The sequence below is a fragment of the Oryzias latipes genome, chromosome 19, assembly GCF_053564925.1.
Source record: "Oryzias latipes strain Hd-rR chromosome 19, Olatipes_Hd-rR_3.1".
Lineage (NCBI taxonomy): Eukaryota > Metazoa > Chordata > Actinopteri > Beloniformes > Adrianichthyidae > Oryzias > Oryzias latipes.
Window position 1 is genome coordinate 28,703,848 of NC_136255.1, and position 245,847 is coordinate 28,949,694.

The 245,847-nt window shown below is 43.3% G+C and overlaps 1 protein-coding gene across 16 annotated transcripts; it reads left to right on the forward strand.

The window, feature by feature from the left end:
* Positions 1 to 15,685: 15,685 nt before the first annotated feature.
* cacna1g (calcium channel, voltage-dependent, T type, alpha 1G subunit) lies at positions 15,686 to 222,884 on the forward strand. 16 transcript variants are annotated; one of them, XM_078938056.1, is made up of 39 exons: positions 15,686 to 16,298; positions 16,424 to 16,731; positions 72,867 to 72,979; positions 77,542 to 77,675; positions 85,179 to 85,276; positions 95,129 to 95,288; positions 108,950 to 109,244; positions 111,800 to 111,892; positions 111,988 to 112,876; positions 116,123 to 116,511; positions 125,159 to 125,310; positions 129,982 to 130,167; positions 131,277 to 131,391; positions 136,784 to 136,939; positions 140,367 to 140,432; positions 146,315 to 146,408; positions 147,020 to 147,198; positions 147,422 to 147,760; positions 147,858 to 148,034; positions 151,604 to 151,704; positions 166,022 to 166,145; positions 171,385 to 171,453; positions 173,378 to 173,562; positions 186,982 to 187,108; positions 187,743 to 187,868; positions 187,945 to 188,034; positions 188,271 to 188,484; positions 189,655 to 189,705; positions 197,679 to 197,830; positions 198,385 to 198,494; positions 206,508 to 206,641; positions 209,295 to 209,365; positions 210,710 to 210,788; positions 211,139 to 211,260; positions 214,743 to 215,147; positions 217,509 to 217,550; positions 217,671 to 217,710; positions 217,797 to 217,966; positions 220,418 to 222,884. In XM_078938056.1, the coding sequence occupies exons 2-39, from the start codon at positions 16,434 to 16,436 to the stop codon at positions 221,387 to 221,389; spliced, it is 7,317 nt and encodes a 2,438-aa protein (XP_078794182.1). In that variant the 5' UTR covers positions 15,686 to 16,298; positions 16,424 to 16,433; the 3' UTR covers positions 221,390 to 222,884. The 16 variants fall into 16 exon arrangements, with proteins under 16 accessions (XP_078794182.1, XP_078794183.1, XP_078794173.1 ...); XM_078938057.1 differs by having other exon boundaries at positions 217,512 to 217,550; XM_078938047.1 differs by having other exon boundaries at positions 217,509 to 217,710.
* The last annotated feature ends 22,963 nt before the right edge of the window (positions 222,885 to 245,847 follow it).

Here is a 245,847-nt window from a genome sequence, read left to right on the forward strand (position 1 = left end):
CTGCTCACGCCCTGGTTCGTCGCTGCCATCACATCTGGGCGGCCGCTTGACAGATCCTGGCTCGACAACAGGATCGGGTCAAGAGGGCTGCGGACCGCAGGAGGCGTCCCGCTCCCATCTACCAACCCAGACAGAAGGTTTGGCTCTCAACCAGGGATCTCAACCTACACGTTCCGTGTAGAAAACTGGCTCCCCGGTTTGTGGGGCCGTTTCCTGTCGCCAAGGTCATCAACCCAGCTGCGGTTCGTCTTCGTCTGCCCCGGTCCCTCCGGGTTCATCCTACGTTCCATGTCAGCAAGGTGAAGCCGGTGGTGGACAGTCCTCTGGTGCCTCCCTCAGAGCCCCCGCCGCCGCCCAGGATGGTGGGGGGTGGACCGGTGTACACGGTGCGGAAGATCCTGGCCGTCAGGAAACGGGGTCGTGGTCGGCAGTTCCTAGTGGACTGGCTGGGCTATGGTCCAGAGGACCGCCAGTGGATTCCGGAGCGTTTCATCGAGGATAGGTCCCTCCTGACGGACTTCTTCAGGTCCGGGGCTCCTGGACCGTCTGGTGTCGGTCCTTAGGGAGGGGGTACTGTCATGTTTCGTCAAGTTCCTGTCTGACATTTGTGTCCTCGTGTGTCGCTTCCTGTTTTCTTTTGAAAGTTCCTCCCTTTCCTGTTCATGTCTGTTTTCCCCACAGCTGTAGTCCTAATCATCCCTGATCGTTCCCACCTGTGCTGTCCCTCCTCATATGTATTTATGGTCTGTGTCTCCCTCTGTCCTGTGCCTGATTATCATGTGTAGATGTTTACCAAACCCTACGCCTATCTCAGGTTCTCAGGAATAAACGTTTTCCAAGAACTCTGCATCTGAGTCCTCGCCATTCTGTGGTCCTTGTCAACCACAGTTTGGTTTTTTTTTTGGCTGAGATTTATCGTTCATGCACAAGAGACACTTCTTTACCGACATAATACTGAAATGTTCAAGCAAAGAAATCATCCGGTCAAAGTCATATCTTCAACCCACTACTTGTCTCCAAAATCTCCTTTCTGCATTTGCCACATGGTATACTTGTAGCAATCAACAAAGCGCACTCTGGCATTATTGTTCTTGTACTGACTATTCACCTGGCATATTGCCCATTTCCCTTTGCCAGGTATGGGAGCTTGTCACCAAAAACGGTATTCCTTTTTCGCCTTCTCAGCTCCCGCATGTACCTGTGCGAGGTTTTTTTACTGATTCTGGAAGCTCCCAGTGAATTTTGCCTGGTTGAAAGTTTGATGCAGTTGGCAACAACAAATCCACAAACATTGGAGATTGCAGGAAACCTGTCAGTCCCAACTTGTTCCATGCGCGTGCCCTTGACATCAAAGTGTAAATGCCGCATGATGTCTTTGAAGTGGTTTCTGACCATAGTTTTTTTAGATCAGGGGATTTCCCATTTTCGCCAACCATCTTGCATGTTGCGTTTTGCATGGATGGAAGTTTTACCCCCCCCTCACAAGGAGGATGGCAATGAACCCCATTAGTTCAGGGGGGGCCATGAACCAGCTGTCATCTTCTGTCTGACGTTCATGCTGAACAACACAGTCCCGAATGGTCTGAAGCATGTTCAGAGTGAGGAAACACAGGAAACTCTGTAAGCGAGTCGACACCGTACTTCTGACCAAAGCAGTTGGCTCTTCCTCAGCAGTGTAACATTCAATTGGGCTGTGATGGAGAGGCCTCCCAACCTGTTCTTCATGCCACATCATGCCATCTTTTGCTTTTTCTGTTGGCACAGTGTGTCTTCTCTCTGTCGTCCTCTCTTTTCTGATGGCAATGAAATCTCCTCATCTGTGATCTGATTTCTGAGATCTGAGCAATGAAAACTTTCAGCAATGTAAAGATATGTTGTTTCACTTGTTTATTTTAATTTTTTTTGTTTTTTGTTGAATTCTAGTTGAAACTATAAATTCCAAAACATGTCAAATAGGCCTCCTTTGCCTCCCCAGTCCAAGAAACATGCAGTTAAATTAAATTACTCTTAATTTCTCCTAGGTGTGTATGTGAGTGTGCCTGGTTATTTATCTATGTGGCCCTGCAATGGACTGGTGACCCATCCAGGGTGTACCCCTCCCCAGTTGCTTGTGACTAGCTGGGATGTGCTCCAGCAGACCCCTGTGATCCTGACCAGGATGAGCAGGCACAGAAAACAAATGGATAGACAACTGCTAGAATCAGCAAATGAGAACAAGATGTTCATGAAATCTTATCAAAAGAAATATCAGTCTGAGTCCAGCTAAAGGACTATCTCTTCTCCCTCAGAGTCAAATGGGTTGACTTGCTCCAGGATGATTTTCAATGTCTGCTCAGGGTGGTAAAAATAAGGCATCTTGGTTTTTCAGTTGACACACTGGGAGTCAAAGTTTGTCAGAGCTTGGAGGCTCTTTTGAAGCAGAAAAACCTCCCCAACCCTGATCAGAGTAAATAATGTGGTTAGCTAGGACATGTCTTCATCCAGATGATCAGGTAGTTGGTGCTGCATTTACAAATGAAAGGTGGCTAATTGTAGGCTGTTGAATTAGTCATTTCGAGCCACCCAGCCATTTGGCTGTGCTCTGGACGCTGCAGGGGGAGTGAAAAATCCTGGGCGTTCTAGTGTTAATTAGATCTGGAGGAGGATTACTCCACACAGAAAGGTCCCCCGTTGATGTTGTTTTTTCATGTCACCTAGCCGGGACTTGAACCGGAGGCCTTCTTGCTGTGAGGCAAGAGCGCCAACCACTGCGCCACCGTGCAGCCGATCCACAATAGTGAAGCAGTCTAATGTTACAGAGGTTTCTATGGATGCCTCCATTTCTACCGCTTCAGCCTGTTCTGGGCTGATAGTAGGAATAACTTGATTTAACTTATGTCTAATATTTGAGATTTTACTATCGAAAAATGTAAGAAAATCATCAGAGCTGAGAGAAACAGGAACATGTAGTTTTACTGAGCTCTGACTGCGAGTTAATATAGCAATAGTGCTAAAAAGAAATCTTGGATTATTGTCGATGAGGGCCACTTTTTTCCCCATTTTTTTTATTATTGTTTTTTTTAACTTGTCCTGTCCAACAGATGGGCAGACAGATGAGAGCTGAGGGCCTCTTGGGTTGGACATATTTTACTTTAACAAGAGGGGTTATTAATCTTCAGACAAACCAAAGGTATGTCTGAATAAACCCCTTTTGGAATTGAGGCCAAACTTTATTCATTTCAATCATGTTTGAAAATCTTTGGTGTTGGACCGGACGGAAAAGGAAAGAGGGGAAGAAGAGAGAGGGACGTTAGAGAGAGGGGGGGGTAGGAGGGTGATAATAGGAGGGGGGGGGGGTAAAACCATGAAGCAGCATAGAGCAGACAGGTTTACTGGTTGTTTATCGTTACGGTACGGTTCAAATGTAGTACAAAAAGGGCGGAGCCTGTTCACACACACTCAAATATTATCAACACACCTGCTAGCCGCAAAAATGTCCACATGTCAACATGCACACAAAACAGATAGTGTTCACACACGCATACCTATGCCTTTAAACCAACTAGTGTGAAATCTTTCATTCATTCAATCATGCAAACTATTAGTGCAAAGGTGAGCTAACACCTGTGTTCAGGTGAGTGTTTATGTTCTTCTAAAATGGATGGTGGAATGTGAAAAGAAGGAGGAGGAGCGCCCAGCCACCCCCACACCAAGACCCCCGCCGCAGCGGCAGCCAGATCCCCCCAACGCCACACGGCAGCAGGCAGAGAACAACCCCCCCCCAGGCCAGGGCCAGCAGGACCACCACGGGGCCCCCAGAGCCAGAGAGCAGGGAGGTTTGGGGGGATGGAAAGTGCAGCTCCACCCCAACCAGGAGAGCAGCCCCCCCTGGCGCGCAGGGAGAGCCCAACGCAGGGCCCCACCCAAGAAGGGCGCCCACAGCTTCAGAGGAGCACCCCATCACGGGGCCACATTGAGGGCCACGTTTAAAATCAGCGGGAAAACCAAACCGCTTTTCCTTCGCCGTTAGTGAGCATTGACGGAGTTATTCTGGGAGAGGATCTGCTGATTGCAGGATCAATCAGCCGCTCAAAGTGGTTAACTCATAACAGATGTGACCCCTCCCTGAGTCATTATTCCAGTGCTCCACAATCATGACAGACACACAAAACAACAAAAACATTTTTAGCAGCCATAGACAGAAAAGAGTCGTGGTGTTTTTTTATATTCTGTTTTTCTGCTTTTCAGCTTCATTAGTTATTGATGATCAGTAAACTAAGAAACACTGACGCTTCACCAAACTGCTGATGTTTGTCAGTGATGGAAACCACCTGTAAGTCCCTTTGACTTTGGTCGGGCAGTCGCTGGGCCGGTTCCAGGACTCCGAGGCTACAGCGTCATCATCCTGTGGGAATCTGCAGACAGGAAGAGGATGCGTGGAGCGGGACGTGGAAGGAGGTGGAACGTTTCATCTTCTGGGTCAGGCCTGCTGAAAAAGCTGCTCCATGTGTTCTGCAGAACTGAACACATGTTCTCCTTCCGTCTCATTTATTATGAGCCACAGCGAGGAGTGTTGGAGAGCAACAAGAGCAATGAAGGCTGAGCAGCAGCACAGCAGTTCGTCATCTTAGCCTACTTAGAGTAGCTGTTCTGTACTTCAGCCCACAGTAGCTGTCGTCCCCCAGCGTGATGTCATGCTGGAGGAACGTTAGCAGCAGCGTGGAACCTTCATCATCGTCACCGCGCTGCTCATTTCATCCACTAAGGTGAAACTTCTGTCAGTGAAAGGCGGAGTCTCGTCCGGCTTTTGTGCAGCACCAAGTAAAATTCTGGGATGTTGTCCTGCAGAAACATGACGTGGTCACATGTCGTCAGCTGTTGCTGTTCATATTTATGCTGGCATTGTCTAGACCACACAGGCTTTGTTTAAGATGGCGGCTGGTTGTGGACTGTGTTGACGGAAACGGTTAATCTAAAAAACCCAAAGAAAGAAAGGTTTAGTTAGCAGAAGCTCTTCCAGATAAGTGCTGAGCTTCAGCCTCGTCTGTGCGCCTGCAGCCGCTAAGCTTTGATTGATTTCATTTGTCAAAAACCTAAAGCATCTTAACACACCAGCTCCATCAAAGGAAGTTTATTAGGACGTCACCTGAAAGCAGCTTATTCTGTGCCTTTACTTTGTTTTAATTCTAACAGGCTTGAAGCTGCAAACAGCATGACACGCTTTTTTTAGAAATAAAGTTTGATTTGATTTGAATAAGAAAATATTTTAACATTAAAAACAACAGTTTTAATGCAGTGCTGTGTAGATAAAATGTTCCTATCAATATTATATATTATGTAATATTAATCTAAAATGTATTCATCTAAAGCTATGCATTCCCCCCGCTTAGGTAAAACTATAGAGTTAGTATTAATATTGATATCCTAAAAATGTCGATTTTCTATTGTTATTCTTATAACCATCTGCTATATGTGCTATAGCACATGGAACTGACTATGAACATGTTTGGATTCCATTTAATGACTATAACAATTAGTTGTTAGAAGTTAGAAGCTGGGGGGAGTATGGAGCGCTGGGGTTCTGTCCTCTACTCATCTACTTCTACATCATTTAGTCATCCGTCAGTTCTCATGATTCATGCCATTCCAGATTCCAGCAGGCTAGTCCGTGGTCCTGTACTTGGTCATGGACCCCCCCTCTGGCTTGTCTGGCGCCCCCAGACATCCCCCAACTCTATCCGGATGAAGCTCATCTGCTGGACTATTTAAACATGCAGTCTGAATTGAATTTCTGTCTTTTCTCCTGCATGTGTGGAGTTTCTGCAGCTTAACGTTTGGTTGGACACCAGACTGAGGCATGTGGAAGTGGAGCCTTCTGAAGGTCAAAGGTCTTTAACCTCCTTTAACTCTGAAACCTCTCAGGTGTGAAGAGAAAGGAGCTGCAGAGCTCCTGGAGGAAGCTCAGTCTGACTGGAGACTAATCCAAAACTCTGCAGAGGTGAAGCCGAAGAGTTTAGGCTGAGAACATCTCAGAGAAGACAAAGGAGAAAAGAGTTTGTGCAAAAACCACCAAATGACTCTGTTAAAGGATCTTCTGCTTCTTCTGAGTGGGATACTCGTTCTTCTACCAAGTTCCCCCCAGCCCTGCTATTCTCCTGGACATTCCATAATGTCTTTGAGGTTGTAATGAGCCTCAGAGCCTCGGAGCTGCTCCTCCTTCAGAGGAAGTCCCATTCCTTTTGGTTGAGACAGGAAAACATGGAGAAAAGGTTCCGATCATTTTTCTTCAGCGAACCCTCCAGTTTTTCCAGACTGTTGTGGCAGTAAATCCCCCCCCCCCCCCCACACACACACACATCCCTGCCCCCTCGCCAGAGGGTTCACGAGGTGGAGCTGCTCTGACGGAGACCAGAGTCAGTTTTTTTTACAAAAGAAAAGCTCCTCCTTTAAGTCACTCTCTGTGGATGTTCTGATCCGGATCCAGACCGGGTTGATGCTGGGTCAGTACCACCAAGGACTCTGAGGTCACAGCCTGAACCCAGAGAACCCTTTCAGAGTGTGGAACGGCCTGATTCCCCTGAGGCAGCAGCGGGTGGGGGTGTATAAGGAGAGCATTTTCTAAACTGTTGAGATGGTTCTGGATTTTCAAGAGGTCCAGAACCATCTCATTTGGGTTTATTCTCAGAGGGAACTTTGTTTTATTTTGAACTCCAGATGTTATTGGCGTCTGATGCTGCGTTCGTGGAGCCGTTGCTGCTGCTTTTACTCTACGAAACTTCAGAGATGGGAATAGAGCAGTGAAAGAAAAAGCCTGGTTTACACCGCCAAGCTGCAGCTGCGGACACGCACTAGTGAACACTAGGAAAAGAAGAAGCCACTCTCTGTTTGTCCAGGGTGACATGGGCTAAATATGAGTTCTTGAATGGGGGCAGAGACGCCACTTGGGGAACAATAAGGTTTTAGAGGAATCGAGTTAGCCGAGCCTTCAGTCCACGTAACTTTATTGATTCACTTAGAGGAGACGAGTTTGAGGCCAAATGGCTGCTTGCTAAAAAAGATGAGCTTCTTTTTTTGTTTTTGTGTTTTTTATTATACAAGCTATTGTTTTATGAATGTGTGCATTAATAATCAAAGTGTCCCAGATCCTGACCCAGATCTCTGTGTTCCTCAGCGTTCTCATAATTATCTTGATGGGTTTCTGTAAATCTTAATTAATTGGACACATGGGAACCAGAAACCCCATCTTCTCTATTATTTACTCTTCAGTCCCTTTAATGGGGTTTTAATGTTATCAAAGTCTCAGCGCGGAAATCCCAGCATGCCATTGTCCCACCCCAGGGATAACTGCCTGTCCTGGACTGACACCCCAGGTCATCAGCAGGAGCTCCGCCTCTGGGGGGGGCGACTTTGACAGAGATCGGTAAAAGAACGAGATGAAAGACGGAGAAAAGAAGGAGAGGAAAGTCGGAGATACGTATGCAAGCGCACACACAAACTCACACACGCATGCGCAAACACACACATGCGTGCGCAAACGCACACACGCATGCACAAATGTACACACGCATGCACAAATGCACACAGGCATGCACAAACGCACACACGCATGCACAAACGCACACAGGCATGCATAAACGCACATAGGCATGCATAAACGTACACACGCATGCGCAAACACACACATGCGTGCGCAAACGCACACACGCATGCATAAACGCACACAGGCATGCATAAACGTACACACGCATGCGCAAACACACACATGCGTGCGCAAACGCACACACGCATGCATAAACGCACACAGGCATGCATAAACGTACACACGCATGCGCAAACACACACATGCGTGAGCAAACGCACACACGCATGCACAAATGTACACACGCATGCACAAATGCACACAGGCATGCACAAACGCACACACGCATGCACAAACGCACACAGGCATGCATAAACGCACATAGGCATGCATAAACGTACACACGCATGCGCAAACACACACATGCGTGCGCAAACGCACACACGCATGCATAAACGCACACAGGCATGCATAAACGTACACACGCGTGCGCAAACGCACACACGCATGCGAAAACGCACATACGCATGCGCAAACACACACACGCATGCGCAAACACTCACACGCGTGCACAAACGCACACAGGCGTGCACAAACGTACAAACGTGCGCAAACGCACACACGCTTGCGCAAACGCACACACGCGTGCACACATGCGTGCACAAACGTACACACATGTGCACAAACGCATGCACAAACGCACACACGCATGCACAAACGCACACATGCGTGCACAAACGCATGCACAAACGCACTCACGCGTGCGCAAACGCACACACGCGTGCGCAAACTCACGCGTGCACAAACGCACACGCGCGTGCACAAACGCACATACGCATGCACAAACGCACACGTGCACATACGCACACACGCGTGCACAAACGCACTCACGCGTGCACAAACGCACACACGCATGCACAAACGCACTCACGCGTGCGCAAACGCACACACGCGTGCGCAAACTCACGCGTAAACAAACGTACACACGCGTGCACAAACGCACACACGCATGCACAAACGCACACACGCATGCACAAACGCACTCATGCGTGCGCAAACGCACACACGCGTGCGCAAACTCACGCGTGCACAAACGCACACACGCCTGCACAAACGCACACACGCATGCACAAACGCACACACGCGCAAACGCACACACGCTTGCGCAAACGCACACACGCGTGCACACATGCGTGCACAAACGTACACATAGGTGCACAAACGCATGCTCAGACGCACACACGCTTGCGCAAACGCACACACGGGTGCATAAACGCACACACACGTGCACATACGCACACACGCATGCACAAACGCACACACGCGTGCACAAACGCACACATGCGTGTGCAAACTCACGCGTGCACAAACGCACACACGCATGCGCAAACGCACACACGCATGCACAAACGCACACACGCATGCACACACGCATGCACAAACGCACTCATGCGTGCGCAAACGCACACACACGTGCGCAAATTCACGCGTGCACAAACGCACACACGCCTGCACAAACGCACACACGCATGCACAAACGCACACACGCGCAAACGCACACACGCTTGCGCAAACGCACACACGCGTGCACACATGCGTGCACAAACGTACACATAGGTGCACAAACGCATGCTCAGACGCACACACGCTTGCACAAACGCACACACACGTGCACATACGCACACACGCATGCACAAACGCACACACGCGTGCACAAACGCACACATGCGTGTGCAAACTCACGCGTGCACAAACGCACACACGCATGCGCAAACGCACACACGCGTGCGCAAACTCACGCGTGCACAAACGCACACACGCGTGCACAAACGCACACACGCATGCACAAACGCACACACGCCTGCACAAACGCACACACACGTGCACAAACGTACACACATGTACACAAACGCATGCGCAAACGCACAAACGCCTGCACAAACGCACACACGCATGCACACACGCATGCACAAACGCACTCACGCGTGCGCAAACGCACACACGCGTGCGCAAACTCACGCGTGCACAAACGCACACAGGCGTGCACAAACGCACACACGCATGCACAAACGCACACACGCCTGCACAAACGCACACACGCTTGCGCAAACGCACACACGCGTGCACACATGCGTGCACAAACGCACACACATGTGCACATACGCACACACGCGTGCACAAACGCACACACGCATGCACAACGCATGGACAAACGCACTCACGCGTGCGCAAACGCACACTCGCGTGTGCAAACTCACGCGTACTCAAACGCACACACGCGTGCACAAACGCACACACGCCTGCACAAACGCACACACGCATGCACAAACGCACACGCGCATGCACAAACGCACACGCGTGGACAAACGCACACACGCCTGCACAAACGCACACACGCATGCACAAACACACACGCGCATGCACAAACGCACACGCGCATGCACAAACGCACACGCGCATGCACAATGGGTCGAACAGGAAGTCATGAAGATTTGGGAAGAGATGAACGTCTGACCAATCAGGGGAACTTTACGATCAAACGGATTCAGAAAAGCTCCTTTGAACATCTTCATCTCTAGAAAACTAAACTAAAATCTAACGGTGAACCTTTCAAACATAAGCAAACTTAATCCATCCACCGTTTTTCTACAGCCTATTCTTCTCATTCTGAGTGCTAGCCACTCCCCCACAGAACCGCCTTTGCTTCAGTTTAAGATCAATAATCCAAATACAACATACTTGTCCTGTTAAAATGAAACCTTGACTGTTTGTCTTGATTTATCTTTGTTGCTGGAAACTCTTCTAGTAAACATGAATCCATCATGTCTGGAACATTCTAGAGCAGGTCTGATGTGTGGACTAATGATCCATGTCAATCCATGTTTCCACTAAAGAATCCTGCTTTCGTGGTTAAAATCTTTTATTTTGAAGTGGGAGGCTCTTCTGTTTCCTCTCTGACTCTTTTCTGGGATCAGAAACTTTTTGTTTTTTGTGAACTTTGCTGGTTTGGTGGTTTGAATGTGGCGGTTGGAGCAGCTTCTGTATAACAGTAGAGGATCAACGCGAGACCAGACCGATGGGACGTCCTAACCTGCGTCCCCAGAGTCAAGGTGTGCAGGACAGATTTCACTACATTGACTTAAGATTCAGTAAAATAAATGAATCAGGAAAGGACAGTCATGTTTTTCATTTCTGCTGTTCCGTACCAAAGGACCCACTGACGGCGCCGGTCCGTGGCCCGGAGTTTGCAATTATTTACCTTCAATACGAGTTTTGGGTTTTTATTACCAACTATAGTATTTCCCATATGTAAACACACTAATCCTGCTAATAATTTCTATCTTCAGGTTGAAATGTTTTCACATTCTAGCTCTGGTCAGTAGACGGCCCATTGTCACTGTTTCGGGTCGACTGCTGGTCCACATCGGCTCAGTCTAAGAACTTTCTGGTTCTTACAGCGAACACAGACGTCATTTTCAGCATTTAACACATTTTAGTGTGGAGTCGGTTCACTTTAATGTTTTTCTGTCTTTCTTCTTTGGTCTGTTTGACAAAAAAACTCAACATGGATTCTTAGGAATTTGGGGTCTCAGACGTCTGATGGTAAACAGTCCATGTTTATTTGACCATAACAGTCATTTCAGGACTGTGTGCTGGCATTCTGGAGAGGTTCAGTGTTTCTGATTCTTAACAAACACCACAAAGAAATTCCAGATTTTATGTTCTCACCTCCTCCTTCAGGCTGATGGTACTGTCCCCCCGGTGGGGGCTGCAGTTGGAATGTTGGAAAGTGGCGGCGTGATCAAAAGCAACAACTCAGCACTTTCCTGTTGAATTTTTGATGTTATGCTAAAGCTTATGGAGCCTCTGCATTCGATCCACTACAGAGGCAGAAAACTGCAATGAAGTACTGAGGGAGAGAGAACACACACACACACAAACACACACACCGCTTTTAAGATTATGGGACTAGGCGCAATAATCAGAATTCGTCTCACACACACAAACAAACCCACACATGCACACACAAACATGCATACACCCGCATGTACACACACATGTACACACACATGCACACACAAACAAACACATAAGTACCCATACATGCACACACATACACACACACAAACATACGTATCCATACACGCACTCACCCGTGCACACAAACAGACAAACAAACCCATACGTGCACATACACGTGCACACACACACACATAGACAGACAGCAGATAGTGTTGGAGATGCTGAGGAAGAGTTCGTTGACACGTGCAGCAGGACTCTGTTTGCTGCAGAGATTAGCCACGGGGGTGGTGGGGGTTCTTGGGGTTGAACAAGACCATCACGGAGGTTCTGGATCCCAGCCCAGTCTCAGACTGCAGTCTTTGCAGCCATCCTTCTCTCCTGGCGTTCTCCTGCAGAACCACCAGTCTGGTTCAGGTCTTGAGCAGCTTTCTGTGACCCAGACTCATTATTGGTTTCTCTTCCTTAAATCCAACCTATTTAACTGAGCTCTGCTCCCAGAACCTCTGCTTCAGGAGGTCCGGGCTCTTTGGTTACTGGTCTACAGGTCAGGTCTCTAACCTCTTGATGAGTAGGAACTCTAAGTAAACCAAAGTGTTTGATGGACCCATAGAGCTTTGTGACCCACCCATCATCCCCTTATGGTTGGGTATTAATGTTCAATCTTTACATTTCAGGTTTCTGCTTTGTACAAGACGATCGAGAAGGGTTTTGATGTTTTTCTTGCACCACCAGGCTTCCTTACCATTTTTTTCAGGGAATCAACCTTCTCCTGTTTCTGGAAGCTGTTCTTAGACCTTGTGGACTGAGAGAAACGCAGGTGAAATGCATGAAGTCTGCAGTGAGTAGAAGTTCAATTGACAGACTGGAGTCAAAAATACCAGCAGAGGAACCTGGAAGAGTCTGGTGAAACGTCAAAGCGGTGATAATCTGGTGAAAAGATAAATGTCCAAACCTCTTCCTTATTCACAGAGTTTTCGTGTCTTTCATGTGCGTCCAAATATGTCCTCTATTTGCTGCAGTTTTTATGGCTCATGTCAGGAACTGTGTCTCTTTGAACTCTTTCAGACTCAACTCATCCAAAGGTTTCTCCTCCTACAGTCCACATTCACAATTCTCTGCTCCACCATGCAGATGTTTTGCATTCAGTCATGTCTTCAGTCCTTCATAGTGAGTCACCAGCCCGTCATGGTTAATATCTGCCGATGGCGGCCTCGGCTGGAACCAACGCTACGAGGAAGAAACGGGTCCGACTCACTGTTTAGCTCCAGCCGTGTCTTAAATCAATCATTTCAGGATGAAATGAAAGGGAGGCAGATTGCTGCACTAATGCACTGTGTGAGCCGTGTTCAGATTAGGAATCACAAAGAGGATGTTAGAACAGTAGAACGGTTCTGCTGCGCTGCCTGTGTGGTCAAGAGTCTGCAGGCGAATGGCTGAAATGCTGCCTTTGTGTTGTTCTACGGACGCTCCTGTAGCATTAGAGGTTCTGTTCTCATTTTATTTCTGTAGCACAAATTCACAACAACCGTCGTCTCAATGGATTTTGGACCGGTGATTGTAAAGTAAACATACAATCAAAAGATCATGAATACATAGAATTCAATAGTTAATGGCTAAACTAAACTGGACATCCCTGCTCTTAGACCCTCCTTCTCTTTAAAGAAAAACTCCTAAAACCACAGATTCCAAAATAAAGAAGAAACGTCAGGGGTGTCCACATGAAGGTAGAGGTAAGATCGGGCCTAAAAAATCCAGCCCGACCCGACACAGGCCCATGGGCATTAAAGCCAACCCGGTCCGAACCCGACCAATTAACTTGATTTGAAGGCCCGAGCCCGAAGCAAACCCGAAAGTTCAGTTTATCCCAAAGTATTTTTGGCAGAAAAAAAACGCCAGATTTCTTAAAGGTCAAATAATCGACACATTTTTATGATCATGAAAGTTATTTTCTTTGGAACAGAGAGTGGTCGCTGCAGCCGCGGGAGTAGTCAAGCTCGCTGTTGTAGCAAAGAGTTCTGCCGGAAGCGCTGCGCATAGGTTCCTCCCTACATGATAAATGCATTTGCAAAACGAAATAACGCTGGAACACAGAATAAGAGGCCAGACAAAGAGAGAGAAAGAGAGATCTTCATGCACACTCGCTTCATTACACGGAGAAATTCAGCAGCCGCGGTGCCTGTTTGCCTTTTCAGTTCCTCTGTCTTAAGTTTCTCCTTGACTTCTTGCTGCTCCATATCTGGGAGACCTAAACAAAATAGATGGGGACTAACGGAGGGAAGATTACATTCACGACACGTGCCCAGAGCTGCAGGTGCCCCCCCCCCCTTTCTGCCAGTTGCTGGACCACAGTGTGTCAATCAACGTTGGGCTGGTGACTGGTGGGATAGAGGGGGCGGGGTCTACCTGTGTGTGTGTGTGTGTGCGTTCGGTGAACGTTCCCCCTCTGAGTAAGAAGCTGGTTGTGCCTTTCGGTTCGTGCGGTAACCGTTCTGCCATACAGGATTAATAAAGAGCTGTTTGACAACCGCCTGCCTAAGGAGCTTCTTTGCAGCCATTAAAATATGTTTATTAAAAAAGTCAGCGAGAGAGAAGCTTCGGGCCGAGGCACATAAATGTATCATATTTTCTGTATTTTACACCCTGTGAAGTGAAGAGGTCCTATGTTTTCCTTTTATTTTCTTGTATGTGTGTATTTGTGTACCTGGGATGCCTCTGACGTCACCCCTCACAGCTGATGCGATCAGCTGGGGTGTGTAAACACACGGCATGGCTTCGGGGTTAAAAAGAGATAGACAAGGTGGGATGGAGGCCTAAGAAGACTGAGAAACTCTAACAAAACGGAAAGGGAGACTACGAGGGCCCTTCCAAGGAGCAAGCACCCACGGAATACCCCGGAAACAGACCAGCTTTGAGTCGACGTGGACATGTCAAAATTCTACCGCTGGGATTATAATTATTATCTTTTGGGGATGGATGTGGCTGGAAAGTGACCAAGATCAAAGTGAGACTCCCTGACGTTAACCCGAAGGAGGGGGTGAGATCATTTCAGTTTCTCTTTTTCTTTTGATCTTGGGAGGGATCCGTAAGTGTTAGATTGCATTTGTTTTGTGATGTTCTGGTCAAACTGTATCTGTATTGTAGATCTAATGATATATATCTATGTCCATATATCTAATTTATCTCAACTCTGGAAACTTTTTGCTAAATAACATCAGTTTTTAAAATATCTTTATTTTTTTATGTATTTTAGCGCACTTCCCTTCAGTGATGCCTGCAAGGGCCTGCTCCACCAGTGCGTTACCATGGCAACAGAGTATGAATGATGTCTTTGAAGCTTTTGAAAGCAGCCGTCTGTTGATGAACCTGAAGGAAGTAAAGGTATTTTTTTTAATCACCTAAAAAGAATCTGAGAAATATGTTTAATGTCAGCGCAGCTTTTTGCTTCAGAATGATGGAATCAGAGGGAATCCTCAGAATTACCATGGCAACAGAGTCTGCAGCCTATCACGGAGGGCTAAATGATGCATGTGTTCCTACCCTGATGGGCTTTAAGGCTGTCAGGTTTCATGTAGAAGAATTTACCCATCATTCCTGTAACAAAGGGCTGTCACTGGGAGGTTTCTATGGAAACACCGACTGTCTCCTTTGACCAAAGAACAGCCCATAATGCACTTAACCAGAGCTGCTGTAGGATATGATGTCAAATACTACTTCATAAAAATCATGAAGCATCTTATTTTTAATCAACCTTTTTACTGATTTCGAATGGTTAAAGTTAAATTTAACAAAAAACGTAAATTCGATTTCAAATTTTACGGCTGTAAGTGTGACTGTGACGTCATCCGTGGCTTCAGGATAGAGGCAGAAACTTTCAATAAAAGTTCAGTGAAAAAAATCTGTCGTCATGGGGGGGGTTGTGTTGTTACACGCTCCTGAATGAATTCCTCCTCATTTCATCCACTGTTTCCAAATTCTTTTCATTTGCAGATTTTCATTAAAGTCTGTCAGACTGGACTACCCTCTGCGCGTTCACGCGCTCCGCGTGCGCTTCCTCCTCATTGGTGGAGTGTTGGAAGCCAGCTGTTCCCCCCTCTCCTCCCCATCAGTCAGGGCGCGCGCAGACTGGCGCAGACTGAGCGCTCATGGGCGGAGTGAGAGTCCCCCCCCCCCCATACACAGTTCACCCCCCACCCCCTCAGTTGCTGATGGACGCGCCTGAGCTAAGGCAGACCTGAGGAGCGTCAGCGGGGAAAGACGCACTCGGAAGCCTCCAGAACGTCCACGAAGCGGCCGCGCGCGGGAGGCGCGTCTCCATGGATTTCCCAAAAGTCGCCCGTGGATCATGAGACTGACGTCCCGCAGCGCGAATCCAGCAGGAGCTTGCAGATCGTTCCGAAGTTCCGGCGCTGCCTCCTGTCAGAGGCGGACCGCTGAAGAAACTCCCGCCGCCTCCGCTTACCGGGAGATGCGCACCGAGTGTCGCTGAGGCCACTGAATCTGACTTGGAGCGCGGGGCCCGCTGCGGCGCAGCACCCGGAAAGTGTTCGCTGGACCCCGGGAAGGTCTTCCCGCCTCTCCATCCTCAGCTGTCCTCCTTTCTCCAGGATCCGGTCTCCGTCAAATCCTCTTCTCTGCCGGCTGTGGACTTGTTAGCCCCCCAAAAATGATCATGCGATGACCGCGCGCGTTCTAGGCACATCTACAGAGTTCGCTACAGGTAAGGATCCACGGACAAGCGCCGCAGCGCGAGCTGGACGGCTTTGCGCACCTCAAAGTTTCTGAGTGAAGAAAAGCTCCGTTAGTCCCTCCGTCATCGTTTCCCACCGTGTGTCTCCTCATCAGGAGCTGCGCAATGACCGAGGACGGCGGGAGTCTGTCCGGCGCTCTGGACCCCGGGACCCCCCAGGACCGCTCCTCTTTACCCAGGACCTACATCCGACTCAACGATCTGTCCGGGCGGGGGACCCGAGGAGGGGAGCTGGAGGTGGAGCCCGCGTCCCCCGCGTGCGATGGGATCTCCACAGAGGAAGATGAGGGCTCCACGCACGGCGGGGACAGTTTGCCCTACCCCACGCTGGCCCCCGTGGTCTTCTTCTACCTGAAACAGACCACGCGGCCCCGGAGCTGGTGTCTGAAAATGGTCCGAAATCCATATCCTTTTCAGTCAGTGTGGGTGTGTCCTTCCTTCACCTGAGCAGGTAAGCACCTCCTGGGCTGACGGACCCTCGGGGTCTGCTGGTGAAGGTGAGATGTTTGTGAAGTTGATGATGATGATTATGATGAAGATGTTGTTTTGGTGTCATTCATCATCCCATTGTCCGTCTGGACTCAGGTCCATCTGGTCTTGGTTCTCCTCTGGATCTAGTTCTGGCTTTTAGTTGGTGTCTGTACATTTTGTGAGTGTGAGAGTGGGTGTGTGATTATGGTCCAGGATGTCCCCCGCCTTCGCCCACGAATGGCCGGGATAGGCTCCAGCAGCCCCGTGACCCCGACAGGGACAAACGGGTTAGAAGATGAAGGAATGAAAGTAAAATTCTGACGTTGCTCTTTTACTCACAGACGTTCACGGCAGCTAAAAGAAAGCCGATCAGCTTTTGCTTTTCCGTTCCGCCCGTCATCTTTGGACAGGAAGTCCATCAGCACTGAAGCAGAGATCAAACGGGTCCGAGCACTGAGCGCAGTACAAGTCCTCCAGAATGACATGGGTCATCCTGTCATCACAGAGGAACTTTTAGTTTAAACTGAACCCCAGTTCTTCAAAGTGTTGCCATGGCAACAGTGCAGCGATTAAAAGTTTGGTTGTTGGCTGCAGTCAGAAGAATCAGATGTTGATTTGAACTGAATTCATTCTTCACAATCCAAGACGTGGACAGAAAACTGGACCCCCCAGAAAGCAGTCGTCTTTCACTGGGAGGAGAACGTTTTTCCTTCCTGTTTCCTCCTGAACATCTTCTGTTCTTCCACAGTTTCTTCAACGTTCTTTTCTTTCAACACTACAGCATGAAAGGACTCGGAATTCTTCACATTTTGGTTTTGGTCCTTGGTGCTCTTCTGCCCTTTAAAGCCTTCTTCAGCCAGTGGATGTCTGTTAGAGTGGGTGGGGTCAGCCTGGGTGGAGGGGATGTTAAACTCAGAGGAAGCGGTGATGAAAATCCTGCTTACCCATCCGTGGTCCATCTCTGTTCCCTCACCATGACAGTTGTGTACTTCTGCAGGACGCTGGCACCACTGAAAAACACCAGACTGGACGTTCAGCCTCACCTATACAAACTCTCACAGGTGTGCCTCTCATGGGAGGAGCCTGTTGGCCTGCCTCGCACACGGAGGCGGTGTTTTTGCTCATGCTGGTTCTCATCTCCAGCTCTGTCTATGTCTTCCTTTCATGTCTCTGGATCGTAATCAGACAGTACAATCAGGGTTTCCTCTGGAGACCGGAGGAGGATGAAGATCAAAGTATGACGGTATGAAGATGGGAGGAGTCATGCTGGGTTTGCTGGACGCTAAAGGAGCTCCACCTTCAGCCTTTAGCGTCCGATCTGCTTTTCCACAGAGGCTGGTCTTTGTTTTCATTTCTGCTCCAACAACCAGAATTCTGTTTTCTCTTCACATTCGGGGTGTGAAAGTGTTTGTGGGTGGGTGGGACTGTGAAGCCCTTTGGGCCTCAAGGTAGTAAAGTGCCGTGAAAGCACACACCCTCTACCATCTGGGGTTAACTGTCAAGACTCTTCAGGGATGTGAAGGTCATTTAAAGTTCTGAAGTTTCACTTCATTCACTCATTAACTCTGCAGATCTTCTTCGTTTTCCTTAAATGAGCTAAACACAAAGAGAAACTGGTGAGGTCACATGCTTTTATTTATTCTCCATTTAATTTGGAAAGCAGCTTCCGAGTTAATGAGCAAAGCCACGCTGTGGCGGGGACAGCGTGTCATCTGCGTCTTTACATCAGTGGAACTGCAATTAGTCCGCTTCACTTCAGCGCCGCGTGATCCGCTTCAGCTCTGACAGGAACTCACACACAAACGGCGTCCGGCTCTTTCCTCTCGGCACTCGGACGAAATCGTGGTGGCATTCATACTTTGGTAACCATTTAAGCTGAATGTCCCAGCGGCGCCCGAGCTACACCTGCGCCGGGGCAGCGACGTCCTGCCAGCTCAGCGGATTTTCAGCAGCGTATGAATGATGAATGTTATCTAGTTGTGTTTACAAAGAGCTTCATTGAAAGAAATCAGTCACCATGGAAACCTCCACACGCCAACTGGCAGGAGTGTTTTCTCCAGGATCTACTATGGTACGGAGATCCAGATCCACCCTCGCACAGTCAGGACCAGAAGGAGGACCACAGGGGACACTGCTGCAGGAGACCAGAGGCCTGCAGCAGTGTCTCCTGTGTCCCCGGTCTAATGTCTGCGCAGTCAAAGAGCCCACCAGGCCACCGCCACCATCCAGGACTCCTGATCATCTTCTAGAGACGGTCCCTGATGATGGCAGCCAGCCTGCAGACACCTCCTTCCACATCTGTCTCCATCAGCTGCTCCTTTGGCTTCGTTCTGGTCTGAAACGAATGACTGGATGGAAAAAAAGGGGAACGACAAAGACCTCCATTTATCTCAAGATCATCTCTGCAGAAGCTCCTGCAGCTCCTCACTGCTCCTCCTTCTGCCAACTTCATGCTTATTGCTTCCTCATGTTCTCATTCTGGCTTTCTGTTTGGCGGTTTACAACACCTCCTCCCATTGGTTCTCCTTTTCCCTTTGGTTCTCCTCCTCCCATTGGTTCTCCTTTTCCCTTTGGTTCTCCTCCTCCCATTGGTTCTCCTTTTCCCTTTGGTTCTCCTCCTCCCATTGGTTCTCCTTTTCCCTTTGGTTCTCCTCCTCCCATTGGTTCTCCTCCTGCCATTGGTTCTCCTCCTCCCATTGGTTCTCCTTTTCCCTTTGGTTCTCCTTCTCCCTTTGGTTCTCCTCCTCCCATTGGTTCTCCTTTTCCCTTTGGTTCTCCTCCTCCCATTGGTTCTCCTTTTCCCTTTGGTTCTCCTCCTCCCATTGGTTCTCCTCCTCCCTTTGGTTCTCCTCCTCACTTTGGTTCTCCTCCTCCCATTGGTTCTCCTTTTCCCTTTGGTTCTCCTCCTCCCATTGGTTCTCCTCCTGCCATTGGTTCTCCTCCTCCCATTGGTTCTCCTTTTCCCTTTGGTTCTCCTCCTGCCATTGGTTCTCCTTCTCCCTTTGGTTCTCCTCCTCCCATTGGTTCTCCTTCTCCCTTTGGTTCTCCTCCTGCCTTTGGTTCTCCTCCTCCCTTTGGTTCTCTTCCTCCCATTGGTTCTCCTCCTGCCATTGGTTCTCCTTTTCCCTTTGGTTCTCCTCCTCCCTTTGGTTCTCCTCCTCCCATTGGTTCTCCTTCTCCCTTTGGTTCTCCTCCTGCCATTGGTTTTCCTTTTCCCTTTGGTTCTCCTCCTCCCTTTGGTTCTCTTCCTCCCATTGGTTCTCCTCCTGCCATTGGTTCTCCTCCTCCCATTGGTTTTCCTTTTCCCTTTGGTTCTCCTCCTCCCTTTGGTTCTCCTCCTCCCATTGGTTCTCCTCCTGCCATTGGTTCTCCTCCTCCCATTGGTTCTCCTTTTCCCTTTGGTTCTCCTCCTGCCTTTGGTTCTCCTCCTCCCATTGGTTCTCCTTCTCCCTTTGGTTCTCCTCCTGCCTTTGGTTCTCCTCCTCCCTTTGGTTCTCTTCCTCCCATTGGTTCTCCTCCTGCAATTGGTTCTCCTCCTCCCATTGGTTCTCCTTCTCCCTTTGGTTCTCCTCCTGCCTTTGGTTCTCCTCCTCCCTTTGGTTCTCTTCCTCCCATTGGTTCTCCTCCTGCCATTGGTTCTCCTCCTCCCTTTGGTTCTCCTCCTCCCTTTGGTTCTCTTCTTCCCATTGGTTCTCCTCCTGCCATTGGTTCTCCTCCTCCCATTGGTTCTCCTTTTCCCTTTGGTTCTCCTCCTGCCATTGGTTCTCCTCCTCACTTTGGTTCTCCTCCTCCCATTGGTTCTCCTCCTGCCATTGGTTCTCCTCCTCCCTTTGGTTCTCCTCCTCCCATTGGTTCTCCTTTTCCCTTTGGTTCTCCTCCTGCCATTGGTTCTCCTTCTCCCTTTGGTTCTCCTCCTCCCATTGGTTTTCCTTCTCCCTTTGGTTCTCCTCCTGCCATTGGTTCTCCTCCTCCCTTTGGTTCTCTTCCTCCCATTGGTTCTCCTCCTGGCATTGGTTCTCCTCCTCCCTTTGGTTTTCCTCCTCCCATTGGTTCTCCTCCTGCCATTGGTTCTCCTCCTCCCTTTGGTTCTCCTCCTCCCATTGGTTCTCCTCCTGCCATTGGTTCTCCTCCTCCCTTTGGTTCTCCTCCTCCCATTGGTTCTCCTTTTCCCTTTGGTTCTCCTCCTGCCATTGGTTCTCCTTCTCCCTTTGGTGCTACTCCTCACATTGGTTCTCCTCTTCCCTTTGGTTCTCCTCCTCCCTTTGGTTCTCCTCCTCCCATTGGTTCTCCTTTTCCCTTTGGTTCTCCTCCTGCCATTGGTTCTCCTCCTCCCTTTGGTTCTCCTCCTCCCATTGGTTCTCCTCCTGCCATTGGTTCTCCTCCTCCCTTTGGTTCTCCTCCTCCCATTGGTTCTCCTCCTCCCTTTGGTTCTCCTCCTCCCTTTGGTTCTCTTCCTCCCATTGGTTCTCCTCCTGCCATTGGTTCTCCTCCTGCCTTTGGTTCTCCTCCTTCCATTGGTTCTCCTTCTCCCTTTGGTTCTCCTCCTCCCTTTGGTTCTCTTCCTCCCATTGGTTCTCCTCCTGCCATTGGTTCTCCTCCTCCCTTTGGTTCTCCTCCTCCCATTGGTTCTCCTTTTCCCTTTGGTTCTCCTCCTGCCATTTGTTCTCTTTCTCCCTTTGGTTCTCCTCCTCCCATTGGTTCTCCTTCTCCCTTTGGTTCTCCTCCTGCCTTTGGTTCTCCTTTTCCCTTTGGTTCTCCTCCTGCCATTGGTTCTCCTTCTCCCTTTGGTTCTCCTCCTCCCATTGGTTTTCCTTCTCCCTTTGGTTCTCCTCCTGCCTTTGGTTCTCCTCCTCCCTTTGGTTCTCTTCCTCCCATTGGTTCTCCTCCTGCCATTGGTTCTCCTCCTCCCATTGGTTCTCCTTTTCCCTTTGGTTCTCCTCCTGCCTTTGGTTCTCCTCCTCCCATTGGTTCTCCTTCTCCCTTTGGTTCTCCTCCTGCCATTGGTTTTCCTTTTCCCTTTGGTTCTCCTCCTCCCTTTGGTTCTCTTCCTCCCATTGGTTCTCCTCCTGCCATTGGTTCTCCTCCTCCCATTGGTTTTCCTTTTCCCTTTGGTTCTCCTCCTCCCTTTGGTTCTCCTCCTCCCATTGGTTCTCCTCCTGCCATTGGTTCTCCTCCTCCCATTGGTTCTCCTTTTCCCTTTGGTTCTCCTCCTGCCTTTGGTTCTCCTCCTCCCATTGGTTCTCCTTCTCCCTTTGGTTCTCCTCCTGCCTTTGGTTCTCCTCCTCCCTTTGGTTTTCTTCCTCCCATTGGTTCTCCTCCTGCCATTGGTTCTCCTCCTCCCATTGGTTCTCCTTCTCCCTTTGGTTCTCCTCCTGCCTTTGGTTCTCCTCCTCCCTTTGGTTCTCTTCCTCCCATTGGTTCTCCTCCTGCCATTGGTTCTCTTCCTCCCTTTGGTTCTCCTCCTCCCTTTGGTTCTCTTCCTCCCATTGGTTCTCCTCCTGCCATTGGTTCTCCTCCTCCCATTGGTTCTCCTTTTCCCTTTGGTTCTCCTCCTGCCATTGGTTTTCCTCCTCACTTTGGTTCTCCTCCTCCCATTGGTTCTCCTCCTGCCATTGGTTCTCCTCCTCCCTTTGGTTCTCCTCCTCCCATTGGTTCTCCTTTTCCCTTTGGTTCTCCTCCTGCCATTGGTTCTCCTTCTCCCTTTGGTTCTCCTACTCCCATTGGTTTTCCTTCTCCCTTTGGTTCTCCTCCTGCCATTGGTTTTCCTCCTCCCTTTGGTTCTCCTCCTCCCTTTGGTTCTCTTCCTCCCATTGGTTCTCCTCCTGGCATTGGTTCTCCTCCTCCCTTTGGTTCTCCTCCTCCCATTGGTTCTCCTTTTCCCTTTGGTTCTCCTCCTGCCATTGGTTCTCCTCCTCCCTTTGGTTCTCCTCCTCCCTTTGGTTCTCCTCCTCCCATTGGTTCTCCTTTTCCCTTTGGTTCTCCTCCTGCCATTGGTTCTCCTTCTCCCTTTGGTGCTACTCCTCACATTGGTTCTCCTCTTCCCTTTGGTTCTCCTCCTCCCTTTGGTTCTCCTCCTCCCATTGGTTCTCTTTTTCCCTTTGGTTCTCCTCCTGCCATTGGTTCTCCTCCTCCCTTTGGTTCTCCTCCTCCCATTGGTTCTCCTCCTGCCATTGGTTCTCCTCCTCCCTTTGGTTCTCCTCCTCCCATTGGTTTTCCTCCTCCCTTTGGTTCTCCTCCTCCCTTTGGTTCTCTTCCTCCCATTGGTTCTCCTCCTGCCATTGGTTCTCCTCCTCCCTTTGGTTCTCCTCCTCCCATTGGTTCTCCTTTTCCCTTTGGTTCTCCTCCTGCCATTGGTTCTCCTCCTCCCTTTGGTTCTCCTCCTGCCATTGGTTCTCCTTCTCCCTTTGGTGCTACTCCTCACATTGGTTCTCCTCTTCCCTTTGGTTCTCCTCCTCCCATTGGTTCTCCTCCTCCCATTGGTTCTCCTTTTCCCTTTGGTTCTCCTCCTGCCATTGGTTCTCCTCCTCCCTTTGGTTCTCCTCCTCCCATTGGTTCTCCTCCTGCCATTGGTTCTCCTCCTCCCATTGGTTCTCCTCCTCCCTTTGGTTCTCCTCCTCCCTTTGGTTCTCTTCCTCCCATTGGTTCTCCTCCTGCCATTGGTTCTCCTCCTCCCTTTGGTTCTCCTCCTCCCATTGGTTCTCCTTTTCCCTTTGGTTCTCCTCCTGCCATTGGTTCTCCTCCTCCCTTTGGTTCTCCTCCTCCCATTGGTTCTCCTCCTGCCATTGGTTCTCCTCCTCCCTTTGGTTCTCCTCCTCCCATTGGTTCTCCTTTTCCCTTTGGTTCTCCTCCTGCCATTGGTTCTCCTCCTCCCTTTGGTTCTCCTCCTCCCATTGGTTCTCCTCCTGCCATTGGTTCTCCTCCTCCCTTTGGTTCTCCTCCTCCCATTGGTTCTCCTTTTCCCTTTGGTTCTCCTCCTGCCATTGGTTCTCCTTCTCCCTTTGGTGCTACTCCTCACATTGGTTCTCCTCTTCCCTTTGGTTCTCCTCCTCCCTTTGGTTCTCCTCCTCCCATTGGTTCTCCTCCTCCCTTTGGTTCTCCTCCTCCCATTGGTTTTCCTTTTCCCTTTGGTTCTCCTCCTGCCATTGGTTCTCCTCCTCCCTTTGGTTCTCCTCCTCCCATTGGTTCTCCTCCTGCCATTGGTTCTCCTCCTCCCTTTTGTTCTCCTCCTCCCATTGGTTCTCCTTTTCCCTTTGGTTCTCCTCCTGCCATTGGTTCTCCTTCTCCCTTTGGTGCTACTCCTCACATTGGTTCTCCTCTTCCCTTTGGTTCTCCTCCTCCCTTTGGTTCTCTTCCTCCCATTGGTTCTCCTCCTGCCATTGGTTCTCCTCCTCCCTTTGGTTCTCCTCCTCCCATTGGTTCTCCTTTTCCCTTTGGTTCTCCTCCTGCCATTGGTTCTCCTTCTCCCTTTGGTTCTCCTCCTCCCATTGGTTTTCCTTCTCCCTTTGGTTCTCCTCCTGCCATTGGTTCTCCTCCTCCCTTTGGTTCTCTTCCTCCCATTGGTTCTCCTCCTGGCATTGGTTCTCCTCCTCCCTTTGGTTCTCCTCCTCCCATTGGTTCTCCTTTTCCCTTTGGTTCTCTTCCTGCCATTGGTTCTACTCCTCCCTTTGGTTCTCCTCCTCCCATTGGTTCTCCTCCTCCCTTTGGTTCTCCTCATTCCATTGGTTCTCCTCCTCCCATTGGTTCTCCTTTTCCCTTTGGTTCTCCTCCTGCCATTGGTTCTCCTCCTCCCTTTGGTTCTCCTCCTCCCATTGGTTCTCCTCCTCCCATTGGTTCTCCTCCTCCCTTTGGTTCTCCTCATTCCATTGGTTCTCCTCCTCCCATTGGTTCTCCTCCTCCCTTTGGTTCTCCTCATTCCATTGGTTCTCCTCCTCCCATTGGTTCTCCTTTTCCCTTTGGTTCTCCTCCTGCCATTGGTTCTCCTCCTCCCTTTGGTTCTCCTCCTCCCATTGGTTCTCCTCTTCCCTTTGGTTCTCCTCTTTTATGTAGTGTGGAACTGAGTTGTGAACTATGGGGTGGAAAACCTTCTGTTACCCTGCTGGAGGTATTTACTGACTTAGTCAAAGGCATTCTGGGTAATATGTTAGAATGTTGAGTATAACTTCAAAAGCAAAGTGTAAAAACACGGAACATGGAGTGGACACGTCTACTAACTCTTCCAACCTGTGTGTTCTCTTACTTCTGCGTGTTACACAACCGTCTGCCGCTGCGGTTTGACCTCCATTTTTCTGCTGCTGAAAACAGCTGCATGCTGCACCTGGAATAGAACCAACACCTGCATTTCCTGGTAACTACACCTCAGTGTGCTACCAGCTGCAGTCATTTGACCTAGTTTTCTAATGTGGTGGGGGTCTGACTTCCAGAGGTGTGTTTGCACCTGGAACATCGCCGCGTCAATGCTCCTAACTCAGTGTTGATGCTGCTTCTATGGTAGATAACGCAGCTCCACGCTTCCACCTGCATACGTGTCTCCACATGGAAATGCACCCCCCCCCCCATCATGTGGGCCAGCATTCTGGAGGAGGGGCTCTTTGCTCGGTTGAAGCTCTGGGTCTGAAGCTTTTGAAATCCTCCCTGTTGCCAAGGGAAGCCCTGTCTGATCCCCTGAAGGGGGGGGTTGGGGGTTGTTGGGTTATGGATACTGATGGGGAGCGAGCTTTTCCCTCGCCGGGTGCTGTTTGTCTCTCTGATGTCTAACAGTGGGGGTGTTAGGATGGGTGGGGTTGTGTAGAGGAGGAGCGGGACTTCCTACAAACTTCCTACAAACACTCCTCTAGTTCTGTCCACATTTTTCAAAAGGACAAAATCCATCCATCCATTCATTTATAACCCATCCATCCATCCATCCATCCATCCATCCATCCATCCATCCATCCATCCATCCATCATCATTCCATCCATCCTTCCATCATCCATCCATTCATCCATCCATCATCCATTCATCCATCCATCCATCCAACCACCCATCCATCCATTCATGCATCCATCCATCCATCATCCATCCATTCATTTATAACCCATCCATCCATCCATCCATCCATCCATCCATTCATTTATAACCCATCCATCCATCCATCCATCCATCCATCCATCCATCCATTCATTTATAACCCATCCATCCATCCATCCATCCATTCATCATCCATCCATTCATTTATCACCCATCCATCCATCATCCATCCATCCATCCTTCCATCATCCATCCATTCATCCATCCATCCATCCATCCATCCATCCATCCATCCATCCATCCATCCATCATCCATCCATCCATTCATTTATCATCCATCCATCCATCCATCCATCCATTCATTTATCATCCATCCATCCATCCATCCATTCATTTATCACCCATCCATCCATCATCCATCCATCCATCCATCATCCATCCATCCATCCATCCATCCATCCATCCATCCATCCTTCCATCCATCCATCCATCAATTAAAAGATAAGCGTTCTAACAATTAAGCAGTTGTTGGAACGCTCACTTGGAAACAGTTTTTCCTGTATCATAACACGACAAGATCCATTCACATTCCTGCCACGGCTTTAGCGCTCATAATCATCTATCAAACGTCAGCATCTTCTCAAGGCCGTGGAGCGGCGAGCTCCTTACACGTGGAAGGTGCTACGGATGAAGCAATTTTGGGAAGAGGAGCTGTGGACCCAACATTTCCAGATGACACGTTCAACTTCTGATGAACTTTGTGGTGCTTTGGGACCTGTGATGGCGCCCGCTGTGCAGCGAACAAGGCCACCAGTTCCTACCAAGAAACGCATTGCCATCCGGTTGTCGGTCATGTGACTCATTCAATTTAAAATAAAAGGGTTTCCATTGCAGTTTGGTCAAATAGGTTTTTGATACGCCTCAAAGATCACCTGCTCCAAGTGAGAAAACTTTTTTTTGGTAAATGCGAGTTTTTTTCTAAATTGTGGCGTTTCCATGAGGCAAATTTATTATCGCAATCTTAGTCAGTGGAAATACAGTGACTGAGAGGGAATTAAGAACAAACACTGAACCTATGGTGCGTGCTTTTGAACTGCAGGCGGAAACCCACACATGAACCAGGAGAAGATGTAAACTCCAGAATGGACTCAGATGAGATTTGAACCAGGACCTTCTTTTGGTTTAACCCCAGCTGAACTTTTCCATCTGTAAACGGAGGTGACACGACTCAGACGAAGGATTTTATCTTTCTGATCGTCCCCAGCATCTCGATGCTGGGCCCATAAAGCTCCTTTGATGTAGTTAAGACTGTAAATCCTCGTCTGAACCCCCTACTGCAGCTCATGAGCACTGCGGGATTTTATCTGGCAGCTTGATTGATGTGAATTGAAACTGAGCCCCAAAGGGTAAAGGCGGGCGGAAGAAATAGCTTTAAAATTAATTGATAAAGTTACCAGTTATTATTGTTACCAGTCATTTTTTTGCCAGATTTTCCCCATTCTTGGGTTCTCCCACCTTCTCTCAGCAACCAGGGTTGCTATAGTGATGTGACTTTTTTTTCCACCAGCAGCTTTTGCGGCGTTTTCATTTCTTCAACATGGTTTAGCCTTTTGTTTCTGCTGCTCTGCAGAGGAGGCAGCCATTGTTTCTGAGCTGTTTTGTTTCTCTGAAAGATGCAGACGGATGAAACTTTTAGCTTATTTTACAGTAAAATATACAACATATGAAATTTTTAAAGTTTAATCTATCAGTGAATCTATTTATACCAGTTTTCTATACATTAACTCCATCATTTCCATCATCCCTGTCTTTTTTTCTTCATTTCCTTCCTGTTCTTCATCAGCCGACTAAGAGCCCAGAAATGTGGTGCAGCGGTATACACGCGGGTCTCGCATTTCATTAGGGTTAAGCGTCGCACAGAAAGTGGCCAGGGGGGCTGCTGCGAGGGGAAGAGAACCCAAATTTGGACAAGTTAAAGAGGGAAGCCCTACCTGAGGGGAAATGTGGGAGAGACTTGGCAAAAAGAGGCCGAAATGAACGGAACCAGAGCTGAGACATGAGAGATAATGCAAAGAAGGATGGGGGGGGGGGGGGGGGGGGTCAGGCAGCAGAGCAGTTCAATTATACAGCAAGACCACAAGCAAATGAAACAACTGCAGCAGCAGGAAGTAAAGAGTCCAAAACACAACTAAAGGTAACCTGAAAAGAAGGAGATTCTTTAGTTTTAGTCCGATTCCCAATAAAGCTTTTCTGCTGGTTTTGGGACCTGAACCAGAAACTCCATCTGTTTCCCAGAACTCAAACTAAAAGAAAAACACACCTGTCCAAAGAAACATCCAGAAGGTAAACTAAAACCTGTGTATTCAATAGATTTCTCTTTCGCCCCTGGATGTCTGGTTTATGGAAGGTGTCCTCAGTGGGGGTTCAACTGTTGAAAGCACATGAGCAGGTTGTTCAGGTGCTACTATATGGTGTGTTCTGGGTGTATCACAGGTGTGTTATGGGTATGTCACAGGTGTGTTATGGGTATGTCATGTGTTATGGGTATGTCACAGGTGTGGTACAGGTGGGTCACAAGTGTGTTCTGGGTGTGTCACAGGTGTGTTCTGGATGTTTCACAGGTGTGTTCTGGGTGTGTCACAGGTGTGTTCTGGGTGTGTCACAGGTGTGTTCTGGATGTGTCACAGGTGTGTTCTGGATGTTTCACAAGTGTGTTCTGGATGTTTCACAGGTGTGTTACAGGTGGGTCACAGGTGTGTTACAGGTGGGTCACAGGTGGGTCACAGGTGTGTTCTGGATGTGTCACAGGTGTGTTCTGGTTTTTTCACAGGTGTGTTACAGGTGGGTCACAGGTGTGTTCTGGGTGTGGTATGGGTGGGTCACAGGTGTGTTATGGGTGTGTCACAGGTGTGTTACAGGTGGGTCACAGGTGTGTTCTGGATGTGTCACAGGTGTGTTCTGGATGTTTCACAGGTGTGTTACAGGTGTGTTCTGGATGTTTTACAGGTGTGTTACAGGTGTGTTCTGGATGTTTCACAGGTGTGTTACAGCCGTGTCACAGGTGTGTTCTGGATGTGTCACAGGTGTGTTCTGGATGTTTAACAAGTGTGTTCTGGATGTGTCACAGGTGTGTTCTGGATGTTTCACAGGTGTGTTACAGGTGGGTCACAGGTGTGTTCTGGGTGTGGTATGGGTGGGTCACAGGTGTGTTATGGGTGTGTCACAGGTGTGTTACAGGTGGGTCACAGGTGTGTTCTGGATGTGGCACAGGTGTGTTCTGGATGTTTCACAGGTGTGTTCTGGATGTTTCACAGGTGTGTTACAGGTGTGTTCTGGATGTTTCACAGGTGTGTTACAGGTGTGTTCTGGATGTTTCACAGGTGTGTTACAGCCGTGTCACAGGTGTGTTCTGGATGTTTAACAAGTGTGTTCTGGATGTGTCACAGGTGTGTTCTGGATGTTTCACAGGTGTGTTACAGGTGGCTCACAGGTGTATTACAGGTGGGTCACAGGTATGTTCTGGATGTTTCACAGGTGTGTTACAGGTGGGTCACAGGTGTGGTCTTGGTTAAATCTGTGGTAGATAAACGTTTATGTAACTTCTCAGGCTGGGCCCCTAGTTCCTCAAACGTTTGACTCCGCCTTTGCCCCTGAGAGCACCGTGGGGATCAGAGCCCATGGGAGTGATCAGCATCCTGGCTCAGTTTACTTGAGTTTACGGAAACGTTTTTCTGCGATCCTACGTACACGTTTGATGTTCTGTTAGCCTTGTTAGCGTCTGCTAGCTTTAGAGTTCTGGAATCTTTTGCGACGTTTTTTTATTCCCTTTAAATGTTGCCACCTTTATAAAACGAAACATGATTTTTTTTTAAATTAAATAATTGAAGTTTTGATCAAAGTTTTTAGTAAATAAAATCTACCACTATTGAAGAAAAAAAATTTACTTACCAGGTTTGGACGAGGACTTCAAAGCAGAACATGGAGCAGCATCTGTCTGTATTTTGCACAGGGGGAAGCTTCCTGGTTAAAGTGAAGGGGGTGGGGGGGGGTTGTTAGCCCTTCTAATGAATAACTGTGCCTTTACTACAAGAGTGAAAAGCCGTCTTCTGCAGAGGTATTTCTGCTCTTTCTAATGCAGCCATGATCCCAAATGGTTTCTCTGTAACTTTTATCGTACCCCCCCCACCCAATTACACTCTTTACCGTCATTCCTTTTTTTGCTGATTGTCTCGCTCAGCCAGCATTGACGTCTCCTTCTGCTTGTCATGGGAACAGGTGGGAGGCTGGTGGGGGTCCATGCTGACTTGCAGTTTGTTTGGATGTGCTTACGGAGATAGCTGTAAAGGCCAAAGGACTGAGACAGTGTCAGAAAAGAAAGAGGGAAGGAGGACAACAGAAATAGATGTGTGAGGTGAGTAGAGATAATGAGGAATGACAGAAGGATAAGGCGGATTGGTCTTCTTCTGAACTGACCCTCAGGTTATTTTATCCCTTGTGCTATCCTAGGCACTTTAACGTTGGGAGTAGGGTCATCTAGACCCACTAGACAGAGCTCTGAACCTTTTTTCTTCAATGATTTGTGATCTTCATTGGTGTCCATGGATTACATGAAATCTTTCCACCTTTATCCACCTTTGTCATGGTAGGAAGAACACCTCAATGGAAGGGGGGGGGGGGTCATCTAGGATAGCACAAGGGATAAGATCCTGAATGAAAGGATGTGATTGTGGCGCAGAAGCATCACATGTTTATGGGAGACAGGGAAAAGCCCAGAAGGTCCCAATGTGGCGTGAGAACCAGACAACTGAGACAGCCCAGCTTGTCATTGGTCTGGAGGATTAGCTAGAGAACTAGAGACACTAGAACAAAAGCAGAGTTCTGAATGAATCTGTCCTTAGACACAGAGAACTGGAGACTTATTGTCTATTGTATGAAAAACATTTGTGGTTCTAATAATAATGCAAGTGCATCTTCTGAGACGAGCAGAAACGATTTCATCTATTTATTCTATAAAAGATGCATCTATGATGTTAAACAGTGAGAACTTGTTCTCTTTCTGCTGGTTTGGCTTCTTTCATGATCTTAACTCCTCCAAAGGTCAGTGGATTGACCTAGCTTCTCCTCGGTACCGTCTGCAGGTTTTCAGCTCTTCATCCGTCCATCTCCATCTTTTTTTCTTTGTCTTCTCGGCTTCCACACTCAGTCAGCTGAGAAAATGGGAGGATCTGTTTTTAGTCTCTGCCACCAGGGTCATGGATGTTATTTTGGTGTTCCTCCCGAGGGGCTTCTGTGAAGAGACCAGTGAAACTTGTGGGCTGATGGGAACCGTCTCCTGGCCGTGTAAACACTGAACATTCCAATAAAATCACAGATACCACCGTCGGCGAGCTGCACAGAAAGTAGTTAGACGCCATCAGAGGACTTTGAAGACCTGAGGACAAGCTACCCCCCCCCCCCCCCCCCCTCACTGAGACTGATGAGTTTCTGAATCACTTCCATTCAGACTTCAGGATCCGATTAAATATTGTTTTATTCATAAAATGTTTTAGGGTTCAATCATTTCATCCAGATGCAGTTGGGGGACGGCTGGGGGCGCCAGACGAGCCAGGGGGGGGGGGGGGGGGGGGTCCACAGTCAGGAACAGGAGCAAGGGTAGACATTTTGATGATGTGTCTTTATTTTCCATCATTGTATTCTTTGTCTGGCTGTGGGTAGTTGGTGTCAGTATTTGACATAAAGACAGCAGGTAATGCAGGAAAACAGCTGCACTTTATGAGATCAGAAATAAATAATCATCATTTAGAAAAAAAATCTGCACAATGTTTTATCTATTTCTTCAGACTAAAAACATTGAATATATTGGTGCTGCTGTGTTCATGTTTCAGATTTAATATTTATTGATTGAATTATTTTTCTCAGCATCAAATGGTTCAGTTGGTCAAAATGTTTCTAGTTTACATAATGAATGACAGATTTTTATTTCAGGCTCTTAGAGCTTCTTTTCTGTTTTAGACTATAATAGAGTTTCTGTGGCTAAATAAAGTAAATATTCGTTGAAAGTAGATTTATATTGTTTTTTCATTTGTTAATGTTAAAAGATACAATTTCAGGTATACTTACACAATTTTTATGGATACTGATCGTAGTTGGACAAAAATTCTTAAGACAAGGTGCTTTGTATTGCAAATGTCTGTATGAATTCCTGCCGTGGGAAAAAGTGGTTGTCTGTTTTTTAACATGTAAATTAGTCTTTAAAAGAAAAAGAATCAAAACTAAATAATTGAGGAACTTCATTAAAAGACTATATAAGGAGAAGTCAGCTGGCCCCCGCTGTCTTCCTCGGAAACGCCGTGAGGGGTGTGGCGCTAGATTTCCCCTTTCACACCTGCAGGCCGCGAATGACACCTGCACAGGTGGATCTGTTTGGACTGAGCTCGCTGCCTTTTTCGGCGCTAAGCGCTTTGACGGAAAAAGGAAGAAACCCACCGGGCCGGTTCGTTCAGGGATCTTTGCAGGAAGCATTAGCGGGAGGCGCGATTCCCACGGCGGAAGACGGGCTTTGTGATCAGGAGGCCACGTCAGAGATCCTGGAGTCAACGCTGGTCAGTGAGATCCAAGCTTTTTTGGAGTTCCTGATGTACCAGAATATTGCGATCTCTTTAGGGATGTGTCCCCTTTTTTGACTCAACTCTTTTTGTTTTTTTGGAATAACTTTCTGAGTTTCCGGAGTGGAATTGAACTCTCTTAACCCTTGGTCTGTCCTAGGCACTTTAACATGGGGGTGGGGTCATCTAGACCCACTAGACAGTGCTCTGAACCTTTTTCCTTCAATGATTTGTGATCTTCACTGGTGTCCATGGATTACATGAAATCTTTCCACCTTTATCCACCTTTGTCATGGTAGGGAGAACACGCCAATGGAAGGGGGGGGGGTCATCTAAGATAGCACAAGGGTTAAACTGAATTAAGGCCAGGCCAGCTTCAGCTAAGATGTTTGCTGGTCTTGCACTGACCTTTTCAATGATCATTTTGTTTGAACTTTCGTTTAATTGAAGGTTTGGAATGATGCTCGGGTTGGATCTGGAAAATTCTGTTGTGTTTATCTGCAAATTGTTTCTTCACGTTAAGACACTCTTTGTGTTTAATCCCTTTCCGTGTATTTATTCTTTAGTAACTCGACTAGTTATCGAATTGTTACTGTGCTTGAAGAACAGATGATGGGCTGCAGCGCTGCAGTCTCAGCTGGACTCAAACATGCCACTCTAAAAAAGCATCAAACAGCAAAGTGGTCATCACACCAACGGCATCCCTTCAAATTCAGGCTGCCCCCCCCCATGTCCTCATGACACCTCCTCATTCTGACCACACACCCCTCCATTCATAAGATCCACCTCGCTCTACAGCAGGGGGGGCAATTATTCTAACTCGGGGGGCCACATTGGGTTCTAAAATTGGATAGAAGGGCCAGACCAGGACCAGATGTGTGGAGTGAGAATGATATAACATGGAATGTAGATGAAAACATTTGGATTGAAAATGATATTCTAAAACAGAATATTCTGGAGTTTTTAGTTTAAAACTTTTGTTCCCATTTTAGATCAACTTTTTATTGTGAAGCCCTTTGGTTCCTTCAAGGAGTTGTAAAGTGCTATTTGAATAAAGTTGAATTCATTCATGATCCTTTTAGTAAAATAAATAACATTATTTATGAAATAAAACAATGACCAAATAACACAATGATTCTCAAAGACAAAAATTCAGGAAAACAATATGATACATTAAAAAAACAAAACAACAAATAGTGAATCCTCTCCTGTCATAATTCCGCAGAGACTTTGAACTAATCACACATCTCACAGTTTGTGTCTCATCCATTAATAATGAGAAAAAACACATTTCTGTGTCTTCTGCTGCAGCTAATCATATTTCTGAGTTACATTTTCACCAGAACAGAGTTCCCTCGTTTATTGCAGGAGTTACGTTCTAAAAAATAACTGGTGATCGGTGAAATCCAGAGTCTGATTACAGACGTTTATAAAATGTCTCACTGCCTTAATGCACTTTTCTCACACAGACATGAACATTTTCACACTTTTCTCTCTTCTTTAAATTCTCAAACCTTCATAGAAATTAGGTCCAGGATCTTAGAATGAAAACAAAGATCTGCTCGATCAGATTTCTGATCTAAGAGCTCAGCGTAACGCGTTCCGCTGTACAAGAGACACGGCACGGACTGAGGAGATTGATTGACAGGGTCTCCAGCCAATCAGGACACAGAACAGGGTGCGCTGTTTAAAAAAGGCAGCATGGTCGCTGAGAAAGAAAGAGCTAAACCGGGGAAGATGAACTGCGGCATAATAAGGGAAGACTGTCATCTGTTCTGTTTGACAGAGGCTACGTTCACACTGCAGGGCTTAATGCTCAATTCCGATTTTTTGAAAAAATCCGAATTGTTTGCTAGACCGTTCACATTTCCAAGTAAATCCGAACTTTTGTGATCTACAGTGGGACCGTGAAACAACCCAGAGTTGACCCACATGCGCAGAAGAGTACTCTGCGCATGTGGGTCCTGGAGAATCTAAGGGTCAGAACAGGGAGGAGGAGGAGGAGGAGGAGGAGGAGGAGGAGGATCCGCCTTGGGTCCCCCGCGCTTCTGACCACGGTCGGGAAGGGGAGAAAGAAAAACAAGTACTCGCGAGAAAATGTTCAACACCACGCTCGGCCATTTAGCTGTTAATTTTTTTCAAAAACCGCCCGGTTGCGATAAGAGCCCTGGAGTTTGGCCTGAATAGAGCTGTCACCCCAAATATTAATCCAATCCGTGACATCGCTTCCCTTCCACTGACGGGTCTCAGCAGCATCGTCCGCCGTGGTAGCTGTTAACATTCTCGTTCCCGCCTATTTCAACGCAGAATGATGACGTTTGTTGCGTGTCGATGACGTACGATTCGGATTTAGGTGGCCTGGCCGGTCAGACGGCGGTCGCATTTGAACAGATCGGATCTGTGTCATTCAGACTGTCATGAAAAGATCGGAATTGGGTCGCATAGGGGCAAAAGAATCGGAATTGGGTGGTTTAAGGCCTGCAGTGTGAACGTAGCCAGAGATTCTGGAGGGTTTCAGCTTGGAGCACAGACTGCAGAAGGGGGGAAGAGAATGTCACGTCTTGATCTTGTGGCCAGATTAAAAAAAAACCATGGGTCTGTGATATTGTTCAGTGGACCGGACCTAACACAAGGGCGGGCCGGATCCAGCCCGCGGGCCTAGTTTGCCCACCACTGCTCTACAGCCTAAACATGGTTAGATTCAGACTCTGGTCTGCTTTTATGAGACACAGATGTCTTCTCACAGTTGAGACTCTAGTCTGACTTTATTGAGCTGAGGCTTCTCTGTGGATTCAGACGGACGTCAGAGTCCTTCAGGAACACTCAGGGGGGTCTTTTTCATTTTTTATGTTCCCATAAAGGTGGAATCAATCTGCTCAGATGTTTTTGAAATGATTTTAGAGGGAAACCTAAACATTTGCAGAAAAAACTCTCTGAATCTTCATCTTTTTGTCTCTGCTGACAAGTCTTAAACTTTTGACATTTGACCCATGGGGGAGGGGGGGGGTCTGTTGTCATTGACCACATGATTTTTAATAGTTCATTTTAGGGGAAACATGTTTCTATAGTGCAGTAGGTGAGATGTTTCATGGAGGAAGACGCTCACTCATCTTTCTTTTTCTTAGAACTGCACCAACAGTCGTTCTCTTCTCTCCAAGCTTCTGTTTATTTTAGATCTGGTTCAGGTCTACAATCTGGTCCATGGTGTCCTTCGACAGCTCTGCTGTGTCTCCGCCTTCATTGTTGTGTTTCAGGACTCGGTAATTTGTTTCGTGATTTGCTATTGTTTCAGTATTTGTTCATTCGTACTGAGAATTGCTCCAATCTTCTGGAATAACATGTAATGCTATAGCGCCGGCTCCACCTAGTGGCCAAACTAAAATGCCTCCAGGAGGCAGAACATTTATTTTTGTAATATGATAGTTTAGAGCCTTCATAATGTTATTGATCTGCATTCTTGTTGGAGCTTCTCCTTTAGAGAAACCATGTAACACTTGATGGTGTTACATGGATACACTATTGAACTGTATCAGATTAATAATCTTCTAAACACTTCTAGATTATTATTATATTTCCATACAACTATGTCTAAATGTGTAAACCGTATAAATTCTAAATGAAATAGAGCCGATCAAAGCTCTAGTGAATGGAATGGATCCTGGCTGTGGTGACCCGGTTCTGGTGATTGGTGATACAGACGTCCATCACAGTGAGGCCTGTTCCAGAACTCTGTACTTGATCCAAAGCTTGAGGAGGCTTTGCTGTGGCCGGCTCAGATTCTCCTTTGGGTGTTGAAAGATGAGAACCACTGAGGTTTATGAAGATCACTGACAATCTGCCCCCGCCTAGGTTTTGGGTCATGTGCCCCCCCTTTCCCAAACTTGTGCCCATATCTGCCCCCCCATAAAGAAAACATTCACGATACTCCTCTGCCTGTGCCCTCCCTCCCACATGTGTTTGTTTGGTGCCATTGGAGGCATCCATACAGGGAGGCGTGGCATAAGCGCTGCGGTTGCTGACATAAGAGTGTGTGAGGGGGGGGTTTGGGGAGTTTTGGAGAAATGGTAAAATGCCAAAGAAACCTAGAGCTGTTGATTTACTGAGAAAAACTTTGGGCGTCTGGTGGTGTCTCTGAGGGAAAATGTCTTTGACACTGAAGCTCAGTGCAGTTGAGGTGTTATCTGGTGGCGGCCATTTCACCCCCCCCCCCCCATCACAGTGGCATTGTGCTGCAGTCTCAGCTGATTAACAGGCTGTCAGGAACTGTTTGTCTGCACTCTGTCAGCTGCTGTGGAGAGACGGGACACAAAATCCTGTGAAAAATGACACAGCAGACCTGGGACTGCTGCTGCTGTTGCTGTGTGTGTGTGTGTGGGGGGGGGGGGGGGAGTGGTGGGGGGATGGGGCATCGGCCCGGTTGCTGTTTAGCCCTGGCTCTGGGGGGGTGAGGTGCCGGGCATCCCGCCTTTGCTGGACAAGTCAGTGTGATGAAGGTTCACTCTAAGCATCCCACCTGCTTGTTCACTTTTGCACAAGTATGGGTGTAGGTGCTGTTTTTACCCCCCTGTCTGTGTGCACAAGTTAATTTCAGTCGCTGCTTCCTGTGAGAAACGTCTATGTATGAATAGACTTCAAACAGGAGAATTGTTGTGTGCAGACTATCTGTTGGTGTGTTTATAAGAACTAAGTCTTACAATTTACTTATGACACTCTTATGTTATGACTCTGTATTATCCACTGCCCCCCATCTCCCCCATTCTAACCTCTCTCTCTCTCTTTCTCTCTCGCTCGCTCGCTGTCGTGTGTGTGTGGTAATGGTATGATGTAGAAAACCAGGGCAGATAGAGCTGTAGGTGATTCTTTGGTTGACCCTTTAACACCGGAGATGTCACCGGCAACACCTAAATAAAAAAACGTTTTGACCGACGGTAACCAAGACGACCAATCTGCTGTGATTCGTCTGATTCTGACACAGAGAAAAGCATCATTCATTTCACTTAGCACCGATATATGAGCTGTAAACTCATGCAGCTTTCAATCTGTGGTACCGGCGCTAAGTGACATCACACGCCACGCTGCTCCTGATGTGTGCTCGTTACTGAACTACAAGTTACTGAACTTGTAGCTAACCATAAACCGATGGCTCATAATAATAACCAGCAGTCAATTCTGGCCTCCAGTATGAAGAATGTGAAGGACCTTAATGAGCAGCATGTTCCTGCTGTGTAGTCAGGAGAAAGTTTGGTTCTTTGCAGCACCTCTGTGCTGCCAACAATGCACTGTAACTAGGTCAACAGCACACACGCATCATTCAATGAATTATTCATTTCTGCTTCTTATTTAAAAGCTAAACTTTTGTTTTCTGTTCTTTAAAAGGCGTCATTTTAATTTCACTGCTGTTCTTGAATTCCCCACAAATGCTGAAATTCTGCCACATTGAGTTTGTTAGTGACTGTTTTTCCTGTGATGGTTGCAGGAGGTCTGAAACCCTTGAATCCATTATTGAAAACACATTCAGTGATTCTGCATCATGCATGAATCTGGACACATGGAGCATTTCCTCTTAAATTCTCTTCTTCTCTGGCAAATCTTTGTTAACTAGAGATCCCTCAAAGTTTGCAGCAATAGAGCTCAGCAATAGTTTAACAATAGTAACAATAGTCTTTTGGGTAGGGGTTCAAATTCTGGCCTCCACAGACATTGTGTCCTTGAGCAACACACTGCTCCACATCCTGGTTTCGAATAATGTAAAGTTGTCTTCCAAATGTAAGGTTTGATTTCAGGTCTAAGTCAGGACACCACATAAATATTTTAGCTTTCTTTTTTGTGTTTTGAGTGAGATCAAAAAATGCTGAAGACCAAATGGTGACTCATCACGAGCATCCTCTCCTCTCTGACTGTGAAGCATGTTTTCAGGTACCAGACCTTCAGCCTGGTCACACCGGCCACAGGTGTGTGTTTGTGTGTGTGTGTGTGTGGGGGGGGGGGGGGGGGGGGGGGGTTAATGCAGACAGTTTCATCAGGATTTTTTCTCCAACCAGTTTTCTTCTTGCAGTTTGGCTGAAGCTTCAGTTCAGCTAATGATACTCCAGCTGTCTGGATTTCCAGAATGATTTTCTTTAAAGTCTTTTTATGGCCTTCAGTTCTTTGTTTCTTCAAAGCCAGATGAAATCTACAGATCAATGGTCTTCTTCACCTCAGAGCTGACAGAACCGTGCAGAACGATGCCTAAGACCTCTCTGGGTGTAAAGTGTGCGACTGAGGCTTTATGTTCAAGATTCTTCATGTTTTAGGAGGTGGGAAAATTGCAGCACATGGAGACATTTCCACGTTGTCCGCTCTGGCAGCAGCCAAACTTGTCTGTGTTCTTAAAAAGTGATTGGTGGCAGTTTTATCCCCAATCTGATAAAAACAGTTTTAGAAAAAAAGGAGGGAAGGAAGGTTGGTGGGGGTTGGGACTGTACAGACACTATTTCAAAATGGCTTCTCTTCAGGCGACTGCTGCAGGTCGCCTCTTTACTGCTCTGCATTTCTTTTTTTTTTTTTTTTTTTTTAACTTGTCCTGTCCAACAGCTAGGCAGACAGACGAGAGCTGAGGGCCTCTTGGGTTGGACATATTTTATTTTAACAAGAGGGGTTATTAATCTTCAGACAAACCAAAGGTATGTCTGAATAAACCCCTTTTGTAATTGAGGTCAAACTTTATTCATTTCAATCATGTTTGAAAATCTTTGGTGTTGGACCGGACGGAAAAGGAAAGAAGGGAAGAAGAGAGAGGGACGTTAGAGGGGGGGGGTAGGAGGGTGATAATAGGACGGGAGGGGGGATAAGACCATGAAGCAGCATAAAGCAACAAGTTTACTGGTTGTTTATCATTACGGTAAGGTTCAAGTGTAGTACAAAAAGGGCGGGGCCTATCCACACACACACTCAAATGTTATCAACACACCTGCTAGCTGCAAAAATGTCCACATGTCAACATGTACACAAAACAGATAGTGTTCACACACGCATACTTATGCCTTTAAACCAACTAGTGTGAAATATTTCATTAATTCTATCACGCAAACTATTAGTGCAAAGGTGAGCTAACACCTGTGCTCAGGTGAGTGTTTATGTTCTTCTAGAAATGGATGATGGAATGTAAAAAGGAGGGGGAGTGACCAGCCATCCCCACACCAAGACCCCCGCCGCAGCAGCAGTGGCAGCCAGAACCCCCCAACGCCACACAGCAGCAGATGGAGAACAACTGCCCCCCAGGCCAGGGCCAGCAGGACCACCACGGGGGCCCCCAGAGCCAAAGAGCAGGGAGGCACGGGGGGACAGAAAGTGCATCTAGGGCTCAACCAGGAGAGAAGCCCCCCCGCCACGCTGGGAAAGCCCAATCCAGGGCCCATCTCCAGAAGAACAATTGCAGCCCCATACGAGCACTCCATCACCACCCAGAAGTTCTGGGCATCCCCCGGCCCCAACCCCGGGTATGAGCCCGGACCCCCCAAGGGAGACCCGCCCCACGGTTGGTCCAGGAAGGAGCAAGGCAGGGGCCAGCCGTCCCTGCCCAGGGAGAAGACACCAAGGAGAAGAGGGGGTCCACAAGAAGTGTTGTAAACATGGCCCGACCAGGTTCGGCCACAGTTGGAAATTTGGCGAGGCCCAGTGCTCAAGGGCAAGGACCAGAACCCCCACCACAGAGACACAGACACCCCCAGGCTCAGGTGTGATGTGATCCCCGGCTCTTGGTCTTGCCAGAGAACTCAGGGATCCCCCTACCTAGGACTGCCGGGCCCAGGGAACCAGCACCCAGGGAACACAGCCGTCAATGCCAAGGGCCCTGACCCCCTACCAGGGATGGGGTAGGGGACAGATGGTCCAAGGTCCCACCTTCCTTGTGAAATGCGCGTGTGTGTGTTTGTGAGGGTGTGTGTGCATGTATATGTGTTTGTATTGGAGTGTATATTTTTAGGGTTAAAGGGTGTGTGTACTGAGGTGGTGCAGTTAAAATTTGCGGGTAGGGTGCTAGGAGGACTTCTGCTGCTTGCTGGCAGTGATGTCCAAGCACCCCCCTTACCAAGGGCCCTACATGTCTAAGGCACAAATAAAACCAAGAGGGGGGGGGGTCTATTCCATATGGCAACCATAGGAGGGGGACCACTGCCAAGTAGGTCCTCCCCCCAAGGTGCATCGCAGGCCCCAAGAGGGTTGCCCCGCCCCGTCCCAGAGCCAGGAAAAGGAGTGATCCCAGCCCCAGGCGCAGACGGGAAGCCCATCCAGCGCCGCTGGTCCCTACCCCCCCCCCCCCCCCCCAATCAGGGCTCCGTGCAAACCAGGCAAAAAATACCCCCGCCCCCCCAAGCATAGTCAGACCACCACTCAACCTCCCCCACCACACACCCCACACACCCGAGCCCTGAAGACCACGCAGCACCCCAGCCCGCCCCACCGGTCTACTGCTCTGCATTTCCAATGCCTCTAATAGGAACTGCCACTGCAGTCCTTCTGTCTTCTGTCCTGCAAACTCCATAGAACGCAATCATTCTGATGGAGGTGGGGCCATGTTTCAGTGGTCGTTGATGGGCGTGGCTTTGTGGCGGTTTGCTGCTTGTCAAGAATCTATCCTTTAAGGGTGGTGGTAAAATCAGTCTCTGCTTTAGTCAGAAAGCCTCTTGGTTTGGTGGAATAGAAGTTAGTTTGGCATCAAGTGCAGCATATTGAAGTCTCACTGAAATGTTGCTCCAAAGGCTGTTTTGCTGCTCTGCAATTATTGTTGATAATGGTGTTTTTTAAAGGTTTTTTTCAACATAAAGTTGAAAGAGTTCTTAACTTTGTGGAAAAACTATCAGAGCTCATAGGCCCATGACTGCATGACTTCACACTGGGCCTTGTGAAAATCAGAGCTGAAAAACAGATGAAACTTTGAGTATGAAAATGGCTTCACGTTCTACAATGTTACTCCTTCTTTACCAGTGTCCACCAAACGGCTCTACAATCGTAGACCAGATCTTCCATTCAGAACGCTAACTGGAGCTCTGGGATCAATGTGGGGTTCAGATACTTGGGAGGCAGATCCGGATCCAAACCTCTGATCCTGTTATCACTGCAGCTCCTCCTTCCACACCATTGGATTCAGTTTAGTGAAATTCTAGTCCAGATGTTAACAGTGCTGTGTGATCTGTATCTAGTCCTATGGGTGAGTCTGGGTCAGTCCTGGCTGTTGGTTGATATTTCTGCTCTTCATCAAAAACTGTCCAAAATGAATTGTTGCTTTTTTTGAATACAGTCACTGTTGACAACCGTCCTCTTACTGCTGATGAAGTCTGGCAGCATCTTTCAGTTTACAAAAGTCTTTCAATCTAGAGGATGATGTTGTAAAATGTCAAATTTAACGTTGGGAGGAGACATCTTCATTTCTGCTGCAAACAGGAGACTTGTGTCCATAGAAACAACAGGGTGAGCCTCAAATGTGTCTTTTATAGTTAATCTAATCATTTTCATTCTATTGGTTAGAGCAAAGACTTCACTCTGGAGTGAATCTATCTGCACTGAGCGTAACTTCCATCTTCATAACATTTATGATTTAGTTCCTACGAAGACTTTTAAAGGTCAAGTGAGCATTACACCCATGCCAAGCCGCATGACTGCGACCATAAAGTGCTGCATATATAAAGCCAGGAAGTGGACTGTGCCATGCTGGGGTTAATGTCATTTGGCCCCGATAATGTACAGAGTTGTGCCACATTTGTCTGGCCTGAGGAGAATCACAGTTGGGACAGTTTAACTCAGCCTTTGTTGAGTCTTTAATGCATTCTTTAATGTGACCACAGCCTGCAGGCTTTAACCCCCCCACCAGTTCCAATCCTCTGTGGGTGGCTTCAGCAGTAAAGTCGCAGGCTGCAGCCCCCCCCTCTGAAGATGTGAACATCCTTCAAGTACTACTGTCCAGAACGTCTAGTCTGCAGAAGATCTAATCGCGGTGTTTTCTCCTCCCTCTCATGTTTCCGTGTTCTCTCTGTTCTGGAAAAATGTCTTCACCTCTGAGATTTGTCTTTGTGAAGCAGAGTTGGATGAATCTAACATCAATGCTCTGTTTGTGATTCACAGGATGGATTCAGCTTGTTTTTTTCCCCTGACACAACCCTCAGTTTTTTTAACCAGAATGGATCGGCACATAAAGCCTTGGACTGCGCCCCCTCATGGTTGCACAGGCCCTGCCCCTTTGCATAAATAAAAAGTTTTTTTTTTTAACTTGTCCTGTCCAACAGCTGAGCAAACAGATCAGAGCAAAACAGGGGTTATGAATCTTCAGACACACCAGAGGTTTGGAAGAAACTGTGTCCATTAAAACATTCTGCTTCCAGATTTTATTAGGATTATATTGAAAAACATAAAAAGAAGCTTTTGTGCAAAAACCTCAAGTTTTCTCATCATGATGGATCATTTTTCGCATTAGCTTCTTTTTCTCTATCCTGTTGTCAGACGTTCTCAGTGAACTCCAGGATTTAATAAATTATCAGGAACCATGACGCCTCCCCGTCTGAGTCCTTAGACATATAGGACCCTTGGTAGGGGGGGGACTTGGACATCACTGCCAGCAAGCAGAAGATGTCCTTTAGTGCCCTTCCCGGCAATTTTAACTGCACGCTTTAGTACACACACCCTTCACCCCACAACTATATACACTCCAATACACAAACACGCATATAAGGAAGGTGGGACCTCTGACCATCTGTCCCCCACCCCATCCCTGGTGGGGGGAACCAGGCTCTCGACAATGCTGTTTCCATCATCCACTTTAGAAGAACATCAACACTCACTCGAGCACAGGTGCTATCTCACCTTTGCACAAATATATTTTTGTGTGATTGAATGAAATGTTTCACGTGTCGATCTGAATGCATTAGTATGAGTGTGTGAACATTAGTTGTATTGTGTACATGTTGACATGTGAACATTTTCGGAGCCAACAAGTATGTATATAGTATGAGTGTGTGTGGACAGGACCCGCCCCTATTAAATTTGTTATACATCAAACCTGAGCGTAATAATTATAAATCCTCCGCCTTCTATAATCACCCCCCCACCCCCAACATCCCTCTGTCTTCTTCCCTCATTTTCTTTTCCGTCCGGTCCAACAAAAACGGTTATAAATAAAATGATGAGGAAAACCTGTGATATGCGATAGTGATCAGTATTGCAATGACTATATAACTTGCCATACATGAACAAATACCAAAACAAATAAATACATAATATCCATTTCACTGCAACAGTTCAATTTGAAAAAGAGTTAACCCTAGTCTACATAGGAGGCTAACATCTAACATAAAAGAGCTCCATCCTATTGGTCTACTGCATGAAGGCATCCATCTGATTGGTCTAATGCATAAATTGAATTATTTGATGAATTAAATCTAAATTGTCATCTGTAGACTGGAGGTTCTACGTGACTCCCATTCTAAAAGCAAACATCATGGAGGTCTCTGCTGCTGCCTTCCCCTAGCTTAAACTTGACGGTGTCAGATTTTCCGGCACTCTGGCTTACATTCTGTGAGGAAACAAAAGATTGTCATATTTTGTGCCTCTTTTGTCGTTCAATGCGGTGGTTGTGGTGTTTCTGGCTGCAGTTTTGGAATGTGCATGTTGTCCCTGATGGACCACATGTGTGACTTCATGGATGACCTCAGCCTTGCGTGCTTTGTTGGTCTGTGTTGAGGCTTTGATTGGATTTGTGAGTGCCTCTGTGTATGTGTGGACGTTTGCCACGGGGATGTTTGGTTGCCAGCGCGTTGCAGTGTAGCTAGGCCGTCCTCCAAAGGCCTGAGGCTGTTCAACTTTTATGGAGTGAACCTCAGACATTACAGTGCACACATGCAGCTAAGCTTTCAGAGAATTCTGGAGATTCTTTTCTTCTGTTTCGGTTGTTTTGTTTTCCGCTTCTCCCTTTTCCTGGACTTCTTGGGCCTCCGTTCCTCTTTGCCACTCCTTTCCAGCAGGAACACCTGAGTAAATCATTGAGAAGAACCTCCTTTGTGTGGTTCTCTGAGGAATTTCAGAAAGCTTACCTATAGGACAAAGAACAAGGACAAAGACGAACTAATCTTGACTTTCATGGTTTTTTTGGATCATGAAAGGGACGGCAGAGCATCTTTGTGGTTCTTTCCGAATTAAGTCAAGTATCAGCTTTAAAGTCTTAAGCTAGAATATTGTGTGAGCTGACATACTCAACAAAACCTTCCTTTCAAAGTAACTGATAAAGGATGCTCTTAAAGAGACAGTTATGAAAACATTTATTCCATTTGTCCTGGCTAACATTTCTGCTTTTCTGGTTTGTGACAGTTGGAGACTAACTGCGTTATTGTTAAACTAACTAATCCTGAAACGACTTCCTTGTGTTTGAGAAGGACCTTTTAGCAGGTCTTCCTCCTTGTGGCGATGGGCTGTCAGCAGTAACCATTCATAACTACCATATAAGACCGTTTGAGTGAATGTTTGGTTTTCTTTCTGTCTGTAGGATGACTTTGACACAAACAACAATGGACATCATAGGAATGCCTCGGTTATAGTTCTGCATCATTCAGGTTGCCAAACACCAAGTTTTTCAAAGTAAAAGTCTGCTGCAAATCCTTCCAGCGCTTGTTGGTGACATGCCGGCGCCGCAGCAGTTCTTTAGTCAGAGATTTATGGACGCAGTCAGTGAACTAATAGAAGACTCTTAGACGAGTGCAGCAGATGGTCAGATGCACTACTGTTAGGAATGCTGTACAGAACCGGGCCAGCAGCTTTCAGTCACTTCTGTTTGTCATGCAGCACACTGTGCAGCAGCAGACTCTTAGTCTGTATGTTGACAGTCATGGGGTAGTTCTGCCTGCAGACGGATGTGTTGCTCTGGATGCTAATATGTCCTGATGGTGAATGTTGTGTAGTTCTAACAGCTGGTCTGGACAAAGGCAGCTTTGGTAGACTGAAACCAGCGACGCAGCGCTGGGAGCTTTTCCTGAGCTAAACCTGTTAGTGAGACTTTTGTTTGTTGGCTCAGTGGTTGGCTCAGCTGAGGCTTTAGTTCCCTCCTTAACGTAGCCCTTCATTTAAGTTTTACAAAAACAGTTAAACTTTCTTGTGACTCCTCCACCTTATGGCCTGTTCTCCAACTTCTCACTACCAGAAATGTTTTAATATTTGTAGTGGTTGTTCTGGAAATTTACAGGAAAAGGAATAGAAAAATCCAAATTGGCTTTATTTTGAAAGTTTGGTCCCAGCTCCTAGTTTTTCCTCAGTTACCCTGCGCAGCGTCAGGCCTTACTCACATGTTTGTGTGCGTGCGTGTGCATGTCTGGCTTTAAGACGGCCAATTAAAATTAGGGCCGGCAGCACAGGACCAATGAGATCAGGGCAGCAACGTGCTTCCCCACCGTCGGCGCAGTAACACAAACCAGATGCGTTTGGCCGGTATGTGGCTATGCTCGCAGCTCTGCTGATACACACTTGATGTCGGTGCATTCAGTTCAAACTTTTGTCTTTTTGGAGACAGAGCTGCAGAGATTGCAGTTTTCTTCCTGTGAGCACAACAGAGTGGCAGAACAAACGTTTGCAAAAATCATGTGAGGAGGAAGCAGCTCATCTTCACTGTTGATGCAACACATAGTAAAGAGGTCTCATGTCGAATATCTTCTGATTTATTCTCAAACTTTAGAGTCTGCACTCACTGAACATCCATTCACTCCTTCATGAAGAGGGATATAATCCAGACGTCTGTCTGCTGTCATTTTTTTCCTTCCACGCTGACTGATCCCTCTGAAGTCTGGGGCGGCTGTGGTGCAGCGTTAGGGCGGTTGACCCACGATCGTAAGATTGCAGGTTCGATTCCCGCCTTGCACGCACATGAGTCGAAGTGTCCTTGGGCAAGACGCTTAACCCGACCTTGCCTCTGGTGGGAGGTTGGCACCAGTGTTCGGCAGCGGAGCTGCCACCAGTGTGTGAATGTGTGTGTGAATGTGTGTGTGCATGTGTGAATGGGACTGTGACTGTAAAACGCTTTGGGCCTTGAAGAAGGTAGAAAATCGCTATATAAGTATACGCCATTTACCAGGTCATTTAATGTGTGCAGCAAAATGCTGGGGATCTTCTAGCAGTCTGTGGGGGCCAGCACCCTATTCTCCTCCGTGGTCTGCTGGGGGGGGGCAGCATAGCGGTCAGTGACACCAACAGACTGAACAGCTGATCAGGAAGGTGGGTTCTGTCATTGGCTGCAAACAGGACACATTTGAAGCAGTGATGGAGAGGAGGTCACTGAACAGACTCCTTTCAATCATGGACAACCCAGAGCATCCTCTCCACCCTGTTCTGGACAAACAGCGGAGCTCCTTCTCTAGGAGGCTCAGACAGCTCCGCTCCAAAACTGCCCGGTACCAGAAATCCTTCATACCCAATACTATAACCCTGTTCAAGAACTCACAATGCAGAAGATAACCTTTGCACATTTTTTTCTATTTTTCTTTATTTTGCACATCTCTTTTGCACATCCCTTTACCTGCACTGTTTTGTAAATAGCTCTTTAAATTATACCACATTTTCCTTGTTCTTGGGTTTTTTATTTAAATTATTCTTGTCTTTTTTTCCCTGTCAGTTGTTATGGTAACGAACAAATTTCCCATGTGTGGGATCTATAAAGTATTTCTGATTCTGATTCTGATTTACAACGTGAGGAAAATTAACTGGGCATCTTTTCCCCTTGGATATACGTAGAAGCATGCAGACTTTTTGGAGTTTTAGAATTTAATACAATGTTTTTCTGTGTTTTTCATGGGCACAAGGCCAGCGATGGGGTCTGGTTTCTGGTTCAGTCACAGAAATGTTAAAACGGTCTCATACTGTTGCTCCAATGTATAGCACTAACAAAGCCGGATACACTGAAGCCTTAAACACCCTTGTGCTAGAGTTGGAACCAGGACAGAGTCCAGAGCTTTTGTGGGTATAGAGGCCTTTTCAATCACAGAATGCAGATCTAGAGGTGTAATGGATCATCCACACTGATCAGGTGGATCAATCATGCTTTTTTTCAACTTCATCAGCTGACTTTGACGGAGAAGTAGAAGCTGAATCTTAAACTTTCACCAACCTAGCCTGTCAGAACTCTGGAAATAAGGGATGTTTGGAGAGAAGCAACAAGCTCTTCATTGACAGCTGCAGGAATCTGAGGCTACAATGATGCAACCGTCGATGGACAGAAAGAGACAGGCGTTGAGAGGAGGGCAGAGGGATAACTGCAGACAAGGATGGAAAGTGACAGTCATACAAAGACGACTTCCGACTTTGTCTTCCATCTGTGGCTCCTTGAATTCGGTGAAGACTCAGAAGCTGGAGAGTGGGAGGATTTATTTACCACATCATTTGTCTCTGCTTGGGAGATAAGTTTATGTTTTAAATGTCCATCCAGCTTTGGAGCAGTTGTGGGGCATTAGTAGAGTGGTCGTCCTCTGATCAATGGACAAATCCATGTTCTCTGTACAGTTGGCACTTCTGTAAATTAAAAAGTACGCCATCCATACGCCACACCAAATCAGAGTCCCTGATTGGTCAAACTTCAACTGGTTTAACCTTTTGCACACATTCAGTGAACGCCTGGTTTGCACGTAGAGCCTGAAAATGGACTCAAAAACTTGCATAGTGATGTTTGAATGCGAGTGTTGAACGCAGAAGCCCAAAACGTGGTTTTACATAGATTTTACCTTGAAAGTGTTTGCTTTTAAAAAAACATCCAAAACTCAAACCTAACTCTTCTCTGTTGTTTGAGGTGTAAGACTGAGATTGGTACTTTTACACACTGCTTGGTGCTGTTCAAGAGTATGGCAGCTTTGGGAAACTATTGGTTAGGAAATAAATAGAATTCCGTTTGCTGACTTAAACAATAATCTCATGTTTTTTTTCTGTTGGGTTTGATTGATCCTGTTGTTCATAGTAAATGCAATTGGCGACTTTACAAAACGCATTCTTTCTGTGCTAGAAAATGTCTTCTTCTAAACTGGATCTCTGAGAAATTCCCTCAAAGTCATAATGGCGGAAAGTCCTGCCCAACCATATCTCTCTTTTTTTTTTTCTTCAAAATGTTATTTATGAGCATTGAGAAAGTTATAAAGCAGTACATTTAAATTCACTTGGGGCCAGTTTTGAACCCATGACATATCTCCATTCTCAACAATTCTTTTCCCTTTTTTCAATAACATAACTTAGTATCTAACAAAACACAAAACAGGGAACAGCGGATGCATTATTAGGGAGGGAGGGAAGTTTAAAATAAAATAAAAATAATATTAATAATAATATAAAATAAAACATTCATCTTGATTATCAATACAAGCCAGACATGTCCATTACCTCCATTTGTTGTAAATTATTAACATAAAATATCCATTGTGACCATATCTTCAAAAATTTGGGCATCTCTATCCGAAGTGAGTAGGTTAGTCTTTCCATCTGACAGATTTCATTTACAATGTCTATCCAATTGTCCAAGCTGGGTACAGTGGGGAGGAGCCAGTGTCTTGTCACTGCTTTTTTACCAGCAGTTGTTAATATTCTGACTAAATTTTCATTGGTAGTTGGGAGTTGTGTCTTACCTAAAATCAGATTAGTAAAGTCACAGGGTATTGTCTTATTTAATATAGATTCAATGTGTTTATACATTTCCTTCCAAAATTGTTTTATAATGGCACATTCCCAAAATATGTGGTAATGGTTGGCTTCTACTTCTCCACACTGCCTCCAGCACTTGTTTTTATCTCCATTGCTGTGTTTATTTTGTTTGGGTGTAAAAAAAAACCTCATCAAACATTTCCATCTAAATTCTCTCCATGCATGTGAATTTGTACATTTCCACACTGATACACAGCAATCTCTCAATTTTTCGTCTGTCATAGTTGTGTTGCTTTCTTTCTCCCATTTACTCTTTATATATTGAGTTGAGGTCAATTTTTTACTCATAAATCCCTTGTCAAGTCTAGATATCTTACCTTTTTTACATTTTCCTTTGTATGCTGTTAACCCTTGTGCTATCCTAGGCACTTTAACGTTGGGAGGTGGGTCATCTAGACCCACTAGACAGTGCCCTGAACCTTTTTTCTTCAATGATTTGTGATCTTCACTGGTGTCCATGGATTACATGAAATCTTTCCACCTTTATCCACCTTTGTCATGGTAGGGAGAACACCTCAATGGAAGGGGGGGGGGGGTCTAAGATAGCACAAGGGTTAATATTTCACCAAGCACTGGTGTGGAGGACCTCTTTGTTAATGTAGTTGCGTAGTTGTAAATATCTGTAAAAATCCTTTTTTCCTAAGTTATAATTATCCTTAAGTGTTTGGAAATCTTTCATTATTCCCTTGTCCATTAAAGAGTGATATGTGTTTAACCCTTGCATCGTCCAGTGACGAAATCTGGGGCCTCATTTATAAATGTTGCGTACGCACAAAAGAAGGCGTACGCCACTCTCTACGCAGTAGTTGATATTTATAAAAAGCAAACTTGAGGGAAAATGTGCGGTCCTTCACGCTCTGACCCAGGCGTACGCACAAAAACGGGTGAAATGAGAAACGGCGACACCGTCGGCAGATGGAAGAAACACGTGAAAGTGAAAATGACAATACTGCCTCTCAGAAATAACATGAAGACTTCACAAAGCAAGTCTGACAATTAACAGCTACACCAACACCCGTTTGATCGATCAGCAGTGAAACAAACAAAAAAAAATAAAAAATTACAACAGAAATTCAAATGAACACTTATTTGCAGAAAGAAAAGTGAAATATGTTCTACAATATTGGCATGTTGTGCAATTCATCCTCATAAATAATATAGTTAACAGAACGAAATAATGTACATAACTGATATTCCCGTCAATGTGTCCGTCTGGCGGAGCAGATATAGGTGCAGACAGACAGACAGACAGACAGACAGACGGAAATATTAATTCTCCACTGGGGAAAGTTGTTTTCATAGTAAAACATTTCTTCATAAGCTACAGAATTATGGTATTCATGCATATGCCTTTAGTTTGTTTTATTTTTGATAAAACAATGTATGGCGTATGTCTCAACCATTCAGAAAGCAACAAGAAATTACATTTGCTGATCAATTTCCCATTTCCACGTGGATTATTACCGACATCTGTAGCTTGTCAGATGTAATTAAATGGATGGAAATAAAATGCCCCATCACAATGCGTAATGACGCACAATGGCTGATCTTGAGCTCTTAGAAGATGTGGCAAATGGAAGAATTCGGAGTGAACGCATCTTTAGACAGCAAGAAGACGTGCTGACAAACGAGGACGAGTGGCTTATGAGCCGGTTCCCACTTCCTTCAGCCATCCTGTTGGACCTCTGCGGGCTTTTGGGGGGGTGTTACCCGGTGCATCTGGCGCGTCGGTGTTCCCCCTGCGCCTCAGTCACCACTCCACTAACCCTTGTGCTATCTTAGATTACCCCCCCTTCCATTGACGTGTTCTCCCTACCATGACAAAGGTGGATAAAGGTGGAAAGATTTCATGTAATCCATGGACACCAGTGAAGATCACAAATCATTGAAGAAAAAAGGTTCAGAGCACTGTCTAGTGGGTCTAGATGACCCACCTCCCAACGTTAAAGTGCCTAGGATAGCACAAGGGTTAAGGGATTCCCCAATAAGTGCTGCCAGTCTCACCCCCCCCCCCCACCCGTGGCAGAGACACTCTGGCGATGCAGCGCCAGACGTTTTTTCCGCCCTGACTTTGATGTCCGACCATTTCTTTTTCATTTTGGCCACGGTCCGAGGTTGTGAGGCTACAGCATTAACGGCGTTTGCCACCGTTTGCCGCTCACGTGCCTTTTCGGCATTAGTAATGCCCACACTGTGCCCTCCAAACAACATTATTCTCCTCTTTTTCACCTCGCCAACGATAAATTCTACTTCACATTGAGTGAAGTTACGTTTTTTTCATTTCCTCTCGGTGTTTGCCATGGTTTCGAAATCAATGAATATTCATTTGTGGGCGTTTAACGGACTATTTATGGGCAACTATGGGCGTGTCATGAAGCCGCAAAAGCTGCGCTGCATTTAGAATTGGTTGTGATTTATTAAGGGAAAGATGCGTAGGATGTGCGTGTGCACGGTTTTATAAATCCGAATATTTCTGTGCGTACGCACGTCCTATGTTTCATCCGTACGCCACTTCTGACGCAAATCCTACGCAAAGTTTTATAAATGAGGTGTCTAACTGGTTAGGCTTGAAATCATGGTCATGTGCGCACCATCTTACAATTTTAAGTTATTGTGTAGTCTGTATTCGTCCTTTATTTGTGACCAGGTTTTCAATTGTGTCACTATCCATGGGTTTTCAACTTTTCCCAGGTTTTCCCCTGTGTTTTTGTTTCCCATGAGCGCCTGTAGTGGGGGGTCGGAAACTAAAAGTAATTCAATGTCTTTGCAACGGGCATAGTAATTTTGATTACAATGTGTTATTAGGGGTTTGAGTTGTGCGGAATAAAAGTAAACTTTTAGGTTAGGGACCACCATCCCTCCACTTTCTTTGGGGAGCTGTAAGGTTTTAAATCTAACTCGTGGCTTTTTGCCCAGTCAGATGAATCTTGATAAAATTTGGTCCCATTGTAAAAACTATTGTTTGGTAAATTCAGCAGGAGAAGCTTGGAAGAGAAACAGGAATCTTGGTAGTAGGTTCATTTTCACTGATTAAATTCGTTGGGTCAGGCTAATGTAAGGGACGGCGGAGCATCTGTTGATGTCATAGGACATAGGAATATATTATCTGTCATGGTATCTTGTGTCTGACAGAAGAGTTCTCTTGGTACATGGTCCCTTTACATAATAACAATGCATCCATTTAACTAGAAAGAGTTGATCATAGAAAACAACAGGAATAAAAAAAATGAGTGTTCTCTCAGCAAATATTTTGAACAAAGTAACTTTTCGCTGGGAGAGTTCTTCCGGAGAAGAGGTTCTGGCAAACAGAACCTTTGTGGAGCTGGAGATGTTGGAGCTCCAGTCAGGGTTAGTCCCGCCCACTTTAAAGGGCAGGGCCCTGGGAGATGGCTGTGCTGTCTTTACTGTCATAGCTATGGTGTGTCCGGACTAATTTAGTGTATACTTTAAACATCAGGAGGGAAACAAAAATAAAAAGGCACCTCGAACACTGACATTGTGCACCAGTTCCAAAGAACTTCTTCTTTAACCATTTACTTGTCTTTTGGTGGTTCCCTCCTGTATTCTTGGAGTTTCTCCACGTAGCCCGGTTGATGCCCCTTCGTGCTCCTCTGCGCCGCGCCGTCCTCTCTCCGCCTCCATGTAGAAAGTTGTTGTAGCTCCCGCTGGTGGGGGTCGGTGGGAGGGGGGATGACGGTGACCGGGAGCCCCCGCGATGACATGTCAGCTGTAGCCTCCGCTGCGGTCTGGTATAGGTGCGCTCCCTCCTCGTAGAATACGCGCATTTTCGCAGGGTAAGGCGTCTGGAATCTGATTTTTCTCTCCTTCAGGACTTTCTTTGCTTGGTTGTATTCCATACGTTTCTTCTGGATTGCTGGGGGGTAGTCGTGGTCCACGAAGAAGCGGTTATTGTTGTAAATGGTCTGTTTCTTCTTTAACACTTCCTCCTTTGCTCTGAAGTTGGAGAACTTGGCAATGATGGAGCGCCTCAGCCTCTTCTAATCGAGCCTCGGCCTTCAGCTGGTTTCTTTGGATCTCTTAAAGTTGTCGTTCATTGTCCCGTCGGAAGCTTCTTAATTCTTTCAGGATTTCCTCCAGGCTAGCTGGTTCTGTTTCGCCATGATTCGCCTCGTGTTTGGAGGAGCGGTTTCGGTTGTCATCCATATCTTCGGTAGTAGGTGCAATATCTGTGTTTTTCCTCCTTCGGATCAACTCCCTGGTTTCCATAATGTTAGAAGAATATCACTTTATTTCAGAATAATTTATTTCCAGGGAGTTTGTTTAATGACGTCGGGGAGCACTGAAGCTATGCTGCCATCTTGAGTGGAGAGCCGGAAGTCCCATATCATGATATGGGACTTCCGGCTATGGGATATCAGAGTTCTGTCCGGGTGACCGAGCTCCTCCCACTGTCTCTGTGGGAGTGCCTAGACCCCCCTACAGAGGAAGCTCATGTTAGCCGCTTGTATTCAGGTCCTTGTTCTTTGGTTCATGACTCAGAGCTCATGATGAGGATTGGAACGAAGATCAACCAGTGAATTGAGAGCTTTGCTTTTCGGCTCAGATCTCTCTTCACCACAACGGACCGTTTCAGTGACCACAAAAAAGCAGGCGCAGCACCAAATCGCCTGTCAATCTCAAGTTCCGATCTTCCCTCACTCGTGAAAAAGACGTCAAGATATTTAAATTCCTCCACTTGTGGCAGGGACACTCCACCCACTCAGAGAGGACAAACTACCTTTCTCCGTTCAAGAACCATGGCCTCAGATTTAGCGGTGCTGACCCTCATCCCAGCAGCTTCACACTTAGCCGCAAACCGCCCCAGTGCAGTGTGGAGGATGTAGGATTTAAAGGTGCATATAAGTGATGGTGGGTCCTCATGATCCGCAAGCTCTTCAGATCGACACAGTTCCTTTAGCAGAAGGGGACTGATGTGGAGAGGTGATCTAATGGGCAAACTGAGTGTTTGCCTTTTCGTTTCCTCTTACGACGCTGGGCTGTGTGGGTGTGTTTTTGGTGACATGCTTTTTTACTCCGCCTCCTGCACAGGTAAAGTTCTTTAGAACTCTTTGCATGTCTCTTTTCTGTGATTTATTCCCGAAAGTTTTAATTCACAAAATAAACAGGAGAGTGAAGGAATGTGACAAAAACCTTTCTACATCTGTGGCAGATGAAGAAGCCTGCAGGATGCAAATCTATCCATTGTGTGTTTAATTAAAGTCTATAGGAATTTCTGGATCCTATAGTCACCACTCTGTGTCTTTTATCAGCTTTGTCGTGTGTAACGGGTACTTCTATGTTTGCGTTGATTTTTGTGTTTCTACTTTAGTGCCGTAATTCTGCGTACTACAGCAAACACCGTAGATGTTGGCGTGGGAGTCCAGCATGTTAGCTTTGTTATCTGCTGCTAGCAGAAGCAGCTCCTGTTGAATCACGTGTGACATTTGGAAAAGGTGAAAGCGCCAGTCCCCGACTTGATTGATCTGCTCCATTTTGCCACTTCCTTTCATGTCAAGAAATGCTAAATTTGCTCGGCGGAATCGCTGTCTACCAGAGAAGTATTGATAAAACAATTATGTAGGTAATTTGATAAATGCAGCTACTGCAAAAAAAGGTTTGACAGGTTGAGAGTTGATTTAAGAAAAGAATTGGTTGTACTACGTTGAAGCAGCAAAGTCCTGACCTTTTAAAACCATTTTTGTCTTTGGTGAACACCTTCAAATGAGTTGGCTCTCCGTCCTGCTGAGGCCTACAGAAGTTCCACTAATTAACAGATCAGTAGTTATTAACGTTGCATGTCCCTGATTCCAACAAATTCAAGCCATCCTGTTGATGCTGATGTGCAAGAACGGAATGAGGTTAACCTAGCGGCTGCCAGTGAAACGTCTTTCTTTGCTCCTATTCTGGTAGAACAGTAGATGGTTACCTCAGTGTGAGACCACTGTTCTGATGTTTAGGTTGAATAGTTCTGTGCATCAATGAGTACCATGTTCATCCCTAAACTGCTAAAAGGACAAATGATGCAAATGTGAGAATAGAGAGCCTGACCTCCAAAAGCACAGAATCATTTTAGACGTTATTACATAATGAGGGACAAACACTGTTCATGTTCTTCAAAATATTCTAGTAATAAAGCCTTTTTTTAAATGAGAACTTTTCTTTTTCTTTATTTTAACTGAATTTGGTTTAAATTATGTTTACAAATCATCTGAAGTGAGGCCATAAATGCTGCTTTTTCATCTATGGGTGTGTCCGCATTTTGTCACCCTAAACCATAGCTACTAAAAAAACTCTAGAGTGCCCTGAATTTTAAAAGCAATTAAAATTCCACCCTCACAATTTTTTTTTTTTAAACAGCAAATATGATGTTTTCGATTTCACAAAGTGAAAATGTAATTGATGTAAGCGTTTTGTGACGACCATTTATGAATCCACTGTCTTCTGAAGATGAAACGGTGATATTTTATTAAAGGAATACATTTACATTTTGTCAAATTGTGCAAATGCAATGCGTTGTGGGCTATATTTGCCAATCTAGTCAGCATCTAATCACAGTGGTTTTTGGCAGAGACTTCTGGGAAATTTCAAAGGCACTGGATTTTGGAATTGTAGATTCGGACAGGGCTAGAAAATGGCAAACACTATTGAAGGAATTCGGACACAGCCTTTGTTTAGTGACGATGGCGTCAGACGGGCCTTTTAGCGCTCACAACCAGCTGCACAAACTCAGCAGCAATGATGATTTAAACTGAAAGGATATTGTGTTTCCTTGAAGTTTGCTCTAAACTGACCTTCCCATTATCATCAGTCAAAGGAATGCTTCAGATTCTGGAAGTTTGGGTCCCAACTGTGACATGATTTATTTTCAACAAGCTTTCCCAGTTTTAGTTAACCCTTGTGCTATCCTAGGCACTTTAACGTTGGGAGTTGGGTCATCTAGACCAGTGGTCCTCAACCTTTTTGTCACCGCGGACCGGTGCCAGGCAAGACACGTTTACCGCGGACCGGGGGTTGTATTTTCTCTTTAGTAATAAAAATGAACGTAAATCCGCTGTTTAATCATGTGCAACTTTATTAGCAGTGTCCTCGGAACGTCACACCAACAACGGAACATCACATGAGCAACATCGTTTCTACCCCAACCCAATGCAACACACTCTGGATGTTATGGTAATGTTTAAACATCCCTTCCAAATAACTTTGTTTGGTGTCGCGACTTTGACGTGCGTTAAGTGTGAAGGATCTAACAGAGAGAATCCGGTCACTTTTCAAAATAAAAAGTTTTTTCGAAAAAAAACAATAAAATGGAAATTATTTTTTTTCTTTCTGTGCGTCCCGTTGCCAAAATTTCCCGTGGCCCAGTACCGGTGAGCGGCCCGGTGGTTGGGGATCTAGACCCACTAGACCAGGGGTCGGCAACCCATGGCTCCAGAGCCACATGTGGCTCTTTCATCCATCTGTTGTGGCTCCCTGTGACTTTGGAAAATAATGAGTATTTTAGAATAAATAAATTTTATTTGAGTTTGTTCATTTTTCATGGCATTTCAAAGGCCCTGCTGGCTCCGTACGAAGCGTGTGCCACGTACGAAACAGCTTCGTAATGAGCTCGTATTTATCGGGCGAGACCTGCAGAGCTGATAGCAGGAGGAGACACGCGGGGCGGCTTAACACTCCGATCTTCTGCCGGGAACTTGACGTGCCGCGGGGCAGAGAGCAACTCGCTGATGACAGACTGAGAGTTTGCGCCAGCGTTGCCAGATAGAGTCACAGTTTTCCAGCCCAAAAGTCATCTGAAAACTGCCAGACCCAGCCAAAAACCGCCCAACACAGCTTTTGTTGATGTTTTTTTCCGTACTGGACTGATAAAATAAAAGATTTTTCTAAATAAAAGGTAGTTCAGACTAATAATAAAATGTGTACAATATTGAATATTTCTTCAGCGGGCCGCCTTCTTCCATTCATTTGCTTAACCCGCTCTATCCCCGCTATAACCTGCGTCCGGCTCTTTCATCCTTGTGCGGCGCTGGAGCGCCCGGATTATCGTATTTAGCACTCTCTGTGTAGGACACACTGAGGAGCGCGGGGGAAACAAATCTCAGCTGCAGACGATGTGAACAGGTGAACAGGTAGAGAGGAAAAGCAGGTAAAGAGGCTTTGGCTTCAAACTCTGTCAGAGATGCAAACACGGCGTCAGATTCAGACGCAGCTTTCCCTGCGGGAGTTGAAGCAGAGACTTTCTCTGGGATGATTTTATGAACTCACACATGGAAACATGATTACCAAGTAGAACTCTTCAAAACAATAAACCTGATCTCTCCACATTCTCAGTGTCTACCATGCATTGACAAACACATCGCTCCATGCAGCGATCAGACCAGAACCAGTAGCTCCTCCCACACGCTGCCGCAGTATCATCCTTTAAAGAACACAATGTGCATTTGCAGCGACGTATGCTTCAGACGATGTCCGATTGGCCAATCTACATGTCAATCAAGTCCCGTACTTCTCAGTGAGGAGTTTGGTGGATTTTAAAGAAGTACTTTTTTTTTTTTTTAAATCTTCTCTGGCCCGCGATCTACACTCATGTCCTTGAAGATCGACCGGTCGATCACGATCGACGTAATGAGCACCCCTGATATAATATATATATGCATAATATATATAATGATGTCAAAACGGGTTGTGGCTCCGGGTGCTTTCTTTTCATTAGGGGCGGTCCCAAATGGCTCTTTGAGTAAAAAAGGTTGCCGACCCCTGCACTAGACAGAGCTCTGAACCTTTTTTCTTCAATGATTTGTGATCTTCACTGGTGTCCATGGATTACATGAAATCTTTTCACCTTTATCCACCTTTGTCATGGTAGGGAGAACACATCAATGTAAGGGGGGGGGTCATCTAAGATAGCACAAGGGTTAAAGAATCTTTTGTGCTTTAGTGTCACTGTAACAGGATGAGACCCTTTTTGGTTCCATTTCTAATGTTTTGGGTTGCGTTCATGCTAGTATCCCTGACTCCCCGTCATCTCCTCCTCTTTTTCATGGTTTCTCCTCTGAGCTTCACGCTCATTCTCCTTGTTGTTTCATTGTAAACACTAAACATTCTTTCACACAGTTTTGAATGGAAACTCTTTAGGTTTCATTAAATAAAAGGCTTAACACTTTAGCTTTATTTTGTATGCAATTTTTCTCTCCTTTCTTTTTTTCCCCCTGATGCTTTAATTTTGATAAAAGTCTCACAGAACGGCATCCCTGCTGACTGTTACATCTGTACAACAATATGCTTTCCAAAATTCTCTCATTTTCATCTGTACCATGATGATTGCATGATGGCTATTCCCTCAGTCACGTCTGACAGGATGCTGAGTCCTATCGTAGGCATAAGGACGGCCTCTGAGACAGCGTTGTTACACTGCAGTCATATTGGCTCACTGCTGGTATTTAGTCTCCTCCTGCTAGAGCTGATGTTTAGCCTGTGAGTCTAATTAGCATTTACAACGTGACTTCCAAACTATATTATTAGTGCTCGCCTAACCACCAGTTGAGGCCTGTACCATGATGGTCATCTGATTTGACTTCTTTAGTTAGACATTAGCAAAGAGGTTCCAGAAGAGATTTCTGTTCATCTGGCTTTGACCTGCTTCCAGAGCAAACAGGTGAGCTCTCTGTGGCTCTTTTAGTGAAGGAGATCAAACCGATGCTAATTATGTGGTAGCAGACGGTCTGAATAACGGCACCTGCACAAAAAAGAGATACCTAATGAAAAACACCTGGAACAAAGCAGTCGCGTGAATCTCTTTCTACATCAAAAGGAAATATGCTAAACTGAATGACATCAGTAGAAGATAAAGTTTAAGAGACAGTTAGCAATGATGTTATGGCTGTTATGATTTCCTATTTCATCCACCAGAGCAGCAGTTTGTTCAGCGATGGATATTAACCTCATGTCTGCTGTGTCCTCTTTCTGATTTCATGAGCAGCTATTGATCTCACAGCTGACCTGGTCACCTGTGATGTTCACCTACGACCTCTGATTCCTTTCAACCTTTCTTTTAGTTCTTTGCTGAAAGAATAATGGACACTAGATCAAACAGCAGCTTCATCTTTTCAGTCTGTTGGTGACAGATCCTCGCCGGATATGGTTTAATTCCGAGACTATTGAGGATCTCTGCTGTACTGCAGAGAGTGAAGCTGTCGTCATCCACCTGTGATCTTCTGCCTTTAAGCTCCTCTGATAAATATCTTTTCCATCTCCTGCATGTGCTCAACCACAAAAGGCCAAGCTGGGACCATTTTGACCTAATAGCTGCAGGTCAGTCTCCACACTCAAAAATTCTACAAAAGTCTGTAATAGAGCAGCTTGGTGTGCATGTAGAGAAGCACAATCTTTGTGATACATTTTCTTCTGTGTTTGACAGAGACCATTGAACTAAATTTGTTTCATTGATGGTTTCAAATGACACGACTCTGGGAAATGCTCAGTCCTGTTTTAGTGGACCGTTCTTCAGCACTTGTTGACCATAGTGTTATGATAGAGACTTGCTGATCTAGGTGGATGCTCTGGTTCTGTTTGAAGTCTTCTTCTTTCCTCAGTAACAGAAGTTTCAATGATTTTATTGAAGTTTTGTGTTACTGAAACAGCACTGCTTTTATTTGGGTTACCTCAAGGTTTAGTTTTACGACTCATCCTCTGTAGGACAGCTGATCTGTCTGTTTCCTGTATGCTGATGACATCCAGCTGTGCATTTACAAACTGTTTGACCATCGGGGGTTTCCTTCCAGTGGAACTTGGATGAGACAGACGTTCAGCATTTGTCCTGAGAGGATTTGACTTCTGTCTGGTCCAGTCTTTAAAACTTAACTTTTAAAAAACTTATTTCATTTCTTAGTGACAAAAATATATTTTTGATCATATTTTACTGGTTTATATTTTTCATTAATACATATTGGTAAATTAAATGAAAGCTGACCCATTTAAATATGTTTTGGCATTAAATATATATTTTTTAATGTACATTTATTTTTCTGTTAAGCCGTACAGCTGGCTTAGGTCAGGGTTAAGGTTACAGCTAGTTAGGGTAATGGTTACAGCTGGTCTAGGTTTGGGTTAAAGCTAGTTAAGGTTTCAGATGGTTAGGGTTGGGATTAGAAAGTTTAGAAACACCTGTTTTAAGGTAAACATACTAGATACTTGAAGCATTGCATGCTATTTTATATATATTTTTTAGACTTTTTCAAACATTCACATTTGTTTGAGACTTTTTTTTATCAACGCAATAGTGGGCGGAGCTATTATAAGACCATAAGTTTGAAGTTCCCTGTTCCTCTTAGAGGGGAAACATTTGTCTTCCAAAGAACCTTCACTACATGAGCTTTATGAAAAGAAAATTCTGATTAAATCTGTAAATTGGGGTGTTTGACATTTGTCCCTCATCAACTATGTATTTCATAGATTAAAAACTAGAAAAAAAGACTCAATTATTAATTACTCATGTTAATTTCAAATCATTAAACCTGAGTATTTAATAGAGAAATTAACTGATGGCATCTGGACATTTCTTTTTTTAAATAAGGAATTTTATTTAAAGAAGAGAAGTCTTTGAGACGGAAGCATCACTGCGATGACTGAGAATCTTCACCAAACCAATAAAATCCTGTAAAACTGTTTGAATCCTGTTTGAGTAAGATGCGAATAAAGAGAGGTTTAAAAATAAAAGCTTTGTTTTTTAGAATATAGTAAAATATCTTCAAAAGATTCTTGTCTTCCTGTAGATACTCAGACATTCTATCATGTTGATATTTTTGTTGATCATGTTTAGGGACCCCTACAGGGAGGATCAGGAAGAACGAAAAAAAATATATATTTTCCTGTAGAAATGTTTTTGTTACTTCAAAGGTTTTTTGATGATCAGAACATAATCATTTTAAAAGTACTGGATGTTCCCGTAGAACATTTATAGCAATGTGATGTTTTAATGACAGTATTTCCCCTAGTTTGGTCTTTGGGTTGCAGTCAGCTGCTGGTCTTCCACTTTTATTTATTGGAAAGTTTAGTGTAAAATATGCTGCATCTCAGGAAATCAAAGCTTTCTGCTCATTATTGAGCTCCATGGTGAAAACGATTATCGAGAAGTGCAGATCAATGGAGAGTTGAGTGACAGTCCAAAGACCTGAGCACCTTGCAGTCAGTAAGTCTGTGATAAAGTCCTCTTCCTGCCGTAGTTCTGCAGAGCCTAATGGGAGACCATCTGTCAGGGGGGACGATGATAACCAGCAATGCAGCAGGTTTTCTCAGCAGCCCACTCACAGGCTGAATTACTGCAGCACAACACCCAGAGCTTTTCAAAAACAAGAAAACATTGCCAACTTTGTAAACAATGCCATCAATTTAAAGACTGATTCGCCTTTATTGTTAAAAAAAAAACATGATTTTAAATGAGATTTTTCTAGTCCAACAAGCAAAGCTTAAAAAGGAGCAACCTGATTGAAATGTCTGAAATGGAAAGAGACTGACTAGAACGATGGGAAGACTCCAACAGAGGTGGAGAAGCTGGAGGTTCACAAACTTTAGGGTGTAGAGCGTTGAATCTCATACAGCAGTCAGTTCTTATGTATTGGATCCCAGATGTACTCCTGATATTCTCTTGTCCAGCTTTATTGTCCACGCTGAGGCTCATCACACTCTGGGAATTGAACCATTTCCATGTTCCAGCCCTACATGCCGCCAACTCTCATTGGTTTACTGTCCCCCAATAAACAAAGGCGGAGCTTCTCTGGTCTGGTATTTTGCAGCGCCACAGAAGGGTGCTTGAATGTCTGCCTGTGTCTCTGTTCACATGCACCACGCACGTGCCTACACACATACACACACACACACACATGTTAACACATAATTACACTGTTCTTTACCATGCAGTGTCTGTTCATTATTTTAACAGTACAGGTTCACATTTGGGAAATAAATCAATCATTAACCAACAAACATTTCCTCTAACTTTAAACCGGAGCATTATTTATATTGTTTGCTTGTTAAGTTTGGTTCCCGCCCTGCCCCCCCATGTGTTGAAGTGGGCGGACACAATTCACAAAACAAAATCCTCCCTTCTCATAAATCTTAACACATTTTTCTTTGCTAAAACACAAGTTACAAAAGAACTCTGCTCATATTCTCAAATGAAAGATCATGTGATGCAAAATGCTTGCCACAGTCAGCAATATTTGAACACATGAACACACCAGACGTCATTCATGATGCACAACAACTCAAATTGCAGATACTTGTTACTAATGCTGTGATCACATGTACAAATGCAAGTACAGAGTGCACAGTTTGATGAAGATTTCAAGCAAACACAATGGATGAAGGCAGATTCAGGGGAAGAGGAATTCGAGTAAGAGGAGGGAGAATAGCAGGCCGTGGAAGAAGAGGAGCAGGCCAACGAGGAAGAGGAGGTGGTCAAGGAGGGAGACCAACACAACCTCGCACCATCATTACGGACAACTGGAGGCAACAGTCGTTGACCATGTCATTGTCTGTGTCATGACGATGGCTGAAGCAGGACTAAGAATCCGTCCAAACCTGATTAGGTTCACTGTGGCCACCATTATCAGGGCGTTTGACCTGCAGACCTGTAGAAATGGAGGCAAAGAGGCAGTAACATCATTGGCCAAAGAGCCATCACTGAGGTTCCTGGCCAACGGGGGGTGATATTAGAAGAACACTTCGCTAGCAAATCGCAGGACTGCTTGTGGTTCCTAGGATTCGTAAAAGTACGGTTGGAGGTAGAGCGTTTAGCCACCAAGCCCCTGTCTTATGGAATAAACTCCCAGCTCATGGAAGAGAGGCCGACTCAGTTTCTACATTCAAAGTTAGACTGAAAACATTCCTCTGTGGACAGGATTATTGTCAGACTAGTTAGTATTCAGAGATTATTTAACTTAATGTTAATGTGTTTAAATTAAACTTAATAACAATAACTATTTGTTTTTAGGCTGCTAGAAGTTGAAGCTGGGGTAACTATGGTGCTCTGGGGTTCTGTCCTCTTTTTCATCTACTTCTACTCTTCCTCTCTCCTCTATATTCCTGATCATTATTCATCATTTAGTTCTCCATGCCTCTGTTTGCTGCAGTGATTCATGTATTGTCCCTCTTTCCCTCTCCCCTCCTGGGGAAGAGGAAAAGATGCTCTAGTTGGCTCATCCGTGCTCCTGTACCTGACCGAGTACCTCGCCTCTGCTCCTGCTCCTACACCTGGCTGTGGTTCCTGTGTCCGGCTCGACTCGCGCCTTTGACTGTCCCCCCAACCACGGCTGGATGAAGCTCGTCTGCTGGACTTTTATATATGTAATTGTAGGGTTAGATAAGTTAATTCTTCTCTAAGAGTTCTGGTAAATCGCCTGTCCGTCCTGGGGGAGGATCCCTCTTTCATGTGGACACCCCTGAGGTTTCTTCGTTTTTTCCGGAATCCGGTTATTTAGGAGTTTTTCCTTACCGCGAAGGGGGGTCTAAGGGCAGGGATGCCAGTATAGCTTAGTCAGTTTGTTAGTTCATCTTAGTATTTTCCTATTGAACTCTTTGTATTCATGATCCTTTTGAGTTCATGTTTTACTTCGAAGCCCATCGAGACGACTGTTGTTGTGATTTTGGGCTATACAAATAAAATTGAATTGAATACTACTCTTTGTGGGGCCATGGGTTTGGAGGGGCTTGTCCACCCGCATGCTGTCCTTGGGTCTTACAACGCCCACTGTCTCCTCACCTTCCTAGAGTAGCTAAAAGACATCCTCCTGGAACACCAACATCCTGGGTCCCCACATCACATTTGTGTGATCATTTGGGACAATGTAGGCTTCCACAGAAAAAAACAAATCAGAGAGTGGTCCACCACCAACAGTAACCACTTTTCAAGGTCTGTCTTTCACCCTACTCCCCTTTCGTGAACCCTACAGAGGAGTTTATGACAGACAGCCATACACTAAATGATGCTGCACAGTGCTTGTGGTGTGAATAAAGTAAATAAAATAACTTCACACCCGATCATGTTTTCAAGAGTATAGTGTGCAATAGATTCTGTTTTTAGATTGAGTTGTGTTACAGTAGTGTCCATGCAGCATTCACTGTAGATTTAAACTTTTCATATGAAAGTCACAAATCTGAATAGTTAATCCTCTGCAGAGATGTAAGAACATCCATTACTGTAAAGTTTCTAAAAAATATGCACTGGCAGTTGTGAAACAAAGAACCTTCTCACAAATTGAGCATTGTGTTTTCAATTGTTGTGCTGTAGTGTGTAATGATGTGTATAGTGTTTTGAAAGCTTCAAGCTGCTCTTTTGATTTGAAAGTTTGAGTTTTGAAGTGAGACGGTGTGGTTGTGTTTATGTAGCTTTAGAAAAGGGTGATGTGTTTAGACATTGGGGAACATGGAGGACACGTTTGTGAAATGTTTTAGCATTTAAGAAAAACTAACATAGATCCCCAACTTGTATTCTGGTGTATTCAGACTGGACACATTTGCTTAGCTCAAAGTGAGCCAGAGTTCGCTTTCTCCTACTAAATGAAGAACCCAAACCCACAAATACCTGCAGACACAAGCAAAAACGCTGTGAGAGATTTGCCCAAAGTCCCGTTTACATGTTGTGAGCTGTGTCTCAACAACACTACATACTATCATCATTTGTTCTGCTTTTAGCTCTGGTTTCCTTCCCCTCGTCCTCCCCTGTGGTCAGGTTTTCCATGAGCATTCTCCTCATTTTGGCGTTCTGGAGGAATCTCTTTTAGACATTCTTCACCTTAAAATAAGCTTTTTTTAAGGTAACTGGAAATGCTGATTTACAGACCGAGAGCATGTTACTCGTCATTTGGACCATCATCAGATGTCGTGTTGCTGTTATTAGGCAAACATCCAGTGTGCAAACACATGTGAAGTGTGTTTGTGTAATCACAGCCATATGGGCACACATTCCTATACTGTACATAACAACACATTTAGAGCTCATGATGCCCAAACTGAGAGGTGGAGGCTTTGTTACTATAGCAACCAGATCACAGCCAATATGAAGGAAGTGCTGTTCTGGAAGTGCCCACATTCTTCTCTCCAGTCATGAAGAAGGTGTTTGGTTTCAGGCCTTTCTGTCAGTGGTTTCCTTAAGTTCTATCGGAGGCTTGACATCATTTCTATTTAATTATTTATTAGACGAAAATGTCACATGACACACAATACTGTTTCCAGTTCTGCAGCAGACTCTACATGTTCTGGTCCGGTCGTGGTTTGGACCCTGGAACAGATGTGGTTTGAGGGGGAGGCTTTTATTGTTTGCTCTTACATAACAACGTCCTTTCTCTGCCTTTGCTGAACGCCTGAACTTTCTGACAAAGACTTTACATCTGCAGATCAGCGAACAGCTCAGGCTTACGTCGTTACACAAACACATTTTTTGAAGAAACCTTCTCACTCATTATTTTTTGACCAAAGGTCAAACAAAAGGGAATAGGCAACTGTGGGATTAATCCAGTTCTCTGACAACAGCAGAGCCTTCTGAGTTTTTACCCACTTTGTGCTTCCTTTAGGGGGTTACTGCCTATTTGCTGCTCGCTGCCAAACAGTTTTCACAAGAGACGAGAAGTAAGAGGTTTTTTTTCTCTGTGAGCAAAGTTGTTTGGTTTCCCAGCTCTCTGTTTTTATGAGTAGGATGTCAGAAGCAGATTGGAGGATTTGCTGAAGCTCTGAGAACCAGACAGACTCGGTGCACACCAGACGTTACCGCACATTCACTGGCCCACTTCTAATAAACTATTAGATGACATGAAGCACTGCATGAACATGTGTGGATTACTTTCTGGTCAGCAAATATTCAAAGGCAGGACAAACATGGAAGAAAACAAAAAATGGAAAGCACAAAATAAACAGACTGCAAAACACTAAAGAAAAATGTTTTTGAAATGTTTTTTAGCAATAATTAAGCAACCAAACAACAAAAACAGCCTGGAAAGCCACAGCGCGGCAATAAAGTATTTCACTCACAGATATTCCTTCAACTGTGAGACACAAAACGTAGAAAAAGAATCCAGGAAATGCCATTGTTTGTTACGTATGCCATTAATTTGTATTGTACGTAAGGATTTACAAACACTTTCTACCCCACTGTGCATTCAGAGTTTACCTGTGTGTGTTCAAATGTGCAGATTAGGCCTGCACAATTATTGCAAATTTATCATTATTGCAATATCCAGCTGTGAAATATGCACATCACAAAAGTTGGCCAAAATTTCAATTGATGGTTACCTTAAATTTGCTTAAAATCTTATGGCAGCTTGAAGTATTTAATGAATCAAATAAATCCATTTATGCATTTGACAGATGGAGCTTTTTTGTTAGATGTTCGCCTCCTCTTAGACTATTGTCAATTGGAGGATAATTTCAGGTATGTTGACTTTTTTTAAATTAAACTGTTGCCATGGAAATTATGTATTTAGATGTTTTGCTATTTGTTCATTTATCGGAAGTTATATCGTCATCGCAATATTGATCATTAATACGGCAAATCGCCAGTTTTCTTTATCGTGCAGTCCTAGAGCAGAGTGTTCATGTGTGCATAGTGTACATTTGTCCAGAGTGTACATGTGTAAATGTGTGTGCAGCGTGTACATGTGTGTGTACTTGTGTACAGAGTGAACATGAATGCATTTTTTTGTGCAGAGTGGAGTTGGAACTTCTTGTCTGGACCAGAAGCCTTGGGTTCCAGGTTTCTTTAGCCCAAATCGATGAGTTTAAAACAGGCGTGACTGAAAACATGTATGGGTTGAAGCCTGAATATTAAAGAGTTGAAATGATCTGTCCGGACAGCAGGTACTGATGTTGCAACATGATGTCAGTGGTTCTGGTCTCAGAAAGGTGCTGGTTCCACAGACTAGCACACATGCAAAAAGCACCCGATGCAGCAAAAGATGTGGACCATAACACATCTCTGCAGGAATTAGCATATTACATGCTTGAAGATGCAGCGGCAGATACTTCCACCGTCTGCTCCTGCTCTGACTGAACCACTGTTCTTATGGTCGCATCAGTTCTGCTGCCAAAAAAGAATCTCTCTTTGCCTCCTTCCTTCTCTCCTCTCCATTTGCTGGGAGATCTGTTTAGAGGATGATGTTTGATTTTCTGCTCCCTGCCTTTTAAATCAGAAAAAATAACCCTCCAGGCTATAAGATCCAGGATGGCTGTGTCAGGCTCACCCACTGAATCAGCTGCTTTGAAATCCTCATGGCTTGTAATCTAACGGCTTAGATGATAAAGCAAGAGTCGTGAATGGTTTCTATGCTCGCGGATGTTGCTGACAGGAATGTGGGACTCATCACAGACTTTGAAAGTTCTGCTCCGTGGCTTCATCACCTCAGACTTCACAATACTTCCCAACCAAAGACTGTGTTGCTTAGCAACTCACAGTCCACAGTGGCACGATACAGGGGTGTTTCCTGGCAAATGAGGAGTGTGAGCTCTGCATGTGACAGAAGAGGAGCTGTTGGTGCATTCAGTCCATAAAGAACCGCTTTGCATCTTGGATGCGGAACTAGGACAGCCGGCTAAATGATTCCAGCAGGTGTTTGAGAGGAAAGGTTTGGAAATGCTGCAGAGTCAGCATCCAATAACTGATCCTCTGTCTCTCATTGGATTGTAAAACATTCAGCACTTTATGGAATGTTTGTGTTTTGATCATTTGACGTTAGTTTACAGAGACATTTCTAAAGCGAAACCACAGAAATTGGCCATGTTCCGTAGAAACAGGCTGGTATTTTCTGTCTTTCGATGCTAACATTACAAGGAGTTTGCTGCCTGTATGAGTCAATGAGTCCACAGGATTTCTGTTCTTCAGGACTTTATTGGTCGGTTCAGACCATGTTTCTCTGTTTCCTCAGTTTGGTGAGCTTCCATATCCATGACGCTACAAACAAAGATGTGTTTTTATGAGGCAGCACGTCAGGGATACATTTATGAATAATATAAGCTGGTAAAAGTTTAATAGTGTTTGCTGTTGCCCGTTTTCCACAGGAGGAAATGGTTGGGTCAGTTCTCCAACCCCCCCCCAGCAGCACACAAACACGTCAGGGATCGTGTGGTTCTTTCCTTTCAGCTCTTCCAACCCTCTTTGCTGCTCTGCTCTTGTCTGGTTTTTGTGTTGCACTTAGGTTTTTGCCTGAGTGAATCAAAAAGGTATAAATGATCCACGGCTGTTTCTGGTTCAGTCACTGGTTTTTATGTTTATTTTTGAAGTTCTTGCCACAGACCAGGTCTCCTCTAGCCAGGTCCTCCACACCTCCAGTCCTAGCATGAGATCAAACGAAATTCTTGAGATAAACAGGAATGTATTCATAAATGAAATGAATAATAAAACGATGATCAATAGCTGTAGAAAAAATTCTCTGACAGCAGATCTGCAGTTAGAGATAGGTACTGGTCTCCTGTCCTCTACCCATCCCTGGTGGGGGGAACCAGGCCCTCTGTAGCGGTGACCGTGTCCCTTAGGTGCTGGCTTCCTGGGCCTGGCGGTCCTCTCTCCACACAGGGAGAGGGATCCCTGAGTTCTCTGGCAAGACCAGGCGGTGGGATCACATAATATTTGAGCCTGGAGGTGTCTGTGTCCCTGTGTTGCTGGTTCTGGCCCTTGCCCTCAACAGTCGGTGAGCCTGGTCGGCCCATGTTTACCACACTCGTTGGGGAAGATCCTCCACTTCTCCTGGGTGTCTTCCTCTTGGGTGGTGGCAGGCCCTGCCTTGCTCTCTGCTCTCTACTGGACTTCCCGCCAGTCGGGTGAGTGGTTTTGTGGAGCGTTGGGGCAGTTCTTGCTTTGGGGGGCTCTGGTCCGTGCCTGGAGTTGGGGTGAGGGCATATTCAGGACTCCCGGGTGATGGTGGGCCGCTCATCTGGGGCTGGGGGATCTCCGTGCCCCCTGCTCTCTGGCGTCGGGGGGCCCCTGTTGTGGTCTTGCCAGTCCTGTTCTGGGTGGCAGACGTGATTGCTCAGCGGGCGGATTTCCTTTATCCGGTATTCCGTGTGGGCGTCTGGGGGGCCCTGACTGCCACTGCTGACTCGCCTTCAGCAGGGGTCTTGGTGTTGGGGTGTCCGGGTGCCTCCCCTCATTTTACATTTCATCACCCACCACAGTAGAGCACAAACACTCACCTGAGCACAGGTGTTTGCTCACCTTTGGACTAATAGTAAGCGTGACTGAATGAAATGCCGTACATGTGTGTGTTTGTATGCATAAGTATGTGCGTGAGTTATTGTTGTATTGTGTATTTGTTGACATTCTTGTGTAAAGATTTTTGGAGCCAACAGGTGTGTTTGTAACATTTAAGTGTGTCCAACACAAGAGGCCTTCAGCTCTGATCTGTTTACTCTACTGCTGGACAGCACGAGAGAGATGGTAGTACTGGTACTGGTACCGGTGTATATGGTTCTACCGGTACGGAATAAAAATGTGGATTTTGGTGCTTTGTCTCAGACGTGTCAATCACTTGTATTCTATTTAGTTTTGCTGCTTAATCCTAGCCAATCATATTACATTTGTAGCGTTTGTGGGCGGACTCATTTAAAAATGGGTCAGGCCATGAGGGTGGGCGGAGCTTTAGGAAAATGCCAAAGGCAAAGCGAGTGAAAGTTTGTCTGAATATTGAAAGTTTTCAAGTTTTCAATCACAGCTTCTAAGAAAATGAGGAAAGAAATACACTTTAAATTTTGTTTTAGAAGGATGAGCTTTGAAAGCTAAATGAAATTAAAATGGTGTTTTGGACCCACAAGTTCTGAATATTGCTGATCAACATCAAAATGTTTCTCTGGATTTTAGTGAAGTCCAGAATAAACAGACGTCTGTTTTGTCTGCACTGGATGCCTCAGCTCACACTCGTCTTCATTCTCTCGATGACATGTTCCTGATGCTCATATATGCTTCATCCAGAGCCTCTTCATCATGCGGGTCCTGGAGCCGGGACAAAAGCCAAAGCCATGTGACTTCATGCATGAGCACACAGTTATGCTAAGAGGCGGTGAGGGATTGGGCATTACAAAGGCCTGCCGCTGTCGCCCTCAATATTTCATGAAGACTTTTTTATTTTATTCTGGCGTGTTCAGCATTCCTCCAAAAATAAGCTTTTTCTCAGAAAAGTTGTGGGTGAGACAGAAGTGAAAAAAACAAAAAAGAAAGTGATGAAAAAGGAAAAAACTGCTGTGAAGAGGCGAGCAGCACCTGTCTGACAGACAAACCTGAACTGTGACTGGTTCCTCTGAAAAAAGGTGTTTTTGTTGTTTGGAGCATGTTCTTGTATTTTTCTGATGGAGGACGAACATGAAGGAAAATATGAGTATTTCTTTATTCAAATTTATGTGAATCAGTAGCAGATGAAAAATGCAGTTTGATCGTATTTGTGATGTAGAAAACCCACTGGGCGGGGCCACAAGCTCCTTGCTCCACCCCATTCTGATCATCCACTGTCAGACAAAAAGATTGTTTTCCTCATCTGAGCTGGATCTGGATCAGAGCCATATGGCTGGATAGATCTGAAATTGCTGCCATTTTCTGAGGGGCTTTAAGCTACTGTAAGAGAGGCCGACTCAGTTTCTACATTCAAAGTTAGACTGAAAACATTCCTCTGTGGACAGGATTATTATCAGACTAGCTAGTATTCAGAGATTATTTAACTTAATGTTAATGTGTTTAAATTAAACTTAATAACTATTTGTTTTAAAGGCTGCTAGAAGTTGAAGCTGGGGTAACTATGGTACACTGGGGTTCTGTCCTCTTTCCTTTTTTACTTCTACACTTCCTCTCCTCTATTCTTGATCATTATTCATCATTTAGTTCTCCATGCCTCTGTTTGGTGCAGTGATTCATGTATTGTCCCTCTTTCCCTCTTTCCCCTCCTGGGGAGTGGGAGTGCTGCCAGACTCCAGTTGTTTCATCCGTGCTCCAGTTCCTGACCGTTTACCTCGCCTTTGCTCCTGCTCCTACACCTGGCTGTGGTTCCTGTCTCCGGCTCGACTCGCGCCTTTGACTGTCCCCCCAACCACGGCTGGATGAAGCTCGTCTGCTGGACTTTATACATGTAGTTGTAGATTTAGATAAGTTAATTCTTCTCTAAGAGGTCTGGTAAATCGCCTGTCCGTCCTGGGGGAGGATCCCTCCTTCATGTGGGCACCCCTGAGGTTTCTTCGTTTTTTCCGGAATCCATTTTTTTAGGAGTTTTTCCTTACAGAGAAAGGGGGTCTAAGGGCAGGGATGCCAGTATAGCTTAGTCAGTTTGTTAGTTCATTTTAGTATTTTTCTATTGAACTCTTTGTATTCGTGATCATTTTGAGTTTATGTTTCACTTCGAAGCCCATCGAGACGACTGTTGTTGTGATTTTGGGCTATACAAATAAAATTGAATTGAATTGAATTGAATTACTGGGAGAGAGTGTCAGTAGAGAGTTGATGGGAAATGAGTGCAGGCTTACTCCTTGCCATCAGTCCCACCCACAACTCAGAGGTGAATTTCTCATGAACTGCTGCCGGTCTGCAGAAACCATGTCCTAGAAAACGACACAGGTTTTAGATTTTTACTGAAAAAAGCATCATCTGGGACACTTTGACAACAGATCAGAAGATGATCAGAGTGGGACTTTAAAGACAGAATTTCTTTAGTTTTAGCATTAGGGCTAACCCTAACCCTGAAAACAGCTGCATCTATTGCCACACTTGTAATCTGCTGTAACCCTTTATTTTGACTCTACTTATGTTCATCTGTGCTCATCATTTTGGATCACGAGTCTGAGAACCGGATCCCACAAAGACTGGAGTTAGGATGTAAGCAGATCAGATTTGAGAGCAGATTTGAGCAGAAACTGTCTTCTCCTCGGAGAGGAAACAAGCTGCATCCAGAAGGTCCTGTGGGAGTCATAGTAAACACAGCCCATAATAAATATTCGAGGCTCCCGTGTTTCGATTAGCTGCAAACAGCGAGCAGCTGTTTTTTTTGTTCCTCTGCACAGCAGAAACAGCTGAAAGAAGTTGTGAACTTGTGCTGCTGTGCTTCCACACACTTGTTTTGTGTTTCTGCATGTCTGAGGGTGTGTGGTAATTATAGCTCTGCAGCTTGAGAGGAAGATGAAGGATCAGCGGAGGAAGACGTATTGAGTCAGTGGCATTATTCATATTTAATGATTTTCTTGGTCTCCATTCTTCCTATGTGGATGGGCTCTTTTCGCTTCTATTCTGTAGACGTTTGTTCATTCCTAATGTAAACGTGAGCAGACCTGGAAGAGTTGCAGTAATATTTTCTTTTATTGTAAATCTAAACTCCCACTAAAGACAGTCAGCTTTGCTGTCCAAACCAGAACAGAGTTCAAGCTCGTTAGCACAGCTTCATTAGTTATGAACTTCAGCTGTGCCAACAAACTCCATCCTAAAGAACAGAGAATCTCAAGAAATCTTTCTGCTGTCTGTCCGATTCTCAAACACAAAAACGGGAACAGCTCCTGCTTTCGTTGGTTGATGCTGGTTGAAGGGTTACGGTGGTTCTTTCACTCTTTCTGGGAACATCTTTGGTGTTATTGCGACCAATGATACTTCAGTCGGGTTTTCCTGCATCCTGGATTCTTTTGTGGATCTGAAGGTTTTTGCTGATAAATGAAAAGAAAAAAGCGCGTGTCAGGTGAAGTACTGAGGATGTCGTCACTTTTGAGAGAGTATTTAGTTTTTCTGTTTGCTGCCTCTTCTCTGTGGTCCTTAACCTCCATCCCATACGTGGTTTGAGCGAGCGTCCATGCTGGTCATCCTGCTGAACTGTGTGACGTTGGGCATGTTCCATCCCTGCGAAGACCTCAACTGTGACACTGAGCGCTGCAAGGTCCTGCAGGTAAGATGGCAATTGCTGCCATGGAGATTTTTTTTACATTTCCATTGTTTTTGTTTTTTTTAATTTTTTTTTTTGACAACATTGTATGCAACAAAAGTTTTGACGCAGCTTACTGTTACTAGAGCTATGATGACTACACGAGTGTTCGCTCACTCTAGATATACTCGGCATCCGGTAACCCTGCCCAGGACAACCCCTGATCTGCCACCAACCACCCGGACATCCCCCTTCCTACCCCTAGGCAACCTCAACACTGTTTTCAGCAAATAGACATGTAACAACCGGCAGCATTTCTATGATGGGGATCCCCCCCCCCCACTGTGGGGAGGAACCAGACTCACTACTTTAATATTGTTGACATTATTTTAATAGTTTATTTTATTAATGATGACATGGAACCAACATACCAACTGATGACTAATAATGAAACAAGAATAAAAGACAGAAAATGTTTTCCTGCTGTTTTTTACAGTTTTTCTCCATTGGTTTGGCTCATTTCTTGAAAACAAAAATTACATTCTCAAAATTCTAAGATCATTTGGCAAAACAGTCTTACAGTTCAGCACAACACTAAAGCTCACTTGCAAAATTTAATATATCTCCCAAAACTGTTCACTCATGCTTCAAAACTAAATTCCTTTCCCACGTAAAGACTCAGTGCCACCAAAATGGCAAAGATCTTTCTCAATAGCTTTGGCTGATTTCTTGATCAGACCGGATGTTCTCAACACTCTTGGAGCTTTTGCCAAAATAATGTGGATGGTTTGGCACAACACCATGGTTCACCTGCAAAAGCTCATATCTCTCCCAAAACAATTCACTCATGTGTTAAAACTACATTTCCTTCTCATTTAAACAGTCAGTGCCCCCAAAATCCTTCGTCCCTTTGGCATTGAGTAGGCACTGCAAGTCAAAATGATTAAATGTTTTGTCACTATAGCAGAGGACCATTGAAGTATCCTTCATGTCCACCTTTCAGCCTTAGCTCAGTCATTTATTGACAATGGTTACTGTACTGTTTTTGTATAACTAACAGAATACAATTTTGTAAAAAACTGAGAAAAAGAAAAAAGATTTGAGGGTGGGAGTAGCCTCTTAGGTTTAACAGCACACATTGCTTTCATAAGAAATTCTAACCATTATCATTCACACACATAAAGTAACTTTCATGCATCAGAGTAAAAAGTAAATGTACTGTAAACAGCATAATATACTTTATCATGAACACAAAGAAAAAACAATGATAATAATATGCAGCCTACAGTGCTGTAAATAATGCTCAAGTTTCACAACCAACAGTTCTTCACTGGTCGCTGTCCTCACCCTGCTAGCCATCCACATGCTGCTGCCTATCTGGCCAGATTCTCGTCCACATCACAGCGTATATTCTCCCTTGCAATGCAACGAGGGAAGAAACGGCGGGCATGTCGCAACCATCCCCTACACTGATCTCCTGTAATATCCTCACATGTAGCATCCGTTGCATGGAGCAGGGACCTCTGATCTTGAGCCTGATGCTCAGACACTCTCAACCTCCAAGCGGAGGAAAACTCCTCAATAGGATTGAGGAAAGTTGTAAGGTGGTAGGAACACTATGACCATCCTTGAATGAGTAGTGAACCAGGCCCTGATGAGCGGGCCACGGTGGATATTCACATTGTCCCATACAATAACATATAGTGGTAGGTTGAGGCCTACCAGAAAACACGGTGACCCCCAAAGGCGAAAATATTTGTGAACATGTTTTTCTATGTTCATTCTGCAGTCGACAGGCCGTAGAGAACACTTCTACGACACATTGGGGGGAGTCGGGAGAAGTAGGTGAGACACAGGCGTGTCGTACAAATTTTTCCTTTTTATTTCAATCCCCCTAAAACCTGCAGAGTGAACAAGGAGCCGTTAGTGCTGCTCACGTGAAACGTGCACACTCCTTGCTGCAGAAATTAAACATGTCGTTTGTGAGGACGTCCTCCAGACACTTACAGATCATGTGCACACCACGTCCATGCAACATTTGTGCGGTCAGTAAGGAGCCAGAACTCACACCTCACTAACGACTAAAGTGTGGCGTAAGGACGCCGTACAACAGAATCACCTGTACGTCATAAATGTGTGTAACTTCCATTAACCTTACTTCACAATACACCACACACACAGCAATGGTACATTCCATTTTCATGGCGTTCCTTGAGGTGGTCGTACAAGTCTTAAGGTAACTGTAAGACACACCTGTTCTCCCCTGAAGATGCAGCCACTCCTTAAGCAGAAAGAAAACGAAGCAACATGACAGAAATTCAAAAATAGAGGACAAAGACAGAAGATAAATTGGGAAAGATTGAAATAAACATGACAAAGTTCACAAGTGGTGACAACCCAGAAAATTTAGAAAACTTCCTCTGCAGCAGCATCAGGAGAAAGACTGCTGGATACATTCCAACAATGAAGCTTTGTTTTTTTATTATTATTATTATTTTTACCTCAACTGATGATTCATGGCAGTAAACTGAGGGGTGAAAAGGTTTGAAGGCTGATCGTTGTAAAAAAAAAAAAACTCTCCAGGAGAGCCAGCCATGCTCTCACTCTGCTGGCAGCAGCCAGGGAAGCATAAATCCAACCTTTGCTGTGAGCTTTCGCCATGAAAGGTGCTGAACAGACAACAATATGACACCCAGACAAAAACTGAGGGCTCAGCTTCCACAAACAGCTGGAACATGAGTCCTGGAAAACCTTTTCACTAAACGTGTCTGATATTTTCATGCAAAGCATTGATTTCTACTAAAAAGCTGCAAAGTCACAAAGATGAAGCTGTGAGCTGAAGAATGAGGTTAAATAACAGTTTCAGCTGCTGCTGAAACTGAACGGAGACTAAATGTTGAATATGTTCTTCAGACTTGAAATGACTGACGGTTGTAAAAAAACAAAAAACAAAGACAGACATGATTGAGACCCCAGAACGTTTAAAAAACCCAAACCAACGAGAAACGGATGGAGGCTCTCAGGCATCCGGGACCAGGTCTTGAAGTTAAGTCTAATGGTTATGAAGATCCCAATGGTGCTGAGTGATAAGTTCACACGGCTCCACACGCCTACACCCACACACTCGCACATAAAACAAGCGAGTGTCAGGAAACAGATGTGGACGGGTTTCTTTGTGGAGAAAGATTCAGAGGATAAAAAATATTGAGGTTATTCATTAGCATAAGGGTAGGGGAGGGGGTCAGGGGTGGGGTGGGGTGTTAGAATGAAGGAGTGAACTTCAGTTGTTATTCACAGGTATTGAGAGTGTGGATCAGTAAGGGAGCAGGTGAGGGTGAAGAAATCTCTTTTTTTATATTGAAAGAGCAACTGTCCTCCCCACCTCCTGTAGTGGAAGAGGGGGCTCACGTTGGACAGTCTATCGCAGAACTTCCTACAGACAGATGTCATACACCTTGTCTCACAGCTCTCTTGTCTCTTGCTGTGGGACAAAAGATCAAATGTGTTTAACCTGTACACAGCCATTCACAAACAGCAAGAAAATCAATTCCATCAGTTTAAACAAAGAATAAATTCTAAATTTGGAAGAAAATCTCACTTCCTAAATGGTAGAATTGAAGGGAGATGTTTCCTTTTGGTATCATTGTATTACATCATGTTATGCATCCAATACTCATCATGTTTATATGTTATAAAACACTAATGGGGACAGTTTGGTGTTTCTTCTATTTATTAAAGCAAAATTGTGACTATTTCTCTGAGGTGAAGCAGATTATTGAAAGTTTTCCTTCGTTAGTGGCCATCTTCCTGCTTTCTCAGTGAGTTGTAGTGGTGGTGGTGGTGGTGGTGGTGTGGGGGGTGGCTTATCGGGCAAAGAGGATATTTTTAAACCTTCTGTTCTCGTCAGGATGACTCATCTATCAGTGGGTTTTCCTGAGCTGTGACTTCATCTCCTTTCAGATTTTCATTTTTATCAGACTTGTAGTTTGTTTATTTTAAATTCACACTTACCTATTTTATTAAATCCATGTTTTATCAAATGCCTGCCCTCATTTACCTGTCTTTTTTTCTTTAGTCTGGAGTGAAAATAATTGAAGAGAAATTAACCAGTTTGACAGACCATAGTGAGTAATGGCATGATACTTAGAACATTGACAGACTGTATTTAGGGTATCTGAAGTAAAAGCTGAACTTCACTTTGTGCATCAGAATAAAGTCTGAGTCTGGGGAAACGTTCATCATTAAAATAAAGCATTTGCCGTTTGAAGATCTTTGCTACTTTTTCTGCCAAACTGCAACAGTGTAATACAATTTATCACCAAAATTTCCAAAATCTTTGCACTGCTTTGATTAATTCTCAAATGTGCATTCGTTATGTCAGCCTAGAAAGTTACCAAGAAAATATTAAGACTAAATGGCGAAAAAGAAAATCAGCTCCAATGACGCCTGTTGCAGCTGATTACTTTGAAAGAGCAGTTTTAGTATTTCAGAAGCTCTCCTGGGTCAGGGATTGTCTGGATTTACTTTAAATCTGTCTGAGCAGGCAATCTTTCATGTTTGTGTGTTTTGTCTCTCTGTCTATGCAGGACTTTGATGACTTCATATTTGCATTTTTTGCTATTGAGATGGTGATAAAGATGGTTGCTCTTGGGATTTTTGGCAAGATGTGTTACCTTGGAGACACCTGGAACCGTCTGGACTTTTTCATCGTCCTCGCTGGGTGAGTAATGTAGTCGCACTCTAGACCACCAATGGATAAACTCAAACTCAAACTTTATTTATTTATATAGTGCCTTTCATTTCAGTTAAAAACACAAAGCGCTTAACATAAAAGCAGATAAAACGGTCATAAAAAATGAAAATTGTTAAAAACAGAAAACAAAGGACAATCACACAAAGATGGGACCCCTCCCTCACCCCCCCCCCCCCCCCCCCCCACCCCACCCACCCAGTTACCCAAGTAGAACCCTGAACAGAAACAAAGAACTGCAGCTTAAAGAAGGTCTGGCTTGGTTCTGCTGTGAGGAAACGATATCATGGGGGTCCATTCATTAAAGACCCAGCCCGACCACAGGGTTCATTACCACAGCGCCCGCCCAACACAGGGCTGCCCAGGGCCCACTCCATGGCTATTAGATCACAGAGCGGGCCCCCCCAACGAGAACGGGCACTGCAGCAACAGCACCCCCTAAAGGTCAAGCTGGTGGTGCCCCAGAACAATGGATCCCCAAGAGGAAACACTGGAGTAAAAAACAGAATAAAAATCATTAGTAAATAACAACAATAAAAATAGAAAAAGATAAAAAATGAAACAAGATCTAACAATGGAAGTAATTAAAAAATAAAATACGTAAACTGATTAAAACATAACCTACCCCATTGGTAAAATAACAATAAAAAGAATAGCATATTAAAAACACAGATAATAATAGTCCTTACAAATAAATAAATTAATAAATTAATAAATAGATAAATTATAAAAGACATAAGTAGGCCTGCACAATATACCTCAAATTTATAGTTATCGCGACATCAAGCTGTGCAATATGCATACCGCAAAAGACGGCGAAAATCGCAATAAATGGTTACCTTGACCCTTGTGCTATCCTAGGCACTTTAATGTTGGGAGGTGGGTCATCTAGACCCACTAGACAGAGCTCTGAACCTTTTTTCTTCAATGGTTTGTGATCTTCACTGGTGTCCATGGATTACATGAAATCTTTCCACATTTATCCACCTTTGTCATAGTAGGGAGAACACCTCAATGGAAGGGGGGGGTCATCTAAGATAGCACAAGGGTTAAATGTGCTAAAACAAACTCATGGCAGGCTGAAATATTGAATAAATGTAATATAAATCCCTTTATGCATTTAACCAATTGGAAAGACCCGTTTACGCTGTTGATCAATCAAATGAGCCCTTTTATGTTTGATGTTTGCCTCTTATGTCGACAACGCTCATTTGGAGTATAATTTTTATACTGTTGCATTGAAATGGAAATGATGTTTTTGGTTGGTTTGCTATTTGTTTATATACCGCAAATGATATCGTTATCGCATTATTAATCACCAATATCGCATATCGCGAGTTTTCCTCATATCGTGCAGCCCTAGACATAAGAAATGATCAAAGTCATGTAAAAGCCAGACCAAAAAGGTGGGTCTTGAGCCTCTTCTTAAAAACCTCTATGGTCTCTGCAGGTCTGAGGTTCTCTGGCAGGCTGTTCCACAGGAGAGAACCGTAATGGTGGAACGAAGCCTTACCGTGTGTCTTGGTCCTCACTTTAGGGACAACTAAGAGGCCGGTGCCAGAGGACCTCAGGGTCCACGAGGATTCATATTTTGAAATAATATCATTTAAATAAGAAGGCCCAAGACCATAAGAACATTTATAAACCATTAAAAGAACTTTAAAATAAATCCTGAAACGCTCAGGGAGCCAATGCAGCCATTTTCAAACCGGTGTCATGTGTTCCCGCCCTCTGGTCCTCGTCAGAACTCGTGCTACTGAGTTCTGCAATAGCTGTAGATTTGAGATCGACTTTTTCGGTAAAGCAGAGAGCAGGGCATTACAATAATCTAAACGACTGAAAATAAAAGCATCAGCACCTCGGTGCTGCAAAAGAGAGGAACGGGCGGACTCTGGCAATGTTTTTAAGATGATAAAATCCTGTTTTCACAATGTTTCTGATGTGAAGAAGAAAACAGCTCAGAGTCAAAAAGAAATTATTGATCTTCTATTTCTCCCAAACGGGTTAAATGGAGGAGCAAACAGCGTTCGTTAAGAAAGCCTGTTCCAGCCCTGACTCAGTCCTGTTAATCAAAGCCCCTCTTCGAATAAAATATTATCAAATATAATAATAATAATCCATTTTATTTAAAGCGCCTTTCAAGAAACCCAAAGACACTTTACAAAACAAAGGTTAAAAATAGACATTAAAATCCCAATGAATATAAAGACAAAATCAAAAGTGAATCAGTATGGGAAGGCAGAAGGCAGGCTTTGTGGAGGACATTCTGAAAGTTTTCTCCCACAATAGCAAAGCTTTACCAACTTACGTGAACCAACTTTTTTAATGTAAGCAATTTTTGTTGTAAATTTGGATTCTGAAAAACATTGGTCAGTTTTCTGAAATCCTGGGTCTTCTAAAGTTCATATGCTCTGAAGAAGGCCTTTGACTGGAATTGTGTGAGCAGAGGGTTAATTTTTTTTAATCAAAAGTCTGTCAAATTGACTTTTAAACTTTAATTTTATTGACCAGGTTCAAAATTGTTTGTGTTGATGGATTTGGTGACATTTGCTCAAAGCAGGAATCTAAAGATCTGTTTTCACTGTCTGCACCTGTTTAGAATAGTCACTATTTTACTTTTATTGTTTCAGCTAAATGTATTCCCAAAAATGAGAGGAGTGTAAAAAGCAGGCTCTTTGGTTTCTCCTCAGGTATGTTTTGTCTTTCCTGGTCTAGCTGGTCCCATCAGGGTTACCACTCTGACACATTATTGCTTCTGTGGTTTGGTATCTCAGTGGATTACTCCAATACAAGCCTTTAATCTTTCAATACTTTAGTAAAGAAGTGGGCGTGGTGCTGAGGTACAGCGATCTTCCCCTTGTTGTAAGGTTAAAGGTCCATTTGCCTGAGTCATTGGACTCTACATTGTTACCAGTGGGTTGGTTCCTTGCACTGCAGCTCTTACCAAAATTAGAAAGAGCTTTCGGCCTCAGATGAGATGAAAATGGGCTGTATATGAAAATACTGGAACATATGTGAAAAATCATTTAATTTGGGCATTTAAGGGACATCTATACGTCCCGCACAGGTGTAGCCCAGATGTTTCCGAACAGACTGAACTGCAGCAGCCTTAGCTCTTCACAGAGAGGAAAATGTGTTGAGAAAAATGTTCTGGTCTGAACCACTGATTGAAGAAATGACAGATATTTTGTTTTTATTTTTGTGTTATAACTTTTCTTTTACAGATAAACTAACTTCTGAGCACAGTAAACAATGAAAGAACTTTAGATTACTGCAGACTTGGGTACGAGTTCAATAGTTTGAATAATAGGTGTTACAGAGCATATCCTGCTGCTTTGTTCTGACATTTTCATCTCATCACCTCCCCCACTGGTTTTTAACGCCGTCCTTCTGCCACGGCTTCTGTCGTCCATCACTTGGAACAGGACACATTTCCTTCTTCGTGCATGTGTTTTTCTGTGCACAAATGTGCTTCAGCAGGAAGGACGCATGCTTTGTGCACGCCTTTCCTCCTCTACAAGTTGCACATCTTTGTTTCAGTTGCAAATCTGAAGTTTAGGGAAACATATTTTCAATCACTCTATGTACTGTGTGCTACACAGTGATATTAACTGACCAGTCACTTTATTAGATCCACCTTGCTAGTACTGGGTTGGACACCTTTTACCTTCAGAACTGCTTTAACCCTTATGTGGTGTTCGGGTCTGTGGGACCCGTTTTCATTTTTTATCAAAAGAAAAATGATACAATTAATTAATTTTTCAAACTCAGACTCACTGGCCTTGGCTCATTTTCTGTGAAGAACATATATCAGAATACATTTTTAATGACCACACACCGTATACCCCCCCAACACATTTCTATTACATATAAGATGTTCGGGTCCACTGGACCCGGGGCTAATAGAAGTGTGGAAATTGATGTTTTATGTACCTACACTCTGTCCTCCACCTGTCTGGGCCTGCTGTGTGTGTGTGGGTGTGTGTAGGTGTGTGTGTGTGTGTGTGACCAGTGAGAAAGAGAGAGAGAGATTCACTGTAAATGTGAGTTCTGTTTCTGCACCTGCGGTTCCCGCACAAGGTTGCAACATTGTTAGAATAATTCAAGAATCAACTCTGTTTGCTCTCGTTCTCCCGCACATTTGACATTTAACCATTTGACTTTCTTGCGGGAATCTTTAATATCTCGCTCTTTATCTGCTACAAATTGGAGGCGGGACACGTTAAATATAGCTTTGCCAGTGTGGTTTCTTATCACAACTGATCAAAATGGCCAAAGGCTTTCTGCGCAGATGGAATTGATTTTAGAAGAGAGACGTTTTTGAGGATGATGTAGAGGGAGACGATTCAGAAGAGGAGGTTTCAGAATTAGAGGATCACATTTCTGAAAATTCAGAGTCCGACAGTGACTCCGAAGAAGATGATTAGATTGGGGCGGCCGTGGAGCAGCGGTAGGGCGGTCGGCCCATAATCGTAAGATTGCAGGTTCAATTGCCGCCTTGCACGCCCATGAGTCGAAGTGTCCTTGGGCAAGACACTGAACCCCACCTTGCCTCTGGTGGTAGGCGGGCGTCTGTGTTTGGCAGCAGAGCCGCAGTGTCTGAATGTGTGAGTGAATGTGTGTGACTGGGTGAATGGGTCTGTGACTGTAAAGCACTTTGTCCTTGTTGGAAGAAAGGCGCTATATAAGTATACGCCATTTACAATTTACCATTTAGATTGAGCATCAGCCAGTTCCAAAACGAAGCCATCAGCACCCAGCCACAGGACCAGGCCGTCAGCAGCCAGGACCATGTGTTGTATAGGCTAGTGGCTAGAAGGCCATGTGTTCAATGGGGCTGATGTGTTGTCTAGACTAATAGGTTTACTCTGTGTTCAGCTTGTGTTGTGCACCTGAATGGGTTCAGTTTCTGTGTTCAAATAAATAAAAGTCAGTAGTTTTGAAAACCTTTGCTTCACTTGAAAATTTGTTTCCACTCATATCTTGATTTTAATTGATTTTCTTTATCACATTTTAAATAATGAGTTATGAATGTGATCTAACAAAGGTAAAGGGCAAATATTAACCAAATATACTGATTGTAAATGGATGAGGTAAACATCTGTCGAGTATTTTAACATCAAAGTGTTTGATTGTGAGGCATTAAAAACCACAACATGCAACGGGTCCAACAGACCCACGAACACTGGCTGAGTAACAACAATATGAACACCACACAAGGGTTAATTCTTGGTGGCATAGATTCAACAAGATCCATGCTTTCATGTTGTTGAGGCCAAATTCTGACCCTATCGTCCAGATGTGGCAGCAGAAATGGAGAATCGTCAGACCAGACATTTTCCAATCTTCTACGGTCCAGTTTTGGTGAGCCTTTGAGTTGCCTTTGGGTCACCCTCCTCTGATCTCTCTGAATCAGTCCAGTATACCTTTTATGCATCCTCTTGTTCTTTCCTGGGCTCCATAGTAGATCAGGCCCTTGATAATAAAAATAGCTGACACTTTGGTTTGAGCACAGGCCTGGAAAAACTCAGAAATCCCAACATTTATTTGCACCATATATTTCTTAGAGTAACAACAAACTAAAAACAATGGAACTGCATACACATGTAAGTACACCCTCACACGCAGGAGACCCTCTGCTGCTTCTCATTGTTGCGTCCACTTTCCTCAATGAACAGTCCCCTCCAATGAAATGGTCACATGACTTCCTGCTTTGGTTTGGTCTCCTCCATTACCTCTCGCTCTACCTGGTCTTTTGCTCTGCCTCATTCATGATGAACGATGGTTTGTTGATGTACTGTAACTATTGGACTAAGGGGGTTCCCATATACATCTAACACAAATCTGTCTGTGCATTCTAGAGCTGAGGATCTACAAAGACTGAAACTTAGGTTTTATGTTTTCCTTTCCGTCCAAATAGGAATCGTCTGCTTCTCCTTCTTCTATGCCATTTTTCATCCAGAAATGTTCTTCATACCAGTTTAAACTAGAGCTGTAAATCTTTCTCTAACTGGTTGTTTTGTATTAGTTACAAATGGATGCTGGAAAGATATTTGTAATGATTATCTATGAAGTTTTAGCTATTTTTGTTTTAACAAACGGATGTTTCTAATCTTTTATCATGTTATGGCCTCCAAAATTCATCAAGCATCCAGGAATATTCACACTCCAGCTCTTGGTAACAGTCCTCTGATTTCACAGGGGCCGTGTTCTCCATCATGGTCTGCTGCAGTGGCCATTGTTCAATACCCCCCCCCCCCCCCCCCCCCCCCCGTGATAATGACCCTGTTCAACCAAACACCGAGACATGTTTATTTCAAGAACTCCACCTCTGACTGCTCCTATTTTTATTTATTTAATTATTCGATACAGCGCATATTAATAAACATTTCTTTCAAAATGCCAGAGTTCCTAGGTAGATGTTGAAATCACCTTAAAAGATCAAAATAAAATGACATATTTACATAACACTACATACATATTTTAAACAATACATTCAGTAAAATTAGCAGTCACCTCAAAGTAAATTGGCGATAAAACATTCCAAAACTTCTAACCTAAGACGGTGGGGGCAGCTTTCTTCACTCCGTTGTTGTTTCCATGAACTGAGCCGTCTCTGATTTTGACCATCAGGATGATGAGGGCGTGTCCGTCCTTAAGGACACATCACTGTCAAAGTGACTGTCACTCAAAGACACATATGCACAAGTACTGACACAACCACACATACAAAAACGTACACAAGGACACAAAGACAACTAACCCATACTAATACACACCAAATGTGTAGTTCCACAAATACACTTATAGACACACACCCACATTCACACTCACAAAAACATACACACAGGACTCTCCCCGATACCCAAACACATAGTTTGAGTCTTGTTGACCCACATGTGTTGTGAATTTGTCCGACAGTCTCGGAGTCGACGTGTGGAGGGAATTCCTTCATGTGCACGCTCCTTGTTGAACATGTGCTCAGCAGCTGTTCCAAACAGACACAAACAAAAATGCAAAGTTGAGATGGATAAACACGGATCAAGTGAGAAACTGGTTTTCCTCGGGCCCCCTATGCTCACTTGAAAGCATCTATAAAGAGCTAGAGGTTGTCAGGGTTTCTGCTCTAGTATTGACATCTCTGGCTGATGTGCTGGTCCCAGCCCTGTAGAAGCGTGCATCTGAACATTAGCATGTTTTTCACGGTGTGCAGCTTGAGCTCTGCACGCAAACACCAACCTTCATGTCTTGGTCAGATGTTGGGGAACGCGGGATTTAAGTAGCTTGTTTCCCAGAGTGTACATTTGTAAATTTAAGTGTGCTTCCACTTTTATAGGATTAATGAACCCTTTTCCTTTTTTGGGGGTATTTGCATGTATATTTGCTGTGCTCAAACTGCGTCTGCTCTGTCAGCTGTCAGGATATCAGGGGGTGTATTTACACCTTTGTGCTTCTTTCTCTGTGACCTTCCAGGATGTTGGAGTACTCTCTCAACCTGCAGAGCGTGAGCTTCTCAGCAGTGAGGACAGTTCGTGTGCTGAGGCCTCTGAGAGCCATCAACCGCGTGCCAAGTGAGTGAAGTTTACCCGCTCTGGAGATTTTTCTGTCTTACCAAGCACAAACAGAGATTGTGACACGATGTTTAAACTAATTTAAGTGATTGTCAAGGGAATTGCACTCTTTATTAGACTCTGCATAGTCCATGACATCAGCACTCTAATGCTGTGTTCACGTCAAACCCGATTCACGTAGCAAATTTGTGTCCTCCGCCTCTGCTCTGATGCACGGCGACTTTGCTGCTTGACGTTTGTCCAAAAGTGTCGGGATAAACCTGACGCTCTGGCTGTGAGTAGGATGAGCTACTGTCAAAACCTTTTAGCTTTGCTACATGGAAGACGCAGAAGATGTTTACAGATCAGGTTGATTTACTCTAAAGACCTTTAAAAGTATCAGGAATCACGTCTCCATGTCTCGGTTCATGACATCATTCAAAGACTCTCCCTGTACAGTGAGCTTCACCATCTAATGCAGGAGCTGCATCTGAATCTTTTGTTAAATCTGTCCATGCAGTTCATCTGTCCTTTTTAGAAAGCTGTTTGTATTCTTGAAAGCTGGAGTTGATCCAGCTTCCCTCGTTAACACAAAGTATTGGAAGCAGAAACGTGATCAGGGTGGGGGGTGATTGATTAAGTGTTGGAAGAGTAAAGGGAGCAGGATGAGCTACCCTAGGACAGGAAAAACCATTACTCCGGAATCCAGGGGGGACGGACTGGAGATGCAATGGAGTCGATGTAAATGAACTGACGGTCTTGAGACGTACTCCACGCACAGAAACGCACTGCAGACGGAGAGGTAAATATTTGGGGACCAAAAGGATGGACTGAGTGAAACCCTGCAGATCCATGTTCACTTTACAATTACGGAGCCCATTGAGACGACGGTTGTTGTGAATTTGGGCTATACAAATACAATTGTAATTGAATTGAATCTGGTGTGCAGTAATACATTTCATACTGATTTCCATTCAGTGACTTAATTAATCTTTAAATCATAGCAGAGCTGGAACACAAAGAATGTAATACTTGTTCCTTGTCATTTAAACATCCGTTTGTTACGTGAACCAAGGGAGGAACCCAGGTGCAGGAATGACAACAAGTCGGCGTAACGTGGAAACAGGCTTTTAATGCCAAGAGCACACTTGAACATGAGCATGAACGAAAACGCTGCGACAACCACAGAAGAAACAGAGCAGCTTAAAAAGGAAACCTAATCAGAGAGAACATGAGAACCAGCTGTGAAAACACCGGGGACAGGTGAGGGAGGAGGAGCCTGCAGGAGGGTTGCAGCTGAGCACCAGGCCATCCTTGACACGGTTAAGGATGCTGGTTCCGTCTTTAATCTGTGCTTTTCTTCTCATCCTTTTGCTGCCGTCAGTCTCATTACGGTTTGATCAGGACACACAGGATTTCCTACTGCTGAAACCTTCCATAGACTTATACCCACCCAGGAGTCCCCTTTGTCCATCCATTTCCCTTCACCTGCGGTTCCCTCATCTAACATACATCTTAACCACGTCTTTACTTTTTCCAAGAGTCCTTCTGCACAAACGAGGCAAAGATTTTCAACAGATTCTGCCGTTTCCATGCGGCTGTAAGCAGAACACCTCTAGCAATTTCTATCCAGCCAGTGCTCCTGTTAGAGCTGCTGCAGACTCCACTGCCACTCATTAGGCCAAATTAACTCACTCAACCATGCACACTGGCTCGCTCATTAGGCTCCAACAATCCCAATTATTAAGCTAATGACAGCATTCACATCTGGTGTGTTTATGTTCCTGTAGGAAAGATGACACTTGGTAGAACCTTTGTCTTTGGTGTGGCCTATATCTACTCTTTCCAAATTCTTAGCTTCCAGAAAGCACCATCAGTTCCTGCGGAGAAACACCATGTCTGACTGCCGTGACTGTGTTCCTTTCATGGAAAAACATGGTTGTCCGAAAATCCTTTTTTTATTTTTTTTTATTAAACAAACTTTTTCGTTTTTTGAAAAAATAATTAAGTTTTATTCCAAGTAAACACCACAACCTTCCTTTTATTTAATTTTCTTATTTTTCTCTTTCTTTTTTTTTTACTTGTCCTGTCCAACAGCTGGGCAGACAGATGAGAGCTGAGGGCCTCTTGTGTTGGACATATTTTACTTTAACAACAGGGGTTATTCATCTTCAGACAAACCAAAAGTATGTCTGAATAAACCCCTTTTGTAGTCGAGGCCAAACTTTATTCATTTTAATCGTATTTGAAGATTTTTTGTGTTGGACTGGACGGAAAAGGAAAGAAGGGAAGAAGAGAGAGAGATGTTAGAGAGGGGGGGTTAGAAGGGTGATTATAAGGGGTGGGGGGGATAAAACCATGAAGCAGCATAAAGCAACAAGTTGCTGGATGTTTATCAATACATAAGGTTCAGATGTAATATAAATCTAGAAAGGGCGGGGCCTGTCCACACACACACTGAAATGTCATCAACACACCTGCTAGCTGTAAAAATGTCCACATGTCAACATGTACACAAAACCGATAGTGTTCACACACGCATACCTATGCCTTTAAACCAACTAGTGTGAAATATTTCATTCAATCACGCCAACTATTAGTGAAAAGGTGAGCTAACACCTGTGCTCAGGTGAGTGTTTATGTTCTTCTAAAATGGATGGTGGAACGTGAAAAGAAGGAGGGAGAGTGTCCAGCCCTCCCCACACCAAGACCCCCGCCGCAGCAGCAGCGGCAGCCAGAACCCCCCAACGCCCGCACGGCAGTGGATAGAGAACAACCGCTCCCCGGGTGACCACATCCGCCACCCAAGCCAGGGCCAGCAGGACAGCACAACCTTCCTTTTAGATCATTTTCCCAGCAATACATTTGATTGAGTGAGTCCAAGCTTAGAAGTAAACGGCTGTCTCTAGACAGGTGTCTTACCTGTAAATCAGCTGGTGGTAAAGATCCATTCTGAAGAAGAGTAATTCAAGTCCTTTTTATACCAGCAGACCTTCAATTCTCTCATTTCCAAGAGGGATGAAGGTCTGCTGTTTTTGAAAATCCTACTATTTTTGGCTTCTCTAAAGTTCTAGGAAAGGGCAGAAAAAGCTTAAATTAATTTTTAGATGCACAAAAAACCCAAAGACTTACTTTGCTTCTACACTTCTGTTCATGTCCTGGCAGTGACTGATGTTAAACTTATGGACACACAGGAGTCCTTCAGCAGCTGCTGACAGTGACAGAAATCCAGACTTGACCTCTTCATGTCTACAAAAAGGTGTTCTTTGCCTCCAGCGTCGGCCTGCAGGGGCCTCTGAGACGCCCTGTCATTGCCCGGATCCCGGTTGACATCACAGCACGGAGCAGCTGTCAGGAGCTAAAGAGGAAAGTCCTCCTCATTCTCCCCTGACTTTGTTTGTTTTGGCAGAACACAAGCCTGTAGAAAAAAAAGATTTTATTCAAGTTTCATTCATAGTAGAACAAACCTTTAAAAAACAACAACTACTACTAATATTATAGGTATCAAGAGTAACGTCTTTGGCTGTTGGTCTTAAATGTCCCATCAACCGTGTGACGTTTGGGAACAGAGCTTTGCAGAGAAATTTACTTGGAAATACTGAAAAGAGAATTGGTAAATGTGCCATCACCTTTAGACATGCCAAACTGTTGAGGCTCTAAAACAGGGGTCGGGAACCTTTTTGGCCAAGAGAGCCATAAACGCCACATATTTTTAAATGTAATTTTGAAAGAGCCATACATACAATAATGTAGCGTCCCTTTCCCACACTGAGGCACGGAGACTTAACCTCTTTTAAGGTTCTTTATTCTGGTTACTGTAGACCGCAACAAACGCCCAACAATTAATTCAGCAACTCCTGAATCTCGCCCGCCGAGACGAGAGAGAGCGCTTCTCCCAACTTTATATTCCCCTGCTCCCGCTCCAGTCCTCGCATTTCCCTTATTCGGCCCATAGCTGAACCCCATTGGTCCAAACTACCTAACAACAGGCTGAGCGACAGAACTAAGAGCCAATCAGATCTCTGCTGGATCGATGCGTTCCATGAACTCCAGAACTTTTAAACGCGGCCCAACAGCCAAGTTAAACTGAGTCCGCGACAATATTTTTAAAACTAAAAATACAAATGAATGTGTGCATTTGATGTAATTTCAACATTTTTAAAGTACAATAAGTCTGTGGATTCTTTTTAATAACATTGTTATGCTGTTGCTGATAAATGATGAGTATTTCTCGTGGTAGTTTTGCTGATGGTCTAGTCTGGTTGATACTTGGTGAGTTTCTGCTTCATGCAGGCGTTGAGACTTTAAACGTGATCATAGGTTGGTCTGAATGTTCTGTAGATGTGAGAAAGACTGCTCACATGCAGACGGGGAGCCAAACACACACTCACACGCCGCAGTGAGTGACGGGCAGCGGGTTTACGTTTTTACCATCCCTGCGAGATTCACCTGCTGCCCCCCTCCCCCCCCCCGGCTTTCTTCCTCACACATCCCGTCCCCGCAACTGCGCGCTCTTCCTCAAAGACGGGAGCGTGCAGTTTTAGGCACGGCAATTCACAGGTTTCCGGGTGGAACAAACTCTGTGAAATAATAGATAATAGTAACTGATAGCGCTGGCGCAGATTTCTCTCTCTAAGCACCGCTACTACTGCGCGCCTCTGGCATCGCGACCGAGAAGGACTGGTCTAATGAAAAAAAAAGTATAATTAAAGATTTGTCTGCGAGCCACATGTGACCATCAAAAGAGCCATATATGGCTCGCGAGCCATAGGTTCCCGACCCCTGCTCTAAAATAAACCACATTATTTTAGTGGCAGATTTCTGTCGTTTGTCATGGTTTGAGGAGAATTCTTGCTCTGGATCGTCATTTCTGCTGGCAGCTCAATTACACATCATGTAATGCACTTATGGGGCTAAAAGTCACCTTTAAAGCACACTCACATCTCTCTATCACTTCAGACTGTCTTAAAATATTCCCCCTTAATGTATAACCTTGTTACCTTTTGCAGAGCGCTTTGACCATGAGTAAACAAAGAGGAGACACAGGTGCACACAGGTGCACACAGATGACAGCGCTGATGGAAGTAGTAGAGTGGGGCCTGAAAAGCAAAGGAAGCAGACTTAATCTGCCTGCTAACAGATGGCTCCTAAATCACATGCAACTATCTGCTTGCCAGTAATACTGGAATAGAATGGACACCTCCCGGCAAAGTTGGAAAGGCCATGCGGCCAGAGGAGGAGATGTTTGTTATTAATTATTATCAGATGTCAATCATTTGGAAAAGTTGTGTTAAAGAATTCCTGCCAATGTCAGAGAATGAGGTTTTTACAGGGACATGGATGCTGATTATTTGAAAGAAAATCTTTGGAACAGACACACATTGAGTCCAGGAGATGTTCAAATTAACCGTTGTGCTATCCTATGACCCCCCCCCCCCCCCCCCCTTCCATTGAGGTGTTCTCCCTACCATGACAAAGGTGGATAAAGGTGGAAAGATTTCATGGAATCCATGGACACCAGTGAAGATCACAAATCATTGAAGAAAAAAGGTTCAGAGCTCTGTCTAGTGGGTCTAGATGACCCACCTCCCAACGTTAAAGTGCCTAGGATAGAACAAGGGTTACACTCCAAACCAGATGGACCCTTCAGAACGTGTTCTGCAGAACGGTACCATTCTGGAGTCCAGGAAGAGTGCCATGCTTAGCGTAACAGTATTTGACTCAGCAGTTTGGTCCATCAAGGAACTTATTTGACAGGATGATAGAAGTTGAAGTAAAACTCTCTGAAAGTGATTCTTCCTAAAGGGTTTTTCTTTTCACACTGAAAATGTTTTAAAACAACAGTAAAAAAAAAAAAAGAAGGCAACAAAAAGAAGCAACAAATGACATTCAGCAGGACACAAATGGAAATGAATAGAGATTAGTTTAAATCATGCAGCAACCAATCAATACAATATAACATGCATCTATAACACAGGGATAGAACAGTATGGACAACTTGATCTGCTATTGAAGGAGCTGAGCCAAAAACCAAAGTTCTCCATTCATTGTTCAGTCCACATCCCCGTCCTCATGACATCTGGGTCTTTACCACTGAAAGGAGGAAGGTACAAGGGGCTGATGGACGAGCTGGAGGTGTTCTCTGCATGTTCCAGCCAGAAAAGGCTCCAGGAGAGACCCGAAATGTGTTAGCGAGACTGTTTCTTCAATGATCAGGAAGGAGTTTGAGAGATGGACTGGAGTTGGTTTCTATGGAGACGGAGGTCTGGGCATCTTTGATTAGTCTGCATCTGTCAAAGCCCAGCCTCAGATAAATAAAAAAACAATGAATGTGGATAGTATAAAATATTAACACAGTCATTAAAAATGTATGGTGTTGCGGACGCTCTGGGTGTCATCCGCTTCGGCTGCGGGGTCTGGGGTGGGGTGGGGGGCTTGTCGGCCCTGTCCTGTGGGGGGGCGTTCTGGGGGGGAGGGGGGGCCCATTATTGGTACGGGTCGGGGGGGCTAACGGGTCGGGGTCTCCGCTGAGGCAATCAGTGGTTGCCTCGGCCGGTTGGCCTCCTCAGTCCCGTCAAGGCCTGACCAGAGCTCCTCTAGGGCCGGCGTCTGGGGGTGGGGGCCTGGGCTTGCTCCGGGGGGGGCGACGCTTTCTGGCTCCTCTCTCTCTGTGTGGGGCGGGTGGTGCCGGGCCTGGGGTGTCGGCGCCTCCGGGGGTGGGGCCCCTGGGCTGGGTGGCCCTGGCCCCTTTGCTGGGGGGGGGGGCTGGGGGACAGCTGTTTGACCACCGGGGGACAGTCTACCAGCTGTCCCCAACTTACCCCCTTCCTCATATAACCTCATATTAGGGTGAGGGGGTGGAGGGTCTAGCCTGCGATGCGCCTTGGGGGGGGGGCTACTTGGCAGTGGCCCCCCTCCTATGGTTGCCGTATGGAGTGGGCCCCCCCTCTTTCGGTTTTATTTGCACCTTAGACATGTAGGGTCCTTGGTAGGGGGGTTGCTTGGACATCACTGCAAGCAAGCAGCAGATGTCCTCCTGGCACCCTACCCGCCAATTTTAACCGCACCTTAGACATTTAGGGCCCCTTGGTGGGGAGGGTGAGGGGACATCACTGTGAGAAATCAGGAGATGTCCCCTTAGTGCCCTACTCGCCAATTTTAACTGCACCCCCCTTAGTACACACACCCCTCCCCCTTCAATATATACATTCCAACATAAACACACACACATGCACACACACACACCCTGTCAAACACACACACACGCACACACATTTTGCAAGGAAGGTGGGACCTGGGTCCATCTGTCCCCTACCCCTTCCCTGGTGGGGGGTGCGGGCCCCTTGGCGACGCCGGCCGTGTCCCCTGGGCCCGGCGGTGCTCTCTCCGCGCGGTGGGGGGGTTCATATTACACCTGAGCCGGGGGTGTTCGTGTCCCTGGGGGGTGGGTCCTGGTCCTTGCCCCTGAGCGCTGGGCCCCGCCAAACTTCCAACAGTGGCCGAGCCTGGTCGGGCCATATTTATAACACCCCTTGTGGGCCACCCTTTTTTCCCCGGGGTTCCCCCCTCCTGGGCGGGGGCGGCGGGCCCCTGCCTTGCTCCTCCCTGGACCAACCGTGGGCCGGGTGGGTGGCTGCCTGGAGTGCGGAGCGGGTCTCCCTTGGGGGGTCCTGGCCCGTACCTGGGGTTGGGTCGGGGGGATGCCCGGAACTCCTGGGTGGTGGTGGGGTGCTCGTCTGGGGCTGTGGGCGTCCTTCTCCGGTGGGGCCCTGCGTTGGGCTCTTCCGGCGCGGCGGGGGGGCTGCTTTCCTGGCTGGGCTGGGGCGGCGCTCTCTTTCCCTCCGTGCCTCCCTGCTCTCTGGCTCTGTTGGCCTCGCGGCGGTCCTGCTGGCCCTGGCCTGGGTGGCGGTCTTGGTAGCCCGGGGGGCGGTTGTTCCCTGCCTGTTCCCGTGTGGCGTTGGGGGAATTCCGGCTGCTGCTGCGGCGGGGGTCTGGGTGTGGGGGTGGCTGGGCGCTCCTCCTCCTTCTTTTCACATTCCACCATCCATTTTAGAAGAACATAAACACTCACCTGAGCACAGGTGTTAGCTCACCTTTGCACTAATAGTTTGCATGATTGAATGAATGAAAGATTTCACACTAGTTGGTTTAAAGGCATAAGTATGCGTGTGTGAACACTATCTGTTTTGTGTACATGTTGACATGTGGACATTTTTGCAGCTAGCAGGTGTGTTGATAACATTTGAGTGTGTGTGCGAACAGGCCCCGCCCTTTTTGTACTACATTTGAACCGTACCGTAATGATAAACAACCAGTAAACCTGTCTGCTCTATGCTGCTTCATGGTCTTACCCCCCCCCTCTCACTATTCCCCCCCTCCCCCCCCTCTAACGTCCCTCTCTCTTCTTCCCTTCTTTCCTTTTCCGTCCGGTCCAGCACCAAAGATTTTCAATCATGGTTGAAATGAATAAAGTTTGGCCTCAATTACAAAAGGGGTTTATTCAGTCATACCTTTGGTATTGTCTGAAGATTAATAACCCCTCTGGAAAAAAACAATGTATGGTGTTAAAATCACATCCAGTAACCACATAACGTACATTATATTATTCAGTAATAATATTGAGTAAAATATTAACATATCATCCAGTGATAATTAGATCACACATCAAAATTGTGTGTAATAAAAATGCTGCCAGTAGTAACAATAAAAGCCTGTTTTTTTAATTTATTTTCTATAAACAAATGCATTTCTGGCTTTGTGAAAGGACTTTAAAAGAACTCATAAAATGAGTTCTAACCCAACCTAAACGAAGAGTTTTGAAGTCAAAATGTTCTATTAGCTCACAGCAATGAAAGCTGTTCATTGATTGGTTGGTTCTAATGTTCACTTTAATATACATAAATGATGTGATTGTCTAAGTAATGGTGGATACAGAGTAAAAAAATAAATGTAATGAAAGCTGTGAGCTGTTTGTTGTTTTTTAATCAGTTTGTCTTTTTTTTTTAAATAAGTATATAAAAATACAGTCTATACATGATTTGACAAAAAGTGTTAACAAAACTTCTAGCTTTCTTTAAAGTGAAAAAATGTTCCACCTGATTTTTACACAAGTCACATGTTTGTTAGATGCCTTTATTTTCAGACTCTTTCTCGGGATTCCTGCTGCATTTTCCAATTCCACATCTTTTTCCTGAAGTGATGATGAGACTCTTCTGTTCTTCACGCTTCTCATCTCGGTGCGAGCTTGGACTAATGATGAATTGATTTACAGAGAACTACGACAAACTCCTGTCGCCATGGTTCTGTCCTTTTTCTCCTTTCTGAGTTTTACATTTCAAGATCCTCAGCCTGTCAATCACTGTTTTGTCCTTCACTGCTCTCTCTTCATCCATCTGTTCTTTTTCTTACAGTTTTTTGTTATCTGAAGGTTATTCTTGTTCTTGCAGGTGCTTCTCCTGCTGTTTATGTGACAAAACCCTCCTGCAATTACCGTCTAACAGATACATGCAGGTCAATCAGAATGGAGGTTTCAGGGAAACTTCTCACTTCCTAACAAGTCTGAAAGGAACATCAAAGATGCTTAATATCTGATAAATCTGTAGTGAAACCAGGAGACAATAATTCAGCTGAACATGGATTTTTTTGTTTAATTATCCAAAGTTTGATATGTCTTTGTATGAATGTATAACTGCTGACTGTATTGTTTTTGTGTATTATTTTTACTTGATTGCTTGAAATAAAACATTTCAAATAAAATCAAATATAAAAGATAAAAAATCTTGTGCAGTTAAGCTAACCCTAATCAAATGTTAGAATCCTGTTCTCCACTGCTGGCCTGGCCTCAGCCTGACTCGTCCTTGTCTCTCCTCTCAGGCATGCGCATCCTGGTGACGCTGCTGCTGGACACTCTGCCCATGCTGGGAAACGTCCTGCTGCTCTGTTTTTTTGTCTTTTTCATTTTCGGCATTGTTGGAGTTCAGCTATGGGCTGGCCTGCTAAGAAACCGCTGCTTCGTCAAAGACAACTTCTCCTTGTGAGTTCCCATTTATGCCTGTGTTGTTGTTGCTCTTCATTATAAGTGGAGGGTTAGCTAAACCGCTTTAGCCTTAATTCAATTGTCTTTTGATGAAGGTTCTTTTGTTATGCTTTCATTAAAATCTAGTTTTCAGATAAATGTCAAAGCCTACATTTACCTGGCTACAGGTACATTTTTCATCTTTTTCCAGTGTCTCATTTTGTGTACAGTTATTCTCTTTTGTGTTTGTATTTTCCTTTTGTGTAGGTTTTGTGTTCAGGTCCGTGTTAGCTGTTGTTGCTCTGGTCTCCTGCAATGGTTTTGTCCATGAACCAGTCAGTCACACTGAGGCCGGCTTTGTCTTTGCAGATGGGGTAGTGAATGTCACCTGGAAACAGGTCTTCAGGAGCTGACAGGGTTTAACCTGAAGATTACTGTCAAACTAAGTTGTGCTTGAAGGTCATTGAGGTTGGTGGCACCAACCCCTCCCTTCACTGATGAATGACAGAGAACAAATGTCCTGAAAGAGCCGGCATGGCCCCCTTTCTATTTCTGAAAGATGGGCACTAGTGACTTATTCATGTGGTTCCATCTCCAAAGGTTCATTATTCTCCTGAATCCATGGCTCCTCAGCTGTATTTCTACTTCATGCATTATGGGTTAGGCTGAGCAGAGGCTTTCTGTTACTATCGTTGGCTTTTGGAAAAACGGCACGTGTTGAATAAATAATTTTAAGTGTGAATTCAAAGATCGTTTTAATGCTAAAAGCAGTTTTCTCTGGTTGAACTCATGGAAGTGCATTATAACATCCGTCTGCCTTCCTTTATGACACTGATGAAGAAATTTAAGATTACTTGCAGAAGCTCTGGATCATATAACATGTAAGGGAAGTGATGAATGGATGCTGGGGCACCTGACCGATCATACCAATCTGTTAGCAGCTTTTAGAATTGGGGACAGGAATGAAGAAAGTAAAATTGGATCCTTCTTAACCTGAAAAGTACCCCAGTCTACTATGTGACTTTCAAAAACGTTTATAAGCTTAAAGTTTGACAGATTTGATCAAATCCCTCTGCAGGTGCGCTGAATCCAGTTTACTCAGCGTACTGATGAGGTTCAATCTGCACTGTTTATGAGGTCATTAGTAAAAGCTCAAACCACTTTTATTTATTGAACGCGATGTTTGGAAACTGGAAATCCTGCTACTTTGAAATAACAGTGTTAATAGTTTATATAGTTTAACACATTATTTTATGATGGAAATAGGTTGAATTTTAAGGATTCCGGTAAAGTAAAGAAGAAACCTCATGGGTGTCCACGGTCAGGTAAAGGAGCACTGACGAGCCAACTGGAATATGGAATCCCGCTTCCCCCAGTGGGACAACACATGAATCACACTGCACCAAACAGAGAAAGAGAACTAAATGATAAATAAATTATGAAGAATAGAGGAGAGAGGTAGACGAGAACAGAGAACAGAACCCCAGTGCACCATACTTTCCCCAGGTTCAAACTTCTGGCAGCCTAATAACAACTAATTGTTATTGTCATTAAGTTTAATTCAAAAATGTTAATGGTAAGTTGCATGCACTATGGTACTGTAGGAAATAATCTGTCGCTTTGAGATTACTTTCCTTGCGTGTTCAAAAAAGTCGAGAAGAAGAAACCACTGGATACTACCGGATTAAGTTTAACAAATTTATTTCCCTAACAATATTTCTAAAACAGAGTAAAACAAAATAAAACAGACGTCCGGATTCCCAAAGTTTCAGAGCTTGCACAGCGCCAAATTACCAGCGTCTTAACGTGTCAGCCTGTTGGGAACAAAGGAAAGTTCCTTGAGTGCAGACTTTTAAACAGGTGGTCAGAATCTCCTCCTCTGGAAGCAAGATGGCTGCTGTATCTCCGCCTCTGGCCGCTCTGATTGGCCGGCAGGGAGCCTGCCTACTTCCTTAGTCCATACTTGGAGTCAGCATCTGTTTCCCGCGTCTGCTGTCCAGGAGGTCTCCTCACAGACTGACATGGTCCCGCAACCAAATGGCTCCCCAGGTGGTCCCCCACAGGTGACTGGAACTTCCTAGCAGCCAGTAGATAATAAACCTTTGTTCCCCACACGTGAGCAGATGTCTGAAGCGGTTCCCAGGGATTTAATCAGTCTCAGAGATGATTGATTTATGATCCATGTCAGACCTACAGCCAACCCTAACCCTAACCCTTTCAGATGGTCTTAGAAGATCAAAGACTGTTTCTGCTGAAGGAAGATGAGTTTGGAGCTCCAGCCCTAAAACCTCTTTACATATGCAATGTTCAGGAAGCCCCTTTGAAATTCAAAGTACGGGAACCACACACAGTAAACCTGAAAAAGGAACCTTCAATGAAATAAAGATAAGATAAAAAGAGAAATAAAGACCACAAAAATATAAATTCCTTCAGTTTCCCTCTCTTGACCTCACAAAGTGAGGTCACACAAAAAATAAAAACACGTTATCACATCAGACAATCAAAACATTTCCGCCTGACCTAGCAGCTGTGGTCTCAAGCCCTCACATTCTATAACAGAACCAATGTGCATTTCAAAGGTTTGGATGATCCATTCATGAGTTTAGAAGCAAAAACTGTCGGAGCTAAACTTTAACCATCTATGTGATAAATTCATTGAGCAGTCGGACAGGAAAATTCTTGCTAAGGTCCGTGCCCCTTTCGGCGGCCATCCCTAAGGATACTCATGCTTCACTGGATCTTTGGCACATTGGCGTTTACAAAAGTTTACAAAGAAAAAGACATAAAGTAGTAAATAAAGAAAATGCACAAATACAAATTCAAATTATTCTAAAAAATAAAAGATAACAAAGACAATAAAATAGCACTTCCTGTAAGGAAAAGGAACACCTGGAATTAAGGGGGGGAATTGAGAAATGTTAAAGCAGAACAAAATCACACAGACGATGAAAAGGAAAAAGAAAATTGTCAAACATAACAGCAAGCAATTTTGTAAAATGCAACAAAGTCCAGAAAGGTCATTCCGGGCCTCGAACACTCGCGTCCTCCTTCTGCATGTCCCACAAGCTCTGGCAAGCTTGGACCTGGCCTCCTATGGACTTCTCAATAAGCCTGTTAGAGATCTGACACATGGTGATACAACAGAATGGCTGCAAAAGAACTTTGGGTGTCCACTGCTGTGGTACGGTTCTGCCAAGATGATTCTACTGTGGGTCTAAGTATTTGTTAGTATTAGGGTCAGGAACTTAAAAAATAAAAAACAATAAAACACAAGAGACAATGAGACAAGAATCAATTTACGCATGCGCAGGTAAGAGCGAATATGATGGAAAATGTCCACCACATTTCTCTTCTCAGAGTTCAGCAGTTGGTGCTGCGAGCAGGAGATCATCAACCTTCATCATCAAAACACAAACCTCTTATAGCATAATGTTCTGTCAGAGAGACTTTAAACAGTGATTAAAAATGCCAGACGGATTTTATGAACCCCTCTGTACTATAATACGAATAATTGTCTGCTATTTTTATGTAATGGAATGCAAAAGAAAACGTGTGCTAAGTCAATAGCAACGAACAACACACCTTGTGGGGTTAAAGTTGACAGCATGCAATATGGATCAGGGGCGGATAGGTTTTATAATAATGGTGATGTCGTCAACTTAAATTAACATTAGCTTAAATCATATGCCACGCGATCCATCTGCTTTTAAAACTGGTCTCAAAGAAGTACACCACAAAGACTACGATTATTCAATGACACCATAGTTCCACAGCCCAGACTGAGTTTCCTTCATCCCTTCATCTGCATCAGTCACCCAGCTGCACTGAGATCTAACAACCTGTGCTCCTGTAGTTACCTGAATCACCACCGGGGGGACGATGAAGCATGAACCAACATCAAATGAATCTGTGGTCCATGAAGCATCAGAGAGCGTGTTTAAACATCACCTCTGCATCTTCATGAGCCGTCTCCTCTCTGCTGCGATGACTGACAATGCAGAAATGCTCTAGAACTCAGGAGTCTGTCAGTTGTTGAAGGCAAAGTTAACCTGTACATTTTTATTGAGGGAGGAAAGTGAACATCTGAAAAAACACAATTTTGCCAGTATGTGTTAACTTCCCGCCCAGTCAGGGGTCTGAGTTGCCGAGCCTCATGACTAGGGGGAGTGCTAAGTGAGGTACAGCTGTGTACCTTTGCATTTGTGAGTTTTTGAATGCAAAATAACCTATTAAACCCACAGAACCACTATATGTTAGTGTAGTTTAAATGCCACGTATGGCCTTGTACCTAATGAAATGCTTCCTGATCATCCTATCTGTCATAATAGAGCGTGCAGTTCAGGTCATCGGAGGCGGAAAATGCTTCAAGGACAGGTTTCTTGGCTTCTATACCTGAAATTCATGTACACACCTGGCGTGTCAGGGGCCCCTGGATGTCTGCAGTGGGGGTTGGCTGTGGCTTGTGGCATGGCATCCAGTCTGAAAGAATGCTGGCTCCTGCTTTGACAAGAATGTCCCGTCCCAACAGATTCACAGGTGTGTGTGGTAAATGCACATATGAATATTCCATCATCTGGTCAAAAGTCAGTCGAATGGTCTTTTGCAGGTTATGTCCATTTGTCAGAGCAGGTGGAGGTAACTGGCAGTTTATGGAAGAACATGTCATACCAATGTCCATTAGACTCATCATGGAGTTACCTCTGAGCTTGAAAGGGACCATGACTCCTGCATCACCAAGTGGTATTGTCCGACTTTCCACCCCTGTGGTCCTCGCCACGGTGGAGGAGGGGCTTGGAGCAGTTGTGGGTACTGTTCATTCCGCCACACCCTCTGTGCATTTTGCTGTTGGGTAGCTCGTTGTGGGCAGTCGGGCCCATTTGTCCTGAGCGCCACAGATGCCATGTCCAGCTGCTGCTGGGTCCCCTGGGTGGCTCACGTCTGACAGGATATCCGCCTTTTTTCCTGTCCCGGCCTCCGATACCTGAACATTGCTGCAGGTCCTGAGGGTATTTAAACTCATCATGTTATTTGCTTTGTTTTTTGTTAAACACATTTATTATCCTGAGTGGATTTTGGCTGCAGTGTCAATAATTTTTCAGTTGATCAACTTCTCCCTCCGCCCTGTAATGTGCTCTGCAGTGATGAATCAGATGTATGTTAAAATCGACTCTTATCATCTGCCAGACGTTCCAATGCATTCTTCATGCGCAAAATCATGCCTTCAATTGACTAGGAGAGCTGATCTGAGGGTCAGTCAGTCAGTCCTGACTCGGCCCCCTCCTGTGAAGGTAGTGAGCTGCGGAGGATGGTAAACTTCTGCGCCTTTTGTCACTCACCCACGCAGCAGAGGGGGGTTTGAAGCAGAGGGGGGTTTTCTGCATAAAGATTTATGAGGTCTCAGGATAGGTCTGCTCTTCTGCTTGGAAAGAGATTTAGAAATTTATTAGTCATGTTCAGTCTTCACCTTCTCCAACGCCGTCAGTTGATCAGTAATAAAAACCAGCAAAGGGAAAAATCCCTAAAATTTTCTTTGTCCGAAATGACGGACGTGGAGCAAAATCTTTGGAAAATATATTTTCTTACATGCATTCTGGCCGCTAATCATTCACTCTTAATCAAGAAACAAAGACGAATTGTTTTGACTTACCATTAAGGACTTGCAGCCCTACAAAAAGAAATTTGGAGAAGTGCTAAAAGCAACAAAATTCCATAATTTAAGCTTTTCCTTATTTAACCAAAAACACAATTAACACTCTAAAATACAGACAATCAATACAAAGACAATAACTTTTAACCGTTTTTGCAAAAGACATAACACAACAAATTAGGTACCTTACACATAAACAAAAATAAACCATTTCACTGAAATGAATCGTTCATAACTAGCGTTTTAACATTCATGTTCCCCCTTCTTCCATTCTACCAGACCCTGGACCTTCTTACCACACCTTTCCATGTCCGAAGACCCTCCATTTCACTTCCCATGCCTTTCATTTCTCCTTTACTTCATTTCTCCTTTGCTCTGTCCATTTCCCATCTCTGATAACACTTTTCAAATACTATTGATTATTATTCAAACAAACAAAACTGCCACTCATTCGCTTCTCATTCACACAGCAGTGCACAAGATTAAAACAGACAAACTAAATTAAACAAATTTAAAATGTCAATAATACTTCTTTGAACAAAGCTGAACTTAATCACGGTTATTAGGACATACAAACAAATTAGAGACATGTATTCACAATAAGAAAACCGAAATATTTTTACAAAATTATTTTACACAAAATGTATAAGACCGATGCTACCATACCATGTTTTTTGAAAAGATTTGGAGAACCTCCTGAGAGAGTTGTTTTCGTTCGAACAGAGACGGTTGCAGCAGTCATGCACGCAGCCATCTCGCTGTTGTGGCAGAGGCTTCCCACTGAACCCACTGAAATTTGTTTGTAAACGACGTCTTACAACCGAGGTCATGACTACGCTAGATTACTACGATCCCCGCCATGATTTTACCGCAAATTTGATCCCAAAGTCTTCAAATTTCTTCGTAAAAAAGTGTAGCGTGTTCCGCCATTACGATTTCCGGGCACGGCGGCCACATGGTACAAACTAAGCCAATCAGAGCCGCCGACGCTGTGAAGAAACTGGATTTTCTAGAAAGGACTGTAAAATAGGAATATTTTTAGGTTCGTTACCCCGTCAGTTTCTTACACACAGAAATAATGAATAAGGACTCAGAGACAGTTACTTAGCTTTTGTGGAGGTTTTACTTCGCACAAACACGAAGGGGACAGACATGAACATGGTACATTCAAAGTCCGAACCAACGAGCTCAGGGATGGGCTTTGGTATAAAAACCCTGCATTTGCATATTCAGAAGATCGTCCGATGGACCTCATGTGAAAATCACGCCCACAGGTTACTGCTGGAGAGAACCTCCAAGGCTAAAGTGAAGATAAGTCTGAGGCCTGCTCAGCAGAAAACATGCACAGAAAAGAGGGAGTATGGGAAGAAACTGTTAGAACAATAGTTTGGCTGTGCTTTCTTCAAATGTAATATAATTTTGAGATGACAATACATGCTCAGTGAATTAAGTTTAAACCATTAGTGTAATAAAAGTTAAAGGCAGTTTCTAATTATTCTTCACAGACGCCATTTTGGCTAGGACTCCGTCACGCTTACCACGTGGTACGGACACAACCAATTAGAGTCGTGGACACATTCGAAAGCAACTAAAACGTCCCGTCATTGGTCCGTTCGACGTAAACATGATGAACAAGATGGTTGCATCCGTAGAGAAACAATACACAGGGAAATGTGGAAAATACAGTTAAAATTCACAGATTTCAAACACTTTTTCATCCCATTCTTTCCAACATCGCATACATTTCATTTCATTCATCCTCATTCAAGCCATTTTCACCGCTGTTGTCAAGTCAAGTCGTCAGCGTCGTCTGTCGTCAAAACAAAATACACCGGTTTCCTCATATTTTCTGTCTAATGCATCTTTCATTTGTATTTTGAATCTCTCTGTGGTTTCTCTCCGCCTAAAAAATAATTTGCAAAGGGTCGCAGCCTTCCTGGGGTTTCCGAAAATCCTACAACGCGCAAAATTAGTTCCTATAGTAACACTGTTTTTCGTACGGGATTTTGTACAGGCTGAACAGACGCAAACCTACTAAATTTGCTGATTTCCAAGTATCACAAGCTCCCAATTTGCTGTTTTTCAATTTCCACAGGTTGAACAGATGCAAAACCTGCATAATTTGCTGTTTCTCAATGTTTTCAAAATTTGCTGTTGTCCAATGTGTACAATTTGCTTTTACTCAATTCGCTCTTCCGGGAGGGTGAACCACAAAACTTATTGAGGTGCGCTATGCCGCCCACATACTCCATTTCCCCACAATTTTAGTTATTCAATAATAATAATAATAATAAATTTTATTTCAAGCGCCTTTCAAGTCACCCAAGGTCGCTGTACAAGGTTAAAATAAGAAAAACAGAATAAAACATCAATAAGAAATTAACAGAGTAAAACATGAGTAAACATAAAGACATAAAAAAACCAAACATTTAAGATAAATACATAAAAAATTGTAGGATAGAAAAACAGACAGACAAACAGACAAATGAGGTTGCATGAACTGAATGGATTAACTATATGATTGTTTGAAGAGATGAGTCTTGAGTTTGGATTTGAATAGTGGCAGTGTGTCGGTATTCCGTAAATCTGGGGGAAGAGAATTCCATAGCTGAGGGGCGGAGCGACTGAAAGCTCTGCCCCCTATGGTAGCAAGACGGGCAGGTGGGACATGGAGTTGGAGAGAGGAAGTGGAACGGAGAGATCGGGAGGGAATGGAAATGTGAAGAAGATCAGAAATGTAGGGTGGAGCCAGGTTATGGAGTGCTTTGAAGGTGATGAGGAGAATCTTGAAACTAACCCTTTGTTTTATGGGAAGCCATTGTAAGTTTTGGAGAATTGGTGTGATGTGGTGTGATAACGGGGTCCTGGTGATGATGCAGGCTGCAGAATTTTGGAGAAGCTGCAATTTTTTGAGTGTTTTATTGGGCAAACCAAACAGGAGGGAATTACAATAATTGATCCGAGACGTAACAAGACTATGAACAAGTACAGCAGTTGTATGAGGTGTGAGAGAAGGGCGGAGACGAGATATATTGCGGAGATGAAAGTAAGCAGAACGGGTGATGTTATTAATATGAGATTGGAACGAAAGTGAGCTGTCGAGGATGACACCCAGACTCTTTACCTGGGGGGAGGGAAGAAAAGAGAAGTCGTTGATAGAGATGGAGAAGCTATTGGATTTGGAAATAGTGGATGGAGTGCCTACAAGGAGGACTTCAGTTTTGGAACTGTTAAGTTGCAGAAAATTGCAAGAGAACCAGGAATGGATTTCTTGCAGACAGAGGGTAAGGGAGGAAGGAGGAAGTGATGAGGAGGGTTTCGTAGAAATGTAGAGCTGGGTGTCGTCCGCATAGCAATGGAAATTAATTTTGTGTTTATGGAAGACAGAACCAAGAGGGAGGATGTAAATGATGAAGAGAAGGGGACCTAGGACAGAGCCCTGGGGAATACCAGCAGAGAGTGTGAAGGTATTTGACATATGAGGTTTAATGTGGATAAATTGACTACGGTCTGATAAGTATGAAGAAAACCAGGACAGAGGGGTGTGAGAAATACCAATAGTTTGAAGTCTGTGAATAAGAATATTGTGGGAGATGGTGTCAAAAGCAGCGGTTAAATCAAGGAGAATGAGAATGGACAGTGAACCGGAGTCTGAAGCTAAGAGGAGGTCGTTTGTGATTTTTAACAGAGCTGTTTCTGTACTATGGAGTGGGCGGAAACCAGATTGAAAGTGTTCGTAGATGTTGTTACTGGAAAGATGAGCACGGAGCTGAAGAGCAACAGTTTTTTCAAGGATTTTTGAAATAAAAGGTAAATTAGAGATTGGACGAAGATTGTTAAAGTTATTTGGGTCAAGACCAGGTTTTTTCAAAACTGGAGTTATAGAGGCGACTTTTAGAGAATGTGGAACAATACCAGACATGAGAGAGGAGTGAATAATGTTGGTAATTGATGGGAGAAGAGAAAGGAGACAGGATTTAACAAGAGATGTAGGAATGGGATCCAGTTGGCAGGTGGAAGGTTTAGAGTTTGTGATGAGGTCAGAAATGGTTTGTACAGAAGGAAGTGAAAATCTTGAAAAGGTTGTCAGAACCGAGGGAGGAGTGAAGGTGTCCACTCCAGAGACTGCAGCTTGGCTTGTGAGCTGTTGATGAATTGTAGAGATCTTAGAAACAAAGAAGGACATTAAAGCGTTACAAAAGTCATGTGAGGAGAGATGATTAGGAATATGATTAGGAATATGCAGAATTTATGAACAGGTTCCTGCGTTACCTTTATTGTTTGTGAGGCCTCGGGGGAAGTCAAACACGTGGGAGGAAACGTCACCGACTTTTCGCCGAAAGTCTCAGAAATCTGGTAATAACCACTATGATCCGGTCCTACCGGTCTGCTCCGCGTTGCGATCCGCGTTCCTTCCTGACTTATCACGTCGGCGTCACCAAAAATGTAGGAAATAATCTGTCGCTTTGAGATTACTTTCCTTGCGTGTTCAAAAAAGTCGAGAAGAAGAAACCACTGGATACTACCGGATTAAGTTTAACAAATTTATTTCCCTAACAATATTTCTAAAACAGAGTAAAACAAAATAAAACAGACGTCCGGATTCCCAAAGTTTCAGAGCTTGCACAGCGCCAAATTACCAGCGTCTTAACGTGTCAGCCTGTTGGGAACAAAGGAAAGTTCCTTGAGTGCAGACTTTTAAACAGGTGGTCAGAATCTCCTCCTCTGGAAGCAAGATGGCTGCTGTATCTCCGCCTCTGGCCGCTCTGATTGGCCGGCAGGGAGCCTGCCTACTTCCTTAGTCCATACTTGGAGTCAGCATCTGTTTCCCGCGTCTGCTGTCCAGGAGGTCTCCTCACAGACTGACATGGTCCCGCAACCAAATGGCTCCCCAGGTGGTCCCCCACAGGTGACTGGAACTTCCTAGCAGCCAGTAGATAATAAACCTTTGTTCCCCACACGTGAGCAGATGTCTGAAGCGGTTCCCAGGGATTTAATCAGTCTCAGAGATGATTGATTTATGATCCATGTCAGACCTACAGCCAACCCTAACCCTAACCCTTTCAGATGGTCTTAGAAGATCAAAGACTGTTTCTGCTGAAGGAAGATGAGTTTGGAGCTCCAGCCCTAAAACCTCTTTACATATGCAATGTTCAGGAAGCCCCTTTGAAATTCAAAGTACGGTAACATATCGGATGGTAATATTAATAACAATAATAATAGAAAATCTTCATTTTTAGCATATCAATATTAATACAATATAGTATTCATCTAAGCAGGGGGAATGGACCGCCTTGCCTGGTTTATGAAACAATCTATGTATAATGGATGTAATGAAAATTGTTGTTATTCCCCCATACTTCATTACCATAGGTGAGGTAGGGGGGCAATAAGTTCAATATTCTATGATTACTAGCTGGGGGCCTACTAACAACTTATTGTTATTGTCACTAAATTGAATTCAAATGTGTTAATAGCTTAATGTTTAGCAGATGGTAATAATATTATTATTATTAGAAAATCTACCTTTTTAGTTATATTCCGCAGGTGAAAAATGCAGTTTTATACACCTGAGATATGTGAGCCTTAAATGATAAATCCTGGTCAAATAAAACCCCAAGGTTTCTAACTGTGGAATTGGGGGCTATACATATGCCATCCAGGGAGACTATCTGAGCAGACAGAGCATCTCTGAGGTTTTTAGGACCTAGTATAATGACCTCAGTTTTTTCTGGGTTCAGGAGGAGGTCATTAATTGTCATCCAGGTCTTGATGTCTCTGATGCAGGCATTCAGTTTCTCTATATGGTAATTTTCTTCCGGTTTAGCCCTTGTGCTATCCTATGCACTTTGACCTTTGAGCCGCAGGTTGCTGACCCCTGGTCTAACAGGACCAGAATAAAGGGGTAGAATAGACAGAGCACTGCCACTCTGTTGAAGGTACATCCACCGTGGAACCGCAGGAACTTCCATTATAACAAATACAACCCAATTCCATCCTTCTGTTCCACAAGTTACCATCAGAAAACTCAACTGGACTGTTGATCTTCACACGTCAGCCACCCCATCAAGGTCTCCTAACGCTGGACGACACCACTATCTCACCGCTCATCTCAAGGGCAAAGGTCCTCTCATCTAGGATCTCCTCTCTAACCCTAATTTTTTTCTGTTAATCAGAAACTTGGTAGCAGATAAAGGACTCTTACCAGCTCAGTGACCCCTCCTCCTGGGTTTCTTTACATCTCCAAACCTCGCGCTTCCTCCCAAGGAGGTCTTGTGATAATTCGTCTCATGAAGGGAAACGTCCTGCCGGTCCCTGTCCTGCAGTTTATCTATTGCAGTTTAGGCAACTGGACCCCTTCCCACCATTGCGGCTTCTGTGTTTCATCCACCACCCCCGGCGCACATAACCTCAAAGTGACTATGAAACTCTACGTATCATCGATCTTCTCTATCACCCAATGGAATATTCAAAGAGTATTCCAGCATCCACAAACAATTAGACTCGTCCTCATGTCAGGAAAGCTCTGGATTTCATCAACCTTCATACACCAAGGGCAACATGTTGGACCTAATATGTTACTGCACAGCTGATGATGGTCTCTAACCATGTCCTGGCATCCTTCAGCTCCACGTTTCAGCCAACCCCCCACCCCAGCCACATGACACTTCAGAATATTGAGGAAATTACCATGGACACCAGCTCCTTCTGTTTTTCATTACTTTTCCTTCTGAGGAACCTGTCCTCTTCCGATGACATAATGGTTCATTACAACAACCCCCCCCCCCCCCCCCCCCCACACACACACACACCTGATAACTCAGTTAGTTACATTTATTCATTCTGGTGAAAACTAGATTGATTTTACCATCATAAAGATCTAGAATTCTACTTCACTACAACAACTCAACAGCTCATGGAAAATCCGGGAATTTCTCAGGTTTCATGAACTCTAAAACATCGCTTTTTTGCTCCTCAACAAACTCAACCATCTGCGCGTCTGCCTCCCCAGATGTCTCCACTCACACCTGTAACTCTCTTTTAATATTTTTGAACATCAACCACCAGCTGCACCTCAACCCCTCAGCGGTTCCCCCACCAGAACCACTCCCATTTTCCCAGGTTTCCCAGTTACTCAGTAGTCTAGAAATTAATCCATAATTCAGGGCCTTCCCGTCTCCACAGTCCTTGTTAAAATTGCCTTTCATCTCTACCATTATTCTCTCTTCACTCATCTGCTCTCAATAAAACTGCTGTTGTGACCCCAATATTGAAGAAATCTGATTCAGATCCCCAATATTTCCACAACTCCAGCCCTATCTCTAACAAACCCTTCAACTCCAAGATCCTAGAAAAGGTAGTTGATGCTTGGCTCTATACTCACCTCACCTGTAACACCCCATGTGGACTCTTCCAGTCTGGTTTCTAACCCTATCACAGCACAGAAACAGAAAAATACCCAATGACTTCCTCTGCACAGCCGACTGTGGTCTCCCATCTGTCCTAATTTTCCTGGATTCAAGTGCAGCTGTGAAACGTTCCGGACACTTATTTAAATTCTGTAATGGTTTTTTTGTTGTGAATGATTCAGCAAATGTTTTAAACTAGTTAAAATATATTAAAAAAAAAACCTCTCCACTTAAAAGCATCTTTGTGATCATGGAGGCGCAGTTTGGGATCCATTAATGTTGGACGTGAAGATGATAAAGGTTGACATCCTTTTCATGCAGTAAGGAGACATCTGACAGAACCTGACAGCTATTTTACTTTATCATTTTGGAAAGATTGAATGCTGTCATTTTTATTTTCAGCTCTTATTTTTTTGGAAATACTCTGAAGTTACTCTGCTTTATAAATGAAAGCATATTTACCCATTTTTATTCAACATTTTGTTAATGACACAACAGAGGACCAAGGTATGGATGAGATCATTTAGATTTTTTAATGAGACTTTAAATTGCTCTCGGAACTTGGCTGCCTAAATGGCAGTAACTTTTTGTAATAATATACATATTTTTTTCCCCTCTTCAAGCCCTCTGTCCACAGAACTTGGAAGATACTACCACACTGAAAACGATGACGAGAACCCGTTCATCTGCTCAATGCCACGTGACAATGGGATGAGGGACTGCAGCTCAATTCCAAAGCTGTATGACAAGGGTGGGGCGCAATGCATTCTGGATATTGATGCCTACAACAGCACAGACAACACCACCTGTGTCAACTGGAACCAGTACTACAGCAACTGCTCTGCTGGCCTGGTCAATCCTTTTAAAGGAGCCATCAACTTTGACAACATTTGCTATGCCTGGATCGCCATTTTTCAGGTGAGATAGCAAATATGACACTGAACATCAGAAGGTCAGTTTTTTTGCACAGATCATGGACCCGCAAAGATCAGTTATTAGACTTTGGTTAAAATTCCAGTTCCTGGGATTGTTTAGTGGAGTGTTTCACCTCACTGGACTGCCTAATTTTTGAGGGACACTAAAGTTTCTTTGGCTTTGGCCATTTTGTAGGCCAACTCCATCCAAACACAGCCAAGCAGTCTTGTTTGCTCACCTGGTTTGCACAAATAAGACTAGATGATACACAAAAACCTATATTATGCGCAATGCCGCAAGATAATTGTTTAGACTTCACTCATGCTAATCTATATGCTAATTTATGTAAATTAAATGTCAGTAAATAAATCAGTCTATCAATCTTTATTTCAGTTCTTTGTTGTCCCCTGAGAGAAATTGGTTCTGGGATCACAGCTGCAGAATACATACACACAGACAACAACTCAATCAGTAGAACAAGACACAACACAAGTGCAATTGAAGAATATAATCATGAGCTTCCATGTTGTGGAGAGACAGGTTATTGGCCGGTTGTACGATGAGACTGCACCCTTTGAGGGACCCTTCTGGATCAGGATCCTTCCATTAGCCATTCGGGATGAGTCTCATCTCTTAGCAGTTGGTTCATTTGTGCTGCCAGGTGCTCATGGAGTGCGGTGAGTATCTTTAGCCAGTAGGCATGTATCATGTCAGGGCCCGGGGCTGTTCAATTCTTCATTCCTGAGACTCTTTCTTGGATGTCTGCCACTGTGATGGTTACTGGATTCTGTTCAGGGAGGTTGCCATGTTCTTTTCTCAGAAAGACCAGCCAATGGGCATTGCTGATGTGTGTCTGAGGTGTCTCTTTCTCCCATATACTTTTCAGTACTGTTTGGTTTCCAGCCTTAGGGGGTCTGCTGTGCTGTTATTACCATCACTAAGCATATACTTTAATATGTTCATTGAGTTGCAAAGGCCAGGAGCCTTTGTTTGCTTCAGTTATGAGACTGTATTTCTTGGGTTCTTGCTCTTCTATCGCTCCTCTCTGGGCCTCTGTCAGCTGACTCACTTCTCTCTGAGCTGCTTTGATTTTAGCCTCAAACTGTTGTTTCCATTGTGGGTATTGTTTCTTGTCTCTTCCATGGTTGCTTCCATTCAAGTTCCTCCACTTTTCTAGACTGAGACGTCTAACCCTAACCTGAGCCCAGGGATCTGCTGTAGCTCTGTGGCAGTAGTGGTGGAAACAGTGGTGGACGCTGGAAGTAAGGGATACTGTCAAGCTGAAGGAGTTGTACTGTGCCTGGCTGGCTCATGGGACTCTGTGGTAGCTGGCAGGTAACAGGGGTCTAACTGAGCTGTGACCCGGACTATTGTGGAGGCAAAATCAGGACTGGGATGGTTTGGTCAGGCCATAGAAGACTATCCTTTGGCCTCCACAGGGATTCTGGCAAAACATCTAGTGCCCCAAGAGGGAAAAACTGTGCTGGCACAGTTTTTGGTGCGGGTTGGTAGCTTTTGACTTTAACTGGGGATATTGTTGCGAGGTGATAGAAATACTTTGAGGATCTCCTCAACCCCCTTTGACCCTTGTGCTGAGGAAACAGAAGCTGCAGACTTCTGGCTTATGCTGTCCATCACCCAAGCTGAAATCACATTAGTAGATAAAGCCCTCCTTAGAGGCAAAGTGCCGAAGAAGAATGAAGTCTGTACCTCAGGCCATGCGGTCATTGTGCTGGTATGTTGTGGTAAAGAGTTTACTGGTCGATCTTTGTTCCAACACTCACCTATAGTCATGAGCTCTGGGTCATGACCCAAAGAGAGAGGTTCAGGGTACAAGTAGCTGAAATGGGCTTCCTCTGTAGGGTGGCTGGGTGCTGCTCCTTTAAAGGTAGGCTGAGGAGCTCGAGGAGACCTGGAGAGAAGAGTAGAGCAGCTTCTCCTTCGTATCGAGTGAAGCCAGCTGAGGTCGCTGGTCTGGGGGCCTCCTTCGGGACGTGCTTCTGGCTATCTCACCAGCCAGAGTCCCTGAGCAAGATCCAGGACCCGCTGGAGAGACCGTGTCTATCAGCTTTGAAAAAAAAAAAAAAAGCTTTGAAAAATGAACAACAGTAACTCAATTTAGAAAAAAACCCCACTCCGAATATGTTCTTCTGTATTATTTTGAAGAACTTTTTTTTCATGTCCTATAATATACTGGTTGACCTCACAGACGTGTGCAAAGATGAACTTTGTTTTTTTTCAATTGGGACATTACAAGCCTTCATTAGCTCAGCTATTGTGTTATGTTTATTATAACAAATCTTGTGGGTGTCTGAGTGTAAAAGCTTTCTCCTTTAGAGTTGTGAGGCTGTGGGATTTAAAAAGAACTAGCCATGGCTAAACGGACATGTTTGTACCTGCAAGTACTGTAGAGATTAAAAATTATAACACTTTAAAAAATGTTGTATGAAAATCTGCATCAAATCGTTTCTCTAAACTTCAGAAGGTTTATTCTTTAAAAGCCAAAAATAGAGCTTCAAATCTTGAAAACTTCTGTGGTTCTTTGTTGTTGTCTTTAGGTGATTACTCTGGAGGGCTGGGTAGACATCATGTACTTTGTGATGGACGCTCACTCCTTCTACAACTTCATCTACTTCATCCTGCTCATCATTGTAAGTGAAATTTCTTGGTTAAATCCAAATTCTTTGCAATAAAGGATTGAGCCAGTGTTCCATCCAATCAAAACCTAATGTTCCTTTTTCTTCAGATTGGCTCATTCTTTATGATCAACCTGTGTCTGGTGGTCATTGCCACCCAGTTCTCAGAAACCAAGCAGAGGGAGAGCCAGTTAATGAAAGAACAAAGAGCACACTTCCTGTCCAATGCCAGCACCCTGGCCTCCGTCTCTGAGCCGGGTTCCTGCTATGACGAGCTCCTTAAGTACCTGGTCCACATCATCCAAAAAGGGGCAAAGCAAGTGGCTCATACATTCAGGTTTTTGGCTCGCCATGCAGGACTTAAGATCACGGTCTCGCCTCCAGCCACAGAACCTCAACGCAGCCAGAGGAGAAGGAGAAGACACACCTCGAGGCGGGAATCTGTGTCTGTTCACCATGTGATACAACATCACAGCCATCACCATCATTACCACCTAAGAAATGGCAATGTGAAAGATGGAGGAGGCCTCAAGGCCCTTGAGGGGGGCGTTGTAGAGGTTCTTGGGAACAATGAAAGGAGTCTCCGAGCAACTGCTGGGAGTGGATATCCAGCTTTGGCACTGCCATCTTTTATCACAACAGCAATTTCAGAGACTAACCTTCCCAGTGTATCCAGTTCAGTAGCAGCAGCACCCTATTCAGTTTGCACTGTGGCAAATGTTGAAGTTCGTTGTTGCGCTCCCTCACCCAAAAGTTTCGGCGTTGCTCAAGCTCCCTTCCAGACTCCTTTGTTTACTACATCCAAGGGAATGAAAAGGAACTCTGTGCCGTTTGCTGCTCCAGGGCCTAAGAACTACCCCACCCTCCAGGCCCGAGCTTTGGTGGAGTCCAGGCGAGGTAGCGCTGCAGCGAGCACACTCTCAAATATCAGCGGTAGCCTCAACATGTCTCCCATGCAGAGATGGTCATCCAGCCAGATGAGCACAAGCGCCCTAAGAGGTAGGTGACGCATTTTCAATGTCATGGAGCTGGTTTGGCGTGGCGTTTGAGAGGCAGCCTTCCAAAAGTCTGCTGTTTGAATCAGGCAAGCATTCTCCTTCAGTTTCAAGACTCGTTTCTTTTGATGTTTCACCGTTTTGGGTTGTAGTCAGCACTTGGTTTACATGTCTTTTTACACATTTCCCATCATTTACAGACACCAAATTTGTCACAGGACCCAAAAGTTTAGTTATTACACCATTCAACCACTTCTCTCCTCCCCTGTAGTTTCTCACTAACACGTTCTGACCCACCAAGAAAGACCTCAGCTTCTTACCTGATGCAACAGACCGGGGTAGAGAGCACTGAGGAACTTCAGGTTTCACCAATGACAATCTTGTATGAACCTGTCTTTTTAAAAACAGTTCTGCTGGTGTTTTCGTGGTCACAGTGTGTGGCATATTTCGATAACTGTAAAGAAAACAAGAAACACAATCTTGAAGCGACTTCCCACCAGCAGCCTTACTTTTGGCTAAGGACCTTTTCAAGTTTTGGACCAACCTTTCAGCCATCCCATTTGATGCAGGATGATAAGTTGGACTTTTAATGTGTTTCACTGCATTTAGGGTCAGAAATTATTCAAACTCACCGGAAGTAAATTGCGGACCATTATCTGACACCAGTTCCTTTGGTAACCCATAGGATGCAAACAGACCTAGCAAAACTTCAATAGTCTTGTTAGCAGTAGTAGTTTTCATGTGTATTACCTCTGGCCAGCATGCATAAGCATCCATAACAACCAGAAATGTCTCCTTATGAAACTCTGCAAAATCAACATGTATTCTTTCTTTTGCTTTAAGTCCTTCCACTTTTCCTAAGCTAGGCTGGAAAACCTCTGAGTATTTATCACATAGCTCTTGCACCCCCACACATGCTACCTTGTTTACAGAACACCAGTTTAGTTTTAACTTTTGAATCCAGTTTCTTCCCAATGAGGTTGGACCATTCCCTTGAACAACCAGTAGTTGCAGAACAGACGTCACTCCATTACATTTTGCAGTAACAAAAATGCTCCTCTTTAGTTTTAAGGGCTGCTTGTTATAGGTTTTTAGCACACAGTTGGTTGGCATTAGCTTAACCATCTTGAACCTACGTTTATATAGACTCTCTGAGATCACAGAAACAGCTGCCCCTGTATCTACTTACATTTTCAACCTTTTATCGTTTACCCTTATATACACATAATAAGGTTTTACAATGTCATCATCACCTTTAGAGTCCATGTTCTCATCTTCAGCTTTCATGGAGAACAGCTCCGGGACTCTGACGTTACTTGTTTGGTAATCTGGGACCGACCCCGGCTGGGGTTCGACAGTCACTCTTTCCGCTGTACATGTCGAGTCGGCCAGCGTAGAGGAGCTCTTGATTTCTGAAGTGCATGTTGCCACAGGCTGCTCCTCGGGTGGTCTGGCCCTCCCAGTCCTGATCTCACTTGGCCTGGTCTGGGCATCCAGATGCTTCGTCCACTTGGTCTGCTTCTCTTTTTTTCCTTCTTGGGATCTGCATGCTTTTGCAATATGTCCTTTCTTCTTACAGACTCGTCAATCCACGTCCTTAAATCTGCATTCACTGGGCATGTGTCCCTGGCTAGCACACCGATAACAGGGTTTCATGCGCTCTTCTTTTTTTTTTGTTTAGAGCTTGAAATGGCGTTAGCTTTGAATGTTTTCTGTGACCACTGCTGTGCGTTTTGTTTTGCCACTTCAAATGCCAGTCCCATTTCATAGGCTGCAGTTAGTTTTAACTCGCAGTTCTGCACTTTTAACTCCACATACAAATCTATCTCTTCTTCTAGAAAAGTCCCAAACTTGCATGTAGAAGCCAGCTTTCTTAGGCTTGCCATATACTCACTTATTGACTCGTTTTCAGACTGATTCCTTGTGTTGAACTTGTATCTTTCCGCAACGACGTTCATTTTCAGGATGTCAGTGGCTCAGGCGGTTGAGCAGGTCGTCCAAAGATCGAAGGGTCAGCGGTTCAATTCCCGCTCCCCCCAGCCAACTGTCGTTGTGTCCTTGGGCAAGACACTTCACCCTCCTTGCCTCCAGTGTGGCTCCACTGGTGTGTGAATGTGCATGAATGATCCCAGTGATGGTCAGAGGGGCCGTAGGCGCGAACTGGCAGCCACGCCTCTGTCAGTCTGCCCCAGGGCAGCTGTGGCTACATCAGTAGTTACCATCACCAAGTATGAATGAGGAGTGAATGAATAATGGACACACTGTAAGCGCTTTGAGTGACTTGAAAAGCGCAGATAAATCTAATCCATTATTATTATTATTATTATTAAAATGGGTGCGCAGCAAATCCAGCAGCTCGTCCAGCTCTTTCTCTGACGTCTTAACAGGTGCACACAAGTCCATTAGCAGCGTGTGGTTTTTCTTTCCCACCACCGTCAAAAACACTGCTTTGGCCTTCTCCGTGTCCATTTTAATTGCATTTGCAATAGAATTGTTCCAACCTTTCCAAATAGGCTCCGAAACATTCTACATTTTCATCAAACTGCAAGCCTTCACCTTTTCCATACGCAGCCATGTTTCAGAACCGGTTGTCTTGTCTCAACAGAGTTTTTAATTCTAAAACTCTTTTCTTTTAGCTTCTTTTATCCCACCGCAACCTTTAGCTCCAACACGTACTTCAAGTCTCCAGAACGGACTTTTTGACACACACAAGCCCCCTCTAGTTGATAGGAGGGGCATTGCTGATGAGTTTTGCAAAAATGGTTAAGACACCACAGAAGTGACTTCGATCTTTTTATTCCATGAATTTGACTCATTTTTTTGACTCCTTTCTTTAGAAATGTATTTTTATTTTCAAAATGTAATTTGATAACCTAATTTGAACTGTAAAAAAACATGTTCATTGTACCTCGGACAATTACATTAAATATCCATCCATTCATTGATTAATGGTTCAGCAAAATACATTCATTAACACTAAAACAAGAAAAATGACATGAATAAACGTTTTGCCCCAGTTGGCCTGAATGTGATCCACGCACAGTGGTGCCATTTCATGTGCAGTGTGGACAGGGTTCAGCACAACTTGACCTAGACACTGATCTGCATTTAAAAACAATCAATTCAGCGCAGCACAATTTGATTGAGAAGTAGTTTAAAGAACTTGAATTTTATGAAGCATCTCAATCATACAGACTGTTTCAGTTTATTTTGTGTCATTTCTCTATCTTATATTCTCCGTGGTCTGTAGCCCAGCTCTCCAACCAGCTTTCAGCTCGAGACCTGAACACCACTACCAGCACCATGGACACCATCATACTGACCCCGGACCCAGACAGCTGCCCGTTATGTGCCAACAATTTAGAGGCTGAAACGGAGGGGAACGATACACCTGGTGACTCTGACAGCGACAGGGTATTCGAGTTCAGCCAGGACCTCCACCACAGGGCCCCGAAAGACAGCTGGCAGTCCAGAAAGACGCATCAGAGGCTGGGCAAGACGGCAGCCAAGGCTGTTCACTTCTGGAGGCTAGTGTGCGATACTTTCAGGAAGATTGTGGATAGCAAGTACTTTGGCCGAGGGATCATGATTGCGATTCTGATCAATACTCTGAGCATGGGGATTGAGTACCATGAACAGGTTAGTGCACGTGGTGAGTCCTGATATGAGAAAAAGCTGCTTTCATTTGTTTAACCTCCGAAAATAACCGTATTAGTCTCTCTCCTTCGAATAAGACTTTATTTGTTCATGTGCATTTGTTAGATCTCCAGAATATTTCAGTACAACTTTAAGGTTCTACTTTGCAGTTGGTCTTTTATAGACAGACATTACTAATCTTTATATGTGTTGAAGATATATTAATCTGATACAGTTTATTACTTTTAATATTATTATTGAAATAATAAACCAGCGTTACATGGTTTCTCTAAAGAAGAAACTCCAACAAAAATGTGCAGATCATTAACATTAGAAAGCCTCTAAACTATGGAGTGCTGTACTGTTCATAATTAAATAAATAAATATTTTATTAAATAAATAAATATGACCTCATGCAAATACAAAAGCAACCAATAAATCTCTCATAAATATATAAAAAGATCATGAAATTGTGAAACATCTGCACACTGATTTTAAATTAGCCGTTATATTATTCAATATATTTCATTTTGCTTTAAAGACCTGTTCATTATTTTAAAACGCAATTTTAAAATATTCATTTTTTTAATGTGGAATATTATTATAATTCTACATCTTTTTTCAGAAGCGTGGATTTCAAAATCAATATTTTCCAAAGTAGCTTTGTTTTTATTTCATGTTGCTGTTTTTCACAATGGGTTATTTATTTCATGAAAAGCTTTTTCTGGAGAATGAGTCTGTCTGTCAATCAAACTAGAAGAGGCGGAGACATTTTTTTGTTTGGCTACTCCTTTACTCAGACATGAGCAGCAGCACCCTGACTACAGTGATCGAAGATGCTTCAGCAAACGTGACGGCGCAATGCCCACTCCTCAACACTAGGGGGAGTATGCACCTCAACACATCCACAGTTTTACAAGAAATTGGGCATTTTTGGTTCTAAATTTGAGGACAAAAGCTGCTTTGGGCGAGTGTGCATAATTCGGGCGATTTTGTGGTCGGTTCGGCAATTTTCATCTTCTCATGAACCTCTAGTAGTGGCCTAAGTTAGGCTGGGTGGTTGTTGGAGTTCCACAAAGCTTCTATGAACTGGAGTTCCATGAACGCACCATGCCGCGTGTGGGATGAGCTACCAGCTAAGGTTTTTTTTGCCTGATAGCCACATGGAGCGGTGCCTGTGCTTATCTCAGTAACAATGCATGGATGCACAATGCACATGGAGTGTTAAAAGATCAGGTTTATTTATTTTGAATAGTTCCACATGATAACAATGTTTCCATGTTTGAGTTCATGAGATAATGCCAGAGAGGCTCTGCTTCAGGTCCTGTAGTCAAACTACGTCTTAAATTACGTGTAAATTAGAGCGCGCAGCAAGTGTGTGTGAGCGAAAGTTAAGGGTCTGTTGCTCAGTTCGCCAGAAAAGTAATAGTAAAAAAAGGTTTCCTCCAAAGTATAGAGACTGGTTCTTTTAACCCGCTCTGGAAGCTTCCGAACGGGAAAGTGAACCCCAAATCAAACCCCGGATCTCCACTGCGTTTTCCGACCACGGTCAGAAACAACATTTTCCTAGAGAGGGAAAAATCAGAGGACCTGATTATAATCATTGTCTCAATGAAAATAGAAAAATATCATAAGGTTCAGGAGGCCTGAGCAGACTTGTTCCGCTTTGCGCAGCTGCCTGGTCTGACTCTGTCGGTCCACCAGCTCACCTCCTGCGAGCCGACATAAGGCACAATGTGAGCTCTGAGTGAATGGCGTAAGAATGAGGAGTGTTTTTTCTTGGAAGAGGACCTAGACAGGGTTGCCCACTCTCCCCCTCTCTTTTTGCAATATTTATCGAGCCTCTAGCTGCAGCAATAAGACAGAATGAGAGTATTAAAGGAATTAAAACCAAACACAGCCATCATAAAATTAGTCTCTATGCAGATGACATATCACTGTTTTTAAGTAATATACATTCTGTAAATGAAACGGCAACAATCATTAATGAATTCTCCTCCATATCAGACTATTCCATTAATTGGAATAAATCTGTTTTATTACCACTGAACAATAATGCGGAGCAAGGACTCACAATACCAGTTAAATCAGGCAATATAAAATATCTAGGTATTTATTTTTCCCCCAAAATATCAGAACTGGTGCAGCTAAACTACACCCCATTACTGAAAAGCATACAGGACGATCTAACACGCTGGACCAACCTGCCTCTGTCCCTTATGGGCAAGGTAGCCACGGTTAAAATGAAAATCTTACCCAAAGTTAATTATCTCTTCTCAATGATTCCCACACAACCGCCATTAAAATGGTTCAAAACATTAGACTCATCCATATCAAGCTTTCTATGGAACAATAAACCTGCAAGAATTAGTCTAAAAACTTTAAAATCTGCAAAAAGCTGTGGAGGATTAGAATTACCTAACTTCCACAATTACTTTCTTGCAAATAGATTATAATACATCTTAAAATGGTTAAAAAATAATTCCAGAAACCAACTCATGGTTAGACTTGGAACAGGCGTTATGTGGAAAGATCAACCTGTCAGATCTTCCATTTATTAGCCAAATAGTTAAAAAACAGGATTGTTTCAAAAGTATTAATATAAATGCCACTTTAACAGCCTGGTGGGAATTTCTCAAAATATCAAAATATCAAAATCATCAATTCAACCGTGCAAAATGTGGTCCCTTTGCCTGTGCTGGGGGGGGGTTGGCGGGGGGCGCTGCTCGGGGGGGGGGGCCCAGCGGCGCTGGATGGGCTTCCCATCTACACCTGGGGCTGGGATCGGCCCTTCCCTGGCTCTGGGGCGGGACGGGGCAACCCTCTTTGGGCCCCCGGTCGCTCTGGGTGTCCTCCGCTTCGGCTGCGGGGTCTGGGGGTGGGGTGGGGTGGGGGTCTTGTCGGCCCTGACCTGTGGGGGGGCATTCTGGGGGAGGGGGGGGGGCACTATTGGTACGGGGCAGGGGGGTTGACGGGTCGGGGTCTCCGCTGAGGCCATCGGCGGTTTCCCCGGCCGGTTGGCTGCCTCGGTCCCGTCGAGGCCTGACCAGAGCTCTTCTAGGGCCGGCGTTTGGGGGTGGGGGCCTGGGCTTGCTCCGGGGGGGGGCGGCGCTTTCTGGCTCCTCTCTCTCTGTGTGGGGGTGGTGCTGCTGGGCCTGGGGTGTCTGCGCCTCCGGGGGTGGGGCCCCGGGGCTGGGTGGGCCTGGCCCCCTTGCTGGGGGGGGGGGCGGGGGACAGCTGTTTGACCACCGGGGGACAGTCTATCATCTGTCCCCAACTTACCCCCTTCCTCATATAACCTCATAATAGGGTGAGGGGGTGGGGGGCTTAGCCTGCGATGAGCCTTGGGGAGGGGGGTTTACTAGGCAGTGGCCCCCCTCCTGTGGTTGCCGTATGGAGTGGGCCCCCCCTCTTTCGGTTTTATTTGCACCTTAGACATGTAGGGCCCTTGGTAGGGGGGGTGCTTGGACATCACTGCCAGCAAGCAGCGGATGTCCTCCTAGCACCCTACCCGCCAATTCTAACCGCACCTTAGACATTTAGGGCCCCTTGGTGGGGAGGGTGAGGGGACGTCACTGTGAGTAATCAGGAGATGTCCCCTTAGTGCCCTACCCGCCAATTTTAACCGCACCCCCCTTAGTACACACACCCCTCCCCCCTCAATATATACATCCCAACATAAACACACACACATGCACACACACACCCTTTCAAACACACATACACGCACACACATTTTGCAAGGAAGGTGGGACCTGGGTCCGTCTGTCCCCTGCCTCTTCCCTGGTGGGGGGTACGGGCCCCTTTGCAGCGGCGGCCGTGTCCCCGGGGTGCCGGCTTCCTGGGCCCGGCGGTGCTCTCTCCGCGCGGTGGGGGGGTTCACATTACATCTGAGCCGGGGGTGTCTGGTCCCTGGGGGGTGGGTTCTGGTCCTTGCTCCTGAGTGCTGGGCCCCGCCAAATTTCCAACTGTGGCCGAGCCTGGTCGGGCCATATTTACAACACCCCTTGTGGGCCCTCTTTTTTTCCCCGGGGTTCCCCCCTCCTGGGCGGGGGCGGCGGGCCCCTGCCTCGCTCCTCCCTGGACCAACCGTGGGCCGGGCGGGTGGCTGCCTGGAGTGCGGAGCGGGTCTCCCTTGGGGGGTCCTGGCTCGTACCTGGGGTTGGGGCGGGGGGATGCCCGGAACTCCTGGGTGGTGGTGGTGGTGGGGGGGGGGGGCTATCAAAATGTGGACGACCGGAGCTCCTCTGTGGTTTGGTCCACACAAACCCTCAAACTACAAAAACAGAGTCGTCCATGTTTGCATCTTCTGCAGCAGACAGACTGTTTGTCTCTATTTGATCTCTACTGTCAGCAAAGCCGTGCGGATATCGCTGAAACATGTCATCTCTCTGACTGGCACACCGCTGAGCGGGTATCAAGGAAGATGAGTCGATTTCCATGGAGGAGCCAATGAGCATTTAGACCCCGCCCACTTTCACTGATTGACAGACTCATTCTCCAGAAAAAACTCTTCATGAAATAAATAAGCCATTGTGAAAAACAGCAACATTAAATAAAAACAAAGCTACTTTGGAAAATATTGATTTTGAAATACGAGCTTCTGAAAAAAGACGTAGAATTATAATAATGTTCCACATTAATAAAATGAATATTTTAAAATCCTGTTTTAAAATAATGAACAGGTTTTTAAAGCAAAATGAAATATATTGAATAATATAATGGCTAATTTAAAATCTGTGTGCAGGTTTTTCACAATTTCATGATCTTTTTATGTATTTATGAGAGATTTATTGGTTGATTGTGTATTTTCATGAGGTCATATTTATTTATTTAATTAAATATTTATTTATTTAATTATGAACAGTATAGGACTCCATACTAAACTAACTCATTTTACAAAGATTTTCTGCCTCCTTCAGTTGGCCACTAGGTGGAGCTCGCACGATGGCATTTCACATTATTCCAGAAGATTGGAGCAAAAACCAATTTTTAGGCTGCAAACTCAGGTCGCATGTTGTAAATAAAAAACTGTTTTCAAACGACCTACATGGATAAGTAAAGGTTTGAATAACTACTTTAAAAAAAGTTTCCTTAACCTGTGAGTCTATAAAGCTGTTCATTTAGTCAGCAATGTATGTTTAGGTGAAACGAGCGTTAGCATTAGCCTTCCCATGGGAAATTCTTTTACATGTTAGATCAAGCTAGCAGACTTTGGCTTTACGGCTGTTATTGTTAAAATGACTAGATATATCAGAGTATATTAGTAATGTTCCATGAACCTTCAGATTGGGTTAAGGAAACTGTTTCGCAGTTTTACAGTTGTACACAATGATTATTATGAAGCTTAATGTCGCCAAATCTCACGAGAGTAGTGTTGGGTCACCGGAAAAGGAAAGGAAAAAAAGATCAATCTCTACTTTTATTGATGTATTTTTAAACAAAAAATTGACTTTATCAACCCAGCCCTACTATTCACAGCATGGCTTAACCTCCTTTGAGATGTCATGAGAACCACCAATATAGACAATTTGCATCAACAACTTTTGATTTAGTCCAGGACTTTCACTGCAGCATCACTGTCACTCAGTCTGCTTCTTACATTGGTAAAGTAAACCATTATTTGATTTGATTTTTGATTTGAAATGGTTTAATTCAAACAATCAAATAAGAATAATACACAAAAACATTACAATCAACAGTTATACATTCATACAATGACGTATCAAACTTAGGATAATTAAACATGAAAGTTTATCATAGATAACAGTAGATTATTAAGTTTTTAATTTATATTGGTTATTATTTTCGATTATCTCTTTTACTATAAAATCTTATTTAATGTGCCTCATAAAAACAGATGAAAGTCAAGCAGGACTCCAATTTGTGGGAGCTGGGATTGGGAAGGAAAACTCTTGATCATTGGGAAAATTAGAATCTCTTTTAGGATTTTGCACGTAGAAGAAGTCTTTTAGGCGGTTTATTCAGTAGTTTTTGTTTGACACAAAAGCCTTTTTCATCTGTTTAACGTTCAAACTACTGTCATTGGGACTCTCAGTTCAAATAAAGACCCAAATGAGAAGATATGCTGAAATGACATTGTGGAACAGAACCAATCCTTGTCCTTCAGGACTACTGCCTGCCTGTTCTCTCTTTACTGCTCTCTTCTGATTGTCTGACTGATGCGCCTCCTTATATGAACGATTGGACACACCCGATCCAGGTAACCAGCAGCTAGAAGTTCAGGGAGATCTGGAGCATCAGGATTGGGCAGCACTGCCCTAGAACTTAAAAAAGACTCTAAACAGGGATTTCAAACTCCCAGCCTGCTGCTGGTTTTCCAGAAATCTGCTATTGATTTACTGGATAAGGTATGTTTAGCCAATAAGGAGCTTCAATGGCAGGATGGTTGGGACACAGAAAGGGCACCAGCCCTCGAGGCCAGGAGATTGATACCCCTGCTTTAAAGTCAGATGCCAAGATTCAACCTCAGAACACACCTAGAAAGACCTCTAAGACAGGCTCACAGGTGAGCTGTTCAGGTGTGTGCTTTTATAAAAAAAAACACCTTGTTCATAGCCATAAACTTTTTGTCTTGATTGTTTGTTGTTAAATCTTTGTGCTGAATTGTGTGTTTGCCATGCAGCACAATCCTAGATTTAAGCAGGTTAACTTTTCTTCTCTGTTCACAGTACAGTCACTGTTCTTTTTGCACACATTAAAATATTTATTTTGTTCGTAGTTGTCTGCTGTTTCTCAAACATCCAAACACTGGAATCAGACTTGAGCCAAAGGAAAAGCTGCCTGCAGTTAAACTTGGGTTTTTGCAGCACTTACAGCAGTATTGATTCAGAGCTGTATTGACAAGAGCACTGATGGATCACTTCAATCCCCACAGGCAGCGTTCACATGCATTAACCTTGACTGAGGCTCCAGTGAAACAGACAGCAGATGCTGCTGGTAAAACTACTCTAAGTAAAAAAATTTAGTTTCATGTTGGTGTGACGGAGGCTGTGATGTTACTGGATTTATGTCACATTACTGCAGGGTGTAAGATGCTGGCAGGGAAAGCATACATGGAGCGCCACAACCAAGTGGCTGGAATAATATACTGGAACATGTGTGCAACCCAAAGGTCAAAATGGGAAACACCTCCGAAGGTGGTAGAGAATAAGAGGGCAAAGATCCTGAGGGACTTCCAGATCCAGAGAGCAAAGATGGATTAGAAATCAATACAGGAGTTTCTTTGAAAAACAAGAAAACAGTTGTTTTTATCGGATGTTTTAATTATGTTGTGACTTCCCCTCTGTTTGTGTTTAAGATAATTTCATTTTTAAAATAGCATCTATAGTTTTCCTTTGTAAAATGATGGAAGCATTTGGTTGGTAGATTTCTTTTTTTTTATCTACCAGTCATCTCGTCTGGTGAGTCAAAAATAAGATTTTGGTCTCTGGTTGTAACTTTAAACTTGGAACATCAAACCACAAATGGCAAAATCAGTTTCAAGGCTGCTGCTCCCAGAATGCTCTGCATAGTGCGTTCTAGTGTTTTGTTTAGGTAATGCTCCAGCAAGCGGTAGCTCACAAAACATCTGCTGCAATGATCTGCAAACATTTTTACAGCTTGGATTTAGTAGAACTTTGTGTTAGAGCAAATTTCCAAAGGAGATGTTAAAATAAAAATCATTTTTGTTAAATATAGTCCATTTGTCATTTTTAAGTAAAAGCAGGGAGAAAGAAATTGATTTAAAATCAAAAATTGAATTTGGAATGAAAGAATTGGAGATTTTTTGGCTCAGCTCTAGGTTTCATTTATTTTATTTCAAGCAATTGCTTGAAAAGAAGTGGGAGTTAAGTGACTTTTGCCAAAAAAAGAACCAAAATTACTTGAACTATTTAAATCCAATTAGTAATGAGATCTGTCTTAAAGCAAATACTTCAGGAGCATTAGTAGAGTTACGTTTTAGCAGGATTTGTTCCAAGCTGTCACACATTTGAAATGATGAAACTTTATTTGTATTTTCTTTTGATGTGCTGAATTTTTATCAGTTTGGTTTGTGACACTTTTTGGTTTCTCTGTTATTTGAGCGTGGCGAGTGACAACGAGGCATCATAACGTATTGTTAGAATCTCATTTCATGGTTTGTGATCTTTTTTTGGCTATAAACATATTTTTTGTGTTTTTTTCTGCTATATTTTTTGGCTAAAAAAAATGCTTGCGTTTACTAAATTGATTGCTTAAGGGGAATCAGTTTGAGCTGTATTTAACATAGTAAAGGGGGTGGGGGTTACGAATCCTAAAAATGAAAAATACCCATGAGATTAAAAAAAAACAGAAACAAATTTTTTTTTTATTTAATCTGTTTTAGTTAAATGAAAATCAAAAAAGAAAATAATTCCTAAAATGTTTTTGTTTGAACATAAACTGGGTTTCTAACTTCCCACAAAAAAAGTTCCAAATAGAGAAACTGGAGCTGTGAGGGTTTTTCCAGATGAAGGGCATAGACAAAAATGAGGATTTAAGACTATTTTTAGTGCACAAAGAAAAAGGAATACAAACTTCGAGTTCAATTTATTTGAAAGATGTCAGATATTGTGCCAATGCAGCATCGTGTATTGAGTGTCTTACTTTCTCTTGTCTGTTCCTGTAGCCTGAAGAACTGACCAATGCTCTGGAGATCAGTAACATCGTGTTCACCAGCCTATTTTCTTTGGAAATGCTGCTGAAGGTTCTGGTTTACGGACCCTTTGGCTACATCAAGAACCCCTACAATATATTTGATGGCATAATCGTGGTCATCAGGTACGGACTCACCCCCACCAGTCAATAACCATTGAATAGTTTTCTTCACATCTTCCGAAAAAATTTAGATTTGACAAGAGTAATCTGAAAGACCTTTGTTTTAATATAGTTGTTTATTCAGCCTTTATTTATAAGACAAAACAGATTTAGAACAAGTTTTTATTTAAAAGCAGTGTCGAATGAACATATTCAATGTACAGAGTTTAAAAACTTCCAGAGATATCTGCTTTTGACAGGAGGCAGCTGTGATGCATAGGTAGAGTGGTCAACCTCTGATTGGAAAATCGCATTTTCGGTTCCCGCCTTGCCTGCCAATGTGTTGAAGTGTCCTTGGGCATGACACTGATCCCCACATTGCTTCTGGTAATTGCAGGCTAGCCCGGATGTTCAGTGGCAGAGCCACCATCAGTGGGTTTAATGTGTATTTACAGGTGAATGGGACAGGGACTGCAAAGGACTTTGACCCTTTAAGGAATGTAAAAAAAAAGGGGCTATGGAAGTAAACATCATTTACCATTCTAATCAATTCAGTTTTATTTATATAGCCCAATATTACTACACAGTGGTCTCAACAGACTTTACTAATTTTACAAAACAAAATCAGTTCTAAAATACAATAGCTGATTGCTAAACTAAACAAAACTGGGCATCCCTGCCCTTAGACCCTCCTTCTCGGTAAGGAAAAAACAGATTCCAGGAAAAAAAAAAGAAACCTCAGGGGTGTCACATGAAGGATGGGTCCTCCCCCAGGATGGACAGACGATGTAGCAGAACTCTTAGATAAGAATTACCTTATCTAACTCTACAACTACATGTTTGAATAGTCCAGCAGATGAGCTTCATCCAGATGGAGTTGGGGGATGGCTGGGGGCACCAGACGAGTCATAGGCAAGGTCCACGCTCAGGCACAGGAGCACTGACGAGCCAATGGGAATATGGAATCCCGCTCCCCTGAGGGGAAAGAGGAACAGTACATGAATCACACTGCACCAACCAGAGGCACGGAGAAATAAATGATAAATAAATTATGAAGAATAGAGTACAAGTAGACAAGAATAGAGGACAGAACGCCAGTGCACCATACTTTTCCCAGTTTCAAACTTCTAGCAGCCTATTAACAACTCATTGTTATTGTTGTTAAGGTTTAATTCAAACATACAAATAGTAAGTTGCATGCACTGCGGTACATGTATCGGATGATAATAATAATTAATTCATTCATCTATTCATTCATCTTCTGCCGTTTTATCCCTCACGGGGTCACGGGGCTGCTGGAGCCTATCCCGGCCACTTCTGGGCGAAGGCGTGGGACACCCTGAACAGTTTGCCAGTCTGTCGCAGGGCCACAATCACACACCCATTCACACTCACACTTAGGGACAATTTAGAGTTGCCAAATGTCCTATGAAGCATATTTTTGGACAGTGGGAGGAAGCCGGAGACCCCGGAGAAAACCAACGCATATATGGGGAGAACATGTAAACTCCACCCAGAAAGGTCCCCTATTCTGTTTGAAGTCCCCCAGCTGGAACCTGAACCGGGGGCCTTCTTGCTGTGAGGCAAGAGCGCTTACCATTTCGCCACCGTGCTGCCCGTAATAATAATAACAATAATAAAAGAAAATCTGCATTTTTAGCATATCAATATTAATACAATATGATATTGATCTAAGCAGGGGGAATGGACCGCTTTGCCTGGTTTATGAAACAATATATGTATAAGGGATGTAATGAAAATTGTAGTTATTTACAAATACTTCATTACCGTAGGTGAGGTAGGTAGGTCCTGCATTTAGTGAGTGAAGTGTTCTGATTGGATGTTAAGGGACTGAGGTCCTTAATATAGGGCGGGGCCATTCCATGTAAGGCCTTCTAGGTTAACAGGAGGATCTTGAACTTGATTCTGGAATCAACTGGGATCCAGTGAAGTGAAACCAACACAGGAGTGATGTGATCTCTTCTGTTAGTTCCTGCTAACAATCTAGCTGCTGCGTTCTGAACAAGCTGGAGACTTCTTAAGGAACTCTTAGGACACGCTGCTAACAAGGAGTTACAGTAATCCAGCCATTCAGAGCAAGGGTCCAGTTTGGAGATTTCTGGTGCCAACATTCTAAAAGTGAACTTGTCTTAAGTAAACACTTTTAGACTATACACTGAATATTAGGCCGGCACAATAAATCGCAAATTTATCTTTAACGCAATATCACGCTGTGCAATATGCATATCGCAAAAGAGGGCGGAATTCGCAATAGATGGTTACCTTAAATATGCTAAAACAATCTTATGGGTGCTTGAAGTATTTCACGAATCAAACAAATCCCTGTATGTATTTGACCAATTGAATGGAGCCCTTTTATGTTAGATGTTTGTCTGCTATGTAGATGTCTTTTGGAGTGTAATATTTAAACTCTTGCAGTAAAATGGAAATTATGTTTTTGGTGTTTTTGCTATATGTTCATATACCGCAAGTTATATCGTCATCGCAATATTAATCACTAATAACGCATATCACAAGTTTTCATCTTATCGTCCAGCCCTACTGTATATTGTCTTCTGTGCTAGATTTCTGTGCAATAATCATAGAAACTGTGCAATTCTGTGACATATTCTCTTCAGTGCAATACTGATTAGGAATCTTAATATATCATATTGATATTTCTCTTACTTCCTGTCTTAATCTCACTGTAAACAGCTGGCCCAGGACCAGAGACATTAATTTTGTTTTATCCCTGTGGTGAAATGACAAAGAATCCTGAATATATTCAGCTGGCACTACTTTGGCTAGATCAGGGGTCGGCAACCTTTTTTACTCAAAGAGCCATTTGGGACCGCCCCTAATAAAAAAGAAAGCACCCGGAGCCACAACCCGTTTTGACATCATTATATGTATTATGCATGTATATATTATTTAAAGCTGCTCATTACGTTGATCGCGATCGACCGGTTGATCTTCAATGATATAAGTGTAGATCGCAGGCCAGAAAAGATTTTAAAAAAAAAAGTACTTCTTAAAAATCCATCAGCCAATCAAAGTCCTCACTGAGAAGTACGGGACTTGATTGACATGTAGATTGGCCAATCGGACATCGTCTGAAGCATACGTCGCTGCAAATGCACATTATGTTCTTTAAAAGATGATACCGCGTGTGGGAGGAGCTACTGGTTCTGGTCTGATCGCTGCATGGAGCGATGTGTTTATCAATGCATGTTAGACACGGAGAATGTGGAGAGATCAGGATTATGAAGAGTTTTGAAGAGTTCTACTTGGTAATCATGTTTCCATGTGTGAGTTCATAAAATCATCCCAGAGAAAGTCTCTGCTTCAACTCCCACAGGGAAAGCTGCGTCTGAATCTGACGCCGTGTTTGCATCTCTGACAGAGTTTGAAGCCAAAGCCTCTTTACCTGCTTTTCCTCTCTACCTGTTCACCTGTTCACATCGTCTGCAGCTGAGATTTGTTTCCCCCGCGCTCCTCAGTGTGTCCTACACAGAGAGTGCTAAATACGATAGTCAGGGCGCTCCAGCGCCGCACAAGGATGAAAGAGCCGGACGCAGGTTATAGCGGGGATAGAGCGGGTTAAGCAAATGAATGGAAGAAGGCGGCCCGCTGAAGAAATATTCAACATTGTACACATTTTATTATTAGTCTGAACTACCTTTTATCTAGAAAAATCTTTTATTTTATCAGTCCAGTACGGAAAAAAACATCAACAAAAGCTGTGTTGGGCGGTTTTTGGCTGGGTCTGGCGGTTTTCTGATGACTTTTCGGCTGGAAAACTGTGACTCTATCTGGCAACACTGGCGCGAACTCTGTCATCAGCGAGTTGGTCTCTGCCCCACGGCACGTCAAGTTCCCGGCAGAAGATCGGAGTGTTTATTGAAGCCGACCCGCGTGTCTCCTCCTGCTATCAGCTCTGCAGGTCTCGCCCAATGAATACGAGCTCATCAAGGAAGCCGTTTTTTACGTGGCACTCGCTTCGTGCGGAAAAATGAACAAACTAAAATAAAATTTAATTAATATAAAATACTCATTATTTTCCAAAGTCACAGGGAGCCACAACAGATGGATGAAAGAGCCACATGTGGCTCCGGAGCCATGGGTTGCCGACCCCTGGGCTAGTGCATGTCAGTCTGTTTCTGGCCTCTCTCTGAGGAGTCTGCTGTGCCCCTCCTCTCAAAAATGTTTGTTGTTTTCAGTGTTCAAAACGTTTTAGTGATAAATAAAATTGAATGTGATTAAGGTAGTTCTTTAGTCAACTATATAAGATTCATTTTTTAGTATTTTAAGGGGCCTCGTAGCCCTACCCAGACCAGAGCATTTAACCCTTGCGCTATCTTGCGGGGTCAAAATGACCCCACCGTTACATTGACGTGTTCTCCCTACCATGACAAAGGTGGATAAAGGTGGAAAGATTTCATGTAATCCATGGACACCAGTGAAGATCACAAATCATTGAAGAAAAAAGGTTCAGAGCACTGTCTAGTGGGTCTAGATGACCCAACTCCCAATGTTAAAGTGCCTATGATAGCACAAGGGCTAGAGCAGACTTGGATTATTCAACATCCCTTTAGACCCACCTGATACCCTCATGCTTCAGTGTTTGTACCAAAATGTTTCCGGGCTGCCTGTGTAGACGTACATGTGATCAATCTTGGTGCTGGTTCCCAACAGTGTCTGGGAGATTATTGGCCAGCAAGGGGGTGGTCTGTCGGTGCTGAGGACCTTCAGACTAATGAGGGTGCTGAAGCTAGTCCGTTTCATGCCAGCTCTGCAGAGGCAGCTGGTGGTGCTAATGAAGACCATGGACAATGTGGCCACCTTCTGCATGCTGCTCATGCTCTTCATCTTCATCTTCAGGTATGAGGAAGGTGGAGGAAGACTAAAAAACGTTTTTCTTTTCAGTGTCTTTTGTTCTTTTTTGTAAATAATGTGGCTGAGCTTTCTGACATGCAACAATGAAACCAACAGGCTGATTTCATATGAACTGTTAAATCCTGTCAGTATGACAGATCCCATCGTGTGAAGACCCTGGCATCAACAGAGGTCTTCTTTCATTACAGTTTAGAAAATAAAAAAAAGCTTCTCATATAACTCTTTGGAAAATTGTCAAAGAACTAAATGAATCACAAACGATTGACTCTTTTTGATTAGATATCGCCATTTCATTGGTTGACTCTTCATAATGGCTAACGTTCTCTGTCTTGTCAAAGGAAATTATTTACAGAAAACCAACATTTGCATCTGTTTCATGCTTATGCAGAGTTTCTTCTCTTTTTCTCAAAAATAATGTCAAACATTCCAATTTATGACACATTAGTGGAAATCAGTCACATGCCGTTAATTTGGTTTCATGTATAAAACCTAGTATCTTCTCCACAGTGCTGACTCCTTTCTTACATTCAGTTTAACAAACAGCTTTGATTGAGTTTAATTTTAGTTATAGAGCATTAGCTGCTTTTACAATAGAGGTTGTCCCAATCACTACACAACAAGCAAGCAGCATCAAGACAAGCTCAATAGTCCACGCCATTCCAAACATTCTGGATTCAATTCAATTCAGGTTTATTTATTTAGTCCAAAATCACAACAGTCGCCTCAATGGGCTTGGATCATTATAATGTAATGAGAACAGATCATTCCAAGAAGGCCCAGTTATCCTAATTAATATTAATAGCCTAGAAAACTGACCAACAGATTAGATGGAATGGTTTTGTTGCAATGCCCATACTCAGCAAGAAAACGTTCATATTTTTAAAAAATATCCGTTTGGGAAATAAAGCCTTTAACAATTTGTTACCAAAAGCCAAAATGAGAAATTAAACCATTCTAGGACATATATTTCATATTTTCATTTGTGTTTTCTTGTTAAACTTGTGTCTTTCTGGGCCAACAGAAGAATTCTGTTAAAGCCAATATATAAAAAAAAACATTTTTTATACGTTGTCTGACTCCCCTTCTTGTTTCAGTATCCTGGGAATGCATCTGTTCGGTTGCAAGTTTGGATCAGAGAGGGATGGAGATACACTACCAGACAGGAAGAACTTCGATTCTCTTCTGTGGGCCATAGTTACCGTGTTCCAGGTAAGAAACACCTGTTTAGCCTGTCCTCACTGTCAACAACTTTAGGATTTTTTTTGTGTGTGTGTGTTTTTTGCTACCAGCAGAGTAGCTGGCATGAGGCCAGACATGTGCAATGTGGTCTGTCATAGATTTTTCTTCTACCTTCCTCCATAAAACCATTTGAACTCTTTTCCTGCATAAATGACAATTTAAAGTTCCTCAAAAATTGTATTTTTCTTTTCAGTCCTCACTTTTTTTTAAGTCCTACTTGAAGAGAAGTAGTTAAACAATTAAACTACAATCGTACTTCTCATAGACCGTGATGCAGACACTTGGTGTCAGGAACTGGCAGTGTAGGACCCAGTATGCACTTTGTGTTACCTTTTGAATGAAAAGTCCTATATAAATAGAGATGTTTTTGGTGGGATTTCTGCAGGAGACCAGGTTTTGTGGAAAAAACGTTAACATTTTAATAAATAAACTTTAACATGATTAAAAACCCATAGTTACACAAGGTGACACAGCAGAAGAAAAACTGAAAACCAGACACTGAGAGTCTGAGGACAACAGCAATGGATGATTATGAAAAGGAAAATGAAGTGACTGACAGGGAACATGACCAAACACATCACTAAAAACCAATCCTCACACTTGTTTATAATACCCCAAATGGTGTGTCACTACATCAAATTGTGTTGGTATATTAGTAGTATAAATGGACTTCTAAGAAACTTTAATACAAATGATCAAAACTCATGACTGGAGATGAAAAGTAGGTTTACGGTGGAAAGAAAAAACCTTCAACAGTCAAACTTTTTATTATCAACAAGGAAGAGACGGATGACAGAACAATGCTTGTCCCTATCATTGACTGTAGAAGAGAACTGGACTGAGAGGCCCCGCCCCCCTGGCGTTCCAAACAGGAAGTGGCTCCAAGAAGCCAAAATATCATAGACTTCTATAGAGAAAATAAACAGCTGTTACTCAGACATTCTATTGGTCAGAACCCTTCTAGCACTAAAACCCTTTGTTCTTGACAATCTTTATCTTTTAATATTTTTTTCTGTAGTTAAAGTTATTCAAGAAATAAACTGACCAATCAGATCCCTCAGTAAGACTAAAAGGTGTCATGTCGAATGTTTGAAGGGTTTGATTGACAGATTTCCTCCAAGCCATTTTCAGTGAAAGGGGTATGGTCTTCTTACATGCTCACCCCTGATTGGTAAGAATGGTTGTCATGGAAATATAGACTCAGACCAATCACTCCTGACCAATTTCTGGTTCCAACACGGTCACGGCGTTATTGCGAAAATAAGGGCGACTAAATTTACTATATTTGGTTGGAACAGGAAGTAAATAGTTTTCTAAGGATGACATCACACTCACTCTGTCCAGTTCTCTTTTATAGTCAATGGACTGCATAGAAATTCCTAAAGCTAAGGGAATGACAGTAAGGAGGACTGACTAAACAGAAGTTTTTTGATGAACTTTAAAGAGTTTTTCTATCCTGGAAATGTGTTTAGACTGTTCTACAAATGTAAAAATTTTTAGAACAGGGCGGCAGTGGCTCAGGTGGTTGAGCAGGGGTGGCCATTGATCGAAGGATCAGCGGCTTGATCCCCGCTCCCTTCAGTCAACTGTCATTGTGTTCTTGGGCAAGACACTACTTCACCCTCCCTGCCTCCAGTGTAGCTCCAGGGGTGTGTGAATGTGTATGAATGGGGTGACCGTGGTGCAGCGATAGGGCGGTCGACCCATGATCGTAAGATTGCAGGTTCGATTCCCGCCTTGCAAGCCCATGTGTCAAAGTGTCTTGGGCAAGACACTGAACCCCACCTTGCCTCTGGTGGGAGGTTGGTGGACCCGCCATCAGTGTGTGAATGTGTGTGTGCATGGGTGAATGGGACTGTGACTGTAAAGCGCTTTGGTAGAAAGCACTATATAAGTATTTACCATTTACCAATGTGACCGTCAGAGGGGCCGTGCTCGCCTCTGTCATTCTGCCCTAAGGCAGCTGTGGTACATCAGTAGTTACGATCACTAACTACGAATGAATAATGGAAACATCAGAAGAACTTTGTGCGTCTAGGAAAAGTGCAGAAAAATCCAATCCATTATTTTTATTACTATCAAAAAAATCCATCACAGGAACGGTTCACGTGTCATGTTCATCATAGCAGCTGGTAAAATATGTTCTGTTCCCCTGTTTTTGTACCCCAGGAACCCAAGGTACAGGTATCCCAACAGTTCCCACAAAGGCATCTGATGGTCCCAGATGTTGTGATTGAATGCAGTAACGTATGTTGACCACTAAGTGGCACTACCGGTTGGTATTGAGGTGACAATAGAAGAAGAAAGTGGCATGGTGAATGTAGCATAACGTGGCTAATTAAAGGAGTGACTAGAAGCTAACTGGGCCTCTTCATGATTTCAAACACGAACATTACACAGTACCAGGAGTAAAAACGTGAAAGCCGACATGGATTTGAAACCACCGGAGAGTTTGAAAATGACAGGAAATGCGGACGAAAACTGGCGCACCTTCAAGCAGCAATTCCAGCTGTATGTTGCAGCGATGGGACTGGAAACGAAGCCAGAAGCTAGGAAGGTAGCGTTACTGCTAACGATAGCAGGGCCACAGGCCATTGAAGTATTCAACACGTTTGTGTTCGATAATCCTGGTGATAACGAAAAGTTGGATGTAGTGATGGGCAGTTTTGACGCTCACTGTTCTCCAAAGAAAAACGAGACGTACGAGAGATACGTGTTTCAGTCTCGGACAAAGAGGGGGCAAGAGCCGTTTGATAGCTTCCTGACTGACCTGCGTTTAAAAGCGCAGTCCTGCAATTTTGGACCGTTAAAGGACTGCATGATCCGTGATCAGATTGTTTTCGCCTTCAGAGAGAGGCGGCTGCGAGAGACAGAGACAGAACTGACGCTGGCGGGGGCCATAAAGAGCTGCCAGGCCAGTGAGTTGTCATATAAGCATGTTAAGACGTTTAATGAGATGACTGCGGTCGCTTCAGCACTGGTGAGCCACGGTACTGCAGCAGTCGGAGCGGTGACGTAGCAAAGGAAAAGACGCACACAGACCCGGCCTGCACAGCGTACGGAGGATATCAGCTGCAGGAGATGTGGCTCGCGGCACAAGCTCAGACAGTGTCCAGCTTTTGGTAAACAATGCTCCAACTGCCACAGCAAGAACCATTTAGCCAAATAGTGCTTCTCCAAATGTAAAAAAGGGAAGAAAGGAAAAACTGTAAACATAATTGAGGAGCCTGAGCTTGGTAGTACTTTCTTTGTTGGAATTGTAAATTGTGAAAATGAACAAGAAAATAATTCACAGGATGAAAATGATGTCACTGGAGAAGATAAATGGTTAGCTCCACTAATGATAAATGGGACTGTAGTCACTGTGAGCTTGGACACTGGTGCAAAAGCAAATCTCATCAACATGGCTGACATAAAGGCAATGGAAAATAAGCCGCAAATAAAGAGGAAAAGTTCTGGACTGAAAGATTACAATGGACAGCCAATTAAATGTTTGGGCACATGCAGACTGAGAGTGACAGTAAAAGGAAAAGTGCACCACCTGTTCTTTGTTGTGAATGAGGGACGTGAATCACATCTAGGTGACAAAGCTTGTGAAGAATTGGGACTTGTGAAAAGAATATACAGAATCATCGAAAACGACAAGCCAAGTAAATGACTCTGTGGAAACAATAGTCCTGAAATTCTCAGAAGTGTTCAACGGTTTTGGTGTTTTGCCCTTCCCCTATGAAACACAGTTGAAGGACGGTGCTCAACTAGTGGTGCACACAGCATGCAAGGTTCCGGCTTCATTAAAAGAAGGCCTAAAAAAAAAAGAGTTGGACAGAATGATCAGATTAGGAGTAATCAAAAAGGTCAATGAACCAACAGACTGGGTCAACTCAATGGTCATCACAAAGAAAAAGAATGGAGAGCTGAGAATATGTTTGGACCCTAAAGACCTGAATGAGATCATAAAACGAGAACACTATCAAATACCCACACGTGAGAAAATCATCAGTGAAATGTCAGGTACCAATTACTTCACAAAGCTCGACGCCTCACAAGGCTTCTGGTAGCTGAAGCTAGATGAAAGCACCACAAGGTACTGCACCTTAAACACTCCCTTTGGACGTCACTGCTTTCTCAGACTGCCGTTTGGAATAGTCAGCACCTGAAATATTTCCCAGATCGATAGAGCAGATCATCAAGGATTTGGAAGGAGTTCAAGTCTACATTGATGACATCATTATATGGGGGTCCTCAGCTGAAAAACACGACTTTGCAGAGTGGATGGAGCGTATTCAAAGGTAATCGACTAAAACTTAACAAAAATAAGTGTGAGTTTGCTGTGGAAGAAATACTCTTCCTAGGAGATAAACTGTCTGCAAGTGGTGTTCAACCAGATCAAGACAATACAGGCAATGCAGAACATGCCAAGACCCACTGACAAGACAGGAGTGTTATGCATCATGGGGATGGTCAACTTCATAGGCAAATTCATTCCCAACATCAAGGGCATTATGCATGTGTGAGCTTCTGCACAAGGAGAGTGACAGTTAAACATGAGTGCGAGTGGCAGCAACTTAAGAACACGTGGAACCCTGCCCCAGTGTTGTTATTTTATGACCACACCAAGAAGATAAAGCTGTCAACAGATGCTTCCAAAGATGGCATTGGTGCTACTCTACTCCAGGCTGAGGGTTAGCGCTGGAAACCAGTTGCTTATGCAAAAATCTGAATGGCGATACGCACAGATCGAAAAAGAATGCTTGGGACTAGCATATATTCTGGAACGGTTTCATAACTATGTGTACGTCTTACCATCTTTCACAACTGAGATTGATCATCGACCACTGGTTCCCATCATCAAAAAGAACCTGAATGAGATGTCTCCATGGATACAGTGGTTAATGATGAAGATGCAGAGGGATGATTTTGAACTGATCTATACTCCAGGGAAAAATCTGATCCTCGCTGACATTCTATCCAGGGCACCTGCTGGCAAAAGTGTGAGTGCAACAGAAAAGGGACATACAGTGTCATGTGAACATGTGGCTGCACTGCCTGTGTCTGACACAAAGTCGGGGATGTTTCAAACCAAAGTTTGGTTTTGAAAATTCCAGAAAATGTTTGAAAGTTGCTCCTGTTTTATCTCCAGTCTTTTTGCTTTATATTAAGTGATAAAAGTTTTCTCAATGCCGCATTGTGAAATGATCCAAACTCAACATTTAGACTAAAACATTACATGGAGACGTTGAGTTTTCTCCATCATGTCCAGTTTGATTGTTTTTCCCAGAACAAAGTTATAGGACTAAAATATGAAAGAGCTACATCGCAGAAACTCCTAAAAGCTGACGTGGTTTTCCTTCTCTGCTGTTAGATCTTAACTCAGGAAGACTGGAACAAGGTGCTCTACAACGGCATGGCCTCCACTTCTCCTCTCGCTGCTCTGTACTTCATTGCACTCATGACCTTTGGAAATTATGTTCTCTTCAACCTGCTGGTGGCCATCTTGGTGGAGGGATTCCAGACGGAGGTATTTGGTTTTAGGGAAACACATTTTTGAACGATTGACTTTCATTTTACTTTCTGTTCAAGTTATACTGCCCTTAATTTTTAGGTGTTTTTAAGAAATTGATGTTTTTTAAACCTTTAATATTCATTCTGATGCTGGTGACAGGAAAAAATGCACACTTTTCAAAACTACCGTGATTTATGGAAGCATTTCTGTCACATAATTCAAAATAAAAGTAAATACCAGAAATGTTTTTTCCATCAGCTTTATTGTGAAAATGAAAAAGCATTTCTGGTAGTGACTTTTATTTTGAATTAGGAGACATGTGCTTCCATAGTAATTTGACCGTTTAAAAGCAGCTTTGCACCAATAAACATCACTTGACGTTGGTTAAACTTTGCTTTTCAGTGCGAAGATGCTTTTCTCAACTTCAGAATCATTGAAATTTTGCATAAACGGTCAAAGAGTTACGGTAGTTTGAAGAACATAAACTCTGCATCTTCAAGGTTAAAGGCCCAAACCCTTTTTTGAGCACTGGTCATGTGAGCATCTGATTGCATTAGATTGAGCTGCTCATTGTTGGTCCTTCCTTCATCATTTCTCTCTTCACCTCCCATTCTTTCCCTCTGTTTCTGCTCCCATTCTCATTGTCTTTCCGCTCATTTGCCAGAACCATTTAGTACAGAATGTCATTTTCAAAGTTTGCCCACTAGACGGGACTGCTCGGCATCACTTCAATCAGTCCTGGTCTCTTCCATGTCTTCATCTTCACGTTTTGTAGAAAACCTCTGACATAAAAGTACAATACAGGTCAGAATATTGCATCACATATTTGGTAAAAAACAAAACAAAATCAGACCTGCAGTTGGTACCATTTACAGAACAAAAAAAATACAAATAATTTCAGAGCTGTGAATGGATAATCTTTAATTGCTTGACATGCTTAAGGTATTTATTCAATAATTTTTATTTTTTAACACTGTGTCTAAGGAAAATTTGTATTTAAATATATCTTTATTTTGTTACAAGATTAATTATAAACTTAAACATTCTGGATGCAAAAAACGTTAGCTCCGGCCTTAATGAACTGAGAACAACACTACATTAATACTGAACAAATACTGTCATTGACAGTATTTGTTCAAATGTGCAGAACAGACCCCTAACGAGAACTTTGTTTTTTTAAACTTAACCCAGTTAGTCCTGAACAGGTTCTAAAATAAGACCTGGAACCAAGTTTTCTGATTTTTGTCCCCCCACCCCCCCACCCCCTTTACAAGCGTTTAAAAGGGTTATAGTCTGAAACTCAATAACATACAGAGAAATACATTTTCCTTCAATATGCCTAAATCCTGAAGAGGTGATTGCAAAAGAAGTTGGTGTTTTGTCGGTTTCTACCTAAAAATTTTAGGTATGTACATTTTTTCAGTTTTTCTAAAGTAACCAGGTATGTGTGTGTGGGGGGGCAGAGGTTCATTTTAAGGACAAATTTTTCTTTAGACCATATCAGCAACAACATTCTAAATGTCATACAGCCGTGATGTAATATCTGTGGCCAGCATAATTTTATTTGATCCTGATTAAAGCTGGCGCGTTAGCGTGCACCGCTGTAAATCCCACTGAGCACGGCTAACATTTTTGTTCACTGAACACCAGCGTGAGACTGCGAGCAGGAGGGCTTTTACCTTTGATGAACACCTTTATTTACCCAAGTATCTGGCTCAGATTAGAGACCCCAAGAAAGACATAAAACGTTGCTTCAATACAGGTTTTTGAAGTGCTGCTATAGGACAGAATTTTATTTTATTATTATTTTTTTTTTTATAATACTGTAGATCCTGCAAACTTTCACAGGAATTACATCTTTGCACGTTTCTTGGTGCTACAGACCAATTGTTTTCCAAGTTTTTGGCCAGTGGGGAAAGTTACCATTAGAAATCACTTTGGAAATCTCTGGATATAATCGAAAACACTTCATTTATTAGACTTATTTTATGAATAATGCCATCATTCGTTTTTGAGGCTTTGTTCATTTCAGGTAGACTTCATGCAATAAAGTAATTTCAAACTTCTGTATAAACTTCAAATGTGCTCATTCCTTCATTAGGACTTTTACTTTTAGATAAATGATAGTTGATATTTGACAGCTTGTTTCATGTTTTTGCATTAAAGTCCCATTAGCTGTCGGCCACCGAGGTGTTTGAAATATGTTCGCCGCATTTGATCCATCTCCTGTGGGAGCGGTGAGCTGCTGACACAGCTACGCTCTGGGGGTGGTCTAACCCCCCAAATCCTGTGTGTCAATCAGGGAGGCATCGATCCCATTTTTGGAGTCTTTGGTATAACTCGGCCTGGACTTGTACTTACAACCTTCCAGTCACAGGGCGGACACTCTACCACAAGGCTACCTTCTAGCAAAGGTCCTACATCTCTAAGGGGCAATTAAAAACCGAGAGGGGAGGGTTTCGAATCCATGCGCCAACCATTGGAGGGGGACCACTCCACTGCTAAGTAGCTGCTCTCCCTGAGGTGCATCGTAGGATGAGCCCCCCCCCCCCCCCCCCCCCCAAAAAAAAAAAAAACAAAAACAAAAAACAAAACAAAAACTATTCCCCAGCTCCCCCAGGTTTGGACTTAGGTCTCCCCAGCCAGGAGCCCCATCCCTCAAAGAGCCAACCCCCTAGGCCCCCCACACAAAGACAGAGGATCATAGAAAGAGCCGGTCCCAGGAGCAAGCCCAAGCCCCCGCCCCCAAGCTGCGACCCTGGGAGAACTCTGGTCAGGCAGCGATGGGGCAGAGACAGCCACCGATTGCCTCAGTGGAGACCCCAAACCCCCAAGGTCCTGTACCGATGGTGGAGGATTTCTGATTTATCTGTCAGTTTCAGCTTAAGTGGGTTTGCTGTCAGCTTTATGGAGAGATGCACCCTAAAGGTTCAGACCAGGAGACAGTCAGCACGACCCAAAGCGCAATGTCTTACCTGCCCTTTTATGTTAGATGTTCGCCTCCTATGTCGATGAGGATCATTTGGGGTATGATTTTTAAACTGTTGCAATGGGAATGATGTTTTTGGTTCTTTTGCTCTTTGTTTATATACCACAAATTATATATTTATTGCAATATTAATCACTAATATCGCATATTGCAAGTTTTCCTCATATCGTGCAGCCCTAATGTATGATAATAAAATACACGTGGACATAGATGATTTTTGTCCACCAGTTCAAGTCTGAAGAACAAGAGAACTTGTCACAATAGGTAACTTTCAGGTCATCACAATTATATTCAAGTTAAAACCAATCCAAACATGTTTTGCATCATGATATTTCAAGAACTTTAACTTTCTTTAATTTTCTTTTTCTGATGCAATGCTTCCCCTCTACACCTCCTTGCCTGTGCGCCTGCATGCCTCTTCTCTACGGCTGCTTCCATCAACTATACTAACAGGAAATTTCCAAACGGGAGGACTTACAGACCCACCTGAGCCTCGTTCAGCTGTCTGTAGACACCCGGGTATGTAACTGACTAACCCTCCTGTCTTCCCTCTTCTGTCCTTTTAGAGATTAGAAGCTGCAGGCTTTCTGCTCATTACTACCGAATGATGAATGTAAAAGCAACATGGATTTGTGGGGTTTATCCCACAGCCAGATTTCTGTCATCGTACAGGAGTTATATCACTGATGTTGTTGTTTGACTGGGCTGATGGGTTTTCAAAGTCCCGACGGCCTCTTGTGTTGGACATATTTTACTTAAACAACAGGGTTTATGAATCTTCTGACAAACCAGAGGTATGTCTGAGTAAACCCTTTTTGTAATCGAGGCCAAACTTTATTCATTTTATTTTATTTTTATTTTTTTTGTGGTGTTTAAAAGTAGTGCATTTTAATCTTTATACAGAGACTATATTATTTCCAAAGTTGCAAACAACTTACCAGTATTTCTGGTTACACTTTTGATAAAAATTTAACAAAAAAATCCCTAGACAGTGCGTCAGAGGTTTGTTGTCTTGCCAGATACATACTACACTATTCAATACATTTACCGGTACGTACTTTTGCTAAACTGTATTATCCTTTTATACAAGCCCCGTTGATTTAGATTTTTTTTTTCCACAACTTTTTATTTAAAGAATTAGTCATGACAACACAGCAACTTCAATAATACCAGGTACATTTTCCTTATAAAATGACAAAAAGCAAAAAGGTAATAAAATAATTTAAAAAAAACTAAACTGTATTGTTTGACATTTCACTGAAAACAAATATCTGCACTCAAACAAATAAAAATAATAATTACATAAAACAAAACTTAACAATGAACATTGCTTCTCTTACATGATACCATCACAGCTCTTCTTTTCAAAAGCTTTTAAACTGAGGTTGCAAAATTCCGTGCGGTTGAGATCAAAAATCTGTTGAATAATCTATTAGTTCTAATTTTTGAATATAATTAATAAAGGGTCCCCAAATTTCCTCAAATAGGTGTTGTTTGCTTTTATAGATATACATTATTCTTTCCAAAGGAAGGCAATACAACATTTGTTTTAGCCACTGATTTATGCTAGGTCTGCTCATGTTTTTCCAAACCTGTGCAATACACCTTTTAGCCGTTAAGAAACTGATATCAATAAATGTACTCTCTGTATTACTAAAATTATGTTTCACTGGATATATAGTCAAAAGAAATAGGGTAGGGCTCAATGTAAGTTGTTTTGAGATTATTTTTTCTATTGTAATTTTAACTTCTTCCAAAAAGATTTGTATTTGGTGACATTCCCACATGCAATGCTGCAATGTGCCTTTAAGTCCACATTTTGCACAAACATCTGGTATGTTCTTATTATATTTATTTAGTTGCACTGGTGTCGTATATAAACGCATTAACCATTTAAATTGTAGTATTCTCAGTCGACTGTTAATAGACATAGAATGAATCTTACAACATGCCCTTGTCCAATCATTTTCATTAATATTGAGTGATATGTCATCATTCCATGATTTTAATTTACCATTTGAGTTCTCTGATGTATTAGATGTCAATAAGTTATAGAGGTCGAAATTATGCCTTTTCTTAATTTGTTTTTCATAATCTGGGTTTCCAGCTGTGAAAGAGGAATTTTGTTAAGACTCTTTTTGGTTTGCATTCACAAAGCTTCTCAACTGAAGATATTTAAAATAGTGTTTTTTATCCAGGTCGTACATAGATTTTAGCTCCTCAAAGGACATAAAGGTATCAGACTGTGAGGGGTACAAATCTCTAATTGTTCTAAGTCCTTTGGATGCCCACGTTTTAAACGTTGTATCCATTCTTCCTGGTAAAAAAAACTGGTTACCCCAGATTGGGCTAAATTGTGATAAAGAATTTACTTCTTTTAAATAGTTTTTGACCTCATACCAGACCTTTATCATGTGTTTCAAGAAAGGATTTTTGATTTGTCTTTGTAACTTTCTTTATTTTATCAGAATATAAGAACGACGGTAAAGGTATTTTTAAATTGTGGGACTCCATTTCCACCCAATGTGGATTATTCTCATTAGAGAAGTAAAACATAATGGAGCGCAGATGTGTAGCCCAGAAGTAATGCTTAAAATTAGGGCATTTTAGCCCCCCTCCATCAAATGGTAAGTATAGTAAAGTAAGTCGGAGTTTAGGTTTTCTGTTCTTCCATATAGGCTACTGTGATTTTCTTTAACCAAGCAAATAATTCTAGAGGGGGTGCCAGAGGGATATTTTGGAACAAGTATAGCAGTTTTGGCAATACGTTCATTTTTAGGATATTTATTCTTCCCATTATAGTTATGGGCAGCTTCATCCATCTGTCTATTGAATCTTTGATTTTTTTCTTTTAAGTAATCATAGTTACGTTACAGCTTTGGTACAATTACCACACCTAAGTATTCAAAATGTTCAACTACTTTAAAGTGAGATGTTTTGGAAGTGGGGTTTTGCCTTTCCAAAGAATTTAGCATTAAAATTGAGGATTTTGCATTATTCACTTTATATCCTGAAATACTTCCAAATATTTGAATCACTTCCAGCACTGCTGGGATTGATGTAGTAAGGTTACTTAAATATAAAATGACATCGTCTGCAAACAAAGACATTTTGTGTTCAGTGGGTCCTATTGTGATTCCAGTTATCTGTGTATGTGCACGAATCGCTGCTGCAAATGGTTCTATTGCTAAAGTAAAAAGCAAAGGAGAGAGAGGACGTCCTTGCCGACATCCTCTCTTAATTTTAATTGGCTTAGTGAAATTTCTATTTGTTAAAACTTCCGCTGTCGGGTTTTTATACAAAATCTTGATCCATTTTATAAAGTTGGATCCGCATCCAAATCTTTCCAAGATACTGAAAAGATAGGGCCACTCAACCCTATCGAATGCTTTTTCTGCATCTAATGACAGGAGAGCAGTATCTCTGTTTTCTTTTTTATGATGAATGATACTTAAAACTCTTCTCACATTATGAGATCCTAGTCTTCCAGCAACAAAGCCATTCTGATCTATATTTATTATACGTGGCAGAACGTTTTGGAGCCGGCTTGCTAACAATTTGCAAATAATTTTAAGATCAGAATTCAGTAAACTAATAGGCCTCATATTCTCGCATTTGTTAGGTGGTTTACCTGGTTTTGGAAGTAATGTGATTAGGGCTTGATTCATGGAGAGTGGAAGACATTCTTTTTCAAATGCCTCAGTAAACATTTCCAGTAGAGGTGTTAGCAATTTATCCTTAAATTTTTTATATATTTCAATTGGAATACCATCTGGACCTGGACTTTTTCCTGATTTCATATTTTCAATAGTTTGTGCGACTTCTATGTCATTAAAATTTAAATTCAGATTGATCTTATTCTCATTTGAGATAACTGGAATATTCAGCCTATTTAGGAAACTATTAATGTCAGTAGGATTGCAGTTCCCTTGAGCGTCATACAGTTTCTGGTAATACTCTCTAAAGGCGTCGTTGATATCTTTTGGATTGACTAAGTTTTGTTCATTTTTTGTGATACATGTGATAGAGGTTTTAGTTTCCAGTTGTTTTATTTGCCATGCCAATAATTTTCCAGCCTTGTCACCTTGTTCATAAAATGTTTGTTTCAACCTTAAAAGGCTTGATGCAGCCCTGTTACTGGACTGTTTGTCATGTTCTGCTCTTAGGAGTAATAACTCTTTTTTTTGCTTCCAGATCCCCATTTTCATAGATTTTTTGTTGTGTGTGTTTTATTTTGTTCTCTAGTTGTGCAAAATTTTGTTTGTCTTTCTTATTTTTATAGCTTGTGTAACTAATTGTTTTTCCTCTAAGAAATGCCTTAAAGGCATCCCATCTAATGCAGGCTGAAGTTTGATCTGTGTTGAAGTAGAAATAGTCATCTATTTGTTTTCCTATGTATTTAACAAACTCTCCGTCCTGCAGCCATTTGTGTTGGAATCGCCATCTAGGAGGGTCGCTGGATATTTTTTCATCCCTGTATACTAGGCAACATGGAGCATGGTCCGAAATTACAATATTGTCATATGTACATTTTTGGATTTTGGACATCAATTCGGAAGAAATTAGGAAATAATCTATTCGTGAGTAGGTTTGAAATGTTGCAGAATAGCATGAATAGGCCTTGGTTTGCTGATTTAATTCCCTCCAAATATCTCGCAGTTTTAGTTCTTTCATTGAGAATATTCAGTCTACAGTTGTTATGAGTTTGGTCGGTTCCTGTAGATCTATCCTGGCTTGGATTTAAGGTACAGTTAAAGTCCCCAGCTATTATAAATTGCTCGGGCAGCACTGAAAGTGTAAGGAACAGGTCTTCGTAAAACTTCAAAAAATCATCAGAATTAGGACCGTAAATATTAACCAAATTTAATGTTTCCAACAATAATGATCCTTGTATTATTAAATATCTACCCCCCTTGTCTTTAATAACATTACTAACATGGAATGGTACAGATTCATGAATAAGGGTCATCACTCCTCTTGCTCTGGAAGAAAATGCTGAAGCAAATACACTCCCTCGCCACCTTCTTCTAATTCTTTTTTGTGTTATATTTTTTTAACATTACTTATTATTTTAACCCTTGTGCTATCCTATGGGGTGGATCCAAAGGATTTGGATGTAATCCAAAGGTGGATAAAGGTGGAAAGATTACATGTAATCCATGGACACCAGTGAAGATCACAAATCATTGAAGAAAAAAGGTTCAGAGCACTGTCTAGTGGGTCTAGATGACCCAACTCCCAATGTTAAAGTGCCTAGGATAGAACAAGGGTTAAACTAGGATAACTCTCCAGTGGTGTACTCAGTTAACATAATTCTAAAAGATTCAGAAGCAAAGAAAAGCAACACTTAAAGTGCTCAAAGGGTTCATCAACAAAATCAAAATGTCTTTAACATAACAGCTTCAAACATAAAAACCTGTCATTTTAGGTTTTTTAGATTGTTTTGCTCTCTGTGGTTGATAAAAGTATCAACTTATTCAGGTATTGTTGGCATTGCAGTATACACACATCTCTCACTGTGGTTCACCTGAGGCCAATCGGAGTTGATCTGTCAGTAGAGACACAACAGGAAGACAAACTGACAAAATAACCAAGAAACCCATTAATTGATTTTATATCTCTTTACCAACATAATCTTCTTGACTGTGGTTTTGAACCAATACTGCTGTTAGACTCAGTACTATATCGATTTTATTTATTTATTTATTTTTATATGTATCTGTTAATGTAGCTTAATGAAATTATAGATGTTGGCATGTGATGCAATTCCATTTTTTAATGCTTCTCAATTTTATTATGTGAACAACGTTGACATTGTCTTTTTAAGGACTTATCATCTTAAAGAAAACATGAAGGCATCCAAAAAGGGCAGTTCTTAACTTCCACGCTATTCTCTCTGAACTCAGTTTCTGCCACACACGCCTACAAAGAAAGAACTAGTTTGTATTTGCCAAAATCTTTCAAAAATAATGAAATATTCCTCCACAGGAAGGATTGGCCTCTGAGAGTTTATGTCTAACAAGCCGGTTGAACTCTAACAGTCTCATGATTTCTACCCAGTCAGAATGTGTGCTTAATTTATTTGTGATCAAAGATCATGTGTTTAACTTTTGTTGGAGTTGAAGGATCACAGTAGGTAAATTAATATAACTTTCTGTTTGTGTTCAAAATGTTTTTAGGTTTAGACATTAAATCTTATTTTTTAATTCTTTTACAAGTAGTTTAGATCAATAACACTTAAAATGTCTGTTCTCAATAAGGTTTACGCAGCAGTATTGTGGTAGGGCTTCAGAACTACTTGGTTAGGGAAAAAAACAGGTAGGGGTCAAAGCTACCCATTGTTCCACCAGAGTAATGCAGGAGTTGTTGTCCCTCGTTCACTGATGTTTTTTTTATTCTAGGGTCATGCCATTCAAACTGGTTCAGAAACGGACTCTGTCACACCGAATATGGAGGATGTTAACGGCAGCAGGAAGGATCTGTCGCCTTCTGCAGGTTAGACATGTAGAAAGATGTATAGTAAATTACGCCAACATTGTAGTTGATAAGAACTTGATAATTCTTCAGTAAATGGGTCTACATGTTTAACTTGCATTCTTAAAAGAACTACGGTGCTTTTCAGAAAGGCCTACGACTGCTTTTTGACCTGTATTATGCTTCCTGTAAAAAGCTTCCCATTGAATTTTTCTTGGTTTCCAGCTCGTATTAACTCAATTTTCAACCTGTCAGCATATTTTTTATAACTTATCAGTGTCTTTTAGGCCAAAAGCACTTCCAAAGATAAGAGGAGTATGTTGGTCTGCTAATCAATGGATGTTTGTGCATGCTTTTCCCAACACGAAACACATCTTGGGCACCATTGTCTTTTGGCTCCAAGAGTATAGTTTATGATTGTATGTAATTTAGGATGATGACCTTTAAGCAACATGCTGAACAATATCCATCATTACTGTTGATGTTCATCACTTAGCTGTGTTTACTGTTGGTTGAATTAAAATTATTTCACAGAAAGTGACTGTCTAAAGATTAGTTTCCTTTGTCTAACACTGTACTCTCTATTAACGTCCTCTGTTACCTTATTGTCATTTTGTCTATTTCATCGGTAGTCCTAGTTGACAGTCACTTGGAAATGAAGACCAGCCTGACGCCACCTCTCATCACCCATACTGCTCCCACCCCCATGTCTGTGCCCAAGTTACCGGTTGGAGGTGATCCTGTCTTGGGCCACGGATCCAGTAGAGATGGAAACATTTCTACTGACCTGGCCTACTGTGACAAATCACTGGTTAGTAAATCACTGGTCAATATTTAAACTGAATATAAGTGGCAGTTGAAAGAAGACCAGTGCTGGTACACCATTACTCATTGTTTGGGCTTGGATGGGGGCTGTCATTGTATCTAGGGTCTTTTTGGTTAAATAAGTCCACCCAGCTGCCATATTTTTAACGAACAGCAAGATGAAGGATGAATAAAAATTGTCAAAATATTTTTTGCCGTTTCTGCTACAGACGGGGTACCACTGTGCCTCCCCCCACCCGCCGTGCGGCTCTGGCAGTGACTGGACCAGTCGTAGATCCAGCTGGTGTAGCTTAAGCCGCGGCCCATCGTACAAACATCAGAAGAGGCTATCGGGTGAAAAACTGTCCCTCCTGTCTGGGGAGGGAGACTCGAGCTCTGATGATGGGGATGGAAGAGGGGAGGGGGGCAGTGAGTTGATGGAGAAAGAGGATGCAGCAACGGCCCGGACAGACTCGATGTCCCAAATGCAGAGAGGGTCCCGACACCAGAGGATGGAATCCTTGGAGACTCGGAGCTCCATTGATTTTCCCCCTGATGCCTTCCTGCAGGTAAATGTTCTACCTGACTTGCTTTCCAAGGCCCTGACGGCTAAAGTACTTAGAAGTCATAATAACCTGCATTTTACATCCATATCTTAACGAGTAGGTGCCCAACCTGTGTCGCTCTGCCAGCACCAACACCTCCAGGCCTCCTTCCCTGAGCCATTTACAGCTCCCAGAACATGGTGACTGCAATGGCAAAGGATCTACGTCCGTCCTTGATAACACCAATGCATCTTTGGAGGAAAATACAGAGGACAATGCAGAAGAAGATAACACTCCAGTAAGTTTCTGAACCCCTATCTTTTACATTTTATTTTGGTTTCTGTCAAATAAATATTGGTTTAAAATTAAACTGGCTAACACATTTGTCAGGAAGATAGACATTTGGGAAATTATTAACACAAGTGACATGAGCAGTTCTTGCCCATCATGGTAAACACTTTTCAGCTCACTAAACCTACGGTCGTGTAATGAACAGACCCATTTCATCACAGACAGCAGTCTCATTTTGGATCTTTAAGAATAGGCTGTAAACAAGATTAGTTTGCACTTTGCTAGGTACATAAGTATTAATAAAATGCTCTTTCAGTCTTGGCTAAAACATTTTTCTCACTACATTTTATACTACGCTGTATTTCTAACCTTGTTTTTGCTACATTTATCCCAGTCACTTTGGATTAGAGTCTTGCTAAATGACCAAATGTGAATCTGAAGACTCTGCATTCTTGTTTCTGCTTTGACCAAACAGTTTTTTAGTTGCAAGTGACTGCTGTGACACAGGGTCAACTTACAGTTTTTTTGGTCCATTGACAGTAGAATTGGTCATTTCAAATATTACCTATTTAAAAAGAACTTTTGTTGGTCCCTGAATCCTTTAGGTCAATCAAAAATGTAGAAAGATATGATCGGCAAAATTGTGATTTTAAAAACATATGAGTTGGGCATTACTTTATTTACTATGCACAACTTATCATGTATATAAAACGCCTCCTCCACCCTCTGCGGGTAATTTCTCCTCCAAGCTCGGTCCTCTACCAGAGCCCTGGTAGCTTGAGGGTCCTGCAGTATCTTAGCTGTTCCTGTTCTTTTCTGGACTAAGAGGTCTGAGGTCTTTCCAGGTATCTGTTGTAGCCACTCCTCCAGCTTGGGGGTTACTGCCCTGAGTGCTCCAATTACCACAGGCACCACTGTCACCTTCACTTTCCAGGCTTTCTCCAGTTCTTCTCTGAGTTCCTGGTATTTCTCCAGTTTCCCATGTTCCTTCTTCCTGATGATTCCATTGCTTGGCACTGCGTATGTACGTTCATATGTATGTGTACATACGTACACATACATATGAACGTACGTATACATAACAGACATACCTAACCTAAACTTGAGACATGCATCTTCACAGTTGTGTAAACGACTTACAACTTTGTTCAAATTCAAATTCAAATTCAAATTTTATTTGTCACACACACAATCATACACCATACAATGTGCAGTGAAATGCTTAGGCGACCGGCCGGGACCTCAAACAAAGAAAGAATATCAATATGAAAATAGATATAAAACATAAAAAAACATAAAAACAGAATGTCCGAATGAGTGCAAATTTGCTCTAAGGTGACATATGTGAAAGTGGCTTGTGTGTATAATGTCCATGAGTATGGATGTGCAAAATAAAAACGGGTCAGTACTGTGTGGTGTACTGATTACTGATTGAGAGACCGTATCGCCTGCGGGAAGAAGCTCCTCCTCAATCTCTCTGTGTTGGCCTTCAGAGAGTGGTATCGCTTTCCTGACCGCAGCAGAGAGAACAGACCATTGTCGGGGTGGCTGAGGTCCTTCGTTATCTTCCTGGCCCTGGTCCAGCACCGCCTGCTGTAGATTGAGTGTAGGTCAGGGAACTCGGTATGAATGATGCGCTCAGCTGAACGCACCACCCTTTGGAGAGCTCGTCTGTCCCGCATGGTGCTGTTCCCGAACCAGGTTGTGATGTTTCCCGTCAGGATGCTCTCTATGGTGCAAGAATAAAAGTTCCTAAGTACCACAGAGGGCAGTCTAAAGTCTCTCAGGCGTCTAAGATGGTAGAGACGCTGCCGGGCCTTTTTCACTACGGTGTTGATGTGACAGGACCATGACAGGTCCTGCGTGATGTGGACACCGAGGTATTGGAAGCTGTTCACTCTCTCCACTGGGCTCTTGTCGATGACGGGGGTCTGGTAGTTCCTCTTCTGCTTTGCGGCGAAGTCCACTATCAACTCCTTTGTCTTGCTGACGTTTAGGAGGAGATTGTTCCTCTCACACCAGTTTTCCAGATGTCCAATCTCCTTCAGGTAGGCCGTCTCATCATTATCAGTGATCAGGCCCACCACAACGGTGTTGTCAGCAAATTTGATGATGGTGGTGGAGTTGGTGGACGCCACGCAGTCGTACGTAAGGACGCTAGCATTAGGGACGCTAGCGTCCTTAGCTGCAGCCTCAAAACGAGCATAGAAGGTGTTCAGTTCGTCTGCCAGAGTCCTGTCCGCGTTCGTCACACCGGATGTCGGTGCTCTATAGTCCGTTATTGCTCTTAGTCCCTGCCACAGGCTCCTGGAGTCACTCTGTTGGAGTTGTGACTCTGGTTTCCTCCCGTAGCGCTTCTTCGCCTCTTTCACCGCCTTCCGGACGTTGTATGACGCAGCCTTATACAGGTCCATGTCCTTGACGCGAGTCCCACGTTATAGGCAGCGGTGCGAGATCTCAGAGCGTCCCGGATGGTTTTATCCACCCACGGCTTCTGATTGGGAAACGTTCTGATCTTCGTTTTCTGTACGGTGTCATCCGCTAGTTTCCCAACAAATCCCACAACCGCTTCCGTAAACACGTTGATGTCATCGGAGCTGTTTCGAAACATGTCCCAATCAGCGTCCTCCAGTGCGTCCTGTAAGGCGGCCACCGATTGGCCTGTCCAGCGCGCGACCTCTCTCTGAACCGGAACTTCCTGTTTGAGCCTTTGTTTATATTTTGGCATGAGGAAGATGGCGGCATGGTCAGATTTCCCAAACGGTGGATGAGATTGTGCCTTGTAGCCGTCCTTAACTGTTGTGTAACAGTGGTCCAGTGTCCTTTTGCCCCTGGTCGGGCAGGTGATGTGCTGATAGAAGTTCGGCGCTGCGCGTTTGAGGTTGGCACTGTTAAAGTCCCCTGCCTCAATAAGCACAGCGTCCCGGTGTTGAGTCTGGTGCTGTGTGAGTGCCTCATGCAACTCACATAGGGCAGCGTCCGTGTCCCGCTTGTGGTGGAATATAAACGGCGCTGATTATGACCGATGTAAACTCCCGAGGAAGATAAAAAGGATGACATTTGATGGTCAATAGTTCCAGGTTGGGTGTGCAGGAGCGTGTAAGAGGAACAACACTTGCGCTGTTGCACCAGCTGCTGCTCACCATTAGACACACTCCACCTCCCCTTGCCTTCTTGTTGAAACTTGTTGAAACACGTTGCAGTTTCCTGATGACCCAGGAACATAAATGATGTCTAAAACCGTCAGCCCTCTGAGGGTCTGAAATCTTCTTCTACTATGGAGACGTTTTAACAGCTGGCTTAAGAGCTACATTTTAAAGACATTTGATCCTATAGATTAGTTTTAGGGTTGAGGAATTGTTTCAGTGATTTTATTTTGTGATTTTGTTATGTTTCACATTTAATTTCTCTAACTTTTTAATTACACATTAATGTATGGTGGGTATTTTTTTATACTGTGTACATAGTTTGAATTTAGGGATGGACAGCATGTTGCTATGCAATGTTTGGTATGCAATTTGCTACATAAATATATTTGATTGAACAATTGTTTCTTGCACTGCCTTCTCTGTGCAGGGTCGTTTTGCCAGGATTCTACAGTGGCTGGAAAAAAAACAACCTGAATGGTGTCGACAGAGAGATACATGGTCACTGTACCTGTTTTCCCCAGAGTCCAGGTATTACATTTATGAATAACTTGTGTTCTATAATCCATTTTGGAAAAACTTTTCAAAAAGGAAAGTGTCGACTGAAGAGTTTTCTCATATCTATTCATTTGGCTGGCATTTCTTAAGGCAAGGAGGTTTTTTTTCTGCAGCGTGAGCTTGCATCTCCTCCTACGTTATGTCTGTAGAAGTCTTTTTTTTTTTGCATATTTCTGCCATATCAGAAGTGTGGAAGCAGCAGATGGAGAAAGGAGGTTCTTCTGCTACATCTTCTCCCAGACACGTGTCCAATTCTCATCCCACTCTTCCCACACTGCTCCCCCCAGATGAAGCTTTGATGTGTTTCTGCTGTCTATAGAAGACAACCAGATCACTTGCTGATCTCTAGTTTCCTCTACAGAGCACCAATTAAATCTGGCAAAATTACCCATCTCACTGAAGTTTGTTACCCAACAGCAGAGCTTCTGTAAACTGAAGATGGTTTGTGTTTGAGAGAGCATCTCCAGCTGATTGTTTGGGTTAGTTTGTCTACTTGTGCCTTAGGCCTCTTTGGATCTTCCACCAACCATATTGGGTCTACTCCCCGCCTTTGCCTGGCAGTGGCTGGGATAGGCTCAAGCGTCTTTATGACACCAAAAGGGATTTGGTTTGGAAAATGGATGGATGGATCTTCCACCAACACATTTATAAAAATAATTTAGAAGGATAAAAAGCAGGCATCAGACGATGAACACTTCATATTCTAGAGTCTGAGTCCTAACCATTTTGTTCAGTACTGAGTTTGTTTCTTGTTTAAAGTCCCACTCCGATCATTTTCTGATCTATTGACAAAGTGTTCACAGTGGTTTTTTTAATTATGATGATACCGTTTTTGGCCAAAATCTAAAAATCTGTGTAGTTTTCTAGGACATAGTTTTGCAGAGCGGCAGAAGTTCATTAGAAATTCACCTCTGAGTTGTGGGCACAGAATAAGCCCTGCCCTGCTTCCCATCATTCCTCTGTTTATGCCTCTTCTCACTAGCTTACAGTCCCTCGCACCTCCAACCGCATATAACAAAAACGGGGATCGATATCGGAGCCATCCAGCCATACAGTTTTGAGCCAGATTCCAGCTCAGACGAGGACGTTAAAGGTTAATTGGTCTGCACATGGATAGCGTTCGTGGCCCGCCAACTGTGGCACCTACAGATTTTTTCGTCTGCTCCTGATTTAAAAAAATACTCAGAAATGCAACATTAAGCCTAATTTTCTTTGTTAATGTCTTTCATCATCGGAAAAAGAACAAGAACATGTTAAAAACACAGTTTTCATGGGAATTGATCTTAAGAAAAACAGTTCATTTTTTATTCAATTACATTTCAATTCAATTTTATTTGTATAGCCCAAAATCACAACAACAGTTGTCTCGATGGGCTTCGAAGTAAAACATGAACTCAAAAGGATCACCAATACAAAGAGTTCAATAGAAAAATACTAAAATGAACTAACAAACTGACTAAGCTATACTGGCATCCCTGCCCTTAGACCCCCCTTCGCGGTAAGGAAAACTCCCAAAAAAAATGGATTTCGGAAAAAACGAAGAAACCTCAGGGGTGCCCACATGAAGGAGGGATTCTCCCCCAGGACGGACAGGCGATTTACCAGAAATCTTAGAGAAGAATTAACTTATCTAAATCTACAACTACATATATAAAGTCCAGCAGACGAGCTTCATCCAGCCGTGGTTGTGGGGACAGTCAAAGGCGCGAGTAGAGCCGGAGACAGGAACCACATCCGGGTGTAGGAGCAGGAGCAGAGACGAGGTACTCGGTCAGGTACAGAGCAGAGACGAGCCAGAGATGAGCCAGAGGCAGGATCCACAGCCAGGTGTAGGAGCAGGAGCAAAGGCGAGGTAAACGGTCAGGAACTGGAGCACGGATGAGCCAACTGGAGTCTGGAAGCACTCCCACTCCCCAGGAGGGGAGAGGAAAAGAGGGACAATACATGAATCGCACTGCACGAAACAGAGGCATGGAGAACTAAATGATAAATTATGATCAAGAATAGAGGAGAGGAAGGGTAGAAGTAAAAAAGGAAAGAGGACAGAACCCCAGTGTACCATAGTTACCCCAGCTTCAACTTCTAGCAGCCTTTTAAAAGAAATAGTTATTATTAAGTTTAATTTAAACAAACTAACATTAAGTTAAATAATCTCTGAATACTAGCTAGTCTGACAATAATCCTGTCCACAGAGGAATGTTTTCAGTCTAACTTTGAATGTAGAAACTGAATCGGCCTCTCTTACATGAGCTGGGAGTTTATTCCATAAGACAGGGGCTTGGTGGCTAAACGCTCTACCTCCAACCGTACTTTTACTAATTCTAAGAACCACAAGCAGTCCTGCATTTTGCGAGCGAAGTCTTCTTATTGGATGGTAAGGGACTATGAGGTCCTTAATATAGGACGGGGCCATTCCATGTAAGGCCTTCTAGGTTAACAGGAGGATCTTGAACTTGATTCTAGAATCAACTGGGATCCAGTGAAGTGAAACTAACACAGGAGTGATGTGATCTCTTCTGCTGGTTCCTGCTAACAATCTAGCTGCTGCGTTCTGAACAAGCTGGAGACTTCTTAACCCTTGTGCTATCCTAGGCACTTTAACATTGGGAGTTGGGTCATCTACACCCACTAGACAGTGCTCTGAACCTTTTTTCTTCAATGATTTGTGATCTTCACTGTTGTCCATGGATTACATGAAATCTTTCCACCTTTATCCACCTTTGTCATAGTAGGGAGAACACGCCAAAGTACGGGTGGGGTCATCTAAGATAGCACAAGGGTTAAGGAACTCTTAGGACACGCTGCTAACAAGGAGTTACAGTAATCCAGCCTCGACGTAACAAATGCATGGATGAGTTTTTCAGCATCACTCTTAGAAAGTATATTTCTGATCTTAGCAATATTCTACAGGTGAAAAAAGGCAGTTCTACACGGCTGAGATATGTGAGCCTTAAATGATAAATCCTGGTCAAATAAAACCCCAAGGTTTCTAACTGTGGAATTGGGGGCTATACTTATGCCATCCAGGGAGACTATCTGAGCAGACAGAGCATCTCTGAGGTTTTTAGGACCAAGTATAATGACCTCAGTTTTTTCTGGGTTCAAGAGGAGGTAATTAAATGTCATCCAGGTCTTGATGTCTCTGATGCAGGCGTTCAGTTTCTCTATCTGGTCATTCTGGTCAGGCTTCATGGATAAATACAACTGCGTATCGTTGGCATAACAATGAAAATTAATGCTGGGTTTCCTGATTATGTTTCCTAGGGGTAGCATATAAAGCGTAAACAGGATCGGTCCCAAGACTGAGCCCTGTGGGACTCCATAGTTGACTCGAGTGCACTGAGAGGAATGGCCATTTACATTAACGAACTGATACCTATCGGACAGATAGGATTTAAACCACTGGAGAGCAGATCCTCTGATCCCTATGTCCTGCTCTAATCTATGGAGTAAAATACCGTGGTCGATAGTGTCAAAGGCTGCACTGAGGTCCAACAGGACCAGAATAGAAAGTAGTCCCTTTTCTGAGGCCAATAACAAGTCATTAGAGACTCTAACTAGTGCAGTTTCCGTACTGTGGTGACTAAACCCCGACTGAAAGTCTTCAAAGTGGCTGTTGTCCTGTAGGTGGCAGTAAAGCTGCTTAACTACAACTCTTTCTAGGATTTTAGAAATAAAGGGCAGGTTTGATATCGGTCTATAGTTGGCCAAGATGCTAGGATCCAAACTGGGCTTTTTCAGAAGAGGTTTAACAACTGCATATTTAAAAGACTGTGGCACGTAACCCGTTTCCAGAGAGGCATTTATCATTGTTAATATGGGATCATTAATTAGGGGAAACGTTTCTTTAAAAAGTCTAGTGGGAATTGGGTCTAACAGACACGTTGAGGATTTGGAGGACGTAATAATTGATGTTATTTCCGCTTGATCCACAGCAGTGAAGCAGTCTAATGTTACAGAGGTTTCTATGGATGCTTCCATTTCTACCGCTTCAGCCTGTTCTGGGCTGATAGTAGGAATAACTTGATTTAACTTATGTCTAATATTTGAGATTTTACTATCGAAAAATGTAAGAAAATCATCAGAGCTGAGAGAAACAGGAACATGTGGTTCTACTGAGCTCTGACTGCGAGTTAATTTAGCAATAGTGCTAAAAAGAAATCTTGGATTGTTTCCATTCTCTGATATTAAGGTTGAATAGTACTGGCTTCTAGCTCTACGCAGAGCTTTTTTATAATTTAATAGGCTATGTTTCCAGATATCCAGAGACTGCTCTGAACCAGAGCGGCGCCATTCTCTTTCCAACTTACGGGTTTCTTGTTTAAGAGAACGAGTTTCAGCGTTAAACCACGGTGCTACTCGGTTTTGTCTAAAACTCTTATGTTTCAAGGGGGCAACAACATCGAGTGTACTCCTGAAGGCTTGTAAGGCATCATTAACAAAGTGGTCATTTATACTAAGACTGATACTATGGGAGCTGGTTTCAAAGTATTTGCTCAGAATATCACTAAGTACTGGCTGAACTGTGTGTTTAAACTCAGACACAGAACGGTCAGTTAAGGTTCTTCTAAGCTGTTTCTTATTCACTGGGGCAGAAGGATGTTCCAGTGTAAGCTGGAAGGTAATCAGAAAGTGATCAGAAATGATGGGGTTAAGAGGAAGGACACTCAGCTGACTGATCTCTATCCCATGGGTTAGAACAAGGTCCAGGGTGTGCTTATGACAGTGAGTGGGTTCATTCACACTTTGGGTGAAACCAACATCGTCTAATAAAGCTGCAAAAGCCTTTCCTAGACAGTCACTGGGGTCATCAACATGAATATTAAAATCCCCTAATATTATAGTTTGATCAGAATCTAAGACAATAGTCGATAGGAAGTCGGAAAACTCAGTTAAAAATTCTGAATATGGGCCGGGGGGGCGATAAATAATTATGAGTAAAACAGGTTTTCGAGTTTTCCTGTTTGGGTGACTTAAAGACAATATGATGTTTTCAAATGAATTATAAGCATTTTGAACTTTAGGGCTGAGAAGTAAGCTAGACTGTGAAATTACTGCCAAACCACCTCCTTTCCCGGAAATCCTGGATTTCTGATAGTTAGCATAAGGGGGGGGGGGGGGGGGGGGGTTGCTTCATTCAATCTAACATTTTATTTTTATTTTATTTAACCTTTATTTAACCAGGAAAGTCCCGTTGAGATTAAAAACCTCTTTTTCAAGGGAGTCCTGGCCAAGCTGCAGCAGCAACTAAAATACAGTTACACAATTACAAAGAGCAAAATAACAGGAAGTTACAAACCGATTATCAAAAACAAGTGCATGTTAAGGAGTCAGCCTCGAGACCTCTCAGTTTAACTTTAAAAGCATTCAAGGAAATCAACTCTCTCAACTTCCAGTCCTTCTGCAACATGTTCCATGCATAAGGTGCAGAGTGGAAAAAAGCCTTTTTGCCCAGTTCTGTGCGAGCAAATGGAACAGAGAGCAACACATGATCACGTAAACGAAGAGAATAAGAATCAGCGCTCCTCTGTGACAGTAAGGAACAGATGTAGGTCGGCAGTAGTCCAAGCAGTGCCTTATAAATGAAAGTGTACCAATGAATCCTCCTCCGTATGGCCAGGGCAGGCCAACCCACTCGAGAATACAACTCACAGTGATGTGTCATTGTTTTACAGATGGTGATGAACCGCAGAGAAGAATGATAAACCGTGTCAATCATTCGAAGACATTGAGCTGAAGCATTCATGTAAAACAGGTCTCCATAATCCAGCACAGAGAGGAAAGTCGCAGCTACAAGTCGCTTCTTTACTTCAAACGAAAAACACAGCTTATTTCGAAAATAAAAACCCAATTTTAGTCTCAGTTTCTTGACAAGATTCTCCACATGAGGTTTGAAAGTGAGGGAGTCATCAATCAATACACCGAGGTATTTATACTCATGAACCACCTCTATGTTGTTTCCTTCAAGAGTGGACACTGTGGGAATTGTATGAGGCATCTTCTTACAATTAGAAAACAACATAAGCTTGGTTTTATCAGAATTGAGAACTAATTTGAGTTTAAGTAAGGATTGCTGGTCAGCACCAAAGGCTTTCTGCAGGGATTCAATGGCCTGATCAAGAGTTGATTCACAGCAATAAATAACTGTATCATCAGCATAAAAATGCATATTAGCATCAGATACATTAAGTCCCAAATTATTGATACAAATAATGAATAGGAGGGGGCCTAATATAGAACCCTGTGGAACCCCCCTGTGCACAGTAACACATTCAGAACATAGACCCTCATATTTAATGCACTGGGTTCAATTACTCAGATAATTAGAGAACCAATCAACTGCTTGCTCTGACAATCCTGACCGAAGAAGTCTTATCTTTAAAACACCATGATCGACAGTATCAAATGCTTTTGATAGATCAATAAAAAGCGAAGCACAATATTGTTTCTTGTCAAGAGCAACAATAATATCATTTATCACCTTCACTGCAGCTGTAACAGTGCTATGTCTTTTTCTAAAGCCTGACTGATATTTTGACAAGATTGAATTGGAAAATAAAAAGTATTTTAATTGCTCACTTACAAGAGATTCAAGAATTTTGCACAATACTGATAGATTAGATATAGGTCTGTAATTAGCTAAAATTGCTGGGTCACCTCCTTTTAATAAAGGGAGAACAAAAGCTGATTTCCAAATGGAGGGAATTTCTTTGGTTTTGACTGTGAGGTTAAAAAGAATTGTCAGAGGTTCTGCCACAAAATCAGCTGCTAACTTCAAAAAGTAAGGGTCTATTAAGTCAGGTCCAGGAGATTTTTTATAATCTAGAGCTTTCAGGGCTTTGTGCACTTCCTGAATGGTGAAAGTTACAAAATTAAAAGGGGGTCCTGTGTACTCTGGGGGATCAGTGCACCGTTTCACAAAGTCTGCTCCTTCAGAGTCAAACAAAGAACTCGAAGATATAAAATGTTTGTTAAAACAATTTAAGACCTCTATCCTATTAAAAACAGGGCCAGACTCATTTAAAATATATCTAGGTAGAGCCTGTGAGCTTTTACTCACAGAAAGGGACTTAATAACTTTCCAGAATTTCTGTGGATTGTTTAAATTTTCTGTGGTGACAGATAAATAATATTCTGATTTGGCTTTTTTAATAAGGGAAGAGCATTTGTTTCTTAGTTGTCTAAAAACAGACCAATCATTTGAAGCGCCAGTTTTCCTTGCACAGGCCCAAGCCATGTTACGCTCATGCATAGTATCTGCCAACTCTGGAGAGAACCAGGGGTTTTCTCGCCCCCTTTACCCTGTGCCTTCTTAAAGGAGCATGCTTATTTACAATTTCCATAAAACTTGTCTCAAAAAAAGTCCAAGCTAATTCTACATCTGGCAACAGATCTATATTCTTCCAGTTAACTGCAGACAAGTCATGGTGATATGCTTGTTGATAAAAAAGTTTGAGATTTCTCTTATAAATAATACGTGGTTTATATTTGGGGATTTTGGTGTTCCTAACAGCAGCCACCACAGAGTGGTCACTCAAATCATTGCAGAAAACACCTAAAGATGAGAATTTATGTGGTACATTTGTTAAGATTAAATCAATTAAGGTGGATTTATCAAGACACTTAAGATTAGGCCGAGTGGGTAAATTGACCAACTGGGTAAGATTAATAGAATCACAGAAGGACTTAAACTCATCAGAAACTGGATTAAGCCAGTCCAAGTTCAAATCTCCTGCCAAAACAAGCTCACTGTAATTTATTTTGGCCAAAAGATGCTTTAGGGATTGTAATGCATCTTTGGAGGCAGATGGAGGCCTATAACACCCAACAACAGTTATGCAAAGGCCCTTTGCTATTTCCACATTCAATGCCAAAAATTCCATTTGTTTACAGATAGAATCTGACAGAACAATTGATACATCAAATCTTAATTTAACATAAACAGCAACACCACCATCTTTCTTAGGCCTGTCAGTACGAAAGACATTGTAACCATGTATATTAATAACCTCATTAGCTATAGGTTTAGACAGCCAAGTTTCTGAGATTATTACAATATCAGCGTCTGTTGAATTAACCCAAATCCTGACCATTTCCATTTTAGATAACAAGCTGCGCACATTAAGATGGACAAATTTGAGCCCTGACATGGCTTTAAAGTCGGATGGTGTCTGTGTACACTGTAGCTCAGGACCAGGGTTAGGTTGCACATTGCCAGACAGAAGTAAAAGCAAAACAATTAACAATCTCTGCCTCATTGCCCTACATTTTGAGTCTGTCTTGTGGGAGGATGATACCAAATAAAATCTCTTGTTAAAAAGATGCAAGGCTAGAACACTTTGAAGTTTAGGTAAATCTCTGGGCAGAGCAGATGATAAGTTCATGTCCTGTGCCAGATGAATTGGTAGTTGCGCAGGTTGAACATAGTAATCCTGTTGGAGCCAAGTTTCTGTTAAGGCTAGAAGACTGAGGTTGTTATCAATGATTAACTCATTGACTAAGAGGGACTTGGAGGAAATGGATCGAATGTTTAATAAACCGCATTTAATTACATCATAATTCTGCTTGTGAGAACTGCTGTCTGTCACTTTAAGGTTTCTATGACGCGCTCCTTTCATTTGTCTTTCAGCACATAAGCTAAAGCTAGGACCTGCTTGACTTTCCCTGCATGGGTTTTGCACCAGCACTAACCCTAAGGGAGGCTCAGAGGAGCGTTTTACACTGCTGCTCTGCGCCCGGGTCTCGTCTCTGGATTGTCAGGTTAACAGACTAAGGCTAGCAGAAATGTTTCTAGAAAGAAGAGCGGCACCGTCCCGGGTGGGATGGACGCCATCTCTCCGCATGAGACCGGGCTTCCCCCAAAACGTGTTCCAGTTATCCACAAAACCAACGCCGTTTTCTGGGCACCATCTAGAAAGCCAGCGGTTAAATGATGAAAAGCGGCTGTACATTTCATCACTGACTAAGTTCGGCAGGGGACCAGAGAAAATTACAGTGTCGGACATCGTCTTAGCCAGTTTACACACCGAAGTTACGTTTAACTTAACCACCTCTGACTGTCTCCGTCGGGCATCATTACCGCCTGCGTGAATCACGACTCGACGGAACCTGGACTTACTCTGAGCTAACATCCTAAGGTTCCCCTCGATGTCACCAACTCTGGCCCCCTGATAATACCTGACTGTAGCCGCTGGGAGCTCCACGTTTCTAACTTCAGAAGAGCCTATAACCAGAGTTGAGTGTTCGGCGGGTGTGTCGCTGAGGGGGGAGAACCTATTACTAACGTGGAGTCTCGGGTGCTCTAAGTTTTTGCGTTTAGCACTATGTTTCCTCCCAACCGGTACAAACCCCTGACTGTCTCCCGGCTGCTGGGAGAACGCTGGGGTGCTAACTAAGTTAGCCCTGGTAGCGCGGTCCACGCTATGAGTAACGACCTGGCTAGCCGGCTTAGCTTCCACTGTGCGGAGCCGCGCTTCTAACTGCTCCAGCCTGGCCTCCAAGTCTAACACAAGACTACACTTAACACACCTACCGCTATCTTCACTAAAGGAGGCAGGATCATCACTAAACATATGGCACATGGGGCAGGAGAAAGGGGGAAGAGCGGAAGGAGTGGTGGCCATGCTAGGTTCTAAGCTAAGGTTAGCATTGTTTGGGTAAAGAGAAGTGGTCTATTTAGCAAAATGAAAAAAGTGAACAGCAAGCGGTTTAAAAGTTGTGTATTCGCTAATAAAAGGTGCTAGATGTGAATATTAACCCAAATAACCCTTAGAGTAAGCAATAGTAGTCAGGCTAATGCTAAACAAGAGGACAGCAGTCAAAGACGACTAGTACTGGGAAAGGCTCACCCGGAAATGACGTGTAAAATTAAAGCTTCCACTTTGCTGTTGGTCATTTTATGAGTCTTGGAAAAAGTCAGGAGAAGAAGCTCCCCAGCTTTCTTCTGTCAGCGTTAGAAAATCTGATTTAGTTTTCCTTAAGATGAATGTGTTGCCAACTTTATTCCCAGCCGGCTCCAAACTGCTGATCATAAGGGACCCTTGGTCTTAAATGGTATTCATTTTGGCCTTGATCAAGAACAGGTAAACACGTGTGCTCACAGCCACAGAGGCAGCAGAGCAGCTTCAGACTCAAGCTCATCGGTTTTGACCTAAATTTAATTCAGACTGCTTTAGTCACTGCACTGCAAAAACAGGCCCTTTGGAAATAAGTCATAAATTCTGACCCTCCCCCAAGAAATAAAAATCTGCCAATTGTGAGAAAGAGTCTTACAGTAAATTCTTTTTTTTAAGAAAAAGAAGTTCTAGTTACTAAACATGTGTTCTTAAACTAGTAGGGTTTTGCTGTTGAAAACTTTCTTCATAAGATTTTTTTCTTTCAGGAAAAAAATACATTTTTTCTTGAAACAAGAGTCATTTTTAATCTCTTAAGATTTTGTTTTTGCACTGTGGAAAACCAGACAATTAATCTGGGTATGCAGCTTTTAATGGTCATGTAAGGTGAAAAAAAACACCTGATTCCTGAGTGTGTAGTGCTCATTTGATTTGATTTTTGAAATGGTTTATTTCAAGCAATTAAGTAGAAATAATACACAAAAGCAATACAATCATCAGTCATACATTCATACAGTAACTAATCAAACTTAGGATAATTAGACATACTAATAAATATTGATTGAAAGAGAGTGGAAGGAAGCGAATTTATACAATCCCACCCCGTTATACTATAACCATTGTATTACATGATTTATCAATATCCGGTCCTAGCTTTTATCAGACAGAATTAAGAATCACAAGGTATCGATAAAGCACATGACAAAGATGAATTATTTAATTATTATGTAAAAAATAACTATTTAAAAAATCAACATGGCAAATGCAGATCAGTCATCTGAAATATTTGCAGATTATGTTATTTATAAAAGTCATTCATATGATTAAAACATAATACTATATCATTAAAGTAGACACAACACTGTTTCAGGAATTTTCATAGCAAAATTTCATCAAGTATCAAAAGTTAAAAACATGTGCAGGGGGGGGGGCCCAGCGGCGCTGGATGGGCTGCCCATCTGCACCTGGGGCTGGGATCGGCCCTTACCTGGCTCTGGGACGGGACGGGACAACCCTCTCGGGGCCCCCGGTCGCTCTGGGTGTCATCCGCTTCGGCTGCGGGGTCTGGGGTGGGGGGCTTGTCGGCCCTGTCCTGTGGGGGGGCGTTCTGGGGGGAGGGGGGGGGGGCATTATTGGTACGGGTCGGGGGGCTAACGGGTTGGGGTCTCCGCTGAGGCAATCAGTGGTTGCCTCGGCCGGTTGGCCTCCTCGGTCAAGGCCTGACCAGAGCTCCTCTGGGGCGTCTGGGGGTGGGGGCCTGGGCTTGCTCCGGGGGGGGGGGGGGGGGGGGGGGGCGATGCCTTCTGGCTCCTCTCTCTCTGTGTGGGGTGGGTGGTGCCGGGCCTGGGGTGTCGGCGCCTCCGGGGGTGGGGCCCCTTTGCTGGGGGGGGGGGGGGGGGGGGGGGGGGGGGGGGGCTGGGGGACAGATGTTTGACCACCGGGGGACAGTCTACCAGCTGTCCCCAACTTACCCCTTTCCTCATATAACCTCATATTAGGTCGAGGGGGTGGGGGGGTCTAGCCTGCGATGCACCTTGGGGGGGGGCTACTTGGCAGTGGCCCTCCTCCTATGGTTGCCGTATGGAGTGGGCCCCCCCTTTTTCGGTTTTATTTGCACCTTAGACATGTAGGGTCCTTGGTAGGGGGGGTGCTTGGACATCACTGCAAGCAAGCAGCAGATGTCCTCCTGGCACCCTACCCGCCAATTTTAACCGCACCTTAGACATTTAGGGCCCCTTGGTGGGGAGGGTGAGGGGACATCACTGTGAGTAATCAATATATACATTCCAACATAAACACACACACATGCACACACACACACCCTGTCAAACACACATACACGCACACACATTTTGCAAGGAAGGTGGGACCTGGGTCCATCTGTCCCCTACCCCTTCCCTGGTGGGGGGTGCGGGCCCCTTGGCGACTGCGGCCGTGTCCCCTGGGTGCCGGCTCCCTGGGCCCGGCGGTGCTCTCTCCGCACTGTGGGGGGGGTTCATATTACACCTGAGCCGGGGGTGTTCGTGTCCCTGGGGGGTGGGTCCTGGTCCTTGCCCCTGAGCGCTGGGCCCCGCCAAACTTCCAACATGGCCGAGCCTGGTCGGGCCATATTTATAACACCCCTTGTGGGCCACCCTTTTTTCCCCGGGGTTCCCCCCTCCTGGGCGGGGGCGGCGGGCCCCTGCCTTGCTCCTCCCTGGACCAACCGTGGGCCGGGTGGGTGGCTGCCTGGAGTGCGGAGCGGGTCTCCCTTCGGGGGTCCTGGCTCGTACCTGGGTTGGGGCGGGGGGATGCCCGGAACTCCTGGGTGGTGGTGGGGTGCTCGTCTGGGGCTGTGGGCGTCCTTCTCCAGTGGGGCCCTGCGTTGAGCTCTTCCGGCGCGGCGGGGGGGCTGCTTTCCTGGCTGGGCCGCTCTCTTTCCCTCAGTGCCTCCCTGCTCTCTGGCTCTGTGGGCCTCGCGGCGGTCCTGCTGGCCCTGGCCTGGGTGGCGGTCTTGGTCGCCCGGGGGGCGGTTGTTCCCTGCCTGTTCCCGTGTGGCGTTGGGGGAATTCCGGCTGCCGCTGCTGCTGCGGTGGGGGTCTGGGTGTGGGGGTGGCTGGGCGCTCCTCCTCCTTCTTTTCACATTCCACCATCCATTTTAGAAGAACATAAACACTCACCTGAACACAGGTGTTAGCTCACCTTTGCACTTATAGTTTGCATGATTGAGTGAATGAAAGATTTCACACAAGTTGGTTTAAAGGCATAGGTATGCGTGTGAACACCATCTGTTTTGTATGCATGTTGACATGTGAACATTTTTTGCAGCTAGCAGGTGTGTTGATAATATTTGAGTGTGTGTGAACAGGCCCCGCCCTTTTTGTACTACATTTGAACTGTACCGTAACGATAAACAACCAGTAAACCTGCCTGCTCTATGCTGCTTCATGGTCTTACCCCCCCCCCCCCCCCCCCCCCCTCTCTGACATCCCTCTCTCTTCTTCACTTCTTTCCTTTTCCGTCCGGTCCAACACCAAAGATTTTCAATCATGGTTGAAATGAATAAAGTTTGGCCTCAATTCCAAAAGGGGTTTATTCAGACATACCTTTGGTTTGTCTGAAGATTAATAACCCCTCTTGTTAGAGTAAAATATGTCCAACACAAGAGGCCCTCAGCTCTCATCTGCCTGCCTAGCTGTTGGACAGGACAAGTAAAAAAAAACATTAAAAAACCTAACCCTAACCCGATTAATTAATTTTTTAATTTAAACTAAATGTGTAATGTTACTAATTCTCTGCTACTGCCTGTTTGACCAGATTCGCCTCAGTGTATTTAAGTAATTGTTTTTTGTTGTTCATTGGCTTCACACACCTCTACCCCACATCATACTCTTTCAACTGCTTTTGTAAAAAAATATTCTTTTCAAACATCATAAAGTTTTATTTTTGAAAGTCAGACATTCTTTTTTTCTGATATTCTTGAAACCTCACCTTTTCTTTACAAAACAATCATGTATTTTTGCGTTATTTTTCAGAATTTGATTTTATTTGGAAGTTGTTGGTTTGGTTTGGTAGTTGGTAACTGTTTGGTTGGTTAGTTTTGTTATTTTGGCTAGTGATTTATTTGGTTAATTGTTTGAATCAGTGGTTAAGTGTTAACTTTGCCTAAATCAGAATCCTATCAGTGGTTTTTGACTGTTTGCATACAGAACACTGTTCAAAAAACAAATAATTAAATTCTGGATCTAAAATCCTCTTTGCAAACAACTAAAATTTTGTATTTTTCTTGTTTTACAGCAACAGAGAACTTTTAACCTTATCTAAATTTTGACATTTGTCAATACAGTCCAACTCAATTTCTACCTGAACTGCCTTGATTAAAATTGGGAACTGGCCCTCTATAAACATTAAAAAATGGCAATTTGATTTGTAAGTTTTCTTTTCTTTTTTGCTCAAATCATTTTGTCCTCAAGTACAGAAAATATTTGAGACTTTCCCAGAATGATTATGGGAGGGCAGCGGAAGACTCCTTCAGCATAAACTCCAATGTAACTTAAATGGGAATGTGTCAGCAGACTGATTTATGTTAAGGGGGAGATAAATGAGTGAAGTCAGTGGGAAGCTCTAACAACTTATACATTCATGTTTTGTTGAAGTTGTCTGCAACCTAAGTTTAATCGATCCTCTTTTCTTGTCAGGTTTCGAAATCAGTGCAATAACATCATTAACCACAAGATGTTCGACCATGTTGTTCTGGTCATCATATTCCTTAACTGTATTACCATCGCCATGGAGAGGCCGCACATCCATCCTGGGAGCGCTGTGAGTGTCACACTGCAACAACTGTAGGTTTCTAGCTAAAACTCTTAAACCCACAGGCTTTACAGTTTTTAGTGAAATTTATGTGTACATGTACAGAGGCAAAAAGGTATTCAGTCAGCCAATTGTGCAAGTTCTCCCACTTAAAAAGTTGAGAAGGGCCTGTAATTTTCATCATAGGTATACTTATACCATGAGAGGCAAAATTAAAAAAACAAAAACCAGAAAATCACTATACACATATAAAAAAAAACAAAAAACGCCCCTCTCACCCTCCGCGGGTGGTTTCTCCTCCAAGCTTGGGTCCTCTACCAGAGGCCTGGGAGCTTGAGGGTCCTGCGCAGTATCTTACCTGTTCCTAGCACTGCGCTTTTCTGGACTGAGAGGTCTGAGGTCTTTCCAGGTATCTGTTGTAGCCACTCCTCCAGCTTGGGGGTTACTGCCCCAAGTGCTCCAATTAACATAGGCACCACTGTCACCTTCACTTTCCATGCTTTCTCCAGTTCTTCTCTGAGTCCCTGGTATTTCTCCAGTTTCTCATCTTCCTTCTTCCTTATGTTCCCATTGCTTGGCACTGCCACATCCACTACAACGGCTTTCCTCTGTTCTTTATCCACCACTACAATGTCTGGTTGGTTCGCCATTACCATCCTGTCAGTCTGGATATGGAAGTCCCACAGGATCTTCGGCCTCTCATTCTCTACCACCTTCGGAGGTGTTTCCCATTTTGACCTTGGGGTTTCCAGTTCATATTCTGTACACATGTTCCTGTATATTGTTCCAGCCACTTGATTGTGGCGCTCCATGTATGCTTTACCTGCCAGCATCTTATCCTGCAGTTATGTGCTGGATTGTTTCAGGCGCCTCTTTGCACAGCCTACACCTTGGGTCTTGTCTGGTGTGGTAGATCTGAGCCTCTATCGCTCTTTTGCTCAGGGCTTGTTCCTGAGCGGCCAGGATGAGTGCTTCAGTGCTGTCCTGTAGGCCAGCCCTTTCTAGCCATTGGTAGGACTTCTTGATATCAGCCTAAAACACCTACGCACTGCCAGTTATCATATATATATATATATATATATATATATACACACGCTGGGTAGCTCGGTTGGTAAGGTGCAGGACTGTCATGCAGGAAACCCGGGTTCTGTCATGTCGGCTCAGACGTCGCCCGGCCAAACAAGGTCTGCGTCAGGTGCTGAGGGACCAGATCACCCTGATGGAAAATGGGCTACTGGAACAAGACGGAAATGGACTAGATGTGAGAACAAGGTTCTGTTAGAATGCTACTACTCAAGTAATCCCACCCAGAGAGGTTACATGCAGAGAATGTGGAATGAATGGATGCTTCGAAACCCACAATCAAGGCTAACTGCTAAACAACTGGTAGCCCAGTGCTCTAACATACACAAACGGCAACTCCTATCAACACTTGAGATTGAAGCGATACAATACAATGCCACGGGGGAGCCAGAACAGCAGGTCAGAGAGGAGGTTATACCACACTCCCACCCTGAGATTGGGTACACAGCCCCAACAACCACAATTACGCTGAGCAAGGCAGCCACTGACCTGAAAGACAAGATCATGTCTACAATGAACACTAGGCAACCCCGACACCAGCTACAACGGTTAAGTGATGTACCGCCTGAAAGTCTACTGGAAACTGTGAATGCAGCATTGAGGGCAATTCCTACCACAACCATCACAGAAACCAATGAACTGGTTTACACTTCAGCAGCAGTGATCCTTGAGATGCTTGGTTACAAGAGCAACCATGGAAGAAAACAGTACCCACCATGGAAGCAACGGTTAGAGGCCAAAATCAAGGCAACTCGGAAGAATGTGAGCAAGCTGACAGAGGCTCAAAGAGGTACAATGAGAAAGCAAGTACTTAAGAGATACAGCCAGATGCCCATACCTGAAGCACTGGAAACTGCCAAACAAAGGCTCCTAGCCTTGAGCAGCCGCCTAAAGAGGTACACAAGAGACAATGAAGCCAGACGAATAAACAGGCTCTTCGCAACTCAACCTGCAAAAGTGTACGCTCAGTGGCAGGGTCAAAACAGCCGAGCAGACCCACCAAGGCTAGAAACTGAACAGTACTGGAAAAGTATATGGGAGAAAGAGACAGCACATAACAGCAATGCCCAGTGGCTGGTCTCTCTGAGAAAAGAACATAGCAACCTCCCTGAACAGAATCCAGTAACCATCACAGTGGCAGACATCCAAGAAAGAGTCTCAGGTATGAAGAACTGGACAGCACCAGGCCCTGACATGATACATGCCTACTGGTTAAAGAAGCTTACCGCACTCCACGAGCGCCTGGCAGCACAAATGAACCAGCTGCTAAGAGATGGGACTCACCCCGAATGGCTAACGGAAGGGCGAACGATCCTGATCCAGAAGGATCCTTCAAAGGGTGCAGTCCCATCCAACTACCGGCCAATAACCTGTCTCTCCACAACATGGAAGCTCATGTCAGGCATCATTGCAACCAAGATAAATAGGCACATGGATCAATTCATGAGTAACACACAGAAGGGCATTGGTAGAGACTCCAGAGGAGCCAAACATCAACTCCTGGTCGACAGAACAGTCGCTCAAGACTGTAAGTCACGACACACCAACCTGTGCACAGCCTGGATTGATTACAAGAAGGCCTATCACTCAATGCCACACACATGGATCACTGAATGCTTGGAGCTGTACAACATCAACAGGACTCTAAGAGCCTTCATAGGAAACTCAATGAAGCTGTGGAAAACCACCCTTGAAGCCAATGGGAAGCCACTTGCACAAGTGTCCATCAAATGTGGTATATACCAAGGTGATGCTCTGTCCCCACTGCTGTTCTGCATAGGTCTGAACCCCCTCAGCCAAAGAATCACCAAGACTGGCTATGGATACAGACTCAGAAATGGGGCCAACATCAGTCACCTCCTATACATGGATGACATCAAGCTATATGCTAAGAGCGAGCGTGACATTGACTCCCTGATCCACACCACCAGGATCTACAGTACTGACATTGGGATGTCATTCAGGCTCGAGAAATGTAGCCGGATGGTGACTAAGAGAGGCAAGGTAGTCCACACAGGAGGGGTCTCACTCCCAGAAGGAACAATAGCAGACATCGAGGACAGTTACAAGTACCTTGGAATTCCACAGGCAAATGGCAACCTGGAGCAGGCAACAAGGAAAGCTGCAACAGCTAAATATCTCCAACGAGTAAGGCAAGTCCTGAGAAGCCAGCTCAATGACAAAAATAAGACCCGGGCAATAAACAGCTACGCACTGCCAGTTATCAGATACCCTGCAGGAATAATAAGATGGCCAAAGGAAGAGATACAGACCACGGATGTTAAAACACGAAAGCTCCTTACCATGCATGGAGGGTTCCATCCCAAACCCAGCACCCTGAGACTGTATGCTAGCCGCAGGGAAGGAGGTCGAGGACTACTGAGCGTAGAAGCCACAATCCAGGATGAAACATCCAAGATGCATGAGTACATCAAGCTCAAGGCCCCAAATGACAGTGTGCTCAGTGAATGTCTCAGGCAATGGAGAGCAGAGGATACAGTGCTGGAGGACAGATCCTCATGGGAGGACAAACCCCTGCATGGGATGTACCACCGGACCATAACTGAAGTGGCTGATATCAAGAAGTCCTACCAATGGCTAGAATGGGCTGGCCTACAGGACAGCACCGAAGCGCTCATCCTGGCAGCCCAGGAACAAGCCCTGACCACCAGAGCAATAGAGGCTCAGATCTACCACACCAGACAAGACCCAAGGTGTAGGCTGTGCAAAGAGGCGCCTGAAACAATCCAGCACATAACTGCAGGGTGTAAGATGCTGGCAGGTAAAGCTTACATGGAGCGCCACAATCAAGTGGCTGGAATAATATACATGAACATGTGTGCAGAATATGAACTGGAAACCCCAAGGTCAAAATGGGAAACACCTCCGAAGGTGGTAGAGAATGAGAGGGCAGAGATCCTGTGGGACTTCCAGATCCAGACTGATAGGATGGTAATGGCGAACCAACCAGACATTGTAGTGGTGGATAAAGAACAGAGGAAAGCCGTTGTGGGGGAAGTGGCAGTGCCAAGCGATGGGAACATAAGGAAGAAGGAAGATGAGAAACTGGAGAAATACCAGGGACTCAGAGAAGAACTGGAGAAAGCATGGAAAGTGAAGGTGACAGTGGTGCCTGTGGTAATTGGAGCACTCGGGGCAGTAACCCCCAAACTGGAGGAGTGGCTACAACAGATACCTGGAAAGACCTCAGACCTCTCAGTCCAGAAAAGGAAAGTGCTAGGAACAGCTAAGATACTGCAGGACCCTCAAGCTCCCAGGCCTCTGGTAGAGGACCCCAGCTTGAAGGAGAAACCACCGGCGGAGGGTGAGAGGGACGTATTTTTTTTTTAAATATATATATAGTGTGTTATATATGTATTTTTTATTTTTATTTTTGTTCCCTGCAGCCTGTACTGACTTTTTACAGGATTACTAATCCAGAGAGGTTCTCTAAAATACTTCTACTTCTTTTTTTTAGTGCTTTTTTTTCTTTTGCATGTAGGTACTGGATTACTTGTACATAGCCCAAAACCTTTTCTGCTACTTTTACTTTTTGAGCTGGGACTGGATACTCGTACATAGCCAGAAACCTTTTTCTGTTACCTTTACTTTACTTTACCTTTCATTGTTTTCTAAATGAAAGATAAAACTGAGAAAATCATATTATTGTGCAAAAAAAGCAAATGATAATTACGTAACCCTAACAGTCCTCCACATTTTAGTATCTTTTAGTCTTTGTAATTTTTCAAAACTCAGTTTACAATATTTTCCAAAAGGTGCTAATTGGAGGCATGAATTAATATATAATCAGGGAGAGAAAATAAATTGGAAATGGAAATTTTTTCCTCTAGACTATTTTCATCATTGAAGAAAACTTGGATTTTTTAAACCACACAAGAAAAATCTGCATGTTGTGTTAACAAAAGTATAACACCCATTAAGGCTCTCCCAGCACAACATTCGAGACCTTCAGAAGAGACAAGAGCTGTGTCTGCAAAAGTTTTTTTTTTATTTGTGCGGACAATTTCTAATTCATCATTAAAACTACATTTTTAGGCAAAACCTGTGCAGACTAGGGAAGCATGCCTTTAAACAGAACAGGGTTTGAGAAAAATGGGAAAAACCTATACTAAATTTAAACCTCTCTTTTCTTTCTTCTGTGCAGGAGCGGATCTTCCTCTCTCTGTCCAATTACATCTTTACAGCGATATTTGTGGCTGAGATGACTGTAAAGGTGAGGGGATGAATGGATAGATGTCATGGTTGTCCATTGTTCCATTTACACATATCAGAATTACACTATAGATAAAAAGCATTGTTAAAAGGACAAATAATAAGTTAGCCAATCAAAACACTAAAAAAAAACAAAAAAACATTTAAGAGTATTAAAGTTAACAAGAGACACATTGAAAGGAGCCAGTTAAGGTGGCTTTATTATCTAGCCCGGATGCCTCCTGGACGCCTCCCTGGGGAGGTGTTCCAGGCATGTCCCACTGGGCGGAGACCCCGGGGAATACCCAGGACATGTTGGAGAGACTACGTCTCTCGGCTGGCCTAGGAGCACCTCGGGGTCACCCCCCAGAGGAGCTGGAGGAAGTTGCCGGGGCGAAGGAAGTCTGGGCATCTTTGCTTAGACTGCTGCACCCACGACCCGGTCCCCGGATAATGGGAGGAAGATGGATGGATGGATGGACAACAGACACAGAAAACAGGATAAAAAGTGCTAAAAAGGGAGTTGGGCAAAGTCAGTGCCCCCCCCCCCCATGGCATTAGTAATAATAAACTTCATTTGTATAGAACCTTTCAAGTTAAAAATCAGTGTTTCACAATAAACACGAAACACGCTAAAACACAGTAAAACACAGAATTATTAAAAAGCTATTTAAAAAATTTATGTTTTTAGCTGCTTTTTAAGCAATAATGAAAAAATTATGTGGCAGTGGGTGCAAAAAACCTCTTGAATTTCTCAGTAGAGCTAAATGGTAAACCAAACCTGTTGCTGATAAAACGACCACAATCAAACAATTATATACATAGTTTTTAGAGAATGTTGGGTGCAATGAAGGTCGCATTTCCATAGCCAGACTTTGGACCTGCCTGTCCTAGAAGATTACACAGAGTTGAAGCTTGATTGGTCACCTGAATCACTAAAGGATGATAGATATACAAAAAGAAATAAGGGAAAATCAGTTTTAAACTATTTTGACATCATCTTAATGCGCTTGGTAAAAAACAAACAATCAAACCAATAAAACACATTTGTCAAACTCAAGGCCCTGCGGCCAAATGTGGCCAGCCATGTTATTTTATTGGGCCCGCAAAGTTTTTAATTTCTTAAAATAAAATTTTTCTTTAGTTGACCATGTGTAGCTGCTGTTGTAGTTATTCAATATTTGCAGGTCTTGTGTGTATGCAGACAAATCTTTGTCATCAAACCATCAGTTGGATGCAAGGCTGTGTGCAGCCTTTCTTTGTAAAATGTTACACGTGTAATACATGTTCTTTCTAGCTCATTTTAATGTTGTTTTTCTTTGATCACTTGGACAGTTTGATCATGGGTTTTAATAAGCAGACAAAATTGTAAAGGATTTATGCTAGAGTAACAAGCAAACATATGTTTTCTATGCAACTGTAATTGTCACTTTAAAACACTAAAAAGAAAATTCATTTTTTAACATTAAGGTGAAGGTACATGGTACATTTAGTTACTTGTATAAGTTATAAATGGCCCTTTGAGGACAACCACTATGCTGATGTGGCCTTCAGTGAAAATGAGTTTGACACCCCTAGAATAAAACATTACAGATGTACTGAGATGCTCAGAGAGACCCACACAAAGATCCAGTATTGATCACCATATAATCCAGTACTCATCAGTTTTACAGATATTTCCTTTATAGAAACCAAACTATAATAACCTTATTGTGTCTCCTAAATTCATAGCATCTCCTGTTATATTTCAATAACCATTTCATAATTCATTAAACAATCGTTATTCCTCATGACAAACAAATGGTAGGCAGCCTGTTACAATAAAACAGGGCTTTGCTGAAATTTCAGGTTAGAAAGATGAGTCTTTAATCATGAATTTCCACAAAACAGGACCATTGTTCTAAGAAGATTCACCTTTTTGGGTCTTTTTGGGTCACTCTTTCCAGATTGTAGCGATGGGCTGGTTTTTTGGTGACAAAGCATATTTAAGGAGCAGCTGGAACATCCTGGATGGGATGCTGGTGATGATTTCTGTCATTGACATCCTGGTGTCACTCATCTCAAACTCTGGCACCAAGATCCTGGGCATGCTTCGAGTGCTTAGGCTGCTGAGGACCCTGAGGCCTCTACGGTAAGAGAATCTCTCATAAATACACTCATCCATGTACCGTCTTCAGATGTGAGCATTTGCTTTTGTTTTAAAGCTAGACTGTGCAATGTTTACTCAAGTAGCCTCTGCCGTTTTAAAGTGGTGCTGTGACACAGGCTAGGACACTCAATTATTGCCACTCTGAAAAATTTAGTGACCTTCTACTTTTTATTTATTTATTTTTTTTAACTTGTCCTGTCCAACAGCTGGGCAAACAGATGAGAGCTGAGGGCCTCTTGTGTTGCATTTGACTTTAACAACAGGGGTTATAAATCTTCTGACTAACCACAGGTATGTCTGAATAAACCCCTTTTGTAATCAAGGCCAAACTTTATTCATTTTAATCATATTTGAAAATCTTTTGTGTTGGACCGGACGGAAAAGGAAAGAAGGGAAGAAGAGAGAGGGATGTTAGAAAGGGGGGGGGGGGTAGGATGGTGATTATAGAAGGGGGAAGGGAGATAAAACCATGAAGCAGCATAAAGCAACAAGTTTTGGATGGTTATACTGATTACAGGGCGGCCCCTGTCCACACACACACTCAAATGTTATAAACACACCGGTTGGCTCAAAAAATGTCCACGTCAACATGTACACGATACAAAAAATGTTCACACACGCATACTTATGCTTTCAAACCAACTAGTGTGAAATGTTTCATTCAATCACACAGAATGTTCACACACGCATACTTATGCCTTCAAACCAACTAGTGTGAAATGTTTCATTCAATCACACAGAATATTTATGTAGAGGCGAGCTAACACCTGTGCTTAAGTGAGTCTTCATGTTCTTCTAAAATGAATGATGGAATGTGAAAAGAATGAGGGAGAGTGCCCAGCCATCCCCACACCAAGACCCCCGCCTCAGTGGTAGCTTCAGCCAGAATCCCCCCCAACGCCCGCACAGCAGCAGATAGAGAACAACCGCCCCCCGGGCGATCCCATCCGTCACCCAGGCCAGGACCAGCCAGACCGCCATGAGGCCCCGAGAAACAGAGACCGGGAGGCATGGGGGGACAGAGAGTGCAGCTCCAGCCCAACGAGGAGAGAAGCCCCCCCGCTGCTCTGGGAGGGCCCAACGCAAGGCCCCGCCCGAGAGGAGCGCCCACAACCCCAGACGAGAACCTCATCACCACCCAGGAGTTCTGGGCATCCCCCCACCCCAACCCCAGGTACGAGCCAGGACCCCCCAAGGGAGACCCGCTCCGCGCTCCAACCAACCACCCACCTGGCCCACGGTTGGTCCAGGAAGGAGCAAGGCAGGGGCCAGCTGCACCCGCCCAGGAGGAGAGCACCCAGGAGAGAAGGGGGTCCACAAGAGGTGTTGTAAACATGGACCGACCAATCTCAGCCACAATTGGAAATTTGGCGAGGCCCGGCACCCAGGGGCAAAGAGCAGAACCCACACCACAGGGACACGGACACTTCCTTGCCAGAAAGCTCAGGGATCCCTCTCCCTGTGTGGAAAGCGCACTTGCGGGCCCAGGAAACCAGCACCCCGGGGACACAGCCGCCGTTGCCAAATGCCCAGTACCCCCTACCAGGGATGGGGTAGAGGACAGAGGGTCCGAGGTCCCACCTTCCTTGCGAAATGCTTGTGTTTGTGAGGGTGTGTGTGTGTATGTGTGTTTGCATGTATGTGTGTTGGAGTGTACATTTGGAGGAGTAAAGGGTGTGTGTACTAAGGGGGTGCAATTAAAATTGGTGGGTAGGGCACTGAGGGGACATCTCCTGATTACTCACAGTGATGTCCCCTCACCCTCCCCACCAAGGGGCCCTAAATGGCTAAGTTGCTGTTAAAATTGGCGGGTAAGGCGGTAAAAGGACATCTGCTGCTTGCTGGCAGTGATGTCCAAGGGCCCTACATGTCTAAGGTGCAAATAAAACCTAGAGAGGGGGGGAGGGGGGGCATTCCATAGGGCAACCATGGGGGGGACCATTGCCAAGTAGCTCTTCCCCCCAAGGTGCATTGCAGGCTAAACCCCCCCCCCCCCCCTTCACCCTGATATAAGATCATATGAGAAAGGGGGTAAGTCGGGGACAGCTGGTAGACTGTCCCCAGGTGGTAAAACAGCCCCCCCCCAGCCCCCCCCCCCCCCAGCCCCCCCCAGCATAAGGCCCAGGTCCCCTTAGCCGAGGGGTCCCATACCCCGAAACACAGACCCCACAGGCCCCACACCACCCTCCCCACAGAGAGAGAGAAGAGCCAGAAAGCGCCGCCCCCCACAGCCAGTCCAGGCCCCCGCCCCCCACAGCCAGTCCAGGCCCCCGCCCCCAGGCGCCGCCCCTGGGACAGCTTTGGTCAGGCCTCGACGGAACCGAGAAAGCCAACCAGCCGGGGCAACCGCCGATTGCCTCAGCGGAGACCCCAACCCGTCACATCTCAAGGTCCCGTACCAAAGTGGACCCTTCCCCTAAGTTGTCTTTGTATTTAAACTTTTTTTGTAATAATAGATTTAAGTTGCTGATATTCTAAAAAGTTATTTATTTCATGTTTGTCTTTTAGTTCCTGGGGAGTTGTGAATCTTTTATCAATAATTAAGTGCTCTAGTAGTGTTACGCCCCCTGCTTGCCAAGCTGGGAAGTGAATCATTTTTTTGTTTATAAGGATGTCTGGGTTGTTCCAGATGGGTGTCATTTTGCAAGGTTGAATCGAGGAGTTTTATACTTTGAGAAATTCCCACCAGGCTGTTAAAGTAGCGTTTATATTAATACTTTGGAAACAGTCCTGTTTTTTAACGGTTTGGCTAATAAATGGTAGATCTGACAGGTTGATCTATCCACATAACGCCTGTTCCAAGTCTAGTCAAGTTTGTTTCTGGATTATTTTTTAACCATTTTAAGATGTAATGTAATCTATTTGCAAGAAATTACTTGTGGAAGTTAGGTAGTTCTAAGCCTCCGCAGCTTTTTGCAGATTTTAAAGTTTTTAGACTAATTCCTGCAGGTTTATTGTTCCATAAAAAGCTTGATATGGATGAGTCTAATGTTTTGAACCATTTTAATGGCGGTTGTGTGGGAATCATTGAAAATAGATAATTAACTCAAGGTAAGATTTTCATTTACCGTGGCTACCTTGCCCATAAGGGACAGAGGCAGGTTGACCCAGCATGTTAGATCGTCTTGTATGCTTTTCAGTAATGGGGTGTGGTTTAGCTGCACCAGTTCTGATAATAGGGGGAAAAAATAAATTCCTAGATTTTTAATTTTGGCTGATTTGACTGGTATTGATAATCTTTGCTCCGCATTACTGTTGAGTGGTAATAAAACAGATTTATTCCAATTAATTGAGTAGTCTGATATGGAGGAGAATTCGTTAATAATTGTTGCTGTTACATTTACAGAGAGTGAATTATTTAAAAACAGTAATATGTCATCTGCATAGAGACTAATTTTATGATGGCTGTGTTTGGTTTTAATTCCTTTAATGCTCTCATGCTCTTATTAGTGCAGCTAGAGGCTCAATACATATAGCAAAAAGAGAAGGAGAGAGTGGGCAACCCTGTCTAGTTCCTCTTCCAAGAAAAAACCTATTGGAAGTCTTTTTATTAGTTCTGACTGATGCATTGGGGCTGTGATATAATATTTTAATCTAACTGACGAATGATTCTCCAAACCCAAACTTATGGAAGGCAGCGATGAGAAACGTCTAATTTACTCTGTCAAAGGCTTTTTCAGCATCCAATGGTCATTTCCTGGTCTTTAATGGTGGCAAAGTCTATTATGTTATCGAGTCTGTGGACATTGTCATCAGAGTGTCTGCCTTTGATGAAACCTGTTTGATCATGGTGAATTATATGAGGAGTGATTTTTCTACTATTCTCTGTGCTAGTACTTTGCAAATAATTTTAACATCTCCATTGATTAAAGAAATGGGACGATAATTTGAAGGACTAGTGGGGTCTTTGTCTGGTTTTAGAAGAAGGATTATGTTGGCTGAGTTCATGTTAGGTGGCATTGATTGTCTCTCATTGATAAATATGACCATTTTATAAAACGTTGGTGCCAGCTGTTCCCAAAATTCTTTATAAAACTGAGCAGGAAAGCCGTCAGGCCCTGGTGCTTTACCATTAGGCATAAGTAACACACCTTCATGAAGTTCAAACAACGAGAGCGGAGAGACTAGGTTTGTAACTTGATATTCATTTAACCTGGGTAGGTTTACATTATTAAGAAATGAGTCAATACTTCGCTCTGACAGATTGATCTGTGATGTGTACAAGTTTTTATAAAAGTTTTCAAATCCGTTATTAATTTTGACCGGGTCGTGAGTGACATTTCCTGTTTGGTCCATAATAGAAGTGATTGTTGATTTTTTAAAATTAATTTTAAGCTGATTAGCTAGAAATTTGGCAGATTTGTTTGAGTTTTCTTTTTCAAATCTTTCAAGTCGTAGCCTTCGGGATTGTGTTTGTTTATTGATGATGTCATTTAACTGAAGCTATAATTTTTTTTTAGATCTCCCAGAATGTGTTCCTGTGCAGAAGCCGCAGAAGCAGTCTCCAGGGTTCTGATTTTATTTTCTAGTTCTAATAAATCTGCTTTATCTTTGCGTTATTTATGAGTTGAATAAGAGATGATTTTCCCTTTCATGACTGCTTTTGCTATTTCCCAAAGAAGAAATGGTGAGATGTCTGGAGTATTGTTGAATTCTAAGAAGGTTGCCCACTCTTTTTTAAAGAATTCAATAAATTCCTGGTCTTTTAACAGAGATGTATTAAACCTTCAGGTTGTGCCTGTGGATGAGGATATTCCCTCCGAATTATTAACGGAAACTGGTGCATGGTCACTGATAGTAATTGGATGAATGCTGGAACTTTTAATTTCTTTTAAAAGAGATTTACTGATTAATAAATAGTCTAAACGAGAATGTGAATGATGAACTGGAGAAAAAAAGGTGAACCCCTTAGTGCTTGGGTGACATGAGCGCCAAGCGTCGCAGAGACCCAAATCATTCATGTACTGCTTTAGAATACTTGCAGACCGCCATGTGCGCTGGTTTGCTGCTGTGCTGAGTCTGTCAAGTTCAGGGTCCAGAATCAGATTAACATCTCCTCCTGTAATGATTGTGGAGTCAGAGTGAACCGAGAGTGAGGTGAAGAATCTGTGAAAGAAGGAAGAGTCGTCAACATTCGGGCCATAGACACTGGCTATGCAAAATTCCTTATTCTGAATGTGTATATTAATAATTACAAATCTGCTTTCTGGGTCAGTAACTGTATGATTAAATTTAACATTTTTATTAATCACAGCAACTGTCTTTGTTTGGAGTTGTAACTAGCTTCGTTGTAACTAGTTATAAATAGGATAAGAGGCGAAACGTCTTCTAACTTTAAAAAAGAAAAAACAACTCCAGATGACATCCCCTAAACCTACTACAATGGAACCAACCTGGATGAATGAGAGTCTTCATAGACAACTAGCAGAATATATTAATGTGATTAATTGTGAGCAGCACAGGGGATGATCAGCTGGTTTACATAAGTGGGTCTCCTGCAGCAGAGCTTTATCTGCTTTAAGATCATTCAGGTGGGTTAACACTTTCATTCTCTTTGGCCCACAGCCAAGTCCACGCACATTCCAGCTAACAATGTTAAGACTGTTCATAACTACTCTAATTGTGAGAGTGTAAGGCTAAATAATGTGGGTGCCAGTCCATGCGCACGTGCCCTCTGGGCGTGCCTGCTGCACCGAGAAGCGCTGTGCGTTCTGACTGAATGTTTCCTGGCTGTGAGATAAGATAAGATAAGATAAGATAGGACTTTATTGATTCCCGGGGGGAAATTGGGTTGTCACAGCAGCCAAAAGCAAGAAAACAAAATAGCAGTTGGAAAAGTACGAAAAACAAAGTAGCAAGGGGTTAGAATAAAAATAATACAAGGTGGAAGTAAAAGTACAGGTCATAAATAACAGATTAAATAAGGCAATAAATAGCAGCAGCGGTTTTCATCAGTCCTAGACCATGTTATTGTATAGTCTGACTGCTGTTGGGATGAAGGACCTCCGGTAACGCTCTTTTTTGCACTGGGGGTGTAGCAGTTTCTGGCTGAATGAGCTGCTCATAGTCCTCACCGTCGCATACAGGGTGTGGGAGGGGTTGTTCCGGATGCTGGACAGCTTGGTCAGCATCCTCCTCTCACCTACAGAGTCCACTGAGTCCAGGGGACAGCCCAGGACAGAGCTAGCTCTCTTTACCAGCTTGTCCAGCTTCTTTTTGTCCCTTTCATTGATTCCTCCACACCAGCAGACCACAGCATAGAAAGTTGCTGATGCAACGACAGTCTCATAGAAGGTCCTGAGTAGTGGCCTGCACACACCAAAGGACCTCAGTCTCCTCAGGAGTCGGATGCGACTCTGAACCTTCTTGTGCAGATCCTTTGTGTTGTCTGACCAGTCCAGTTTATTGTTGATGTGAACGCCCAGATACTTGTACACATCCACCCTCTCCATGTCCAGTCCCTTAATGACCATAGGGGGAGACTGAGAAGCCTTTTTCCGGAAGTCGACCACCATCTCTTTCGTTTTGGTGGCATTGATGTGAAGGTGATTGAGTTCACACCAGTCCACAAAGTCCTTGATCACCTTCTTGTATTCCAGATCGTTTCCCTCTGACACGCGTCCAACGATGGCTGTGTCATCGGAGAACTTATGGATATGGCAGCTGTTTGAGTCATGGTGGAAGTCAGATGTGTAGAGTGTGAAAAGAAAAGGAGAGAGCACGGTCCCTTGTGGAGCCCCCGTGCTGCAGACCACCTGGGCAGACACGCAGTCCTGGAGCCTCACGTACTGTGGTCTGTTGGTGAGGTAGTCAACAATCCAGGAGGTCAGCTGGTTGTCAACCCCAGCACCTTCCAGCTTTCCCCTGAGCAGTGACGGTTGAATGGTATTGAAGGCGCTGGAGAAGTCGAAGAACATGATTCTGACAGTACTTCTAGGTTCCTCAAGGTGTAGCAGAGTTCTGTGCATTAAGTACATGACAGCGTCATCCGCTCCAATGCCAGGTTGATATGCAAACTGCAGGGGGTCAAGCACTGGGCTCACTAGGAGCTGGAGGTGATTCAGGATCAGTCTCTCTAGGGTCTTCATTAGGTGAGACGTTAAAGCCACAGGTCTGTAGTTGTTGGGCTCCCTTGCCTGTGCGGTCTTTGGTACTGGGACCACGCAGGAGGTTTTCCACAGCACAGGGACCCTCCTCATGTCGAGGCTCAGGTTGAACATGTATGCTACAACCAGGCAGAGTTGGTCAGCGCAGTCCCTGAGCAGTCTGGAGCAGATGCCATTTGGGCCTGTGGCTTTTCTGGTCTTGATCCTCTGAAGCTCTTTTCTCACCTACTCCTTTGTTATGTTGAGGCTGGGTGGGGGGTTTTGGGTGCTGGCAGTTATGCAATGCGAGATAAGGGATTGTAGAGGGGGTTGGGGGGGGTGTTAATGTTGTCCTGGGGATGTTTGGTGGCACAGACGTTGATAGGTAGGTGGGGGGTGGCAGCTGTGACCAGCATATTGAGGATATCGAATGGTCCGATGATGGCTGGGTAGTTGTGGGGGGACTGGGCCCTCGATCAAATCTATTAAAAAATGAATTGAGCTCGTTAGCCCTTTCTTGATCACCCTGATTGCACCTATTGTCTTTATTGAGTCCAGAGATGGTTTTCAGGCCTCTCCAGACCTCTTTCACATTCTTTTGTTGTAGTTGATTCTCCACATTTCCTCTGTAATTCTCCTTGCCTTCCTTAATCTTCACTTTAAGTTCCTTCTGCACCCTCCTCAGTTCTTCTTTGTCTCCTGACCTAAAAGCCCTCTTTTTTTGGTTTAACAGGGTTTTCAGCTCAGGGATCACCCATGGTTTGTTGTTCGGGAAGCACAGCACCGTCCTGGTGGGCACAGCGTTCTCCACACAGAAGTTTATGTAGTCTGTAATGCAGTGTGTCTGACTGTCGATGTCCTCATGCGATCCACACAGCACCTCCCAGTCTGTGGTCTCAAACCAGACCCTCAGCTCCTCACTGGCCTTTTCTGTCCACCTTCTCACAGATCTTGTAGTTGGAGGTTGTTGTTTCACCACAGGTTTATAGATAGGCAAGATGTGAACCAGGTTGTGATCTGAGCAACCTAGTGGGGGGAGGGGGGAACAGCTGTAGGCATCCTTTACATTTGCACACAGTAGGTCCAGTGTCTTGTTATTTCTGGTGTTGCACGTAACATACTGGGTGAAGTTTGGGAGTCTGGAGGAAAGTGAAGCATGATTAAAGTCTCCGGATATAAGAAAAAAAGAGTGGGGGTGTGCTGTCTGCAGCTGAGACACCACAGTGTGAAGAAGCTCACAGGCCACCTCTGCGTTAGCAGATGGTGGGATATACGCAGTTATCGCGATAACATGCGAGAACTCGCGCTGCAGGTAAGATGGCCGAAGTCCGACAGCCAGCAGCTCAATATCCCACGTACAGAGTCTCTCTTTGACACAGATGTGTCTCGGGTTGCACCATTTGTCCTTCACAAACATCGCTAACCCACCTCCTTTCCTCTTGCCGCTCTCTCTAGCTGTCTGATCCGCTCTCACGAGGTGAAATCCGTTCAGGGAAACATGTTCGTCAGAGGAAAGATCATTCAGCCAAGTCTCTGTGAAGCACAAGATGCTGCTCTCCCGATACTCTCTGTGTATTCGAGTTAGCGCCGTTAGCTCCTCCAGCTTGTTAGTGAGAGATCTCACGTTGCCCATAACAACAGTCGGCAGGCATGGTTTATACCGACTTCTCCTCTCTCGGCGCCTAACTCCTGCTTTGCATCCTCTTCTTCTTTTTCTCCTGATCTTGGCGGGGATGTCTGGTCTGTCCACGAAGTGCAGCCCGCTGTTGTGGTACGCGAGCAGCTGTTTACGTGTGTAAACAATGGAGCCGCGGCTGTCGGGGTCCCCCGATGTCAATAGAAACAGTCCAGCGAGAAAAAAGAGCCAAAAAACTAGTTTTGCAAATTGCACATCCATGGTTGTGTACTTTTACTGACGTAGAGAAAAGGAAGAAGTATATATGTACAAAAGTAGAAGCAAAAAGTAGTAAGAATAATAGTAGTAAGAATGATCCAAAAAAACACACGAAAAAAACACGACAGAGAGGGAGCTGCTGTGACAGGCTGCCGCTCCGGGCGGTGCAGACAGTGTTGCATGTTGCGTGCGTCCTGTGTGAGCCTATGTGAGGTTTTTGCAGTTTATCAACGTGTGTGTGTGGTCGACGTGTGTTTGCGTGTTCTACTGTTTGCGTGTTCTACAGGCTGCTAAAGAATTTTTCACAGCTATTTCTACCGGTTCCTGAATCGCTCGCAACCAAAGTTTGTGACCCTGCATGGAGAAATGGCATCAGCGGACTCAGAAGAGGCCGGAAAATTTCATTATACGTTAAAGAAGATAATCACGGAGAAAAATTATCATCCAGATTATTGAATGATGGATGAAACCAGTCTCTTCTGGCACTTAACCGATGAAGGAAGAAGCAAGGATTCTGGTTATAAGGCATAGATAGACGCTACTAATGTGGGTTAGGGTTATAAAGTATGCTACAGTACAGTCTATTGTTCTGAAATTTTTTTTTTATGTTGAGCAATATTCCAACGTTCTTTAAAAAAAAATTTATTAGTAAAGATTGGTGAAGGACATTCTTTGGCCGCGGGGGTTGGGGTTGGTTCTCCATATACGTGTATTCGCTCTGGTCGCTCTCTGGTCCCTAACCCCTTTAAATATGGATGGAATACCGTACTACAATAATAATAAAGAAACACTAACTAGTGCATATTTTAAAAAAAAGTTATTACAATGTAAGAAAAAAAAACAGCATCACAAACATACACAAACATCAATACTCGGATCAATCCACCCAACACTACCTTAGTAAAATAAACCTACCGTCCCTCAATACAAATGGCATTTTCCAATATCCATTATTGATAAATCTCACTTTGAAACGTTTTTTAATGCCTCAGACAAATCAATCTTGTTTGATCCTAGGAATAGAAATCAATGAATCGATTAATAATACGTCCCTACTTGTAGCACCCTCGAGGAATTAGCATGAGCACGAGGTGTTTAAAACAGGGTTTATTGGTCTTCACAACCCGTGAGAACTGGCAGCAAAATAAAAACACAAATATGCATCAAAAACAATTCTACAGCTTACAAAATATGAATCTTAAATTATACAAATAAAAGCACGCAAACCTCGTGCGCTGACATCCACGAATGGCTAATTGCTCATTTGGCTTCAGCTTTCCTTTAACTTTCTAAATAAACACAATAAACAAATTATTACATTGATAATTCTGTTATACATCGATGTGATTTCTACCGATCTTTTTTTTTTTTTTTACTTGTCCTGTCCAACAGCTGGGCAGGCAGATGAGAGCTGAGGGCCTCTTGTGTTGGACATATTTTAGTACAAAAAGGGCGGGGCCTGTTTGCACACACTCAAATGTTATCAACACACCTACTAGCTGCAAAAAATGTTCACATGTCAACATGTACACAACACAGATGGTGTTCACACGCATACCTATGCCTTTAAACCAACTTGTGTGAAATCTTTCATTCACTCAATCATGCAAACTATAAGTGCAAAGGTGAGCTAACACCTGTGTTCAGGTGAGTGTTTATGTTCTTCTAAAATGGATGGTGGAATGTGAAAAGAAGGAGGAGGAGCGCCCAGCCACCCCCACACCCAGACCCCCACCGCAGCAGCAGCGGCAGCCGGAATTCCCCCAACGCCACACGGGAACAGGCAGGGAACAACCGCCCCCCGGGCGACCAAGACCGCCACCCAGGCCAGGGCCAGCAGGACCGCCGCGAGGCCCACAGAGCCAGAGAGCAGGGAGGGAAAGAGAGTGCCGCCCCAGCCCAGCAAGGAAAGCAGCCCCCCCGCCACGCCGGAAGAGCCCAACGCAGGGCCCCACCGGAGAAGGACGCCCACAGCCCCAGACGAGCACCCCACCACCACCCAGGAGTTCCGGGCATCCCCCCGCCCCAACCCCAGGTACGAGCCAGGACCCCCGAAGGGAGACCCTCTCCGCACTCCAGGCAGCCACCCACCCGGCCCACGGTTGGTCCAGGGAGGAGCAAGGCAGGGGCCCGCCGCCCCCGCCCAGGACGGGGGAACCCCGGGGAAAAAAGGGTGGCCCACAAGGGGTGTTATAAATATGGCCCGACCAGGCTCGGCCACTGTTGGAAGTTTGGCGGGGCCCAGCGCTCAGGGGCAAGGACCAGGACCCACCCCCCAGGGACACGAACACCCCCGGCTCAGGTGTAATATGAACCCCCCCACCGTGCGGAGAGAGCACCGCCGGGCCCAGGGACCGGCACCCAGGGGACACGGCCGCCGTCGCCAAGGGGCCCGCACCCCCCACCAGGGAAGGGGTAGGGGACAGATGGACCCAGGTCCCACCTTCCTTGCAAAATGTGTGTGCGTGTATGTGTGTTTGAGAGGGTGTGTGTGTGCATGTGTGTGTGTTTATGTTGGAATGTATATATTGAAGGGGGAGGGGTGTGTGTACTAAGGGGGGTGCAGTTAAAATTGGCGAGTAGGGCACTAAGGGGACATCTCCTGATTACTCACAGTGATGTACCCTCACCCTCCCCACCAAGGGGCCCTAAATGTCTAAGGTGCGGTTAAAATTGGCGGGTAGGGTGCCAGGAGGACATCTGCTGCTTGCTTGCAGTGATGTCCAAGCACCCCCCCTACCAAGGACCCTACATGTCTAAGGTGCAAATAAAACCGAAAGAGGGGGGGCCCACTCCATACGGCAACCATAAGAGGGGGGCCACTGCCAAGTAGCCCCCCCCCCCCCCCCCCCAAGGCGCATCGCAGGCTAGACCCCCCACCCCCTCACCCTAATATGAGGTTATATGAGGAAGGGGGTAAGTTGGGGACAGCTGGTAGACTGTCCCCCGGTGGTCAAACAGCTGTCCCCCGGCCCCCCCCCAGCAAAGGGGCCAGGGCCACCCAGCCCAGGGGCCCCACCCCCGGAGGCGCCGACACCCCTGGCCCGGCACGACCCGCCCCTCACAGAGAGAGAGGAGCCAGAAAGCGTCGCCCCCCCCGGAGCAAGCCCAGGCCCCCACTCCCAGACGCCGGCCCTTGACGGGACCGAGGAGGCCAACCGGCCGAGGCAACCACCGATTGCCTCAGCGGAGACCCCGACCTGTTAGCCCCCCCGACCCGTAACAATAATGGGCCCCCCTCCCCCCCAGAACGCCCCCCCACAGGACAGGGCCGACAAGCCCCCCACCCCACCCCACCCCACCCCACCCCAGACCCCGCAGCCGAAGCGGATGACACCCAGAGCGACCGGGGGCCCCGAGAGGGTTGTCCCGTCCCGTCCCAGAGCCAGGTAAGGGCCGATCCCAGCCCCAGGTGCAGATGGGCAGCCCATCCAGCGCCGCTGGGCCCCCCCCCCCGAGCAGGCCCCCCCCCTGAGCAGGGCCCCCCGCCAACTCCCCCCAGCACAGGCAAAGGGACCACCCCCCCAAGCCAAGCCAGACCACCACCCCACCCCCCCACCACGCACACCCAAGCCCAGAGGACCACGCAGCGCCCCAGCCCGCCCCTGCCAGGCACCGGACCCGACCCCCCGACCAACGGAGCCCCCACCGCCCCCGCCAGGCACCAGAGGCCCCGACCCCCACCCCAAACCACGGCAGAAGGGCAAGGAGCAGCGACGACCAAGCCCCCCCCCCCCCCCCCCCCCCCCAAGTCATGGAGTCAACCACAGGAGACCAGAGAGACTGAATTCTTTCAAAGTTACTTGAGCTTTGGGCTGACATTTTTTCCAAGCTGATATGATCAAACAGCAGATTTCTGTGTTGACTTATGTTTATATTTTTCTTGTTTTTCCAATTTATTAAAATTGTTTTTTTGGCAATACAAAGAGTTATGAAAATGATAGATGCTAATCCTTCTTTTATATCGATGGCACTCATGTCACCAAGCACACAAAGTGACGGTGAAGCTGTGATTGAAACCTTAAGCCAGACTGATAAATCGGCACATACCTGCTGCCAGAGAGCCTGGACAGGAGTGCAGAACCACAGTGCTACCGATCTTACCGGAGATCTTCACGTCGCTGCAGCAATGCGCTGATAGCTGTGTGCGTAGTTAAATGGGTCCGTGTGGAACTTTAATTGAACTTTGTTCCACATGCTCTCACCACAAGATGGCGGAAATTAAAATATAATTTAGAACAACAGAGTAAACACATAAATGTTTGGGACTGTTACACTACTAATTACATCTCCAATCAGAGTATCGGTGCACTTGCTTCAGTTTGTTTTCCTAAAGCCAAGGGTTAAGAGAGAGAAAACAAAAATTAGAAGAAGGCATCATTTCAAACATAGAAAATGTATTTTATTTATGTTTTATTCCAGTGTGATTAGCAGAGCACCAGGGCTCAAGCTGGTGGTGGAGACCTTGATGTCCTCGCTGAAGCCCATTGGCAACATTGTGGTGATTTGCTGTGCCTTCTTCATAATCTTTGGCATTCTGGGAGTACAGGTAAGAAAAGCAGAGGAAGATCCACCTTAGATTGAAAAATTCCATGCTAGTCACTCAGTTCTGAACCTATAAGCAGAAATAGTCTTTAAAAGTTTCAATGGTATATACATTTCTTTATCACATGCTAATATATACATGTCTGCATATGCACATAGTGCACATACTAACCAAAGGAGTAAGTATTATTGTTCTGTGATAGAGAAAGTGAGAAATGTCGAGCAACATCATGCAGCACTCCCATTAAATGTACATCCTTATTACAAAGTCAGTTAATTCTCTCTTTAAATGAATTTGTAAATATTCTTAAATTAAATCTATTTTAATTTGGCTGTAACAGAGTAATCTTACCATGAAATGTGTTTGGCAAAAGTTGCTCAACCTTTGATGCTCAATGTGAACCATCCAGTTAGTTGTGAGCAGTCCCTATAGTTTTGACTTCAACAAACACTAACACCATATACTATATTTACCCTTCCTCTGTCAGTATAACTCACATGTGGTTCCTCTTAGTTTGCCATTCTTTTTTATGACATCTATTAATTCCTATTTATTTTCTTTGAGTTTTCAAACCAAATATCTCTATCATTGTGCTTTTACTTTTTTTTGGAAACATGCTTTTGTCTTTTACCCTCAGCTTTTCAAGGGAAAGTTCTTTGTTTGCGAAGGCAAGGATGTAAGGAATGTCACCAATAAATCAGAATGTTTGCAATCTAACAACACATGGGTCCGACACAAATACAACTTTGACAATCTGGGCCAGGTAGGAGTTGAAACATGCCTGTGGCTTTGGAGAGATTGAGGGAGACATGATGTATTGACTATCTTTTCTTTTCCAGGCTTTAATGTCCCTCTTTGTCCTGGCATCTAAAGATGGTTGGGTGGACATTATGTATAATGGACTTGATGCTGTTGGAGTTGACCAACAAGTAATTATCTAAAACTCTAAACACATTATATTCTAAAAGCTTCTTAAATCTCCTGTCACCCCTCCCACATACACAACTTTCAGATTCTTGTTAGTCTATAAAAACAGTAATGACAGGTTTATTTTTGGCTCTGTTACCATTTTATAGTGGTTAGTTAAACCAGCAGCTCTGGAACTGAGAGTGGGAATCCAACAAGAACCAAGAAATAATTCCTGTTTCTCCTTGTTGTTTTTAAGCCCATAATGAACTACAACCCATGGATGTTGCTTTACTTCATCTCCTTCCTACTGATTGTCGCCTTCTTCGTGCTCAACATGTTCGTGGGCGTGGTGGTGGAGAACTTCCACAAGTGCCGGCGCCACCAGGAGGCTGAAGAAGCTAAGCGCAAGGAGGAAAAAAGAAAAAAGAACATTGAGAAAAAGAGACGGAGTAAGGAGAAGGAGCTGGCTGGTCGGTAGTCTTTCCACATCTTTCTGAGTCCTGCTTGATTTAAGCTTGAGCTTTTCTTTTCCCTTTGCATCATTTGGTTTGGCAAAATCTGTAAGAGCACATTTAGTGATATGGAAGCAGCTGATATTGGTCCTCTGTGGTAGACCCCCCTTCCCTACCTTTTACTCATAGACTCAAAGGGAAACCATGTGGTCTGGTAGTCACTTGCTCTGACTGACACTGACTGAGAGGCTATTCTGAAGAGGAGCCCCCCTTGGTTGAGTCAGGGCAGTTACTTACCAGCAGAAGCACTTCCTTTGCCTGTTCTACCATAGACGCTTGCTTGGAACGGCCCTGGGAGCATGCCGGGTGGCTGCTGATATATAGGGTTTGCATGGTAGTGGAACCATTAGGCTAGAGGGAAGGGGCAGGGGGGTTGTTAGTGAATATATCTGACCCCCCTCCCTCCCCCTCTCTTCTGCATGTGATTTAGTGCAGCCTCGGAGGAAGGGATAGACCAAAATCAGGACAAACCCTAAAGCCTTGAAAAAGGATCTTCACCCCCCTCCCCCCATGGCTGTAGCTGGTGACAAACTGCCTGCTTTGCTTTTTGATTCTCCACTGCCTCCTCAGCCCCAAACATCGGTGCTAGCATAAGCTAGCTGCCTTTGGAATTTGGTGAGGTTTTTTTTATAAGGAGCAGTGGATGACATTTCCTTCTGTTTGATGGAGATCGTTTTTTATTTTACTTCTAAGGATTCTAGTATATTTCTAAATCCATCTTGAGAAATACAGATGATAACTGTTTTTCATTTACAAGACAAGTCTACTATGTCCATTAAATAAAAAAGAAAGTGCTCTCGTACTTGAATATCTATTCTCTTTTTTACTCTCATCATCTTGTTTGCTTTTTTTTTTTACTAGTTAAATCCCCCAACTTGAAAATATTGGGTTATCCTGTTACCAGAATTCAGTCTGTTAGGTGTCTGTAATGGTATTCCAGTTTTCTATCAAAAAGGACTGGACTCAGATTTACTGGAAAGACAAACATAGGAACACAAAGTGCTACCTTCTGGCCTTACTCCATCCCTCTTTCCTGCTTTCTTTCTCAAAAAACAATCTTAAAAGCTCTCAGCCATCCTTCCTCCCTGCTTTCTTCTGTTTCTGACTAATACAGTGTTGTTCCTCTAGATTTAATGGTTCCAGAGGGGAGTTGGGCCCTCTCTGACGGCACCCTAAAAGGTACAGAGTTTCCAGCATGTTCTGTAGCACTTTTAACCCCACCACTGCCACTGAGCACCCACATGGTGACTCTGGTCCTGCTTTCAGTGATCATGGGAGGTAGGGACCATCTTGCGCCCTCGCTCCCCTGCCTCTCTACCATTAACCTTCAAGTCCGCTGGACACACTGTGTTTTTTCTGTCGTGGCTTTGTCCTTCACAGCTACTCTATACCGTCTGTGATTCATCCACTGTCCACAGCACTGCACCCCACACCTGAGTTAGTTTGATATATTTACTATACCCTAGTCCACATTCTTGAGCTAAGGAAAAAAAATGGCTTTTGTGTGACAGTTTAGCTTTCAGTTGTATCATGTCAGAACAATGTCAGAGCTGTTTCACAAAACAAAGTCTAGTAAACAGGTCCATGCAGATAGCGAAATTCTGTTTGTTTGACAAATGAACAATATCTGACGACACAAACCATAATTGTCCAGAACTAGATGTTCTACAAAAATTGAGTTTGCATTAAAAAAATCAAGAGTAATCAAGAGGTTGAGGTTTAAGAAACAAATTGAAGAGATGATCTATGTTTAGTAGTCATCATTTAGTTGGTCTTAATTATGACAAAGGTGTCTGAGGTCTTTCCAGGGATCTGCTGAGTCACTCCTCCAGTTTAGGGGTTTCCACCCCAAGTGCTTTGATTACCAAAGGCACCGTTACCTTCACCTTCCAAGCTTTCTCCAGTTCTTCCCTGGCAACTCTGACTGGATTGTGGTCAATGAGAAAATATCTCAAATAATTCTATTAGCATTAGTTTTTAGACCCTTGAATACACCTTGGGTCTTGTCTGGTGTGGTGGATTTGAGCCCTTTTGCTCAGGATCTGCTTCTGTACTGCCAGGTTGATATCCTGTTAGTCCGCCCTTTTTAGCTATTGGTCGGTCTTGTCGATATCAGCCACTTCAATTATGGTCCATTTTTATACCCAATGAAGAGGCTTGTCCTCCTATGAGGATTTGTCCTCCAGCATGGCATCTTCTGCTCTCCATTGCCCATGAGTTGGGGCCTCGAGCTTGATGTATTCATGCATCTTGGATCTTTCATCCTGGATAGTGGCTACTTCGCTCACTAGTCCTCGGCCTCCTTCCTTGCGGCTAGCATACACTCTCAGGGTGCTGGATTTTGGATGGAACCCTCCATGCATGGTGGGGAGCTTTTGTGTTTTAACATCCGTGGTTTGTATCTCTTCCCTTGGCCATCTTATTATTCCTGCAGGGTATCTGATAACTGGCAGTGTATAACTATTTATTTCCTGGGTCTTGTTCTGTCCATTCAGCTGGCTTCTCAGAGGTATAATGGTAGTTACTGGGGCTGTGTTCCCAATTTCTGTTTAAGAGTTTACAGCCTCCTTTCTGAGCTGGTCTTCTGGCTCTCCTGTGGTGTTGCAATTGTGTTGGACCTCTTCAATCTCAATTCAATCAAAACATTGAGCTACTAGTTTCTTGGCAGTTACTCTTGATTGTGGGTTTTGAATCATCCATTCACTACACATCTTCTGCATTTAACTTCTGAAGGTGTTTACTCCAGTAGTAGCATTCCAACAGAGCCTTTTCTCATATCTAGTGCATTTTGATAATTTCGAACAACAAAGCAGACCTCTATTGGCTGAGCGATGACTTAGCCGGCATGACATGTTTCATATGAGTTATGAAGTAGACAGTCGCCTGAAGGGTCTTCCCCAAGGATCCACAGAGTTGGTGACATTCAGCTTTTAAAATTGGCAAACTTGATAATTTCGAACAACAAAGCAGATTTTGGGCATCACATCCACTTTGCCATGACTCCCATGGTTCTCCTCATGCTCTTCGTGGTGGCTAACGTTAGCTTGGTTGTTGAAGTTTTAAGTGTGTTTCATCCAACAGGAGCAAACTAATTTAAATCTTTGCATCTTTTTTGTGAAAAATCTATCAGAAAGAAATCTGAGACTTGGATTCAGATGATGGTAGAAATATAGAATTATTGTTTTGATGGTTTTAAAAAGTTTCTCACAGGTTTTTCAATATTATACCTGTCACTCTTCTCTTCACTCACGCTGTGCAATCATCTGCCTTCACTCATTTCAGTTAGACTATTCCGCTCAAGTATGACTCAGAAAGATGTCAATCTGCCTTATGTGAAGCAGCATGGTGTGTGTTTGTTTAATAATGTGGTTGTGGTCATGTCATTCTAAAAGCTGTTGTTTTTTTTCTTTATTTCTTTTTACTAGTGTCTGTTGTTGGCTTTTCTGAACCAGTGGAACTTTCAGGGAGCCATAGTCAAGTTAAACTTTCCTGTTTGTGTTTTACACTGTGTTTGCTGAAAAACCAATCTGCCCCCGTTTCTTATAAAAAAGGTCACCACATTTTACCTCTCAGACACTTTGTGTAATACTTACTGTGAAGCCATTAACCTTAAAGGACAGCAGCATAAAAGCAGTAGCTCATTGCCTTCCGCCCACTCATTGCCTTCTAATGATCTAGATCAATGGGTTTGAAAATTTTATTTGCTGCTTTTGTGTGCCATGCCCTTCTTTCATGAACACTTTGTCTATTTCCCATAGTCACATGTCTTCCATTTGCCTCATCTGAACCCTAGTAAACCATAAATACATGATCCAGACTATCACCCCTAAAGAGGCCTTTAGAGGTGTTGGGATTTGAAACAGCAGATTGATTGCTCTCTGGCCTTTTTTACACTAAAATAATCAACAACATCCTTCCCACTTGACAGTTGACATCAGAAATCCTCAGAAAGTCACTAATATCTGTTTGGTTGAAACCAGTTCAAAACAACTTGCTTTAACCCTCACCTTTTTCCATTGTGTTTTGATGTGGTGGTAACTCATTAACTCAGAAACCTTATTATGTCTGTATGTCCCAAAAAGGAACACATAAAAATGTAAATGTCAAGAAACAATTCCAAGGTCAAATGGAATGCTATCCTCTGTAGGTGGCTCTGTGGTTACCTGGTGGAAAGGGGGGTTTATGTTGGAGTTGCTTTTGGAAAAAAACATGTTTTTTGTGTTTAGTTCTTGAATGGCAGACCTTTGGACCAACATCAGTAAAAATATTTAGTTCTTAAAAGACTTGCCAAATTCCCTGAAGAGATCTATCTTTGTACAAAATGATCATTTTTATTCAACTCAGTTATTTTGTTTAAAAAGCGTGGAAGCTCATTAGACTCTGCTTGAGCAAAGGTCTCTCTAGGCATTTTATGATTTGCAGAGGTCAGGTTTGATTCCCGCCTTGCCCGCTCATGTGTCAAAGTGTCCTTGGGCAAGTCACTGAACCCCACCTTGCCTTTGGTGGAATGTTGGTGCCAGTGTTCGGCAGCAGAGCCACCATCAATGTATGAATGTGTGAATGGGACTGTGACTGTAAAGCGCTTTGGGCCTTTGAGAAAGGTAGAAGAGCACTATAAAAGTATACGTCATTTACCATGTAGCTTATTTGTTAGGAAACTGAAAATGTAACTTGATATAGTAACTAAGCTGTCCTACATGTATGGAAATAAAACAAGTTAGAAGTGGTTTGAGGAAACTGCTTTGATTTTATGCTAGATTTTTCATACAAATTCATGGACATGTTTTCAGTAACATGTGTAACCTTTAGAATTCTCTAGCGTTTGACATTAAGAAAAAACTTTTTTTTTTAAATATAATTTGTGTTTTCCAAATGCCGTCATAACATCCTGAGACATTTCGGACTTTGTCTGGGATTCTGATGAACATGTCACACAGTTAACACAACATAAATACCAGTTGTAATGCAGTAATGTTGTAATACACGAGTTCTCACCAAGACCAGGAGTCGGGCTCATATCGCCCCAATTTTAAAATCCCTACATTGGCTCCCCATATGCTTCAGGATTGATTTTAAGATACTTTTAACAGTTTTAAATTTCTTATTTATCAGATCTTTTAGTCAAGTATGAACCCTCACAGACCCTGAGATCCTGTGGCACTGGTCTTCTAACCATTCCGACTGTAAAAAGCAAAACTTACGGAGAGGCATCTTTTCAGCCCTATGGCCCTCGTTTATGGAACGATCTGCCAGAGGACCTGAGAGCCACAGAGCATAGTTGCTTTTAAAGCAACAAGTTGATGGAAGTTTATAATATTGCTGTCAGGTGTAAATGTTACTCCAAAAGGGGTGGGGTCTGTCAAGACATACTCAAGTTTTGCAAAAATACCTGTTGGCTCAAAACATCTGCACAACCCTTGCCGAAGCGGTGGCCATGACCCACCCCCCCCCCCCCCCCCCACCCCCAACACCTGCACGGAATTACAGATGGTGAAAATCCCCCCGCCGAGCAATCACGTCCGCCACCCAGTCCAGGGCCAGCAGGATTGCCACAGGGGTGCCCAATGCTAGACAGCAAGGAGGTACAGAGAGTACAAGCTCCAGCCAACCAAAAGAAAAGCACTGACCGGGAGCCCAGTGTCCTCATCCCCGGAGAGCACCCCCAGCTACAGACAAGCAGCCCACCACCACCCAGGAGTTCTGAACATCCCTCAGTCCAACCCCTGGCACGAGGCAGGGCCCCCCTAGGGAGACCGCCCCCCACACTCCAGGCAGCTTGCGGGACGTCCAGGAGAGAGAGCAAGGCAGGGGCTGCCCACCCACACCCAGGATACCCAAGAGAAGTGGGGACCCACAAAGAGTGGTGTAGAAATGGCCCGACCAGGCTCTATTGCAATATTGGAGAAGCCCAGTGCTCAAGGGCAAGGACCAGAACAGGAACCTGCACCACAGGGACTCGAACACCCCCCCAGGCTTAGATATGATCCCCGGCTCATGGTCACCGGGCCCAGGAAGCTAGCACCTAAGGGAAATGGCCACCGTTGCTGAGGGCCTGTTTCCCCGTGCCAGGGATGGGGTAGGGGACAGAAGATCAGAGGTCTCATCTTCCTTGTGTAATGTATGTGTGTGCATGTGTGTGCTTTAAAGTCCTTTTAAAACTCATCATCACAACATAAATAATGTTTTATAAATAGCCAGAGCTTCAGTTGGAGGAGCATCTAGTCCAGAGCTAACCCTAACCCTGAGCTCATTTAGTAAAACAGAACAGCTACAATACACTTTCTATGTTGCAATAAATATTTGGTTGATTTGGGAATAACTTTTATTTTAATTTTATTTCAGTTTTTCTATTTTACCAACTTCAATTTGAGTAACAAACAGGCTTTTGATACAATTGTAAAGCTCCACTTTCCCATCAAGCTGAACTAGAGAGAAGTTGTTGAAAAGGCTAATGGCTGTTTTTCAAAAGTGGTTTTGTCACTTAAACTGTAACTAAAAAAGATTTCCTTTTTAATTGTCTCAATGCAGCTAAACAAGAAGTGATTTTGTGGCCCTTTTCATATTGGTGACTTTTGATCACCAATATTGTCAGAAATTCTCTTCATTGCCATCAGTATTACAGCAAATGCTGATGTCCAAGTCTCCTGAAAATGTTGTTCCTTTAAGGTCTGCCAATTGTTCTCTGTAATCAAATCATATTAATGTACATGTTGGCTACAACCATTATGGTTTTCTTTCTGAAAGTGTTCAGAGATGAAGCTTCGGGTCTCATATTAGGACATGAGAGAAAAGAGAAGACGTCCAAAATAATTCCTTTCTTCTTTCAGTTCTTGAACTCTTTAATTTCTTTAATACCAGTTTATCTTGACTAAAAGCAGATTCTTCGTCCTCACTATAGCTGTTATTTGTTTTTTTAATGTAGTTTCTGTTCCTCTGCAGATTAACAATGAGTTTTCTATTCATTCAAACTCATTGATGTTTCTGCTATACCTTCAGTCGACCCCTTCATCCATCATTTAAGAAAAAGACTTAGAAAAAGACTTACTTAAAAAGTAAGCTACCCATCTAAACTATCAAGAAAATAAACAGGTGAACAACTTTAATAAAGCAATGGGATAACTATAAACAACAGTTTTCAAATCTGTTGGAAAATTTAGATCAGCTCTTATCTACAGAAATGTCAGACACAGTATCTGGTTTTGAAGCATTAAGATAGTAAACTCAATAAAATTAGATCTAAACGAAACATTAAATAATTACTCAAATACTAATAATATTTCCAGGGCTCTCTAGGGAGAAAATCTACAAAGTTGAACTTTGGCTTTAATGTGATTTTTTACAACTACCATTTGAAGAAAATCCAGAAAATGCATGAAAAAACGATTTGCAAAAAAGAAGGGTGTGTTTTCAAATTGATTTCTGTGGCTAAAGCACAGTGGAAGAAATGGTTTTTCCACTGACTGGCACGTACATCTCCACAGTTGTATCACTAAGAATAAAACAACAATTCGGATCAGTGTATGCTGCCTGGACTGAGGAGCGTCATCCACTTTCATGGAAATCAATAACAACCAGCAGGCCAAAGATCAGCATGGATGAAAAAGCAAATTTAGATTAATGAAATTGAAAGGCCTCAGTGGAGGGTGAACCCCTGCCAGCCTTGAGAATTATTACTCCAAAACAGCAAATACATTTTTATAATGTAGTATGATTTGCTCAAATTTATACCTATTATTTTTTAAACACGCAAGATTCAAAGAGTCACTATAAAGACTCTAAGAACCCTAAAATTACAACCAGTCATACACATATTGTAGACAAAGAAAATAAAAGCCAGGTTAAACACATAGACAAAAGCAGATCAACTATAAGCTCTTCTAAACAAAAACATCTTGATCTGACTTTTGAAACACTCAACGGAGTCGATGTGTTGTAATGATAAAGGGAGGTCATTCCAAAGACGAGGAGGTACAGCTTGGAAGGCGAGGTCTCCTCTGGTTTTAAAGTGGGTTTTTGGAATTTGCTATACATTTCGGTTTGAAGACCTCAGGGACTGAGCCAAAGAGTAATGGGTTCATAGGTCAGCAAAAGATTTACTTTATGCACAAATTATGCCAACTATTGTAAAGTTTAGGTATTAAGCGGTAAGGCTGGTATAAAACTGACCATTTCTATAAATCAACCATAGTTTCAGTTATTTTTAAAAAGGTTTCTTTTAAAGCCACTCAATCTCCGGGGAAAAACTACTTTTCTGTTTAGTTTTTACTGTATTTCACAATTGATAATGCGAGTCCCACCTTTGATCAACTTCAATCATTGTTTTTCACGAACAAAAGAGAAAGATGATTTTAAAATAACAATAGAAAACTTCTGTCAAAAATAAATAGAATTTTAAAGATATTAGTCATTTATCTTGATGGTGTTGTCTAGAAGTTGACCTCTGGCATCTGGTCTGTTTTCATCACTCATGCTTCATCAGTCTGAATCGGAATTGATTTGGAATGTTTTCAAATCATGAGCATGTGAAAGTGAACAGATTTGTCGTATTCGACTCTTTTCAACAGGATTTCAAAACTCCTGTTTATTGAGTTACAATTTTAATTGTAACTCTTGATCTCACTAGATCTGTGCACATCATAACAGCAAACAATTTTTACAGAATCCCAAAAACATTTGAGACATTTTACCTCATTTTCTTGCACTGGTGTTGCTAATATTTTAATACGTGGAAAAATGTTGGACACTGATTTTCTTGCACAAGAGGACAGAAAATGGAAATCAGATTTCATAGAATAAGTGTGTGGTCTCGTTCGTCTGGACCAGGCCAGTCCCCAGTCCCCTCAGGGGATCACTAATATAAATAACTGTTGATCAGAGGAAAATAAACTGATCTGTTCTTGGCTGCAGAACACAATAATGCTTAGCTGGAGTCTTCCTTTCTCAGCCCATTATCTGACTTCTTCAGGTCTCTCAACTTTCTCTCATATCCCAATGAAAGGAAATCATCGTGACTCACTTACAGCACATTACCCCACTACATAATTTTTTCCTAAAGAATTAATTGGCTCCTGGAACCGTCCGTCTGCTCTCCACTGCCTCTGTTGTGTGCCTACTACATCACTTTTTGACCACCTCCCTGCCTATTTTTGCAGAAGCGCAACGAAAGCCGTACTACTCTGATTACTCCCCCACCCGCCTACTCATTCACAAAATGTGCAACAGCCACTACCTGGACCTGGCCATTACCATCGTAATAGGGCTCAATGTCATCACCATGTCCATGGAGCACTACAAACAGCCTCAGGTGAGACAAGGTTTCATATGACAGCACCCATTAAACCCTTCAGGTTGTATCTCTCTGTGTTGTTCTTTCAAATAGAGCTAATTTGATGATTTAAAATGATATTAATTAAAGCCAGATCAATAGATCAGGCAACCTCTGGGCAGGTATGGGATATGCAGCAGAACATAGATCCAACCTCAGCACTAGATCGACCTCTGAGTGGGTCAAGTGAGGACTTTTTCCATAGACTTGAGAAAGTGCAGGAACAAACTGTAATAGATAAACTAAAGGTAGACATGTTTTAAGATGTATGTGACTTCAGGTGTAAAGAATCCTTATAGATATAACATCAAAAGTGAATGGGGGATTCTTTTTTTTAATTGTCAAACTAAAGTAAAGTTTAGTTCTCAATAACATTGTTCTGAATAGTTGTCTTTCCCTTTGATGAAATTGAAGTAAAATCCTGTTGAGGAGCAAAATTCTGTGGGAAAATCAAATCAAGCAGAGCTGGTTTCTGTCTGAGCCTAAACGTTTCTCTGACATGTTAGTCAAACTTTTCTGAATATTTCTTTCAGGAGTTGGAAGACGCCCTGAAGATCTGTAACTACATCTTCACGCTCATTTTTGTGCTGGAGACTGTCTTCAAGCTGGTGGCCTTTGGCTTTCGTCGTTTCTTCAAAAACAAGTCAGTTTTTGGTCTTTGCACTCAGTGACAAAAATGATAAACTAGAAAAAACAGTTTTAGTCATTTAAGACAAACCGCTTCAAGTTTTCTCTTTTACCTCTGAATCATGTGGAAAATATGAGGCAGCATGGAAGGAGCTTTATTCAAGTTGTGTTCTCATTAAACTCCAATAAAAGCTGCCTTAGATGTTTTTATAGCTCTGAAATCCTGGCTTGATTCCTAAAACCACTGACTAATGCACCAACACAATTCGACCTGCATTAACTAAAATACATAAAAAGACACAACAGTGGAGACCTCATGTTTTGGAGCAGTACTTGATGGACAGTTTGAATCCAGCTACCTTCACCACAATAAACTATATTCTGTTTGGAAGTTGAGACATTTGATATTAGCTTTGATTCCTCCGCCATACACCACTCGTGCACACATACAATTCAGCCAAGATACTGTGGAAAATGTTTAATTTTAATATAATTTCCCATGTCGATTTTTTTTCTTTTCTGACCACCATGGTCCTCTTTTTTCACATATTTGATTCCCAAACATTCAGATTGTATATTGTTGGAAAAGAGAATGTTGTTTTAACTGAAGGATGTCCAAGATTGTCATTTTAACATTCATTTTAGCTCACAAATAGTCAGGGTTTCTCCTTGAATGTACCAAGACCTTTTCTAATGAATTATATTTGAACTTAATGAAATCTTCTGGGCCTTCCTGTGCCTTAACACAGATTTTTTCAAAACAAATCACCATTCCCTCATTCCAACTGACTGCTTTATCAAATACAGCCGGCCTGCTACCCAATCTCTGAGTCTAAATTCATTTATAAGCTGTTGATGAACAGGATGAAACATAACAACAAAGTTTTAAAGAAGAGCAGCTGAGCAAGGGAAACAGATAGACAAAATACACAGTCATTCCTGGCCTGCACAGCCCTCACTCATCTGGAAGCAGCATACACGTACACCAGAATAGCTCTGCTTTTAACACAGTCATTCTGAAGAAACTCTTGCAAACGTAGCAACAGAATCCAGGACTTCCTTTGCATTGCATATGGATGACCCCTTCAGGGAGAAGGATTAACAGCCTGAAGGAGAAAGAGCATGTCACATCATCTTCAATGACCTTTAACATTGGTACCCTACAGAGTTGGTTCCTACCCCCCACCCACCCCTGTTTTAAACTACAACTCTGAAGCCATACACTCCTCAATAATCTGGATGTGAACACCTCTGAAATCAAGGACTTCCGAAATTCCAGTCACCCAGACGGACCTCGGGGTGGAGCTGCTGCTCCTCCACATCTAAAGACGGCAGCCTGGGGGTCTCGGGTATCTGGTTCAGATATATCGAAAATGTATCCATTAAATTGTCGTGATCCTGCCTCCCGTCTCCACCTGAGAGGAGCTGACAGGTAAGCAGTAAGTTGTCTGCAGCCAGAGACCCTCCAGTCTCCTGTTTGTGATTTCTAGTCCTCGTCTGTTTCCCAGCTTTGAATATCTTTGTTTCATGCTCTGGACAGCAGAGTTTGCCTGTCCCTTTCTTGTGCCACTGGTGGACTTTTAAACCATTTCCAGTTTTCTGCAGATTCATCTATTTCTTATTAGATTGAGAGATTCCAGTTTCCCCAATTTTTTTTTTTTTTTTTTCTAACTTGTCCTGTCCAACAGCTGGGCAGACAGATGAGAGCTGAGGGCCTCTTGTGTTGGACAGATTTTACTTTAACAAGAGGGGTTATTAATCTTCAGACAAACCAAAGGTATGTCTGGATAAACCTCTTTTGTAATTGAGGCCAAACTTTATTAATTTCAATCATGTCTGAAAATCTTTGGTGTTGGACCGGACGGAAAAGGAAAGAGGGGAAGAAGAGAGAGGGACGATAGAGAGAGGGGGGGGGTAGGGGGTGATAATAGGAGGGGAAGGGGGGATAAGACCATGAAGCAGCATAAAGCAACAAGTTTACTGGTTGTTAATCATTATGGTAAGGTTCAAATGTAGTACAATAAGGGCGGAGCCTGTCCACACACACACTCAAATGTTATAAACACACCTGCTAGCTGCAAAAAAATGTCCACCTGTCGATATGTATACAAAACAGATAGTGTTCACACGCATACTTATGCCTTAAAACAAACTAGTGTGAAATATTTCAGTCATTCAGTCATGCAAACTGTTAGTGCAAAGGTGAGCTAACACCTGTGCTCAGGTGAGTGTTTATGTTCTTCTAAAATGGATGGTGGAACGTGGAAAGAAGGAGGGAGAGTGCCCAGCCATCCCCACCCCAAGACCCCCACCGCAGCAGCAGCGGCAGCCGGAATCCCCCCAACGCCACACGGGAACCGGCAGGGAACAACCGCCGCCCGGGCGATCAAGCCCGCCACCCAGGCCAGGGCCAGCAGGACCGCCGCAAGGCCCCCAGAGCCAGAGAGCAGGGAGGCACGGAGGGAGAGAGAGCGCCGCCCCAGCCCAACCTGGAGAGCAGCCCCCCCGCCGCGCCGGGAGAACCCAACGCAGGGCCCCACCGGAGAAGGACGCCCACAGCCCCAGACGAGCACCCCACCACCACCCAGGAGTTCCGGGCACCCCCCCGCCCCAACCCCAGGTACGAGCCAGGACCCCCCAAGGGAGACCCGCTCCGCACTCCAGGCAGCCATCCGCCCGGCCCACGGTTGGTCCAGGGAGGAGCGAGGCAGGGGCCCGCCGCCCCCGCCCAAGAGGGGGGAACCCCGGGAAAAAAAGAGGGCCCACATGGGGTGTTGTAAATATGGCCCGACCAGGCTCGGGCCACAGTTGGAAATTTGGCGGGGCCCAGCGCTCAGGAGCAAGGACCAGAACCCACCCCCCAGGGACACGAACACTCCCGGCTCAGATGTAATGTGAACCCAGCCCGCCGCGCGGAGAGAGCACCGCCGGGCCCAGGAAGCCGGCACCCCGGGGACACGGCCGTCGTCGCAAAGGGGCCCGTACCCCCCACCAGGGAAGAGGCAGGGGACAGATGGTCCTAGGTCCCACCTTCCTTGCAAAATGTGTGTGCGTGTATGTGTGTTTGAGAGGGTGTGTGTGTGCATGTGTGTGTGTTTATGTTGGGATGTATATATTGAGGGGGGAGGGGTGTGTGTGCTAAGGGGGGTGCAGTTGAAATTAGCGGGTAGGGCACTAAGGGGACATCTCCTGATTACTCACCCTCACCCACCAAGGGACCCTAAATGTCTAAGGTGTGGTTAAAATTGGCGGGTAGGGTGCTAGGAGGACATCCGCTGCTTGCTGGCAGTGATGTCCAAGCACCCCCCCTACCAAGGGCCCTACATGTCTAAGGTGCAAATAAAACCGAAAGAGGGGGGGCCCACTCCATACGTCAACCATAGGAGGGGGGCCACTGCCTAGTAAACCCCCCCCCCCAAGGCTCATCGCAGGCTAAGCCCCCCACCCCCTCACCCTATTATGAGGTTATATGAGGAAGGGGGTAAGTTGGGGACAGCTGGTAGACTGTCCCCCGGTGGTCAAACAGCTGTCCCCCCCCCCCCCAGCAAGGGGGCCAGGCCCACCCAGCCCAGGGGCCCCACCCCCGGAGGCGCCGACACCCCAGGCCCAGCACCACCCCCCCCACACAGAGAGAGAGGAGCCAGAAAGCGTTGCCCCCCCCCCCCCCCCCGGAGCAAGCCCAGGCCCCCACCCCAAGACGCCGGCCCTAGAAGAGCTCTGGTCAGGCCTCGACGGGACCGAGGCAGCCGACCGGCTGGGGAAACCGCCGATGGCCTCAGCGGAGACCCCGACCCGTCAACCCGCCCTGCCCCGTACCAATAGTGCCCCCCCCCTCCCCCAGAATGCCCCCCCCACAAGGCAGGGCCGACAAGACCCCCCCCCACCCCCCCCCAGACCCCGCAGCCAAAGCGGATGACACCCAGAGCGACCGGGGGCCCCAAGAGGGTTGTCCCGTCCCGCCCCAGAGCCAGGGAAGGGCCGATCCCAGCCCCAGGTGTAGGTGGGAAGCCCATCCAGCGCCGCTGGGCCCCCCCCCGAGCAGCGCCCCCCGCCAACCCCCCCCAGCACAGGCAAAGGGACCACCCCCCCAAGCCAAGCCAGACCACCACCCCACCCCCCCACCACGCACCCCCACACCCAAGCCCAGAGGACCACGCAGCGCCCCAGCCCACCCCACCCAGGCGCCGAACCCGATCCCCCGACCAACGGAGCCCCCACCACCCCCCGCCAGGCACCGGAGGCCCCGACCCCCACCCCAGCCCACGGCAGAAGGGCAAGGAGCAGCGACGACCAGGCCCCCCCACCCCCTAAATCACGGAGTTAGCCATGGGAGACCAGAGAGACTGAATTCTTTCAAAGTTACTTGAACCTTGGGCTGACATTTTTTCCAAGCTGATATGATCAAGCAGCAGATTTCTGTGTTGACTTATATTTATATTTTTCTTGCTTTTCCAATTTATTAAAATAGTTTTTTTAGCAATGCAAAGAGTTATGAAAATGATAGAGCCTAATCCTCCTTCTACATCGATGGCACTCATGTCACCAAGCACACAAAGTGACGGTGAAGCTGTGATTGAAACCTTAAGCCAGACTGATAGATCGGCACATACCTGCTGCCAGAGAGCCTGGACAGGCGTGCAGAACCACAGTGCATGCATGTAATTGTCGGGTAGATTACTGTCACAGTGCTGACAAATGTCTGAGTTACTGAGACCCATCTTGAACATCCTCTGTCCAGTGTAGTAAATTCTGTGAAGAGTTTTGAAATGGATTAGCTGCAGATTTGGACTTTTTGTCAGTTTAAAGGTGTTTAGACAAAGTTCTGACCAAAAGCTTTCATCTGTGCTGATGCTCAAATCCGCATCCCATTTTGTTGTCGGAAGTGAAATATTATTATCTAAATTACATAAAAGTTTGTATATTTTGGAGAGAGTTTTATTCATTGTGAAATTGATCAGAGTGGTAACTACATCTGGTAGCTTTAAATCGTTGTCTCTGTATTTAAACTTTTTAGTAATGATTGATTTAAGTTGCTGATATTCCAAGAAGTTATTTATTCCATGTTTGTCTTGAAGTTCCTGGGGAGTTATGAATCTTCTATCAATAATTATGTGCTCTAGTTGTTTTATGCCCCCTGCTTGCCAAGCTGGGAAGTGGATAATCTTTTTGTTTATGAGGATGTCTGGGTTGTTCCAGATGGGTGTCATTTTGCACGGTTGAATTGATGATTTTGATATTTTGAGAAATTCCCACCAGGCTGTTAAAGTGGCATTTATATTAGTACTTTTGAAACAATCCTGTCTTTTAACTATTTGGCTGATAAATGGAAGATCTGACAGGTTGATCTTTCCACATAACGCCTGTTCCAAGTCTAACCATGAGTTGGTTTCTGGATTATTTTTTAACCATTTTAAGATGTATTGTAATCTATTTGCAAGAAAGTAATTGTGGAAGTTTGGTAATTCTAATCCTCCACAGCTTTTTGCAGATTTTAAAGTTTTTAGACTAATTCTTGCAGGTTTATTGTTCCATAGAAAGCTTGATATGGATGAGTCTAATGTTTTGAACCATTTTAATGGCGGTTGTGTGGGAATCATTGAGAAGAGATAATTAACTTTGGGTAAGATTTTCATTTTTACCGTGGCTACCTTGCCCATAAGGGACAAAGGCAGGTTGGTCCAGCGTGTTAGATCGTCCTGTATGCTTTTCAGTAATGGGGTGTGGTTTAGCTGCACCAGTTCTGATATTTTGGGGGAAAAATTGATACCTAGATATTTGATATTTCCTGATTTAACTGGTATTGTGAGTCTTTGCTCCGCATTACTGTTCAGTGGTAATAAAACAGATTTATTCCAATTAATGGAATAGTCTGATATGGAGGAGAATTCATTTATGATTGTTGCTGTTTCATTTACAGAATGTAAATTACTTAAAGACAGTAATATGTCATCTGCATAGAGACTAATTTTATGATGGCTGTGTTTGGTTTTTATTCCTATAATGCTCTCATTCTGTCTTATTGCTGCAGCTAGAGGCTCAATAAATATAGCAAAAAGAGAGGGGGAGAGTGGGCAACCCTGTCTGGTTCCTCTTCCAAGAAAAAACCTGTTGGAAGTCTGTTTATTAGTTCTAACTGATGCATTGGGGTTGTGGTATAATATTTTGATCCAATTGATGAATGATTCTCCAAACCCAAACTTATGGAGGGCAGCGATGAGAAACGTCTAATTTACTCTATCAAAGGCTTTTTCAGCATCCAGTGATAGTATAGTCATTTCCTGGTTTTTGATGGTGGCAAAGTCTATTATGTTAACGAGTCTGCGGACATTGTCATCCGAGTGTCTGCCTTTGATGAATCCAGTTTGATCAAAGTCAATTATGTGAGGAGTGACTTTTTCTATTCTCTGTGCTAGTGCTTTGCAGATAATTTTTACATCTGCATTAATTAAAGAAATGGGGCGATAGCTTGAAGGACTCGTGGGGTCTTTGTCTGGTTTTAGAAGAAGGATAATGTTGGCAGAGTTCATGTTAGGTGGTAGAGATTGGCTTTCATTGATAAATTTTACCGTTTTATAAAACGTTGGTGCCAGTTGTTCCCAGAATTCCTTATAAAACTCTGCAGGAAAGCCGTCAGGCCCTGGTGCTTTACTGTTAGGCATAAGTAACAGAGCTTCATGAAGCTCAGACAACGAGAGCGGAGAGTCTAAATTTGTGATTTGATCTTCGTTTAACTTGGGCAGGTTTATATTGTTAAGAAATGAGTTGATGCTTTGTTCCCAAATTTTGACTATGCCTCACGTCCTGCTTGGAAATACCTGCTCTTATCATCTTCCGATCACTACTTGCCGCTCCCAACCGGAAGTGCCTACCCATCCTCCCTTTGTGCGTGATGCCCTCTTCTGCAATAAGGATGCATAGTACCAAATCCATCAAACTCAAAGATTTATTAACAAACCTTTTTTTTTGTGAACTGGGCTGTATGCTTTTAGGTATCAATTTCTCTCAACCTGACATAAATGTGTGGAAGGAAAACAAAACAGCATCCTGCAATGATGATTGCCATCATCGGTACTGGTTTCTAAAGAACTTGACCAGCAACAACAGCGGAAAAAGTAATGATGGTTGGCAGTCAGTTTGCATACCATACAAACAGATCCATTAACATGATCAATCTGACAATCTCCCAGAGCTATTCTGGTGTACATGCACAATGCCTCCAGATGAGTGAGAGCTTTGCAGGCCAGGAAGGACTGTGTATTTTTGTTGATCTGTTTGCAAACGGTGGTGACCCTTTTGGCAAGAAATAGGAAATCCAGCAATCACAATAATCATTAGTGTGAAGACATTAGCCATTAGTTTTCTCCACTAACCAAACTATTTGTCGAAAATCCCTGACAGTGAATTTTCGGGACCTGAATGTTCTGCAGGTAAAAGGTTTCATTAGAAAAATAAAAAATGTAAAAGACAAAAGCTTATTATCAGAAATCAAGATAAACTTTCAAGTTCAGTAAATGATATTTAATCTTTGGCCAACTAAGAATTGTATATTGGCAGAGCAGTTTAGAAAACCTATTTCAAGGCTTTTATTCAAATTTAAACACTGAAAAAGAAGCTACGGGTTTCTAATGGGGCTGAACAATTGTGTAGAGGTTAGAACTCTCACCTCACAGTAAGGCTGTGTTTTGAATCCCAGCCGGGACCTTTTTGTGTGTTGTTTGCTACAACTCTGGCTTCTCTTACACGGTCCTAAAGCATTCTACGTAGATGTATCAATGACGAGATTGTCCCTGGGTGGGGATGTGATGGGTGGGGATGTGATGTGATTGTATGTCTCTATGTTGCCCTGCCATGAACTGGATGCACCTCACCTTTTCCAACAATAGTTGGTATAGGCTCCAGCAACCCTGTGACCCCAAATGAGATTAAAGGGTTTCTAAATCTGATAGATGGATGGAATTTCCTGATTGATTCTAGAGGCAGGAGGTTTTTGGTCATATATTATTTTTTAATAACATACATCTGTGTGTAGGTGGAACCAGCTGGATCTAGCCATCGTGCTGCTCTCCATCATGGGCATTACTCTGGAGGAAATTGAAGTCAATGCTTCATTGCCCATCAACCCCACCATTATCCGCATCATGAGAGTACTGAGGATTGCAAGAGGTACAAGCTTCCTGCTACCAGCAGATTCTACCATCCCATCACTTTAGTCAGTGTTTCTCATTAGAAAAGAATGCAATGCTGATAAAAAGCAGCTTTTCTGGGAATTAACTTCCTGCAAAGTTCAGACTGAAAGACCGCCATAGACAGAAGTTAAACTCCAGAAACTTGGAACCATTCATGGACAGACAGGATAAATGAAGGCATCTAACCTAGAAATCAACTACAGAGACAGAAGGCAGTCATAAACAGGACTAATTGATGCCAAAGTGAGTAAACAGTGTCAGATATTCAACCCCAAACGACCTTCCCCAGTCCTTCACCTGATACACCAAAGTTTTTTTTTAAATATTAGTTCATTATTTACAAAGTAACCGCCTCTCTTAGCGTGCTCCACCCTCCATATGAAATCAATAGATCCACGTGACTCGCGGGACGTCGAAGTTCTGTTATAAGTACAATAGCCGTTCGGCCTACAACTACCGTTCGGAGCCCTTCGAGTAGTGCTGATGTCACATTATGTGATTGGCTGTCTGTTGATCCCATGACATATGAGATAGTGATTGGTCTGGACAAATTATGATACTACCATAGAAGAAGAAACTATGAAGTCTGTTATAAACAAACAGATCTCCGACACAGAGCGAGATTATCCTCTAAACGTGTTTTTATTATTGTTATGATTATTATTAAGTGCTTTTGCAGCAGAACGGACTACGGTCAGAACCCTTCTCTGGACTGCACATTATAACAAAGGATCTTCCCTGCCTGCAAACACAAAGCTACGAGACTCCAGCTGCTCTGCTCAGAGACACTGTTCACTTGACTTGTGTGGAGCAGCAGGTTCATTCACAGATCTTTTTACAAAGTGGGTTGTGTCAAAATCTCTCTATAAACATTACAAAGAATAGTGTCAGACACAACTTAAGAGGGAAAAGAACTTTATATTACAAAAGGAAACGTGAAATGAAAATATGTAGAGCCCGAACAGATCTGGACGCTATGTAGTTTGTCCAAGTGGGGCTACCGTAGTGTGACGTTATCCTCAGTCGAAAGGACCCCGAACTGTAGTTGTAGGCCGAACGGTTATTGTACCTTACCGTCCGTAAGATGAACGTACGCTGCTTACCTGCTCTGTCCACCGTTGATGGGGTTTTCAGTCATTCCATGCATGTGGAGGTCTCACCCGATTGCAGAAATAAATCCCAGAATATTCCACCGACGCGGTTGGACTCCGACGTCACGATAATCCACTGAATGTACGTTTCCTGCAGCTGTCAACTCCCATGTCTCTCCCTTCAGCCCCCTTTTCCTCGTGTTAATCAGTTTTTCACCTGGGCCACAGGAAGTCCCGAGGTAGCCATATTTGTAGTCCAGAGTTTCTTGACAATGTAGTTAAGGTATCCTGCTATTCATTCAATGTAAACTCCAAAGAAATGAACATATAGACAGGACCATATTAACCAGGGGTAAGAAAGGGAAGTCAATACTGATTTTTCTCTTTTCTTTTCAGTAAAAAAACAATCCCAAATATAAATTTACATATGTGGCAATGCTACACCTGATTCGCCTCGGTTTGATCAAAGAAATACTCAGAAATGCAGGTTTTGACTTAGATTATTTTATGTGTCCCCTATTATCAGAAAAATGCTACAAGAACATGTTAAAAACACACAAAAACATCTTCATTGAAATGGGTCTTTAAAGTCTGGCAGCAGAACAATGGAATTGAATCCTCAGTCTGAGCTATTTCTAATACCTCTACTCAAAGAAGGGCAGGCTCTCAGTATTGCTGTTTGGTTCATTTGCTGAGACCACAGTAAGGCACCCGTCCCCACCTATAGGTGCAGGGATGCAACCCTCTTTTTTTTTACAGGGGTGAACATCATGACGAACATGGCGAATGAGCTGGGTCCATGAGCAAAGTGTTAGTCTGTTGCCTCTCGCCATGGGCAACTGTACTATGGGGAAAATTCAAAAGTCAAACCTCTTTCAAAGAGATGGGGTTCAGAGCTTAAACAGTGTGTGGAGGCAGGCCCAACTATCTCTAGACTGTACTATTGGGCATTGGGCTCTTTCCTGCATGCCAAATCTCCATGCAGGTTTGCAGGCATCTGATCAATGCAGCTGTAGAATCATCAATAGTCGATTATTTTCCTACACGACTAGTGGTAAGTGCCTTCCTATATGCTGCAGTGTGTGGGTGCAGTATCTGTATGAAGAAGATCTCCCAGCTGAATAAGATTGTCCAAAAGGCTCTGTGGTTAGACTGGAGTTGGTCCCCATAGAGGGGAGACAAGGACTGTGGCTAATTAAGGGTTATTCTGAACTTTACACCCCTGCACAAAGCCTTCACTGGGAGGAGCAGGATGTTCAGCAGCAGACTACTGACTCCACAAACAGACTGAGGAAGTTTTTGTCCCTCATGGTATTTGACAGTAACTGTTAACTGAGAATAAAAAAACTCATTGAATATTAATTTTTGAATGTATTTTGATTTATTATTTCATTGTATTCCCACTTCATTTCTCCGATGTGCAAGTGTGGTTGAATGCAAGCAGCTATTGTGTCATCTTGTCTTATCATTTTTGAACAATTTTTAAATAAAAATCCTTAAATCTGATCAAAGTCTCATTCTTTATATCTGTCTCGACAGTGCTGAAACTCCTGAAGATGGCAGTTGGAATGCGAGCTTTGCTGGACACTGTTATGCAAGCTTTGCCTCAGGTACAAACAGTTCTGATAAAAGTCCTCTACTGACACAAGAGAACTCCCTGTATTTCCCTACATCTACTTTGTATTTGTCTGCATAATTGAAACCTAAAGCATTTCACTTAGTTCTATATTCATATATATACATGATATTTTTCTATGAATGTGCTTGCCAATGTATTAATGTCATGAGGCCCGCTGGAGAGACTTGAGATGAGATGAGCATGAAGTTTTGTTTTTGACAGTGTGGGGGGTTATGCTGTTGGTAGATTAGGGTAAGTTCAAAAGTGTCTGAATATGTGTGAAATAAGAAAAGACAATGTTTCCCTCAGCAGGCCTTGATGGCAGATCTGTTATTCCAACTCAGACAGACCCGTGTCTAATAGTGCTAACTGGCCAGATTCTGCTAACGCTTGTCAGAAGTGTTAGAAATAACAAACGCTAACACAGGAGATGATTTTGCTAAGCAATAGCTACAAGGACAGAAAAATTGTAAACCTACATCAGTATCAGAACTATAACTGACCACTTGTCTATTTTATTAATTAACTGCTTACAACTATGCATGTCTTTGAACATTAAGTCCCCAGTTTCTTAAAAAAAGCTCATACAGTTTAGGAATAATCAGTTACTTTTGAGTTGAAATCTTTCAAAATGAATCTTAAGTAAACATGGTAGATATTTTTTGTGATAAATGATACACTGGTCATGTTAGTAATTTAACAACTTTTACATAATGATAAAATTGACTAAAAATCACTTTGGAGATCTCTAAAATTGGCAGTCACCAGCCCTAAAATCTTTGTAGAAACCTTAGTCACACTTGTAGGAGGGTTAACCATAGGGGTTGAAAAATAGAAACCCCTGTGTACTGAGCCCTTACGTGTTGTAAAAGCAGCATGCCTGTAGTAAAAAATTAAACATTTTCACATTTATAGAGCGGTCTATGACCTTGATATTATCTGTGGGTCACCTGTGTGCTCCGTACAAGTTTGACCATTTTTCAGAAACAGACAGTCCATGAGGACAGTCGTGCCGAGGGCTTTAGTCGTTCGCAGCTGTCTTTTTTTAAATTCTGAATCATTTGTATTTTATCCAGTGTTTCTGTTAAAGAAATACATTTAAACGATATGACAGTTTAGGAAGCTTTGGGTGTAAAATAAATGTCACAAGTCTTACGTCTACATTTAGACTCTTAGTAGAACTCTTAAGACCATCTAACTATGACTGTAAAGACATTGAAAATCTTTGATTTGGGTTAAATTATTTACAATTATCTTGGTTGATTTTGTCTAAAACTCTAAATGGACTTTATAGATTTGATGCAAACCCAAACATCTGCTTCTGGTGTCTTTTCAGGTGGGAAATCTGGGCCTTCTCTTCATGCTCCTCTTCTTTATTTATGCAGCACTAGGAGTGGAACTGTTTGGTGATTTGAGTAAGGATCATTTGAGCAAAATTCCCCTGAGACTCTTCCAAACTTTTTTTTAAGGCTTTCACTACCTGATGGAAAATGCCTTCTAGAAACCTTTGTTTAAACATTGGAATTGGTTCATTTTAAGCAATCCAAGCAAAAACACTAAAGACATTCAAAAAAGATAAATATCTATACACAGATAAATCAGACATTAAATATGCTAATAGCATATTTCATCTTCCAGAGACAAACAAGAGTCACAGTAACTTTTATTTCACTTCTAAGTCTTGAATTCTTCAGTATATATGTACTTTTTCCTTAACACACCCCGTCACTTGTTATTTACCTCCTTTTGCTCCTTGTCTCTCCAGTTTGCGATGAGCTCCATCAGTGTGAAGGCCTGGGGCGCTATGCTACATTCAGAAACTTTGGGATGGCATTTCTTCTCCTTTTCAGAGTTTCCACTGGCGACAACTGGAATGGCATTATGAAGGTGAGATGTTTGTATAAGCAATGGACTAACATTATTTTGGATTCTTACTTTGCTGATTCAGAAGTTGAGATATTCTGATTGAACACACCTGATCCAGGTAACTATGGACAGTACTACTGTGAGAGCTGGAAAGTAAGTTGTGATAGAGCTCAAGGATCAGATTTGGGTAGCCCAGGAGCCTGATAAAAAAAATTATTTTGTGTGGATTTTTGGATAGAATAGGATATACACTAAAACCGTGCAAATGCAGGAAAATGTTCCAGCTTGTAGGTGTGCAGAGAATTTTTTTAAGCAGTCATTTCTAAATAAACTCCAAAGCGCAGTCAGCTTTAACAATATGCAGGTTGTATTTTCCCCTGAGCTCCACTGATTTTATCCAAAGTACATGTGGACTAAAGATAAATGTATATGCAATGTTCATATGTTGTTTTAGTCCAGTGCTTCTCAATTATTCTCTCCCACCCCCCACCTATGACAAAAATTACCCTTTCGTGCACCCTCCAACAAGTTTCTGCTGCAACTATCTTCAGTATCATTAGTCAAGTTGTTCAAGGTAAAAAAGTATCTCATTGTATCCTGTAACGTCATTAACAAGTTTTTAGAATATAAAAGCAAAAAATAAATAAAAGAATAGACAGATTTGCCTGTATTTTTAACAAATAAATTGTAATCTCTACATAAACTCTGACATTTCTTGGCTGTCTAATTGAACCACTTGATACTGAAAAACAAAAAGAAATTAAATCAATATTAAAAATTGAAATTGCATTAAATTTTGCAAATTTGGCATTACGATTTGGCAGCAGAGACTGTTTTAGACTGATGAAGGTGGCCGACAGTCTGCCAGCACAGGAACTCCCTTTTGTGCAGACAGTACAGATAAAAACCTCTCAAAAAACAAGTCGCAACATTTTGGCCTGTAAGAGGATGCCTGTAAGTTAAGATCTGAGCTCAAAGAAAAGAACCAGCTGATCAAAAATATGATGTCAGTGGCACTTTTTCACTCCAAATATATCTCACACCAACAACTACCTGCTCTTGGACACCTGCCAAATCTGCCACCTTTTGCAACAGTCCCGGGGTTTTGTGAAACCGACTTCACAGTTGCCAACAGTAGCAATGTTGTGTTGATATTTAGCCCTACAAACAGCCTGGAGCTGTCTGATGGTGTCAAAAGCCGCAAATCCAAGCCAAGCCAAGCCAACTTTGAAGACACTTGGTACTAGTGTTGATGCTAGACACAGGGCCCCAGTTCCCTTATCCACACTGAAGCCGTCATGGGCAGAGGTGACATGCCACAGCAAGAGGATCCGTACAGCTTAACAAAGCACTGCCCCGCCCACTAATCTGACTCTCTCTAACTGCTACGCACCTCTGTTGGAAATGTCCGACCACTCTGCCTCTGTGCCAGCACCAGCATCCCAGAGATGGCCGAGGCCACTCTAGCGCGACTGCCCCCACCGGCTCTACTGTAGACACCACTCTGGTGGCAACTTCCACCCGTGCCTTGTCGACCCAGATCGGTGCAATAATCGAGCGAAAAATGGGTATTCCATCCGGACACTGGCCTCGTGACAGACAACAGGGCACATCTTCACCTACCAGCACATAATCGGCGCCACCGTCCCGCGCTGCCGCTCTATCTATACAGCTGAGCGCCAAGGCGAGTCACCACCGGCTGGTACGAATGGCTGCGATCCAGCGCTCAAGTGAACCTCTTTGGCAATGACGTTCTCCCTCTCCAGGGTCACTGATTTCCACCTCAGGACAACTCTCTGCCGGACATCAACTGGTACAAGCACGTCAAATATCTCTTTGCCCCCTCTTCCCCCACACAACGTTGCTGATTGGAGATTCTATTACAAGAAACATCCGCTTTCAAATGTCACTACCTGCTGCTATTCTGGTGTGACCATTTCTGTTATCCTTTTTTAACTTCCTCCTCCTATTTCCCAAGCTTTCATCAATGATCAAAATAATTATTGTTCGCGTAGGAGTGAATGAAACACAAAGACGGGAATCTGAACTCTCTGAGAAAGACTTCCTCCTTCTTTTTGACATTTTGAAGAACGCCAACAAATCGATTTATAGCTGTGGTCCCCAAACATAGTCACCGAAAAGTCTTTAGACATGGTACCATCAAGAATTTATGTTTTGTATAAAAAAAATTATATATGTATTCCTGCTGTAGAAAAAAGTGGTTACCTGTTTTTTTCATGTAAATTTCTCTTCAAATGAAAAAGAATCAAAACTAAAAAATTGGGGAACTTCATCAAAAGCCTATATAAGGGGGTGGTGACAAAACAGCGGGAGCCCAGCTGACTTCCTCTGAAACGCTGGTGAGGGGTATTGCAAGAGGATTTCCCCTATCATACCTGCAGGCTTCGAATGACAGCTCCACAGGTGGATGTTTGGAGTGAGTTCGCTGACTTTTTCGGACGCTGAAGGCTTTAATGGAAAAAGGAACCCCTCATCTAGATTTTTGTTTCCGAGCTGAACCATCAATGATCATTTTGTTTAAACTCCACTTTAATTTAAGATGTGGAATTATGCACGGGTTGTGTCGTAAAATTTCTGTTATCTGCAAATTGTCTCTCCGTATTAAGACACTCTTTTGTGTTAAACCCCTTTTTGTGTATTTGTTTTTTAGTAACGGGACTAGTTATCCTAGTCATGGAAATTAGATAAAAGGCTCTAGGCTTGTCTGCAGGTCAAACTTCACATGTGGACTGGATTAAATTTGGATTAGTATGGTGAGCTAATTTAAGTGGGAGTTACTAAACAATTCAGATATTTTTTTTATACAAGGAATGCAAATGCTAAAGAGAAGAGATGAAGAGCATTCAATTAAATGTCATTGTGTATTTTTCCCCTAAAGGACACCGTAGATTAGTGTGACATTGTTAGGGATTCTTATTACATGTTAATGGCTGTACAATAATAACAAACATATGTTTTCAAGCTTCAGCCACTGTGAACCGTGACTTTCAAACAGATCAAGATTTAAAAGACATCTAAACGTTTCACCTGTCTTTCAAGCACTTACCCTTAATGATGTGGTGTTTGCTTTTCTTTGCCAGAGACTGCAGCTAAAAATTATTTTAATAGCTATCACTGGCTCATTCACAGAAATTATGATTGATTGATGTATAGTGTGTATACTAAGAAAAGAAAAGAAGGGTCAGGTGACCGAGAGGCTTAGATTGTCCGTAGACAATGGAAGCCTCTCGGTCACCTGAGAACAGATTTTAATACGCAAATGTTTTGCATTAGTTTGTTCACTCATCTCAGATAAACTCATTTGAACTTTTAGTGTTTCTCAAAAATTTGGTAAAAACTAAAACAAAAATTGCAAATTAAACAAATGTTAAGTGCTTTTTGGTGACAATGATATTTAATGCTTAAATCAGAGTACAGAAATGTGGAATTCATAAAGTAAAGTGAAAATAAATATGCTTCTGACATTCTTTCATGTTTTTTAGGACACACTGAGGGACTGTGCCCAGGACATTGGCACCTGCTACAACACTGTGGTTTCTCCCATCTATTTTGTGTCCTTCGTTTTAACTGCCCAGTTTGTTCTGGTCAATGTGGTCATAGCCGTTCTAATGAAGCACCTGGAGGAGAGCAACAAAGAGGTCAAGGAAGAAGAGCTGGAATCTGAAAGGGAGCCGGAACCACAGATTAGAGGGAAAAACAAATCTGTGAGGTCCTCCCCACCCAATCCACCGACACTGCCCATAGGCAGGTGCACTTCTGGAAGTTCTCCTTGGAGATCCACCACAGGACAGTTAATGGAGAATGGCAGAGACGGTTCTGTAGTTGAGACACCCAGAGACAACATGAACATCAAAGAGCCCATCTCAAGCCTAGAGCCACAGCTACAGGTAAATATTTTTTTGTTTCTTTTTTAGATATTAAAAAGACATTCTGTCATGATAGAAAGTCTGAGGCCAACTTTTGCTTAGATGTTACTTTAAACATCTGGAGTTGCAGTGATCCCTCCAGTTCAATTGTTGATGTGAGATTAGCTTGTTAAATAGTACAAACAGGATCAAAGATGTATTTGGGGGGAATACCATCAATATTTCTAAGAACTTTACAACCATTCACATGAGAAAAAGAAGTGTATTTTGGCTTATTTGTCTTTTGTTCCATTATGAGACTGGACATGAGGAACTTAAAGTAAGTTCAATCTGTAATTGTGCTTTTATTGAATATGAATTTGATGTTTTTGCTTTTTCCTCAGTTATTATGTTAATATACATTTTCCACAATTTTCCTCCCCAGTAAATAAAGTAGTTTAAGTCAGACAATCAGTTTTTATTTTGAATCTTGTTCACATTTCATTTTACATTTGGAAGAACAGAAACAGTCTGGGTTTACTCTGACCTTGATTAACTATTATTCAACAAACTGAATTTATAACTTTATAGATATCAGCTGCAGTGACGCCAAAAACATGACAAAAAAACAGTTGTGTAGACATAAACGTGTGTAGAAGCTCGTGGATTGCTACATGTTTTTTATACTCACTCACGTGACGCGCTCACGTTCCATCCACAGACGCTCATTTCACCCCACCTGTCATCAGCAACGGTTTCATGTCACTGTGGCAAACTTTGTTTTTTTTCCAATGGCATGCATTAATTTAAATTGCCGGTTCCTGAAGGCTGACATGGAAAAAAGACGGTAGCTATAGGTGGATGGGATCACAATAACAGCGCTGCGTGATTGAACCCTTTCCTTATGACGCTATGGGGGGAAAAAGAGATCATTTAGAGAAAAGATGATCCCTCTAACCTAATTTTTTTTTCAAACCAGGAAGATACAGACGACAGATCAAGTGGGTGATTCTCTGAAATCATTGCACTTTGTGTCCTACAGGTTTACCTCAAAGATGTTTGTGTAAATTAAGCCATAAAATGCATTTCTAAACAAGAAATGGAAATATCCATGTGTCTGTGCATTATAGCACACAAAAATAGTTAGAAAATTAGGTTTTGAAAAATGTGTTGGGTTGTTGAGTTGTAGAGGTCAGCCAAATGAGCATGTCCCCACCAACCAAAGTTACTTTTTTACTGAATGAAAAACTGATAAAAATAGCCAATAACCACATACTTTTTCTTTTAACCACATTTTTTTCTTCTAACATGACTATTTGCCTATTTAGTTTTTCATAAATGACATGAATTAGAAAAATATATTAAGCTTTTTCAAATTTCACCATTTAATCACGTCCCTCAGTTTTGTTCAGCCCCGTAACAGCCTATCAATCCCTCCTTTTTATTAAAAAAAACTATTTCAGTCCAACCTTTTCAGCAACCAGAAAGTGACATTCCCGAATATTTTCCCGCTCATACTCTAAAGACAGAAAAGTATTAGCCTACGTTCTGACCCATATTTCATAGTTTCTATTTTCAGATTGACGTTGTCAAGCTCAACCTTTGAACTCTGTTACGTTCATAAATGATATTTACTATTTTTTGGGAAAAGCAATCAATTGTTTTGAAAAATATTTTTTTTTCACTCATGCCATATATAGCTCCATTTCCTATCTAATGTCTCTTTGACAACTTTTAGCTAAAATATTCAACCCCATAACATTCAACCCTGTAACAAAACACCCAATTTTCAATCACCAGAGAACCCAATGTGCACCAAATTAAAAGATTAATCCAAGTACTTATTGTTGTCACACCTCATGTGCCACTGTCTTTTCTTATGCGTGGCCTAGGTTGGCGACACCTGGTATAGAATATGGTATTTGTATACTATATAGAACTCCTAATCCACACTCCAGGCCAGGTGGGGGCGATATATGCATCAACCAGTTGATTCCCATCTGCCAAAAAAATGCTACAAAGAAGAAAAAACTTTGAGCTTTCTCTTTGCATTTTTAGTCTGTTGTAATTTTTCCTGCTGCTCTGTACTGCAATAGATTTTGATTCTCCTCCCTAATGTATTTGCATTCTGTTTTGAATTTAGTTATATTATTTTGTCAGTCTCCTTCCTGTCTTTATTTCTCTGCAGGGGTAGCTTTTACTTTGTCTGAGTGGAAGAATTAGTTACCCCAACTTACTGCCCGAGCAGAAACCCACATTACAGAAAAATTAGTCTTCACGATAAAACCAGATAAAAACAGTCTGAAACTCAAAACCAGAACTTGTGTAAATCTGGGAATGTTTTCTGTGCAGCCTGATGTTCTTTGCAGATGAACATATCCTAACCTCTCCCTCTGTGTCCAGCAGCTCACCTCTGAGGATTCAACAATGGACAACTTACTGAGTGTGAGAAAGCAAGCAGTGGGACGCACTCATTCCTTACCCAACGACAGCTACATGTTTTTTCCCCTAAAGCCTTTTTGCACCTGGTCCTCGGCTCAAGCTAAGTCTTTTGCATTTTCACAGGGTCCCCTAAACCCTCTGAGCATCCACAGGGCCCTGTCAGGTAATGTCCGTATGTCACTTATAATTCACAAGCCAGTGATTTTTAAGGTTTCTTCAAGTTTTCCTCAAACTGCTGTCTGTGTTCAGGCTCAATCAGCTCTGCGCAACCCCCTCATGAAGACCTCTCAGAGCAGCAAAACATTCCCACGGGCTTCTTCAGACCTATCACTCCCCAAAGTCACTCCGCTTCTGAAAGTGTACTGCGACTGCTCCCTTCCAGACGTGTAAAACCACCCGACCGCACACTGCAGCGACAGGTAACTAAAATACCCCAAACCACTATACATTAACCACAACTCAAAAGATGAAGGACTTTGGAATTTGAAATGGTTTATTTCAGCCAATCAAATTTAAAAAATAAACTGAACAAACAACAGAAATATAGATCTATACACAGAGATATCAAGCTTAGGATAATTAGTTCTGAAATTGATTGAAAAATACATATTCAAATGCATGCATCCGCATACTGTTTTGCGTAATTCAGTTGATACTCTTATTCATAAACAGACACATTGACTCATTGGCATACAGGATATGACACAAGAAATATATATATATATATATTTATAAAAAAATGCCCCCCTCACCCTCCACGGGTGGTTTCTCTTCCAAGCTGGGGTCCTCTATCAGAGGCCTGGGAGCTTGAGAGTCCTGCAGTATCTTAGCTGCTCATGTTCTTTTCTGGACTGAGAGGTCTGAGGTCTTTCCAGGTATCTGTTGTAGCCACTCCTCCAGTTTGGGGGTTACTGCCCCGAGTGCTCCAATTACCACAGGCACCACTGTCACCTTCACTTTCCAGGCTTTCTCCAGTTCTTCTCTGAGTCCCTGCTATTTCTCCAGTTTCTCATGTTCCTTCTTCCTGATGTTCCCATCGCTTGGCACTGCCACATCCACCACAACGGCTTTCCTCTGTTCTTTATCCACCACTACAATGTCTGGTTGGTCCGCCATTACCATCCTATCAGTCTGGATCTGGAAGTCCCACAGGATCTTTGCCCTATCATTCTCTACCACCTTCTGGGTTGTTTCCCATTTTGACCTTGGGGTTTCCAGTTCATATTCTTCACACATGTTCCTGTATATTATTCCAGCCACTTGATTGTGGTGCTCCATGTATGCTTTACCTTCCAGCATCTTACACCCTGCAGTTATGTGCTGGATTGTTTCAGGTGCCTCTTTACACAGCCTACACCTTGTGTCTTGTCTGGTGTGGTAGATCTGAGCCTCTATGGCTCTGGTGCTCAGGGCTTGTTCCTCAGTTGCCAGGATGAGTGCTTTAGTGCTGTCCATTCTAGCCATTGGTGGGACTTGGTAGGTCCGGTGGTACATCCCATGCAGGGGTTTGTCCTCCCATGAGGATCTGTCCTCCAGCACTAGATAGTGGCTTCTACGCTCAGTAGTCCTCGACCTCCTTCCCTGCGGCTAGCATACAGTCTCAGGGTGCTGCATTTGGGATGGAACCCCCCATGCATGGTGAGGAGCTTTCATGTCTTAACATCCGTGGTCTGTATCTCTTCTTTCAGTCATCTTATTATTCCTGCTGGGTATCTGATAACTGGCAGTGCGATAATTAATTATGAATAAAATCGCTTTTTGAGTCTTCCTGTTTGGATGATCTATAGACAATAAAAGCTTTCAAAGGAGTTACAAACATGTTTGACTTTGCTAAGAAGTAAGCTAGACTGTGATATTACTGCCAAACCCTTTTCCCTGAAATCCTGGATTTCTTGTTATTATAACTGGGGTGGGGGGTGGATCATTCAGTTTCACTTAGTCATTCTGTTGGAGCCAAGTTTCTGTTAAGGCAAGTGGACTAAGTTTATCATTAATTAACATATTTACTAAGAAGGACTTTGAGGAAATAGGTCTAAAGCTTAATAAACCGCATTTAATTACATCATAATTCTGCTTGGTGTTATTGAGAGAAATGGTATCTTTTACTTTTAGGTTTCTGTGACTCCTTGCCTTTCAGCATGTAAGCTAAAGTTAGGAACTGATCGACTATTCTTGCATTAGGTTTGCACCAGCGCTAAAGGAGGCTTAGAGGAGAGTTGTGCACTCATAAGAAGTAACCTATACCAGTGTCTGATTGAGCTTAGAGTCAGGTTGGGTCTTCTGCTGTCTTACCCGCTCCTGTGTTTGAACAAAATAAATTGACTCATGCCAAGGAAAGCTGGCAGAAGCGATTTAGAGTATTGTTTAGTGAACTTTGCTGTTTTTTATAGATTTGGTGTAATGCCTAAATGTGTTAAGGCATCACTCTGCAAAGAAATGCCATCAGTTAATCTGCACTCTGTGTCACATGTTGAATGCTCATAAATCATAGCCAGCCTAAGATTATTATGGACAATGTGAGCGCTCTACAGCAAGAGTTCTAGCCAAGAAAGAAAAGAAAATCCGGCATGGATTGGTATGGATCACTAAGTGTGAGTAGACCTTCAAACTACAGCTACTTCACCAGACTTTTACCATCATTTAAAAAGTATTTTGTTTGTTTTACTTTGTATTTGAATTTATTTCTATCCAACAATAAAAGAATCAAATTTTTTGTGAAATGAACAGGTGGAGTAGATATTGAGCTTCAACTCCTGTTCTCATCTTCAACTACTACTAACTAGTTTTCCCTCTTATTCTGTTTCCAACCCCATACCTCCTCCCTTCTCTCTCATTGCATTTATCTGCATCTTCCTGTCTGATCTTTTTAGGTCGCAGTATTTGATGACTATCAAGAGGCCCTTTGTTCAGATGGAAGGGAGACCAATGAAGGATGTGTAAATGTGGTATCTTTTGCCCTACCTTCAACCCCCTCATCTTCCTCTTCTCCTTCCACTTTTTTCCAACAACACCACCAAGAACAAGAGCTGGCTCTCTTTCTGATCTCTTCCCAATCCAGCATTTTCCCTAAACCCTCAAGCCCCAACCGTGTGCGTACCCATCTGCAAGACCAGCACTGCCTTACTACTGAATCTTCGTTGTCCTCCCCTGTGTCTTCTAAACCTTTACATACCAGGCTGCAGGAGGAAGCTTTGGAGGATCATGAGGTATCTATCTTAACCTGCACAGGGTTAGTTGATAAAGAAGACACTCTGAAAAACCGCAGAAGCATTGACAGTCATGGAAACTTTATGAATTCTGACTCTCACGAGAGTCAGAGTTCATGTTTGAGGCAGCTAAAGAGGTTTTACAGTGAAGACGCACAAAGTTGTAGCATGCTACTGGCCCGCCCCCACCCGAATACCTGGCTAGATGACCCTCGACGCCACTCTGTTGAAGTTTGCTCAGCTGTGGATCCCAGCCATCAAAAGATCCCCTGCTCTACATCATCTGGCTTTCTGTCGCGACCAGACAGTCTGCACAGTGTTCATCTTGACCAGAGCTCTCTGCCCTCCCCCCGCCGCAAGAAAAAGATAAGCCCACCATGCATATCTGTTGACCCCCCTGATGGACTTAAGCCCCTCTCTGGCCTATATCCTAGTGAGTTGGGGTTGCCCCCTGTTCTGCAGGGCAAGGACACCTGTTTGAGGAGGAGATCTCCCTCTAGTGACTCTAAGGAGTCTTTTGACATGGCAGCAGGGGAAGGACCAGGTCAAGATGGAGGGTCTCTGAATGCCAACAGCAACCCCAAACTATTAACTCTTCCAAGCTTTTCCTTTGAAAAGACAAACTTGGAGCACTAACATTCCAAAGACACAGACAGGCAATGTGTGACTGTGATGGTGGTAGCTCTAGTAATTATAAAGAAGAAAGTAAAAGTGGTAAAACTCTTCATTTGAAGAGAAGTGTTGTGTTGTGACCATCCTTTAACCTTTGTATTGTTACTGCCAAAGCGACTGGAGAACATCTCAAACACCAAACAAATTTCCTGTCAGATAGAGCTTGATCTCTGAAATGAGACCCCTCTATGGTTGCTGTTTGAAATGTTTGGTGTTGCACATCATTGACCTGGTTGATACAAAGCAATATATTATAAAGACAATATTTTCTTAAATTATTGGGCCAGAGTGTGTGTACAGGATGTGATTTTAAATTTCATTTAAATATTTTCACATCTTCAATTTCATTTTTTAAATTTTTTTTCACTGTACAATATTTCTAGCTTTCTTTGTTTACTGAGGAAAGTCAAAAAATTTCAAAGTGTTAGGAATAATATATGAATACATATATAAATATGAAATGAAAATTAAAATAAAAAAATTGGGTTTTAAAGCACAAAACCCCACACCGTGTTGGTTTTGATTGAGTTTTTTTTATGTAAAAAAGTGTGAATGCCTTTAAAAGCCTGCTCCACCTTGTTAAAAACGTTCTGATGTCCTTTCAATATCACGTGAAAATAACTAATTTATTTTTTAAATTAAATATAAAGATTTATTTGAAAAAGTCAATTTGTTTAGATGTAAAAAATTAACTACTGTCTTTCTAAGTAGTTGCTTGATTATCTCAAACTACTTGGAATTTTAACTTTTTTAAGTTACATTTCATTTGTATTTTTAAAAGGTACTTATGAGATGAACAATACATCCAAATTTTCTTGCCCTTAGGTAAAAAAAAAAAACAAACAAACAAAAAACAAACAATTTCCTTAATCTTGGTAGCTGTTGTCAGTCTATGGTTACCCTGGAGGCTTAGCTTAGCGCTGAGGTTTACCACTTTTTTTAGGCCGCCAAAACAAACATTGTCTTTGAAACAGTTTCATTTTTTTCTCTCTTTTTAAAGTCACTTTATTTTTCCGTCTTATTCTATTTTATTTTATATTTTTGAAGTTCGATTCCCTGTTTAGACTGGAGTTCGAAGACAAATGGAATTTCAATTTCCATGTATGTGAAAACATAGAGATTGACAATAAAGTTTACTTTGATGTAAGATTGTTATAAGACTTATTCAGATTACCCTAAAAATGCTCAAGATCAATCCATCATTATCACATAATTCTGCTAGTTACAAAATCAAATGGGAGCTGTAATAAAAACCATAATTGCACACACACATTTTTTTTACAGAAAAATGTTATCTAGAAAATCTGAAACTCAATTTTTGTCGAACTGTATGTGCACATGTAATCTTGTTTTTTATGCCAGCATTGACAATTCTGTTTTGTTTTTGAAGAAGCCTCTTTAGAAGATTCAGGGTTTGTTTTCAAAGAAACATCTTTTTCATATTAAAGACTTTAACAAAGTTTGTGTTGTGTCTTTGTTTCTGAACTGAGAAAAAAAATCACATTTGGTAACGGGATTGAAGTGTGCATTGATCATGGTTAATGCAAGGTCAACAAGTGCAGATCTTCAGTGTGTTAGACTGTATAAATGGTAAAGAAATATTTTTACCTAAGACAAAATATTAGTCTTTAGAAGATGGAAAAGTAATTGTATCCTCATTTTATTTTGGACATCCTAAGTCCAGAGCAGCGATGTTTAAGTTTCTATAAATGTAACCAAATTGTCAGATCCTCAATGTAGTAACTCTGGTATTTCAGAATGTTGACAAAATTAAACTTATAATTAATAATTAAACTTATTTAACTCTTTAACGCCAGAGCTTTTGCCACAGTATTTACAACCATGACTCTTTAATGTTTACACTAGTAGTCTTCAACCTTTTTCAGGCCACGGACCGGTTTCAAGTCAGACAATAGTTGCACGGACCAGTCTGAAACTGAGTCGTAATTTGCATTCAATATTTTTAAGCTTCCGTTTTCGGTATGAGAAAAAAAAATCAAACAAAATGCTACTTCAAGAAATTTTGTTTGAAACAAAAAAAAGGAAAACTTTAGTAGATATATTTTTTTTACAGATAAGATTTATTAAAACAAATTTGCTGATTTGTAGAAGTTGTTTCGGATGTGTAAATACTTCAATAAAAGCAACATTACAGTTTTTTCATAGAATCCCATTATAACACTGAGAACTCAACCCAGTCTCAGATCATTTTCTGGGAAAAAAGATTTTCTTTATATGGTTTCTATATTATTACTGATTAACTGTGTATTTTTAACCAAGAGTTAGGATAGATGTGAGTTTCCCGAAGGAAAACTCGAACCCAACTCCATTCTGTCGGCCTGTTGTCATTCCAGAGGGTGGGAGGAGGGGTGAAGGCATGCTCCTACGTTGTTCAGCCTGAGTCACACGAGCCAACAGTTCCCTTGTCTGTAATGTGTGGTGCTATGATGTGGATTGTGCTGTGCTGTGAGTTGGGAACCTGTGAAGTGGGTATCTCCCTTATCCCTTGTGCTATCTTAGATGACCCCACCCTTACATTGACGTGTTCCCCCTACCTTGACAAAGGTGGATAAAGGTGGAAAGATTACATGTAATCCATGGACACCAGTGAAGATCACAAATCATTGAAGAAAAAAGGTTCAGAGCACTGTCTAGTGGGTCTAGATGACCCATCTCCCAACGTTAAAGTGCCTAGGATAGCACAAGGGTTACGGGGGCAGGTGGTCACTTTGTGAGTGCCTTGTTTTCTTATGTATCTAGTGGTAATATACTATTAGTAGGAAAGGGCCCTTGGTTTTTATGGGTTAGGGTTAGGGGTTTAGTGTTAGGGGTTAGGGTTAGGGTTCAGGTTAGGGTTTGGATAGGTACGTTTGTACTTAGGGTTAGGGTTAGGGTTGGGTTAGGGTTGGGGTTTGCAAAAATACGTTTGTATTTTGATTGCACTGGCCTGCTGTACTGAAGAAAGAGGGGCAAACAAACAAACAAACAAACAACAAAAAAAATGTTTTAATAATGAATAAACAGTAAAACAAGTGAAGGGGAATTCAACTCCAACCATCAGTCTGCCAAGTCCAGATTCGAACCCTGGATGCCTGCGTGAAAGGTGGTTACCATATCCATTTGACTACCAATCCTTACACTGATTCATGGGTGCTAAGGGAGTTAAGAAAGGGAAGGGAAGAAAAATTAAAATAAAAAAACTAAAGAATACACAAAAAAGTGAATGGATAATTATAAAATAAATAAATAAATGAATAAAAAATCGTTAAGGAACTAGTGCGGCTTAAATTTCATGGGTAAATTAGAAACAGCAAATCTAAAGAAGTGCTAAAACCATGGTAAACAACCATGCAAATTTTGTTAGTAGTTAAAATAAGTGCTAAAATTAAGTGCCAAGACTTATAAAAACATAAATAGCATGCAGATTAAAAGACATAAGTAAAAAACATTTAAAATAGGTTAGTAAAAAAAGTTTTGCTGTTTCTAAAAAAGAGCCCTGGAGATACTAAATTTTAATTCTAATTAATCTGAGAAAAGAAAAAAATAAATAAAACAAACAAAAAAGAAAAAAGGGGGGGGGGGGTTGATAGGTTAAGATAAAAGCTCCCGAGCTAGGGATGCTAAGGAGGAGGGTTAGGGTTAGGGTTAGGAGTTAGGGTTATACTTAAATGCACTGGCCTACTGGCTGACATTACTGAGAATAAATAAATGCAGAATCTCTGTTGGGTTTGATCCTGGGTTTCCAGGGTGGAAGGCCAGTACTTTCCAGGGTGTGCTACAAGGAGCCCAGGGAGACCAGACAGACGGAACTTCATCTAATTGACTTCAAATAAATGAATAGATAAAAAAATAAAAATAAATAAATAAGTAAAAAAAAAAAAAAAAGTAATAATAATAATAGTAATAATAATAAAGGGGGGGGGGGGTTGGTAAAGTAAGGTGAATATATTTTATTTTAGAATACTTGCTGTTGATTGGTGGATTAAAAAGAGAGAGAGGGGGGGGGGGGGGGTTATCCAAGAATTTTCCAAGTGCTTTTCAAAAGTTAGTATTAAAAGTGCTATAAAAAGTGCTAAAAACAAATATATGTACAGAATGCTAAAAGTAATAAAATTATAAAGGGTTAGTATAAAAACAAACAATCATAAAATCTTGGAAAACCTTAAAATGGAGGGAACAAGACAAGGGAAAGAAATATGATTATTTTTTTCTTTTGTACATTTGGACTAAGGGGGAGAGGGGATGTGAGCTCAGAATGTTGAGAACTTAACTGTCATAGTCAGATGCTCTACCAGTTGAGCTATAAGTTGTAAGGAAACTCTCTGGGAAAGGGGTGAATCATGAAAGAAGAAAGAAAAAAAAGGCGATATAAGAATAGAAAATATAATAATATTTGGGTAAGCGAAGTGGGAGGATTTAGCAGGGGATGAGGTTTTTTTTCCTTGGGGGGGGGGGGTATTCAACCACAGAGGGGTATACAGTGGAGTGGTTACTCATCGTTAAGTCCCCCTGGTGTGGTTGTTCCAAGTTTGTGGATCCAGATCTTTTCGGCCCTTTTCCTCTGCCCAGTGGTCCAGCGATCATTGTTTTCCAAACCGGAAATGATGAGGTGAGTGGGTGAATGGGATTGGAAATGTCGGACTAAATGGGTGGCAAGTCGACCTGCCCCAATGTTATATAGGTGTTGTGTCAGCCGGGTATGGATGGAGTGTTTTGTTTCCCCAATATAATGAATTTGGCAGAGGGTACAGGTGATGATGTAAACTACATTTATGGTCGTGATGGAATGGTAGCCTAAAGTTGGAAAGCCTATGCCAGTGCGATGGTTGGTGATAAATTTCCTGGGTTTGTAGTGGTGCTGATGAGGGAGTTGAGGAGTACTTGTATAATCTGTGTATTTGGATCTAGTGAGAATGGATTGGAGACTCTTGTGTTTTCTGTAAGCTAATATGATTTTGTGATTTTGGAATCCAGGATGGTGGTTCTGTAAATTGGAAAAGTTATTTTTGATGGTCTTGTACAGAGGAGTGGTTCTGTGTGAAAAAGTGGAGACCAGAGGAATTAGTTGGGAGGGAATTGAATTCCCTTGGGCCTGTCGTGTGTATGGGCGGTCCCGGTCAGCCATCCCAGGAGTGCAGGGATACAGACCGTGATTTGGGTAGGGGGAAGGGCCGGATGGTTGGGATGGTTGGACCTGGGCTGAAAGGAGGGAGGGAGAGCGAGTGGGAGCGAGGGAGGCCAGAGTGGAGTATTTAATGGAACGGAGGAATCGTTTAGAATAGCCACGAGGGCGGAGGCTTTTGAAAAGGATACTGGTGGCGTTATGGAAATCGGTAGGGTTGGAGCAAATACGATAAAAGCGGATGATTTGGGATTTAATAATGCCTTTAAATGTGTGTTTTGGATGATAACTGCTTTTATGGAGTAGTGAATGTGTGTCTGTGGGTTTGAAATAGACCTTGGTCTGCAAGTTGCACTGTGTGCTGTTGGTCGGTTGGAAGAAAACAGTTGTGTCTAGGAAATTTATTTGGTGGGCATCAATGGAATGTTTAAGTTTAATGGAGGGGTGATGGTTGTTCAAAATGTACATGAATTCAGTGAATTGGGCAAGGGAATGGGACCAAATACCAAATATGTCATCCAGATATCGGAGGTAAAGAGTGGGTTTAAATGGGCATTTGTCTAAGGCTTCTCGCTCCCATTCGCTCATGTATAAATTAGCATAGGAGGGGGCAAACCTCTGGCCCATGGCCGTCCCAGTTAGCTGGAGATAGTGTTGGTTATTGAACGTGAAATCATTGTTGTTTAAGCAGAGTTCAATGAGTTGTATTAGTTCTTTATCCGGGCGTTTGGGGTCTGGATATTTAATAAATGTGTTGTTAATTGTGCGGAGGCCAAGATGAGTGTCTATGTTTGTATAAAGACTGTCAACATCTATGGTGAAGAGATAGGATGATTTTGGGACAACCATGGGCCGTAGGATGTCCAAAAAGTGGTAGGTGTCTTTAATGTAACTGGGGTGTTGCATGGAGAGGGGGCCCAAGAAATGATCAATGTATTGGGAAATATGATAGGTAGCGCTATTGCAATCCGAGACTATTGGTCTGCCGGGAGGAACCTCAAAGGGAACTGTCCAGGTGGCGGGTTCTTTGTGTATTTTTGGTAATAAGTAGAAATAACGGGGTCTTGGAATATCGGGTCCAAAGAGGAAATCTCTCTGTTTAGCTGTTATGAATTTGTTCGTATAAAGTGTTTGAATTATGTCCCTGAGGGTGCCCTGAGTTTGTGGTTGTAGTGATTGTAGTGGTTGTAGTCTATGGGTTTGTAATATTTTGCATTTTGAAGTTGACGGTTGGCTTCGATCAGATATTGATGACGGTCCATGATTACAATTTTTGATCTTTTGTCTGCTGGTTTGATGATTATGTTAGGGTTGTGAATGAGTTGGGTCAGGGCCCTGTGCTCATCCCCAGATAGATTGTCTGTGACATCTGGTGGGAAATGATAGCGTGCCAGGGCCCTACGGTCAGTCCGCAATAGTTTAAGGGTATGAGGGTGAAGACCAGAGTCATGCGGTTCCCAATTAGATGCATGTGTGAACAGTGTATGCGGGTAATCAGTAGGGCTGTTGGAAAAGTAATCGATTAGTTTTAATCTTCTGTGGTATAGATGAAGGTCCCTCTGAAGTTCCTCCCGGTCGAAGCGGTTGGGTCGAGGAATGAAAGTGAGCCCCCTGTCCAGTAGATGGCACTGGGGTGTGGTAGGTGTGAAAAGGGTGGAGAGGTTAAGAATTACGGACTGGGAGTCCCAGCCTAGGTCCCGCTCTGGGTGTGTAGGTGTAGTAGGTACCGATTGGGCCTGTGGATTTATTGTAAATTTAGTTGTTGAATCCAGTTATGGAAAATAAGGTTGGCTGTTTCCGGAGTCCAATGTTGTTGTCCTTTTCTGTGCAGAATGTGTCATGGGGGATTTCTGTGAGGAAGGGGACTGTAATGGTCATGGTATTATTGATGAGTTTGAGGTTGTTGCGTTGGACTGGGTTTAAATGGGGCGAAAAGTTCATAATGGGGAAATAAAGATCTGCATTGGGGAAGGTCGACTTAGCCTGTCGGAAGAGGCCCTTCAGTTGTTTAATGGAGGTTTGTTTGGGGTCCTGATCTTTGTTATTGATTCCTACTGAGAAAATCACTATTTTAACTTGTGGGTGTGGGAGAGTCTTCTGGCAGACTTTTAGAAAATGATAGGTTGTGGCACCAGGGTAGCTGTCCAGTTGAATCTGGCTGTAGTTGTGTGGGGGGATTCGATTAACGTTTGAATCCCCCAACACTAACACTGGTTTCCGTGGCTTGAAAGACCATGACTGTATTTTGCGGTTGGGAAGCGCTTGATGATAAGTGGGAGTGTATAGCTTTGGAGTGACTGTATTAGATGAGGAAGTGAAGACAGATGGGTTAGGCCTGGGTTCTGTGGTCAAGGGGCCAGAGGTCCTCTGGTGGACAGAAATGGTGCCTTGTTGTGAAATATTTTCCTGTGGGTAGGAGACTTCCAGTAAAGGTGATGAGCCTGATCCTGGGGAATGTGGAGAGTCAGAATGGGAAAGAGGAACCGGAGTTTGGTGACCAGGAGAAGTTTCATGAGGCAAAGGTGTAGGGTTAGGGTTAGGGTTAGGGTTAGGGTTAGGGTTTGGGTTGGGGTTGGGGTTGGGGTAGGGTTTAAGTTAAACTTTTTTTTGCACGGGCCTACTGAGCAGTAGAAAGAAAGAGAAAAAAAATTGTAAACAATTAAATATAGAAGAAAGGAATAGCCTGGTTTTGAACCCTGGTTTTCTGGATGGAAGGCATTGTAATCCAGCATGAGCTAAACTGGTTGCAGGACCTAATGATGGGCAGTGTAAATGTACTGCGAGAAGGGGACAAAGTAATTTAAAAAAAAAAAAAAAAAAGGGTTTTGTAGTATAATAGTATTTCACTATTATAATAGTAATTATAATAGTAAAATACAAACAATTTAAGAGGTCAACAAGGGAAGTGCTCCAAGAGGGTTAGTATTAAGTGCTGTAAAACCATAAAGAAGTACTAAAAGTAAGTGCTTAAAAGGAATAATATATACACATATATACACACATGAGTAAATAAATATTAAAACATGGTTTCCGTGGCTTAGTATAAAAGTTAGTAATAAAATAACGTACAAAACCTTGGTGACCTCTAAAAAAAAGGAAAAAAAAAAGAAAAAAAAAGGGGGAACATTAGGATGGTTTTTTTGTTAAGGTTGGAGGAGGGGGTCACACGGAAAGGGGGGGGGGGGGGGGATGAGTTATTCGTCATTAAGTCCCCCTGGTGTGGTTGTCCTAAGTTTGTGGATCCAAGCTCTCTCTGCCCTCCTCCTCTGTCCATATGTCCAACGGTCATTGCTTTCTAGGCCGGATATAATTAAGTGGGTTATCGGATGTGTTTGAAAATGTTGTACTAGTAGGGTTCCAAGTCGACCTTTCCCAATGTTGTAAAGGTGTTGGGATAGCCGGGTGTGAATGGAATGTTTCGTTTCTCCAATGTAGTGAGTGTGACAGAAGGTACAAGTGATTATATATACTACATTGGTGGTGGTGATTGCCAGGGAGCCTATGGTTGGAAATCCTGTACCTGTATGAAGATTTCTAATGTATTTTCTGTACTTATAATGTATACTGTAGGGAAGTGGTGGGATTTTTTTATTTTCTGAGTATTTGGATCTGGTGAGTATAGACTGGAGGCTCTTGTGTTTTCTATATGATGAAATGATTTTATGGTTCTGAAATGATGGAAGATTGCTCTGTAGTCTGCAAAAGTTTTTCTTAATGATTTTATGAAAGGCGGTAATTCTGTGAGAAAAGGTGGAAACGTAAGGGATGAGATGTGTGGGAGATGATGGATTATCCTGTGTTTGTGGTGTGTGTGATGAATGGTGGCTAACCAGCTCTGAGGTAGAAGGGTACAGACCCTGGTTCGGGTAGGGGGTGGAAGAATCCTGTTTTGGATCCTGTTTTGGGGGATGCAGACCCTGGTTAGGGTAGGGGGAGGAGCTGGATGGCCCGACAGGGTGACCGTGGGCTGGGCAGGAGGGGGGAGATCGAATGGGAACAAGGGAAGCCAAGGTGGAATTTTTAAGGGAGCGGAGGAATCTTTTAGAGTAACCTCGGGGTCTGAGGCTTTTAAAAAGTATACTGATGGCATGGTGAAAGTCTGAGAGATTGGAGCAAATGCGATGGAACCAGATGATTTGTGATTTAATGATACCTTTGAATGTGTGTTTGGGATGGTAGCTAGATTTATGGAGTAATGCATGTGTATCAGTGGGTTTAAAGAAAACTTTGGTCTGTAAAGTATTGTGGGTAGTGTTAGAGACTGTGAGAAAAACTGTTGTATCTAAAAAGTTTATTTGGTGGGAGTCTATTGTGTGCTTAACCGAAATGGAGGGATGATGATTGTTAAGAGTCTCGATAAAATCTTTGAATTGGATGAGAGAATGAGGCCATATACCGAATATATCATCTAAGTAGCGGAGGAAGAGGATGGGTTTGAGGGGGCATTTGGCCAAGGCTTCCCGCTCCCACTCGCTCATATAGAGGTTGGCATATGAGGGAGCAAATCTCTGGCCCATGGCTGTCCCATTAACCTGAAGGTAGTATTGATCGTTGAATAAAAAATCATTATTGTTGAGGCAAAGTTCTATAAGTGATAAAAGTTCCTGGTCCGGTCTTTTGGGGTCTGGGTAATTTTGAAAAATGTGTTGGAGGGTTTGTAGGCCTAATTGGGTGTTGATGTTGGTGTATAGGCTGTCTACATCAAGAGTAAAGAGATAAGCCGTTGTGGGGACAGCCATGGGCCGGATTATTTCCAGGAAGTGATATGTGTCTTTGACATAACTGGGATGTTTGGTGGAGAGGGGGCCCAAAAAATGTTCAATGTATTGTGAAACATGATAGGTGGCACTGTTACAATCAGAAACTATTGGTCGCCCAGGAGGGACTTCAGAGGGAACGGTCCAGGTATGTGGGTCTTTGTGGATTTTTGGGAGTAAATAAAAATATCGGGGTCGTGGTGTATCTGGTCCAAATAAAAAATCTCGTTGCTTGGCTGTAATGTGCTTTTTTCTATAGAGTGTCTGGATTATGGTTCGAAGGGTGATTTGAGTTTGCGGTTGAATACTATTATGTATGCGTCTGTAATATGTGATATTGTCAAGTTGTCTATTAGCTTCGAGTAAATATTGGTGACGGTCCATGATGACAATTTTTGATCCTTTGTCTGCAGGTTTAATAATGATATTTGGGTTGCGGAGAAGCCCTTTTAGGGCCCTGCGTTCATCCCCCGACAGATTGTCTGGGACATCCGTCGGAGGACGAAATCGTTGCAGGGCCCGATTGTCTGCCAGTATGAGTGTTTTGGTATGTTGGTTTAAGCTTGATTGTTCCGGTTCCCAATGTGACTGATGAGTAAATTGAGTGTGTTGATAGTTTTTGGTGCTGGTGGAGAAATAGTCAATTAGTTTGATTCTTCTATGATAAAGGTGAAGGTCCCTCTGAAGTTCATCCCAATCAAGATGAGTAGGTCTGGGAATAAATGAGAGCCCCCTCTCAAGGATATTACACAGTGTGGGGGAGGGGGAGAAGAGAACTGAAAGATTCAAAATATTGGATTGAGAGTCCCAGCCCAGGTCCCGGGTTGCATGTATGCTGGGTGTTTGGGATGGAGGTGTCGGTGTAGACTTGGAATTTACTGTAAATTTAGTTGGTCTACCCAGTTAAGAAAAATGAATTCCGCTGTTGAGGGGGTCAAGTGAATGTTGTCTTTTTCTGTATAAAATGTGTCGTGGGGGATTTCAAGTAAGAACGGGACAGTATTAACCATTGTATTATTGATTAGTTTTAGATTATTTTTTTGAGGGTTGGTGAGCTTTGGTGAGAAGTTTATAACTGGGAAATAGATGTCGGCATTGGGGAAGGTCGACTTGGCTTGACGGAAGAGAGACTTAAGCTGTTTGATGGTGGTTTTCCTTGGATCCTCATCCTTATTGTTGATTCCCACGGAAAACACAACAATCTTAACCTCGGGGTATGTCGGGGTCTTCTCAATGAGTTTGAGAAAATGATAAGCCTTTGCTCCGGGGTAGCTGTCCAACTGTATTTGGTCAAAATTATGGGCCGGGATGCGTTTGATGTTAGAATCCCCCAGTATCAGTACTGGTCTTTTTGGTTTGAAAGACCAGTCCTGAATTTTGCGGTGGGCTCGGGCAAGGTGATTGGTGGGTTCAGAGAGTTTTGTGCCTGATTTAGGGTGGGTGGCTAAGGAGGAGGTGGCTTGTTCTATACAGATTGGTTGATCTGTGACTAAAGCCTGGGGAGAAGGGAGGTGTGACAATGGAGACTGGTGAGTAAGTGAGGAGTTCAGTAAGGGGGAGACCAAAGGAGATGGAGAGTTGAGTACAAGGGTGATTGGAGGGGACGAAGGGGTAGGTATGGGGGAGCATGGGGGGATGGGGTCCAAAGAGCAAGAGGAAGTAGATCCAGGGGGGACCAAGGAAGTAGCTACAGGGGAGGCCGAGGAGGTGGCTACAAGGAAGGCCGAAGAGGTAACTAAGGGGGAGACCGAAACGGTAGCCAAGGGAGTGATTGGAGGCGATACAGAGGTAAGTACTGATGGGAAAACGGAGGCCCCGGAGGCCCGGCCGAGTCGCCAAGGTTCCCCTCTTGTTGGAGTGGAAGTATCAGCTAGACAGAAGGGGAGAGGGGTCGGTCAGGTTTAAATTGTTAGTTCCCAGGTTGGGGATGCAAACAGGGGCTGGGTATGAAAAATGAAAGGTTGTTCCCTGGTTAGGGTTCCTGGTGATAGCCCACCTGGTAGAGTGGGCATCTCAGCTTAGTAATTATGATCAATGAGTAAAGACAAGAAAAAAAAAAAAAAAAAAAAAAGGGTAAATATATATATATATATATATATATATATATATATATATATATATATATATATATATATATATATATATATATATATATATATATATTTAGGGGGGAATTAGCTTTCTTGGGCTCCTCAAATAAGGTAACTATCAGTGGGTGGGAGTGTAGGTCCTTAAGACCCTGAGTAGGGTTGCAAAAGGGAGAGGATCAGGGAAAGAAAAAAGGATAAATAACTCCCAGTTTTAGGGATACTAAGAAGGGATGGGAAAAGGGAGGAAAGGTCAGCTCCCTGTTTAGGGAAGCTGGAGGGATAAAAGAAGAGAGGAAGCCCGGGGTCCCGGTGGGCTGCAGATAGGTCCCCCTAATGGTAGAGGAGGAATCAGAGTGGGTTTTGTGCAGGTCAGGTTCGACCTCTGCATGCCCGTTCATCATGCTAATTTCCTCCTCCACTAGCATGGCTATGCTTCAGGGGGAACCACACTGCACATCCGGAGACCCCGGGGGGCACGACTGGGGAAGTGAAAAACTGGGATTAGACATTGGGGAAACCAGGGTAGAATGTGCTAAAGGGACCTGTGTGAAATGTCCTAGGTTAAAAGCAAGCTCAGAGTCAGTGCCGCTCCAAGATGTAAGCCTGTAGTGGTGGGCCATGGCGGAAAGGCTCTTATCTTTTTGCTGCTGTAGGTAGACTTTCAAGGTGCCAGGTGGGTATGGTGTAGATCCCGGTGATGGCTTTGCCCTGAGGTGTATGAGTAGCAGGTGTCGCCAGAAAAGAGGCCAGCCTCTTGCTGCGGTTGTAGGGTTTGAACCCAGGTAGTGGTGAGGAGTCAGTGTGACTGCTGATGACTTTAGGCAGTCTGCCACAGGAACATTGCGTTGTTGATGGGATAAAGTCCTTGTGAACGGGAATGCGTCTCTGTTTAGAGAGTTTTCCTCAGCAGACAGGAAGAGGGTTATTGTCCAGACATTGACATTTTTAGAAGATTGGTTTGAATAACCGAAGGCTTTACTGGCAGAGCCCCCCACCATGAAAGTAACCCACTTAAATACTTAAGATTAGCTAAGAACAGTTTCAAGCATTTTGGAGCAGACGTGTGAACCCGACGTTTCGCAACGTGTGTTGCTTCCTCAGGGGTTACTGACTCCGAGCTATCTGTACTCTTATCTAGAGCTTGAAAATAATTGGTTAATAGCCCACAGCTGGCTGGGAGTGAACCCAGGTGGGTCTCAGGAATGGAAATAAATAAATAAAAGAATTGCAAATAAAATCCAATACAGCGGCTCTGGCTGGGTTAGGGTTGGGGTTTGGAGAAATACGATTGTATTTTCTTAGCACTGGCCTGCTGTACTGGAAAAACAAAATAAAAAAATAATAAATGGAAAGAAGGAAATGAAACAAGATTTGACATTTTTAACAAGCCCAGCTGGGGTTTGAACCCTGGTTGCCTGCTTGACAGGCGGTTTCCAATACCACTACACTATTAGTCCTCATGTAAACCCTAGGTGTGGGGGGTATAAGAAAGGGAAAGAAGAAAAAAGGGGAAAAAAAAATTTATAAAAAAAACAAATAAATAAAATAAATAAAAAGGTTAATGGATAGTCAAAAAATAGAAATTTAATCAAATTGTATTACTAATAAACTTTCATGTTTGTAGTAACTTTAGGAGCAGCAATATAAAAAAGTGCTAAAAACATAGTAAACACCATGCACAAAGGTTAGTACGTTAATAAAATTATTTAAAATAAGTGCTATAAATAAGTGCTAAAAAACAGTACATATAAAACCAAGCAGATAAAAAAACAGTTAATACAAAGGGTTAGTAAAATCTTGCTGTCCCTAAAAGAATAATACAAACCTAATCTAGAATTCCAAATTAAATTAATTTACATGTTAAATTAAAAAAAAAAAACGATTGAAAAAAGAGGAAAAATAATAATTAAAGGGGGCAACTAATTATTTATAAAATGTATTGATTTGTAAAGGATTTGATTAGGGTTTGGGCTATATTTTAATTTTGCTTTAATATTTCAATAAATTGATTAGGGTTAGGGCTTTATGCTCAATTTGGTTAGGGTTAGGGCTTTATGCTCAATTTGGTTAGGGTTAGGATCAGGGTTAGGGTTAGGGTTAGGGTTAAGGGTTAGGGTTAAGGGTTAAGGGTTAAGGGTTAAGGGTTAGGGTTGGGTTTGGGTTGGGGTTTGGAGAAATACGATTGTATTTTCTTAGGGTTAGGTCGATGGGTTCTGGACCCCCTTCCGCGGAAGGTGGCCGGTGCACGGTCCATCCCTAAGTGAGCATCATTGCTACGTCCCCTCGGATTCCGTTGGAAGGTACGTTTCCTTCCCCTCCGTGGCTGTACAAGGATCCATTCCCTGTCCATGTTTTGTTTTTCAGGTTCGCCTTTGTTATTATAATCTTATTAAGGCGTAAATGAAATTTGTTTTTTGTATTTTCTTATAATGTTTTTAATTTTTTTGTGTTTTTTATTTTTTGTGAACGAAAGTAAAACAGCCGAATGAAAGCAAAAAAATAAAGGTTTGTAAAAAAGAAGAAAAAAAAGAAAGAAAGAAAAAAGACAAGTGCAAAATCTAAACTAAATTAGCGTGCTTTAGCGGCGACGATTCGACCTGTATTCAGGTCTTCCTCAGGCCTATATAGCACGCTGATGAAGTTGGCTGGGTTTGCTGGCACTAAGAGAGATGTTGTCCCTTCGAAGAGCAGAGCAGAAATGAGCCATGCTCAGCCTCTAAATATGCAGCTAATTTTAGTTTCCTATGATAGTTTTGAAGATCATATTGAAGTTGGGTTGTGTCAAATTTACTTTTTTTAATAGTGGGAACAAAGGTTAGTCCTCTATTCAGAAGGTTCCACTGAGCCTGGGTTAGAGTGAAATTCTCAGCTAAAAGTAGAACATTCTGAAAGAAAAGTGGTGTAGAATCTTTTGGCCCCTCTTGAAAAAGACTTATGGGGCTGTCAAGTTTAAATAACTAATCCAGTGGTTAAGCATGGCTCTAGCTGTTGTTCGAGTCCAATGCACATCGTCTGGCTCTGTTTCAAAGTCAGTTTCCGAAAGAGGGGGAATGAAAGGAAAGTTGCGTCTGATGTGTTGATTCAACAAACGCAGAGTTTTTCGTTCTGCATGACGTAGGTCCTTGGAAAAATTCAAGAGTGGTATCCACACTTCTGCATATGGGAACTGTTTTTTGGCAGTTCTCAACGCTGCCTGTGCTTGTTTTATTGTGGTCTGTTTTGCCTTTTGTCCTCTGTGGTTTATACCAAAAGACAGAACTACTTTCTCCACAGTCACATGGCTGGTTGATTTTTCCATCAGTGCTTGAGCATGACGAAAATTGGCTCCGGGGTAGCTCTCAACCTGTAGGTCACGGACCTGGTGTTCCTGAATCCTAGATAGGTTGGAATCTCCCAGTATTAGCCACCTTTTCCGTACGTTCAAGTCCCAGTCAATCATTTTACGATCAGAGTTCGGATGCCTTGTAACTTCATAGCAGTGCGGTCTGGGTTTGGAAAAGAGGTCCTCCGAATTCCCCACTTGGGAATCGTCATGAGAGTCATCAAAAGAAGTATGGACTATGGCCGACACTCTTTGCACATTTGGAGAAGTGCTCCTGCTTCGTAGAGGTGTTCGGTGTATGCTGCCTAGTTCTTCCTGGTCAGAAGTGATTGACTCTTCCTCTGAAAAGTGTGGTGTTTCCCTGCGTCCTCTTCCTCGAGGAGGTCTCTGTTCAAGTGGACTGCTGCTGTTTTCTGAGACATCCTGGAGGTTGGAGACTTCCATAATGACTGCGTTGCTGTCTTCATCTTCCTGCCGTCTATTCCAACGAACTCTCTCCTCAGGTGAAGGAATTTCCTCTGGGAGGGATTGAATTTCCAAGTCCTCCTCCTGAATGACTTGTTCTGTCATGGTAGCAACCGCTCGAGTGCAGGTTTTCTTTCCAGTAACTGCAGCCCTGTTTTTATTTATTTCCTGTCTGGGTGGTTCCACCTGTGTAGCAAATGTTCTGTGCTCAGGCACTGCTCGTACTTCTTGTTCACTGTCCTCCATAGTGGAAGTAATGAGTGCCTCCACATGATCCACCACACTAGACGACATACGAGGCAGGTTTCTGTAGGCCCATCTTGTGGCCACTTCAAAGGCTGGCCTCCAGTTTGTAACCAGGTCAGTTTTCAAATCCTGCATCAGGTGCTTCAGACTGGTCTTGTAGTGATCCTCCAAGATCACTAAGGTATTATAACCCCCAGTTCTTAGCATTGCCTCTGATTAAATCAATGGTGTCATTTGTTGGAGCCGCAGGTTTGATCAAAGAGGACAGAACATCAACCATACGGGAGATCATCCTTGGCTCAGTTTTTCCAGGCTTAGGAGCAACATTTTGTAAGTGGTGAACTGTTTTTATCACCTTATGCATCTTGCGAACCAACTGTCCAAAACGTGGGTCGGTTTGTTCTGGTCTCCAATTGTCCTGTCTTCCAGGTCTACCAAAATGAATTGCAGTCTGGTTCCTCCTTGGACCATCATGGACCACTGATGCATAGGAACGAGGCTGTTCACGATAGCGATACCCAGCAAAGGGAGGCACAGGCTGGTTAGGTCGATGGGTTCTGGACCCCCTTCCGCGGAAGGTGGCCGGTGCACGGTCCATCCCTAAGTGAGCATCATTGCTACGTCCCCTCGGGTTCCGTTGGAAGGTACGTTTCCTTCCCCTCCGTGGCTGTACAAGGATCCATTCCCTGTCCATGTTTTGTTTTTCAGGTTCGCCTTTGTTATTATAATCTTATTAAGGCGTAAATGAAATTTGTTTTTTGTATTTTCTTATAATGTTTTTAATTTTTTTGTGTTTTTTATTTTTTGTGAACGAAAGTAAAACAGCCGAATGAAAGCAAAAAAATAAAGGTTTGTAAAAAAGAAGAAAAAAAAGAAAGAAAGAAAAAAGACAAGTGCAAAATCTAAACTAAATTAGCGTGCTTTAGCGGCGACGATTCGACCTGTATTCAGGTCTTCCTCAGGCCTATATAGCACGCTGATGAAGTTGGCTGGGTTTGCTGGCACTAAGAGAGATGTTGTCCCTTCGAAGAGCAGAGCAGAAATGAGCCCTGCTCAGCCTCTCTGTATATATAGCCTCTGGGCTCCACCCCTTGTATTTTCCCAGCTTCTATTTTTCACAGTTTCATTTAATTTTTGCCTTTTATTTTAAAGTTACTTTTTAAACTTATTTAATATCCCAATCAATTACCAAATGAAAATTTAATGCCTTTAAATTGTAAAATTAATTTTGTAAAAGAAAATAGTAATGATTTTACATTTTAATCAATTTAACTGTTACTTAAGCCAATTTTTTATCCTTATATATTTATATATATCTTTTTAGGATCTTAATTTTTTATTGCATTTTTTTTAAATAATCCCATCTTTAACTAGTGATGTTTTTAAAATAATATTTTATATAATTAATTGATTTGTAAAGGATTTGGTTAGGGTTAGGGCTATATTCTAATTTTGCTTTAATATTTCAATAATTTGGTTAGGGTTAGGGCTATATAGTCAATATGGTTAGGGTTAGGGCTATGTACTCAATTTGGTTAGGGTTAGGGCTAAATACTCTGGTTAGGATTCGATTAAAGGGCCAGGTTAAGAAGATCCAATCAAGGTAAGTAATTTATACAAGGTAAGTAATTTACAAGGTAAGTAATTTTCTAATTAGGGGCTCGACTAAATTAAGGGATTAGGGTTATATACTCAATGTGGTTAGGGTTAAGGACATGTACTCAATTTGGTTAGGGTTAGGGCTAAATACTCTGGTTAGGATTCGATTAAAGGGACAGGTTAAGAAGATCCAATCAAGGTAAGTAATTCATTCAAGGTAAGTAATTTATAAGGTAAGTGGTTAAATTACTAATTTGGGGCTCGACTAAATTAAGGGGACTAATCATTGAAACTGCAAAATGGGACTTTATGATAATGGATAATGTCTTTTCATGTTTAGACCATTTGGTTCGTTTGTGTTCAATAAATATATCCATTGTCTCTCTTTTGACTTTCTTTCTTTGTCAGTCCAAATGGAATTGTTTTGTATACCTGCAACCTTTACATTATGCCATCCGTGTAAAATAAAATGTTTGACCAAATTAGTGTCTGTGTCCTTTTTATTAATAATATTGTATTTGTGTTGAGCCATTCTTGTGGAAAGTGAATTTTTAGTTTCTCCAATATATTGAATTTTGCATTTGGCACAAAAAATGACATAGACACAATTCCTCGATTTCAAAGTAAAGGTTTGGGGAAGTTTGAAGATTTTTTTGTTTACTTGATTTTGAATGTATTGTAATTTAATAAAGTGGTCTTTTAGGTTTGTATGTTTTTGGTTTTGTTGTAAGGGTTGTACTTTTGCCTTCACCAAATAATCTCTTAGACTTTTGTTCCGTCTGTATGCAGAGATTACTTGATGCTTTTTCAGTAATCCCTGGTCTGTAATAAAGTGTTTGAAGTTATTTTTTATTTTATGATTTAGTGTTTTACTTCCTGTTGAGAAATTTGTAATCAATGGGATTTTTTCTTTTACATCATTATGTTTTTGTCCAGAATCCTTGAGAGTTTTGAAACAACGTTGTAGAAATGATCTGGAGTATCCCCTATGTCTTAAGGCAGAGAATAATATTTTCACAGCAACCCTAAAATCTTTGTCTTGGGTACAGATACGCTTAAATCGGAGTAGTTGTGACTTTACCAACCCGCTATATGTATGTTGTGGGTGAAAGCTTGATTTGAATAATAAAGAATGTGTGTCAGTGTCTTTGAAAAAAACTTTAACTTCCAATTTACCGGATTGTTCAAAAGAGTTTCCTTTGTAAATAGTTGTGTCTAAAAAATCAATAGAATGCTCATGAAAGGTATATTTCAAGTGAATGGAAGAATCATGGGTATCAAGTACTTTTATAAATGTCAGAAATTCTTCTTTAGAATTGGTCCAGATTCCAAAAATGTCATCAACGTATCTCAGATATACCAAAGGTTTTACTCTACATTTCTGTAGTGCGTTTTCTTCCCAATCAGCCATAAAAATGTTTGCATAAGACGGAGCAAATCGTTTCCCCATTGCTGTCCCTTTAATTTGTAAAAAATACTCCCCATTAAATTCAAAATCATTTCTTTTCAAATTGATTTCCAATAATTGTAGTAATTCCCAATCAGGTCGATTCTCATCTGGATATTTATTAAATATGTTTTTGATTGATCTCATGCCTGCTTGAATGTCAATGTTTGTATAGAGACTCTCAATATCAACAGATAAAAAGAATGAGTTGTTAGGGATAGTCAAGGTTTTAATGATGCTTATGAAATGATATGTGTCTTTGATGTAGGAGGGATGTTTGATAGACAGTGGATTCAAAAAATGATCTAAATATTCTGCTGTTTGCTAAGTTTCACTCCCACAATCTGCTACGATGGGTCGTCCTGCAGGCACTTTGAAGGGCACAGTCCAATTTTTAGGATCCTTGTGAATCTTGGGTAGAATGTAGAATCTTCTCAGTCGTGGCTCTACATCACCTTTTAAATATTTTAGTTGTTTTTCATTAATAAATTTCTTTTCATGTAGTTGGGCAAGAATTTTATGTACCTTAGGTACTGTGTTTAAATAAATAGGTTTTCTCAGTTGTTTATATTTTCTGTTATTTAACTGTCTTTTTGCCTCCATTATATATTGGTCTCTACCTAATATTACTACAGTACTACCTTTATCAGCAGGTTTAATAATTATATGTTTATTTTGGGCCAATTCCGTAAGTGCTCTTTGTTCCAGTAATGTTAAGTTAGGTTTTTCTCATCTTGCATTTGAAAGTGTTTGTAGAAGTCCTTTTCATCCTTTTTAATTAAAGTTTTGATTTCTGGAGGTAATTTGTCATTGTCAGGGATCCAAAGAGAGGTTGGCATAAATTTTTGTTGCTGTTGGTTAGTATCATTTTTATCCACAAAATATGCAGCTAATTTTAGTTTCCTATGATAGTTTTGAAGATCATATTGAAGTTGGGTTGTGTCAAATTTACTTTTTTTAATAGTGGGAACAAAGGTTAGTCCTCTATTCAGAAGGTTCCACTGAGCCTGGGTTAGAGTGAAATTCTCAGCTAAAAGTAGAACATTCTGAAAGAAAAGTGGTGTAGAATCTTTTGGCCCCTCTTGAAAAAGACTTATGGGGCTGTCAAGTTTAAATAACTAATCCAGTGGTTAAGCATGGCTCTAGCTGTTGTTCGAGTCCAATGCACATCGTCTGGCTCTGTTTCAAAGTCAGTTTCCGAAAGAGGGGGAATGAAAGGAAAGTTGCGTCTGATGTGTTGATTCAACAAACGCAGAGTTTTTCGTTCTGCATGACGTAGGTCCTTGGAAAAATTCAAGAGTGGTATCCACACTTCTGCATATGGGAACTGTTTTTTGGCAGTTCTCAACGCTGCCTGTGCTTGTTTTATTGTGGTCTGTTTTGCCTTTTGTCCTCTGTGGTTTATACCAAAAGACAGAACTACTTTCTCCACAGTCACATGGCTGGTTGATTTTTCCATCAGTGCTTGAGCATGACGAAAATTGGCTCCGGGGTAGCTCTCAACCTGTAGGTCACGGACCTGGTGTTCCTGAATCCTAGATAGGTTGGAATCTCCCAGTATTAGCCACCTTTTCCGTACGTTCAAGTCCCAGTCAATCATTTTACGATCAGAGTTCGGATGCCTTGTAACTTCATAGCAGTGCGGTCTGGGTTTGGAAAAGAGGTCCTCCGAATTCCCCACTTGGGAATCGTCATGAGAGTCATCAAAAGAAGTATGGACTATGGCCGACACTCTTTGCACATTTGGAGAAGTGCTCCTGCTTCGTAGAGGTGTTCGGTGTATGCTGCCTAGTTCTTCCTGGTCAGAAGTGATTGACTCTTCCTCTGAAAAGTGTGGTGTTTCCCTGCGTCCTCTTCCTCGAGGAGGTCTCTGTTCAAGTGGACTGCTGCTGTTTTCTGAGACATCCTGGAGGTTGGAGACTTCCATAATGACTGCGTTGCTGTCTTCATCTTCCTGCCGTCTATTCCAACGAACTCTCTCCTCAGGTGAAGGAATTTCCTCTGGGAGGGATTGAATTTCCAAGTCCTCCTCCTGAATGACTTGTTCTGTCATGGTAGCAACCGCTCGAGTGCAGGTTTTCTTTCCAGTAACTGCAGCCCTGTTTTTATTTATTTCCTGTCTGGGTGGTTCCACCTGTGTAGCAAATGTTCTGTGCTCAGGCACTGCTCGTACTTCTTGTTCACTGTCCTCCATAGTGGAAGTAATGAGTGCCTCCACATGATCCACCACACTAGACGACATACGAGGCAGGTTTCTGTAGGCCCATCTTGTGGCCACTTCAAAGGCTGGCCTCCAGTTTGTAACCAGGTCAGTTTTCAAATCCTGCATCAGGTGCTTCAGACTGGTCTTGTAGTGATCCTCCAAGATCACTAAGGTATTATAACCCCCAGTTCTTAGCATTGCCTCTGATTAAATCAATGGTGTCATTTGTTGGAGCCGCAGGTTTGATCAAAGAGGACAGAACATCAACCATACGGGAGATCATCCTTGGCTCAGTTTTTCCAGGCTTAGGAGCAACATTTTGTAAGTGGTGAACTGTTTTTATCACCTTATGCATCTTGCGAACCAACTGTCCAAAACGTGGGTCGGTTTGTTCTGGTCTCCAATTGTCCTGTCTTCCAGGTCTACCAAAATGAATTGCAGTCTGGTTCCTCCTTGGACCATCATGGACCACTGATGCATAGGAACGAGGCTGTTCACGATAGCGATACCCAGCAAAGGGAGGCACAGGCTGGTTAGGTCGATGGGTTCTGGACCCCCTTCCGCGGAAGGTGGCCGGTGCACGGTCCATCCCTAAGTGAGCATCATTGCTACGTCCCCTCGGGTTCCGTTGGAAGGTACGTTTCCTTCCCCTCCGTGGCTGTACAAGGATCCATTCCCTGTCCATGTTTTGTTTTTCAGGTTCGCCTTTGTTATTATAATCTTATTAAGGCGTAAATGAAATTTGTTTTTTGTATTTTCTTATAATGTTTTTAATTTTTTTGTGTTTTTTATTTTTTGTGAACGAAAGTAAAACAGCCGAATGAAAGCAAAAAAATAAAGGTTTGTAAAAAAGAAGAAAAAAAAGAAAGAAAGAAAAAAGACAAGTGCAAAATCTAAACTAAATTAGCGTGCTTTAGCGGCGACGATTCGACCTGTATTCAGGTCTTCCTCAGGCCTATATAGCACGCTGATGAAGTTGGCTGGGTTTGCTGGCACTAAGAGAGATGTTGTCCCTTCGAAGAGCAGAGCAGAAATGAGCCCTGCTCAGCCTCTCTGTATATATAGCCTCTGGGCTCCACCCCTTGTATTTTCCCAGCTTCTATTTTTCACAGTTTCATTTAATTTTTGCCTTTTATTTTAAAGTTACTTTTTAAACTTATTTAATATCCCAATCAATTACCAAATGAAAATGTAATGCCTTTAAATTGTAAAATTAATTTTGTAAAAGAAAATAGTAATGATTTTACATTTTAATCAATTTAACTGTTACTTAAGCCAATTTTTTATCCTTATATATTTGTATATATCTTTTTAGGATCTTAATTTTTTATTGCATTTTTTTTTAATAATCCCATCTTTAACTAGTGATGTTTTTAAAATAATATTTTATATAATTAATTGATTTGTAAAGGATTTGGTTAGGGTTAGGGCTATATTCTAATTTTGCTTTAATATTTCAATAATTTGATTAGGGTTAGGGCTATGTACTAAATTTGGTTAGGGTTAGGGCTAAATACTCTGGTTAGGATTCGATTAAAGGGACAGGTTAAGAAGATCCAATCAAGGTAAGTAATTCATTCAAGGTAAGTAATTTATAAGGTAAGAGGTTAAATTACAAATAAGGGGCTCGACTAAATTAAGGGGTTAGGGTTAGGGTTAGGGTTAGGTGGAAGGACAGGGCCCCACCTCCTTGCAGAGGCAGGGGGTGCACGGTCCATCCCCTCGTGGAACCCAGCACCCTGCTCCCAGTGAGGCTGAAAGGCCTGGCGTGCGTCATTGCGACGGTTACGACGGGAGCCAACCAGCGTCCAGCCGCCGTCTGCCATGTTGTATTGTTGCCTTGGTTATTTTAATTTAATAAGTGTTGTGTGTATGTTGCGTTGTATAAATGATGTTAAATTGAATTAACTGAAAAAATAGTCAAATGGTTATTTTTAATTAAAACGAAAAGAAAAAAAATGTTTTTAATACGAAGAAAAAAAAGTCAAATCAAAAAGTGCCTCAGTCGCGACGTTTCGACCTTAAAAGGTCTTCTTCAGGCAATTGAGGCACAATCCAACTGGTCTGGGTAATGTCTGAAGTCTCTAAGAGCTGTTGGCCTTATGAGAGTCAAGCTAGAAATGAGCTCTCACCCTCCCTGCTTTTATACTCTCCTGCTCGAGCCCCTCCCTTCCCTGTTTCCAATGCTTATTTTCAGCAGTCTGTATTTTCTGTTTTACTTATAATTTGAACTTTGTTTTTAATTTATACTTATCAATTGATGTTTTATCTTTTTAAATTATTGTACCCCATGAATTTACCTTCTCTATTAAAATGTAATGATGCATTTTTTTAGTTTTGTTTTAATATTAATTTTTAATTTAAATAGTAGTCAATTTGAATATATGTTGTTAATGTAAAATGGTTAGGGTTAGAAAAAATAGGGTTGGGGATAGGATTAAGATTAGGATTAGGGATAGGATTAGGATTAGGGATAGGATTAGGAATAGGATAAGGGTTAGGATTAGGATTAGGATTAGGGTTAGGATTAGGGATAGGGATAGGATTACGAATAGGATTAGGGTTAGGATTAGGATTAGGGTTAGGGATAAGATTAGGGGTTGGGGTTTTAAAAGGAGAACCAAGTACTGAGTCTATTGTGGAAGATGTGATGTGAATATATGGAAGTCCGTTTGTGTACATATGAAAAAATTAAATTAAATCCACTAATTATTAAATTGAGTCCTATAGTTTAGTCCCATAGGTTCCCTTGTGTCTAATTTCCTAATCCAATTGATTTCCATTCTTTTTCTTTGCCCTTATGTCCAAAGTGTGTTACTCTGAATCCCAGCCACCTTAAAAGAATCCCAGCCATGAAATAAAAAATCTTTAACCAAAGGAGTGTGTGTCTGTTTCTTATTGATTATATTGTATTTGTGTTGTGTTATTCTGGTTAAAATAGAATTTCCAGTCTCCCCAATGTATTTCAGGCCACATTTATCACAAAAAATCATGTAAATGCAGTTCGATGTCTTCCAATTGAAATTTTGATGGATTTTAAACACCATTTTACTGTGCGTATTTTTAATAAATTTTAATTTTACAAATGTTTTATCATTTTTATTTACTTCCTGTATTGTTGTCAATTTTGCTCTGACTAAGTAGTCTTTTAAGTTTTTATTCTTCCTATAT

Bases quoted from the DNA above. Each gene is read 5' to 3' on its own strand.
- cacna1g (XM_078938047.1), top strand. From the start codon at position 16,434: ATGACCGAGGACGGCGGGAGTCTGTCCGGCGCTCTGGACCCCGGGACC. The intron at 151,705-166,021 runs GTATTACATTTA...TTTTCTTGTCAG, and splicing joins CTGTTTTCCCCAGAGTCCAG to GTTTCGAAATCAGTGCAATA. The intron at 206,642-209,294 runs GTACAAGCTTCC...CTGTCTCGACAG, and splicing joins AGTACTGAGGATTGCAAGAG to TGCTGAAACTCCTGAAGATG.